The 246,804-nt window shown below is 48.0% G+C and overlaps 5 protein-coding genes, 1 long non-coding RNA gene and 2 pseudogenes across 12 annotated transcripts; 4 read left to right on the forward strand and 4 right to left on the reverse strand.

Moving 5' to 3' along the window:
- Positions 1 to 6,981: 6,981 nt before the first annotated feature.
- Positions 6,982 to 33,663, reverse strand: Spock2 (SPARC (osteonectin), cwcv and kazal like domains proteoglycan 2). The gene is made up of 11 exons (XM_040732486.1): positions 33,195 to 33,663; positions 19,959 to 19,967; positions 19,648 to 19,693; positions 19,303 to 19,417; positions 18,047 to 18,161; positions 16,439 to 16,553; positions 15,958 to 16,074; positions 15,163 to 15,381; positions 12,522 to 12,584; positions 11,053 to 11,190; positions 6,982 to 10,927 (listed from the first exon to the last, which is right to left on the reverse strand). The coding sequence occupies exons 1-11, from the start codon at positions 33,381 to 33,383 to the stop codon at positions 10,782 to 10,784; spliced, it is 1,272 nt and encodes a 423-aa protein (XP_040588420.1). The 5' UTR covers positions 33,384 to 33,663; the 3' UTR covers positions 6,982 to 10,781.
- Positions 33,664 to 38,532: 4,869 nt separating this feature from the next.
- On the reverse strand, positions 38,533 to 39,136 carry LOC121134223 (annotated as a pseudogene).
- Positions 39,137 to 39,641: 505 nt separating this feature from the next.
- On the reverse strand, positions 39,642 to 123,066 carry Ascc1 (activating signal cointegrator 1 complex subunit 1). Of its 4 annotated transcripts, none has more exons than XM_040732056.1 (11): positions 122,795 to 123,066; positions 120,982 to 121,123; positions 118,642 to 118,741; positions 114,485 to 114,582; positions 112,907 to 113,085; positions 89,860 to 89,996; positions 81,119 to 81,238; positions 72,893 to 73,017; positions 71,005 to 71,090; positions 41,794 to 41,911; positions 39,642 to 39,938 (listed from the first exon to the last, which is right to left on the reverse strand). In XM_040732056.1, the coding sequence occupies exons 1-10, from the start codon at positions 122,906 to 122,908 to the stop codon at positions 41,795 to 41,797; spliced, it is 1,218 nt and encodes a 405-aa protein (XP_040587990.1). In that variant the 5' UTR covers positions 122,909 to 123,066; the 3' UTR covers positions 39,642 to 39,938; position 41,794. The 4 variants fall into 4 exon arrangements, with proteins under 4 accessions (XP_040587990.1, XP_040587989.1, XP_040587991.1 ...); XM_040732055.1 differs by having other exon boundaries at positions 41,790 to 41,911; positions 122,795 to 123,063; XM_040732057.1 differs by lacking the exon at positions 122,795 to 123,066 and adding an exon at positions 122,251 to 122,494 and having other exon boundaries at positions 41,790 to 41,911.
- On the forward strand, positions 83,608 to 84,139 carry LOC121134360 (annotated as a pseudogene).
- On the forward strand, positions 122,581 to 138,013 carry Anapc16 (anaphase promoting complex subunit 16). 2 transcript variants are annotated; one of them, XM_040732060.1, is made up of 4 exons: positions 122,581 to 122,737; positions 130,075 to 130,241; positions 134,737 to 134,811; positions 137,210 to 138,013. In XM_040732060.1, exons 2-4 carry the CDS (start codon positions 130,100 to 130,102, stop codon positions 137,323 to 137,325), a joined length of 333 nt encoding a protein of 110 aa, XP_040587994.1. In that variant the 5' UTR covers positions 122,581 to 122,737; positions 130,075 to 130,099; the 3' UTR covers positions 137,326 to 138,013. The 2 variants fall into 2 exon arrangements, with proteins under 2 accessions (XP_040587994.1, XP_040587995.1); XM_040732061.1 differs by lacking the exon at positions 122,581 to 122,737 and adding an exon at positions 123,150 to 123,278.
- Positions 138,014 to 172,378: 34,365 nt separating this feature from the next.
- Positions 172,379 to 174,496, forward strand: Ddit4 (DNA damage inducible transcript 4). The gene is made up of 3 exons (XM_005070849.4): positions 172,379 to 172,528; positions 172,653 to 172,902; positions 173,168 to 174,496. Exons 2-3 carry the CDS (start codon positions 172,713 to 172,715, stop codon positions 173,659 to 173,661), a joined length of 684 nt encoding a protein of 227 aa, XP_005070906.1. The 5' UTR covers positions 172,379 to 172,528; positions 172,653 to 172,712; the 3' UTR covers positions 173,662 to 174,496.
- Positions 174,497 to 215,810: 41,314 nt separating this feature from the next.
- Dnajb12 (DnaJ heat shock protein family (Hsp40) member B12) lies at positions 215,811 to 237,582 on the reverse strand. 3 transcript variants are annotated; one of them, XM_040732165.1, is made up of 9 exons: positions 237,360 to 237,582; positions 225,643 to 225,823; positions 224,498 to 224,643; positions 222,804 to 222,989; positions 222,642 to 222,721; positions 221,002 to 221,111; positions 219,489 to 219,661; positions 218,709 to 218,806; positions 215,811 to 217,629 (listed from the first exon to the last, which is right to left on the reverse strand). In XM_040732165.1, the coding sequence occupies exons 1-9, from the start codon at positions 237,490 to 237,492 to the stop codon at positions 217,600 to 217,602; spliced, it is 1,137 nt and encodes a 378-aa protein (XP_040588099.1). In that variant the 5' UTR covers positions 237,493 to 237,582; the 3' UTR covers positions 215,811 to 217,599. The 3 variants fall into 3 exon arrangements, with proteins under 3 accessions (XP_040588099.1, XP_040588098.1, XP_040588097.1); XM_040732164.1 differs by having other exon boundaries at positions 218,661 to 218,806; positions 237,360 to 237,570; XM_040732163.1 differs by having other exon boundaries at positions 218,655 to 218,806; positions 237,360 to 237,570.
- LOC121134245 lies at positions 237,496 to 238,305 on the forward strand. Its single transcript, XR_005871305.1, has 2 exons — positions 237,496 to 237,625; positions 238,020 to 238,305. It is a non-coding gene; the product is annotated as an uncharacterized LOC121134245 (long non-coding RNA).
- The last annotated feature ends 8,499 nt before the right edge of the window (positions 238,306 to 246,804 follow it).

The following is a 246,804-nucleotide window of genomic DNA, read 5'->3' on the forward strand; positions in this document are numbered from 1 at the left end:
TCGTAAAAACCAAAAAAAAAAAAAAATAGAGAGAAATGTCTTTGGAAGAATTTTCAGGAAGGTTCTATAGGAAAGAACTAATTGTAGCTCAGTTAGTAGTGCTTGCCTGGCATGCAGGAAGCCATGAGTTTGAATCCCAGCACAACATAAAACTATACAAGATGGTGCTTGGCTGTAATCACAACACATATTGGAGAAAGCAGAAGGATCGGGAGTTCAAGGTCATCCTTGGCTACTTTGCCAACTTAAGGCCAGCCTGGGCTACATGGATTACATGGATGAGATCCAGCTAACAAATAAAGAAGGAAAGATATAGGGACAAGGTCGCTGAAAGCTACTAAAGAGAGGTGATCTCCAGCTTGTCCACAGGGCGAGGCATGGGCACAGAGTCTTTAGACACAGGCAATATTCAAAACAGTGAGGAAAGAAGATAGCTGAAAGATACATCAGGGCTGATTTGGGGTAAAATTATGTACCCAGTCACTTCATTTGTTTGCCAGGTAGCATAACATACACATCCTGGTTACCTGTCAGGCTAGGCACAATTGTGACGTGTGCCCATGGAACTGGGCTGCGGGGAATCCCAGAGGACCAATGCAATTCAGGGGTCTTAGTGCAAGGTGGATAGAACTTCATACAAGGCACAAGAGGAATCCAATGCCTAGGGAGGTATATGTGTGGGGGGGGGGCATGACACCCTGGGTGGACTCTGAAGGGTGTGTAAGTCTCTCTCTCTCTCTCTCTCTCTCACACACACACACACACACACACACACACACACACACACACACACACACGCACACACACACACACAGGGCGACAGATTTTTAAACAGGGAGGCTCACTCATGTAAAGGCTCTGGGGCACAGAGAGCAGGAAGGGGATAAAGGAAGAAAGGAGGATGAGGCTGGCAGGGAGGTTAGGGAGCAAAATCACCAGGCTTTTAAAAGGCGAGGGACTTGGCTTCTTATGCTGTAGAGAATCGGGGCCATTGAAGGCTTTACATAGAGGAAGAAAAGCACTTTATTGCTCTAACAGATGTGACACAGATGGGCCGGGAGGACTAGAAAGAAAAGTCTAGAAGGTCAAGTCACAGGCTATATAGACTGTGACAGACTGTGTTACTGACCTAGTGACAGATGTTCAGGGCTGAACTGGAAATTCACCCTACACAAGAGTTAATTAATCACCACTGAACTCACTACAGCAGTGGTTCTCAATCTGTGGGTTGCGACCCCTTTGGGAGCTGAGCGACCTTTTCACAGGGCTCACGCATCAGATATTCTACATATCAAATATTTACACTATGATTCATAAAGTATCAAAATTACAATTATGAAGTAGCAAAAAAAATAATTGTATGGTGGGGGTGTCACCACGACAGGACTGTATTAAAGGGTCCCAGCTTTAGGAAGGTTGAGAATCACTGAGCTAGATGCTAAGGCTGGCCTGGCTTTAAGGCGCAAAGGTTCATTTCATGGGTCAGCTTGACTGAGTCATGAGATGCCCAGATTCAAAAGCTCAGTAGCCCCCTCAGATTGCACCTGCTCTCCTGAAAGCACGCTGGGGAGTGGCAGCTATCACTCCCTGCCCAGGACCACAGGACATGGGTACACAAGACATAGACAGGAAGGTTGGGAAACTCGGGCCTTTTGTGGGCAGCCATATTCCCCTAGAACCCAGGGGTTTTGTTGCCACATTAGGGGAGGTGAGGTGTGGAGCACCCTGTGGCTCTGTCATAGCCTATTTGGAGGAACTCTTGGGTCTGCCTTGGCTTTGAGACAGGAAGCCAAGGAGTCTAAATACAAAAGTTTTTCTGACTTCAACAGCACATGCGCCAAACTGGAGGAATACAGACAGGGTTAGAAAGGCCGCTGCACACACACAACATGCAAATTTGTGAGGCACTCATGTTGTCCTTAAAAGTTTCCACACCGTAAAGAAAAAGATGCATGATGTGAAGAGACAACTCCCATACGGGGGAAATATTTGCACAGAGGAAGACAGGATTGTTCCAGAAGTGTCCTCTGATCTCTATATGTGTGTATAATCCATTGAACACAGTAACAACCTTCAGTAAATAAATGACCAACACAATTTTGAAAAATCACTTAAGGCCACTAACCACTGGAGGAAAGGCAGATCAAAGCCACAATGATGGTTCTGGTCAGAAGGACAAAAACTAGCCAGGCGTGGTGGCCCACACCTGTAATCCCAGCATGTGGGAGGCAGAGGCAGGATCAGGAGTTCAAGGACAGCCTCAGCTGTACAGTGAACTAGCCTGCACTACTTGAGGCCCTGACTCCAAAACAAAGAAACAAACAGCAAAAATCTGGCGACTCTGTGAAGAAGATGGAATCCTTTTCCATAGTTAGTGGCAATGCATAGTAGTTTGGTCATCCTGGAGGACAGTCTGGGTGTTTTTTAAAAATTAGAAATAAAGCCGGGCGGTGGTGGCGCACGCCTTTAATCTCAGCACTCGGGAGGCAGAGGCAGGCGGATCTCTGTGAGTTCGAGGCTGGGCTGGACCGATAGCCTCCAAAACAATACAGAGATACCCTGTCTCGAAAAACCAAAAAAAAAAAAATTAGAAATAAATCAACATGGTGAAGTAATCTTGATGCTGGGCATATGCCCAGGGCAAGGAAGTCGTCGTCATGCTAAAGAGGCATCTGTCTGTCCCCTCTCACTGTAACACTCACCGTTCACAGCGGCTAAACACGGAATCAACCCATATTTTAAATGTGGTGCATAGGGGCCTGGCAAGACAACTCAGAGGTAGAGACACTTGCTGGCAAGCCCCATGAGCTCAGTGCTATCACCAGGACACACACAATGAAAGGACACAGCCGATCCTCATGAGTCCTTCTCATGCACATGCCATGTCATGCACATACACGCAAAACAGAGAAATAAATGTGCTTTTTAAATGTGATACATATGCAGCCAGGTGGTGGTGGTGGCACACACCTTTAATCCCAGCACTCAAGAGGCAGAGGCAGACAGATCTCTGAGTTCAAGGCCAGCCTGGCCTCCAGAGTGAGTTCTAGGACTGCCTGGGCTACACCAAGAAACCCTGCCTCAAACAAACAAACCAAAATGGCACAGAAGCACAGGAAATGCTATTCAGCCACAAAAAGAATGAAGTCCCACCGTTTGTGGCAATATGGATGGAACTGGAGGCCATTATATTAAGTGAAACGGTTCAGACATAGAAAGACAACTGCTGCATAGTCTCATACAGAAGCTACATAAGCGAGCACAAGCTGTAGATGAAAGAGACGTGTGGGGAAGGGCGTGGAGAGGGGGTGGCTAATGGCTAGGCTGCAAGGCTAACACCTAGAATTCTTTAGCAGGGTAGGGAGACCATGGTTGGCAATGGATTGCATATTTCAAACAGCTGGTACAGAGCGCAGACAGAACCCAGCTCAGGCCACAAGGTCTGTGGCCTCCTCTCACAGACACTGACAGGCACTTTGCTGAGGGTGCCGTGAGCCTTTAGCTGACAACCATCCCTGGGACAGAATCTGTCACCCAGGAAAGTGAGTTTGCAGCAAAGTGTGTATTGGCGGCCACCATACACTGCTCCCCACCAACTTCTCCCGCCTCCTTCCTTCAGTGAGCCTGGCTGTGGGCTTGCACTGTGAAGCCTCCCCCATCCTCACAGAAGAGACCCCACGTCTACTGCGTGGGCCATGATTTCCTCTCTTTGGGGTGCCTGACAAGTTATCTGTCTCTGGTTCTAGAGCCTAGATTCCCCTCAGAGCCTCTGCCATGCTGTCCCTACCTCTCCGTCTGCCCACGGTGTTAAGAACTTTCCCAATAAATTCCTTACTTCCCGGTAATCCAACTCAGTGTCCCTCTTGAACTAACTCCTGCCCTCTGAAGCCCTTCACAGAGGATTTCGAATGCTGCTAACACGAAGAAACGGTCAATGCTTGTGGTATTCGTGGATCACATTGGAGCCTGTCAGTGCATACATACAGCATGAAGCAGACAAATCAGGACACCTCCATGTCCACTGTGATCCATGAATACTGACCATTTCACATGTCGGTTAAACATACATGTGTATGGCAGGGCTTTTGTTTGGTTCCAATCAAGCACCCTCCCTCTCAGAGCACCCCGGAATGGGGGGGGTCAGGCACAGGCGCAGTGTTGGGGAGGTAGGCGGTGGGACAATGACCTGCATAGATCTGCGTCTGTGCACATTTGGGTTTTTTAGGTTTGTTCTCAGCTGCTCCCCCCTTCCCTCCCTGAAACCTGAGTTCTGCTCAATACCCAGAAGCAAGATGCTAGCAGAAGGAGGGATGAGAGGCTGGCCGGAAACGAGGACATGTCCAGGGAAGCCGGGAACAAGTGGGCACCCTGTAATTCTGGATGCCTTCGGCCTTTGCGGCCAGTTGGCCTGGGGCTTGGTTTGCTGTTAGCCCAAGGACACTAGGATCCAGGCTGCTGGGAGGTAGTGACAATGGGCGAGTTATTCCAGAACAAATACAGACCCATGAAGGGCAAAAGTCAAATTTTCCCTGAAAGGTGGGGGTGCTCGATTTAGAGAGCTCCCCCAGGGTGGACTGGGGCACCATCAACTGTGCAGCCTCCTTGGAGATGACCCAAAGATGCCATCCAACGAGCTAGCTCGGAGGCCTGGGGTGGTGACAGACTCAAGACCCCACCCCTCATGGCTCCTCCAGTTTTGAACCTGTAGACTCCCATAATCCATCCAGGGAAGTCTTTTCCATTCCCATTTCCACTCACTTCCTTCTTCCCGCTGGGAGCGCTACCCCTGGGGATCATATCCATCCTCATACTCTCATCCAAAAAAGCTCCTATGGCTCCGAGGCTGGCCTTGGGGGTGGCAATGAGACAGAGGATTCTCTGCTCCAGCCACAGGGCACAGCGCGCATAGTTGCCAGTGGGACATGGCCTGTGGCCGGACGTGTTGGCAGGGCTTCCTCCATACTCAGTTATCTGAGGTCACAGTTAGCTGGTCTTCAGGCTAGAGTTGGAGTTCCCCAGTGCGGTCTGGCCTCCACACCCCCACACTCATGCTGCATAAGGCCGGTTATAAGAAAGGCGTGTCAGGAGGGGACAGGCAGGTAGGGAGGATGCTTCAGAGGCCTTAGTCCAAGGTCACTTGGCCTCATTGCTTTGGGGCTGTGGTTGGGGTGTGGTGGCTCATCTTGTCACCTTGACTGGATTTGGAATTGCCTAGGAGATGCACCTCTGGGTTAATCTGTGAAGGTTTCCACACAGGTTTAATTAAGCCTGGAAGACTCATACTGAACATGGGCTGGGCTCTTGAACAAAAAAATTTTTTTACAAAAAGGTTGGGGAAGGGAATGAGTCAAACACCCTCGTTTATCTTTCTCTGTTTTCTGTCGTGGGGTGCACGTGCTTTACCCCTGCCACCATGCCTTCCCCTCTAGGATGGACTGTACCCTCGAACCACCAGCCAAAGTGAAGACTTTCTTCCTGTGTTGCTTTTGTCAGGTGCATTGTCAAAACAATGAGAAAAATAACCATTGCAGAAGGAGCCCAAGGCAGAGTGAGCTGTTCACTTGAACCAGAAGCAAAGAAAGTCAGGAAAAGGTCAATGTCCCATAATTCCCTTCAAGGACATGCTCCCAAGTGACCTGCTGATTAGTACTGGGTTCCATCTCCTAAAGGCTCGGCCACCTCCCTGTCCACTACAAGCTGGGGACCAAGCCTTCAACACCTGGGCCCTCAGAAGAGCCACAGCATAACACTCTCCAGATCTGGGCTGCACCTGACAGCTCAGCCTTCCTGAAGACGCTATTTGGTGTGATGAAATTGCTGTGTGGTTAAAAGTTCATCAGGACCTCATGCTTACTTGGTTCATGCAACATCCTGGGTTCCATCCCCAGCTTACAACTATGAGGAAAGTTCTAGAACTAGATTGTGGTGGTGTTTGGAAGCAGTGTAAGGGTTATATGGTGCCTGTATTCTCAGCTTTCATGGGCTGAGACCATTGGTTTGCCATGAGTTCAAGGCCAGCTTGACATACAGAGTTCTAGATCAGCCTGCATTAAAATGAAGAAAGCCATTCTTCATGGCCATTTCATTTCTGAGACTATCTGGACTAGGGAAATAACCCAAGATGGGCCCAAACCCATCACAGTACTGTTTGTATCAGTAGAGTGGGAACAGTATCAGTGTCCAAACTAGGGACAACATTAAGTCATCAGAGCAGATCCATAATGTGCACTATCACGTATCTATTGAGTCATTTTCCTTTTTATATTTTTATTCCTTTTGTGTGTATGGGGTTGAAGGTGTCATGTGCGCCATAGCACGTGTATGTGTGGAGGTCAGAGGACAGCTTGCAAGAGTCAAATGTCCCCTTCCATCATAATGGGTCTCAGGCTCAAACTTGGCTCAACTGATTTTACCCACTGAGCCATCTCCCAGGCTCTTAGTGATTTAGAAGGAAAAAAAAAAAAAATGGGGAAGGGCCGGCAGACATGATTCAATGGAGCTCTTATCTCCAAGCCTGACAACCAGAACCCACGCTTGCTGACAGGACAGAACCAGCTCCCTCAAGTTGTCCTCTGACCTTCACACATGCACAGGTCATGACACTTGCATGCCCACAGGCGAACACACACACACACTAAATAAATGTAATTTTTTAATTAAAGGAAAAACCATGGGAAAGGGCCATTAATGTGTTAACACACACACAGTTTTAGCTCTGTTCTTCAGCTGAGACACAGGAGTGTGCTTACCAGGAGAGAGACTAATTTGGATGGGAGGCGCTCTTTGCAATAATGCTAAGCACTTCAAAACAGTACCTGGTTCTCCACAATGAACTGGGCCCTGATCTCTCCAAGGTCTCACTTGCTATTGTAAGAACACAGAGCCAACCGAGGTATTCTGGGCCACAGGGTCTCCTTTGCAAAGGTCGACTATATATGAAAATACTAAGAGACAGAATAACCGGAGATTTCTGGGCGGCAGTGGTGTTTATAAAGTTTTTATTTCCATTTTCTTAAAAATAACATTTGCTTTCCTTTATGCATGGGTAGAGTGAACTTGTTTCCCTAGGCTGAGTAATAGGCAGATAAAGACCACGCACGCACGGCAAGGTGAGGGATCCCAGGTGGAGGCAGGTGGGGATGGGCAAGGCTTGAGGGGATGGGGTGCAGAGGAAGGGGAGAGAGTGGGATGACCCACGGGACGCTTGAGTGCCCATCAACGCACACACAGGTCTAACACGTTCAATTTTTTTAAAAAGACATCTAAATTACTGAGAGATACAATGTCAGCACTTATATCTACAGACAGAACCCAAGCACTTGACCACAATTGTTAACTCTAAGCTCAGTTATTGAACATGAGACAGTTTAAGTAGGACACGGCTGTGAAGCGGGGTGCTCTGCCTGGGACTTGTGAGGGGTGTCTTGAATCTCCCTTTGCAACCCCCCCAGGTCCTTCTCTGGGACAACGGCAGGCCAGAAGGCCCAATATGACCCAGGTGTCAAAGATGGGCCCCTGATTCTCTCCAAGGGCTCGGGCTCAGGCTTGGGTGAGATGATACCGAAAGACCCACCCACCTACTCAGCGGTGAAGCCGGAAGCCGGAAGCAGAGTTCAAGAAAGGCCAAATGGGTGCCAACCCAAAACAGGGGGTTGGGGTAAGAAAGGGCCTGTGCCCATCATCAGGTGAGGTCACAACCCCTGTGGGACACTGGGGGCAAGTCAAGATGTCCCATGTCTCTCGCCAACTTTGCCTCCTGCCAGAGTTCCCCAGGCTAAGCTCCACCCCATTGCTCCTGGGACCTCTGAGTGAACTCTCAAGGCACATTTATTCCCTCTGACCCCAACCTGCCCCACCCTACACCATCCCTCCCAGCACCCAGGGGCCCAGGAGGCTCCCAGTTGGGCAGTTCCAGGGCCCCTGTGAGATGTGGCTCTGCTGTAATGTGTGTGAACTCTTTTCAACGCAGCCCTAACTCCCCTGCCCACGCGAAGGGCATGAGAGCAGGAGGAACTAAGAGGGGCTGGGCAGGCACCTTAGTCACGGGTGAGGCCACAGGACTGACAATGATCTAACTTGTGACCTGAGGAAACCCAAAGCTTGCTTAACCAGAAGCCACTTGGGGGCCTTCGACCCCATCAGGAACAGCTGTTCTGCCTATGTTTGTGGGGCTCGGGCTCGGTGAATCCAAAGCAGTTATGGAGGCTCTAGAGAAGGGCAAGCTTTCTGGACCCCTGCAGGCCTGCCACAGGCGAGCTCAGCCCCTTTTGCTTTCTTCGGGACATATTTACAAAGTCAGATACACAACCAGAAAGCCCTGGGATACACAGAGCACAGCAAATCTGCCCCCCAGGGTGGTGGGGATGAGCAGAGTGGACGTAGAGGGTGCTTCTTCCTCTGTACCCCTCCCCATCCCGGTGAGCCTAATATCCTTCTCAGCTACCCAGGAACATTCTGGAAATCCAACTGGGGCAGAGGAAGATCAGACTCCAGTCTAGTGAGAGCGGGAAGTTTCAAGTAACTCCAGCCAGAGGAGTGGCGGGGTGGTGAAGGAGGTGGATGGAGAGAAGGAGGAGGGTGGGGAGGAGGGTGGGAAGGAGGAAGAAGATGGAGGAGGAGGAGGAGGAGGAGGAGGAGGAGGAGGAGGAGGAGGAGGAGGAGGAAAAGGAGTGGCTGCTTCTGGAATGCAGAGGGCTGATGTGACTGAGCCAGGGACCAGAGGAAGGTGGCAGAGGCCTGAGGAAGAAGGGGAGGAGGAAGAGGATGGAATCGGGCGACACCTGGAGAGTCAGAACTGTGTTGTAGAATGAGAAGCACTTGATGGAGCTTAGTGGCATTTCTGTCTGTCCCCCAGGAGATGGCAAAGAATGTGGTCATTCCAGGGTGGCAGAAAGAAATAGGAAGGATGATGAAGCTCTTCCCCAGAGTCCAACCAACTCTCATCCAGCCAGTGCCCCAGGATGCCAGGGAGAACCACACTGGGGCCTTGGCCTGGAAGCCTCCCAGCACTCCCAGCACACAGAAGGTCTCCTCCCTAGCCATCAGGGTGGCCCCCAGGTGTGCTTCTCTGTCTCTCTCTCTCTCTCTCTCTCTCTCTCTCTCTCTCTCTCTCTCTCTCTCTCTCTCTCTCTCTCTCTCTCTCTCTCACACACACACACACACACACACACACACACACACATGTGCCAAGGCCCAGTTCCAGGTAAGGAATTCTTCATCAAATACATTAAGAAATTTCCTTTGAAAAGGGAGAAATGGGAGACAATAAACACACAGAACCCTGTAGGGCATCTAGGTAAGAGGACCTCCCATGGGCCTGGAGATTTGGGGCCACGGGGATGTATGGCCTCAGAGCCCAGCTGCCCAGTGTTGTCACCTGTGATGCATTGTTCTCTACTCATATATGCTGAAGGACTTTAATAGAGCTTGGAGTGCAATTCTGCCAGGGCTGTCTTGGGGACCCTTGAGACAGAGGAGACCCCGTGATTAAGAGGGCTGTGACTGTGGTGGCTCTCCTCCAGGACTATCTCAGGGTACAGGAAATGGCAGCCTCCCACTGCTTCCTCACATAGGGTCTCTGAAGCACACCTTCCTATTGGTCTGGGCAAGAGGGGACTACTTTCTTAGAGGGTCAGGGAGGAGGTGGGCACGCATATGCTGCTTTCTGGTCCCCTGCCCATTAGGACAAGGGGAACCCTAGCCAGGAGACAAAGGGAGCAGCAGGAAGACCTCACAGCAGGCTGCACCAAAGCTCAGCTCCATGATGACAGCCCCCTTTGTCAAGAAAGCATCCTACATGCCCAGGAGGCAACAGGAGCTGGCTGGGTTAATCTGAGGTCTGGCATCGAAGGACCTGCCCTCCCCTTCATCACAGCCTCTGCCTGTTCTCCTGGGCTATCTCTGGTTTCCTAGGAATAAGTTAAGAGATAACCTATTAGGTGTTTCCAGCCTTTTGACATTGGGATAGAGCATTGTCATCTACTAAGTTGACACTCAAGAACTCCTTCGTCCAGTTACCTCCCCACCACAAAAAAAAAAACCCACCCATGTCTTAAGTAAGTCTACAGTTTGGGGTTGGGCCACATTGATAGCTATCCTGAACCAAATGCAGCCCAAGGGCCATGGCTAGACATATCTGCAACCAGTCCTTCAGATATCAGAAGGGTAAGCATTGCTGTATGCAGGGTCCGGCCCATCATCACTAGAAGATGGCCGGGCTTTCACATCAGATCAGTCTGATTTGGGGAGCATGCCCAACTTACAGCTTCCCGCCCTTCCTCTCTTTAACCTCAGAAGGTAGAGGAAGAAAGGCGGGAAGGCGCAGGGGGAGGTAGCACTGATTGAGCCGGGAGGAACAGCAGGTGTTGGGTTGAGGGGCAGGATCAGGGGCATCTCATATCGCTGATTTTGGCGCATTAGTGTGTACATGTGTGTGAACTTGTGCATTTTAAAATCAACAGCAAAGGAAAAGAAAGAAACTACAAGGAGGAAGGGGCCTTTGGGTGTTTCACTGCCAGGAGCAGCATGGATCAAGGACACATCTGTCAGCACATGCCACACGCACACGACATACGTGCACGCATGCGTGCACACACGCACACGCGCACACACACGCCAGTCACACATGCCACACTCTCCATTCCGGTCCTCCCCGCTGGAGCCAGGGCCCTTCACACTGACTTCCGGATCCATTTGCTAAGTTGCCTGCTGTCGTCCAGGTTTCTTCTGGCCTGTCTCTCCGGCCATCGGCACCCTGGCCTGCCGAGGCCCCGGAGCGCCGTCTACCAGATGTAGCCTCCATCATCTGCCTCACCAGCCTCACCCTCCTCCTCCTCGGCCTCCTCTCCAGCCTCTTCTGTCTCCTTTTCCTCCTCGTCCTCCCAGCCGACACCGCTTCCAAAGTCCCCTGAGAAACCCACAATGTCATCTGTCGGGAACAAGCGGAAGGCTGGTAAGGAACCTGCTGCGCCTACTCGCAGTCAGGGGTCCTGCCCCACATACATGAACCCAGGAGCAGGTTCTCAGGAAGCTTCCAGAGCCACCAGCTCTTACCACAGTCAGGGTTCCCATGCATGCGTGTGCCTGTCAGCTCCAGGCCCATCTGGTCCACGCACCAACAGTCACCACTGTTCTGGTCACACTGCATCTTCCGGTAATAGCCATCCTCATCGCAGCTCGGGATGAAGACGCCTGAGGGTTAGAACACCTGAGGGTGGGCTCTGGGGTCTCGAGTGTGAGAAGGAGCCCCGATAGCCTCGGAACCTGGCCAACCTGGCACTGGACAGCCACCCACCCCCACCCCAAGAAACCAGACACTCGGGATTGTTTCTTCTGTCACTACTGACTGGAAGCACAGAGCTCCCTTCCCCAACGTCCCCAAATCACATGCACAGGCTACTTCGAGGGTGCCATTGACCGCTGTTGTGTCTTGGGTTCCATGACTGCCTTCTGGTAGGACATTCTGTCCTCATCATGTTAGAAAGCTTGATCCCACTCTTGGCTTCTCCCCAGCTAGGAGTGTAGGGACTCTCTGCCTTCTTCAGGGCCCTCTAGTTTCTCTCAGGCCCCCCAAACTATCCCCCAGACGTCTTCTGAGATGTTTACTTGCAGAGGATAAGAGTCATAGAGGCAGCCAGGGTGAGTGTGGGTGCCCTAGAGTAGGAACCCTAAGACACGGGGACCTGCTTCAGGGAATGGATGACAGAGTAGCTCCCTCTTCAGGGCTGGAGGTCAGCGGGCCCACTCAGCATGGCCCTGTGGGTGCTTGGGGACTGCATGTTCATTTAGTGTGTCTGTCTCATCAGCCCAGGCAAGTGACTCTCCAGGAGCTACGAGGCCTGGGCTGTGTGCCAGTCCCTCAGGATCACAGCACCCTCGACATCACCGCTTTTCCTGCTGGTTGTTTTGTTTTGGTTTGTTTTTGTTTTTTTTGGAGGCCTCAAGATTTTTCCTGACTCCGACAGTGTATGTGTCTGGCTTATTACCCTCCCTCGGGACATTCCAAGAATAGTTCCCTAGAAAGATCTCTGCTGACCTCTCTCAGGAAGCTTATGCCCCTACACAGCAGTCTGAGCTGGGAATCCTCTCGGTGGTTTGATCTGTGTGTTGAGCATCCCCGTGGCCAGTCTGTCCAAAGGCCTTGCTTGGCCAAGAACCCATCAGTTCTCGCCTAGGCTGGACTGGCTCTCCCGCCTCACCAGGGCTTTCCTTTAGAACAGGAGTGAATGTCTCCCATGGAGGGGCTCCACTCCAGCCTTAGACACACATCCATTACAATGAATCCAAGCAGGGGATTCCCCAGCAGTGGCCCAGACAGCCATAAAGTGCTTAAACACACTCCCTGAGGGGCAGCTGAGGAGACTCTTGCCTACCAAGCCCATGAAACCAAGAAGAACATTTTCCTGTGTGCTTCTAGGCCAGGTAGGTCCATCACATGCCATAAAGCAGGGCAGTAGGCATCTCTGAGCCTCAAGGGAACTCAGGGCAGCCCCCCTGGTCTCCTCCTCTGCACCCCTCCTCACCTGGCTTCTTTTTGGCTGCCTCCTGGATCTGTGTGCGCTCTAGCTCTGCCAGGCAGGGGGGCTCTGTAGAGAGAAGCAGTCTTACGGTTAACCCATGGTGTTGAAAACACCCCTAAACTTAGAAGCCTTTGTGGGAGCTCTGTAAAGTAAAACACCTGAGCCCTCCCATCAGACCACACCAGGGTGGGTGGTGGTATGCATGGATCCCACTAAGATTCTCAAACCAGTGTAGGGCTCTGCTGGGTGAAAACTCCAAGTATCTAGTTAAGGTTGGCTACTACAACTAAGGATCCTAAGAACCCCAGGGCTCTTTAGGGGTGTTGGCACTCATAGGATGAGTTTTTAAAAATTCAGAAGAGAGCTGGGTGTGGTGGTTCGTCTCTTAATCATAGCAGAAGCAGAGGCAGGTGGATCTCTGCAAGTTTGAGGCCAGCCTGGTCTACATAGACAGTTCCAGGACAGCTAGAGCCAGATAGTGAGATCTTGTCTCAAAAAAAAAAGAAAAAAGAAAAACAAAACCCAAATCAAAAGCCCTGATGGTTTGAATAGATATGGCCCCATAGACTAATGTGTTGGAATGCTTGGCCCATAAAGAGTGGCACTATTAGCAGGTGTGACCTTGTTGGGGTAGGTGTGGCCTTGTTGGAGATGGGCTTTGAGGTCTTATATGCTCAAGCTACGCTCAGGGTGGCATGCAGTCTCCTTCTGTTGCCTGTGGATCAAGATGTAGAATTCTCAATCCCTTCTCTGCCTGCATGCCACCAAGCTTCTTGACATGATGATAATGGGCTAAACCTCTGAAACTGCAGGCCAGCACCAATTAAATATTTTCCTTTATAAGAATTGCTGTGGTCAGGTGTTGGTGTTGCATGCCTTTAATCCCAGCACTCTGAAGGCAGAAGCGGGTGGATCTCTGTGAGTTCCAGGCCAGCCTGGTCTACAAAGCAAGTATCAGGACAGCCTCCAAAACAATACAGAGAAACTCTATCTCGAAAAACCAAAAAAAAAAAAAAAAAAAAAAAAAGTTACTGTGGTCATGGTGTCTCTTCACAGTAATAGAGACCCTAACTAAGACAAACACAAAACAAAACTTACTTAACTCCCAGACCTGAAAATAGCTGGCTCACCTCTACTGTCTGAGGCCTTGGGGGCACCCTGCCCTTCTAAACCAGGGGTCTGCCGAAGAGTAAAACCAAACAGTTCAAGCCTTCTGCCATGCAGAAGGGACAGGGTGGACATCAAGAGACTGGGGAGTGGACACGCTAGAGAGCACAGGCAGCAGAGAGGCTGGTCAGCACACTGAAGACCAAAACTGCTCACGGGGCCTTGCATCACAGAGGGATGCGTGACTCCCACAGTGCTGCACTCACCGCAGCCCCTGCGTTAGATAGTGTTACCTCCCAGTGCAGATACAGGAGGGAACTCACAAAGATGTGGTCACTTGTCTGGGACCCCAAAATAGTGCATGGTGGAGACCATGCCATGTCTCAGTCTTTGGTGGCAGATACTTCTCACATAGCTGGCAGGGAGTCAAGCGCTGGGCCTACTCCAGCTGCTCGCCAGTCAGCTCACTTGTCCCTTTGAGACCATAGTTTTCCCATCATTTGCCCTTGGCCTGGGTGATGTCCAAGCATACATCCGGTTCTGGCTCTGAGCATCTACAGCTAACAAATGTCATGCAACAGGTGTGATGGTATGCTCTGTACTCCCAGATCTCAGGAGGCAAACAAGAGGATTGCAAGTTCAAGGCCAGCCTGGGATACAGAGTGATTTCTAAGACAGCTTAGTCGATAAGATACCCTGCCTCGAAAAGATGAAAGACATACAAATAAAAGCCAAAGCTGGGTGTGGTGGTATATGCCTGAAATCCCAACATTGGGGACTACAGGAAAGGATGGTTTCAGACACATGGTGAGCTCCAGAACAGCCTAGGGTGTATGATATCCTACCTCAAAAATAAATAAATAAAAATAAATAAAAGAACGTCTTCACATGTGTCTTTACGCAAACAATAGCTTACATAACCATTTGTTTGGGGCAAAGTAGGTGTGCCCATCGGAAGGGGAATCACTGGAAAGCTAACGTGTCTTCCATTCCCACCATCCCTCACAGATCCTCCAAGGGGCCCCAAATCTTCAGATCCACGATTGTGTGTTTATCATGTGTGTATGATGTATGTGTACGTGTGTGTGTGTTCCTGTATTTGAGAGGGCAGGCATGTGCCCACCATATGGCACATATGGCGGTCAGAGGTCAACTTTGTGGAGACAGATCTTTCCTTCCACCTTTATGTAGGTTCTAGGGCTGGAGCGCAGGTCAACAGCACAAACGCTTTACCCACTGGTCCAGCCCATAGCCCCACATTTATTATCTTTTTTCAGAAGTGCACCAGCTTCAGGCCCCCACAAAACCCAGCCCACCCTGGGAGCCTGCCCAGGGACAGAGCTAAGTGTCAACTGCCCTGCGGTTCTAATTGATGAGCGAAGCCCAGATAGATACAGCAAGGAGGTGGCCTGGTAAGGCTCTGGGCCCAAGCACGTGACCAAGAGCAACTATTCCAACTACCGAAGAGAGGCTAGAGCCGGGGCTGAGCGCCCCCAGGAAGGAGGGCAGTGCCAGAGAACCACAGGGCCATACTCACTCTCCCTCCAGAAGCAGAGGCACCACTCAGCAGTAGAGACACGGCCATCTTTGTAGGTATCACAGGAGTTGAAGAAGGGACGGATGCAGACCTCGTATTTGTCCAGGTTGATAGCAGCCAATTCTGTCTGGTCCAAGAAGAGGTCTCCACTGGTGTCCAGCTTGGAGAACATCCAACCGATGGAGTCCTTGCAACTGGCCCCCAGGTTCTTGTCCAGGCCTAGGGAGGAGACCGGGGTTCAGGTATGCTTTGCTGTCTGTCCATCCATCTTGCCACATGTTTCTCAGCCCGACCTCCGTTCAGACTCAGGAAGCTAACCTCAGGGTACAGAAAATAAAGAGCAGCCAAAGGCCTTTGCCTCTACCCCTACACAGAACTACACCTGAACCACTTAGGCCCATTTTAGAAGCCCTTCAGAATATGTTTCTTCAAAGGCTGGAGAGATGGCTCAGAGGTTAAGAGACCTGCCTGTTCTTCCAGAGGACCCCCGTTCAATCCCCAGCACCCACATGGCAGCTCACACCTGTCTGTCACTCCAGTTCCAGGGGAACTGACACCCTCACACCAATGCACATAAAACTGAATAAATCAATTAAAAAAAAAAGCTCCTGTACCCACATCATGTCATAGCTGAAGCCAACCTCCCTTCTTCCAGGTGAAGTTCTTTGGAGGTTCACATCATAGGCTCGGGATCTGACAAGAAGGGCCATTCCCGTGCACATCTGTCTGCTGGGCCCCTTCCTGTCTCCCTGCTCCCCCACCCCATCCCAGGCAGAGCATTGGTCGCCGTGCCACCTGCGGGGCTGGCTGCACTGCTGGCTGAGCCATTCTGCTTGGAGTTCTCTCGAAGGAGCTGGAACCAGTCGCGGAGTCTATCCCCCAGGTCGGCCAGGTCCTGTCCTGTGCAGGTCTCTGCAGTGCAGAACAGAGCAGAGGTTGGAGGAGGGGTGGGGTGAAGCAGAAACCCTGGAGGCTGGGCAATGTTCCGGGGGATAGAAGGGAGGAGGAGCTTCCTCTAGTCCCATTTCCAATCCCCCACCCCCACCCCTTGCTCTGCCCCTCCCTCCCATTCAGTCTAGCCGGTCTCCTTGTGGGAGGACTACCGCCTTCTCTCCCACTTCCCCAGCACCCTCAGAAAAGAAAAGGGACAAAGCCCCAGCGTCCTGCTCCATGTCACCAGGCCCCCAAACTCCACAGGTCCCAACACCTTTCCCTGTCATGACCAATTGTTCCTTCCCATTCTGCAAACTATCCTGCAGTCCTGAAGGGTGATTACCTGACTTGTCATCGGTGGTGGACGTAGTCGCCTGCTCCGTGGGACAAGGACAGGGGCCCTCACATCTCACCGCCAGCTGCTTGCTGCTCAGGCACGCCTGTTGTTCCAACTTACACTGCATGAGAGAGTTCAGGCTAGGTGATGGGGGCTCAGCTATGGGTCCTGCAGCCAGGGGCCCCGAGGGTTTCTATCACCCCAGAAGGAAGGACCACGGGCTTCTGTGCTTTCTAGAGGACACCAAGGCCGAGGGAGGCCCAGGGATGTGCCTAGGGCCATGAGTTTGAGGTGGAATCCAGACCTCTTGGACCTTTCCTGGAAGCTTCCTGCCCACAAGACACCTTGTCCTCTCATGTGGGATACGGCTTCTTCCTCCTCCCCATCTGGCCCCTCCCTCTCTTTTCTCCTTCCCCTCTTCCTCTCGACTCGTCTCTCCTGTCTCTTTCTAGCTTCTTTGTAAGCTCCATGGTTCCTACATTCAGTCTCATACCTATGGTTCTTTCTCTCCTCTCTTTCTTCCCCTCCCCACACTGTGACCACATCCCCTCAGCAAGGACCTCTTTTGCTTTTGAGCCTGTCCTGAAATTTGCTTTGTAAACCAGGCTGTCCTTGAACTCACAGAGATCCACCTGCCTCTGCCTCCCATGTGCTGGGATTAAAGCCACCATGCCCGGCTCAGCAAGGACCTCTTACATCTACATCTTATGCCAATCCAAAGGCTTTCCCCAGGGCTGGGGAGGCAGTGCGTGGTTAAAGTGCTGGTCGTACAAGCATTGGGACCTGAATTTAGACCCCCAGAAATCACGTGAATATCAGGTAGGCATGGGGCCCATCTTTAAGTCCAGCCTCAGAAGGCAGAAACAGAGGATCCCCAGGGCAATGTGGCTAACAAGATTAGCAATATCACTGGACTTTCAGTTTAACTGGAGAATCCTAACCAACAACTAAGAAGGAAGAACAGTGGCGGAGTCCCAACATCAACCTGTGTGTGTGTGTGTGTGCGCGCGCACACACACACATGTGCGCACACACACACAAATAGAAGAAGAACAAAAAGGGTAGGGGGTCTCCTCAACTCAACGTTAGCTAAGCAGCCCTAGCTTCTAAGCATCCCTAGCATCTCACTTCTAGAAGCATTACTAGCCAGCACCTATGTGTCCCTGGAACTCTTAAGTTTGTAAAGATGCATTCACAAATATCTTCTCAAAATTCCACAAGGTTGGAGTCTGTGCCCCCTACCCCCAAAGGTCTTCCCTACACCTTCTGATGGAGCCTGTGCCCTGCCCACATCGCCCCCTGCTGGCTGGTGAGCATGGAGATCTCAGTGTCGAAGTCCTTTCTTCTCCCCAGCAAAAGTGACCAATGAGCTCCCTCCTTCCATCCAGGGCCCTGAGTACGTCTGTGCACATTTCCCTGGCTTACTCCACATGCATTACCTGCCCAAGCATCCCTTCAAGTCTCTTCCCTGCCCTCCATCTGCCCAAGGCCGGATCACCCTGCCCAGTCAGTATCAGTCCTAGGAACTCTTCAGGAGGTCAGTCAGTGGTCCCTCTGTTCCCCTGGCACTGGGTACACCCCACCTTCACCCCACACACGACCAAGGCTCCTCACCACGGAACTGTAGGTGTGGCCATCTGAGCCACAGACTGACGCGAGCTGGGCCATGTGGCAGGGCTTGCAGGTGGAGTCTTTGTTTCCGTGGAGTTTCAGAGAGGGCTGTTTGATCCTGCGAGAACGAACGGGGAAGATGTGGGGATGGAGGTAACGGGGACAGAGCTGGCAGAAGGCCCATGAGACCTTTGCTGGCAAGACTCCAGTCCAGCGACCTGCAGTAGCTGCTCACCCACCCTGCCCAGCCTCTCCCATCACTCCCGAATCAGACCCAGCTCCTAAGAATGGGCCAACTGGGCAGGACATGGACCCTCACTTGGCCTTTTTCAGGGAGCAAAGAGAGGTCTGATTGCAAGAGGGATCAACAAAAGCCGAGGTCATGGGCCTCACCTGGTGGACACACAGTCATTTTGTCTAACCACCAGGCAGTTACTGTTGTGTCTTTCATGAACATTCGCAAAATGGGAGAGTTGGCACAAAAACCCCAAACGCCCCTCAATGTCTCCTCCTCCTCCAATATTCTGTGAAACCCCCACATGTCAGAACTTGGGTTATCTGGTCTAACCTGTTTGTCTTAGATACACAGGATACCCGGTCAGGAGAGCTGGTCCTGTTTTAGTGAGATGTGGCGTGTCTCTGTCTCTGTCTCTCTCTGTCTGTCTGTCTGTCTGTCTCTCTCTCTCTCTCTCTGTGTCTGTCTCTCTGTCTCTCTCTCTCCCTTTCTCTCCACTTTCTCTCCATTTATGGACAGCCAGTTGCCACAAGGCTGAGAGCACCCTAACCTCCCTAAGGAGCTTACCAGTGACTGGGAACTCACACCACTCACGCCTCCCAACAACAGCCAGGAGGACAGTCCAGGCCCAGCTTCCCCTGCATCTCTGTGGAACTCTGAAATTCAAACTTGCACAAATATCCTCTCCTTAATCCTCCGGCACCAAAACAAAACCAAAAGATCTCTCGAGGTGGGAATCTGTTTCCTCCTGGTTCTTTCATTTTCTCGCAGAGACCATGTCTTCCTGCCCACAGTGGCCCCTGCTCGCTGGTGAACATCAAGACCTCAGAGGGAGAGTCATCCTCTTCTATCACAGACCCTGAACCGGAACCAACCAAACCAATCGGACAAATCCTGGGTATCCAGACCCTCGGAAACAATCTGATCACGGGATCTGTGATGTGTCTTCCAACATATGTAAGGAGGGGGTCGTAGAGCCCCACCTTCTGAACGAAACAACCCCTCTGGGGCTCCTGTCACTCACCTGTGCTCCAGCTTCTTGCGGCTGATGCACATGGCCCGCTGGTAGCCTTGGGCGATGCACACCTTGTGGCGACTGCACTTCACTTTCTGGCAGGGGTCCTTGGTGGTGTCCAGGGCTGTGGGGACACAAGGTTGGGACCCTGACCACCTAGGAGAACCCTGGGTCCCCAGTCCAACCGCAGACCCCAGAGGTCCCTCTCCCCAGCAGCCCTCAGCAGCCAGAGTTCAGGACTTCCGGTCCTCAACCCCAGGTGTCGGCTGTTCAAAGAGGCCCAGAGCCGTCATAGCTCTTCCATTCCCATGGGTGCGAGACTCCTCCCACGTGCACCCGGAAGGGGCGTGCTACCTTCATCTCCTTGCTGATTGTCCTCCCAGCTCTTGATGTAGTCATCCTAGGAAGGGGGGGGGGATGGGAGAAAGGAAGGACCCCATCACATCTCAGGGTGAAGGCTCAACTTCGGGGACCAGGACGGGAGAGGCCCTGGGCTACTATTTGCACGTGGCAACCACGGTTGCCCACCCAGGCACCGCCCACAGCCTCCCCGCACTCGATACCCTAGAATCCTTTCCAGCCTCTCCCACACTCTCTCCACCCCACATTGGTGCTGGCAGGGGAAGAAGAGAAAACAGTTGGGGTGAGGCCTGGGTTGTACTCACTTCTACTTCCTGGAGACAGGATGCCATTGAATCCATGGGAAATGAGCAGGGGGAAAGAAAGAGAAAGGAGGGACTTCACCGGGAGGCCCACCCTCAGACCATGAGTCCCAAGGCCTCCCTGGCCTCCTTTGATTGTGTCTCTAAGCCCAGCAACACCATTTGGAGGCCAGTATTCCCATATCTTCATCACGGAAAATTTACGCTCTGGAAGCTACAAGGCAAGGCCCGTGGTTTTGACAGTGTAACAAACCCCAGGCCAATCCTGGCCCTGCCACCAAGGCAGACGCCTGAGGGGGCTGTGCTGCCTGGGATGGTGTCTCTCGTGCCTCTGCCCTGGGTTTCTCCCCGTTGCCCCTTCTTTGGCAGGCACCCTGCTGTCACCTGCCCACCCTGGGAGGGAGGTGTGAGGAAGAGCCCTCTCTTCCAAGCTGTAGGAAGGCTGGCAGAGCCCACACGGTGAACACTGGGAAGGGGACACAGCACCAGTGGTGGTGGCTTCCCCGAGCATGGACCAGGGAACCTGAGAGGTTCTTCCAGGTCACAAGAGCCAGCCCTTCCTGGGTGGGAGAAACAAGACACGGATAGTCAGCTGATTCAGATCACACCTTCTCTGAACCAGACCTCTGATGCCCGGCATCAGCCCTCTCTTCCCACTACATCATAGGGTCTCTGAGACCCGAAGCCCGAGACAATTCCCACTCTGTTGTGTCCCATGGCCCGGGGACCCCAGCCTGGCCAGAGGCAGGAAGCTTCCCATCTACCTCCCTCAGCTTCCTCCCTTTGCCCTTTGGAGTTTGCTGAAAGTCACCAAACAGCTTGCATGGTGTCTGGAAGAAACTCTGCCAGGCAGGTAGGGGCAGCTTCTGGACCCTGGAGGACATTATTACTGAGAGCCAGCCACCAGCCTTCTCTGCATGGGACACTGGTGAGAAACCACATACAGTCACCCGCAACCTGTCCTTAGCTTTGCCAAACCTCTGTCAGAGATGTGAGGGGTGGGCGTGGCATGGGCCTGACGTTTAGCTGTCGTGCCCAGGAGAAGGCATGTGGCTCTGGTATCACAGGAGAGCCCAGTGGGAACAACAAGGGCACACAGTGAAGAGATGCCCACGAGGGCTTTGGAAGCCTCCTCTGGAAATGGGCAAGTAACAGGACGGCGGGGATGAAGGCTCCCGTGGAAGAGCGGAACAGGCAATAGTGAAAATAAAGGGGGCATTTGTTCAGGCCTACCTAGGTGCACACATGTATGCCTAGGGGCATGCAGTGTGTGTGTGTGTGTGTGTGTGTGTGCGTGTATGTTCACGCAGTCATGTGTGCACACACGTCTTCCTCACTTGCAGGGGTTTGTACATGCGCATACAGATGTGCAGCACATGAACACCAGGGCACTTCAGGCCATCCACCAGTGCCAGATGGTTTGTATCCAGAAATGAAGTAGCAGACCCTACTTCTGTGAACAGCCTCCAGTTTTCACACTCAGCGCAGCCTTCCTGCCTCTCCCATACATAGGGAAGGTATTAAGGGATGGGTGGGAGAGAAGGGAGGGGCCCCCGAGAGGAACAGGCTCCCTGGGAGGGAAGGCTCTTAGGATGCCTCTGCCTATGCCTCTCTTGCTCTCTGTGTCTCTCCCTTCTGGCCTCTCCCTACCCCTTAGTTCTCTTCACCCTGGACCCCACAACGTGCTCAGTCAGCCAAGTGTCTCCCAGCTCTTGGGCTCAGGGTCAGACAGGAGAAAGATCAGCAGGGCCCAAAGCTCAGAGCTTGCTCTGGACGCCACAGGATGACTGTCACCCCCCCCCCGACTGCCACTCTCTCCTGGGGCCAAATGATGACAATTCAGTTCTAGCCCTTTTCCAACAGCATCTGGGGTGGAGGGCAGGGGTCCTCTGCTGGAATCCTCCCTTATCCGAGATGGGAAATGGGCTGAGAATGGTCAAGTGGCTGAGGCCAGCCAGGATTACCAAGCCTGAAGCAGAAGTAGGCACCAGCCTCTTTGGGGTAGGGGGTCTCCTGTTGCTCCCATTCTTCCCTGGGAAGAGGGTGGAGATCTGGTTGCTAAGGGGGAGAGGGGAGGCATGGTGTGGCATGTCTATAATCCCAGCAGTCAGAGCTGAGGCAGGAGGATACATATTGGGTACATATGTCTCGAGCAGAGGATGCTGGGATTAGCTGGGATTTGGGAAGCAGGTGTGAGTTGGCTGTCCTTGACTGTCAAGAGCTGTGCTCTCAACACCCACCCAATCCAACACTGGAGTGGGCAGGGCCTGAGGTGATCTATGATCTTCCCACTCAGGGGCACCCTCGAAGGGCTTTGGAGCCCACTCGTGTACTTCAGCTGGAACCCACTATAGTAGGAAGAATCCTGGGACTCAGTACAGAGTGGCCTTTTAAAGCTTAAGGTCAAGAATGTCTGACTAGAAACTCAAGTGATGGTGGGGGTGGCTTTGAAGAATCCACCCATACCATGCCCCACCCCAAGGAGGGGGTAGCCTCCATCTGACGGAGGAGGACAGAGAGGGACAGAGGAGGCTCTTCTGGATAGGAGCAACCTTCCAGAACCCTGCTAAGTCCTGTAGCCCCACCGCCATGCACAGCTGGGGAGGGACTGGAATCCCCTGCATCTCAGCCCCTCACTCCTGGGAGGGTAGAAGCAACCAGCCAGGGGGGTGAGAACAGGAGGCCCTGCAGTTACCCAGGGTCCCAGCTTCCCCTTGCTAGTACTTCAGACACACTCCTGGCCTCTCTGAGAGGACCACTCCCCACATGGAAGCTGTTCTGTCAACATGAAACTCAGATTTAGGTGCAGAGTGGGGGACAGAGATGAAAGGTGAGGGGCCCCTGGAAGTTTCAGGAAGAGAGGTCACCGCTGGAGAGCAAGAGTCCAGTAAGAATGGGAGAAGAATCACTCCCCATAGGGTCACAGGGAGAGGTAACAAAGGTGTCCTGCAGGCGCATGTGCGCACGAGGAGGTGGGGGTATATGGTCCTTCTGGGGTAGAAATGGGGAAACTCTGAGGCCAGATGGGGGTAGCCGGTACCATTTACAAGCCGATGAAGGTGATTGTGGTTAGCTGGGAATTACACCCTTCCTGCAATGTGTCTATTTATGGTACCCAAGTGGGCTTATTAGCGGTTGTGAAAAATGATGAGACAAGGGCACCTGGGTCTTCTTGGGAAAGAAGATGCCCTATGACTCTGCTACAAGACATCCTCACCTGACAGGGTTTGTAAGCCTTTCTCCAGCGCTCTGGAGCAGGAGCCAGAGCAGAGGGGAGATGAATGGGTACCCAGAGCTCTACACTGACGGAGGGACACGTCTGTCTTCCCTGCCTAGTGCACTCAGTAGGATCACATAGCAAACAGGTGAGAAAAACTTCTGGAGTGTATGAATGCACTGTGCTTGTAAGGAATGGTGATTCTGAAGTAAGTCCCCGGGCTGGGGCTACAGTTTAGTTGGTGGGGTGTTCACCCAGTATGCAGGAGGCCCCAAGACCCACCCCCAGGAGGCAGAAACTGTGTGTGGTAGCTCACTTACAATCCCAGCATTCCAGAGTTGGTAGAGGCAGGAGGATCAGAAGTTCAAAGCCATCTTCAGATACATGGTGAGTTCAAGGCTACCCTAGGACATAGGAGACCCTGTCTCTTTAAATGAATGGACTATGTCCTTAAAACACCACTCATCCACAAAAGCTCGGATCTCTCCCCTACACTTCATGAGGGGGGGGCACAGGAGTCACAGTAGGTCTCCCGATGCCCAAGTACCATCAGGGACTGCTGCAGTTACATGAGTCGGTTCTGGTCCATCTCTAGACAGCCAGAAGGCTAGGGCTCAAGTCTATACTCCCCACAGCTGTTTACGCCCTCTGATTTCTTCACCTCTACCGGAGCCCAGGGGAGGGAAAGAGCAGCCATTCCATCTCCCTCTGAGGGAGCTTCACGTACAGTGTAGTGTCACACCGCCCTCTCCAAGCCACCTCACCTCCTCCCCATCTCCTCTGCCTCCCCTATCAGGCTCTCCAGTCCACACGGGTTCTTCAAGGCAGCTAAGTTCAAATCCCTGCAGAAACCGCCAGTGGCTTTGCAGTCACCTTCCCCAGGCCAGTGGCCAGTTGTCCCCTTTTTTCCTGATCATGTCCCCTTGTTATCTACCAGAGCAGTTTGCACTCATTTGTTTAGAAGGGTGGATGGGGGCAGGGTAAGTTAACACTATCAGAGTGTCAACAAGGTGCTTCCTCCGCGGGGTAGGGATGCAGAAAACACTTAGCATCTTTTTGCTCTCCCCCATCTTCAATTTTTCTTCTGAGCTAACATGTATGGTTTTTACAGCAAGGGGGGGGATCACCGTAAATGTTACATTTAGAAACCCTCCCCAGGTTCCCTGACACTTCCGGAAGGTTCCTCTCTTCGTCTGTGTCTGACCACCTAGCCCAGCGTCCACTGGGGTCTCTCAGCAGGTCACGGCTTTGCATAGCTGCCTTCTTCACTTGGCACATGTGTTCCCGTCTGACCCCAGACCAGCCCCAGCATCATCTTCCCAAACCCCACCCTTGCCTGGTTATCCTATCTTGGAGAGTCAAGTGTTGCTCTGGTGACACCCAGCAATGTCACTGTCTCTGCTTCCCTGCCTTATTTACACAGCCAATCCCTTAAGGGAAGATACCATGTAAAGTTCAGCGCTCCCCGACCAGCACCCAGTACACCGTGATAAGGCTAGTAACGACAGCCACCGTCTTTATACCAAGTACCACGGGGGAAGCTTTATGTTAAGTACTTTCTACTCCCTGCCTTGTTTACTCTTCACAGAAACCCTAAGAGAAACTTACTGCCGCTATCTCCATTTCTCAAGTGAAGAAACGGAAGCTCCTGGAGGTTAAGTGACTTAGGAAGGACCTCACAGCAATTGCTTGACAGAATACTGGCCCCAAAACCCATGTCCTTAAACAGCACACCATAAATGTTAACTGAGAAAGACAGACCTAGGTCGGGTAGAACCAGCAAGTCCTATTCCAGGCCATGGGTAGTTCCTCCTACCATGTCAACATGCTTCAAGAAGTCCCGAAGCTGGGGTGCGGGGTGGGGGGGTGGCATTAGAGGGGACAGATTTTAGGGGAGGGTTCCCTTCTCCAGGCTCTTTCCAGAAATCCCTTCAGCCGCCCCTGGTTTTGCAGGTTTGGAGCTAACCCATCTCCAGCTTTGATCTCTGCAGCTCAGCTCAGTTGCCATGGAGACAGGCCCACTGCGCCAAGCTGGGGGAGCGCGATGAAGTGCGCAGGCCTAGTGGGCTTAGGGGGCACATGCTGGGTATTTTGGAAGCTGTTTACTTCCTGTCATTTTAATTAGCACCAAAATCACCAGTTCACTTCACAGCTTGAATTAACCCAATCCCTCCCATTTTCCGGGGGCAGCGTTAGTGGGAGGGAACCCAGCAGAGAACTACCCTCCAAGACCCTGACTTACAGGTGACACCCACCCTCTCTCTTCAGCAGTGTGGTGAGGAAACTGACTCATTGCCCCGGCGCCCAGTGCGGAGTCAGGGTGCTAGCTTCCTGCTTGGCCTAACCACTGGATGCCCGGCAAGTGTCACCTACCCAGGATGGACTCGACTTCCTTATTTGTGAACCAGGGATGAGCTCTCACCGCTCTCTGCAATGCTCAGAACCAAGATGGAGGGACAGGGGGCGGGGGCAAATGCCATGCTCTGCATATGGGACATCAGCTAGGACCATAGAAGCCAGCTTCACTAACTGCACCTGGTGGTGGTTACAAGGGGCCACAAATCCAAACTTTGGTCATCATCTCACAGCACATTCACAGGACAGCAGAAACCTGTCATAAGAACTTCAGAAACCTCAGCTTCTGTAATTCTGTTAGGGCTTTTTGGTTGTTATTGCTTTCTTAATAGATGAAGAATCTCCAAAACTTTAAGTAGGCCAGGTCTCCCCTAAGCTCCAAGAGGCCTGGTATCTAATAATCATTCCATTTCATTCCAGAACCCATGTAACTGGTGCAGGAATGTCCCCCCCCCCCTAGGGAAAGGCCCAGAGTTGAGGGGAGGGACGTAGAGGGTACCTTCTCTTGTCATTCCCTAGATACAGCCACAGCCACAGAGAGAGTTGAGAAGAGATGAGACGGCCTGGCACAGCCTCTGCCCCAGGGAAGGGGAGGGCTGCCTGGGCCGGGGGCATCATAAACACCTGCTTATCCCTCACAGGGCTGTGCCCGCTGTGTGAGGCCTGGGCAAACAGACAGAGACAGGGATCTGGGAGATGCCGCTCCTCTCCCCCCATACCTCTCTTCCCCTCTCAGGAATTTCCTCCAAAGGTAAAAATGTGCTTTTCATTGCTCCCTGCATGCCTGGAGCCTGGCCTGGGCTCAGGTATTCCTGCACCAACGTCTTTGCCAATGCTAGATAAGGCCAGAGCATGACCTCCTGTGACACTAGCAGGATCTGTACTACCACCTGGGTCTGTGGATCCTATGCTTAGCAGCGGCCCCTGCCGTGCGCAAAGGGGTAGGAGAGGTGATACTGGGCTGGGCTCTACTCTGAACGCTCTTGGGGCCTTGGTCTCCCTCCTGAACCACCCAGGGATGCATCAAGGTTGCAGTGCCAAGATCACTGAGGAAAATTCCAGCATGGGCCGAGGACATACGGGCGTGGAGTGTGGAAGAACACTAGACCACAAGAGTAGAGAGGGTCTTGGGCGCCTGGCTTCTGGGACCCCTCTCTTCATCAATAAGAGGTGGGGGCTGAGAGCTGGTGAGGTCCTGGGATTCTATTCTTCCAGGTCTCTCAAATGAAGAAATGAAAACAGAATAGAAAAAAAAAGTGAGTAATTCCAGCCTCTGCACCATGTCCCCAGGTCAGTGTCATGGAGCCAGGGGACAGGAAAGGTGGACAGCTACCTTCAGCCAAGCACAGATACATAGGCCCAGGGGGCTGGAGGATAAAGAGAAGGGGGGCTGTCTTTCCTTACATCCTCATCGCTCTGAAAAATAAACAGCCCAGCCTAGAGCGCTTTCCCGGCCTCACCTCCAGGCCTGAACCCCTGGTGCTGTAGCTGGCAAGGAGTAATAGGAATTTTGAGGATGGTGAGGAAGGGTGGGACCCTGCCTGGCCATCCTACTTTCCACTGTGTGAGCATTTCTGTGGAGCACCTACAACACTCTGAACAGTAGCTCCAGGTCCTGCCCTGAGGGGCTTGTGATTACAGAGAACAGAGACAAACACAGTAACTGCTTCAGCAGGAGAGCCCTTGAGACCCAAGCTATTGTGCTGCCCCGAGGCAGTGCCCACAAGTGCCAAATAAGCCTGCAGCAGTGAGGAAGGGGCTGGTCCTGCAATAGGATGTTGATGGTATTCTGGGAGGGCATAGCTCACCCTAGAACCACAGCTGAGCCCGTGTCAGCTCAGGAAAGTTGGACACAGCGATACCCAAACTCTGCACCCTGAGTGCACTCACCCATAATCCCATTGATTCAGGAAGTTGAGGCAGGAGAATCAGCTCAAGGTCTGCTTTGGCCACATAGTGAGTTTGAATCTAACCTAGAATATACAATACCCTGAAACTAACTGAAACAAACTAACTGAACTCTGTATGCCCAGGCCTACACCTAGGAGTTCCCTATCCACAATCCTTGTATGGACCCATGTGGCTCCTGGGAGAGACAGGAAGAGACTATGTTACAGGCTATGTGTCTGGGGTCTGCCCCACTCCAAACTCATATACAAAGACCCTGAACCCCAAAGTGGGGTGGTATTAGGTCAGGTGACAACCTTAGGACATAGCTAGGTTTAGATGAGGTCATTAGGACAGGGCACTTAGTGATGAGATCAGAGTCCACAGGAGAAAAGAGCAAAAGGGTCAAGACAGAGAGCACTGGCTGCTCTTCCAGGGGACCTGGGCTCCATTTCCCACACCCACATGAGGGCTTGTGGCTGTCTGGAACTCCGGTTCCAGGCACACGCGTGGAGCACAGACACACATGCAAGCAAACACCAATACGGGCAAGAGAGCACAAACATTTTTTTTAAAGAAGAGGGAAAGATGTACTCAATCACATGAGGACATGGCCAGAAGGCCACCAGCACTGGAGGGAAGCTCTTGCCAGACAGTACGCATGGCACCTTGATCTTGGACCCCTTGCCTTCTGGACTATAAGAGGTAAAGCCTTGCTGCTGATGTGTGCCCATCTATGACACTTGTAGCAGATAAAAATAGCGGAGGAGCCGGGCACCTTTAATCCAAGCACTCAGAGGCAAGAGAATCTCTGTGAGTTCAAGGCCAGCCTGGTCTACATACTGAGCTCCTAGATGGCCAGGACTGCATCGAGAGAAATAATGGGGAGTGCTGCGTGCCCAAAAGCCTATTGCTCAGTCACAGACCCTTCCTCAGGAGGAAAAGAAAAGCCTGTCCTTGAACCCAAGACTTTCCACCCAGTCAGAATGCTGAGTTCAGTGGATTATCTTTATTAGTCTGTGCGTTAAACCAGTGAGAAGATCAAGGTTCAGAAAGACAAAGTAGTTGCCTGGGGTCACATAGCTAATCTGTCTTCCCAGTAGGAAGAGAAACAGAGCACTCTGCCTGGGTCCTCCCAGTCTTCAGGCAGACAGCTCTGACCTCATGGAGAATGAGGTGGCATGGGCTGTCTGTCCCCCTGAGAACAGCTGGGAGTCTAGACGAGCATCCTGTAGCCTCATCGAGCAGCAATCCTCTTCTATCCCTCTCTTCCCAGGCCCAGCGTCCTGCTGGCCCTTCAAATCCATCACCATGCTGCCCTGTTCTAGAGATGCCAACCCTCCCGAGTCAGAAACCAGGGTGGAGGAGGAAACCAGTGAGGGACCTGGCCTGCTCCCAACCTAAATTATAGAATCCCTTCTGACCCACTTTTGGGTTCTCATAAACCCACACCTCCTCACAACACATGCACAGATTGTCCCTATACTCACACTGGCTTAGAGGTTGGGAGCAGGTGGGGACAGTCATCTGGGTGGGAGCGGGTGGGGACAGTCATCTGGGAACCCCTTTTACAGCTTTTCCGTGTTACTGGCCTATTGGTGTGCACAAAGATGACTAGCACACAGCCATAGATTAAAAATCCCAACCCCCTGCTCTGCAGCCTCTGGGATCACCCTGAAGCCCCGGATGCACATACCCAGATCCATAGCAGACAAGGGAACAAGCCACTGTACCATCCCTGACATGAAAAATGAGGCAGGTTGTGGTCCAGCTCCAAAGACAGTATTTCGCCCAATGCTTTCTGTATGGGAGGGGTGGCCTGCAGGGGATGCCCTTTTTCCTGGGGCAAGAAGCTTCCTCGGGGTACATTCATGCCAGCTTCCCAATCTGAAACCCAGAGGGTTTGGTATGATATGCTTGGCATCCTGTGGGAAGAACCTGAGCCTAGGCCAAGCTATCCTAGAACTCTGCACTCCCTGTCCCTCCAGGCCAGGTTGGACAATAGGCTGGTGTCAGGCTGCTGATGACACTGGGTCTTTGTCACTCTTCCAAGGAGACACTGCTCTTTCCTGGAACGGCCTTGGAAGCTGATAGGACACTAGCCAGGGGACACTTGGCTCATAACAGTTGACACCACCAACCCCCCTCCCCGTTCAATAAAGATGAGGAATGCCAGATATCCTAAAAACAAAGCTGGATTATAGGACCCGGATCCAAGTTCTGGAGTTGGGGACACAGCTCAGTTGGCCTGGTATGCACAAAGCCCTGAGTTCAATTCCCAGCATTGAAGAAACTGGGCACAGTGGTACAAGCTTGTAATCCCTCACTGGGATACTGAGCCTGCCTCAAAGGGAAAAAACAACACAATCCCATCCCTGCCATTTCCTAGCTGGGGATCCCCAAAAAGGCCACTCGATGCCCCCGTGTCTCGGTTTCTTTGACCATACAAGGGTAGACGACCAAGGGACAACTGTCTCATGGCTTGTGGAGGGGCCAAAGAGACAGTACGTATCGGGAAGGCTCACTGCCATCCCCAGCTCAACACAGATTAACAGTGTGCCTCTGGCTGCCACGCACTGCACTCAACACTCACAAATATAATTAAAATTTAATGGAAGTGGAGTGCAGAGCAGAGAAGAGCCAAGAGGAAAGAGAACAGTCAGTTCTTCCCAGCCAAGCTCTTCGGAGCCAGCCCTGGAGATGCAGTGTAATGGCTTTCTCTTCTCAAGTGCCCATAACCATGAGGCCCTGCACTCCAAGTTCCAAGACCCACAGACAAGTCTGGCCCAGCTCTGCAGGGGGTGAATTTGGATGTAGAAGCATTGAAGAGCAGGACTCATAAAAAACATAAGACTGCCCTGGGCAAAGAACTTTCGAGCTATGGAGCCAGGCTTAGCCCACCCGCTTCCTAGCTACTCCATCATAAGTCGACTCCTCCCTAGAGGAGCAGTGGGCATTAGAAGAGACCTATAGGCCCAGGATGGGAAGGCCCTATGCCCACTGGAGGGGAGGATTACTCTACTGACCAAGCCTGTCTTTCTGATAATCCTAGAGAACAATAATCTGAAGGCCATCGTTCCGCAGCCAACTCCATACATCCAAGCCTCTCCCTCCTCTGGCCCCTCCGACATGGTCTCCATCTTCCCCACTCACGGGTCAACTGTTCGATGAAGTGGTCTTGTGCAATCTGTGATGACTTACGAACCAGGGTCAAGCTCAACCTGGCAGTCCCACAGGGACTCCCCCAAAATTCCTTTTTCTCTCACAAAGCTGACGTTTCCCTGTTTTTCAGAAGAGCTGACAGGATGGAGATGGATGCAAAGATCCAGGTTACAGTATCTGACTGGAGGCCCCCAGCTCTTCGGGCGGGATGGGGTGTGTGCAGCACTGGCAGTCCCTCTAAGTCTACACAACTCCAGGAGGCGCCATTCACACGGTGGCCCGGCTACAGTTATGCAAGGCATGGCTGGGAGCTAGCAGCCTCCTTTTTGCCTCTCAGTAGAAGCTGCCAACAGATTCCCACAAGGCCACGCCCTCCTGCCTCATCCTCTTTGTCCTACTTCTCTCTCTGACCCCATCCTCCTGCAGCCTGGGCTCCCCAAAATGGGGCTTTAGAGAAAATTCCAGTTTTCAGGGCACAAACACCCCCTCTCCACCACCAATGCAGGTTCTATGAATCCCGCAGGTGCTGGTCCTGCGATTTTAACTCTAGTACCTTTCTTCTAATGGGGGTGGGGGTGGCACCAATACAGGGAGACAGGTGGGCAGCCCTGAGCTGGGGGTCAAGCCAGTCAAGCATTTGTTGGTACCCACTGTGTTGGCTGCTGGAAGCAGGTGGATGGAGAGAAGGGAAAGGCACCTTTTTATTTTTAAGCCCTCACTGGTCTGATTATGCTTTTCTTTCTCCCTCTGACCTTCACTAGTCCCAGGCAGATCAAGCAGCCAGAGAGTCAGAGGGAGGCCTGGACCAGTGACACATGGATTCCTTCCGGAAGAACCAGCTTGCTGCTGCCCCCTCATTGCTGGACTGCAGACTGTGACAGGGACTGCGCTAATCTGGGCTGGTCCTGCAGGTGCCTGGGGAAGGCCTTGTTGGGCCGAAGGCTCTCTAGGTTGGTGGGGCAAAGATGGAGGTCAAGGCTCACTATGTGGTCCCTGGGACCCCCATAGCCTGGGAAGCTGGATGAGGTTGGTTGCTCCTTCCCTCTACAAATGAAATCATGTCAGTTTGACTTTGAAAACAAACAAACAAACATCTGAATCTCTGCCTCTTCTCATAGTGTGGCTGGGTGTCCTATGTGTGTTTAAAAAATAATGTCTAGACAAATACCTCAGGCAGGTTCCAAAAAGAAAAACTGTAAATACCAGTTATACATGCTCTGACAGAATGCGTTCCCGGGCTCCCCTAGCCTTCTGGGTCACTGGGCATCTGTTTTCTCAGTAATAACCCGCAGCATGCCGTATCAGCAGTAGACCTTACAATATTAAAACAAGCTCTTTTTTTCTGAAACAATTAAACTGGTGAATAGAAAAAAAAATCTAAAGAACGTGTAGATGCTCGAAGTTTAAGAAGTGAGGACAGTCATGATGTGACTTGTGTTCTACTAGGTGAGTAGGATGAGAGATTCTGGGAAATGAGGAATCAGAGTCCAAAGTAGAAGAGGCTTCCAGAAGTCAGGGAGTCAGCTAGCGCCACATCGCCACATTGAGGAGCGCTCTACATCTCCAGGCCCATTCCCCCTGCCCCCCATCGCCTCCTGAGGTGCCCAGGAGCAGCCACGCCCTCCCTTCCTCACCCCTGCCTATGCCACCATCTGCGAGGCGCGGCCACGGTCGCCCTGCGGGAGGGAACGCGCCTCTTATTCCCTCCCTGATCTACAGGTGCGGGTAAACAGAGCTGCGGCGCCGGCCGGTCCGCAACCTCCTCCCCACCCCCACCCGCAAAGCTCGGCCCAAGGTTAAGTCTGGTTGCGGCAGGCGTCCTCCAGGGCCCCCCCAACCCAGCTCCTGAGGCTCTTGCTTCTGTTTCTTACGCCCCCCGAACTAAGGATGGGTCACCTGGGTTTCTAGCCTTGCTCCCGCGCCAAGCATGGTCCAGGAAAACCAGCCTAGGTTGTTGCGTGCAAGGACCCTAACCTGAGTCTGGTGGCCACCCCGAGGGGACCTTGGGCATTTTCACTGTGCCTCCCTACCCCCATTATGGACACGCCTTCCACTATCTCTTATAAGGGTTGGGGGAACCCTGCTCCAAACTCAAAATCTGGTCACGCTCAGTCCTTGCGCCTTCTGCCCCCTTCTTCTGAAGCCCAAGGTGGGGACGGAGGACACCTATGCGGCCGCTACCTTCCTTGCCTGCCCCACCCAGACCTGCTGCCTCTGCCAAGGCTTGTGTGTGCAGCCTGCAGCATCCAACCCGGCAGGGGCCCGGCCGGGGGACGGATGGCAAGGAGGGGACAGGCGGGGCCCAGCAGCAAGCCGGTCCCGAGTCTCCACAACCCGCACCCCTGTCGCGAGCGTGGGCCCTAGGAGCATGTCCTCGCCCGAGACTCTCCAGGAGGCTGCGGGACTCAAGGTCCCAAAGCCGGTGGCCACGGGAACCCGGGAAGGGCGCAGGGTTAGGACTCTCCGTGTTGTTTACTCTTGGCGCAGTTAGCACCGCAGGCCGGAGAGGCTCTGGCTCCGACACGAGGTGGCGGCTCCCAGCGCGCTCGGGGGTCTCTGCTACCCGCCTCCCTCCCGGAACCCGCGCCCAGCCCGACCCTCCGCGCCCCGCCGCTCACGTCTCGGAAGCGGTTCCAGTGCTTAATCTTGCCGCTGTACTGAGAGATGGACGACAGCCATTGCTCGTCCTCCATGAAATTGCCGGGGGTCTCGCCCTCCTTGAGCCCCTTGGTGTCGCCTTCAGCCAGGGCGACCACTGTAAGGAACAGCAGCGGCAGCGCCAGCCGCCCGGAGCCCGGAGCATTCATCGTGGCCTGGGCTTGGACCTGGGGTGGGGGTCTCGACTTCTGCAGGATTTGATGTCCTTCCCTCCACCGCGCCACTAGCGAGGCGCTGTGGTCCTCCTCGGCCCTCCTCCTGCGGTCTGACTCCAGTGACTGACGGAGGGGTGGGTCGTGGCTGAAATGTGACCTGGTTAGCAGATGCACTTGTCTGAAAAAGCCCAGCGCTGGACGCGGAGAGGGAGAGAGAGAGAATCAGAGAGGCTGCGCCAGCGGGGGCTGTGTCTGTAACTGTAGCATCAGCATCACGTTTGACATCATCATACCTGGTTTAAAAAAAAAAAAAAAAGGAGGGGGTAGATTTCAAAGCAGAGCGCTGGCTCACAGCAGCCAAGCTGCAGCGCAGGGCTGCGCAACCCAGTCCAGCTCCCAGGGAGTTGCAAACCAAAGAAGCAGAACCCTGAGATGTCCCTGCTGTCCATATCCAAGGGTGGATATCAAAGAAGGGCCCCGGGGTCTTTCACAGGGCCGGAAAGAGAATGAAAACTCTCGGGTTACCAAGCCAGTCAGGCTCAGGTGTCTAAAAGGGAATCTGGCCACAGACAATTTCTTCTCCCCTTGCCTCCCACCCCCCCTACCCCCCCACCCCCGAGTGGCCTGTGCCACAGTTCTGACAGCTGGCTCCCTACGAGTTATGGCGCTACGGTAATGGGTGGCTTCCTTAAGACAAAGGCGGTCTAACAACTGGCTGCCTCTGAACTATATTGCTCCTCAGACCCACAGCTCTTTTCAGCGCACGGCCTGAGCACTGAATGGCTGGTAAAAAAACAAGGACTGATGGCCTCCTCCCAAAGCAGCTGTTTAGGGCCTGGCACCGTTTTGTTAGCTTTTCTAGGGCAACCCGAAAGGACGCTTGTCTAGCCACCTCATCTGCCTTGATTCTGCAAAGCTAGACAGGCCCATTTGCTTGTGGTTTGATTTCATGTTGAGTTTGATAAGCCACCGGGGAGGGCGACAAGGTGGGAGGAGGCTGGTTTTGTTGGAGGTTGTTTAGGTTCTTGTTAAAACTGTAACCCTAGTCATTGCCTATAGACATGTGTTGACTTACCAGCTGGGAAGGCTAGCAGCTGGGCACAGACCCATGATCCGAGCAGAAATGGCATTTACATTACAAAATAAATTGAAGAGTATGACAGGAGAAAACATACTGAACTTTTGGTCCCCAAGCCCTAGAATGTGTTTTTATAAAAAAAAAAAAGATTTGGCTGCTGTGAGGTTAAAATAAAAAAATTAAAGACACTGGAAGAATGAGATCTTAATCGGTAGGAAAAAACACAGGTTATGAGGTTTACAGTCTCACTGGGCCTGGCAGGCCTGAGTGTTGCATGCCTCAGTGGTCTGGGCTGGGGGGCGCCCTGGGGAAAACACAAAACAATAGTTCCCCTTTGTATTTCTTGGATTTCCTGTGGTGCTGCTGCAAGCTCCAGATACCGAAGCCTGCATCCCACAATGGATGCAGAGCCCTCCCAGGTGGTACAGCCATGCTTCAGAGTGAAGAGGTAAGCTTGTCATATGGACTGGAGGGAACCAAGGGTCCCAGCTTCTACCTAGAATTAATGTTAATGCTACACATATCATACAACGTCTGTGAAACTTGAGCAAAATTATCCCAGGCTTTAAAAAAACAAAGCAGTTCATCCCTCGGGTCAGAAAGAGGTTATGATCATCCATTGTTCTGAAGATTTACCAAATCTCACCATCTATCCCCCATCTCTTATTCCTGGTCCTTTTATCTCAGACGGGGTCTCCTGTAGCCCCGGCTGGCTTCCAACTTGTGTAGCTTGAGGGTGACCTTTCAACTTCTGATACTCCTGCCTCCACATCCCAGGTGCCTCCTGTTTCTTGTGATGCTGGGATCCAACCCAGGGCTTCCTTCATGCTTGGCGAGCACACTACCCACTGAGGCACATGGCCCTCGGTAAAGTTGTCTACACGCCTGCCTCCAAAGCACTTGGCAGACAGCCCAGGTACACCAAGGGTTCTAGTGGTCTAGTTACCACAGCTGCTTAACTCATAGCTGCTTTCAGGCCCATGAAGGTCAGAACGTTTCCACACATGGGCAGTTCATCCAAGGGGACCTGCCTCCTGCAGCACCACAGCCCAAGATGTGTAGCTGAAGTGGAGGACAAAGCTATTTAGAGGAAGAGTACACGTTTTTTTAGATGACAGATCTAAGAGTTGTACAAGATAACCAATAACCTTGTTAATAAAGAAAAGGGGGTTTCTTCTAGAGAACTATTGGCATGTCAATCTCTCCAAACCATGAGCCCCAAATATGAGATGCTGTTAAACTGTGTGTGTGTGTGTGTGTGTGTGTGTGTGTGTGTGTGTGTGTGTGTGTATGTCTTTTACAGCTTGTAGAGAGAAGCCTTTTCCTTGCTAGCCACTTTGGTTTTTCCCCACTAGTCACCTGGGCTCTGCCATGTTGCAGTCCCCAAATAAACACACAGGACGCTGTATTAATTATAAAGCTGTTGGCTGTTTGCTTGTTTCTTACTGGCTATCTTTGACTTAAGTATTTAACCCATCTAAGTATTTCTCTTACAGACGGATATCTTACTTCTCTGGCGGGCTACATGATGACTCCCTGTGTTTCTCCTACCCAGAGTCCTCCTGGACTCCTAGTCCCACCTATCTTGCTTCCCTATTGGCCAACAGCGCTTTATTGACATATACACAGGACTTCCCCATCAACAGCTTTTCTGTTACATTTAATATTTGGCAATACAAAATGGGGAATCTTAATTTTCTAATAAAAATGCCAAATCTGTGCCTTACAAAACATCATTCCTTCTCCCATGTCCTTTACATAGGCTGCCAGCAGAAAGTGTGACCTGGATTAAAGGTGGGTCTTTTAAGACAGTGATTGTCTCCTATACTTTTGGAGGGTCCCTGCTGCTTTGGTTTGGTGTCCGTCTTGCAGCAAGAGGGACCAGGGAGCCTGCTCATCTCACAGCAGCTGGAAAGCCAAGAGAAAACAGAGGCAGAGGGCCCAATATCTTCTTTAAGGACACTTCCCTCAAATGGCCTAACTTCCTTCCACAAGGACCCATTTCCCAATGTTCCACTCCCTCCTAACAATGCCACCAGTTTAGTAACTAGGCTTTTAAACATGCAACCTTGGGGGAGGAGCAACCTCCAGCAGTCTCATCTACAAGACCCCAGGCTGAAGACAGCACAGCAGCATCAGGTTTTAAACTTCTAGTCTCTGGAGTCTTTTACATCACAGTATTACTGAGGACATGCAAGAAATTCAGGTTGTGTACAACAGACATCTCCACACTGACATTTAGTTAGTATACTTGAAAACAGAACTGAGAACTTAAAAGTATACTTTTTTAAAAAATGTTCCCCTTTCGTATTAACAGAGCAATAGTGTATTATTTGAGAAACAGAAATCCCTCCCAATTCGGGGGGGGGGGGTGGTATTGTTTTCTATTTTTACAAATCCCTTTAATGTCTGGTTCAAAGGAAGACAGGTAGCCTGTGAGCCTGTGGCCCAGCAGCTGTCTGTGAAGGCTGCCATAACAAAGTACCACAGACCAAAGGCCTCCATAGCCAGTTTATTTTCATAGTTCCTGAGGTCAGAAGTTCAAGATCAAAGTGTTGGGGTTTGGTCTCTCCAAAGACCACTGTTCTTGGTTTGTAGATTACCACCTTCTCACGGGGTCCTCACAGGTCTGTCCTCTGGGTGAGTGCTAGTCCTGTGTCTTCATGAGTAAGTCCTCTTAAGGGCTCCAGGTCAGTGGGACTTGGGTCCACCCTAATGACCTCATTTTCACTTAACTGCCTCCAAAAACAGTAAGATGGAGGTACTGTGGTGTGGGCAGGACACAATTCCTAATAGCAGGTGGAAAAGAAAATCACTAGAAAGAGCCCAGAAATACTGAGGATAAAATGGGTTAGTGAACCTCTAAAAACACACAGTGACTTTTTAAAAAATGTATGATTTATGTATGAGTGCTGTGAATGCATGCCAGAAGGGGGCATTAGATCCGATTAGAGATGGTTGTGAGCCACCATATGGTTGATGAGAATTGAACTCAACCTCTGGAAGAGCAGCCAATGCTCTTTACTGCTGAGTCATCTCTCCAGGCCCATAATGGAGTCTAATACCCTAGAAAACACAAAACACAAGTATACACTGTATTTAACTACCAGAGTGATATAATTGTACCAATGGCCTCTTGGACAGTAAAAAGGCAAAAACCACCTTGCTACTTTTATAAAGTTAGCCTGGATCTCACAAACCCCTCCTAGAAGATCTTTGGAGATTCCTGGTAATCCAAAACTATACTTTGAGACCAAAGGCCTCAGGCGAAATTTTTAAACCTTTAAAATGTGTGTGTGTGTGTGCGCGCGCGCGCGCGCGCCTGTGCGCCTGTGCATGCACCCCCCCGGTGTGGCATGTGTGCAGTTGTTTACAGAAGCCAGAAGAGGGCATTGTACCTCCTGAAGCTGGAGTTACAGGCAGTCGGGAGATACCCAACGGGAGCGCTAGAGACCAAATCCAGGTCCTCTAGAGGAGCACCAAGTACTCTTAACCACTGAACCATCTCTCTAGCTCTAGATTTCTTAATCTTGCTAATCGTCAATTTGAAATACAGGGATAATAATAATACCAACTCCAGTGGATGGCTGTGAAGGCTGAGTCAATGTGCAAATACATGACAAGTGGGTATGTTGTTAATATTGGCTATTACTGCTTGTAAAAAAAAATATTTCTCAAATTTGGGCATGCCTTTAATCCCAGAATTGGGAGGCAGAGGCAAAAGGATTTCTATGAGTTTAAGGCCATATTGGTCTACATACAGAGTTTCCAGGCCAGTCAGCCAGGGCTATATAGAGACACTATCTCAAAAAACAAAAAGATAATTAAAAAAAAACTCTACTAGTATCTACCAATATACAAAATATCACAAAACACAAAAATTTACACATATGCTCCACTAGTCGTCATCACCAGGTATCACCTCTGGAAAACTCCCCTCTGCACTTTAGAACTCGGCTAACAATATGGTCTCTGCTTACATGTGTAGGGGGCAGGGACCCTGAGATGTGATAACAGAATTCCTAGTTCTATTAAGAATGGAATATCTGACATATCACACTGCAATTTCTTTTTTTTTTTTTCTTTTTTTTTTACAGGTCTTGCCTCAAGTTTATTTGTAAAAACAGCACAGGGCACGATCACCTGCAGATAGTGTGTAGGTGTGTCACACCAGGCCATCTGTCTTCACAGTGGCAGAAACCTTTTTCTATGGGGCCTTCACAGGGGCCTGGGCTCCTTTGGGAGCCTGAGCTGAAGCCTGGGCCTTAGCTGGAGCAGAGGCCTCTGCCTTGGTTTGAGCCTTAGGCTTTGGTTGGCAGAGCCTACGACTCTTGGCTACGTAGTTTCTAGTCCGCTCCCCAAGCTTGGGGTGAGCGAGGAAAGCAAGGCGCCTGAGTTTGCGGCTCGGCCCTTTGGCATCTTGGGCTTCACCACCTTGGGCTTCACCAGGCCCTTGATGGCCTCTGCGCGTGCGCTCATTGCCTTCGCACTGTTTGCCCGCATCTTCTTCAGGCCTTTCTTGTTGTGCTTCCTGGCAAAGGGCATGTTCCTCAGGAACTTGGGGTCGACCCCCTTAAGAGATTTGTATCTTTGTGATCAGGGTTTCTTGGTGCCATTTCCTGGACTGGTTATGTGTGGTGTGGTTCTTGGAGTTGGCCATGTCTGAACAGTATCCGGCATCTCCCGAATTGGCTGGGACCAGACCACACTGTGATTTCTAAAACAAAACTTTTGTTTTTCAAAACAAAATTCTTAAAGAGTCCTACAAGCATAAGTCATTAATCTCCAACGCCCAAAAGATGGTATCTGCACGCTAGTGGACAAGGCCACCCAACAGCTGGGGAGAGACGCTCTGGGGAGCCATGCAGGATTGGGATTTAGCTCATGGTAGAGTGCTTGCCTAGCAAACACAAAGCCCTGGGTTCAGTGCTCAGCTCTGGGGTGGGGTTGAAGGAAAGAGCCACGTGCTGTGTAATACCCTGAGGAGGAGGGTCAGAAGGCCTAACTATCACCAGCACAAAGTGGAATCCTTTTGGGCAAATGGCCCCCGATGCACTGACAAGTGAGCCCTTGGTAAATGGAACAGCTAAATCAGTAAGTACTAAAGCCTACCACCCCAACACAGTGATGACAGTATAGACATGACTGCCTGGCCATATTAAAGAGAAAACAGCAACTTGGAAATCTAATTTATTTGCAGATGGTCTGTCCCATCTCACAGAGAAGCCAATCTTCACAGCACGGTGATCTTAACACAGAGCTCAGGAGCAGACTTCACAGAAAGGCGGGGTCATGAGGATAAGGAATGAAGAACAAGAAAGAAGGGGATGAGGAGGAGGAGTGAGGACCAGGAGGGAGCAGTGTAGGCTGGAGCTCCCTCCTCTGCCATTTAGCTGGAGGCCGGAGTGCCTGCTGCCGCCACACTTCCAGGCTCCTGCCGCTTCAGTCAGTCACGGTTCTCTGCTGCTCTTCTGAGGAGGAAACAGAAAAGAGCGATGACAACTCCACTGGGGGGCAGGAGGTCGACGTGGGATGTGGCAGTACAGGACTCTACAATTTTTTCATGTTTACGTTTTAATGTTTGTTTATTTTTACTTTATGTGTATGGATGTTTTGCCTGCATGTATGTCTGGGTACCATTTACATGCCTGGTGTCTGTGGAGGTCCAAAGAGGACATTGGATCCCCTAGCACTGAGGTTACAGATGGTTGTGAGTCTCCAGGTGGGTGCTGGAAATCGAACTCATGTACTCTAGAAGACCAGCAAGTGTTCTTAACCACAGACCCAGGACTCCAGTCTCTTGGAACTTGTTATTTGTTTTGGGAGCAAGGGGCTTGGCTTCATATATCCCAGGCTGACCTTGAACTCTCTATGTAGCCAAGGATGACCTTGAACTTCTGATCTTCCTCTTCCCAAGTGCTGGGACTGCAAGCTTGGGCCACTGCACACTGTTATATGCGGTGCTGGTATCTAACCCAATTTTGTGAAAGCTAGTCAAGTACTCTACCAACTGAGGCAGAGGTATACCAACTGAGGTATCCAAAAATATTTTTAGGAACTAATTTTAGAATGAAAATGAACAGATCAAGCACCATAAATTTAATCATAGCTGATAAAGACAAGTCTCTGGCTAGTGAAGAAAATGAAAAACAGGGTGTGGGAGGCACATCTGCACACCCAGGTCTGGACAGTTCTATTCACAGTTGTCAGGGTGTGGATTCAACATAAGGGTCAGTTGTGGATGGATGGGTAACCAAATGTGGCATACCTACAGTGGAATAGTATTCATCCTTACAAAGGAAGGCAGGGCTGTTACATGATATGGCATGGTGAATTTTGAGGACATTATGCTAGGACAAACACTGTATGCTTCTACTTACATGAGGTACTCAGCTATGACAATCATGGGCAGAAAGTTAAATAGTTGCCAGGGGTTGGGGGAAAGGAGAAAATTACTTGAAGGTACAGTTACAAGTTTTAGAAAAGTTATGGGTAGTGGTAACAGCAGCACAATGTTACACATGTATTTAATAAACTAAACCTTACACTGAAAATGGCCAAGATAATAAATTTTACATTATTTATATCTCTTCCTAACATACAAAATAGAACAAGTCAAAGGTTGATGGGCTCAAGCTCTCCTTGTGCCCACAAGCACCTTGGCAGACATGGTGGGACCGTGGAAGACCATCAAAGGCAACATGGAGTTGGGAATTCAGAGGGGACCACACAGAACAATCAGCATCTACCCTAAATCTGCTTCCTACTGCTAAGATAAAGACCATGACCAAAACCAACTCGGGTACAAAAGACTTGGCTTACTGATCTGTTCATGGCTTGCTTGCTATGGTTTATTTTTATTTATTTATTCTATGTACATTGTGTTTTGTGTGCATGTATGTCTGTGTGAGGGTGTCAGATCTCGGAGTTACAGACAGCTGTTAGCTGCCTGTGGGTGTTGGAAATTGAACCCGGGTCCTCTGGAAGAGCAGTCAGTGCTCTTAACCACTGAGCCATCTCTCCAGCCCCCTTGCCATGGTTTCTTATACACCCTAGGACTCCTTGTCCAGGGGTGACACCACTTGCAGTGGGCTGGGCCCTCCCACATCAATCATTAATCAAGAAAAGCCCCTACAGGCCAATCTCATAACTTGCATTTTTACCATTGAAGTTCCCTCTTCCCAGATAACTATAGCTTGTAACAAGCTGACAAAAAACTTAGCAGCAGCGCCTCCAAATCCCCATCCCCACACCCCAGGGACTGAAATGAAACCCTTCTTCACCACCATAGGAAGGCATTCCATGCCTAGGGCTTTCCATACCCACTTCAGGAGAAGTCCACGTGTCCGCAGGAGGCATAGTTCCCAAAGCTGTCCACTGTGAACCTCTGGGATATGTGAATGGAGTTGAGCTTCAGGGAACCAAAGTAGAAGTTCTCAAACGTCTGCAAAGGAAAATCCAAAGAGAGCTGGAGATGCGAATGTTCACTGTCCTGTCTGCCTTTAAACACCACACTACAATTCCAACCTCTCCCCCCACGTTTCTCTTCCTAGTGTTTATTCTGAATAATGATCCTAGAGAGGAGGGATGGGGGTGGAGTGAGAAGGAACAGCCGGTTCTTCCTTCTCATTAGTCCTGAAGTCTCCCCTGAGAAAATACACTTGACAGGAGAGCTGCAAAGTCATAGCCAAGATGTATCTACTGCACAAACACGACCAAGAGCTTGTAATAAGCATCCTGGAGCTGCAATCACATAGGGCCTGACAAAATGATTTTGACTCAGTTACTGACCAAGGAAACCCATTAGTACTGGATTTTCTTAGGGCAACACGAAGGTCCATAGGGCACATTCCTCTACCTTGTCAACTTACTAGAAGCACTGACAACAAAAGCAGTGCCACACATAATGGTGACAACCCAGTAAGAGGCACTCTATCTCAAGCATGCAGCCCCACCAGAGGAACACTGGATGCCTAGGAAGGCCCTTTAATTGGATGGGGATGCAGGCTAGCATCCTCCAGGAAATGTTTCATGCTGCACTCTTCCATTCTGAGTGCTTTCAAGAGCCATCAGTGGGAGGGAAGGACCTGACCTGGTGAAGAAATGTTCAGAAAGTAGAACTTGAAACGTCATTGGAATTCATCCAGGGAACTGAGGAAGGGCTGCCAAAGAGCAGTCTGTGGCCATACCACCCTGGACACACCCAATCTAATCTCAGAAGCTAAGCAAGGTCAGGCCTGGGAAGTACTGGGATGGAGTATCTAACCTTTAGCTAGGAGGCAAGAATTGCTATGATTATGTTGGAAAGAATCCAAGAAATCCTCCTTTTCTTTCTCTGTTTTTGGTCCTGGGGTTTATATCCAGAGTCTCCGCCTGTGCTCCACATCCAAGCTATACCCCAGCTCCAAGCAGCCTTTCAATATAAGTACCCAACAATGCTGAAAAGAATCTAAGAATGGAATGATGCTCTGCACACTGGCAACTGTCTCTTCACTCACTTTTAAACCAGCCCCCTCACCCATGAACTCCAGACACTGCCACCTTTCTTCTTCCTGCAATTAGTGACCCAGAAAAATGTCTGAGGTTCATTAAAAGCTAACTTTACAAAGTCCAGTAAATATTGATTCTTTAACACGACATCAATTTGACCCCAAAGATCTATGTGGATGCTGTGAGCTGCACGGTCCTGTCTTTCTAAAGGAGACCAGCTCTCTCTTGCACTGACTACACAATTAACTCTGCTTCCTGGCTCAAGAAGCCTGTGCAAACCATATCTACTCTTCTTGTAAAGAAACTCAGGTTGAAATAGTTACCTGCTAATCCCTTTGCTGAACATTAATTTGAAGTGAAAACCACATAAACAAGACTGACATATTTACAGCTTTGCAAACTGACGCCCTCTGGGCACAGAAAATACATAATAACCAAGAGGCAAAAGGAGGGACAAAATAAGGGGTGAACAGGGGTGCTTATATCCTACTATTTGCTCTGGAAGGATTGGCGGCCTCTGAGCCCTCTACCCCATCTCTGTGTCCACAGCTCCAAGTAAGGGAGGCATCCCAGCACGGAGCTGGAAGTGACCACCCAAGGCCGTGCTTTTCCTCATGCAGAACCCTCAGACACGTGATCTTCCCAGGAAAATCCTCACAACATTCAGGTTGATCAGTGCAAACAGAGAACACGGTGAGAATGAAGTTAGCTAGATGTGATTTCAATGAAGAATTTAGAATATTAGGAGGAGCAGGAACATAAATTCTGATACTCTACAATGCCAGACAACGGGTACATTGACACCACTCACTGCACCAACCCATATAGGCTAAAAAATTCACAGTGGGCAGAGATCCAGTAAGACAAGAAAAAAATGCCTGTAAATTGTAAACTGTTACTGAGAATAAGGAGTTTCTTATTATGCTTCTAAAATCTTTCTGCTCTCTACATCTTGCATTTATTTTACTTTCCTTAAGTCTTGCCTTCTCTCATGCTTTTTGATAACATCCTATCAAATTGATTTTGCACACTGAAGTCTTTAGTTCAGGCTAACCTTCTTGATGGCCTTTCCTACTTCTGTGTTCCTGTTCTCTCAGAATACTTGTAAAGACTTTGGAACAGATGATTTTGTAGCAATTTCTCAGTTATTTTACTCTTTAGTCATTGTTATATTTTTAGTGTGAAGCCTTGCTGTTAGTGCTATCAATTATTTCTAGTGACTCATCAGAATATAAACCTTGTGGAAGGAGGAACTGATATTCTGTAACAGTATCTGGTAGTCTATGTGGGACCAATAAATATTTGATGGGCAAAATGACAACAAAAACTCATGCTATAGATTTGTCCCTGTGTCTACAAGTTCATGGAGGAAGAAAAAGATGATATGTCCATGTGTAGGCTGAAATTAATGTATAAGTTACTATCAAGAACTCCCTGAAGAGGACTTACCAAAAAGTGTATTACCTCTGCTTAAGCTGGGAGTGGGAAGCATATCTCAATTCTAATTGGCTGTCAAGAAAGAACCTAGTGAGTAATGGAAACTTCAGACTGTCGGCCTTTGCTCTGTTTCATGTCTACCAGATCTGGATTCTGCTCTTGGCTCAGTTCTTGATGTAGGGTACCACTCAGCACTGGTGATGGACATTGCTATGCAGACACACATGGTGTGGTTCTGTCTCCCAAGTCTCAGGAGCCAGAAAGCAGATGAGAAGAAAGGAATGTGGAGGCTGTGACTGTGATCTTATGCAAAGTCCCTGGGTGCTTTCCTCCAGATCTGGATGTGCATGTAGATATGCACTCTCTACTTCAACGAAAATGTCCACCTGGAGTCAGGATGTAGGGGAACGCCTGGAATCCAGCACTCAGAAGTCTGAGGCTAACCTAGGCAACAGAGTGAGTTCCTGTCTCAACAATACAAAACCAAAAACAAAACAAAACAAAAAAAAAAACAAAACAAAACAAAAAAACCTCTACAGCAAATGGTAAATGTGTGATGAGAGTACAGGCACTATTATCTTTGATGTAAAACACACAATCCCCAAATCATGTTTTTGAACAGTGCTTCCCAGCTAAGTGGCACCATTCTGGAAGGCTGTCACCATTGGTAGCCAGGGCCTGGATGGCAGAGGTAGGTGAGCAGGTGGCCTCTGAAGGCTGCAGCCCAGCGTCTAGTTCTGGTCACTCTGCTTTCTGGCCTGTGATGTGAAGAAGTTACATCCTACATTCCAACAAGCCATGAATACCACCATGCCTGCAGCAACACGGTGACTGTCATTCTCTGGAACAGCAGCTACCAAAGACCTTTCCCACTTTAAGGTGATTGATCCTGTCTGATATTCTGGCCTCAGAAATGCAGTGGGACCTGAGGAAACACTGGTCAGTGAGGTCTGGATGCAAGCAAAGCAATCTTGGGGCATGTACAAGACAGGGTACGGGGCTCAGAGGCAGAAATGAGCACGGTGAGCAGGGCAGGCAGTTCAGATGTTGGGCAGGGTCCTGAGTCACAGTGAGAAAGACTTAGGAGGGAAGAGTAGATGACAGAGCCCCCTCAAGCCCGCCCAGGTCAGGTTCACAAGTTAGACCTCCTGCTGGCCAGAAGCAGCACCGAAGGCCTCTGAGCAGGCTGGGGAAAGCACATCTCCAGGAGATTAGCCTGTGTATAGAAGGTCATCTCAGCTGAAACAGCAGCCGTGGGAAGGCTGGAGCAGATGGGAAACAGCGGGAGTGAGGGACAGAGAGAACACTCTGGGTGTGGAGAAGATAAGGACGGAAACCAGGGTAAGCAGGCACAGGAGGGTGTCAGAGCAGATCTGAGGGGGGGCTACTTCTACGTGACCTCCTCGGGCACCTGCACACTCCACATACCCACACGCAGCCATATTCTACATGGCTGTCTGTAACTGCAGCTACAGTGTCTCCAGTCTCCTGATAGCTTGTGGATTATGCATTAGACATGAACTCTGCAGCACAAGCATGTCACAACAAAATAGCTTTACAGTCACCCATTTTTTATTGAACTGTTAGTCTTCACACACCAGGGAAATGAACCCTTTGTTGTGAATTAGAAGCATGCCCTTGTAATTTGTTTGTAAAAAGTTGTCACTTCCTTGATGTCATGATGGTGCTCACTTGTCAATTTAAATTTTTATGAACTCACATTTATCATAACAAGAGATTTTTAAAACACTGTCCTGACACCAATATGCTAAAGATGAAGGTGAACCATAAACTGCATTAGTAGTGACAACAATACCAATAAAGACTGAAAAAGCCAACATTTGTTGAGCAGCACCGTGATAGGCCGGTGCATCCTCACAACCCCGAGAGACGTCCAAGTTACACTGAGCCCTCATCTCCCTGCACAGCGTGAGGCTGGGGAAAGGCTGTAGTCACTGGCACACAGAAGATGACGGGGTTCACTGCCAAATACAGTCCTGTTACTGGTCCCTCAGTTCCCAGGGGAAAAAAGGTTCCAGTTTGGTAACAGGGCCTAGTGAGAGAGGAGAAATCTCTCTTCCTGTCATGTGAGGTAGAAAACTGAGACTCCCCTCAGGAAGTCTAACTAGAATTTGAGCCATTTAATTCCTGGCTGTAGGCAGCTCCCCTTAAGAGAGGTCTCTCCAAGGCCTAGCCTAATCACCAAAAGTCAACACATGGTTTGCACAGTGATCCCTCTCCCTGAACCTGGCTTATGAAACAGGTGACTGGAAATCAGCTGGAAAAAAATAATTAAATTATGGGTGAACATAAGTATAAATCAACTAAATTGCTCTACTGAATTAGCTACCTAAATGAAAAGGAGAGAGAAGAAAAGTTTTAAACTACATGTTCAAAATCAGCCGAAAACAACAACAAACCTCAATTGCTCTTTGGAAGAGTAAAGTGTACTGTTGTTTAGAAAAGAACAGATCTGACGGGAAATTTTAAATTTAAAAAATCTAGTCAAAGAATTTTAGTCATGTGAGTTTTTCTCCTCCTGTCTTGTAACAACTCCCCAGGGGTTCTGAGGCCTCAGTTTTCTCTCCGCACAGCACTTTTCTGACACACGCACATCTCTGCGACTGTGAAAACTTATCGTAAAGGAATATAACAAGCTGCCACACAAAACTACTCACTATGTGGTCCTAAAAATGGGATCTTAAAAAATTTTAGATTTATATACTTATTATATATTCAATGTTCTGTCTGAATGCATGCCTGCACATCAGTAGAGGGCACCACGTTGCATTACAGATGGTTGTGAGCCACCTTGTGGTTGCTGGGAATTGAACTCAGGGCCTCTGGAAGAGCAGCCAGTGCTCTTAACCTCTGAGCCATCTCTCCAGCCCCCTGGAAATGGAATTTAAGACTGCCAATGTTTGTGTTCTCCCTGGCCAACAAGAAGAGTGCACGTGGGTAATCTACGGGGAAAATGTAACACCTAGGTCTGAGGGGCATTTGAACATGGGATGTACACACTGCTATTCTGCACTGTGTACTCAAAGAATTAGCACAAAACTAAATTCTTGCAGGGCAATATGGCACATGTCTTTAATGCCAGCACTTGGGCGACAGAGGCAGGTGAACGTCTGTGAATCTGAAACCAGCCTGGTCTACACAGGAGCTCCAGGCCAGCCAAGGCAACATAGTGAGAGCCTGTCTAAAACTACCAAAAAAAAAAAAAGAAAAGAAAGGAAAAAGTCTTTAATGTGTGTTCATGTGTGTGTGGGAGGGTGCAGGTGTGTGTGAGTGCATGTGCACACATGAATGTGGAGGCGAGAAGACAATCTCAGCTGTTGCATCAGTTCATTTTTACTTTTTTGAGACATGGTCTCACTAGGACTTTGGTTGAAGACTGGGCTAGAATGGCTGGTCAGAAATCCCCAGGGATCTGCCCGTCTCTGCTCCCCAGCACTGGAACTGCAAGCACATTTTCTCATGCTTGGCTTTTTCAAATGTGACTACACCTAGATCCTCACACATGCTAGGTAAGCCACTCTACTCCTGCATTATACCTCCAGCTCTGCCATCTATTTTAATTTCCATTACAAGCATAATAAAAGTAGCCCAGAAAATTGAACTTTTCTGTCACCAAGTAAAAACAAAATTGAGAACAACTAGGACAAAATGGTTTAAGGTCAAAACCATGAGTTTATGCCTTTAATGCTAGCACTTGGAAGACAGAAAGAAGCAGGTGGATCTCTGTGAGCCTGGTCTACATACTGAGGTCCAGGACAGCCAGGGCTACATAGAGAGACCCTGTCTCAAACCATGCCCCCCAAAAAAGTAAAGTGGGGCACTGGTGGCGCTCACCTTTAATCCCAGCACTGGGGAGGCTTTGGCAGGTGAATCTCTGGGAGTTCAAGGCCAGCCTGGTCTACAGAGCAGGTTCTAGGACAGCCAGGGCTACAAAAAGAAACTGTCTGGAAAAACAACAACAACAACAAAAGGGTTCCATGAAAGAGAATTCAAAACTAGAATTGAATCCCTCTAGACAGCATGGTCACACACACACACACACTCACACAGACACACACACAGACACAGAGAGAGAGAGAGAGAGAGAGAGAGAGAGAGAGAGAGAGAGAGAGAGAGAGAGAGAGAGAGAGAGAGAGAGAGAGAGAGAGAGAGAGAGAGAGAGAGAGAGAGAGAGAGAGAGAGAGAGAGGAGACTGCAGGTTTGGAATGAGTCTGGGTACTTATCACCCTGTCTCAGAAAACAAACAATTCCAAGTATCCTGCTGTCCCAGGCTCACATGGTCTGTGGAGCCCACCATCTTCAGTCTGTACATGTCTGTTCCCTCTGGAGAGCACAGAGGGAAGTATTGATCTCTGGTAACAACGTAGTAGTACACACTACAAGAAAACAAATGGCAGGATTGAAGGGCTAACTGTGGTCATTTTTCCTGGCAATCATCTTGGACCTTCAACTCCTTCCTCCCAGCTTGGTAGCATAACCATCAAACACCAGAAAGAACTTCAAATGCAAAGAGCCTGCAAAAATATAAGACTGGAAATCTCAGAGTGGAGGAAGAAGGAAAGGAGCCTCTCACGTCTATGACTTCTGGGTACAGAGCTAAAGAAGGCCAGTCCCGGGAGAATGAACCTGCCAGGCTTCCTGCCTTCTTCAGTCCTCAAAGATCCCTCTTTTGAAAACAAAGTCTATTTATGGGAGGGTGAGCTGGCTCAGCTGGTGGTGGCACCTGATGCTAAAAGCCTGAGGCCCCTCAGTTCAATCCCCAGGACCCAGAAAAGGGGAGAAGAGAACTGACTCCCAGGCTGTCTCTGCAACCCCCTACATACATACACACAGTGATGTATGTAGGGTTTAATGTACTTATTATTAGTGTTGTGTGGTGTGTGCTTGTGCCAGAGCCATGTGTGGGTTAGCGGATGATAACATGGGAGCCCGTTCTCTCCTATTATGGGTTTTCTGAGACTGGACTTGGGACATCAGGCTTTTGTGGCAAGTGCTTTTACTGGCTGGCCCCAAAATCCCTCTTCTAAGAAAATGTACTTCTCATGCTGGATGGACTTAGATAACCTGACTTCAATAAGAGAAATTCAATTTTAAAGTTCAGAGTGGGAATTTAAAGTATGTGATAGGATAAAGGATGGAACTTCGTGGCTGAGCAGCTTACCTAGAACATGTGAGGCTCTGGGTTCAATCCCCAGCACTGAGGGAAGGAGGGAGGGAGAGAGGGAAGGAGGGAGGGAGGGAGGGAGGGAGGGAGGGAGGGAGGGAGGAAGGGAGGGAGGGAGGGAGGGAGACAACACACACCACGTAAATCCCACACAATTTGAGCTGCTATTGGTTAGTTAAGCTAACCTGTATGCCATATTTGGTACAACTATATACAAACTATCTTGTTAGACTGGGAGGGCAGTTACGGTTGTGCTGGTTTCCCCAGTGATTAGACTTCTGAAGCCCACAGTGAAGGGGGCGTGCTGCGGAATACTAAATGCATGCTACTTTGAAGTTTCCCCAGTGTTTGTCTTTCATACTGTTTTATCAACTTCTACTTTCCCACAATTGCCCTGTTTACAGATAAAAGTAATAGCAATGGTACCATCTGATACTTAATCACAACACTTACCCCCTCCCATCCCCCTCCCTCCCTCCCTCCCTCCCTCCATCCCTCTCTCTATGGGAAGGCATGTAACAGGGTAACAGAAGACAGTGTGACAAGCACTGTGTGCTCCTTGGGTAGGAACCCCCAGTACAAAGCTTTGCTGTGGTTAAGTAACACCTTTCATCTAAGGATCTACAATTATCTTACAAATCCCAGCTCATTAACCCTTCAAAAAATTGTTGTGATGAGAACCAAAGCCGAACTTAATTATTTGTACTTAAAAGATAAGAAACAAGGCAGGCTAGGACCACTAACACTGAGGTAAATTTAACAGCTCCAGCATACTAGCCAGCAGAAGGCTGTGACCATGAGGCAGCGACCATGCTCTTGAGTATAACAACAAATCTGTATCCAAGAATGTCATCTTGGGAGAAAATCCCATTTTTGGCTATATGCTTATGCTCACAGCCAAGGGTTCACTTATTTCAGGACTGTTATGGCCTGACTACGAAATGTCCCACAATACTTAGTCCTGAGTTGGTGGTGCCATTTTGGGAGGTCTTGGAAACATTAAGAATGTGGGGCCTAGCCAGGCGGTGGTGGTGCACGCCTTTAATCCCAGCACTTGGAAGGCAGAGGCAGGCGGATCTCTGTGAGTTCGAGGCCAGGCTGGACTGACAGCCTCCAAAACAATACAGAGAAACCCTGTCTCGTAAAAGCAAAAAAAAAAAAAAAAGAATGTGGGGCCTAACAGGAAGATGTAGGTTACTGAAAGTGTGCCTCTGCAGATTATTCATGGTCCCTGGCCTCTTGTTTCACTCTGATTCCTGTTCACCATGTGGTAGACAATCTCAACGATACTCCTCTGCTGCCATAACACTCTGCCTCTCCATGACCCAGAGTCAACAAAGCCAAATACTACATACTGAACCTCTGAATTATGAACCAATAATAACAATAATCATCATTATCAATTTCTCCTACAAATTGTTCCTCTCAGGTACTGGATTGCAGTGACAATTAAAAAACAGCAAATAAAAATCCCCAACACAGAAGTTGACATTGGAGAAGTGGGAGTCCATTTCTTAGATTCACACTGTGGTTTGGAAGCCTGTGGGACTGTCTTGGGAAAGAGGGCATTTGGAAGTGTTTGAAGAAGCAGGTCCAAAAAGTTTAGAATGCTAGAAGCCTGTAGTATGTCTGATTATGGTAAGAGGTTAGACGATCAGACCAACAGAAAAGTAAGCAGTCAAGGGCAGACTCAGGGGGCTTCAGACAGGAAGTCCTTCCACAGGAACCGGACTGGAAGCCGTTCGTGCCACATGCTGACAAAGAACAAAAGCCTATGCTTTTTCTATGTCCTAAAATTTTGTCAGAGACTGAGTTTAAAAGTGGCAGGCTAACAAACCTAACAGACATTTCAAGACAGTCCTGCATCCAGGAGTGGTTGCTGGGCGCTTCTCATCAAGGTTATAGTTGGATCAGAAGCTAAAAGAAGGGTCAAAAGTTTGTGGTTTGGCCGTGAAAGTCAGTATAAAGTTTCAGGTAAGAGTTGGGCATGGTGGCTCATCCTCATTATCCAAGTACTTCAGAGTCTGAGGCCAGCCTGGGCTACATAGTGAATTTCATGGCAGCCTAGGTGTCTAAGTTAGGGTTTCTGTTGCTATGAAGAGACACCCTGGCCGCGGCAACTCTTATAAAGAAAGCATTTAAGTGTGGTGGCTCACTTACAGTTGAGAAGTTCAGTTCATTGTCATCATGGCAAGAACCAAGGCAGCATGCAGACAGACATGGTACTGAGAAGGAGCTGAGAGTTCTTACATCTTGACTTACAGGCAACAGGAAGTGGTCTAAAGCACTGGTTGTGGTTTGAGCATATATGAGACCTCAAAGCCCACCTCCAGTGACACACTTCCTCTAACAAGGCCACACCTACTTCAACAAGGCCATACCTCCTAGTAGAGCCATTCCCTTTAGGGGCCATTTTCTTTCAAACTAACAACACTGGGTTACTCAGTGAAAGCCTGGCCCAACCCTTCCTCCTCCAGAAAAATACTGGGGGTAGGAACACATTGTTTCTGGAGAATAATGTCATTAGAAAGAAGCCTTAGCTGAGCAGTGGTGGTGCATGCCTTTAATCCCAGCACTGGGGAGGCAGAGGCAGGCGGATATCTGTGAGTTCGAGGCCAGCCTGGTCTACAAGAGCTAGTTCCAGGACAGCCTCCAAAGTCACAGAGAAACCCTGTCTTGAAAAACCAAAAAAAAACAAAAAAACAAAAAAACAAAAACAAAAACAAAAAAAAAAACCCAGAAGTCTTAAAGGCATATTAGAACTGATCTGTACCTACCCATCATGGCCTCAAAGGTATAAATGTATATATTCATTTCAAGCACCTTTCCTCTGAGAAGACAGAGTGGCCAAATCATCCTGATAGTATAGGGTCACTTATAAAGTTGTTTACCCAGAAATCAACTGACCATGCTTAGCTACTCTCACTCAGAGGCCGGGGGCTGTGATCCAAAGGGTCTACCTACTGCTCAAAAATAGCCAACTTTGGAGCCCATCTCATGATGCTGGACTTGCAGACACATGGAATCCAAGGATTATAGGGTCATGGAGGCTTCTGAGCAGATTTCAAAGTCTAAGAGGCTGAGCGATCTGTGGCAGGGTCATAATCCCTACAAGCAGTCCTTACGAGGCCAATGGATGAAGCTGCAAAGGTATAACCTAGGCTGCAATGGAGATCTGAGATATTGGAGATGCTGAGAATGTGCTAAAGAAAGCCACACATGGCGCCAAGGGAACAGCCATGTTGTTTGCAAATGGCAAGACCATCACAAGAACAGGGCTACATAAATCTGCCAGAGCTGAAGTCACACCACATGCTCCAGATGTCAAGACTATGGGATTTAGTGTTTGCCTGCTGTGTTATCTCTTCCTCCGGCTGCCTCCTCGCTGTTCTGTTCCTCCCCTGTGGAATGGGAAGTTGGGATCTGAGTCTCTGAACTTGAATTTGTGAAGATGTTAGAACTGTTACTACACTGTGGACTCTTAGATACTTGGTTCCCAGCCAGTGAAGCTCTATGGGAGGTTCTGGAAACTTCAGGAGATGGGGACTAAAAAAAGGAAGTCGGTCACTGGGGGTGTGCCTTTGAAGGCTAACAGGCTCCTCAGTCCCTTCCTCCCTCTTTGCTTCCTGCCATGAGACTGAGAACCTCCTCCACGGTGTGCTCCCCTGGTCATGATGCTCTGCCCACATACATAGACCCAAGTGTCCATGGGCTGAATGCTCTGATTCCTCCTTCTCATAAGATGTTTGAAGCCAGCAATCCCTTAACAAGAGGAAATCTGACACACAGGCCAAGAGCGAGAATCAAATGATATAAAAGCTACAGTCACAACCCCTGGGAGATCCTAATTAAAAATAACTTTTAACAGTGGTAAATTTCTGAAGCATTCTCCAAGAAAAAGGCCTACAGATACAGGATCAAATGTTAGGCAGTAAGGCTGGGGATGTAGCTCAGGCAGCAAAGTGCCTACCTAAACATGGTTTAACCCTCAGCACTAGAGAAGACCAGCACAGTGACGTATGCCTGGAAACCCATCATTTGAGATGTAGAGGCAGATACAGCAGAAGTTAAATCATCCTCAGCAACACAGAAAATTCTGAATTGAGCCAGGGAGGAGATATTGTCTCAAAAAAAAGATGCTAGGTCATAAACAGAAATGTATTAACACCAGGATAGGTGCGATGGCTCGGTGGACAAAGGAGCTCGTGGCCCCAAACCTGATGACCTGAGTTCAGTCCCTGGGATCCACATGGTAGAAGGAGAGAACACACTCAAGACAAGTTGTCCTCTGACCTCCATACACACGTCACAGCTCTGCTCCTAACAAATGTAATGAAAATGCCTACAGAAATATATTAGTAAGCTAAAAATATACCAATTTTGAAAGTATTTTACTAATCTATTTCACAATGAGGATCACACACACTTTTTTTCAAAGTTCTATTAGTTAAAATTCCTCAAACCTAAGTGATTCTGAGTTTCTGCCGAGGGGGCAGCCCTCAAGTCTTCCTCTCCCCCCGTGTCTTCTGACGGCACACAAACAAGAGTGCTTCTCTGAGAGAAGGCAAGGAGGTGGGAAGCAAGCACATATGAGAGCAAGAGCCTTCATCTACTTAAAATATCCACATAGGCTGCGCCTATTCAACCCCAAGGCAAGCCATAGTCCTACACACAGACACACCCCTTCACCAAGAAAGAGAAAATGGAAACTTCCTCAGGGTAGAAGTTCAGTGATACACAGTGCCTGGACTGTTGGAGGCTGAGTGAGATCCCCAGCAAGGAAAAATCCCTATGCAAAGGATCTAGACGGTTCTTCAGTAAACAAGGTTTTAACGCTTCCCTACCAATGACGGGATAGAGCTAGTCTCTGTCACAACAGTTCCACTTTTAAACAGAATGATATTTTATGAAGATGCCCTATATTGACAACAGGAAAAAATGCTAAGTTACAATTACTCAGTTTTCCACTGCTGTGATACAATACAACTTAAAAGGCTGAACGGTTTATTTAGCTCGTGGTTTCAGAGGTCCTGTGGCCTCAATGCTCTGAGCCTGTGACAGTCTACTACATCTGATCGTGTAGCAGAGAAATTTTTACTTCAAGGCATCCAGGAAGTAAGGAGAGGCAAGAGGGGACCAGGATCCCCAAATCCTCGCTAAGGGTGCATCCCCATGATCCTTCTGAAGGCTCTATTTCCTCCCAATAGAACCACAACTAGAAGACCAAGACACATAGGAATCTGGAGAACATTCCACACCCAAAAGTACAGCACACTCTGATTATTACTGTCACTCCTTGACAACAACCTTCATTAGATCATTCCAGAAACAAACAAACAAACAAAACCCAGTTTCCTTGAAAGGAGAAAAAGAGGTTTACTAGGAATCTTTACAGCCACAATCTGTCCACATGGAGCTGCAATATTTCTAAAAATTGGAACAGTGATGTCTTCAGAATAAAAGACATTGGTTGGCAAAGATCTGTCATCTTTGAGTCATCTTCAAATACAGCCTAACTCTGGGGCAGCCAGGCTACTTTTAATCTGCAGCCTCAGCCTGCAGTGATAAGTGGTGTGAGAGTCAATAACAATAGCTAATAATAGTGGGGGGGAGAGGACGTGATGTTCTCACAGAAAGCCTGGGCACCTCAGCCAAGGCGCAAGGCCAAGGACAGAGCATGGGAGAAGCGAGTCCTATCAGCAGAAGGAAAGTGCAAAAGGCTGTGTGCTCATCAGGGACAGCTACAACTCTTCACCCTGTCAACATGCCACTCTCGCTTCTTGTTCATTCAGGCAAACAATACCAAAGTGCTTAATGCTACCTAACAGAGCTGGGGTGCCCATCTCTACTGACAAGGATGACTCCTTGCACCAAGAGAAGAGGGACTTCCCTGTTATTCTGCTCCCTAACCACCTGCAGGTCTCTGCTGGAGTGTGCAAGAGGTCTGTTTATAGCCTGGCCTCACCTAGGGAGGTGACAAACCGAGCAAGGGAATGGAGGCTATAAAACCTGCGAGTAATCACTCAGGGCTGCACATTTGGACGTCTGGCCTGCACCTCACTGCTGATGCAAGTATTATCAAGTTTAAGACTGCTGGTAAAGCCAAATGACCTATTAGAGAGTGAATTAAAACTGCTATATACAAACAGGATGCCAGACAATTCTGCTGAGCACCTCAATATGCAAAATGCTAAGGGACTTCCCCTCCCTGCAGAGCCTTTCCACTTTGAAAAGTAGCAAGAAGAAGCATGGAGCAGGGGGAGGAGGAGGTGGAGACAGGAGGCTGTGCTGACAGGGCCAGAAAGCTGTGCTTGTTGACCTCAATGCAGGCCGCACATGGTGCCATTCGAGAGCTGGTATCTGAGGTGGGCCGATGGCAGATCAGTTTGTTGCCAGATTTCCTTCCCGGAAAGCCAAGCCTTGAGACATGGGTATTTACTGCTTTACCACAGTAAACTATCTGGTGGCTGCTGGCTAAGAGACTTCTCAGGCCCCCAGCCTGTAAGGTCAACCCTGAGGGTGGCTGTTCTCTCAGAGCTGACCCAGGTGCTGTTTCTGCAGAGAAGCAACTGTCTGGGAAGAACTAGTGCTCATTAAACTTTGTTGGCACTCTCGTTTTCTATCTCCTGTGTGGTCACCTTCCTGCAGACAATACCTGCAACAGCATTCTACGGGCAAGAGAGAGGGTTCACAGAAAGGAAGTGCAGGTCATCAGAAGCCCTAGATCTTGCCTCAGTTGGCAGTCTAAGTGCCTTCTGAGCCTGGGGCCTTAGGGAGGTTAGGCATCCAAGTACTGGCTGTTGCCTGTGTCAAAGCAACAAACTGAGAAAAAGGAGATGAGAGAGAGCGAAAGAAGGCAGGCCCAGCACATCTCCACTTCAACTTCTTCAACATAGGGATGGTGTCCAAAAGTTAAAGAGCAAATCAGATATCCTCGGGCAACAGAGCGTCTGCATACGCACACACAATAGCTGTCCAAATACTAGCTGGGCTAGGAGCAGCTCCTTGCAAGATAGAAGGCAGACTGCCACATGCTATCATGTGGTTATTTTCACCTCATTAGACAAGACTGAACCCTCAGCCAGAGCCACGGGAAACATGCGTTCAGTAGCAACATCACTGTTTTACACATTGTGACACACACTCAAGTCTCCACGGTCCAGCTCAGACAGCTGCCATCCCTCTGTGAAGGCGTGGTTAGACGTCAGACAAGCAAAAGGCTTTTTGGAAGAAAGAACATTATCATGCCCAAGCATGCCTTGAGAGTTGAAAGCCATGGCAATCTAAAAAACAGAGTAATTGGACTTCTGCTAGATTTCTAACCAGACTGCTTTCTCCCTAGCTTTGAATTTTTGACAATAACGCTCAGCACTGATTTTTAAAATAGTTCCATGGCTGGGATTTTAAAGCTATCACAGCCTCTCAGTAATACCAACGTTGCTTGTTTTTGAGCATTTGGAATAATAATCAGATACCACAAGGGTATCTATCCACCATACTTTCCTTCAGTCAGGAGTTGTGGAGGGGGGCCTTGCAGTATGCATGTGTGTGATGTGGTGTGCTATGTGTGTGCTTGTGTGTGCATGCATGTATGGTGTGCTGTGTGTGGTATGTGTGGGGCGTGGGGGTGGGGCGTGTGCTTAGGCTTACAGGCCATGCCCAGGAGGAGTCCAGAGGTCAACACTGGGTGTCCTCTTTATCACTTTCTCTGAACCTACAAGTCACTGCTGTGGCTAGACTATCTGCCAGAGAGCTCAAGGGAGCCATCTGTCTTCTCATTCCCCAGCACTATGATCACAGGCACAGTCATGCCCAGTTTTTTATGTGGGTGCTGGGGAACCCAAGTCATGGTCCTCATACTTACCCAGTGTGGCACTTTGAAAGAAAAATGTCCCCTACAGGCTCATGTATTTGAACACTTGGTCCCCAGTTGGTGGCACTCTTCAGGAAGCACAATAGTGGGGTGGCCTTGAGAATGAGAGCCTTGCCCCGCTTCTAGCTCCCTTGCTGTTTCCTGTGTGCACACAAAATGTGACCTGCCGCTTCCTGTGTATCCCTCACCACCGACTCTAATCCTCTAGAACTGCAGGCCAAAACAAACGTTCTTCTTTAAGTTTCTCCTGGCTGTAACATTTTATCACAGCAACAGAAAGTAACTAATACACACAGCCAGCACTCGCCAGTCTGGTATCTCAGCAGTAGTCTACTTCAGAGAGGATGCGTCCCATTATCTCTGGGTCCAGATTTACATTCTGCTACCATTTTTCTCACATTGTAATTAAAACCACACAACCAATAATACCCAGTCATATAATAAGGAATGAAATTCTGATACATGCCACACAATGGATGAACCCCAAAAACACACTCAATGAAATGAGCCACACAAAAGAACCTATGATTCCATACACGAGGTAGCTAGAATGGTCAGAATCATACAGACAGGGAGAGTGGGTTACCTGCAACTGTAAGGATGGGAATGCCCAGCTGAGGTCTAGGGATAGTTCCAACTTCTGGAAACAGACGGTGGTCAGTTTCACAATCATGCCAGTCATACATGTGCTGCTTATATTTTACAACGACATCAACAACAACTACAATGGAAGCTAAAGAGATGGCTTGGTGGGCAGCACTGTTTTAGCATGAGGACCTGACTTTGGACATCAGAACCCACATAAAGAAGCCAGGTATTATGGTACACACCTGTAATCCCAGGGGTAGAGAGGAGGAGACAGGAGGACCACTGGGGCTCACTGGCCAGACAGTCTAGTAAATTGGCAAATTGTAAGTCTCATAAAGGAGCCTGTCTTGAAAAATGTTAAAATCGCTTTCTGCTCTTGCAGTGGACCCAGTTTGGTTCCCTGTAACGTCCCAGGGAATCTGATGCCTTCTTCTGACTGCCACAGGAATCAGGCTCTCACGTGCTGTGTATATATATGTATATAGGCAAATACTCATACACAAGAATAAAAAATTAAGTATTTTTTTAAATAAATGAGGTTAGGCAACCATGAAGCAAGTCACTCAACATGAAATCTGACCCACCCACACAGGAACATGTACATACACACACCAACTACAATGAATCTAAAGAGAACCAATACTTGGCTCAGTTCTTCAGTGAATAACACACGAAAGAAAGTGAAGAGATCCCTAGACATGAATGCAGATGAGCATCTCCCACAGACAAAGAGTCAAGGGGAATGAGCTCAGAGGACTGAATATTCATTCCCCTCCCCTTGAATGCACCAAATAGGCATCTCACTTAGTGTTTCATGCTTAGAAGATACTCAAGAAACGTTACCACATACTTCATTCTGAGGAGAGCCAGCAATGAGTCCAGGCACAGCAATGCCAATCTTTTGGTTTTGTTTTTTATTTTGCACTTGCTGCCTTGCCAAACTGTGGCCTATGCCTTGTTATTGTGTTAGCTAGATCCTACAGAACCTTGTCATCATCCCCCGGGGGCCAAGAAAACACATGGAAATATTCCAACACTGCTGCAAAGAGAAGTCACCAGTGACTGTGGAAAAAAGCCAAGACAGAAGCGGCATCGTAAGAGGAAAGACAGCCACAGAACAGTGAGGAGCATCTTTCCAGAATAGGTGGTAGTGCCCATCAGAACCCAGCCTCTGCTTGAATTTACTTTCATTTCAGTACCGGCTTCCCCTCTGACAGCTGCATCTTCCAGCACCCTCATTAGTGTCTTCAGACTTCACTTTCCAGGCAACAGAATACATACATTTAGACATTTTTTTTTTTTTTTTTGTGAGACACTGTTGGATTTGGATGTTCCTCCTGCAAACAGCACACAGTGAGAGACCACTCTGGAGCACTTCAAGCTGCTCTACGGTTCTCTGAAGCTCCTGTCAGGAGCCCTCAGACTCTCTAACATGAGGTATTCTTCTAGCACTGGAAAAAAGGCACCCCCCAGGTACCCCCCACACTCCTATTATAATCATCAAGATTGGAGGCAGAGGGCCAGCAAGATGGCTCAATGGGTAAAGACACTTGCTGCCAAGCCTGATGACCACATTTATCATTGACACGGTGAAGTAACCTTGACAAGACATCTCATCACAATCTCCTCCCTAAACTTCATATTTTTTCTGCTGTTTGTGCTAATTGTAAATTTGATAGCCATTTGTAATTTGAGCACTCAGGAAGGAAGATGAGTTCAACTGCAAGTACCTCCAGTACCCACAAAGCAAACATAAATATGCTTACTAAAAAACGAACTAAGTGAACAGAAATTCAATAGCACTGACTCACTGGATGGTCTTCACTAAATATTTATTAACTCGTTACTATATCTCGAGGCTCTGTTAAATACGCACATCAATAGCACTAATGATGCAGAGGAAGGGGAATCACAAGTTGAAGGCCAGCAAACTGCAAGGTAAGATTCTGTTCTGTCATACATGTCACATATCTAATAAAGCAGAGTCGCACGGGGTGAGATGAAATATAATTAAGCTAGGGGCTGGGAAGATAAGTTCATAAATTGTTTACCACCCAAGCAGCATCTGTGTTTGATTCCCAACACACACTCACACACGTGCACACACTAATACATTTTTTAAAAGACAAAAACTGGTTGTACAAAAGTTTTAACAATGTGGAGAATGAACGAGAGAGACCTGATGTTTACCTCTGCCTCCACACAAGCACACACACACGCATGCACACACACGTACAAAAAAGATGATTAAACTAAACTCTAAGTCAGGGATCGGCAAACTTCTGTAAACTGCCAGACGGCCTCATACGCTTGGTCACAACAGTGCCATCGGTACATGCAACCGTGTTGTGCTCCAGGACAACTAGATGAGGCCCCAGAAAGGAGCTCTGCCTTTGCAGTGCTGGAGACTTGATCTCAGGCCTCCTGTACACCAGGTGAAGGCTCTACCACTGTGCCACACTCTTGCCCTCACACGTTGAGTTCCACAGGACTTTCTCGAGTCCTTTAACTCTTCTAATGTGTTCTACTTCCTGATCTACCACTAAAAAACAGAGTCAAATCTTGGTCTGAGGACCCAACAACTGGGTCACACTGGGCCCTCAGACTCACTGCTGACTGCTGTCCCACGTTTATGGCCTGAAGGACTATTCAGAAGATGTCCTCACTTGCAGACTTGTCCAATTTTGGTTACTGAGATCCGGTCTTGCTATATAATCCTAGTCTTAAAACCCTGGATCACCCTGCCTCAGCTCTGGATTACACATGTGTTGCCACCTCGAGCTGAAGCTGACTCACTCTCTCTCTTCCTCCCCATCCTCCTTCCCTCCGTGTGTGTGTATGTGTGTGTATACCTCTTCCTCCCCTCCCTCCATGTGTGTGTACTTGAGCCATGACACGCGTGCAAAGTGGTGGCCAGAGGACAACTGTGGAGTGCTGTCTCCTCCCACCTTCCCTTGGGTTCTGGGGATTAAACTCAGTTCACCAGGCCTATACTACAAACATCTTTAGCTAAGGAGCCATCTGCTGGCCTTGATGCCACTTCTTAAAAGAAAATTGAATAGTCGAATGAAGGACAGTGCCAGCTTTTTGATAGCTTGCTCTAATATGAAGCACTTTATTGGGCAATCTGTTTGTTTTGTTGATACATAGTCTTGCTGTGTAGCTCAGGCTGGCCAAGAACTTTCACTCTTCTTGCCTCCAAAATGCTGAGATTACAGATGTTCTACCACACCTGGCCCTGGTTAATTTCTTCTGACAATTCCTTTTATTATTACTATTTTTGTTTGTTTGTATTTTTGAGACTGGGTCTTGCTATATAGCCTTGGGTGGCCTGGAGCTCACTATGTAGACCAGGCTGCCCCGAACTCACAGAGATCCAACTACATCTGGGATTACAGGTATGCATGGCTATGCTTGGAATACTTCTTTTTTAAAGGTTCCCGAATCTCTGGTAAATTCTAAGCTTGGCTTTTTGCTTTTGTTTCTTTGAGCACAATCCAAGTCTGCCACTCCGCTGTCGTGTCTTCACGAATTGTTAAGACATCTGTTTATTATGAGTGGCTTCCTTAATGCCTAGGCTTTATTGACTGCTTACTGGCCATGTCGGGCAAGAAAGTTCTTTGAAGAAATACTACTCAAGAGAAGGCACAGTCTATTCTTCCAGAGAGGAGTATCATTTGCTGTTGCTGTAGACCTGGGTACACTACTGTTTAAAACCTCCTGACACGAGCTCAAGACCACAGGGTCTCCATGTCTTCTTTTAGAACCAAATAATGAATTATATTTTTTTGTATTTGAGGTGGAGCCTCATTATACAGCCCAGGTTAGCCTTGAACTCATGACATAGCGCAAGCTGACCTCACATGGATGCAACCTTCCTTCCTGCCTCAGCCTCTGTGTGCTGAGACGACAAGCCCAGCTGAAATAATTTTTGCACTGTCTAAGGATCTTTGCTGTTAGCTTTCACCCATTTTCTGTCCCTTCTGCTCAGATTCCCTTGATTTCTCTTTCAGTCCCTGATGGAGCACATGTATGAACTAGTGTATACACATTCTCTCTTTCTCCCTTTCATAAAATCTTATCTTTATACACAAGAAAATCCTCCAGAGAGTTGTTTCTCCCATACCTAGATCATGTGACTGTCATGAATACTGTGGCCCCTTCTGAAGGTACAGACAGAGCTATTTCAAAACAGCAGCGTGTAAAGTGAGCTGCATTTTGTATGTTAGCAGAAAGACCCTGCTGTGTCAGCTGTATGTCTGACAGATGGGAAATTCTGAAATTACTCAATAAAGGTTGGAAATTTACAAGCCATGATAGATGCACTATTGGGTCTTAGCATCGGCACAAATAAAACAACCAGCAGCCAAGGAGAAACACAGAGGATTAGAATAACTGCAGGAAAAACCTTCAGAATTTATCAACATGTACACTGTATTTTCCAAGGGCGTTTGCTTTATCAGAGTGATGCTCCTTTCTCTGGCAGAATTTAGTCATTATGTGTGAAATCAATAAAGACACTTTACCAAAAAGAAGAAAGAAAAAAGACGAGAGAAGTGACATCTGCTCTGCGACTTTACTAAATAAGAGTGTCAACTCCTAGGGGAGTGGTGCACACCTGTAATCCCAGCACTTGGAAGGTGGAGGCCAGAGGATCAGAGGGTCAAATTCATCTGTGGTTACACAGTAGAGTTTACGGCCAGCCTGGGCTATGTGAAATTGTCTCAAAAAACAAAAACTACTTGTCTTTTTCAGGCATATCAGGTAGCAAAGATGACACCATATGTAGCATGAATCTGGAGACAGTGACTTAGCCCCAAGTGCAGCTGACAGCTGCTTATGCTCCGATACTGCAATGGATTCAGTGATGAGTCAAGAGCTTTCAGAAAAGTTTGAGGTTTGAGGGGAAAAATTAAAAAGCCAAGTAACTAGAGCTAAGAATTCAATTGTACAAAACTATAAAATAAATACAATTCTCTTCCTCAAGCAAGAATATCCTTCCTAGTGCTTATTCTTTTCCATCAACATTTTATGTATCTTGCTTACTTGAGACAGGGTCTCACAAGCTGGCCTCAAACTCTTGATCATCCTGCCTCTACTTCACCAGTGCTAAAATTACAGGCATGTACCACCACACCTGGTTCACATGGTACTGGGGATCAAATCCAGCACACATCAGGCAAGCACTCTACAGACTGAGTTATATATATATATCTAGCCCTCAATAAACATCCCCCCAAACAGGGTTTCTCCATGTAGCCCTGGCTGTCGTGAACTCCCTCTGTAGACCAGTCAACCTTCCATACTAAAAACAAGCAAGAGTCAGTTAGACAGCTCAGCAAATAATAAAAGCTCTTGCCTTGCAAACCTCTGGTCCTGAGTTCATCTGCTGGCTCCCGCAGTCAATGGAGTGGACCAATTCGGGAAAGATGTCTTCTAACTGCCACATGAACATCAAGACTCATGCATAACTGTACTCCTCTCTCTCTCTCTCTCTCTCTCTCTCTCTCTCTCTCTCTCTCTCTCTCTCTCTCTCTCTCTCTCCCCCTCTCTCTTACACACACACACACACACAATTAATTAATTAAAAGCAAGTAAAAAAATCTCAATAGGCCAAAGGTCTGTAACTCTTCTTAGACCTCCTGAGAGACACAGGATGTGCAACAATCACAACTTAGTCACAGCTTCGAGGAGGAAAAACCTCAGGAAAATGAGGCTGTAACTGACAACTTGTGGGAGGTGCTGTGTGGAATCTGAGTTGAAGAACAGATACCCTACTGTGTGTGGAGGCTCACACACTTGGGAGGCTGAGGAGGGATGGAAAACTCAAGGCCAGTCTGAGCTACTTAGGGAAATACTGTCTCATAAAACACTAAAGCCCAGAACAAAGGGACTTTACAGCTATCATACTTAATGTTGAGAAACCTGACACTCTCCTGCCAAGTCAGAAACAAGGCAAAATAAATGTCCCTCTCACCCCTGCTTCTCAGACCCATGCTCAAAGTACAGCTAAGAAGTAAGAGAGAAAATAAAAGAATTACGTATTTGGAAGGACGCACTAAAGCCAACAGTCATTTGTTACAGATGACGTGACGATCTAGGACCTATACTACAGGCCAAAAATCCCAAAGCTGGGCACAGTGGTACATGCCTCCATCTCAGCACTCAGGAGGCAGAGGCAGGTGAGTCCAATATAGCCTACATAGTGAGAGACCTTGCCTCAAAAAAAAATTAATAAATAAATAACCCACAAAACAAACAAACACAGTGGTGATGCACGCCTTTAACCGCAGCACTCAGGAGGCAGAGGCAGGCAGATCTCTGAGTCCGAGGCCAGCCTGGTCTATACAAATGAGCTGTAGGCAAGTCAGAGCTACATACATTGGGTCTCAAAAACAAAAAAGAAAGGAAAAAGAACCAAGCAAAACAACAGCAACAACAAAACACAAAAACAAAACAAAAAGAACACCACTCTTACACTTAGTAATAATATCTACCAAGCTTATAAGACACAAGAGTAATACACAAAACTTAGTTTTATATTTATCATCAATGAACAATCTGAATTTGACATTAAAAATAGAGGCTGGAAGGCTGATGGTGATGGTGGAAGTCTTTAATCCCAGCACTCAGGAGGCAGAGGCAGGCCTGGTCTGCAGAACTAGTTCCAGGACAGCCAGGGTTACATGGAGAAACCCTGTCTTGAAAAGAGAGGGGGGGAGGGGCTGGGGTTGGAGAGATGGCTCAGCAGTTAAGAGCACTCACTGTTCTTTGAGAGGACCTGGTTGCAATTCCCAGCACCCACATGGCAGCTCACAACCGTCCATAATTCCAGTTCTGTGGGGTCCAACACCCTCTTCTGGTCTCCCAGGGTATCAGAAATACATGTAGTACACAGACATACATCCAGGCGCAAATAAAATTAAATAAGTCATCTATATTCACACCCAAAAGAAAGGATACAAAGTTTTTTGTTTGTTTGTTTGGTTTTTTTTTGGTTTTTTGAGACAGGGTTTCTCTGTATTGTTTTGGAGGCTGTCCTGGAACTCGCTCTGTAGACCAAGCTGGCCTCGAACTCACAGAGATCTGCCTGCCTCTGCCTCCTGAGTGCTGGGATTAAAGGTGTGCGCCACCACAGCGCTGAGCGAAGGGATACAAAGTTAACAAAATTAAGTAATATCTACCTGAGGAGAACCACAAAACTCTATTAAAAACAAACAACAACAAAAAAAAAAAACTAAAGAATTCATGGATACATCCAATCTGATCTATTGATTTAAAACAACCTCAGTCAAACCCCCCCGGGGGGGGGGGGATGGGATGATCCTATATCAACAAACAGATTCTAAAGTTTATTTAGAAAGAAAAAATCCAAATAGCCAAATCAATACCAAAAAAAAAAGGAAGCAGCTCTCCTCTGTTGCACACAGCAGCTGTCTCTTCTGTCAAAGCTGCTCTCCAGACTTTGGAAGGACAGCGTCTCTCTCTTCCTTCATGGCCCCTCATACTGCCTTTGGGATGATGTTGCACCTCCTTCCCAGTTGCTCTGATTTCAGGCCTACCCACCAAGGTCACAAGGCTCTCTTGTAATAACACTCACTTCTAAAAGGCAAAAATGGATGGATGGATGGATGGATGGATGGAACACATTTACCTTTTCTCATTTCCTCTCAGGGATTCTGAGGAATGAAAATGGGATCAAATGAAAAAGAATAAAATGCTGGGATAACTCTAGTTCATATCTAACTCTAGTCTCAGTGAGGCAGAAGCAACTGAAACCATATTTTAGAGGAAACTATTAAAAATTAATGTACCCAGTTTAATGCTGCCAGTCTCCCAAGTTTAAGCATTCTCATAATAAATTAGTCTCTCTCAGCTTGCCATATACTTTTCATATTTTTTCCTGGTTTTGTTTTTGAGACAGTCACGTTCTGTAACCTAAGCTGGCCCAGTACCATTATAGAGCTCAGAATGGCCTTAAACATATGGCAATCCTTCTGCCTCAGTTCCCCCTCCCAAGTGCTAGGGTCACATACAAGTTACCACATCAGGATTTGCATAAACCAAGGACTGAACCAGGGCCCTGTGCACACTAGCAGGACTGAACTAGGGCTCCTTGCACACTAGCAGGACTGAACCAGGGCTCCTTGCACACTAGCAGGACTGAACCGGGGCCCTGTGCACACTAGCAGGACTGAACCAGGGCTCCCTGCACACTAGCAGGACTGAACCAGGGCTCCCTGCACACTAGCAGGACTGAACCGGGGCCCTGTGCACACTAGCAGGACTGAACCAGGGCCCTGTGCACTGAAGCCTCTAAGGAAATGGCAGCACCCTCAGGCCCGGGACCTGCAGTGCTTTCCATGTCTGCCTCTGTGGGGATCACAGACCCTGGCCGGAAACCCACTCCTAGATCAGCCTGGGAGCAGGCAGCTGCGAGACAATGTTTACTGAAAACATGTTTACTGAAAACAATTCAGTGCCATAAATTCCTGATAAGGGCTTGATGCGGTCACTGAAACACCCTGACTAGCTACTCCCTGCTGTTCCCGATTCTGGTGCCAGAGATTCAACCACCAGCCAGGAGGAAGGAGAGGTCTGTGAGAGGGGTGTGAGAGGGCTGTTGGAGATTTGTGCGTGTATGGATGGCAGAAGTTTTTCTAAAGGGAAGTGTTTTTTCTTGGGAAGTTCTCCTAAGCCGATTTGGGGAGCATAAAGTTTTCTTAACGCAACCGACTGGTCTCTGTGTCATCAATCCTCGCCACATTCTCAGATACAGGCTGCGCAGCAGGCACGGCATGCCTCTGCCACTAGGACTTCTTCCTCAGTTTGCAGTCTGCACACACTGGTGAGCAGTCAGCCTGTGCCATCAGTCTTTGAGAGGAGGGTCTTAGAGACCACTTCTATCGCTTCAGGGCCCTTCCCAAGTTCCCCAAGCAGAAGGCCATTTGCCTCATGGTCAGGGGCTGGCAGCTGATGCCCAGTCACTTCCCAAAGGTGAGGGAGCCGCCTCTTCCCTTAGCCCTGCTACATCTTCATAGCTTGTTTCTCAGGTTACACGGCGCTCCCAGCCAATGGTTACACAAACAGCATCTTTCCTGCTCCCTCTCAGAAATGGAAACTCTCAGCCTACTAATTTGGCTTGGGCCATTTTCACTAATGCATCTCCTTTTGGAGCTGTCAGTCTGCCATAAAAACACTGTAATTGACTGTGTTTGCTCCTTTACTGCTTGAATAACACAGAATAATCCTTTGTCAGTCCCTCCTTCCAAGTCTTAGGGAAGTCTTATTTTAACCAGCAATAGCCAGATTCTAGCCTATTACAGCTGCTTCAACTCTCAGAGGAGCTGTACAAAAGAAAAAAGTGCCTTCTACCTCAAAAAACCATTAGAGACTTTCTTCTTATTAATAAGGCACCCAGAACACATACTATTCCATGGAACCAAAAGGACCAATTTCTCTCCTGGAGCAGAGCGGCAATTGTCGGGTACTCGTTAAATTACAGAAATGAGCAATGACTCTTTCCCGATTTGTTTCTCGGTGAATAGCTGAGGAGCTTGGCTTTTCCAAGTCTGCCTCCCATAGACCCTCCCCTCTGGATCCCTGTGGACCTGTGTAGCTGTTAGCATGCCACACAGATAATCCTGGGCTCCTCAGTACCCAACATGGCTAGCCTTTCTGTCTACCCCAGCCAGTTCCTATCATGTTAACACATTTTTTTTCTTTCTTTTTTTTTCTTTTTGGAAACATTGTTTTGGAGGCTGTCCTGGAACTCACTCTGTAGACCAGGCTGACCTTGAACTCACAGAGATCCTCCTGTCTCTGCCTCCTGAGTGCTGGGATTAAAGGCGTGCGCCACCAACGCCTGGCTCACATGTTTTCTTAAAATAATAATTTTGAGATCTGTGAAATAGCTCATCCTGCAAAAGTACCTGCCACCAAGTCTGATGGCATGAGTTTGATCCCTGGGACCTATGTGGTGGAAGGAACCAACTCACACAAGATGTCCTCTGGTCTCCATATGCTTCTTTGCATGCAATCTAAAATTCAAAGTAAGTCCATGCCTTTAATTCAGTACTTGAAAGGCAGAGGCAGAATGATCTCCATGAGTTCAAGGCCAGCCTTGAACTGAGTTCCAGGTCAGTCAAGGCTACATAATGAGACCCCCGTATCAAAAAACAAAAATTAAAGTAATCTCATCATTAAAATATAAAAATAACCGACTGATTTTCTAAATATTTTCTTTCATTTGGCACAGCATTTCCAAAAGGTGGCCTACCATATCTACATAAAGTGTATTAATGCCGGGTTGTGACAATTAAACCCACGGTTGCCTTGGTTTTTAAGATTTAATTACCTTGGTTGAAACATAGGTGAAAGATTCTACTTTCTGGAACTAATGATTAAGGAGTAAAGTAAGAGAGACTACAGATATTAGCAGATACTCTATCCCGTGCTCAAAGGCACTTACTCCTCTTCCGCACATCCGCCCACAACTGTATGCTGGAACCACCCACTAACCTCTGGCCCTTCAGAGGCAGGAGCTCCTGAAGGTAGGGACTGAGTCCTAACTGGTATCACCCCTTAAGAGTCTAGAAGTGCTTCCCTTAATGTTGGTGCATTCAACATGGAAGTCTGGCATATACTGAACACGTATTCTACCACTGAGCTATCCCCCCAGCCCCAAAAGTCTGCTCTTAATTAGTTACAGCATTAGATCAGCTGGTGAACCTGCTGCCGGCATTTCTGAGTTTTAACTGGGCATTACTCTGGTTCTGACAGACAGAACCTCAAATATCTCATGAGCTCAACCTAAATATAGATTTCTCTTGCACAAAACAGCAGGAAAATGTTAAACTTTAGAATTTCAAGTGTTTTTGTGGATTCCAGTCTCTGCCACTAACTAAAATTGCTTTTGGCAAGTCTAACCACAGTGGATCCTGTGTTCGAGATTCAAATGAGGAATGACACTAAATGGCCTCCAATCACTCACTGGGCCCAGCTCTAAAACTGATGAGGCATGAGTCAGGGGACAGTGGCAGAGTGGCGCATGTTAACACTAGAGGGCGCTACACTCGTGTCATCACAGGGGGTTCAGGTCAGGAAATTTCAAGAAAAAGATCTTCCTCTCTCCCCAGATTTACTGTCCTGGAGGCAGAACCTGGGACTATGAGTTTGCCAGGCAAGCATTCTGCCACAGGTCTGCACCACCACCCTGACTAGTAGCTTCACCATCGGGACCTGGCTTTGCAGGTGAGTGGCAGGTTGATGAATTCAGCTATAATTAGCATCAACAATCTCCTGTGGGATTCAAATGTTTCTCTCCCTTTATTTCTTTGGTTTGGGAATTTTCCATGTGCTCTTACTTGCTTCTTTGGTTTTTGAGACAGGGTCTTATGTAGGTCAGGCAGACCACAGACTCACTATATGCCTGGGGATGTCTCTGAGGCCCTGATGCTTCTCCTTCCATCTCCTAAGTGGGGGGTTACAGGCTTAACACACTTTGTGGGACTTACTTTACTTTTTGTTTTTGTTAGCTTGGTTTTGATGCTGTTGTTTTTCAAGATAGGTAGCCTTGGCTATCCTGGAACTCACTCTGTAGACCTTGAACTCATAGAGATCTACTTGCCTCTGCTTCCTAAGAGCCAGGATTAAAGGTGTGCATGACCACCACCCACTGAATTTTTTTGATATATATAAAAAAAATGGAGAAAGAACTCTTTAGGAATGGCTTAAAGCCAACTTGGTTCTCGTGGAATTAAAATGAAGCTCAACAGCCTGTGATACAAGCCAGTGAGAAGAGCTTCTGGGGAAGAACCTGTGGCTGCTCAGTCTGTCAAGGGATAAGGTAAAGGAGTCAGGGAAGGAGGGGAAGAACAGGCATCCTGAAGATGAAACGGCTCTGACAGTCACACACTGCAATGGCTAATATTGACTACATCTGGAATCAACTACAGCCAAAGCAACCAGGCACACCACTGAGGGATTCCTGACCGGCTCATCAGAGGTGGGAGACACACCCTAAATCTGGGTCACACTGTCCTGAGTCAGGCTCTTGCTGGAAAGTTCATTCCCTCTCTACTTCAGAATCTACTTCATCAGGAGTCTGTGTTTACTGAAAAAAAGCTGAGACATCCAGCTTCATAGACCAAAAGCCTATCTTAGACTTTCCATCAAGAGACAGCCAGTTGGACTAGCTGTACCACAGCATGCAAGCAATTCTAATAAATGCTTTTAATATATACACATTCATTCTATCAATTCTGTTCCTCTAGAAAACTCTGACTAATATGAATGCACACTCTCTCTACCTCTGGAAAAGATTCTTGGCCTTGAAATAGTGTGACCTAAACAATCCACAAACAAGGGTATGGCTGAAAGCCTGTTTCTCTTGGCCCAGAGGAACAATGGCGAGCTAACCTGACAGGGTGGCTATAACAGGCAGTGTGCAGGAGACAGAGAAATGCAGGACAGAACTCCTTGCATTTCTACATCCTGGATTAATGTGATTCAGAACAGCAAGGCCTTTGCAGTCAGATACCGACTCCCTACTTTTAGGACACAGACAGCTCTTGAGTAAAAATAGACAAACAGTAACCTTGAAGAGCAACTCTCTGGGTGAAAGGGAAAAAATTTACTAGATCAAAACATTTTTTTTTCACTTAAAAACTGCAAACTCAAACCTCTGGAGAATAAAGTAAAACTCACTAGGTTTGAATTCAGTATCAAAGTAGCTAGGAAATGTTATTCTTTCTTAAACGAATTTCAAGTATTCTAGAGGTGCCAGGAGGAAGGATGGATGGACGGACGGATCATCTATGGGTCTCCCCCTAGCCCTCTCTATCTCTGACATCCTTTCCTGGAAAGCAGGAGAAAACACATTGCAATGCTAAAAGGTGACGGCTTGTCTCCTCCTCCACTCAGGCATGCCCCAAAGGCTTCCATATCCCTGCATCATACTGACCTTTAAAATGTTCCGGCCATCAAATGATTCTCTTTCCTTGAAGATGTATTTGCCATCTGCTGTGTAGAGGTTGTACCTGCCTTCAGCTGTAATAATCCAAAGACAATGCAAGAGGAACATGATTAGTGTGTTTGTGCTTCCCTCTTGATCATCTATAGGACCACAGCAACCAGCAAGCTTTCACCTCCCGCTAGAAAGCAGCACAAGGTGGGAAGAGCAGCTAAAGGTCAAGAGATGAGGCTTCCGGGCTGCATTCTCCAAGCCCTGACTGTGTGTATGCACTGGGTAACTAATGAGCCCCTCCGCAGATCACAGTTCTCCATTGACAAAGTCAGAGGTTGAGACTAAGTCACCTCCGGGCATCTACAACCCCAAAATAAATGGCATGTGATTTTAATTATGTTAAAACACACAAAAACTCACATGTAAACTATTCAAAATTGCTGGTGTCCAGGATTCGGGTAGACTCAGAGACTACCTCCAAATGGTGTGTGGGTGCTTTACTACATTAAAGATATCCTTATATTCTACACAGGAAGGCAGCCTGTCCATGACCTTGGCCTAAACAAAACTGTACTCTAGTTGACTAAGTTAATTTAGGCTGCATGTCCCAAAAGATGTCCTTAAAGGACAGCCAGAAGAATATCAAAGGGAAAGGAGACAGGAAAAAAAAGTAATGTATCTTTTCATGTCCTTTTCAAGTAAAAAATTCAATACAGAGAAGAGCACAGGAAAGGGAACATTCAAAGGACCCTCAAGAATCTTTAACTTCAGAATGCTTCTGACTGATAACTCTTTCCTGCCCACGACAAGCCTTTACAAGCACTTGGACTTTTACTTTCCAGTATGCTCTTTCATTGTCCAGGTCTGCAGAGTCCCAGGTCAGAGCTGAAGGACTCGCAAGAGCTCAAACAACTCTATGAACATCACACATTTTAGCTACATGTGTGGGGACTCCAGACCTAGCTCAGACGAGAAGTGTTCTAAACAAGACCCCAGACTCAGGCATGCTCCACAGCTTAAAAAAAAAAAAAACGAGTTCTGAAAGCCAGACTCAGTGGCACACACCTATACAGCCAGCACTTGGGATGTGGAAGCCGGACAAGAGTTCAAGGCCACCTCGCAAATTTAAGGCCAGCCTGGGTTACATGAGATCCTATCTCAAAAACACAAGCAAAACAAACATAAACAGCTTCCCTGTTAAGAAAAAAAGAACAACACGAGCAGTTTGGAAAGAAGTAAATCAATACCAAAAAACCCAAAACAACTACTAGAAAGTAGGAATTGTGGGCAGGGAGACAGTCCAGTCAGTAAAGTGCTTGTCTTGCACCTGAATTTAACCCCAGATCCATGCTATGAAATAAATAATTAAAAAAAAAAAGCAGCCCTGGTGGCAGTGCACTTATAACCTTGCCCAGAGGACAGCAGAGATAGGAGGATCTTGGGCTTATTAGATAGCTAGACCACACCACTTAGTGAGTTTCAGGCAAGTGGGAGACCCTGTCTCAAAAACTAAGATGGACAGTGCAGAGTGAGACTGAGATTCTTCACTGTTTAGGTTAAATTTACCTGGGCATCTTAAATCCTTCTTGGGGGAGACATGCTAAAGATTGAGAAGTAGGAGCTCATGAATACTAGGCAAGCACTTTGCCCCTAAACTGCACCACAACCCTCATCTCCAGGCAAGCACTTTAGCCTAAACTGTACCCCAACCATCATATTTTTGTTTGCAAATTCTGACAAGCCCATGTGTGACAGACTGAGTGCCATGTAGGTATGCCCCTTCTACTGGGTTCATTAGAGCAATGGTATACCAGAGATTCACACTGGCTGCTCATTGAAAGCTCTAGCTCGTTGTGATCCCTGGAGCGGCTCTGGGAGGACTTACCATTGGGGTCTTTCCTGAACAGTGTGTTCATGACCGTGGCGTGCAGTTTCACACTGTTCCAATCTTTCACTATTAGTCCCAGTGCCTGAAAGCGCTCCAGCACTCGATCAACTAGTTCCTGCAGCCTGGAGAAGTTGAAGCACCAAAATCTTAGTGAACACAACCTGACCACCAACTGAACAGGCATGCAGTGTGTGCTCTGTGCCAATCATGGGACAAGGCTGCAGTCCCCATCAGAGCTCACTGTCTGATCAAGAAGGCAGCCTTGGGAACAAGTCACTGTTGGTTCAGGCACAAGCCTGTAATACCAGCACCCAAGAGGCTGAGTTAGGGGTGATAACATTTGTTGTTATTTTCTGTTTGCTTGTGAGTCAGGCCCCACTATGTAGCACTGGCTAGCCTAGAACTCACTATGTAGACCAGACTGGCCTGAGACTCAAAAGATCAGCCTACCTTTGCTGGAATTTAAATATGTGCACCACCAAACCTGGCAGGATCATAAATTTGAGGCAAGCGAGATACACTTGAGTTCCAAGGCAGCCAAGGTCACAAAACAAAACCCTGGGGAGGGGTATGAGGAGAAGAAAAGAGACATCACTGCAATGCAGGATGGTTTTTGAGAGTGATCAACTGCATGGAGACAGAAGTCAGCATGTTCTTGAAGGCTTAATAAAGATTCACAGACACGGCTGGAGAGATGGCTCAGTGGTTAAGAACACTGACTGCTCTTCCAGAGGTACTGAGTTCAATTCCCAGCAACCACATGGTGGCTCACAACCATCTGTAATGAGATCTTCTGATATGCAGGCAGAACACTGTAAACATAATAAATGAATCTTTAAAAAAAAAAAAAAGATTCACAGACAAAACCAGGAAAAGAAGGGCACTCCAAGCAAAGAAAAAGCAGAACACACAAGACCCCAGTGATACAGACAGGATCACAGCGGACAGCAGCCATGGTGGGGGAGGGGGCACCTGCAGCAAAGCCATTTTGTTGGCATACCAGAGGCAGAAATCTTATGACAAAGGACAAGGGAGGAATCAGACAGGGAGGCGGCAGGGGCACACTAGTCTCTTAAGACACTGGAAAGGAAGGAAAATGCTAGTCTTCGGCAGGCCACAAGAAGCAGTGCAGGTTTCTAAGAAGCCGGAACTGAGGAACTAAAAGCATGTCACCCAAAACAGATAAACATGCAGTCTCGCTGTGCATTGGTAGCACACGCCTTTAATCCCACACTCAGGAGGCAGAGGTAGGCAGATCTCTGTGAGTTCGAGACCAGCCTAGTCTAGAAGAGCTAGTTCCAAAGCCACAGAGAAACCCTGTCTCAAAAAAACAAACAAACAAACATGCAGTCTCAGGGTTCAGTTACTACTACAGAGGTGGGGGTGGGGGAGATGTGTCTCCATACTTGTTCTCTTGTAAACTGTTTCCTGTTTACAAAAATAACATGCTCATTAAGAAACTAGGAAAGGGCAGAAAAGCATAAAGAGGAAACAGGCCCACAAACGTGTTTATCTGTGGATGGTGAGACCACATCATCAGACAAAGAAGCAAGACACACCGGGCTCCAGAGTTAACCTGGTGATAGCAGCAGCAGCACGAAGAGCCTGGAGTGACTTAGGGGAGAAGAGGTTACAGTTGAGCGGGAACTGAAGTAGGACCCGAGAACAAAAAGCTGAGAGTACTCAATGCATCTGGATTTCAGTCGAATGAATAAACCACCCACTTAAGTACCAAATGTTTAGGGAGCATTACTATAAGCCATGCATTATTCAAAAAATTCCAGATCTACAACACTGAGTAGGACATGCTCTCCAGCATCAAAAATCTGGCCACCTCCTTGAGAAAAAGAATGGAGGACAAGAAGCAAAGATAGACATTTGACGTAGACAAGAAATCAAGTTGATGTCCAGGGAAGGTACACAGAATGGCAGGAGTTTACAGTGTTAACTTGGGGTCAGGCTGGAAGAACCTGAATACCAGACTGGCAGTTATTAATTCAAAGATTCGAGATAATGGGCAATTTTACAGCAAAGAAATCCTATAGCATGCAGGTACAGCTTCAAAAATCTGATGTAGGATTTCCAAGCATCTAAGTATACTGATAAGAGCATCTCAGGGCCACCTCGTCAGAAGAACTGAAGAAAAGACTTAATTGGTTGAGCATTGAGTTTGATGCCAATGCCAAAAAGAAAAAACAAACACCAAAAAAAAAAAAAAAACACCACATACACACACACACACACACATACACACACAAAAAAAATCATGGTGACATATGTATTTACTCCCAGCACTCAAAGGTGGAGATGGGGAGGGGGTCAGAAGTTCAAGGTCATTCTTGATTACATAGCAAGTTCAAGGCCAGCCTGGGTTATGAGACCCTGTCTGAAAAAGAACTGCAAGATAGTGTAATGTAATTCTATTTGTTTAATGCAATATACACAGACAATGACTCTTGGCAGTTTTTACTCTGGAAAGGAAAACAAGGAAACAAGGGATGGTAAGTTAATTTTTACTTAATTATCTGTTTTTTTTTTTTTTTAAAGCTTGCCGGGCGGTGGTGGCACATGCCTTTAATCCCAGCACTCGGGAGGCAGAGGCAGGCGGATCTCTGTGAGTTCAAGGCTGGACCGATAGCCTCCAAAACAGAGAGACCCTGTCTCGTAAAAACCAAAATAAAAAAATAAAAAAATAAAGCTTGGCTGTGAAAGGAGAGGGCAAATTATATACAGTAGTATTGAGATGTGCAGTTATAAACCTTAGCCTCAAAACATATAAATAACTCTCCTATTTGCCAATTCTCAACAACTAGACTATACCTACTTCTTTTTTTCCTTTTTTTTTTTTTCTTTTTGGTTATTCAAGACAGGGTTTCTCTGTGGCTTTGGAGACTGTCCTGGAACTAGCTCTTGTAGACCAGGCTGGTCTCGAACTCACAGAGATCTGCCTGCCTCTGCCTCCCTAGTGCTGGGATTAAAGGCATGCACCACCACCGCCCGGCTTGGTTTTATTTTCAACTGCATTTATTTATTTATTTACTTGTGAACATGAACAGACACGGGTGTGGAGTTCAGAGAATAACTTGAGAAGCTGGTTCTCTTCTTCCTCCACAAGGGTCCTAGGGATCAAACTCAGGTCCTTCGGCTTGGTGGCAGGGGCCTTTACCCACTGAGCTTGAACTCACAGTATAGCTAAGACTGACCTTGAGCTCCCCTTGGCCTCCCTCCTAAGTGCTGGTATTACAGGAATGCACCACTGTGCCCAAAAAAAATCCTTTCAAGCATGTATTTAGACACTGTTTTTAAATCTGACAGGAATATTATAGATTTCCTAGTCTGAGTCCACCTTTGTATCCCTGATATAAACTAGCTTAGTCATTTCTCTACCCTCCACTTTAAGAAAACTGCCAAATCAAGCAGATTTTACTTTTTGTATCCAATTATTGATTCCCGCTGCCACTGCTCTAATTTGGGCCATCTTGCTTCTCCCAGACTGTTTTAATGGCTTCTAAACAGCCTGCTCCTGTTCCTACTGTAATGGCTCCTGCCCCAGCTCTCCCTTTCAGCTATGAATGCAGCAATGACTTGTTTTAAATCCACAGAGAACTGCACGGGGCAATGTGGCACCTATAAAGAATACTGTACAAGACCCAGTCAGTCCCACTCTAGCATGAAGGGTAAGGGAGCCCAACCCTAACTGAGGAGCCCTGGACAGCTGATGGCCACTGGGGAAGGGAGAGTTAGAGTTCTTTAAGGGTGTAGCTAACAACAGGTTGACCGTGCTCCAATAGATGGCCCTGCACACATGAGTCTGGGGGCAGCATAAATTGGACTGCTGGGCTATTTTTAAGAAAGGTGTGATGGAGAGAAGGCTCAGTGGTTAAGCACTAGTTGCTTTTTCAGAGGATCCAGGTTCAATTCCTAGCTTCCACATGGAAGCTCACAGCCATCTGTAACTCCAGTTCTATGGGTTCTGACTCTTCTCCTAGTGTCTGAGGGCACCAGGCACACATGTGGTACATAGACATACATGCAGGCAAAACACCCACACACATAAAACCAAAACAAGTTTGGACATGAAGTAGGGGGAAGGGAGTACATGGAAGGAATTCTCAAAGAATTAACAAAAAAACTGTTTTTAAATGGCATCTGTGGAGGTTGGAACGGGAATGGCTCCCATAAGCTCAGACTTGGATGCTTAGTCATTAGGGAGAGGCACTGCTTGGCAGAGATTAGGAGGTGAGTCCTTGATGGAAAGTGTGTCACAGTGGGTAGGCTCCCAGGTTTCAGTGGCTCTGGCTCTCTTCCTGCTGCCTTCTGATGTGGACGGAGAACTCTCAGCTACCATGTCTGCTGTGTCTGCCATGCTCCCCACCATGAGGCTATTGGACGCTTAGCAACCCCAATTAAATACTTTCCTTTAGGAGAGCTGCTGTGATCATGGTGTTTCTTCACAGCAATAGGACATGGACTAAGACAGCATCTGTTATTGAATACACAAATCTCTTACAGTTTAGATTTCCTACAAAAAGCTCTTGGATATATTTTGTCATATATTCCTAATTATCTTATAATCTGTTGAATAATGAGAACATAGTTTTTTAACTTTGTATTTTTTGGGGGTTTTTTTGTTTTGTTTTGTTTTTTGAGACAGGGTTTCTCTGTGTAGCTTTGATGCCTGCACTGGAACTAGCTCTTGAAGACCAGGTTAGTCTCGAACTCACAGAGATCTGCCTTCCTCTGCCTCCCAAGTGCTGGGATTAAAGGTATGTGCCACCACTGCCCAGTTAGTTTTTTAATGATGTTTCTTTTGGCTTAAAACTATAATTATTATACTGACTTTATACAGTCTTACTAAACAAAAACAAAACAAACAAAAAAGTCTCTCTATGTAGCCCTAACTAGCCCAAAACCTTCTTATAGGCTTAAGTTTCAGTGAGAGACCCTGTCTCAAAAGTAAATAGTTAATAAATGAGGTAGAGAACAACAGAGAAATGCACGCACGCACACACACACACCACTTTAAAAAGGGCCATGTCTTACTTCTGTATCAGTTAGTACACCTTTCCAAACTTCCTTGCACAAAGGAACATTCCAGAAGGTTTATAAGTTGACCTAAACAAGGGCTTTAGAATACATATATCTCTTTAAAAGTGTATATTTGGGAAGGGGGAATTTATAAATCTTGAAGTAACACACATGACTCTTCCTGTGAGGAGAAACAGACAATAAAAAGTCAATATAGTAAAGGAGATGGGAACGACAAAAAAAAATTCTTGATTGATCACGTTAGTGGACTCAAAGCTTTGACAAAAGGAAGTGCACCAGATGTGTAAAAGCTGGCTTTGTGGGGAAAGTTATGCTGAACTGGCCCGTGAGACCTGAGCTCTCCGTTAGTGAGGGGACAGATCAAATGTGAGAACTGTCTTCAAAAGAAACTCACTCAGTGGGTTTTCATTCTCAAACCTGCTATCCTCTGCATGTGAAAACCAACAGGATACAGAGTCTCAGCAGCAGGACAATGAGCAAACGCCAGTGAAAACACTCGAGGCAGTAACTCCATCACCCCTCTTAGCTCCTCTCTGTTTCCCTCTGGAAACCACCCAAACTGTCTGGTCTCTGCCTCATGGACCTTAAAACAGAGCTGAAGCACAGATGAGGAAATTTTCATTATTGTGTAGAATCAAACATAGACTCTCAAGTAATTTTCCCTGTTACCTGTGTGCCTACTAGTCAGCACAGATTTTAGTCTCCCAACAGTGAGTTGTTAAGTGTGTCTGCACACCAGCCTCCAATGTGTACAAATAGTGCAAAGATCACATGAAGAAAATATGAGTATACATGTGTGCAGTGCTGGGGACCAAGCCCAGGCCTCGAGCATACTACGCATGAGCTCTGCTATGGTTCCAGTCTAGCCTGGCACACTTTCCCCAGAAATGACACAGTCTTAAGTGATAAGTCTTAAGAGCTAAGAATCTTCAACTACAAGTTCTCCCAGTGTATTCTTTGGGGTCCTGAGACATTGGAAGGGGATCATGAAGTCAAAACTATTTTTAAATTTAATTTTCATCAGTGTGGGGAGTTGTGTGTGGCATACACGTAGGGGGTCACATGACAACACTCTGAAGCCATCCTTCTTCCACCCTTACATGAATTCAGGTTGCCAGTCTTGAACATCAAGCACCTGGACCCACTGAGCCACTGGGCTGGCCTCAAGACCAGTCTTAAAACACTAGCTGGAGCGTGGTTTAGCGGCAGAGCACACGCTGAGCATGGACTACAATATTCTTGCTGTTTAAACTGGATGACATCTGTAATCATGGTGCAAAAGCGATGGTGTAGACCAGCACAGTCACATGACCCTGAGATCCCAGCAGTTAGCAGGCAGAGGCAGGAGGATTGAAAGTTTAAGGCCAGCCTGGGCTAAGCAGTGAAATACTGTCTGGAACTCAGGAAGAAGGCAACGGCATGTAGACTGCTGCTCCCTCAGTAGGGGAACTGTGGTGGCATCTGAGTGTTTTACTAGAAAAGTCTTCAGGAAACATTTGCAGCTTGAAAAACCTCAACCTCATTTATCCTTGATAAAACAGAAAAAGAAGAAAGCTTTACTGAATTTTGCTCCTTGAGTACACAGCCTTTTAACATTCTTGTGGTGAAACTGACATTATGTATGAAGAGCTTGGCCTGTGCACCTAACCAGACAGCTGTCTGGAAGAACTGGGCACTGAACCAATGTCTGTCCACTTGAGAGAGCACGTAAAAGAACACTGACAGGCAAATTGTGGCTGATCAGACTTGACTATGTGGTAGGTATTTTTTTCCTTTATCTTTTTTGTTATTGCTTTTGATTTTTGAGATAGGCTTTCATTATGTATGCTTGGATGTCCCGGGAACTCACTAGTTTAGACCAGGCTGGCCTCAAACTCTCAGGGACCTGTATGCCTCTGCCTCTTAGGTGCTAGATTAAGGACATGTGTCACCACGCCTGACTTGAAGGTATTAGTCTTTAAAAAGAACTTGAAGGAAAACAAGTGTCAACAGTTTCTGCCAATAATAAAATTTGAATTTTCAGATGAAAATTAGAAATTTTAAGCAGCCATCCTGGGTTTTACAACTTCAAAGTGCTTAAATATTTTGATAACACTGGTAGTGACATTATCACATATTTTAAAACCAACAGCATAATAAAATGTAACAGCATTTAGAAGCTTTTTATAATTTAGCAAACCACTTCTCAAAACGAGGAAGAATTTTTTTTTTTATGTTTCATGAAGACAAGGTCTCATGTAGCCCTGGCTAACCTAACATTTACAAAATTAAAAAAAAAAGTTTTAAAAGATGACTCAGTGAGTAGAGGAGCTTGCTACTCGCTGCCATGCCTGAACCCCTTGGGTTTGATCCCTGGGACCCACATAATAGAGAGAACTGACTTCTGCAAATTCGTTCTCTTATCTCCACACACATACCCATACAATAAATAAATGTAACCAAAACTTTTTAAAAAGAAAGATAAAAGAAATAGCCTGAATTATAGGTGGAGAATTTCTAAGAGGGATTTAGGTATAATAATCATAAAAATTAAAACAGTTATCAGTCTCTTGTGTTAGATTATGCTAACACATGCCAACCTGTTCTTAGCTTTTTTGTTTGTTTTTTGAGATAGTGTTTTTCTGTGTATCCCAAGCTATCTGGAACTGACTCTGTAGATCAGGCTGGCCTTAAATTCAAAGATCTGCCTGTCTCTGTTGAAATTAAAAGCCTGTGCTACCATGACTTTTGTTCCTAACATTTTATGTAGCTTAATCTTAATAATTCCATGACAGTAGGACTTTTAACCCCCATTTTGTCCTGGTATTCATCAAATTACCATCATATCACCTGTGAAACCCATCCTACAAGACCTTCCTTCCTGACAAATACACAGTTCGTTTCCATAAAAAAAAAATTGGCTGTTATGGTCAACACCCACTATTCAAAGAGTCTTTCCGGCTAACAAACTGACACTGTTTCCCACAACCAACTCTTCTCTGAATGTGTTAGCATACTTGCGTTCATGAATAAAGAGTCAGGCATGTTGGGGCACACATGTAAGCCTACTACTTGAAAGGCTGAGACAGAAAGGCTATGAGTTTAAGGTGATGCCCTGCAAACCTAGAAGGGCCTAGAAGAGCCCTGAGCTTCTAGGAACCTATTAGTTCAAATATGCACATGTTAAAAACCTACCTGTTGGAGCCATCTTTCATGTGGACTTTGGCATAAAGAACATCCACCATACCAGGATCGTCATTCATGTACTCAATCCCTGCCATCTCTGCTTCCAGGGGTTTGCCACCAGAAATGTCACTGTCAAAGAAAAAGCATTAGATTTTTACAGCTGTGTAAACAAAGAAGGCCGCAATATTGTAAAAGATGGTTAACATGCATAGTCAAGTAGTACAAGAACAGGCCTGTGAGGGTTGTAGCTGTCTTTCTAATTTCAAGTTACTAAATGTCTAATGCCCACACCTGCAAAATACAGGAGAGTATTTTCAGCACCACGCCATGTTCCAATACTCACTGATGAGTTCTAAGACATAACCAAGGAATGACATGATTGGCAATGACATTCTACTGTACTGGCCCTTCTCTCAAAAGCCCATCTCTCTTCATCATTTCTACAGTTACAAGAGGCTTTCACTCACTAGATGTGCATACCAATAATACATCTTCAGACCACCTGTCCACATTAATGAAAGGCCTCCTAGACTCATTTATGCAAGCAAGTCCCTTTCTAGGAACTGCTTCAAGGGAATGGCAGTACAGCCAACCACAGCTGCTGAACCATGTCATTGTTTGAGGGTTTTGTCTGTTTGCTTTATTTTGGGTGTTTGTTTGGAAACATTTAACGCTCCTGGTTCTAGAGTGTTAGTCTAGGACCATCATAGAGGAGAACATGGCAGCAGGCGGGCAGGCATGTGCTGGAACAGTAACAGAGTTTTCATCTTGATCCACAAGCATGAAGCAGAGAGGTAACTAAAATGGCATGGGCTTTTGAAACTTCAAAGCCCACCTCCACACCTTCTCCAACAAGGCCACACCTACTAATCCCTCCAGAACAGTTCCACCAACTGGAGACCAAATAGCCAAACATACAAGCCTATGGAGGCCTTTCTCATTCAAATCACCACACACTGCTTTAAGTGTTTCTAAGGAATTTCCTTTGGTAAGTAAGATCATAGGACCCAAGGTCCACTAGACAGGATTACAAACAGGGAAAAAGAAAACCACAAAGCCTAAGTGTTGAAGGAATCCTTATTATGCTAGGTCCCAGGACAGGTTTTCACTCTAAGAACATTTCTTAGTTAGGGTTTCTATTGCTGTGAAGAGATACCAACATGACCACAGCAATTCTTATAAGGAAAACATTTAATTGGGGTGGCTCCTTTACAGTTTCAGAGGTTCAGTCCATTATCATCATGGCAGGGAGCATGGCAGCATGCAGGCAGACATGGTGCTGGCTACATCTTGATCAGAAGGCAACAGGAAGTGAACTAAGTGTCATACTAAGGAAAGCTGGAGCAAAGCCCACCATTACAGAGACACACCCACTTCAAAAGGAGTGGCACTTAGGAAGTGTGGCCTTGTTGGAGTAGGTCTGGTCTTTTTGGAGGAATTGTGTCATTGTGGAGGTGGGCTTTGAGACCTCATACAAGCTCAAACCACACCCAGTGAGAAAGTCAAGATGTAGTACACTTGGCTCCTTCTCCAACACCAAGTCTGCATGCACAACACCATGTAGCACCATGATGATTTTAAACTAACCCTCTGAAAATGTAAGTTACCCAAATTAAATGTTTTTTTCCTTTATAAGAGTTCCCATGGTCATGGTATCGCTTCACAGCAACAGAAACTCTAAAATGCTTGAAAGGAAGGAAGGAGGGAGGGAGGGAAGGAGGGAGGGAGGGAGGGAGGGAGGGAGGGAGGGAGGGAGGGAGGGAGGGAGGGAGGGAGGGAGGCAGGGAGGGAAGGAAATTGTTTTTATTATGCAGGATATCTTCATAGCAAATCTTGTCAATTGTGTCAAAATTCTTAGCTAGCAAGATTCCAACAGACTCTAGAGTGAGGAAGTTCTTGCCCTCTCCTATCCTGAATGCTTTCTCTTTCTGTCCTGCCTCTCTTTCCTTCTCTGGGACTTCAATATCTTAATCTGAAGGCTAGCTGATGACTAAAGATCCATTCTCCACAATTTTTCAAGTGCTGAGCCAGGATGCAGAACCCACCTCTCCAGGGACTAAGAGTTTCAACCTGTTTGATCTAAGGGAGCATGAGGAGATCCAGCCTTGGAAACTGAAAAACTGTCATTGATGGGAACCAACAGTGGCCTAGAATATTCCCACTATAGTGTTTTCTTCCCAGTTCCCTCTAACAGACATATACTTCAACCAGAAAGAGCTTCCTGCCCATCTGAAGCTGGAAAGCTCCACTCATTTATAGTGTTCCCTAAGCATCATACAGATAGACTCCATCTCTCCCCTTTTATATCACTATGCTTTAAATAAAACAGGTGCTCAAGGCCTCTCCACTCAACACCATATAGACACCCAACATTTGGGGAAGGCTGCTCTACAGTGCTGAGAGGAATGTAGTCACAGCTGCCATCTCACGGTCTCTTCTGGGCTCTCCTGGGAGCCCTGAGACCTGCTCCTTAGGTCTGCCTTGCACCTTAGCTCCCCATGGGAAACCACTTGACTGTCATGGTTCCTCACAACTTAATTCTTTTTGCCACTTCCGAGCCCTACAGGTTGTGATCATCAAGCTGGATTCAGCTGGGAAGACCTCCCTCCATTAGGATTTTTCTGAGTGTCCTCACTGAGGCCTTCAACACTCAGAAGGTCCCAGTGCCCTTGGGTGGGGGATTTCCTATGGAATTACCTTCCAAGTAGGAGATGTTGGAGGTCAGAAGGAGCTACAACCACTGGGGTTCTCTTATATCTGCCAGGCAGGTAGTCTTGTGTTCGTGGTGCAGTCTCTGCAGAGACTGGGTGGATGGAGGAGGCCAACATGGAGCCAGCCAAACTGAATCAACGGGGCCTCGGAAAACCAGAGGTCCCAGTACTGATAAGAAACAAGACCAGCCTGGGGCACTGAGTGCAGTTGAGGTGCCACCTCCACCCATGTGCCAGGCTGCGGGGCTGTGGACAGGCTGGGCTTGCAGCCATGCCTCAAGCATCATATGAGATCATCCTCAACAGGAAAGTAGCTTGAGCAGGCAAGAAAAGAGGTGAACTGAGACTGTATCCAACCAACCAACAGCTCAGAAGTCTCCCTGGATCTTTCAAATCATCCCAATTCACAGAAGGCCTGAAACCTCATCAGATATAGTATGTCTCCATTCCAAGTACTGATTAGGGAATTCAATATGAGAGGCCGCCATTCTATTCTATCCAAGTCCATGCTAGAAAACTTGCATTAGCAATCAACTTTATACTAACTGCACCACACACGCTAATTTCTTTTTAAGAGATAGGGTTTCAATGGGCACAGTGTGCACACACCTTCAATCCCAACATTTAAGAGGCAATGGTAGGCAGATTTCTCTGAGCTGGAGGCAAGTCCTAGGCCAGCCAGAGTTATATAGTGAGACCCTGTCACAAAAACAAAAACATAAAGAGAAAGGGTCTTATCAAGTTGCCCAGTCTGGCCCAAATATCTGAACTAACAGTCCTCTTGTTTAGTCTTCCAGTTAGGATGTGCTGTTCCTAACTTTCCTTATACTTTTAAAATTAACCCTGGTGGAGCTGGTGAGATGTTTTAGCAGATTTTTACGCAAGGCAAGTTTAATGACTTAGTTTGATCCCTAGAACTCATGTAAGAAAGCCAGATGCACTGGCCTACATCTGTAATCCCAGCATTCCTATGGCAAGATGGGAGAGGGAAACGGGAGAATTACCCAAAAGCTCCACTCACTAACCAGCTAGCCTGCAGTACCAGCACAGCAGAAACAACCTCAGGCCGGGCGTTAGTGGCATACGCCTTTAATCCCAGCACTAGGGAGGCAGAGGCAGGCGGATCTCTGTGAGTTCGAGGCCAGCCTGGTCTACAGAGCCAGTTCCAGGACAGCCTCCAAAGCCATAGAGAAACCCTGTCTCGAAAAACCAAAAAGAAAAAAAGGAAAAAAAAGAAACAACCTCAGTAAAGTGGAAGAGGGTAACAGACTCCTGAAAGCTGTCATCTGACCTCCACAAGCATGACATGGCACAGAAACCCCAGTTATACACACACACACACACACACACACACACACACCACATAAACAAAAAACTGAAAACAGTTAAAAACTAACTCTGCACCGTTAGATCAGCACTACCATGTTTTCACTAGGTTATACTTAATGCCTCTTGTGAACCTTTTTTACCACCTGCTTATCATCTTTATATGATGATTTGTTGTGTGATGTTTTGTTTGTGTTCTGACAAATAAAGCTTGCCTGGAGATCAGAGGACAGAGCTAACCACTAGTTAACCATAGAAGCTGGGCAGTGGTGGTGCATGCCTTTAATCCTGACACTCAGGAGGAGGTGGAGGGAAGTGATGTGTGTGTGTGTGTGTGGGGGGGGTGATGGAGACAGGATCTCAGCTTTTTTGGACAGAGGGACAGAGAGAGGTAGGAAGCAAACTGGCAACCGCTCCTGGTTCTCTGGTCTTCCAGGTTTTTAACCCCAAGGTATCTGACCCCTGGTTTTTATTAAGATTAATTAGACTAACACTTCAAAAATTGACATGATTAAATTTTCATGGACTGAGAGCCCAAATTCTCTCCTAAAACCTATCATACTGTATTTTGTTGTTTTGTGAGACCGGTCACCAGAGTATGTAGCCCTGTATGTAGTCCATGCTGTCCTAAAGTATGTAGCCCAGGCTGGCTTGAATCTGAGGCACACTTACATCTCCCAAGAACTGACATTACAGGTGTAAGCCACTTTGCAGACTAGCCTACTGATTTTAATCAGATAGTAACTATCATAAGTTGGTATCTTTCTAGAATTTGTTCAAGTATATTGGTGTCATCAAATTGTACCAAATTTAATGCTTAAGCACAATTAGTCTAGGTCGATTTCTCCCTCTCTGTCTTTTCCCTGGTGCTGAGGACCAGATGAGATGAGGTATCAAGAACAAAAGCTAGATAGATACAGATACAACAGGTTCCCAGCTCGCTTATGAGTAGAAATGGAAGCACCTGCAAACCACCCACAGATTTATCAAGAAAAAGATTAAACAGCATGAAAGAGAAAGCCAATTGTTTGCCTGATAAATGACCTTTGTCTTGGTGGCTTAAAGGTGAACTGGGATACAGTAATTAGGAATTAGCATCTGTCCACAGCTGGTTTCTCTTCCCCAGCCCTTGTCCCTCTTAGGTCTACTTGTTGAAGCTGTCGCCTGTGAGGGACTCTCAGGTTTCAGAAGACAGATGCTGGAGCTGACAGGGGAAGTTCATATTTGTCAAAGCAGATACTCCATGCCACTGTCCTACATCCCACAGAGAAAAGTCACAAGGGACACGTTTGATCATCAGAGTTTCCTCAACACTGAATAATTCATTCAAAATCTGAGTTGTATGAGCCTCAAGCTTAAGATTTTCAACAGAAATCTGGGTTCTGGGTAGAAAGCATCTTTTAGTCTCAACAGCTACCTCCAGATCTCAACTACCCACATCCTTCAAAGACCCACACAGCACTGTGCTTTTATCAAATAGAAATAAGTCATGTTTGTTTTAATATTCCAAAATGAAACATCATCATCACGTTGAACTACGGCACAGTCTACACTGGTCCTCTTGGTTCCAGTGTTTTCCTTTGCACATTTTATTTTGAGATCTTTACAACACAGCAGGTTCAGGTTAGAAATGCCATTACACACTGGCATACCTCTTAAGGGTACCACTGCAAAGGCTGAGAGCAAAGGACAAACCTAAGTGAAAAACAAAAGACAATTTACTCACCAGAGTTTAATACAATTTTTTATTTATTTTTTTAGTGACATCTCATTTGGGGAAAATGGTCTCTAAGGACTCCAGACACCTGATGCTGACCCTCATCTGACATCACAAAAGTGTGTTTGCACTGTAGATGTGTTAAATGTGCACACAGCACAGAGGGGCAGGAGAAGAGGGCTGGGGGAGCTTGGAGGTGAGGAGGGCTTGCTTTGCTTTACTTGCTGGTCTCCAATCTTCCCAGCTTTTTGAAAAGAGCATCTTCGAACATCTTTCTGCATGCACTGCAGATTTCTGGCAGGGCAACTTAGTCCTATTTCAAAAGCTTTGCTGAATTTGAAAAACTACAATTACCGTTTTCATCCTGTCACATCAGAGGCTTAGAACTATTAGGACTGTTCTTTATTCCCTGTGCACACTGACTCTGACATGCTTCCAGGCTCCGATTTGGCAGTGAGTCACAAAAGGCACTAAATATACAAAAGGGATGTACTTGGCTAGGTCTGCCCATAGCTTAGGATTAAAACTCAGTGATTAAAACCTGAGGCCTGGTTTTCTTAAGGCAAGAAGAACAAATACTTCAGTACATAATATTTTATCTAATTCTACTTTTTTTTCTTAGCAGGATTATCCCACAGGCAGCCAGGAAAATGTAGCTACTTTCAGTTTAGTGTAGCAAAAAGAGAATTGAGAATACAATGAAGTATGAGACCTTTGAATATTTTTATTTTATGAAGAAAATTGCAACTATCTAATGACGAATACCAAATTATTTTGAGTCTTAAGTTAAGATTTTTAAAAAATAAAACAGTGGAAGTAGTGTTACACAGTTTTAATCCCCCAGCACTGGGGAGGCAAAGGCAGGTGGATATCTGTGAGTGCAAGGCCAGACTGCTCTACATAGTGAGTTCCAGGATAGCTAGGGTTATATAGTGAGACCCTTTAAAAACAGAAGAAGAAAACAAGTAACTGGGTGCTGGGATGAAAGGAGTGCACCACATGCCTGGCTTGCTATTCTTACTGACTAAAATAAAGATATCGATATTTACTCCTTAAATTGCTTTTACCTTCTATTTGGGGAGGTGGCTAGGGTTGTTTGCTTACTCAAGACAAGGTCTCATGAAGCCCAAACTTCCTTTCAACTGGCTTACGTAATTAGGGATAACCTTGAACGCCTGATACCCATTCTCCATCCCCAAGTCCTGGATTCACAGGCATGTGCCACCATACCACATTAGGCTGATCTTTACACTTCTGAGGTAGAGTCTTGTGAGTCAGGTGGGCCTCAAATTTAAGATTTTCCTGCCTCAGTCTCCAGGAGCTATAATGTGTACACCATCACAGCCACCTTCCTCTTCTTCCCCTTCTTATTTTAACTTTAGCCAGGTACAATGGTGTACACCTATAATCCCAGTACTCAGGAAAAACCAAAAAAAAAAAAAAAATCTGAGACTAGCCTAGGTATCATAAAATCCCAGCTACTCAGGAGGCTGAGGCAGGTACCTGAGGTAACAGTAAAACCATGTTACCTATAATAAATAAGAGATGGAGGAAGAGGAGAGGGAGAAGGAATGGGAAAGGGGAGAGAAGGAAGGAGGGGGAGCATGCTATCCTTTCCTAAGGAACGCTGCAGTACTGTCTGAGCTACTGTGATATGCCCTCCAAGAGAACTAGATCCCATTATCTTCCATGTCTCAGTTAAGAGGCTTGATAACAGGAATCAATTTGATCATAGATGAATTCAATCAAGTCAGAGTCCTACAAGCCAACAGCTTGTCCCTGCTGTAATCACAGAGCGAGGAAACAGCTAAAGGTACAGAGAAGTGCAACATTAGAATTAAAGGCGGAGAAAAGAAGTCATAATATGAGACACCTCTAAAAGCAAGACTTTAAAAGCAAAAAAAAAAAACCACATTTTTCTTAAAACACTAGAAAGGACACAGCTCTGCCACAACTTTGATCTCAGTCCAATGAACCCAATATAAGTCTCCTGACACAGACCAGTAAGACGGTTCAGCAGGGAAAGGTGCTGGCAGCCAAGTCTGAAGCTGAGCTTGATCCCTGAAGTGCATGACAGAAGGGAAGAACTGACCCTGTGAGCTGTCCTCGGAGGTCCACGTGTATGCCATGGCATGTGTACATGTTCCCTTTATAATTAAAGAAATGAGTGAATAAACAACAAAATTCCCATGTCATCCAGCTCTCTCATCTAAAAACAAGCCTTATACTCAAAACCCCATCCTAGGCTGCCCTCCCTCCCTCCCCTTTCCTGGTAAACCAGATGAATGTGTGCTGTCTTAAGCGACTGAAGTTGTAATACGCTACTATGGACCAAAACATGGGATCTTCTGCTTAAGAACAAAATTTGGCCGGGCTGTGGTGGCGCACACCTTTAATCTCAGCACTCGAGAGGCAGAGGCAGGTGGATCTCTGTGAGTTCGAGGCCGGGCTGGACCGATAGCCTCCAAAACAATACAGAGAAACCCTGTCTCGAAAAACCAAAAAAAAAAAAAAAAAAGAACAAAATTTGCCTATCAATTTGTACAATTTAAAAACTGTAAATGCATGCTTTAAGTCAATTTTCAAGCCTTCAGTTGATAGTCCAGTGTTAAGTACTACGAATGAATCAGTCAGGGCTGGAGAGATGGCTCAGCAGTTAAGAACGCCTGTTCTTGCAGGGACCAAGCTTTGTTTCCCAGCACCTACATGATGGCTTACAGCCATCTGTCACTCCAGTTCTAGGGGCTCTGACACCTTCTGACCTCTATGGACACTAGGCACATGCAAAGTACACATACATGCATGCAAGCAAAACACTCATCCCCATGAAATAGATTGATCTTATATATGCTTCAATAAGCAAGTCAACAAACCCACATTGTTGACTATCATGAGCTGATTTCCATGTCATCCAGCTCCCTCATCTGAAAAAAAGTCTGTGATTATGAAGACTCCAGCCTGAACTGGCCTCCCTCCCATTGCTCCCAGTTACGTACTTAATGAATTCCTCTTTACAACGCTGCAGGATCTCACACGTCTGCTGGATCTCTTGTTCACTTAAAAGCACCAACATCCCAATAGTTAGGTGAAGCTTTTTGGGATTCTGAAAAATGGAGCTGTCAACCCCACGGTCCTGTCGTTAGAGGAAAGAAACAAGAAACTCAGCTCATATAGAAGCAAATGGCAAGAACCATCCTGGCAAAGTAGGGTGTGGTAGAGCACCCCTAATCCCAGCATTCAGCAGACCTGTAAGCAGGTGGATCTCTGTACTACAAGAGAGCCTGGTCTACATCAGAAGTTCTGGGCCAGCTAGAGCTACATAGAGCTCATCTCAAAAACAAACAAAAATATATATAACCAGGGTAAAGTGGGCTTAACCTGTAATCCCAGCATTGGGAAGACTGAGGCAGGAGGATCACTGCAAATTCTAGGGCAGCCTGACTACATAGTGAAACATATCTCAAAAAAACAAGCAAATGGCTGGAGAGATGGCTCCGTGGTTAGTAGCACCTGGCTGCTTTTCCAGATGGCCCAGTTTCAATCCCCAGCATATACAACCTGCTCACAACCAGCTAGAACTCCAGTCCCAGGAGACCTAATACCTTCTTCTGGTCTCCGTGGCCACTGAACACATGTGACACACAGATATAAATGCAGGCAAAGCACACACATAAATAAAATATTCAAATATATAATACATTCATATATACTCTCTCTCTCTCTCTCTCTCTCTCACACACACACACACACACACACACACACACACACACACACACACACAGAGCCAGGCATGATGAGCACTGGGGAGGCAGAGACAGATAGATCTCAATGAGTTCCAGGCCATCCAAGGCTATAGAATGAGACTCTGCCTCAAAACAAAACCCTCAAATAATTGACATGTATATAACTGAGGACCCAAAAATAAACCCATATACACAGGAAATGTCTACACAGAGGAGAACAAAGGTGGAGGCTAATTATATATAAAAATTAACTCAAAACTGATCAGTGACTTACACATAAAGTTAAGCGCTTTCAGAGAATAAATTTATTTATTCTCTTTCAGAGAATTAATAACAAATTTTTAAGACCCTGCTTTTGGGGCTGGAGAGATGGCTCAGAGGTTAAGAGCACTGACTACTCTTCCAGAGGTCCTGAGTTCAATTCCCAGCAACCACATGGTGGCTCACAACCATCTATAATGAGATCTGGTGCCCTGTCTGACCTCTAGGCATATGTGCAAGGAGAATGCTGTATACATAATAAATAAATCTTAAAAAAAAAAGACCCTGCTTTTGACAATGGGTTCTTAGATATGCCAATAAAAAACCTAAACAAGGAAACATAGGGAAGGAAACTGAACTTAATGAAAATTCACAAATGTAATTAGCAGTAAGGAAGTAAATGAAACCAAGCACAGTGGTGTACCTGTAGCCCCACACTGAGGAAGCTAAGGTAAGAGGATGATGAGTTCAAAGGAAACCTAGACTACACAGCAAGGCAAAGGAAGCAATGGAAGGAAGGTGGAGGGGAGAGGGAAAGAAAGGGAAAAGAAAAGGAGAGGAGAGGGAAATACCAGAGAGAAGACGGGAGGGGAAAGGGGAGAGAAAGGAGGGGAGAAAAGGGGAGGGAAGAGAGGCAAAGGGGGCAGGAAGGAGAGGGAGGGAAAGAGAGGGAGAGGGGAGCAAAGGAGAAGAGAAAGTAGGGGTCAAGAGAGTGGAAGAAAGAGGAGAGTTTACAGAATGGGAGAGATATTTGCATTATTTGTTAAAGATAAAATATCCAAAATAGAGGCCAGGGAGAGGTCCTGAGTTCAATTCCCAGCAACCACATGGTGGCTCACAACCATCTGTAATGAGATCTGGTGCCCTCTTCTGGTGTGTAGATATACAGGCAAACAGAACACTATATATATAATAAATAAATCTTTTTTGAAAATATCCAAAATATATCTCTTGAAATAAAAAACACAAACACAAACAATCTACTCTTTAAAACAGAGAAGAGTGATGGGCAGTGGTTGCAAACACCTTTAATCCCAGCACTCAGGAGGTGGAGGCAGGTGGATCTCGGATTCAGACCTGTCTGGTCTACAGAGCAAGTTCCAGGACAGCCAGGGCTACACAGAGAAACTCCGTCTCAAAAAAACAAAACAACTTAAAAAATTAAAAGAGAAGATTTAAATGAGTATCTTCCCAAAAAGCTGTAATAACAATGCGCAAGACCTTCAACATCATTAATAATTTAGGGGAATGAAGAGCAAGCCACAATGAGGTACCGACTCTCAAAATAATGGAGAGGGGAAAAAAATACTGACAAGGTTGCCAGAAATTGCAACCTCAGACAATGCCAGGAAAGTAAATAGTTCAGTTCAGCCACTGTGAAAAACATGCTGTCAGTTGCTGCAAAAGTTAAAGACAGAATCGCCATGTAACCAACAATTCTACTCCCAGGTACATGCCCAAGAAAATGAAAAAGGACCTAATCAGAAACATTCCTAAAAGTGCTATTCACAATCCAACAGATGAAGCTAGCCTACATGTGTGTGAACAAATAAATGATACACAAGCTGTGGTAGCCCTCCTGGAGAAGCTAGTAACTGTGAACAGGAGTGAAGTGCTAACACCAGGCAATAAGGATAAACTCCAGAAACATGGTGTTAAATAAAAGAAGCAAGGGCCAAAGGGCCACATAATTTATTAGTCCATTTCCATCAGATGTTTAGAGTATAGAAAAGAGAGTAACATTAGAGGCTGTTGAGAATAAGGGTGATAGGTAGGAACTTTCCTTTAGGAAGAATAAAATGCTGTAAAGCAACATATGGCTGCCAGTTGTGCACCGTCAATATATCTAACACTAATGCACCATTCCCTTTAAAATGGTTAAGTTGATGGAAGCAAGACAGGGACTACAGCAGGCTTTTGCTACAAAGCACCGACTCTTCTCTTGGCCCTGGCACGTGTCTGATGAGGGGCTAAAGCAGGACAAATGGACCACAGCTCTGGCTCATGTTGCTCCTGTTTCCTCTACGAACAGTGCATTCTCATAAACACCAACCCATCTCTCCAGCATAGTATTTTAAATGTAGGTTTAGGAAGGTTGAGAACACAAGGAGAACACAGATGTCAACTAAGCAGGGCTCATAGGGACTCACAGAGACAGAAGCAGCAATCACTGAGCTTGCCTGGGCCTGTGCTAGGTCCTCTGTATATAAACTGCAGTTGTTTAGCTTGGGGCTTTTGTGGGACTCTTAACAGTGGGAGTGGGGTATCTCTTTTGCCTGCTCTCGGGACCCCACTCACACCGTTAAGTTCTGCCAAGCATGAGGACGAGTGAAGAGTGAGTGTGGAGACAACATGTGGCCACATCCAAGATAGTCACCCTTCCCTGGCACTGACACTGCTCACATTTTCACAACTTCGCCCTGGGAAACACAAAAGGTGAGTATTTCTGAGTCCTTTTTTAATTAAAGTGCAATTCACTTCACATACAACGGGCTGCTTTACCATGTAAAATTTGGTGGTATTTAGCATATTCATGTATAACCAATATGCTCTCCTTACTTTCAAAATCTTTCATCTCCTCAAAACACTCCATTCCCATTAAGTGATGACTTCCTGCCCTGAAGGCAAGCTCTAATGTGACCTGTGTCTCTTTGGATTTGCTTATGGATCTGTCTATTCTGCATACAGCACATAAAAGGAATTATTCAAAAGACAACTTCGGTGACTGGCTGTCTTCAGTCAGCATGTCTCCCAGTTGACCACGTCTAGTGTACCATAAACCTTAACTAGAGTAACTGTCATATTTCATGAACCTTACTCTGTAAATGGAAAACAAGAGGAAAAAAAAGAGAGACTCTCCTCTAATAGGAGCCAAGCAGGAGGAATTCTAGCTTTGAATTATAAGATTCATAATCGGATTCCTAGCCTGATAAGTCACCCAAAAGAAATGCATTTACCACACACAGCTTGAACCCAGTTCTTGGTTTGCCTAGGACACACTGCCTCATTTTTGCCTTTGAAACAGTAGTTAATAGATTACCCATTTTCTAGATGTTAATGGAGCCTGAGCTATTTTTGTAGCTGATGAAGGAGTTTTATTATTCTACCCATCAACCCAAATTGCCTCATTTAATTTAAAGAGGTGATTTTAAGGAACTAGCAGCTTTAAAACAGGGTGTGGTAACATTGCCTGTAATGCTAGCACTCACTCAAGATGCTGAGGCAAGAGGGCCATGAGTTTAAGGTCAGCCTGGGCTACACGGTCAAACTGTCTCAAAGTAAAAGCAACAATCATCTCTAAACTGTTGAGGAAGGCTAAGTACAGGGCACGCCATCCCACCTGCCCTAGCCCAGAGTGACACCTGCTCTATTAGGAAAGGCATGTGATGCTCCCTGCGTGACTCCAGTGTGCACAACTCCACCACAAATACAACTGCGGACTGTGTCCCTAGTAACAAGTCAAGCATTTCCTACAAACACTTGCAAGCCCGACTTCACAGGAGATGGAAACAGGTTCAGGAAAAGATCCTGTTTCAGAGGTGTAGGCAGAGAAGGATGCAAAGGGACACCCAACACCCTCATTTGGACCCCACATGTGCAATGTACATGCTCATACACAGATACAGACATGCATATACACATGAATAAATAAAAACAAATCCTCAAACGACTTAGAGAAAAACCCCACTGGGTAGACAAAAGGCACAAAGAGAAACCGCACACATAAACACACAAACCCAGTCCCAAATAGACATCAATGTGCAAGTCCACTCATTAAAACAAGAGGAGCAGTGTGAAGACATGTGAACCACCCCCAACCACCCCACATCCTCACATTCACCACTACATCCCCCCCACTGTCACTGCCATGGCCTAAAGAGAAGCCGAAGAGGGAGCTAGAGGAGAGAAGCCAGGGCCATGACCATCTTCAAAGCTGTCTGTAAACCAGCTCCCCAAACCAGAACCAAGCCTGGACCACCCTGCACAGAAATGAGAGCAGATACCCAGTGGGAATGAGGGACAAGCAGATGCCGGCAAGATGTGAACAGCCATACAGACAACAGAGACGTCAAAGCAAGCCAGGCACAGGAGGATAAAGGTGCCAGGAAACTGCGTGTGTGTGTGTGTGTGTGTGTGTGTGTGTGTGTGTGTGTGTGTGTGTGTGTGTGTGTGTGTGTACATCTGACAATTTTTATAAGAATGCATAATTTTTGTTTAAGCTATGTTGTCAGCACACATAGCATTTAGTTGTATCTGGGGGGAAGGAGCATGTGTCACTAACAGAATGCCTCCCAGCTGGATTGATACTTTGAAAACATCTTTCTGTTAGCTTTCAGACTTCCTCTTGGCTCCCAGGAAGAGGATTCCCTATCCCTGACACATGAAGCCACCTTAACAGAAACCCTGTAGGAAGGGAAAATTCAAATTTTATATCCTCTGATCCATCTCCACTCCTTTGAAATGAGAAATCCTGTGTTGGTTTAAATAGGTATAGCCCCCATAGACTCATGTGTCTGAATACTTGGCCCATGGGGAGTAGCACTATTAGGAGGTGTGGCCTTGTTGAAGGAAATGTGTCACTGTGGAGACAGGCTGTGAGGTCTCATATGCTCAAGTCATGCTCAGTGTGGGATACAGTTGCTTCTGCTGCCTGCTGATCAAGATGTAGAACTCTTAGTTCCTTCTCCAGCACCGTGTCTGCCCACACACTGCCAAACCTCTGAACTGTAAGCCAGTCCCAATTAAGTGTTTTCCTTTAGAAGAGTTGCTGTGGTCATGGTGTCTCTTCACAGCAATAGAAACCTTAACTAAAACTAACCTGTTGGAACCTCATCACCCAAAACTGATTTTGCTAATATGCTGGGTGATCGGAACTTGGCAGTGACATCATTGAGAAGGTATCCCTTAAAAAAACAGTGGTTCCTGGGGGATGGAAAGATGGCTCAGAGGTTAAGAGCACTGGCTGCTCTTTCCAGAGGTCCTGAGTTCAATTCCCAGAACCACATGGTGACTCACAACCATCTGTAATAAGATCTGATGCCCTCTTCTGGCCTGGGCAGAACATTGTAATAAATAATTAAAAAGAAAAAAGAAAAAAGAAAAAAAAAACAGTGGTTCCTTTCCTAGACTTTTGGACTTCAGATTAGTAATTCTACTATTACCACCTCATAACTGAAAGTCACAATCAGCTCATGAAAAGTTGTTAAACATCCTTAATGTGAACTGTCAACCCTCAATCTAACTTTCCCTCTTCAGATTAGAGCAAGATAATAAAATGAAATCAGGTAGTCCATGCTATATAAAATGATGGCATGACCACTCCATGGGAAGGTTTTTATTGTAGATATGAGAGACAGAACAGCCAGAGGCATCTGGACGAGTCCAGAGCAGAGCAAGAAAGAAGTAGCAGATTGGACCTGGCCAGGGCTATCTGTGAGAGAGAAGACTAGCAGGAGAGAGAGAGGATAGAGAAAAGATAGTCAGAGAAATAAGAGCAGAACAGAGAGGAGAGAGGAGAGGATAGGAGAGGAGAGGAGAGAGAGAGAGAGAGAGACAGAGAGAGAGAGACAGAGTGCCAGCATACGGTGACCAGCAGGGTAATAAGGAGAAGGAGCAGCTGGGTAGGGAATCCTGTAAACTGGAAGGAGATTAGGGGAGGAAAAGAGGTGAGAAGGACAGGATGCTAGCATGGACTTTGAGTAACAGGTACTTGTAATACTGAGGGAGCCTGGAGGCCAGCATGGGCTTTGATATGCTAATAGGTGCCACGGGGAGTCATATGTCCCTTGAGCGCACTAGACTGTCTTTTGAAGTTTCAGGAATTGGAGTTTCCTTTGGACCTAGCACACACATACACATACATGAATAAGTTTGACAGTTGTGCTCTGTAAACCACTGTCTGCCCATGTCCTGAGTGAAATATCCCGATTGCATGTGAAAAGTCAAACACAAAGTGACTTGGAGGGAAGGGGGCGGGGCAGGAACAGAAGTAAGAGAGCCAGTTTCTGGAGAAAGAGAACTGAGGAGGAGACATGGCTCTGGCAGGGGGAGGGTCAGGCCTGGTGGCAAGAGAAGCAGCAACAGCCTGCCTTCCAATCCTCTGTGCCTGGAGTGAATTGCTCTCCTTCAAGAGCTCAAGAACCAAGACTTTTGCCAAACTGGGATGGGAGGGATTCGAGAGGAGATATATTCTCCCTGCCTCTAGAAGGGTCAGCCCTCTGTCAATCATTTGTGGTTCCAGGGTGTTGGCAGAGTTCAGGGCTGGAGGCTTCTCCTTGCTGCCCTTCTCCCTCAGGAAGCGCAGTCCTGGGGGAGCTTCTGTTTATCCATACACAGTATTCTATTTCTTCTATCTTTATGAAGACAGGGGAGGGAACATTAGGCAGCAGCTCTGAGCAGAGGACAGGGGAGGACACCTACAGTTGTTTTCCATTGCAAGTATCTCTCAGTGATATTCACGGGTGATCCCCAGGTTCCATCCCAGTGTGAGGCTAGTTTCCATGGAGATAAGCTTCTGGGTCCCAGGAGACCAGAACTGCCACCATGGGGATCCTTCAGCCACATACAGCCTATGCCCCAGCAGAAGCACCATTGATGTGATATATTTCCACCCAATTCTGGCTATATCAGTGTGTCTTACAGACAGACTCTTAGATCATTAGTAATAAATACATTTTATAAACTAAGAAAAAGAAATACTGAGTACTTCTCACCTTTCAACTGACAGTCCAAAGGCCTGACAATACATGCATACATAGCACAGACTGGGAGGACATGGGTGCTCCCATGGTGTGAGTAGAAATGCAAAATGAATGCCCTATAACCCCAGCACTTGGAGGGCAAAGGCAGAGGGGTTAAGAGTTCAATGTCAGCCTGGGATGCCCTATCTCAAAAAGAAAAAAAAAGAACAAAACAAGGTTTTAGACTGAACTGTGTTAACCTCCGCTCCCACCCTATGTCGGGGCTCTTACTATCAACGGGACTGTGTTTAGAGAAGGGGCCTTGAAGCAGATAAAGTCATGTCATTGACTGGAGTTCAAATCCAACACAACTGATATCTTTACACAAAGAACGAAAAATAAGGAGGACACAGACAAAGTCATCTGCAATTGAGTAAGACATCTCACTGGTCTCAACTCTGCTTGCACCTGGGTTTTCATCTTCCAGATTCTAGAACTGTGGAAAAATAAAGTTCTCAGTCCACTGTATTCTGTGACACTGACCTAAGCAGAGCAACACACCCAGTGACCCTATATCTAGAAATGGATACTTAAAACATATTTTGAAAGGTTTTTTGTTTGTTTGGTTGGTTTTATTTTTGTTTTGTTTTGTTTTTTTAAACAGGGTTTCTCTGTATAACAGCACTGGCTGCCCTGGAACTCACTCTGTAGAGCAGGCTTGAACTCACAGAGATTCATCTGCCTCTGCCTCCCAAGTGCTAGGATTGCAAGTATGCACCACCACACCTGTCATGATTCTTTATATAATTTTGACTTTTGAAAGTATGTTGATGGCATATATATTAAAAAATAAATTAACAAGGATTTAAAAGGGAGGGGGAAAAAACTAAAGCTGAAGATGAATTAAGGGGTCAGGTATATAGCTTAGCAGTATAATGTGTCCTTAACATGCACAAAACCATAGTTTCTAGTAGTGGATGTTTCTCTCCTACCCACTAGTTTCCAAATGGCCACTCAGAGGCTTAGAGGAACAGGAGAGGTAGGAGGCAACTGTGGCTGCTCCCCTGCTTATCTGGTCTTTCAGGTTTTTAACCCAATATCTGACTCCCGATTTTTTATTGAAAGATTAATTAGATTAGTGCTTCAGTTTCTCTCCCAACAACACATGGGGGGGGGTCAAATGAACACCAAGTTCACACTAAAACAAATTCTGAACACTTTTTTTGCTTATCTTTTTGAGACAGGGTTTCATGGGACAGCCCAGGTTGCCTGAGACTATGCAGTTTAGCATAATCTCCCATACTCCCAGCTTCCTCCTTCAAGCCCACAGGATGGGCAAGTCTACCATTGGCCGATAGCTCTGAAATAGCCAAAAGAAACTCTTTCCTTCCTATTCCTTTTTAGAAGTTTTTATTATTTAAATTGACTACACTCTGTATTATGTGTATATGTACATGCACGCACGCACACATACATGTTCAAGCCATAGCACACATGTATGGGGGTCAAAGGGCAACTTCTGGGAATCAGTTGTCTCCTTCCACCACGTAGGTTCCAGGGATTAACGAAGTTCAGTAGGCTTGGCAGCAAGTGCCCTGATCCAGTGAGCCATCTCAACATCCCTTTTACATTTTTTTATCAAGTATTTTGTCATAGAAACAGAAAAGACAATGAACTCACCTTACCTTACCCTTTAAGAGACTACTGCTTTTATCAGCTTGGGTTTATCTGACAAGGAAACACTGAATACTGGGAAACTAAATACATGAAGTACAACAGAACACAGAACAATGGAATATCTCAAGGTTACAGGAACTCAAGTCTTTAAGGGGATTTTGAGTCATGAGGTCATCCTGTCTTTAATTCTACTGGAAATTCCAGTAACCTTACTGGGAAGTCTTCTAATGAGTAGAGAAACACTAAATTTCACCCTGCTTAGCACTGTCATCTACCAAAATAAATATATAAATAAATAAAAATAAGTCAACCATATCTTTTACAGAATGGTCTAAATTTAATATAAGATCAAACAGTCTTATTAAAGACAGTGGTATAAATCTCTAGGGCCATTGTTTCCCTTTGCTCGGAATATACACTCCTACCTCAAGTCTGTTCATTGAAACAAATCAAGACCAACATCAAGTTCTTTACTCCAGGGTTTAATTACACTGGGCCCTGCTCCAAGTCTGCCATTATTTGGAGCTGGAACTGTTCTGCTCCATTAGGTTGGCCACCCAGGCTGGCGCCTGAAAATTCTAACGGTATTGACCTTCCACCCAGGAGAGGGGAGCAGGGGTGAAGTAACAGGAATTTCCTGGGGCAGTTTGGTCTGGGTGAAAATCAGCATGCTTCTTTATGGCAAAGTCACATCTCTGAGCCCCAGTTTCTTTAGGGGTTACGCAGGGTCTCACAAAGCAAACCTCAAGCAGCCTCCATCAGAGTCATGTTTAAGCCTGAATCAGAGTTCAGGCCCCCAGTGCACTCTTAACTCTGCTCAGAAGTGCTGCTGTCATTTTCCACTGGCAGCCTCGTCACCATCACAGGGTTGGCTGACTTCACCTCGTTTTAGATCCTAGGAACTGAACTTAAGGCTTCTCGCATGCTAGGCAAGCATTCTACCACTGAACTATATACCCAGCCCTTTTTATTTTGAGACAGAATGTTGCTAAGTGACTCAGACTGCACTTTGCCACATATAGACCAGCTAGGCTTTGCATTTGCCACCATCCTGCCTCAGCATCCCAAGCAGCTCAGATGACAGGTGTGCAGCATCACACCCTCAGGCCCATCTCGGTTTTAGTCTCGAGCTCCAGGAAATGTTGGCAATGTAGCTCTAAAACTGGCAAGCTTGAGGAAAGGCACGAAAAGAACACAATGGGTTAGCCCACCACGGGGCATTCTTTCTGCTTTCTTAACATTCAAATCACACAAGCCATTATCCAGGTGCATCTGCCAGAGTGCCTGCAAGCAGACAGGAAGCCTCTCTTCAGACCTGGACCTGCAACGTCATGCTTATTACACAGTGACTAAGAAGCAAACTCTGAAGATTCTGATCACTGTGTTCTGCCTTGACAGTAGATGCTGACTACAGGGACAAAAACAAAATCATCATCATCAAACTACATACATGTCTATCATGTGTCAGCAGCTCCAGGAGTTACAACGGCTTGGGTCATAACCCAGAATATCATCTCAGGTCCTAACTCTACTCTGTTACCAACCCACTGTTGTTAGACAAGTCGTGTTACTTTCCCAAGCTTCAGTGCCCCTTCTATGAAATAGGAGAATCACCTACCTTACCTCTAAGACAAAGGTCCTGTAAATTATTGCACATGAAGCCCATAAATAAGGAGCTGCTAAGAGAACAGGCATCTGTGAAGGACTCACCAGTTCACTTCCTGGTGCTCTGTGCAAACGGAAAGGAAATAAACATGGAGGCCTGTCCTTCTGCTCACTGTATTATTATTTTGTGGCAAAATCCCATCAAAGCACTTCTGGGCAAATTATATAAACTTCACTAACACATGAAGTAGTCCAAATAAGGCAGAGTGGTGAGCATTTGGATTTGTAACCAGACAAACAAACTTCAAGTTCTAACTGCCAGCTATCAGCAGTGTGTCACTGAGCTGCTCTGAAATCTAGCTCATGGTCCATGACACCTCCATCTCAGGTCCATTCTGGAGGTTCAGTGACATGTATATGGAGTCTCTGGCACACAACAGCATGGAATAAACACAGGCTGCCTCCTGCTTTTTACACAACTAGGCAACACTGCACAAAGCAGCTCTACATTCCCTGTTCTAGCAGCACTGGGAGCTAAATGAGGCTCTGCTGAGTCATTCCCGTTATTCCTTTAGCGTGTTCAGGAAAACTGACTTTCACTTGAGAGCCTCTACATGCTATTAATCAAATAGCTTGTTAAATCGTATACACTGATTCCTCTGGCCTATAAATTCTCTCTATTCAGACACGCTGAGAAGGTAGAGGGGTTCTTCTAAAAAAGAACAGCCTTCATCTGACCAGAGAATGAGCTTCCCCATGCACCCATTAATCAGAAGAGCCTCTCCCTTCCTAAAGGAGGAGCTCTCTTAGCTTAACTGTGCCTCCAAAGGCTGCTTACACGCATTAGTGAGTGATGCTTCTGGAACCAACATGAATTCCCAAAGACACACTGGTGACTAGTGACAGTGCCACCACACTTGCTGCAAGGCAGATCCTCAGCTTCTGCTTTGATTCTCCTCTCCCCACACTCCCTTCAGCAGAGCGGGGGATGGAACCCAGTGCCTCATGAACACTAGGTGAGCACTCTATCACTGAACTACACTACTACTGAACTACACTCCACCACAGAACTACACTTTATCACTGAACTACACTACCATTGAACTACACTCCACCACAGAACTACACTCTATCACTGAACTACACTACTACTGAACTACACTCCACCACAGAACTACACTCTATCACTGAACTACACTCTATCACTGAACTACACTACCATTGAACTACACTCCACCACAGAACTACACTCTATCACTGAACTACACTACTACTGAACTACACTCCACCACAGAACTACACTCTATCACTGAACTACACTCTATCACTGAACTACACTCCACCACTGAACTACACTCTATCACTGAACTACACTCTATCACTGAACTACACTCCATCACTGAACTACACTCCACCACTGAACTACACTCTATCACTGAACTACACTCTATCACTGAACTACACTACTACTGAACTACACTCCACCACAGAACTACACTTTATCACTGAACTACACTCTATCACTGAACTACACTACCATTGAACTACACTCCACCACAGAACTACACTCTATCACAACTACACTACTACTGAACTACACTCCACCACAGAACTATACTCTATCACTGAACTACACTCTATGACTGAACTACACTCCATCACTGAACTACACTCCACCACTGAACTACACTCTATCACTGAACTACACTCTATCACTGAACTACACTCTATCACTGAACTACACTCTATCACTGAACTACACTCTATGACTGAACTACACTCCATCACTGAACTACACTCCATCACTGAACTACACTCTATCACTGAACTACACTGCACCACTGAACTACACTCCACCACTGAACTACACTCCACCACTGAACTGCACTCTATCACTGAACTACACTGCACCACTGAACTACACTCCATCACTGAACTACACTCTATCACTGAACTACACTCTATCACTGAACTATACTACCATTGAACTACACTCTATCACTGAACTACACTCTATCACTGAACTACACTCCACCACTGAACTACACTCCACCACTGAACTACACTCCACCACTGAACTGCACTCTATCACTGAACTACACTGCACCACTGAACTACACTCCATCACTGAACTACACTCTATCACTGAACTACACTCTATCACTGAACTACACTCCACCACTGAACTACACTCCTAGCCCCTCAGCAGCCACTGATACCACTCTTTCCCTCGCCTTTACCCTTTAACACACAGGGTTACCGCAAGTCCTATTTGCTGTGATAAGTTTATAACACACCACCTGTCACTCACGCAGCACTATCTACATGCCATGAAGTTATTTTTTTCGTCCTACCAACACTGTGACTCCAGTACTATTGCTATCTCCACTGTGGAGAAAGCCTATGAAACATCCCTGGTGTACATCCCTCCCAATATACCAGAAACCCCAGCTTCTTTCCAGACTGTATCAAAAGGTTCCTAACTGGTACTGAACTCTTTACCTCTGAAGACATCCTCCAACCACATTCACAATTATTTTTCTACAATGCTAAATTCACTACCCTAGTTTTTTACAAGGGTTAACGCAAATTAAGATTCATCAGAACCTCAAAGCTATTTATCTGTCCCCTTTCGACACCTACATCATTCCTGCCTATCCACTTTCCAGTCTCAAGAAACTCTTCATCCTCCCCTCAACACCTCAAAAGTGCCATGTCCTCTCCAGACGGGCCTGACAGAAAACCCTACCCTTCCTTCAAAATCCTAAGTGTCACTTGACCTTAGCAAGCCTTCTCTGACTGCCACAGAATCCCCTCTAGGTGCCCTCTGCACTGCTCTTACAGCATTCCATTTACAATACCATTCTGGGAGAAGTCTATCTCCAACCCCCACCCCAGTAGGGTATGGAATCTTTAAGGACAGAGTCCACTATTAGTATAAAATATAGACTTACAATGTGTTATCTCTAGATAGCATGCAATAGGCATTTAATAGAGTATATGAACTGTGTGAAATGTGTGAATGCTCTAAGTACCTCCCTGTTCTTACTTTCCTAACCAACATCAGGACTGAAAGGGTTTGTGATTCTTCCTATAACCAGACCATCTTCATTCTAAATCATTTCATAAGGTAACTACAAATTTTCCAATTTTCCTAATATATAAAGAATTCTAAGTGATATGTTAAAGTTTTTATACATACTTTTCTTCTTCAGTGAATAATCCTAATAGAAAAAAAAAAGACCCTAACTAGGGTAACTAGGGGGAGTAGGAGAACTTAGACCCAAGAGCCATTTCAGCGCAGTGGCAGCCTCACACAGTATGAAAATCATGTCTCTGGAGCTAAAACCAATTCAGGTTCTCTAGGCAGCCTGAAAACTCCCTGGTTGCTGGGTTGCTGCAGACGGATCTATAAGTCTCAGAACGCTTCACCACACACAGTTTGAATTACTGTTTTTCATTACTGATGTGCTTTCTCCCAGACCCTGCTGTGAGATAAAGTGGAATTATAGCGGCATCACTAGCTACAGATGATTGAGAGATGCACAGAGTTATAATATACTTCTTGAACTTACAGACAGTAAGACATTTATGAATCATAAAGTGAGCAAGGAAGGACTGAAAAAATGAGGTGCCGTTTACCTGCAGATCACATAGATTAAAAATACCTTATCGACATCTGTGAGCAGCTAAATCCCACATTGAACACTCGGGCTTAGAAAGCTGAAGCACAGGGACCATGGTGATAATGTCTATAGTCAAAATAACATTTCCTATATAACAGATGAGCACAGAGAAGGTAATTTCAGGAAACACTTTGCTAAAAGTAAATTTTATTTCCTTCAAGAGTGAAGGGTGAGGTCAAGGACAACCATACTACCAAACAAAGAGACGGAAGAGGCCACTTACTTTTAAGGGAGTAATCCAACAAAGGGCGATAAAGGGATAGGATGAGGTTTCTGAAGCCCAGTATGGTGGCACTATAATCCTAGCACTTAGGAGGCAGAGTCAGGAGGATCACTTCATGATTATCTGTGGTTGTGTATCAAGTTCAAGATCAGCCTGAGTTACACAAGATCCTTAGAGTATGAATACATTTGGTAACAGATCCTCTGCTGAGATAATTAAGGTAAAAATGAAGTCATATGGATGGGCTCCAACTTGATGTCTGGAGCCCATGTAAGACATTATTAGGACACAGAAACACACAAGGAGAGCCCATGGGAAGACACCAGAAGAAGATAGCCATTTGCAAGCCAAGAAGATTGGTTTTGAAGAAATCAATCCCACCAAGTTATTTAGCTCAGATTTCCAGGCTCCAAGATTTGGAGAAATGAATCAGTGTTCTGTACGCCCTCCAGGCTTTGTTGCTTTGTTATTGTAACCCTCCACACTCATCTACAAAAGTGAACTTGACAATGTCAACAAACACCAATTATTTCCAAATAATAGTGATAGACAGTTGAAAACTGAAACAAAGAAAACTTTAATTTTCAAAAAGGCTATTTATAATACCATCATAAACAGGAAAATTAAGGATAGCTTTAATGTAAGTTGGAAACTAATGCCAGGCATGATGGTTCACACCTACAATCTAAGCCCCTGGGAGGCTGAAGCAAAGGATCACTTCAAATTTGAAGCCAACCTGGGTTATATAGTAGGTTCCAGGCCAGCCTGGGCTACAAAACAAGATCTTGTCTCAAAAGCAATGAAGAAAGGGAGAGAGGGATTTCGTTTTCCTGTGTTTTAAATAAAGGAATGCTGATATGATCCACCATACCTTTTTTTTTTCTTCTCCAAACAAGAGTCTCATGATGTAGCGCTGGCTGGCCTATACCTTACCATGTAGACCAGGTTGGCCTTAAACTCAGAGATCCACCTGCCTCTGCCTCCCTAGTGCAGTGTTTAATGGCATGGATACCACACTGCTGATTCTACCCTGTCCCCTTTTAATGACAATGAAACTCTATCAGAGCTCTCGGGTGAGCTTAAGAGGAGCCAGAATAAACTGATGTCATGCAGCCTCTGAGGATACCCATGGCACCTCAGTGGACAAGCACAAGGTCCTCAAGGCTTCTAGGACAGAATTCACCTGGCCTGGGTCACACATGCAGACTGCCACTAGAAAATGACTACAGGCCTTTAAAGCCACTGGTCTGTCATTCTAACACCAGAATGAAGCTCACTAAAAACCTCTCCCAAATAACAGAGATAAAAGTCCCTCACTTATTTCCTCTTTTATGCTGTGTTCTTCCCCTGCTGCTCCCAGGGAATGGTTTAAAAGCAGGAAGGAGGTTATGTCAGTATGAAGTCTCCCTGAAAGCAGGACAGAAGTAATTCAGGCTGATTAAGGCCAGCATGATGTTCATAGCAGACAATCTCATTCTGGTAGAATTAAAGTGATCTTTCCAGCCTATGCCAGGAGCCAAAAGAAAAACAAGAAGATGAAAAGGTGTGCAGATACACACATAGGCACAATGCACTTGTCTTACATGAGGAATTCGTAACACTGAAAACAACTAAGACAGAGCTTCGGCTACATTGGTATTTACAAGGAACAGAATTTCAAAACTGACCAACCTCACTGCCAGCAAAAAAAAAAAAAAAAAAAAAGTGATGCTTTGACACTTCATACTTGTGGATTTTCTTTCTTTTGTCTTGTACCCTGGACCAAGCCAGTGTCCTGCCTCTGAACTGTATCTCTCATGACAGTGCTTTCGAACTTCTAGCCCACTTTCCATTCCCAGGCAAAATGAAGTTGCCTTGCTTTGAGATGTAAATGAAAACTATGCTCTAATATACACGTGAGTATCTGACACACACATAAACCTTGCAAGTACTAAAAGTCAATCTTGTCATTTACCATGGGTTATGTAATTCCTATGATGTCCCGGTAATCTTCATAGTTGTACAGTCTGAATCTACTCACCCTCATAGTCTCATTAAGTAATAAGTTTTACAATTCTCAACACTGATGCACAAAAGCACCTGGCTTCCAGTATTTCTTTTCTTTCTCTCTCTCTCTCTCTCTCTCTCTCTTTTTTTTTTTTTTTTTTTTTTTGGTTTTTCGAGACAGGGTTTCTCTGTGGCTTTGGAGGCTGTCCTGGAACTCGCTTTGTAGACCAAGCTGGTCTCGAACTCACAGAGATCCACCTCCCTCTGCCTCCCGAGTGCTGGGAATAAAGGCATGTGCCACCAATGCCCAGCTTTTTTTCCCCAGTATTTCTATACCCACATATCTATCTCACTATATTTTAGCGCCCAAAAATCCAGCTTAACAGGACAGTCTGAGCCAGGCTGTGGTAGCACACTCCTTGAATCCCTCTGAGCCATCTCTCCAGCCCGACAATTGAATCCCAGCCCTTGGGAGGCAGAGGCAGGCAGACCTCTGTGAGTTCAAGGCCTGCTTCTGCCTCCCAAGTGCTGGGCATGCACCACCACTGCCCGGACAAATAAATCTTTTAAAAATAACATAAAACAATAAATAGGGCAGTAGAAACAAAAGGAAGGGGAAGAGGAAAGGAGGGAAGGAAGGAAGAAGGGAAGAATAAAGAAAAGATTTGCCAGGCACATGGCACCTGCCCATGAGCCCAGCACTTGAGAAGCAAAGGCAGAACTATCAAAGCCCACCTCAGTTCCTTGATGAACTCAAGGTCAGGCCTAAGCTAAATGAGACTCTGTCTTAGAAAACTAGAAATAACATTGTTTAAATGAGCTAAAAAAGCTGGGCATGGTAGCACATGCCTTTGAATCCTACCACTTAGAAGGCAGGAGGCAGAGGCAGGTGGATCTCTGTGAGTTCAAGGCCAGTTTGGTCTACAGAGTGAGTTCCAGAGCAGTCAGGACTACACAGAGAAACCCTGTCTCAAGGTGGGGGGGGGGGAGGTGACTTAGGAAAAAATTATATCAAAAAAATTGTCGGGCTGGAGAGATGGCTCAGAGGTTAAAAGCACTGCATGTTCTTCCAGAGGTCCTGAGTTCAATTCCCAGCAACCACATGGTGGCTCACAACCATCTATAATGAGGTCTGATGCCTTTTCCTGGGCTACAAGCATGTACACAGATAAAAGACTGTATTCATAATAAAGATTTTTTTAAAAATTGTCACTGCCACTACTACAACTATCGAAGCTAACTTCATCTAATCTTTTGTTTTCCAGACAGTGTCTCATGTTTCCCAGGCTGGATCATATTCACTTTGTAACTGAAGATGACTGGGACTCCTATATCCTAATGCTAGGATTACAGGCATGCACCAGTATACCCTGTTTATGCAGTATTAGGCATTGAACCCAAGACTCCCAGCATGCTAGGGAAGCACTTTACCATCTGAGCTACATCCCCAGCCCACCTAATCTTAACTCTCCAAACAACACTTTTACCTAGCCAACAGTAAATATGGAAGGACAGCTAACACCCAATAAATATCTATTATGAACCAGGCACCATGCTGAGTACTTTAACTAATTTAATTCTTCCTACAATGCTCCCAATCAGGTCATTAGACAAGCTCATTTGCTCAACTGCAAGTAAGAAAGAACTCCAGAATCAGACCTTAGTCTACCTCTCTGAAAAATACAGATATTGACCACTGATGTATTTTATTTCAAATTTTTTGTTTGTTTGTTTTTTGAGATAGGGTTTCTCTGTGCAACAGCTCTGGCTGTCCTAGAACTTACTTTGTAGACCAGGCTGGCCTTGAACTCATTGAGATCCACCTGCCTCTGCCTTCCAAGCACTGGGATCAAAGGAGTGTGCCACCACCACCCAGCCCAACTGTCTTTATTACAGGGTTAAGAAAACATGGCATGGACATTCATATACAAAAGGGAGGAGACTGGAGAGATCTCAGTGGTTAGGAGCACTGGATGCTCTTGCAAGGCAGCAAGGTTTGGTTCCCAGCCCCCCAGGATGGCTCATTAACTCCACCTCTATTGAATCTGAAGCCCTCTTCTGGCTCCACAGGCACTTCATGAACATGGGACAGAGACCTACACATAAATAAATATAAATAGGTCTCTAAAAAAATAACTAACTTACCTTCATTTAGGGGTGGGGGTTGGCAATAAAAATACACAAACACTTAATACCTAGCCACAGCCACAGCTCAGTGTCACACCTTATACAAAGATTAACTAAACTAAATACCAGGGTTGGTGGGAGGGTGCGGGAGGAGGGGAGGGTGTAGGGAAAAGGGACCAGTCAAAGAAACACACCCTGAGCAGAGCCAAAGAAACACACTTTGGCCCTGCAACCACAACCAAAGAAATGTACCCTGACCCTAAAACCAGTGCCAAAGGAACACACTTTGTCCCTGGAATCTGAGTCAGTGAAAGAAATGTACCCTGGCCCTAAAATTGGAGGCAAAAGGCTAAAAAGGACCAGAGAAAGAAACACACTTTGGCCCTGAAACCAGAGCCAAATCTGACCCTAATCCTGTGTAAAAAAGTAACCAATCCCGGAGCAGAGCTCTAGCCAATCTGAGCTCAGCACTGAAATTGGACCAATCCCTACTCTGGAAAAACTTCCCCAATCCCTATATAAACCCTGTGTATGTTCAGCTTGGCTGGTCCAGCTGTCTTCCAATAAACCCCTTTGGATGAGCTTCGGGTGAAGATCTTCTTTTGCGGCTGCGACAGAGCAAAGGCGGCCCTGGGCAGAGCAGAGCAGAGCAGAGCGAGCAGCGCTGTAACACTTGCCCGGGAAACCTTCCTTGGCAGAGCGGAGTTGTTACACTCTGCTCCCGCCCGGCTCCCTGCTCTCCCCTCGGCTCTCCAGGAGCAGAGCTGAACTGTAGCAACTTCGCCCGAGAAACCTCCTGCGGAGCAAAACTGCTACACTAGGCGAACATCCCCAGCTGGAAGACCCTGTCCTGCTGGAGCGGAGCTGATACACCGGAGAAGCCTTTCTCTGAGGCAAGGCTGTAAGCTGCCAAGCTTACTGCAACCTGTGGTGGTCCTTGGCTCCCGAGCTCCAGGATACCTTTCTACCTGAGCTGTGTAACACTCAGTATCCTTGGCTCCCGAGCTCCAGGATACCTTTCCACCTGAGCTGTGTAACACTGGGTATTCTGTGACTCCCGAGTGCCAGAATACCTGACCCACTCCTGTTCCATCCTGTCCTGACCCATCCCGACGAAACGCTTACAGAGGGTGCGGGAGAGGGACCTGGAATTGACATGTGAAGCAACCTTGTTCCTAATTTAAATTTAAAAATAAAAAAACAAAATATAAAAAAACTAAATTAAGCCGGGCGTTGGTGGCGCACGCCTTTAATCCCAGCACTTGGGAGGCAGAGGCAGGCAGATCTCTGTGAGTTTGAGGTCAGCCTGGTTTACAGAGTAAGTTCCAGGACAGCCTTCAAAGCTACAGAGAAACCCTGTCTCAAAATAAAAAAAAAAAAAAAAACCTAAACTAAATACCTAAAAATAAAAAAGCAAAACAAACAAAACCATACAAAATCTGAAAGAAGGCATAAGTGGAGTTTCATATTTTATAGCTATGCATGCAAAAAGTTGCTAGTTGTGACATCAGAATATCTACAATACAAAAAATTATAAACTAGACCATTCAAATGTAATATATTTATTCCACAAAAAATAACTGGTAAGAGAATAAAAAGACAAACTACATTTTGAGACAAAAAAAATTTTTTTTTGGTTTTTCAAGACAGGGTTTCTCTGTGGCTTTAGAGGCTGAACTAGCTCTTGTAGACCAGGCTGACCTTGAACTCACAGAGATCTACCTGCCTCTGCCTCCCGAGTGCTGGGATGAAAGGCGTGTGCCACCACCACCCGATAGAAGAAAATATTTGCAAACCATATACTCTTCAAAGAACTAGCTTCCAGGATGAAAAACAAGCAAGTGTGTGTGAGTGTATGTGGTATGTGTGTGGGTGTGTGTGGTGAGGTGTGTGTAAGTGTGTGTGTGTGTGTGTGTGTGGTGTATATGTGGGTGTAAATGGGAGGTAAGGGGTATGTGTGCATGCCACAACACACATGTAGAGGTGAAAAGACAACTTTGTGAACTCAGTTTTCTCCTCCCGACGTACATGGGTTCCAGGAACCAAACCAAGGTTGTGGGCTTGCACAGCAAACTCTTTTACCCACTAAGCCATCTCACCAACACTGATATTTTTATAAAGTTAAACAGCCTTGAAACGGCTGTTTAAAACGTGACCTATATGCAGAACGTGAAAGTACTTAAAAGACAAGTGACCTGAAAATACTACAGCCTAACAAAGCCCTTCCTGAAAATCATCCCCTCCATCATGTGTCCTGCACAGCATCCCCTCCATCATGTGTCCTGCACAGCATCCCCTCCATCATGTGTCCTGCACAGCATCCCTGTCCATCATGTGTCCTGTACAGCACCCCCTCCATCATGTGTCCTGCACAGCATCCCCTCCATCATGTGTCCTGCACAGCACCCTCTCCATGTGTCCTGCACAGCATCCCTGTCCATCATGTGTCCTATACAGCATCCCCTCCATCATGTGTCCTGCACAGCATCCCTGTCCATCATGTGTCCTATACAGCATCCCTGTCCATCATGTGTCCTGCACAGCACCCCTTCCATCATGTGTCCTGCACAGCACCCCTTCCATCATGTGTCCTGCACAGCATCCCACTCTGTGTCCTGAGTTTCCTTTGGAACACACTTTGTAATGAAGAGCCTGCAAATGAAACCTCTGCCTCTTTTGTCCCTTCCTATGACAAAACAACACAGAAGAACATCTAGTATTGGCAAAAGCAGGGAAAGAAGCCTAAAGAAAGTTTTACTTTGAAGTACCCAAATTTCTTGACAATAATTTGGATAAATACATGAAGACTCAAACACACACACACACACACACACACACACACACACACACACACATGGCTTTTCCACTTCTGCCAGAGGACTGCTTGAGACCAAGAGTTTCAGAAGATCTGGAACACAACCAAAGCCCACAGAAGCCAGGAGAGGACATTGCAGCCCCTGGAACTGGAGTTCTAGGCAGTTCTGAGCTGCCATGTGGATGCTGGGAACTGAACCCAAGTCTTCCAGAGCAGTAAGTACTCTTAAACTTTGAGCCATCTCTCCGGCCCTATGATTCTATGCACCAATTTGTCTTTATAAACAGTACTAATCCCAAAGGAGCCACAACTACCTGGAGGCAGAAAACCAGCAAATAATGGTACTTCCTTCATCTGCCACCCAAAAGGCATGGAATGGAATACCGTACCATAGGAATGGCCTTCCAGGCAGGCACGGTAATTCCAGGACTTGGGAAACGCTGGCAGGGGGAGCAAGAGTTCAAAGTCATTCTCAGCTACATAGCAACTCCTATCCCAGAAGATCCAATGTCCTTTTCTGGCCTCCTCAGACACCAGGCAACACATAGCACATAGACTACACATGTAGGCAAAACTCATGTGTACATGAAATAATATAACTGAAAATTAAAAAGACGAGGGCTAGGGAGATGGTTCAGTAGGTAAAGTGCCTGCTGCATGAGCAAGAGGGCCTGATTTCAGATTCCCAGTACCCACATAAATGCCAGGCGCTGGTGTTGGCAAGATGGCCCAGTGGTGAAGGGCACTGACAGCTCTCCCACATGGCAGCTAACAACAGTCTGTAACTCCGAGATCTGACACCCTCACACAGACATACCTGTAGACACATACCCACATAAAATAAAAAAGTTTTAGCTAAAAGTCAGGTGCTGCAGCAGGTATCTGTATCTTCAGCATGGGCAAGGAGGGAAGATGGGGGGGCACAGAAGCAGGAGGATCCCAAGGGCTAGCTGACCAGCAAGAACTGCCAAGTGGCAAGCTCTAGGTTCAATGAGAAACCATGTCTCAAAACAGAAGGTAGACAGAGGAGAGAAGGCAGACACCTCCCACCAATCTCTGGCCTCCACAGGGGCAGGTGTGCCCCACACACATTCACACACACAAAACAAATAAATACATTTTTAAAGGGAGATGCTCCATATCTCGTATAAAAGCCTATGGGCAGATGTATCTATTTTCCTGCTTGAATCATGAGCCATTTCTTACTTTAAAAAAAAAAAAGATTTTGCTTTCTACTTACCATGGAGCACTTCTCCAGCACTTCCTCCTGGAACTTCAGAAATCTCTCCTGAACTTCAACTTCATTGAGGAAAAAGGCCAGGAAGTGAGTGAAGGGCTGCTTCCTTCTAAAGGTGTCCAGAAGAACATCAATCCGCGTTCGGGCTGAAATTACGCCATTTCGATGCTGACCAGTGATCACTGCAAGCAAAGGAAGAAAAACATTAACAGGTTCGAGAACCCACAAATGCTTGACAGGTGAATGCCATCTGACACTATCATCTCCAGGGATCTGAAAGGGCTCTGATCGTGGGTATATCAAACAGCACCAAGGTGAAGAAAACTGCTAGTGAATTCAACGTAAACAGAATAAATCTGAAAGTACAGTATTTGGGGCTGGGGAGGTGCTTGATCAGTAAAGTGCTTGCAGCACAAGCATCAAGACCTGAATTTGGATCCCTAGAACCCGAATAAGACTTGGGTGTAGAGAGCACATCTGTGACTCCAGGGCTTGGAAGATGGACACAGAGATCCTGGGGCTCGCTGGCCAGTCACTCTGGCCAGATCAGGAGTTCTACGTTCAGTGAGAGATCCTACCTCTAAAATAAACAAACATAAAAATTTAAGATGGAGATCAACTGAAAAAGAAAGGCACTTGATATCAACCTCTGGTTTCCACATGCACAGATGCAACATGCATACCCACAGCAACACAGGAACCACAGAGAGAGAGAGAGAGAGAGAGAGAGAGAGAGAGAGAGAGAGAGAGAGAGAGAGAGAGAGGAACATGTGCACACCTCTCTTCTCCCTCCCTCCCTCCCTCCCTCCCTCCCTCTCTCTCTCTCTCTCTAAAGGCCAGCCTCAGCTACATAGTGAATTTAAGGCCAGTCAAGGTTACATGACACCCTGTCTAAAAAGAAAGGGGATTAGGGAGTGATCAGTGAGAAGACTCAATGGATAAAGAAGCTTACTGTTGTCAAACCTGAAAATCTAAGTTCAATGCCCAGAACCCAGAAACTGGAAAGAGGGAACCAACTCCTGTAGATTGTCCATATGCCATGGCACTATGTACCCATACACACAGACACAGACACACCCACCCACACACACACCCCCACCCCACCTCACACACACACACTAAATAAATATAATTTTAAAAAACTTTGAAGGTTGCCGGGCGGTGGTGGTGCACGCCTTTAATCCCAGCACTCGGGAGGCAGAGGCAGGCAGATCTCTGTGAGTTCGAGGCCAGGCTGGACCGACCTCCAAAACAATTCAGAGAAACCCTGTCTCGTAAAACAAAAAAACAAAAAAAAAAAAAATTGAAGGTTGGGGAGCTGGAGAGATGGCTCAGAGGTTAAGAGCATTGGCTGTTCTTACAGAGGTCCTGAGTTCAATTCCCAGCAACTACATGGTGGCTCACAACCATCTGTAATGAGATCTGGTGCCCTCTCCTGGTGTGCAGAAATATATGCAGACAGAACATTGTATACATAATAAGTAAATAAATCTTTAAAAAAATTTTTGAAGGCTGGATGTGTTTGCACATCTGTAATAAAAAAAGAAATTAGTGTAAATATAAATTATGTCTAAAGCTCACCAATTTCTCCTTCTTGTCCAGGTTTAGGAATGCTAATAGATGTTTTAGTCTCCATTTCTATTTTCTTCTTGGTATCCCCTCTCTTTCCAACTATGTGCCTATAATATAAAAAAAAAAATACATGTTTAAGTTCCATATGGCCTTACAGAAAAACACTTCAGTAAAGTGTAATATTAGTAGAGAAACTCGTAAGTCACTAAGCTTTATAGAACATGCTCTCTTCACTCACAGGCAAATGATGCCATTACTGACTCAGTGTGTAAACAGAAGACCCATGGCAGCAGGCAGGCAAGCAGGGCACTGTCACCAGTGGCTGAGAGCTTACATCTTATCTACAAACACCAGAAAAAGCATAAGTGAGACTGCCTGGTGTGGACTTTTGAAATCTCAAAACCCACTCCCAGGGAAACATCTCCTCAAACACAACCATATCTCCTAATCCTTCCTAAATAGTCCACCGACTGGGAACCAGACATTCAAATATATGAGCCTATGGGGGACCATTCTCATTCAAACCACCACAAAGGATAAAGAGCTTTGAAAGAGATCAGGAGTTACTATTCAGATAGTCTGTAGAGCACAAATAGAGTCATGTTTGGTGAGATCTAGAATCAGCATTCAGGAGGCTGAGACAGGAAGATCAGTAGTTCAAGACTAGCCTGGGATACTGGGATGGGAGAGAGACAGATAGAGGAGAGAGAGAGAGAGAGAAATGGGAAGTAAACATGTGACCCTGAATTACGTACAGCACATACTTGTGTTTTGTTTGAGAGATTTCAACACAGATATATGTTATAATAATATATCATTGCTGTACATATCTTATACTGTATATGTTTGTGCATGTACAGGTTCTGAAATACAAACAATCTGGTGACTCACCGCAACCAGAGTGGAGACAACTTTCAACCTCCCCCTGCAAATGGGACAAACCCATCACAACCCTACCATCCCCTCCCAGCTTTCATCTACCCCATTTCAGCCATTTACTGCTAACTCCGCTATGTTCTTTGCCTGGGCTTCTCGTATAAATAATCCTGACAAGCCAAGGTTATCTTCCGGAACCCACAGTATTACAAGTGGATCCCAGGAGAGAAGTTTCAGAGTCTATAACGCACTGAGAGACTATCACAGGATGGTAAAGTTAATGGAAAGACCTCCCTGTCATTAACATTAGTTCAACTTCTACGATTTCAATTACACACCCAATACCACAGGTAACTATGTCTAAAACTATTCTTTTAGAGAAGCATTTGGGAACTGAACCTGAGACTTTATATATACTTTACTGCTTCAGCTAGCTCGTGACCCTCACTCAGCTGTCTTTATATGGAATAACAAAGCCTAACTGTTTCCACTAACTACTGTAATAGGCCAGTTGGGTTTTTTTGTTTTGTTTTGTTTTTTTCCTTTCAACAATGAAATATTCAGCTCAGCTCAGCTCAGTAGTCTTATCCCACAATGTAAAAAGAGGCCCTGGGTTTCATCCCAAGCACTGCAAGACCTTGACCCAAATAAGTCCATGGAAATTAAATAAGAAATCTCCCAGGAGGCATGTGGCGCACACCTGTAATCTCAGCAATGGGGGAGCTGAAGCAGGCAGACTGCAAGTTCCAGTCCAGGGGAAGAAGAAAGGAAAGAAAGAAAGAAAAGGGTGGCGGTTCTGGGAGAATCTTCTCAGCGAATGTTATCTACTAATTAAGACTTAGTGGGTCCTACATCTAATCTAAAACCCATATGTTCATCAGGAACACAAGAACTTAAGAGTCTACAGAATGCAAAAGGCCATCATCAGAATTAGACCTCCAAGGAACTGTCACACACCTCAGCAGTAGGACTTATGTACAATAAGACACTTTATACTCATTTCGTTTTTCAGGAAGCTGAGTCGTGTCGCTCTGAAATCAGGACTCCTAGGAGAAATTGTCATCAGAGCAAAGGAAGAAATTTAGGGAGCTATCAGGGTCAGCTTTGGTTTCCCATTTGGCTACATTCAAGGAGAATCTGATCCACAGTAGGTACTTCAGAATATTCTCCAGGATGAAACTATTAGAGTCCAAATACATTTGATTCCATATTTGTAGCCCTGTTCCCTGACTCATCCAGAAAACAGAAAAACAGCAAGGACTGATGGACTCTTTAGACCAGATGATCTTCCCAGGCGAGCCCAAAAGAAGCCAGGTAGCTTCTGACAACATTCTATTAGTGGTTACTGTGGGGGAGGCCATGAGAGAGCATGCGCACAAGCACATGCTGAAGTGACCACGGAGTTCCTACGTGATTCACAACAGTGACCCTTGAAAAGGCACAGCAGTCCTGACAGGCTAAGATTAATGACCAGACAAACGCCTGCCTTCTAGAACCGTCCCATCTGTGGAGGGGACAGCAAGCAGCACACAGGTGAATAGCAACACAGAATATGCTAAACACTACAAACCACAAGCAGAGGCATTATAAAAACACACAGTAGGATAATCAGTTACTGGCAGGCAGGGCTGGGATCAAAGCAGGCTTCTCTAGGAGGGAGAACAGAACCAGGTAAGGAAGAGGAAAGACTGAGGCAAAGGGCACAGCACACACATGAACTCAAAGGCTGGAAAAACCACAGCACATGGGAGGAACTGAAAATACCAGATGGGTGTGCTAACCTTAAAGCAGAGAAAGACCTAAAGCAAAAAGAAAACAAACAAAAGCAGAATCAGCTAAGGCATATTCACAATTTTGGCCATTGCTTTAATGAACCACAATTCTATGTCTAGTGGAAAACCACCGAGAGTTTAAAATGTATTATTAATGTGTATGTGTATACATAAGTGTGTATATAAGTACATGCGTGGGTATGCACACAGCACAGCACATTGCACGGAGATCAGAGAAACTCTCAGTCTGTTCCCACCTTCCACCTCTACAAAGGTTTCTGGGATGAAACTCAGGTTGCCAGGCTTGCATGATAAGTGCCTTTATCTGCTGAGATGTCTCACGAGCCTCTGCAGGTAGTAAAATAATCTGATTTCCCTTTTAAAAAGATCACTCCGAGCCGGGCGTTGGTGGCGCACGCCTTTAATCCCAGCACTTGGGAGGCAGAGGTAGGCGGATCTCTGTGAGTTCAAGGCCAGCCTGGTCTACAAAGTGAGTTCCAGGACAGCCTCCAAAGCCACAGAGAAACCCTGTCTCGAAAAACCAAAAAAAAAAAAAAAAAAAAAAAAAAAATCACTCCGAGCCTGGTGGGGTGATGCACATCTGCAATCTCAGTAAATGGAAGGAGGATCTAGTAAATGGAAAGAGGATCTAGATCTAGATCTAGATCTCAAGAGTTCCACATTAACTTTAACCATAAAGCACGACAATGTCTCAAAAAAGAAAAAAAAAGTAAAGGGGAGGTGGGAAGCTGGAGAGATTAGCTCAGTGGATGAAAGCACTGACTGCTCTTCCCGAGGACCTCGCTTAGATTTCTAGCATTCACATGGAGGCTAGTAACTCCAGTTCCAGGGAATAGTGACCTCTTCTGGCCTCCACAGGCACTGCATACACATGGTGTCCAGGTATACGTGCAGGCAAAACAACTCACACAAAACCAAATCTCAGAAAAACTGTTTCTAAATCATTCCATCTTCTATGTGAAGGACTAAGAAGAGAGTAGGAACGTAGAGAGACTGTTGGGGCTATTTTAAGAAATCCACAGAGAGACGCTTAGTGATTAAGAGCACTTGCTGCTCTTGCAGAGGACCAGGTTTGGTTGCAAGTGCCCACATGTGGCTCACAACCACCTGTTAACTCCAGTTCCAGAAGATTCAACAAACTCCTCTATCCTCCTTGGGCACCAGACACACAGGTAGTGTACATACATACAGGTAAATATTCACACAGACATATCAAATAAATATTTTTTAAAAAAGAAATCCATAGAAAAGAAAGAGGTAGCAGTAAAGATAACATTAGATTCAAAGGACATTTAAAAGGGAAAGTCAACAGGATGTGGCTGTGAACACCCGATGATTACATTCATCTGTAATCAGCCCTTCGACATTTCAGGACACAAAATACTAAAGGCTTCTATCATTAGCAATTAGCCTCACAGTAAGTGTGAAGGTCTGAAGAGTTGGCTCCCTGCTGGGTTTCCTGGAAGTGCTATCCCATGATGCTGATGGGGAACTCACTTGTAGAGCAGGCTAGGGGCACTGACAGTGGCCCGGAATCCTTGAGGGGTCTGCTCCACCTCATAGGCATCACAGGGCTCATCAGAATATTCCATGGAGTCTGCAAAGAAACCATAACAACTCTGAATGCTGCTGCTCAATGGGAAAAAAAAAGCCTCCTCCCAGCTGCCAATCACTTTCAGGGTTTAAGAAGGCACACACACACACACACACACACCACCACCACCACCACCACCACCACCACCACCACCACCACCACCACCACCACCACCCGAGACCTCGTCTGCTCATAGGAGAAATAAAGATAAAAGAACATGGTGACTATTTTAAATCCTCCAGTCTTGGAACCTTGGGAAAGCAGTATATACATACCAGTATTTAGCTGTTTTCTCTTAGAAAGTTAAGATGTCTAAACAACATGTTTTACTATTATTCTATTGAGATGAAATTCACACAATATGAACTCACCCTCTTAAAGTCTAGAAGTCAGTTCGTTTTAGTATTAGGGCACAGAACTACTTCCATGAATTATTAATAAATAAGAATTCCATGAATTATTAATAAATAAGGAATGTGTTCCTTAAAACCTCAACACAGGAAAAAGAGAAGCCAGGCACAGTGACATATGCCTAGAGGACCTCCAACATTTGAGAGGCTGAGGCAGGAAGACTACTAGCCTGAGCTACATAGTAAGGAGACACACAATGAAAAACAGGAGTCCAGGGTTCAAGGTTGACAGCATACAGTAGGGAGAATCACAGGGGACGTGGCCCCCAAAGTTAAGATCCAATGGAAATCCTTAGGAACCAAAAAGGGGAAAGCTGCGAAGAATCTAAAAGTCCCTGTTTATGGGCTAAATCCAACCACATGGTCATTACCCTGAAAATATTTATAACTCATCTCAACTATTTATTTTATCATCTACAAAATTACCATATTAAAATAAAGTTAGTTGTGTCTCTGGAACTGTCAACAAATAACTACAAAGAAAGAAAAAATGTCATAGCAGCAACAGTTAATATTACCTGACACTGAACAAAATACCTTTCATATTTATTTCAATAACTCATTCTTAGCCAGGCATGGGTATGCTCACCTTTAATACCAGCACTCATGAGGTAGAGGATGGCCTAGACAGTGAATTCTAGAATAGGCAGAGTTACAAAACAGAGAGTTACTAATAGAGAGACTCTGTGTCAAAAAAGCAAAAAATGGCCAGGCGTTGGTGGCACACGCCTTTAATCCCAGCACTTGGGAGGCAGAGGCAGGCAGATCTCTGTGAGTTTGAGGCCAGCCTGGTCTACAGAGCGAGTTTCAGGACAGCCTCCAAAACAATACATAAAAACCCTGTCTCGAAAAAAAAAAACCAAAAAAAAAAAAAAAGCAAAAAATGCTGGACGTGGTGGTGCACGCCTTTAATCTCAGCACTCAGGAGGCAAAGGGAGGCAGATCTCTCAGTCTACAGAGTGAGTTCCAGGTCAGCCAGGGGGTCACAGACAAACCCTGCCTCAAAAATAAATAAACAAATCATATTCTTTTACAATTTCACAAGTAAAGGGGCTTAATTTTGGCACAGACTATTATAAGTTAATAGTAATAACTAACTACACTTAGTCCAACTGGGGGCTCTGCAGTTAGGAGCCCTTACTGTTCAAATGACCTGAGCTCAGTTCCCAGCACCCACACGGGGTGATTCATAACCACCTGTAACTCCAGCTCCAGGAGATCCAACACCTTCTTCAGATTTCTTTGGGCACCCATGATCACATCTACACACACACACACACACACACACACACACACACACACACACACACACACAATCCTTAAAAAAAAATAATGAGGGGGCTGGAGAGATGGCTCAGAGGCTGACAGCCCTGACTGCTCTTCCAGAGGACCTAAGTTCAAACCCCAACACCCACATGGCAATTTAAAAGTGTAACTCTGGTTTCAGTGGATCTGACACCTTCACACCAATGCACATAAAATAAAGTTAAATAAATTATTTTTGAAAAATAGTAATAATGAGCTGAGAGGTGTTGGGCTGGGCCATACTTTAAATCCCAGGACTCTGCTCTTTGAGTTTAAGGCTAGCCTAGTCTACAGAGTGAGTTCCAGGACAGCCAGGGCTACACAGGGAAACCTTGTCTCGGAAAAAAATGAATAAAATTATTCCTCATGGCATTTAAGAATCCATGATGAAATGTATCTTGACATATAAAATGCAACCTCATTTGATAACAGCTTTGTCAGGGAAACTGAAGAGCAAGAAACAAAGGATTGCCCCTGTGGTACAAAGAAATTTTACTTCTCATCTGGCCTAAGAGCAACAAGGATTACCTTGATAGACACCCTCATCTTCTTCATGTGGATAATTTTTTTCCTGGATGGGATTCTTCCTATAATTCCGACCATCAATTGTTATAAGCTGTGGGCGTAGAACATCCATGACACTTTCTCCAAATGATATTCTAGTAGAGTCCTGAAAAAAATAAATCATCCTTTTACCTTTTTTTATTAGAAATAAAAACTTAGGTCAGTAATGGCTCAATGGAAATGGCGTTTGTTCCCAGGGCTGATAACCCACACGGTAGGAGAAAACTGACTCCTACAGGTTGTCTTCTGAACAGGCAGCCAGGAAGCAGACGAACAGACAAAATAAATAAGTGTAACTTAAAAATCAGCTAAAAAAAAAACTTCCATTATGTGGACCACTATGTAGGCTCAAATGGAAATAACTGTGCTCATATCACATCCTAAGCAAAAACAGTGTCACTTTTCACTGGCCTGCCATTGTATGTAAAATATTCAAAGGCAAAGATTGCATTTCGCACCATCCAGTTAGAGCTCCTGACTCACTCTAGACAGCAATTTGTAATCTGTTTACCAGCCCTCCAATAAGAGTTGTTAGTAGTATACTGCCAGTGACTTTGAGAGAATATAGGTGTCTGATTACTTTAACCCTTTAGGTTAGGAGTGCCGTCTTGATATGGGCAAAGTGCTTCATTCTTTCTATCCAATATAATAATACAACGAGGAATCATTCATACAACACCCATGGAAGAGTTTAAGTTCTTTTAAAGGCGCTAGAGAAATACACACCTAACAATCAGACCTAATTTCCCTATCAAAGTACTAAAATACGAATTAACATACTTCTTAGGGCAACACATCAGTGAGAAGAAACAGTTTCTGGAGGTCACTGCTCAACAAACGGTGCATGACATAATTATGAAACAAAGCGAGCGGTGGTAAAGGATAGCCCATGTTCCCATCACAGATGGCTGGGTCTTCAAGCCCATGAACTTAAAAGTGCCAAAGAAAACATAACAATCCCTTCTATATAAATGCTTGGCCCAATCCTCTGCCAAGTCACTAATCGGTAGCCGCACGCACAGAACCAAGGAGAGGGTTTGTGTTTTGGAGAACAGAGAAAAGTCAACGTCGACGAGAGGATGCGATTACCAAGTCTTATGACATGACACCCTGGTGTGCTATCCCTTTAGCGTCCCTTCCCCACTTCTAAAACCAAGCTCTGCACCACAGTAGCCTTGATAAGGTAAAGTTTGGGCTCTGAGCGCGGGGTGGCTGCGATGCATACTCATCTACCTTTCCTGGGCAGCTCCATGCAGAGAGACTGCGCACAAGGAGACGGAAACCGACTAGCCCTGTGTCCTGGAGGTTAGGAGAGGGAGAGGTATATACGTCTCCGTGCAACTATCGTGGGAGAAGCTGAAGTCCTAAATCATAAAAGCAAACAAAGAAGCCCTATGCCAGGAGGAAGGAACCAGAAAACACTGCCACAGCGAGACAACCAAGCCCGCGCGGAGGGCTTAAGGGTGGAAGCGACCCGGAAGTGTTCCCCGAAAGCTCGCTCTCACCCGGCTCCTGCCACGCCCTCAGCACGCATGCGCGACAGCGCCGCCCTATTACCACCCCCCCCCCCCGCCGCCGCCACAGGGGCGGGCGCACGCCGCCATAAAACTCCCACAGCGCAGGCGGGCACGCGCACGCCACGTCTACGTCGCAGCGAAACGAAGCCGCACGGCTTGGTCCAGGGGGCGGGGCTGCCAGGCAAAGTACACAAACTACTCAGGTAAGTAGCCAAGGCTTCCAGAACCTTCTGTGGGGAGTTGACCCCCTAGGATCCTACCTGCCAGGACTGACAGACAGGGTGGAAAGAGACCCTGGAGACTCCCGCACCGGGCGTGTGCAAAGGCGAGCTCCTCGAAATGAGCATGCGCGCGGAGGGTTGGCGCCTGCGCATTGGACCGCCGCAAGCCTCTTCTGCTTCCTCCCGAATTGCTGAGTGGGAAGCGTGTCTTGGGTGGAGTTAGCGTAGCCGGGACAAGTGTGCTGACTCCTCCCCGACCCGGCCTGGGTCTTCATTACACCCATAAGAGTTGCTGCGTCTATTTAATTGGGATGGTGACCCATCTGTTTAGGTGGAACACACTGGAGTGATTTGTTCTTAGAACCCAACGGTTGTCATAATTAGCCTTTGTACTGGGTCCGAGTCGACGTAAGTGTCTGGCTTATTCTGAGGTTTAATTTTAAGAAGGATCTCTCTGTTTTGTTCTTAAGACAATAAGCAGAAAGTAATTTATGAGTGCAAGGTCATCTCTGTCGTACACAAAGTAAGTATTTAACCAAGCCATATTGTGTTCCACAGATATCATTACTTTTCCTATGAGCGTTTCCGCTGTCAGCCGCCCCATCTTCTCTCATACAGCCAACTTCCTGGATACTCGATCATCGGCATTCAGCAAAAATTTTACTGAGTGACTCTTATGGGCCTAGCAGCCTCCTGGGAGGCAAACTTGCATACTCCACCCAATCAGGAAAAAAAAAAACAAAACACAGGTGGACTGACCTTCGTAATTCCAATCATCTCTGTCCCCTGCAGTCTCTACTGAGCTGCCAGCTCAGTCCTATTATTTATAAATCATTCATTCATCCAGGAAACATTGTGATAAGAGTTGTTGGTCTTTTTGCTTGTACAATGCCTCAAGGATACAGAAGCGATTTGTTTTCTGCTTTCCAACGTGACAGGGTTCTTTTCACAGCCTCACACTTAGTAAGCATACTCTCTACCCCTGGACTATAATATCTCCAGATCTAGGATCACGGGCTCGGTGTGTGTGTGTGTGTGTGTGTGTGTGTGTGTGTGTGTGTGTGTGTGTGTGTGTCCGTGCATCTGGAGGCTTGAAGCTGACATCTGATGTCTTCCTGCATAGTTTTCATGGCTTCCCCGAACCCAGCATGTGTCCCATTCCTGCTAATCTAGCTAACCATCTTGCTCTTGGGAATCGCTTATCTTTAACTCCCAGGTGCTGGGATGACAGGCAGCTACCACATCTGGAAAGCTTTCGAGTGAGTTCAAGGGATTCCCAACCTCCCAGTTCAAGAAGTTCATCCACTGAGCCATCTTCCCAGCCCCACTGCAGGATTCTTAATAAGATATAAAGAAAGTGAACAAGCTGACCGAGGGTAGAATGTGTGAAGTGCATAAAGGTAATGTCATCAACCTCCTGAGCAGACAGACCCTTCCTTCCAGGACTTTTAGCATAGCTAAGTCAAAGAGAATTTGGACTTTTCCTGTGCTAGAACTTAATGAAATGAAAAACTGGGCTCTGCATAGGGAAAACTGGGTGTGACGGTACATACCTGTAATTCCAACACTCAGTAGGCCAGCCCAGCAGGATCTGGAACTGGAGAACAGTCTGAAAAAAAAAAAAAAAAAGCAAGTGCCAATGTCTAATACTGATTTGTGTTTTGTGTAAGATGTAGTTTTTTCCTAAGCCTGAAGCTGTTGTAGTTGCTTTGCCTGTATTGATTTCATCTTCATAACACTCCTACAAGGTAGACACTAGTATTGATTCCATTTTACAGGTGAGGAATCTAAGGAAGAAAAAAGTCGATTGATTTGTCCAATCATACAGTAGATAGCAAAGTCAGGATACAGACCTAGGCAGGCAGTTTGTTATAGTCAGTTCTTGTTTAAAGATTTATTTGTGTGTGTGTGGAGAGAGAGACCGTGTGTGTGTGTGTGTGTGTGTGTGTGTGTGTGTGTGTGTGTGTGTGTGTGTGTGTGTGGAGAGAGAGAGCAGGAGACTAGAAGGCATCGAGCGGATCGCCCACAGCTGGAGTTGCAGGTGGACGTGAGCTATGAAGCATGGGTACTGGGAACCTGTCTCCAGTCCTCTGCAAGAGCTGCAAACACTCTTAACCTCTGGGCCAGCCTCCCCCCCCATGGTCAGTCCTTTCACTGTGCTAGCTTGCCCTCATGCACAGCTGCACATCAACAAGGCATTGCTCCAACACCCAGACCACCTTTAGGAAGTCAGTGGTTCCTGGGAACTGTGGAAGCACTCTGTGAACATTTTTTTTTTTTTTTTTTTTTGGTTTTTCGAGACAGGGTTTCTCTGTGGCTTTGGAGGCTGTCCTGGAACTCGCTCTGTAGACCAGGCTGGCCTCGAACTCACAGAGATCCGCCTGCCTCTGCCTCCCAAGTGTTGGGATTAAAGGCGTGCGCCACCAACGCCCGGCTCTCTGTGAACATACTTAAATGAGTGGCTACTTATGAGTTACACTAATTGCTTTGTTAACCCCTATGCTTAGCATTTACAATCTAGGGTTTGTTGTGAACTTAACTCTATTTACCCCTTAATGGCATTCAAAACTAGAGACTGAAGGTGTAGCTCAGGGTGGAACATGTGGAACATTCACAGGCTCTGGCTTCCACCACCAGCACCAACAAGAGAAGAAACCAAAAAAAGGCTTTAAGCAAATCTTTAGAACCTGACATCCTGCAGGTGTCTCTGCATCTCAGCAGAAAATGGCTTTTTTAAAGCTAATCTTGTGCTGATTTCCACATGTTTTTCCACCCCGACTGTTTTGTATATGGAGCTATAGTAGGGCTGAGAACTGGGAAGAAAATAGGAAGAAAGGAAGTTCCTTTGATGACCTTCGGTTTCGGAGTCACTGTGGCTAGCCTTTGAAGCTAGCTGGCCGCCACTTGGATGTACAGTCTGCAAGTCAGCTGATCTCAAAATACAAAATGCAAAGCATTATCAACTAAATAGAACATTATCAGGGTGGAAGTTGAAAAGATCAGAGTTTAAAATCTTAGTTGAGAAAAATAAACAGTTCTCTGGGGGTTCTGTTCTGAACTGGGGGGATGTAAACCCAGATCTGCTCTCTGGGGAAGAGGCTGAGTGGTCTGACTGTATGCTTCATTTGAATCCCACCAGGAATCCGCTTAGAGATTTGGACCTGGTCCGTCAATACTAAGTCTCCTTAAGGAACACTGAAAACTTTACCAGGCTATCTTTTGAGCCAGTGTGGTGCAAAGGAGCAGTTATAAATCCCACATGAAAGGTTGCTTTCCCTGATGGGCGCAGCAAGTACAACTTGGAAAATAACCTAAGAGCAAAAATAAGAGTATCATTAATGAGCTGGGCATAGTGGCCACGCCATTGATACCAGCACTGAGAGCAGGCAGAACTCTGTGAGTTTGAGGCCAGCCTAGACTACACAGCAAGTTCCAGGACAGCCAAGGCTACACAGTGAAAGCCTATTTCAAAAAAAAAAAAAAAGGAAAGTTAAAAAGATCACTAATGAGTTTGCATTTATAATAATCTAATGATAGCAATAGCCTTACTGTTTCATTATCCCACGTCAGCGTTCATTAGTGCAACCTTTGAATGGATGGACATGGTGGAACTAGAAACCAAGCTCTGCTTCTCTGACACCCACGTATCACTGCTGCATGTATAGTTAGGAAACAGCAGCCACCATTTCAGATGTCACTTACCATTCTCTTAGAAGGAAAACAGAAGCTCTGGACATAAAGGATTTACAGAAACATAACATTCTCAACTTGTTAAACATTGTTGATTGAAAGTAGAGCCTCAAGTGCTGGAAGCTTGTTCTCCACCACTGAGCTATACCCCTGCCCTCAAACATTTTATAGCAAGTATGTCAACTAGGGGGCAGTGAAAACTAGTCTGCAAAATTCTCTCTGCCCGTAACAGAGGGGAGCTGTTTTTGTTGAGGTTTTTTGTTTGTTTTATCTTGTTTTTTTCCTGTGTGTTGGGTTTTTTGTTTGTTTGTTTAGTTGGTTGGTTGGTTTGGTTTGGTTTGAATTTGGTTAGGTTTGTTTTTGTTTTTTTAAGGAATCCCATGTATCCCAGATTGGTCTTGAACTTACTACAGAACCAAAGATGAACATGAACTTCTGCTTCTCCTACCTCTGCTTCCTGGGTGCTAGAATTGTACTTTTTTGCTACCACACCTTGCTTATATGGTGCTAGGAGCTGAGCCCAGGGATTCCTGCATACTAGGCAAGCACTCTACTAACTGAACAATATCCCCAGCCCTGGAAAATTCATTTTAAAGATTCTTTTCTTAATTTTTTAAAAATTTATTTATGTATACAGTTTTCTGTCTGCATGTATCCCTGTAGTCCAGAAGAGGGCAGATCTCATTACAGTTGGTTATGGGTCATTATGAGGTTTCTGGGAATTGAACTCAGGACCTCTGGAAGACCAGCTAGTGTTCTTAACAACTGGGCTATCTCTCCAGTCCTTAAAGATCTCTCTCTCTCTTTTTTTTTTTAATATTTATTTATTATGTATACAGTGTTCTGCCTGCATGTATCCCTGCTGGCCAGAAGAGGGCACCAGATCTCATTACAGATGGTTGTGAGCCACCGTGTAGTTTCTGGGAATTGAACTCAGGACCTCTGGAAGAGCAGCCAGTGCTCCTAACCACTGAGCCATCTCTCCAGCCCTTAAAGATCATTTTTAAGCCAGACATGGTGACTCATGGCTGTGGTCCCAGCACTTGAGAAGCTGACAGAGTGGCATTTACCATGAGTTTTGTTCAGATCAGGCCAACCTACATGGTTAGTTCCAGGCCAACAAATTAAGACCCTCTCTATACATACATACATACATACATACATACATACATACATAAATAGCATTTTTTGAAAATGTTAAAACCTTTGTAATGTAAAAAATAGCCAGTGCCTGTTGTTATTGAAACAGACTCCTGGCTATATAGTGTGGGTATAGTTCCAGGCCAACAAATTAAGACCCTCTCAATAAATAAATAAATAGCCTTTTTTAAAAAATGTTAAAACTTATGTAATGTAAAAAAATAGTCACTGCTTCTTGTTATTGAAACAGACTCCTGCCTGTGTAGTCTGGGTATACAATCCCCTGCCTCAGCCTCCGGAGTAACTGGAACATCCCATACTGGTGCATACCACTACTACCATGTAAAGTCATTTGTTCATTTAAATGCTAGAATTCATTATCCAGTGAAAGACCACGAGCCACATGGTTCTATTGAAATTTAATTTAGCTTTCAAAAGTAGACATAGAGCTCTTCAGTTACTTTAATAACCACAGCATAAGTCTCCTGGCTACTCTATTGGACAGAACTAGAATTAATCTGTACATTTCCATGGTGACAAAGTTCTAGATGGCATAAACATGGTAGTAACTATTTTTAAATTATACACTAGGTCTAAAAGTTTTTTGGTTAGATTTAAAAAAACCAAGAGGACCAGTTGTAGATTTTGCCACATCTCAGTAGATAGATGGTGGGCCAAGCGAGGCTGTGCATGCTCTCCCTTTGCTGGGTTGCTGAGACAGTGACAAACTAGGACCCTAGTCTGGATTTAAGGGGATTGCCTCCATCTATTATTCCATGCTCATATTTCTTATTATTTACAGAAACTATTTTTACCAAATCCCCCTCCTTACCACTGGTGAATTCAACCAGTTTGAGAAAATTACTTTGTTCAAAAAAGTCCTGCATAGCGGAACTGACCCTCACAGCTAAGATGCTCAGACTTAGACGTCTTCTTCAATGGCTGATCATGTTCAGAGACTTGCTGTTCCAAGTGCCAATACCCTGCCTTGTGTGCCTACACAGCAGGTGGCGGTGTTAGCATTAAACACTGTGCCTTAGGAGACTGGGAGTTAAAATGTGCACAGGTCCTTGTAATGACGAGTGAGGGAGTTGATCGTTAAAAAGAAATCTCTTTTATAAAAAGCCAAAATGTTTTTTCTTTTTAATTCTGAAACATGTTATAACAGTGACCTATTTATAATCTTAAATCTTAAAAAAAATAACCAGGCAGCAGTGTCACCTTTAATCCCAGCACCTGGGAGGCAGAGGCAGGTGGATCTTTGTGAGTTCAAGGACATTCTGGTCTACTGAGCCAGCTCTAGGACAGCCAAAGCTATACAAAGAAACCCTCTCTCAAAAAACAAAACAACAGCTGGGCAGTGGTGGTACACGCCTTTAATCCCAGCACTCAGGAGGCAGAGGCAAGCGGATCTCTGTGAGTTAAGGCCGGGCTGGACCGACAGCCTCCAAAACAATACAGAGAAACCCTGTCTCGTAAAAAAAAAAAAAAAAAGTGTATGTGTGTGTAAAGAGAGGTATAGATATAATTTCATATGCTGTGGGAAGTCATGTATTCAGTACTGGGATCTGGATTTTCAGAAATGACCCAGGATGAAGCCCACAGATGCTCAATTCATAAAGAGCCATGGTTTCTGAGATCAGTTCCTGAATTACTTTGTTCAGTTTTTGGTCGCCATCAAGTGTTAGATTTAGGCATTACATTTAGATGAAAAGGTTAACAATTTCTTAATGAAAGTGCCAATATGTGTTTCCTAACTAATTTCCCTTCCTTGAGAACAGAACAGAATGTTATTCTGGACTCTTACTTGGAAATCTTGGTAAGTGAACTTCTTGGTACGGCTTAGTGCGGATGCGCCCAAGACAAACTGTCCTGTGGATCAAGGATATTTATACTTGGGCCATTTCTGCTTTGGCACTGACATAGCACCCTTCCTAACTCCTAAATCATCCACACTCAATCCCAAATGCCACAACTTGCTAATGGGAGAAAATAGAACTTTTTTTTCTTCCTTTTTTTTTTTTTGGACAGGGTTTCTTTGTGTTTCTTTGCTGTCCTGGAACTTGCTTTGTAGACCAGGCTAGCCTCTAATTTACAGATATACGCCTATCTCTGCCTTGATCGCTGGGATTAAAGGTGTGCACCACCACACCCAGCTTGGCAAGCTATTCTTAGACATGTTTTTACTAAGTGACATTATAAAAATATATGGATAAGCCGGGCGTTGGTGGCGCACGCCTTTAATCCCAGCACTCGGGAGGCAGAGGCAGGCGGATCTCTGTGAGTTCGAGGCCAGCCTGGTCTACAGAGCGAGTTCCAGGACAGCCTCCAAAGCCACAGAGAAACCCTGTCTCGAAAAACCAAAAAAAAAAAAAAAAAAAAACATAAAGGGAGAAAGCTGACCCTTCTGGGCTAGAATGAAATATTGTCAACCTGGTTTTACAAACCTTCCATTTACTGGGTCTTTTGTTTGTTTTGTTTTTCTCTAGTGAAGAAAGAATTCTACTGGAAGGAATGGCTGCCTCCTCATCCTCATCTTCAGCTGGCGGGGTCAGTGGGAGTTCTGTCACCGGATCTGGCTTCAGTGTGTCAGACCTGGCACCGCCACGGAAAGCTCTGTTCACCTACCCCAAAGGAGCCGGAGAGATGTTAGAAGGTAATGTCATGCCGTGTTTGCTGAGTGCTTGGCTTCAGACCTTCAGTGAATGAGGAACTAAAGCAGCTAGGCTGCAGGGCCATCTAGACTTGTTTAAGCTGAAGCCCTTGAGTGAGCTGACCAGGGTTGGCACTGGAGCCAGGAACCCTCTTGATGTCCACTCCAGGTGTCCTTGTTGTGGTCCCTGTTTGATGTATTTTCTTTTTAGTGAGTGTCTACGGATAGATTAACCCCACCAGACAGGCTTGAAGAGGAGATAAAGGTAATGTATTTACCTCTGTGAAGGTGACTCTTGTGGCCCACTGCAGGACATCACTGTGTGACTGAATGGTTTTTATAGCACTGGAGACAGATTTGCAGCCACTGTCTTATCACACATTTGCAGACTGGCTGGCCAGAAATAGGTCACAGGCAGTGGTCATGAAACGGTGCTGGTGCCTGGAATGCAGAAGGTTCATGTTAAGCTAGACTGGTAATTCATTGTAGGCGCATTAAACTCACATGAGACACTTAAAATGAACATGTGTTGCTTGGCAGGCGAATCTCTGAATTCTAGGCCAGCCTTGTTGACTACAAATTCCAGGCCAGCCAGGGCTGTACAATGAGACCCTTTTTCTTTTCGAAAAAGAAACAAAAAGATAAAAAGCACGTGTCTGGGCTCACCCTAGAGATCCTGAATTAGACTAGGACAGGAATCTTTGTTTTTTGGCCAGTGTCCAGGGCCTTCTCATGAGGGAGTCTTCACATACTTTAAAAACATTGGCAAAGAACCTATTAAGGGCTCAAAATCACTTGAGTCAAGCATTTTTCTGTTGAATTATAAAATGGTCTTTTCTTATTTAAATCTTACATATTTGCATGGAATATTTTAAATTAATTAGATGTCTCTGAGAAAGGCACCAACTATACTTGGGGGCTGGCTTTTTGAGGTAAGCATTGTGCATTTATATAAGATATTTTAAAAAGTTTCAGGTTAAACAATGCCAAATACCATAACTAGTTCTTTTTTTTTTTTTTTTTTTTTTTTTTTTTGTGGTGTTGGGGCATTCTTTGACCCAGCTGCTTGCCTAGCAAGCCAGGACAAACAGAAGAATCGCTTGTGACAGAAAAGCAGGCATACTCTAGCACCATAAGGCTCTGGGGCAGATTGCATGTGGTTGGTAGTGAAGCAGCAGGCCACGTGTGGTCTGGAAGGTGGTGTATCAGGCATGCGCACTTTTGCCCTTGCCTTTTTATTGTCTCCGTTTGTGTTAATACTCGCCACGTCTGATTGGAAGTAGAAGCTTTGTCTCCATATTTGGCCCTAAAGTAAATCAGGACTTTAGCTCTCTGCAGTAGAGATGTGATCAAGGAAGTTTCCCACAGAAAAAATGACAAGTTGAAGGCAGTTAGGTTGCTTAATGAGCTCTGTAGAGCCGAAGAGAATCAGTGCTTAACACTGCTTCAAGAAAAAAATCATTTAAGTTCGTCTTATGCTGGTATCCTAACAGGGTTGTATCTGACCGTTTTCTTACCTCATTGGGGAATTGACTGGGTTCTGTTGTAGAATGGATTTGTTACATTTAAATGCACAGTGCACAGTTGTAGCCCTCCTGCATCCCAGAGTCTTCCCAGTCACCTTCAAAGCTGCTTACGTTTAAAGACAGATTGGAAAACAAATAACTTCGCTAAATCAAGTATCTGACATACCATTTAATACCAAGAATATGGAGAAGGGGCTGGTGAGCCATCTCACCACGTAAAAGGTGCTGCCGCCACACCTGACCACCTGAGTTTGATCCCTGGGGTCTCATGGTAGAAGGAGGGGAATGCCAAATACCATAACTTCCATGGAATGGCATGGTCTTTGCACATAACTTGTGTATGTCCTTCCATGTAACACTCCTAAATGAGTGTTGACAGTGGTGTCAGATTTGGAGGTGACACTGTTGTACAGTGTATATGCATGCCTCAAACCGTGCTTCTTCTTCATTGTTTGTTTACTTTTGAGTCTTGTGTAGTCCAAGCTGACCTCTAACTCCTTGAACTCCTTCTCCTGTCTCCTACCTCCCAAACTGAGATTACAGGTATATATCACTATGTCTGGTTTGTCCCATGATGGGGACCAAACCCAAGGCTCCATGGCTGCTAGCTGAGCAGCTTACCCACTGAGCCACATGCCCAGCCCCCATTGGTCTCTTATCCATGCAGTAGAAGAGGGAAGTGAAAACAAACCATGCTGATGGATCCAGGTAATCCCAGTGCTCAGAAGGCTGTGAGTTCAGTGATAGCCTGTGCTACAGACTTCCATGCCAGCCTGGGCAAAGGTGGGGCTTTCTAAAAAGAAAGGGAGCATAGCAAGGTCGCCTTGGAGAGTAAGGAGCAAAGGCACTTAGGAGTCAAGGTTGGGTGTGTGTCAGAATCCCAACAGGTTCAACTTGATGTTGCCTGCTCCCAAATCTAGGGTAGTAAATGCAAACAACCTGTAGTTAACCTCCTGCACGAACTTTATGGTGCAGTACGAAGCAGGCTTTAGCTGTCTCCTACCCTCAGCTGAGATTGTTCTCACCCAGTTATTAGTGAACAAATAAAGGAGACGTTGCCTTCTAGCCCAAACATGGCTATATTTTAGGGACATCCCAGGCCGCTGATTTACAAGTCACCTGGGATTCTCTAATTTCATTCTGGAAAATAATACCTTTTAAAGGAATTCCTGTAGCATTGAATTTAATGGAATTGGTGATAGTGTTAGATTTGGGCCATTTACTGAACTTTTTCACCCTGATGCACAGCTGCCCAGTGTGTTGATTGCATTTGTAAATAGAAGACAGGTCACCTCTGGCTGACCCCTCTCTGGAGAAATCCCAGCCTTTGGATTGGTAGATGTTACATCTGATAGCATGTGCTTAAGAAGCAGTGGACTTGGTAGTTAATACAAAGCTACACATGAGCAGGATGCAGTGTTAGGCATGAAGTTCGAGACAATGATACCCAGGCACCTTTTTGGAAGGTGAGCTTATATTATTTTTTTTGCTTTGGAACTCATCACCAAGAGAGACAGGCCAGTGTGATGACTTAGGCACTTTATTCTAGTGATTAAATGAAGGTGGGAGATGGCACCTCCAGGAACTTCCCCACATGTCACTTGATTCTTCCAGTCCATAATGCCCACTTCCTCCAGTTCAGGATTAAACCATCTGGGAGGCCAGCTCTGCTTCTCCGTGCTTTGCTTGTTGCAAAGTGAGTCCCAAGTTGTAGCTGAGCCCTTGGTGGGATCTGGAGTTGTCCACTGCTCTCTGCTCTTACCTAGATAAACTTCACGGTGTCGTCAGCATGTCTAGACCTCTACTCCAGTCAGAGGCAAGGGGTGCAGTTGAGGAGCAGCCAGTACACCTAGGAGGTATTTGACCCCCAGCACACCTCAAGAAAGAAAGATGGAAGGCTAGTCTCTGTCTCTCTCTTCCTCTCTCTCGCTCTCTTTCTTTCTCCCCTCTCTCCTCTTCCCCCTCCCCTCTCCCCCCCCCCCATTGACTTAATATTAGCAGGAAGCTTTTTTGGTTGTGTATTCACACCATCCAGATAGACTCAGTAGCTGTACTTTTCCCTTTGATCACCGGGACTTGTAAAGAAAGGTTTGTGTGAAGCTCAGCATGAGGCCAGAACATGTTGGTAGCCCTGTCACTTAATACCGGTGACTTAATACCCGTGACACGCCAATCCGTGCCTGACATCTAGCAGTGCTGGTGTGAGCTGCTACCTTGAGAGAGACAGCTGTGTCCTCTCTTTCCATTTGTTTGAGAACTTTGGTAATGAAACGCCTGCCCCGGGGGGGGGCTGTCCTTTAAAACATGGAATTTTCCTACGTGAATTGTGTGTCTTTGGGGATATGTTTTGCCAGATCAGCCTTTGCACTGACGAGTGTCAGGTTTCCCAATCACCCTCTGAGCATCATGATTGAGCTAGCCACCTTCATGTTTGCAGATCTTGGCACCAGCTCAGTGCTAGGTTCTGAACTCGCACCATTCCCTTAGTCATTCAGATTGCAGGGCTTGGTTCAATTGGAAGATCCGGGTTACAATTGGTGTTTACAGAATGGAGTTTCCCAGCAGGGTTCTGTGATGGTCATGGTGGTACAATTTGATATATTAAAAGCCAACAGCTGTTTTTCCCTTGGCTCTGTTTTTTAGAATAAAGTTTTGTCATACGTCACACAAGCACCACATAGCTGGGTGTGTCAGCTGCCTTGTTTGCCTGCTGTTGAGGTCAGGAGGGGGGCAGTGGTGACCAGGACATTGAGCTAAGGTTTCTTGTTTTTGTTTTTGTAGCACTATTTTTGAACTCTCAAATGAGTGGGTCTATTTTAATATTCTAGGTATGGAAGAGGATTCTAAACGACCCCCTGTGTTCACACCAGAAATGCCTTAGACCTCAAATGTCGACACAGGGGAAGAATGGACAGGCCCTCTTGCTTTTCCAGAAGCCATTAAAACTACCGCCTGTGTCTTTTCTCTCGTAGATGGCTCTGAGAGGTTCCTCTGTGAGTCGGTGTTTAGCTATCAAGTAGCATCCACGCTTAAACAGGTGAAGCATGGTAAGTGCATGGGCTGCTGTCTTGACTACAAATGTACACTTATGGGAAGCAGGGAGTGCAAGTTCTAAAAGGTCACTGTGCTGTGACAAAAGCCCCAAACACTATAAGTGACTTTCTGAAGTGAAGAGCATTCTAAGATCTTGTCCAGATTAAAAACCTCCTTGGAGGTTTGAAGTTGAAGTCCCTGGTTCAGTTCTCTCAGGAACTGACGCTTCCTGCTCTTCTGTTGCCTTTACCTACCCTTTCTAAGATCTTGTACCGCTTGGCTTCATGCTCCACCTTCTTCTAGTGCCTGTGGAGCACCTTCTGCCCTGAGCCCCTGGTGATGTATACGCATCAGGGAACCATTTCCCCTGCAGACCGTTCCTCCTAGGAGAAACCCATGGGAGCATCTGAATGGGTCCCTGTGGCTTGGAGAGCAAGGACCTGTCTATACTGTGTTTTTGTTCCTAGGTGTCTCATGATGTAGCTGGGCCTGGCTTCAAACTCTAGGTCCTTCCTATTCAGCCTCCTGAGTGCTGGGATTATATATAGACATAACCACTAAGTCTAGCTCCATGTAGAATCTAGCACATACTGAGAATATGAGATGGTGATTGTCCTTTTACAGAGCCAGGGCTCAAATGAGGAGCATGACACATGCTAACCATGTGCTCCACCATGAGGCTCATCCCCCTACTGTGATAACTGGGTTTTTTGTTTTGTTTGTTGTTAGTTTTTTTCCCAAAACAAGGTTCTCTGTGTATCCCTGGCTCTCATTCTGTAGACCAGGCTGACCTTGAACTCAGAGACCTGCCTGCCTCCGCCTCCCAAGTGCTGGGATTAAAGGCGTGTACCACCACCACCCAGCTGTATTTTTTCCTTTATTATTATTATGACTGTATTTTCTTACTTTAGTACTCACTGTGTAGCCCAGGTTGGACTCTGAACAATCCTCCTTCCTAAGTGCTAAGCTTGAACTCCTGCTTCTTGCTACTTTTAATCTTCTCTCTCTCCCACCCAATCTGTGTGTGTGTGTGTGTGTGTGTGTGTGTGTGTGTGTGTGTTGGTGCATGCGTGCACACAAGCGCACACTCCTATGCACACACTCGCATCTCTCCCTCTCTGTATCTGTCTTGCCGTCTTCCCCCCACCCGTCTCTGTATGTGTTTATATCTTTCTCTTGCATATATGTTCTCTTTACTTTTTTAAAATGAAGATGAGGAGAGTTTATTAAGGAAATTTAGGGCAATTCACTTCCAAATCCCTGTCTTGCTACAGGGAGCTTCTTCACTGTATGTTTTTGGGGGAGGCGGGCAGGGAACATTTCAATACAGGTTTAAGCATAGAGATTTATAGAGAAACCTTTAGGAAAAGGAGAGTACATGCCCAAGAGAGTTGCCTGTATTGTTTTTTTAGATTTATTTATTATGCATACAGTATTCTGCCTGCGTGTATGTCTGCAGGCCAGAAGAGGGCACCAGATCTCATTATAGATGATTGTGAGCCACCATGTGATTGCTGGGAATTGAACTCAGGACCTTTGAAGAGCAGTCAGTGCTCTTAACCTCTGAGCCATCTCTCCAGCACTGTCTGTATTTCTTAATAATTGCACTGAAAGTCACTTTAAGAATAAAAACTTCCAGCCGGGCGGTGGTGGCGCATGCCTTTAATCCCAGCACTCAGGAGGCAGAGGCAGGCAGATCTCTGTGAGTTCGAGGCCGGGCTGGACCGACAGCCTCCAAAACAATACAGAGAAACCCTGTCTGGTTAAAAAAAAAAAAAACTTTCAAGACTCAGAGAAAGAACAGATTTGGTCACAATGAGGGCTGAGCCTGAAGGGAGATAAAGGGATGATAGACTTTGATGAATTAACACAACTGCAAGAAAAAGGAAAACACTCAGATAAAGGGGCTGGAGAGATGGCGCAGCAATTAAGAGCACTGGCTGCCTTTCCAGGGGACCCACACGGTGACTGGCAGCCATCTGTAACTCTAGTTCCAGGGGATTTGACACCCTTTCCTGGCTTCCCTAGACACACACAGACACAAAGAGTAAAAAACAATGAGAATGAGTGGATTCAGGAAGACACCCAATGCCAACCTCTGACCACCATCTGCATGACACACATGCACATACAAGTGTACACATATACATGTATACACATACACATGGAAGCTCATGCAGCTGTGTGCTGGAGCATTTGACCCTGGGTTCGGTCTCCATCATTGCAAGCAAAGGGGAGATGTAATGCAGATTAATGGAAGATGGTTGGGAATGTTCTTAGTCTTCAGACCTACTTAAAGTAAGACCCCGCTACTAAATCTCAAGCGGGAAAGAAAGCCCATCTACAAATTCTAGGCCAGGGGTCATATTGGTGACTGGTGACAGTCTCACAGTCACTTCTGACTCTCTACAGATCAGCAAGTTGCTCGGATGGAAAAACTGGCTGGCTTGGTGGAAGAGCTGGAGGCTGATGAGTGGCGGTTTAAACCCATTGAACAGCTGCTGGGGTTCACACCCTCTTCGGGTTGATGTCGCCTGCATGGCCGCCCCTAGGGCACAGCCACCCAGAGATTCACAACTGTACTGTGAGCTTCGTGTCTGAATTCACATCCATTGTTGGTTCCTCTGTTTCTATTAATAGGCCACAAATGCTCATGTGAGATGTTGCTGAGAAGTTTTTCACATGCTTGTTTTTAAAAGTATTGGGCAGCACTTGGGAGGCAGAGGCAGGAGGATCACTATGCGTTCAAGGCTAGCCTGATCTACGTAGAGTTCCAGGACAAACAGGGCTATGTAGAGAGACCCTGTTTCAAAATTAAAAATATATTGGGAATCAGATTAAAGCAGTCCCCTTGGAGAACCAGGAGGGTTGGGATTATACAATTCTCCCAAGCCAAGTGATGGTGTATATCCCGTCATTCATAGAGCATCTGGAAGCTCTCACCAGCCAAACCCAAGGTCAGGATCCATATTCTCAACAGTTGCAGCCCAAACATTTGTCTTCACAGATGAGTGTGACTTCAGCTCAGGGTCTGTCCAGATGGGGAATTTTAAGGTATTCTTTCCTACTCTATTCTTAGACATTGAATATTACAGATTTTTTTCCTCGCCTCTTACAATATGCTAAATGGTGCTACCCCACCCCATCCATGCACTCCAAAATTGTTTTTTGAATGTTGCAGCACTTGAAAAAAATAAAGTGACCTAATCCCTTTTAGACCCAGAAGTTCTTATCCAACTCACTGGGGACACAAGAGCAATTCTGAAGCAAATAAATCCATAAGAATTCCAGAGTGGTGCCAGGCGACGGTGGCACACACCTTTAATCCTAGCACTCGGGAGGCAGAGGCAGGTCTGGTCTACTGAGTGAGTTCCAGGACAGCCTCCAAGAGAAACCCTATCTCGGGGAAAAAAAAAAAAAAAAAGAGCTCCAGAGTGGTGCTCTTGTCCTTTCAAAGTCTGAGGGGTTTGGGACAGAGGAAGAGGTCAGATGACTCTTTTGTTAGACTCTAAAGTCATTTCTCTTAAGTAAAATGCTTTACTTCCAAGCTGTTTGCTCATACAAACTTGCTGCCCCCTCAGTAGGTGTGAGGGTAGGTTGTTTGTTGGCTCGTCCATTTGTTTGGAGCCTTGTCTCACTCTTTGACTAGGCTGACCTCAAACTCATAGCAATCCTCCTGCCTCAGCCTACTAAGTGTTAGGATTACTCTCCTCTCTTCACTGGGTTTTTACAGGATGATAGAGAAAAACCTGGAAGACCACAGAGGTGGCTTCTGTGCCTCTTCATGGGACCCCACACTTGACAGTTAGGTGGATTACTATTATGTTACATACAAATTTGCCCCAGCCAGCATTTACCTTTCTGCTCATTAATTAATAGCTTACACCTGATCTGCTTAGAGTTGCTTAAATATAAATAAATTTAATCCTAGTAGCAATTGGCCTTAATCTCAGGAGTTCAAAATATTTGACACTCCCTGACAGGGAGGAGTTGGCCTCCTTCGCTTGGTAAAGTCTGAGCCTGTGAAGCTCAGGCAGAAGGTAGTCTTGTAAGTTGGAGTGGATGGAAACGGTTCTTGTCTGAAGCAATCTAGAGCTTGAGAAGTCTGGCCCACAGCCTTTGGGTCAGATTTTCGATGAGTTGGAAGCTGCCACTTCTCGATGCAAACTTACTCTCAGCTGCCTTTACCCTCTGGTATTCGAACTCAATACAGAGTATTTACTTGTTTAAGTAGGGTGTTTCTTTTTTTTTTTTTTAAGATTTATTTATTACGTATACACTGTTCTGCCTACATGCCAGAAGAGGATACCAGACTGAATTGTAGATGGTTGTGAGCCACCATGTGGTTGCCGGGAATTGAACTCAGGACCCCTGGAAGAGCAGTCAGTGCTCTTAACCTCTGAGCCATCTCTCCAGCCCCAAGTAGGGTGTTTCTTAATATGACGCTGGACATTAAAGAGAAGCCAGGCTTGGTAGCACACACCTATAATCTTAGCACTTGGGAAATGTGGGAGGGAAGATTAGGATCTCATGGCCAGCCTGGGCTACATGAGACCTTAGAGAGAAGCTAGAGGAGGTGGAGAATGGAAGAGGGAACAGAGAGAGATGAAGAGATATTGGAGAGACCTGGGCTCAACCACAGGCTTCATTCATGATTTTTTATCTTTTTATGAATTGTTTAGCTGCATCGCCAGCCCTGCCTACTTTCTGAAGGTGTACTGTGTCTCTGCACCATTCTTTTTTTTGTTTGTTTGTTTTTTTTGAGACAGGGTTTCTCTGTGGCTTTGGAAGCTGTCCTGGAACTCACTTGGTAGTCCAGGCTGGTCTCGAACTCACAGAGATCCACCTGCCTCTGCCTCCCAAGTGCTGGGATTAAAGGCGTGCGCCACCAACGCCCGGCTGCAAAAGTTAACTTTTATGTTTTTTGAGACAGGGTCTTGTGTCCTCAGGTTAGTTTTGAGCTTAGGTCTCATGAAACCAGGCTGCTCTTAGACTCCTGATTCTCTTACTCCTACCTCCTAAGTAGAATTAGCGGGTATGTGTTTCCAGGCCAAACAAAGCTGTCCATTTTTAACTTTGCATTTAATTATTTAGTAGAAACTTTAAGTACAGGGTTTAGGAGCTAGAGAGATGGCTCAGTGGTTTAGAGCATTTGTTGCTCTTACAGAGACCTGGGTTCCGTTCCCAGCAGATCCAATGACTACTCTCTTCTGACATCCTCAGGCATCAAACACAAACGTGGTGCACATACGTACATGGAGGTAAAACATTCATGCACATAAAATATACATGTAATAATAATAGTGAAGTACAGGTTTTAGAGTGGGAATTTGTTGGATATATTGTCTTATCCAAATTGGCCCCAAACTTCTGGGCTTAAGTGATCTTCCTCTTTCAGCCTCCCAAATAGTTGGTACTACAGATATGTGCGACCATGCCAGCCAGAGACCCAGAGTTTCCCATGATGCATTTTAGAGTTTTGGGGCTTGTGTATGTTTTGCTGTATGTGTAGTATATGTGTACACATGCATATGCATGCACAGTATGTATGGGTATGGGGGGGGGAGAGGGAGACAGAGAGAGAGACAGAGTGTGTGTGTGTGTGTGTGTGTGTGTGTGTGTGTGTGTGTGTGTGTGTGTGTGTGTGTGTGTGTGAAGGCCAGAGGCTGACAGCATGATTCTGCCTCAGTCACCCCCCACCTTTCTTTCTGAGACAGACTCTGTCTGCCTCCGCTGTACTGGGATTGCAGACGCACTATATACCTAGCTTCTTATGTGGGTCTGGGGGATCTTCAGTCCTCATGCTTACATGGGAAGCATTTTATTGACTAAGGCACCTACACGCACCCCTTGTTTTGTTTTTAGCACAGGATCTCATGTTACCAAGGCTGGCCTTGAATTTGCTATGCAGCTGAGGTTGGCTTTGAACCCCACACCCCTCCCTGGTCCTCCTGCTCCCGAGTGTTGGAGTTACAGGCATGTGTCCCCAGGTTTGACTTGAGGGTGTTATTTGTCCTCACCACCCCATATCTCATGCTTATGTGGAATGGCAATGCTCTGGGGCTGTACACCAGCCTCTGATTCAAGGAGCTCTCTTTGCCCATTCGTTTGCAGCTGTGGCTTCTCTTTCTTCTCATGGTTGGAAGCCCTGAGTCCTCTGTTCCCAGTCAGGAGCTAGCGAGGTGGAAACTGGGCCTTCAGGCTGAGAGCCCTTACTTCTGCAAAGGAAGGAGCTAGAACCAAGAGAGCCACCAAGCTGAGGGAAGACGAAGACTTAGGCAGACATAAGAGACATCAGGCCCAGGCAGAAACCTAGGCCTCTCTCTCTGTTCTTTTGCCAAAGCACCTAACTTTACCTAAATATTTTGATAGGTCTCTTTCAAATGGCCTAAAGTGCTACAAGGGAGATAAGTCTTACGTGACAGATACTTAAGAGTTAAATCTTGGACTGCAGGCAGAGCATAAATAACACCAGATTTTTTTTCTCCTGTTTTCCCAAAGTGGAGTCTAAGAAGGAGATGGCTCCAGTGGGGGAGGAGCCTGGTGTTTTGCACACTGGCCTTCTGTGCATCCCTTTATTAGCATATGGAGGCGGGGCAGTTCTTACAGCTAGGAGGGATGAGTTCACCTTGCTTACAAAACAAGAATCTGCCATGACTACTGGGTCTTCAGTGCCTAAAACACTGCACCACACATAAGGAAAATATAACAGGGCTGGGGATATGGTGTCCTGGTAAAGCACTTAGCTAGCATACACACAGCCCTGGGTTCCATGTCAAACACTGCAAAATAAATAAATGTGTTTAATGGGTCTTTTTTTTTCGAGTGCTGGAGATTGTGTTAATTGCTTTTCTTGACTGAATACCTGGCAGAATTCATTTTAAGTCAGGAGAAGTTTGTTTTGACTCACAGTATGGTTTAGGAGACATGGACACAGGGAAGGCATGGGCTAGACCTGGTCTGTGACTCTGGGAGCATAGAACAGCTGCCAGTTACATGGATGCAACCAGAAAACTGAGAGCCAGACTGGAAGCCAAGTAAGCCTGTGATGCTCACAGCCTGTCCCACAGCCTTAAGTTTGCCAGCCAGGCCTCGTGGCCAAAAGGTTCTACAACCTTCCAAGACAGCACCACCAGCTAGGGACCATGTGTCCAAACACGGGCCTGTGAGGGACATTTCACATTAAGACCATAGCAGGACTGAGCTCGGAGTCTCACCTTTGCTGAACAACTGCTCTCCACTAATCCGATGCAAAATCTCCAGTGGAGTACTGTCTGAGGTAATTCAGAAACTAAAGGGCAGGGGCAAGTCTACCCTAAAGCACTTCCTCTCATCTGCTACACTGAAGGGTATAAACTGTGCAACAAATAGAAACTTGCAAAGTGGCCGTGCGGCGCGTGATTCCTTGGTGCCATGAGTAAAGGCCACTGATGATGGCAGCTTCCTGCCTACCTGCAAATGGCACAGTGGCCATGTGTCAGCATCCACAAGCCAGTCTCTGCTTCACACATTAACTTCCCAGTCTGTCCAGTCTCCCTAGCAGTTGCTTTCCCAAGCCACTGTGTGTCCAGAGAGATAATGAAGCGCGTAGGTTATTGCCTCCAGAAGGGGAGGGCAGCCCACACACACACTGAGCACTAACTCTGCGTGCAGCTGGATCACGGGAGGTCTGAGAAGGCCTTGCAGAAGGGGTATGGTTAGATCAAGACCTGGAGAAAAAGCAGGTGGGTTAAAGAACTTCCGGGTTAGAGGGAATTCGAGGTGTGCAGGGCCCTGGGGTGAACAAGGCTCATGCTTTGTAGGCTGCTGGTGGCTTGCCACGGATGGTTCAGAGTGTAGAGCAAGCAATGAGACTAGGACCCTAACCCCTCAGAGCGGGGTAGGGGTGTACCGAGGGCTGAGGAGGGGAAATGCGAGCTCTGGTTCTGCTGTGGAGAATGGAGTTGGCGGGCATGGCTGGTAGTGGGAGGATCCCGGGGAAGTGGGTTAGGGAATCAGGAAAACGCCTGCAGCTTGAGTTCAAGACACAAAGGCAGGAGGGCCCATTTCGTCTGGGAGCTGTTCAAGAGCGCCCTCTAAAGGATTCAGTGGAGCTTGCCAAGCTCGTGGCAGGCAGCCAGCTTCCTTGTGTCAGGTCCTACCATTCACTAAGATAAGGGTTTGAAGACGGCAGCTCACAGATTCCACATCCAACAGCCTGGAGGTGCTTGTTAAACCAAGGGAGGGCTAAGGAGTGTAACTCAGTGGCAGAATTTCTGCCTGCTATGCATGAGGGCCTGGGTCCTACCCCCAACACCCCAGGAAAGACAGTGGCAGGGTACAGATGGGATTGCTCTGAGAGAGAGAGAGACAGAGAGAGAGACAGAGAGAACCCATGAATGAGCAGAAAACTATACCAGAAAGGGTTTCCTAGGAACTGTCAACATGTACAGGCAGAGGGGGTGTGCCAGGAAAGTGACTGGCAGACTGGCAGGGAGTTACCAGAGAGACTGAAGCAAGAAGGTAGCACCACAAGTCTGAGACACAAACAGCAGAACCTCAGACAGCCATCCACGTGAGCTTAGGGATGAAGGCCTCAGCTGCTGACCTTGTCTTCAGCTCAGCCACATCAGAGGGCGGGGAAGTAGTAGCAGCTCAGCCGGGAGGGGGAGAAGGATGGGGCCAAGCCTAGGTAGGATACCTTAAAGTCCTTCTGTCAGAAGGGCGGGCGTCTGAAGCACAAAGGCGAGAGTGGGAACAGATGACACGCAGAAACCTTAGGAGAAAGGAAGTGTGCTACTGACGGTGACCCTGTAGGTGAGGTGACAGGAAGCTGAGGGAGGTCCCATGTGATGCCTCCTAGTCTCAGATCAAAGCAAGCCGGGCTCCTGTCTGTTACAAGACAAGGGGCAGGGGGAGGTGGGATCTGTGGGGTGAGGAATTTTCCCAGCTTCACAAAGATTGCTGCAGTACTTGAGTCCATGGACTGCCCAGCACCGTGTTGGGGGAAGTACATAAGCAGTTCCCACAGCCTGGCAATGAGAGAGGAAAAAATAGCTGGTGGTAGAGGTTTTGCATGGTAAGGGCAAGGGCGTAAGCAAATTGCTGTCCTAGGCTAGAGAGACAGGGAAGTGAGAATAGAAAAGCACCGAGGGCAGATATGACATTGGCAGTGCAGGAGGTAGGAATGAAAGGGACTGGGGCAGCCAGGCGTGGTGGTGCTCGCCTTTAATCCCAGCACTTGGGAGGCAGAGGCAGGCGGATCTCTGTGAGTTCAAGGCCAGCCTGGTCTACAAGAGCTAGTTCCAGGACAGCCTCCAAAGCCACAGAGAAACCCTGTCTTGAAAAACCAAAAAAAAAAAAAAAAAAAAAAAAAAGACAGGGCAGCCACTCTGGCAGGATGCTCACCCAGCATGTGCAGCACCACCTTGGGTTCCAACACAGCACCACGAAAACCATTCATGGGGTCGCAGTTCCCAGGCCTGGCTGTGCATCATAGTCAAGCCAAGTTCAAGTACAGGCTGCTGGACTGGGGCTATGGCTGGGGGAGTGCTTGCCTAGGATAGCTGAAGCCCTGGGTTCTATCCCCAGTATCGAACAAACCAGATGTAGTGGTGCGCATCTGCCCAACACTAAGGACACGTAAGTAGGAGGATCCCAGCTGGAGAGGTGACTGGTTAAGATCACTGGTAGCTCTTCTAGGGGATCCAGGCTCAATCCCCAGCACCCACATGGCAATTTACAAACATCTGCAACTCCACTCCCAGGGGAATCTGTTGTCCTCTTCTGTCTTATGCAGACGGTGCACTCATAAATAGATTTTCTTAGGAATTTAAGTACATGATCGCCCTCAGCTACACAGCAGGGTTTGACGGTAGCCTGGGCTACATGACACCCTGCTTATAAATTAATTAATTAACATGGTGGAGGCTAGAAAATGGCTCACAGGGTAAAGCCCTTCCCATACAAGCCTAAGGAGCTGATCCCCCAGAGCCCCTGTAGATATAAATGTCAGTTAGACGTGGTAATCTGTTTGTAATTCCATACTCAAGACAGAGATAGGTCCCTGGGGTAAGGTGGCTAGCATGGTCAGCAAGCTGTGGCCTCAGCTGAAAGACACTGCCTCAGTGAGTAAAGGAATCCCTTTGGGGCCTGCACATGCATGTGTACACACATGAACATACAAACACAGATGCACACCACATAAAAACTACAGCCTCGCCGGGCGTTGGTGGCGCGTGCCTTTAATCCCAGCACTGGGGAGGCAGAGGCAGGCGGATCTCTGTGATTTCGAGGCCAGCCTGGTCTACAGAATGAGTTCCAGGACAGCCTCCAAAACAATACAGAGAAACCCTGTCTCAAAAAACCAAAAAAAAAAAAAAAACTACAGCCTCCTCTCCCTTTTCCTGGTGCTCAATAGCCTTCAGGCTCAACCAAGTGTGACTCTTCTGTAGTCAGATTAGGAAGCCCCTTGGAACAAAGGAGCAGGAAGCCCAGAGAATATTCAGTGACAGCTGTGGGCCTGGGCTTGTCCAGGCTGCAGAAGTCAAGAGGGCCAGGAGGTGGGAACGAGGAAGACGGCAAAGACAAGTTTCCTAGCGACGATGAGCCTAGGCTGAGAAAGATGCACCAGTTCTCCCGGCAGAGGGGAAGGTGCCAAACCAATGTTCCGAGTCCAGGGAACAGCATGTGCAAAGTCAGAGCCACATCTGTGGGACTCCCAGTCACTTAGTGTATCTGGAACACACCATGTAAACAGGGGAGTGGTGCGGTGTCTCAGGAGAAGGAAGCAAGCAGCACATTGTTCGGAGCTCCTTCCCTGTGCTCTACTTTCCACCAAAAGAGCCGGGGGATGCATTCAAGACAGTGTACCGGAAAGGCTGGGGAAGCTGGCTCCAGGGCTGGGGGCAGGTGTAATCTTCACAGACTAGGAGGCGAGCAGTACTTTTGCTCACACTGGAACTGCACCACAGCTCCGCAGTTATTTATTTGCTTTAGGGGAAAGGCGTTAGTCCTAAACTGGGAGAGAATTACTGATGGACCCTCCCTTCTGGGCTCCCGGCCAAGAGTCAGCTTTAGAGGCAGCCTAGAGTGATCACATTCAGAGGAGTGTGCCGATTTTGTGGGGAGTTGTTTTTCCCCCAGACTGCTGCTCCTCCTCCCTTCCTGGGGTCCTGAAAGCCTCGATCAACTCCCAGGCCGGCCGGCCATCTCTCCCTTATTCTTAGAAGTCTCTGGACATGCACCCACCAGGAGGTAAGACACACAAACACGAAAACTTCATTTGTTCCGCAGACCCCAAGGTCACACTGGAGCTAACTGAGGCTCACAGTACCCGCCTGGCTCTCTACAGAGCCTCAAAAGCAAAGTCCATCTGGAACATCCCACAAAGTCACTGTGCTCAAACAGCAGCTGAAAGAAAGACAACTCTAGGACACGCCCATCCCAGTCCTATGTCACTGCCTAGAGGGGACTCCAGGCCTCTCCACCTTGTGACTCCATCCACAGAACCTGGAGACGGGAAGTCAGACCCTATGGAAGCCACAGGAGTTCAAGGAACGTTGTCTCCAGAGACCCCAGACTCAGGAAACACACACAAGTCTCCATGCCATCGCTCCACACGGAGGATGACTCTGAGCAGCTGGAAGAGAAGCTGTGGAGGAGGGGAGGGCTGTACCTTAAAGTCTGAAAATTTAAACTGACACTCCCAGGAATCAGACCCCATCAAGACTCTGTCAGCAACAGGTGCTATCACTAGGCTAATCACCAGGCTAATATGAGCTCCAGGTTCTAACCCCAAAGGTCTGCAGTTTTGACTTACTCTGGGAAGTAAAAATCAACCATGGGCACAAAAGAGTTTCTTACCCAAGGACAGAGAAGCAACTTGCCATTGTCAGTTTTTCTAAACCTGCTGACTCTGTGGCCAAAATGAGCTTCATTATAGTCCTGCTCTGGCAAGTGCCACCTGGGCACTTTGAGATTTAAAAGCTGAGGAGGTAACAAAGACAGGAGCGATCTGGAGGGCCTGGGCTCAGAGCCACACCTCTGTTTTAGCATAGAGTATGAGGTGGAGGTATTGGGTACCAGTGATACCCAAGCTCTGGGAACACTAAGGACACTCACCCTATTAACAGAAAGGCGTGGCTACATGTGGGGCAGTGTGCCAGGGACTTCCCACACATGTCATTTACTCCCTGAGAAAGGGGTAAAAGAAAGGCCATGTGGTTGGGAGGAAGCCACCAAAGCATGGCAGGGATGGCCAGGAAGAGTCAGGGCCTAGGAACTAAAAGGGATCGAGGGACAATCTTAGTTGGGGCTACTGTAACTCGTCACCGCTTCCACCGCAGAAATGCAAGTCACAGCTCTGGAGGCCCAAAGTTCACAATTCAGGTGTGTCAGTAATGACCCTCTGAGGATGAGGGGAGGCCCTGTGCTAGAGTGTTCCATGTGGTTTGTAGATGCCTCCACTCACCTCCAGGGTGAATAACCCAGTTTGGCCTCAAATTCAATCTGTGATTGACAGATGACCGTGTGGTCTTCTGCCACCAACCTCCTGAGTCATGCCCAGTTAATGCAATGCTCAGGGCTTTATGCATGCTGGGTTAGCTGCAGCCCAGTCTTCCCAGAGCCCCTCTAGTCTTCCCTCTGGAGTCTCTTTCATGGGCACTCCCCACCCCACCCCACCCCCTTTTTTTTTTTTTTTTTTTTTTGAGAGTTGGACTAGGAACCTACAGGCTTTATTTGTGTCTGATTTCCTCTGGCAAAATCTAACTGCAGAGATGTGGATTTTGGAAAGATGTGATTCAGCACCTTTCAGGGGTATCCAGCCCAACTTTATTTGCCTGTGTGCACACATGCATGTGCCTGTGTGTGTGTGTGTGCGTGCGTGTGTCACATGCATATGAAGGGATGAAGACAATAGGAGTTAGTTCTCGCCTTCCTCCATGTGTATACACGGACTGAGCTCGAATCATCAGGCTTGGCGACAAACACGCTTACCCGCTAAGATACCTTGCTGGCTCTGAACTGTCCTTAAATGAGGCTGTGAAGCCATGGGTGAGAAAGTGACAGACATGAATCACCCAGCAAGGTGGAAAATACTAAAAACCTGGGTCTTTTATTGCCCTGGCCCTTGGGTGGATTTCTCCAGGAGGGGCAGTCACTTGACTGCATCTGTGGTGCAGGACTGTCCCCCAGCCAGGCAGAACTCCCTCTTCAGGAGTTCGGCTGAACCCACTGGCAAAAGATCCTCACAGCTGCCAGGCGTTGGTGGCGCACGCCTTTAATCCCAGCACTCGGGAGGCAGAGGCAGGCGGATCTCTGTGAGTTCAAGGACAGCCTGGTCTACAGAGCTAGTTCCAGGACAGCCTCCAAACCCTGTCTCAAAAAAAAAAAAAAAAAAAAAAAAAAGATCCTCACAGCTGGCTTTGTTGACTGCTGAGCTCTCCTGAGGGGAGGGGGGCCTCATCACGGGACCCTCACCTGAATCCAGCGACTCCACCCTGCCCTTTGTGTGCAATTCTGGCCTAATTGCATGTAGCCTCTGGGTCTCTCAGGAGGGTCTAGAGTATCCAGGCTGGGGGGACTCTGGGAAGGGGGCCACCATCTGTACTGCCATGGAAAGCCATCATGCATTCTGTGTGCCAACCTTCTGGTGTTACTTTAGTGTCACCCAAGAATGTGCCAGTAACCCCTCTCGCCTTGCTTTCTAAGTGACCCTAATAACATTGGTTCCCAGGGCGAACCTAAGTAGAATCAAACTGTGCGTTATTGAGACCTTATGAAGTGTGAGGAGGGATTTTGTGTGTGTGTGGTGTGTGTGTGTGTGTGTGTGTGTGTGTGTGTGTGTGTGTGTGTGTGTGTGTGTGTATCTGTTTCCTCCAGGAAAAAATTCTCACAACAGTATCCCAAAACTTAGGCCAGTCTGGAAAGCACCTTGTCAAATCTCTTTATGGACTGGAGTGAGGATTCACAGAGACCCACTTGCAAGCCAGTAGTTGGGTAGACTAAAGGGCCAGAGCAGAAGGACTCCATGAAGGAAGCTTCCTGAAAGACCCATGCCTTCTTTTCGATGGCTGATCCCCTATTTAAGAAGCCAGATAATGTTTGGGGGCCCTGGGCAGGGGGCGGGACCGGAGAGATGGCTCAGCAGTTAACAGAGGACCTGGTTTTGGTTCCTGGCTCACAACCATGTGTAATTCCAGTTTTAGGGACCTGATGTCCTTTTCCAACCTCCACTTGCAACTGGGTATATGCACACATGCAGGTAAAATACTCATACACATAAAATAAAAACATAAATCTAAAAATGTATATTTAAAAGATGCCAAGCCAGATGATGGTGGCACACGCCTTTAATCCCAGCACTTGGGAGGCAGAGGCAGGCGGATCTCTGTGAGTTCGAGGCTAGCCTGGTCTACAGAGCCAGTTCCAGGACAGCCCCCAAAACAATACAGAGAAACCCTGCCTCGATAAAACCAGAAAAAAAAAAAAAGAAGAAGAAGGAAGAAACAGGAGGAAGAGGAAGAGGAGGAAAAGAAAGAAGCTGTCACCAGAAGTGAGACTTAGGGTATGGCTCAGTTGGTAGAGTGTTTGCCTAGCATGCGAACAGGCCCTGGGCTCAGCCCCCAGCACTGAGTAAAACTGGGTATGGCTGCATATACAGGTAACCCCAGCACTCAGAAGGTAAAGGTAGGAAGATCAGGGGTTTTTTGTTCGTTTGTTTTGGGGCCTTTTGTTTGTTTGCTTTTCAAGACAGAATTTCTTTGTGTAACAGTCCTGGCTGTCCTCAGACTCACTTTATAGACCCTGCTGTCCTCAAATTTACTGAGACCAGCCTGCCTCTGCCTCCTAAGTGCTGAGCCTAAAGGCCTGAGCCACCACTGACCGGCAGGTTTTCAAGGTCATCTTTAGCTACATTAAGTTCAAGACCAGCCTGGGCTCTCAGGCCCTGGTCTCGCATAACGGAAAAGTAACGAGTGCAGCCTGTCACACAGGGCTGTGAACCCCCTCAACAGTCAGTCAGCAGTCAGCACTTGTTGGGATTTGCTGGGCTCTCTTTTGTTTATTTTTGGGTCCCCAAAGGCCAGTGAGTAGCCATGTGTTTGAAGAAGTCACTAAGAAAACACTAGAATGAGTGGCATAGGTTTTAAAGCAATGCTTTTGTGGCCAAAACCACACACATAGCCAGGTGTAGGATCACAGCTATAACAACAGTACTCCAAGGGGGCTGAGACAGGAGCATTACCATGATTGGGGCCAGCCCATCCAGGCCCCCTGGAAATCCTGTCTCAAAAAACTGAACACACACAGACACGGAGGCAAAAATGAAGGCTGAATATAGCACTCAGGGTGTGGGGACATAAGCCCACAGACCAAGTTAGCAGGCTGCAGGGAAGGAAGGAGTTCACCTCGGCCTTCTCTGTACCAGGCTCGCTGGTTTTGCAGACGTTTGCCTTTTTTTTTTTTTTCATTCAATAAAAATAGCTCTATGGGACAACATCAACATATTATAGCATGGGTGGAAATAAAAACTGGGAACCACATCACAGGGTGTTCTGCTGCAAACGTGGCCCAGCTCCCCAGGCTGACTTATGCCGCAACGGTCCCAGGTGGGACCTGGCCTTGGGGAGGAAGGGAGGAGGAGGCGCTGAGCCATCAGCTGTTTCCCCTCACCAAGGCTAAAAGCGCAGCTTTGTCTGAACCTGCCTTCTGCACCATAAAAGTTTCCGCCACAAAGCGTCCATTCAGGAAACCAAGGTTAGAGACCCTGGGCTTCCTGACTTGATTGGTCTCCTGGGGCCCCTGGGGGGCCTGGGACCAGCCCAGCAGGGTGGGGTGTGCCGGCTTTGCAGGTTACAGGATGTGAAAGTAAGGGCTGAGGTTAGGAGACAGAATAAAAGGCCAAGAGGAGAACACGCCCAGCAGAGGCTGTGTGCACTTCTCTTCTTCAGGGTTTCCTGTGGGTGAGCTGAGAACATTGTGTTCTGGCTCTGAACTTATCCTGTGGGGGCTGCACCCCTCTCAGCCTCTGGGTCCTAGTGCTGTGCTGGGCTTGGGCTTCTCTGCAGAGCTGTCTCTCTGGTCTCCCACTATGGAGTGTGGTCCCAGCCATCCATCTCCAGGACATCTTCCAGGTTAACATGCTGTCACACAGGAACACTTCATATCCCTCATAACAAGACGTCAGGAAGTGGGAGGAACTCAGCAGTATCTATATATGTACTCCTGTCTTCAGGATGCCAGAAATTAATGTTGATCCATTATTTTTGTTTATTTTTATTTTGGTTTTGGTTTTTTGAGTTGCTTGGGTTATTTTTTTATTTTCTGTTTTTTCAGAGATTCTTTATGAAACAGTCCTGGCTGTCCTGGAACTCCATTTGTAGACAAGGCTGGCCTCAAACACAGAGATCTGCCTGCCTCTGCCTCCTGAGCCCTGGAATTAAAGGAGTGTGGCACCACCACCTGGCTTGAACCTTTACCTTCAAAGTTTTTGAAAGATACCTGAGAATACAAGCCTTTTAAATGTTTTGTTTTTTCCTATTTTAGGAATGCTTACCGATAGAATACAAGGCCTTACCACGCTAAACACAGACTCTGCCACTGAGCTGTACCCCCATGCGTCAACAGACGTTTTGTTCATTTGTGACCCAGGTTAACTTAGGACTCCAGACAACTCTTCTTAGTTTCTCAAGTGCTAGAAGCACATGCGTGAGCCGCCAGGCAATAGGTGCTTTCTTTCCCTTCTCTTTTTTATTGTATTTAGTGATTTGTGTGCACATGTATACACCGTGGTGTGGGTGTAGAAGACAGGATAATTTTTGGGAGCCTCTTCTCTCTTTCCACTGTGGGTTCTAAGGATCAAACTCTGGTCCTCAGGCTTTGTCCCTAAAGTGCTTTTACCCACAATGCCATCTTGCTGGCCCTTTTTTTTTTTTTTAAAGTTCTTGTGTGGCATATGCATGTGTTATACACTTGTGTGTATGCTAGGTATTTATGTGATATGTGTATGCATATGTGTGTACATGTCTGTATAGGTATGTGCAACTATGCATGAATATGCAGCAGCCAAAGGGTCATCAGGTTGTCCTCTTCTGTCACTGTCTTACCAGGCCTTTTCTTTTGGGCTACCAACCAGTCCCCAAATCATGACATGGAGACTTATTATTATTTTTTTTTTTTTTTGGTTTTTTGAGACAGGGTTTCTTCTGTGGCTTTGGAGGCTGTCCTGGAACTAGCTCTTGTAGACCAGGCTGGCCTCGAACTCACAGATATCCGCCTGCCTCTGCCTCCCAAGTGCTGGGATTAAAGGCGTGCGCCACCAACGCCCGGCTGCTTAGGCACATTTCTATCTAGCTCTTTTCACTTAAATGTACCTGTTTCTCTTTATCTACCTTTTGTCTCAGGGCTTTTTACCTTTCTTTCTTCTTTATATATTACTTTCACTGCTTCTCTATGTGTCACTGGCACCTGCTGGCTTACTTGCCCGGAGTATCTCCCTCATTCCCTCCTGGAGTGTCTCCCTCATTCCCTCCTGGAGTGTCTCCCTCATTCTCTCCTGGAGTGTCTCCCTCATTCCCTCCTGGAGTGTCTCCCTCATTCTCTCCTGGAGTTTCTCCCTCATTCTCTCTGGAGTATCTCCCTCATTCTCTCTGGAGTGTCTCCCTCATTCTCTCTGGAGTGTCTCCCTCATTCTCTCTGGAATTGTCTCCCTCATTCCCTCCTGGAGTATCTCCCTCATTCCCTCCTGGAGTATCTCCCTCATTCTCTCTGGAGTATTTCCCTCATTCTCTCCTCCTTATATCATCTTTCTTCTCTCATTCTTCTCTTTTGAGCTTAGCTTTCTCCTATTTATTCTCACTGCCTGCTGGCATTATCTATCCTTTCTATGCCTAGCTATTGGCCGGCCATTCAGCTCTTTATTAGACCAATCAGGTGCCTTAGGCAGGCAAGATGAAACAGATGCAACAGATCTTTACATAATTAAACAGAGACCCTTACATCATTAAACAAATGCAGAATAAACAAAAGTAGCACACCTTTACGCAATTAAAATAATATTCCACAACATAAACAAATGTGATGCATATTTGCCTAGTTAAGGTAATATTCCACAACAGCTCTCCTTATTGCCTTGAGATAGAATCTCTCTTTGAAACTGTGCTGTTGGTGTAGTCCACTCCTTCATATTAGGCTGGTGGTCAACATGCTTCAGTGATCCTCTTGTTTCTGAGTGTGTGTGTGTATGTGTGTGTGTGTGTGCCATGTGCATGTCTGGTGCCTATGGAAGTCAGAAGGTGACATATGTCCTGCAACTGTACTCACAGATGGTTGTGAACCCCCATGTGGGTGTTGGAAACTAAACTTGCATCCTCTGTAAGAGCAACAAATGCTCTTACCCACTGAGCCATCTCCTCATCCCCTACTTATTTTTTTTGTTTTTGTTTTTTTTTTGACACATAATCTCATGTATCCCTTGCTGAGCTCCAATTGAGTATGAACCTAAGGGTGGCCTTGAACTTCTGATCCTCCTGCCTTCACTTTCCAGGAGCTGGGATTACAGTGTGTGCCAGTGTTTGTGTGCTACTAGGGATTGAACCCAAAGGCCTCCTACCTGTAAGCCCAAGGCTCTGCCCAGGTCCTTAAAGACCCCACTACCCAATCACTTTAGGAACCAAGCTTCCAGGGCACAGAATTTTAAGAGGCACACCACATCATAGCAGAGGCCCTCTGGTTCAGAGAGGATCTTTGATCCTTTTCAGCCTCGGTTCTGGATTGCAGATTTCTCTGTTAAGATTGTACCTCTCTCTTTCAAGTCATTGCATGCTGTCTGGTCACACCCTTTGCCTTCTGAGTGCAGTCTCTCACTAGAAGCCCTTTACTCCAGTCAAGGGGCGCCAGCCAAGACCGGCTGCACAATGAACACCTGCTCTGCACCAAGCTGGAACAATGCGGATTCAACTGCCAAAGTCAAGTGTATAACAAAAGAAAACAGCCCTGGACTCTGCCCCTTTGAGACAGCACAGTCTGCTGCAAACAAAGGCATGCAATAAGGAAGAATGACAGACTCCCTGGGTTCCTGGTTCTACTAAAGGGAGCCCAGAGGCCTGGGGGTGTGCATAGAGCAGAGATCTGATTCCTCAAGGAAGGGGTCTGTAAGCTGAAAACCGAAGAGGAAGTAAGAACTAGTCAAAGAGCTGAAGAGGGATGGATGGACAGACCATGGCTAAGGGGCCCAGAGGTGCAGTTGGGTAGGGGGAACAAAGCCAGTGTTCTAAGACAGGTAGGGTAACTATGGATGGCAAAACCTAATTGCATGTTTCAAAATAACTAATAGACATCTAGGTGTGGTGGCCCGTGTCTGCAATTCTAGCACTCACTACACCTGGGAGGCTGAGACAAGACCTCAAGTTCAAGGCAGGCCTGCCTGGTTATGTAATGAAACCCTATTGCAAACAAAGAACAACAGTTTCACAGAGGCCTGGAGATGCTGTTCAGCAGGTAGAATGCTGGCCCAGTGTGCGTGAGACCCCAGCACTTCAGAAACTGGGTGTGATGACTGACACCTGTAATCCCAGAGCGCAGGAGGTGGAGGCAGAGGGACCAGAAGTTCAAATCATCCTCAGCTACAACATGTCCAAGACTAGCCTCAGATATGTAAGACCTTGTCTTCTGTTTGTTTGCTTTTCTTGGTTTTTGAGACAGGGTCTCTCTAAATAGGCCTGGCTGTCCTGGAACTCACTGCATAGACCAGGGTGACTCCGAAGTCACAGAAATCCACTACCTCTGCTTCCTAAGTTCTGGAATTACTGACCCTGACTTTATTGAAGAAAAAAAAAACTAGCAGGAAGGATATTAACTGTTCTTAACACAAAGAAATGGTAAATATTTAAGGAAACAGATACCCAATTACTCTGATTAAATCGTCACACTGTACACAAGTATTGAAATACAACACCATAGCCCATAAATTATGCACCAGTTAAACTTTTTAAAGCTTAGGTTGCATATTTTGAAAATGCAGTTTACTGTGTCAATTATTTTTTCAATTAAATTCCTAGGAATGCACTTTAGAAAAGAGATTGACATGTCTGTAACCTAGCACTTGAGAGGTAGAGGCAGGAAGACCAGGTCAAGGTTAGCCTTGGCTTTTTGAATTTGAGGCCAGCCTGAACTACATGAGAACCTGTCAAACAAAACAACAAGAGCAAGATGGAGGAGGCGGAGAATGGGGTCGGGCAGAGTGGGCAGTGCTTGTAAATCCCCCGAGAGCAGGCAGTGAAGTCTACAGTCCTTCTGAATCCCAGTGTCAAGAAGGCCTAGCCTTATGCCAGGGGACATCCAGGCATTGTTACTGCCAGCAAGATAGGAACCCACTGCCCTTCCCCAGCCCCACTCCAATCCGGGGGAGTAAGAAACCCCTAATCAGTGACTGGGACTCACTGAGGGAGGAAGCAGGCTAGCTGGGAGCAGTAGGTTTTAGATAGATATTGGAACCCTACACTAAGATACTTGGCAAGTTCTTGCTTCTATTAGACCTCAGTTTTCTTGCTTAATGGCTACTCAGAATTTAGCCTGATTCTTGCCTTCTTAAACACAAAGAGTCATTCTTTCTTTCCCTTTTGGAGAGGTTTTATTTTGTTTCCTTTGGTTTTTTGTTTGTTTGGTTGGTTTTGGTTTTTGAGACAGGGTTTCTCTGTGTAGCCCTGACTAGACTCGAACTCACAGAGATCTGACTGCCTCTGCCTCTCGAGTGCCAGGAATAAAGGTGTGCACCACCACCGCCTGGCAGATTTATTCTTCCTAGGGCCTAGAGAGATGGCTCAGTGGTTAAGAATATTTATGCTCTTTCAGAGAACCCAAGTTCCATTCCCAGCACCCACACAGGGCGGTTCACAACTATTCCAGCCCCAGGTGATCTGTTGCTCTCTTCTGACTTCATGGGCACACACGCTCCCATCCCCCACCTCACTCTCTCTCCTACTTTTAAAATTCTGAGATGCATAATCGCTCTTGCCTAGGATTCTGTGGCACTCTGTGAAAAGAATGAGTACAGGAGAGGCTGGAGTGATGACTCTGTAGAGCACCTGCTGCCCTTGCAGGGGACCAAGTTTAGTTTCCAGCACCCACATGGTGGCTCACATCTGTAGCTCCAGTTCCAGATGTACACGCAGACAAGACATTCACACACATAAAATAAATCTTTACAAAAAAGAAGGAAGCCAGTCGTTGGTGGCTCACACATTTAATCCCAGCTCTCAGGAGGCAGGGGCAGGCAGACCTCTGTGAGTTCAAGACCAGCCTGGTCTACAAGACCTAGTTCCAGGACAGCCTCCAAAGCCACAGAGAAACCCTGTCTCGAAAAACCAAAAAAGAAAAAAAAAGAAGAAGGAATGAAGGACAAGAAGGCTTGCAGTGCCAAGCACACACTAGGCAAATGCTTGCTGAATTAACAGTTGCATGAAGTCTTAAAAGCTTGACTGGCTTCTTGCAGCTTCCCATCCTCACCTCTCCTAATACTACCCAAGTAATTCTCCGCTATTCACATCCTGCATCGCCTCCCCAGATCCTGATGGTAGATGATCCGATGGAGTGGACAGGTAGGTAGCAGAGAGATGGCAAGGCAGGGTGACATACACCTGTGGTCTCAGGTCTCAGCACTAGGGAGGTAGAGGCAGGAGAATCAGGGATTCTAAGTCATCCTTGGCTCTGTTTGAAGCCAGCCTAGATTACATGAAACTCTCTATCCAAAAAAATGAAAGCGGACACACACACACACACACACACTTCCACAATGAAAACTAGCACTCATGAGAAACACTTAGCCCTACAGAAGTCCTGCCTCACCACCCTCTCAGACTACCAGAACCTACCATGCTTGAAAACTGCCCTCCTGATCCCCTGCTTGCCCTGAGTCTGGCAGCTCTGCCAAGGGCAAGAGTTCCCAGCGGGGCACACCCTCCAGTGCTTTTGCACTCTGCTGTGGCTTCCCAGGCTGGCCCACAGAAGCCTGATTCATCCACAACCACACTGAAACATAGAATTAATTCGGCTACGGCCTGGGTGAACTTGGCCACTGTGGTAGCCACACCACACTGTTTCCATGGGAAAATGTGTCCTGAGCTCCAAGAAGCCAAATTGTAACAGGATGAAGGCACACCCAGGTCCACATCCCAGTTTCTACACTTCCTAACAGGCAATCATGGGCAAGGCGCCGTGTTCCCCGGCGTCAGTTTCTTGCTTTGTAAGGACACCTCTTTAGACAGAAAGTTCTTGTACAGATTGGACACCTGTGAGCATGCCTCAGCTACTCCCAGAAGCTCTGGGACCTTGGAGATAAGAGTGTAAGCACAGCCTTATCCAGTTCCTCATTGGCAGTGTCGGCGCTGGGCTCCCAGCAAGTGTTTATGAGATAAATGGGCTGCTGTCTTGGAAATCACAGAACATTCCCCTATCTTTGACCTTCTTCGGGCTCTCGCTAGCTTATCTGAGCCAAAAGCAGTCTCCACCCCCACTCAGCCTCTCCACCAGCCTTCCATACACTGCATTGTTCTGGCTTCCTTTGCTCCGGGTCCTGGGAAGGGGCTGAACCTCCAGAAGTGGTGGCCTCTCACCCCGGGCCTGGATGGGAGCCTAGCTTGCCCTAGCAGACAGGAAGGGAACTGCACCACTAAGGGTAATGAAGGCAGACCTCCACTCCAGGCTTGGCTTCAGCCCCTCCTAGATCTGTTTGTTTCCCTGTAGCAGCCAGAACGCTCCGTACCCAAGGACTCACTGACAGCCAGGGAATCCGTAGGGTCCTAAAGGTCGACCTGCTTCCCTTTCTTGCCAGTCTTCCCCAAATGTCAAAGTTTCCTAACTTGGGGCATGGTCATGCAGGCTTCAGTACAGTGTAACTAGCCCCATGGAGGTCAGACACCTCAAATGAGCCTCCTTTACCCCCAAATGCCACTGTCCCCACAACCTATCTTCAGTGTCCCCTCTCTGCAATACTTCTTACTGGGATTCTATTTCAGCACCTTCTGTCCACCTCTTGCCCTCAATCCTGCAACAGTAGGAATGTTCTGGTAAACTAGGTATGTAGCTCAGTGGTAAGAGCACTTGCCCAAGGAGATGAAGACCCTGGAGTAGATGCCTAGCACCAAAAAAACAAAACAAAATAACCCAGCCTGGGTTACAGAGTGAAATCCCATCTCAAAGAAAAAAATGAAGCAGGAGAGATGGGTCAGTGGGGAGGAGAGATGGGTCAGTAGGGAGGAGAGATGGGTTAATGGTTAAGAGCATGCTTTTTCTAGAAGACCTGAGTTCAGTTCCTAGCCTACATATTGTGTGACCCTCAATTGCTAACTCCAGCTTCCAGGGGTCCAACACCCTCTTCTGGTTCTTTTTTTTTTTTTTTTTTTTGGTTTTTCGAGACAGGGTTTCTCTGTGTAGTTTTGGAGGCTGTCCTGGTACTCGATCTGTAGACTAGGCTGGCCTCGAACTCACAGAGATCCGCCTGCCTCTGCCTCCCGAGTGCTGGGATTAAAGGCGTGCGCCACCAACGCCCGGCCCCCTCTTCTGGCTCTTAAGGTACCCATGATACACACAGTCTACACTCACATGCACACATACATACACATGAATAAAAATAAACATACATCTTTAAAAAGAAGCAGAGCCGGGAGTTGGTGGCACACGCCTTTAATCCCAGCACTCGGGAGGCAGAGGCAGGCGGATATCTGTGAGTTCTAGGCCGGGCTGGACCGATAGCCTCCAAAACAATACAGAGAAACCCTGTCTTGTAAAAACCAAATAAAAAAAAAAGAATCATAGTGAAAATCCAGCATTGAGAAGGATGAAGTATAAGCCCCTCCCTAACTGTGAACAGCTTCTCCTACATCCTACATGTTTGCTCAATGTGTATAAGAGTGTGTGGGTGTGAGTTTCAGGCCAACCTAAGCTATACATAGTGTGCCAGGCTAGCCTGGGCTGTGAGACCTATTTTTTAAGGTGTGTGTGTGTAAGGGAGTGTTGTCTCTCTTCCCTCTGGGATGGGATTGTAGTATATATTCTTTTCCTCTAATAGTGTGTCATGGACATCTTTTCCAAATAGACCCCTTCTTGTCAGTGTGGTGCTGAGGATGCACCCAGAGCCTTGCCCATGTTAGGCCAGCCCTCTAGCACTGAGCTACATCCCTCCTTACCTCCCCCTCCTTAACATCCCCTCTAGGTTCTCCATCATTTGGACACATTGAATAGCTTCTCTGCAACAGACACTGAGGCCAATTTCCCTTATTGTAACCACTCTCCAGTTAGACCCACTTGGGGGTCTCAAAAACCATTCACACCAAACTAAAGTCTGTCCCATCTTTAGTTTGTTGGTTGTGTCTTTCCAAGCTGAAACATCTTACCTGCTTCAATGTCTTGTCTCCCCTTGTACCTTAAGCTCTTCTGACCAGGGTGTGGCCTTGGAGCTTCTGGCAAGGTGCCCTGCAGGCCTGTCAACTCAGCAGAATTTTTTTTTTTGAGCCAGGCTTGGTGTGCCTTAGAGAACTGTTCTCGGGCCAGCGGATGCTTATGTGTTCTTTCTTTTCCTGCTTATTGCTTGGGAACTCCGGGCACTGGGCGATCCAGAACAAAACAGACGCAGATCATAGCCTCCTGAAGATTGCAGTTTGACCAGAAAAGTGTGCATCAGGCACCGAGGGATAAATCCATCTGTGATTAGAGATGGAGCCAGTACTTCGAGAGAAAACAATAGAAGAGGTTGAAGACAACCAGGCCCAGGAAGGATTCTCTGAAGAGGTGGCAACTACCACAGAGAGACCGTGGGATCTGGTTCCCTGTGCTGTGTTCTTGAGACACTTCCCCTTCAGAGTCTTCAAGTGAAGAAGGGAAACCCCCCTTCCAGTTTGAACTTTCTATGACTGTAATGAATGCTATCCAAGTTCAAAGGAAGCACAATTCCTAACACTGGGGAGAGATCAGGGAAGATTTCTTGCTGATTCCACATTGACCTTGATGCATGGGTGGGCTCTGGCTCCATTCAGCACCGGTTCAAATACTGACTGTATGAATATATACTGCACGCATCTGACACAGAGACCGAGTATACAAGAGAGCTGTGGAGCTGTTGAGGTGGCCCATATTTCAGACCCGTGAGTTCAGGCTGGAAGCAAAGCTCAGAGAGTCCTTGCCTAGCATTCTTTCTCCAGTGCCACAAATGTAAATAAATGAAATACGTGAGATCTGGGGGGACTGGAGAGATGGCTTGTTGGTTAGGAGCGCTTGTTGCTCTCCCAGAGAACCCAAGCTTGGTTCCCAGCACTCATGTCAGACAGCCCATAACAAGTTACAACTCCAGCTTCGGGGAATCAAACACCCTCTTCTGGCTTTCACAGGCACCTGCATACATGTGCACACGCACAAAATCATGCACACAAGTAATATATATGTATGTACGTGTATGTGTGAATGTTTGTATATGCTCTGAAGAAGTTAAAAAGCACAGACCTAGGACAGGGTCATTTCATTATAAGCTGTGGACTAAGCTCTGGCTTCCAAGGCAAACAGGCCTGCCCCAAACTGTCTGTCCTGCACTCCCCAGTAATGGAATATGAAGGAAGGAACATGAATCTGTCTGAGAAAGGCTTCCTGTAAGTCCCCTGGTTCAAGACAAGCTGGGTGGCAGCTATTCCACAGGAAGCCCCTCTGAAAAGAACACAGTCATGCCTTGGTACCCCTGGGGGAAAGGCTGAAGGTTCCTTATTTCCCCTCTGCCAAAATCCAACGATGCTCAACTCTCTTACATAAAATTATTCTTTTGTTTTGTTTTGTTTTGTTTTGTTTTTTTGAGGCTACAGGGTTTCTCTGTAGCCTTGGAGGCTGTCCTGGAACTCACTTTGTAGACCAGGCTGGCCTTGAACTCACAGAGATCCGCCTGCCTCTGCCTCCCGAGTGCTGGGATTAAAGGCGTGCGCCACCAACGCCCGGCCCATAAAATTATTCTTGCACGGAGCTGGAGAGATGGCTCAGAGGTTAAGAGCACTGGCTGCTCTTCCAGAGGTCATGAGTTCAATTCCCAGCAACCACATGGTGGCTCACAACCATCTACAATTCAATCTGGTGTCCTCTTCTGGTATGTAGGCAGAACACTGTATATGTAATAAATAAATAAATCTTTAAAAAAAATTATTCTTGCACATGTCTCATGCCTATCCTCTAACACACTCCACCTCTAGATTATTCCATGAAATGCATGGCTAGAGTGGGTCAACTAACTGATGGGAAAGGAGGAACAGGCTGGAAAAGAATCGAGATTAAGGGGAATGAATGCCATTCCACAAGGTCCGGAGATCCTGACAAAGTCAGTTATAACACCACTGAACAAAAAAAATGCAACTGTAGGTGCAGCAGGATTGCTCAGTGGGTAAAGGTGTTTCCTGTGCAAACCTGAAGACCTGAGTGTGATCCCCAGAATTCACATCAAGGTAGATCAACTCCAAAAATTTGTCATCTGACCTCCACGAGGTACACTGTGGCATGCAAAACAGAGAGAGAGAGGGAGGGAGGGAAGGAGGGAGGGAGGGAGAGGGAGGGAGAGAGAGGGAGAGGGAGAGAGGGGGGCCTCTGGATGAAAAAAGAACAGTGCTTGCAAATCATCTCCCACTCCCCCCACTCTTCTCAGAGACCAAAGATTTTATGGGAGGCAGCAGATTCCTAGAGAGGCAGCAGATGACAGCAGATAGAAACCTGTTTTGTCGCTGCCCATCTCAGCCTCAAGTCTGTTGTCTGTCTCTCTTCAGTGCGATTACAAACACTGGAAATGATATCCTTACACTCGGTGCTCTCTTTACGATCCACCTTAGTGGCTGTATAGACTTTGGAGATCCACATTACCAGGCAAAGCTGTGTGCACAAGACCACGCGTACTGTACTTTATGGAAAATTTAAGAGCGTTTCAGAGGTAATTGGAACCATATGTGCTTTTCCCCTCCTGGCCTGTGGGAGGGAGATGAATCTCTAGATAGGCAAGGGTTTGCCCTGGAGGTTTGCTAGGCTGAGGTAAGGAGTCAGACGTGCTCTCAAGACCAGAAGGAGCTATTAAAAGGCTTGGAGAGGGAGGCCTTAGTGAGGCTGAACAAAGGTAAAATAAACAGAGTTGGGGGTGGTACATCTACACTTAAAGCAGTAAATCCTAAACCAGTTTTACCCACAACTCATCTCTGCGCCTCACTTCCTCATCTATGAAGGGAAGCCACAGCTCAGGGCTGCAAAATAGGGTCACCCTGCCAAGGAAGCAGACCCACCACTTTAGGCTGGCAGAGGTAATGCTACTGTCCAGTGTGAGCCTGGTTCTCTGCCTGCAGGGCTGGTACACCAAGGTTGGAGAAGAGCTTGGGGAAGCTTCTTGAGACCTACTGATGCCCTTCTTTCCAGCCCCAGACACTCCTAAAACTTCCTGGGCCAGTGAGACCTTGTGCCTCATTGTGCAGCCTTCAGCAAACACCACAGCCCCGTGGAGCCCCACAGAAAATCTCCCATAATAACTGCAATAACAAAAAGATAAAGAGGCAAATAGGTATGTAGGTCAGCTCAAAAATAGCCACCCACCCACTTAGCCTGGTAACCATTGGTGCCAGGTGGGGACAAAGAGTTGGCTTGCTGGCTCTGCCCAGCTGATCTGCCCTGCTCTTCTCAAGGTCGCCTGAAAATTTTAAAGTCCCTGTCTGCACTACTGGGAGGTATAAGGTGATGGTAGACTTGCAGGCCCAGCTCGATCTCTTCACCCCATCCCCCACCATCATGCCAGTGCCAAGTAAATCCTGGGTCAGAGAACAGAGGTTGGCCTCGCTGACTTAGGTTATTGGGGCTAAGTGAGGGTTTAGGGTGATGACTCACACAGCCCCCCACCCCACCCCCACCATCCTTTAGGTTGTGTGCGTGCAAGGCCTCCCCAACCCCACCCCCACCCTTCACCCCTACAGAGCCCGCTTTGTTAGCACGACCCCACCCTAACAGCCTCAGGGCTGTGAGGGCCTCCTTGGCCTTTCCCTCCTTTTCCGTCCTTCCCAGACCCTCTCCAGACAAGTGAGGGCCGTGGTGGCCCGCCCCCACCCCCAGCCGCAGCCAAAGTGCTGAGCTCAGCACCTTAGCAGCTGGCCGCCTAGGCGGTGGGCGGAGCCTGGGAAGCCCTGCCCTTCTTCCCCTCTCCGTTCACTCCCCCCTTCGGTTTCCCCCCTCAAGAGGCACGTTTTCTGAGTCACGTCCGCGCTTTCCCCTCTGCAGGGGGTCGGTAGTGAAGGAGCCCCCCCATTCCCAGTCAGCTGCTCCGCATCTGTCACCTCGGTAGCTCCGCTCCTCGAGAGCATCTCAGCTGTGGGAGGAGGGGAGAGGGAACGAGCAGCGCCCTCCGCCCCCAACGTCTGGCCCCGATTGGCCACTGCAAACTTTTGTTGGGAAGTGTGTGTGTGTGTGTGTGTGTGTGTGTGTGTGTGTGTGTGTGTGCGCGCGCGTGTGTGTGTTTGCTAAGCAATGTCTAAGGTTTTTTTTGTTTGTTTGTTTCTCTGCGGTTTGTTTTTTGTGTTTTTTTTTTTTACTTTTTTTGAGACAGGGTCTCCAGTAGCTCAGGCATCACTGCAAACTTTTGTTGGGAAGTTGTGTGTGTGTGTGTGAATTTGCTAAGCAATGTCTATAAGTTTTTTTGTTTCTCTGCGATTTTTTTTTTTTTTTTTTACTTTTTTTGAGACAGGGTCTGCAGTAGCTCAGGCTAGCGCTGTCTAGAATAATCTTAAAATTCCTCTCTCTTCTGACAGTTGCTGAAATGATAGATGGGCATGTGCCACCTCGCCTGGTTTATGCAATGTTGAGTCTTGAACCCAGGGCTTCCTACATGCTGGGCGTGCACTCTCCTAAGTGAGCTACAGCCCCAGTTCTGAGATTGCTTTTTAAATCAAAATTCAACTGTGGTTCCTGGGGGATCTGTGTCGAGGTCTGTCCCTTTGTGGTTCATGGATAGGGCAACTAGAGCTGGGAAGACCACCCATAGCATATCTAGGGGCACATCAGAGCCTGGGGTGGGATGGAGGTGGAGGTGGGTCCCAAAGGGGTGATGCAGTGGCAGAATCACTATCACTTCTGGAACTAAAGGGGTTAGCCTGCCTTTCTCACCATTTTAGTCAGAACAACAGGACCCTGCTGAATTCTGAAGAAGGAAAGACCTGACCAGAGAGCACAAAGGCCGAGCCCAGAGGTGTGTTGTGCTCACTCCAGCTGTTCTGTCTCCCAGTGAGGCCCCCCCCCCAGTCTTTTCATATTTGGGGCCCAGCATCCAGGACTTGTCTAGCATCAAGGTTCCAATGCGATGATTGTGCGACCTTAGACAAGTCACTCCACCTAGCTGAAATCCTATTACTGTAAAGTAACAATGAGAAACCAAACTCTGCTTACATATGATATACGTGTGTGTGTGTGTGTGTGTGTGTGTGTGTGTGTGTGTGTGTGTGTGTGGTCAACCTCTAGAGTCATTCCTCAGAATCTGTTCACCTTGTCTTTCTGGGAAGAGGTGTCCTGCTAAACTGGAGCTTGCCTATTAGTCTAGACAGGCTGGTCAGAGCCCTAGGGGCTCTGCTTCTACCTCCCCAGGGCTGGGATGACAAGCTCATGCCACTGTGCCTGGCTTTTTATGTAGGTCTGGGGGGTGAATACAGGTTGTCCTGCTTGTGGGCCAAGAACTCTCTTGACCAAGCCATCTCTCCAGCCACATACTAATTATTTTAATTACAGATATATAAACACCATCATTGGCTGCTAAAGCCATTAGAGATGAAGACAGACTTCTGAGCTGAGCCTGGTGGCACACTTGGGATCAGAGGCAGGAGGATTATCTAGACTTTGAGTCCAGCCTGCTCTATGTAGCAAACTCCAGACTAGCTAAGCATCTAATAATAGCAAGATCTGTCTCAAAAATCAAAACTTTAAAAAAGGGGGTGCTGGAGAGATGGATCTGCAGTTAGGAGCTCTGGCTCTTCTTCTGGGGTCTTGAGTTCAGGTCCTGGAATCCACGAGGGGCCCCGCTCACATTTTGGGGATCCAACAATGTTGCTGGCTACCAGACTTCTCAGGTCTTTTTGCTCACATGTATGCAGATACACATAACACACATGATTTTTTGTCCTTTCCTTTTTTTTTTAAACAGGTTTTCTCTGTGTAGGTCCAGCCATCGTGAAACTCTCTCTGTAGACCAGGCTGGCCTGGAACCCAGAGATTTGCCTGACTCTGTCTCCAGAATGTTGTGATTAAAGACTGTGCCATCACTGCCCAGCAACACAAATGATTTTTAAAATAAATAAACTTAATCTTTTTAAAAAGAAAAGGGGGAAAATGAGCTTGCTTCACTGTCCGGGCTGCCAATGTGGTCCCATCTCTGATGACTGGTTTTCCATTCACCTTCTCCAGTGTGAGGAATAAAGCCACCCTGTCCCTGCTCCCCACTTTGGGTTCAAGGCCAGCATGAACTACATGAGAAAAAAAAAAAAAAAGAAGCAAACACAGGCTAGTGAGATAGCTTAGCAGGTAAAGGTGCCTTCCACCAAGCCTGCTGACCTGAGTTTGATTCTACAGGCCCACCTGATGGAAAGAAAGAACCAACTCCAGAAAGCTGTCCATTGATCTCTACATACTTACACATACACACACACACACACACACACACACACACGCGCGCGCGCGCGCGCGAGATTTAAGCAGAGCTTAAATAATGTAGTCAGTAAAGTTTATTACTTATATTAACATAGATCAACTGTATAACAGAACACAATGTTGTACCACTTATAACAAAGTCATATTATGCTTCTTGGGATCTGTGCCAGGGGTATACCCAGAACAACTCCTTAGCAGTCAAACAGCCTTGAAATCAGGGTAGTTGCACTCCTGTTCCATTACTCCACAGACCCTCCACTGCAGGAAATGGGAGAGCTATTTAGCTCCTCTTTAGGGACTAACTAGGGAAGGGACTGCCTAGCCCTCCCCAACTCTATAATTTTCTTTCTGTCTTCATCTGTCCATGTTCAGACCCAGGATGGCAGAGGGGTCCTACAAAGCTGGCAGAAAGTTGGATAATGAGAGCCATTGGGATGGGTGGGTGAAGGAGAACAGAGACGCTGTCCTGAGTTCCAAGCTAGCTGGGGCCCTAAGGTGATTCCTCCTCTCCAGCCCGGGAGGAAGTGAGAAGATGGGCGTGCTGCACCAAGGCTCACAGGTTGTCTGAGTCTTTGCTGCTGGTGGAGTAAATAGCCTGGCAGAATCCTGAACCTACCCTCCCAGCCCTCAAGATCTCTCTGGCCCTCAATAGGGGCAGTTTATCAAGCCAGCCCTTTGTGGGGGTTCCCATCGCTTCTGCCCTGTCCCCAGAGGAAATGACATCTTGTGAAACTCAGGACCCTAGCAGAATTGGCCATCTGTGAGCTCACTGTTGTCACATGTAGGCCTTGTCTTTGCAGCTGTATGCCCTCACCCACCCCTGGCACAACACCCTCCCCCCACAGAGAGGCTTAGATTAGCTGAGAAGCCAGCCTAGCCTCCATCCCAGGCCCTCCCAGTCCCTCTCCCCCAGAGGTCAGCAGATCTGGAGAGATGAGCACAAAATTGCCGGGAGTCGCTTGTACAAAAGGACCCCAACTGAACCACCCCTCTAAACAGAGTTTGGAGAGAGGAGCACCTATATGTCATAACCCCCCCCCATCCCTTTTGTTGTCATTTTTGTGTGTGATGCCGGGATTGAGCCCAGAACTTTGTGCATGCTAAGCACATGCTGTATTTCTGAGCTACACCCCCCCAGCCCCTAATGCCAATATTTAATCAGATTCAAAAGCCCCTTGGGAATGGAAGGGTAATGGGCTCTCTGGGCCTGGGGTGTAGAAGGGCACTGTGCCTTTTCCTAGGGGTGTCCTTTCTAGATAAGATTTTAAAAGCTGCTTTCAAAAGCTCCACTATGTTGTATTGTCAGTATTTCCATTTCAAAAAGCAGCTTCATTTGCAAAAAGCCTCCCACTGGGTTTTTAACACTCCCTTAGAACAATCAAAATCCTGCTTGAAGTCTTGTGTTTGTGAGCTGTCAACAGCTTTTCACAACCCTCCAGTGGACCAGGTGCATCTACAGTCTTGCTATTCTGACCAAGCTGTTTGTTGTTGTTTTAAGTAAACGAGCCAGAGAAGTCTTTGGGAACACATTTGCAGGCTTATTGTCTCCGCCTCCTGTTACCACCCCACCCTCTCCCTTTAGCCACCTCCATTTAGTGTATCCCCGAAGTTTCCAGAGGGTTGAGGACGCCACTACCAGCACAGGAGTAGAAACAAGCCAGCTGGTCTTCAGGGATTTTCATCTCGAATTCTGGGGTTCCCAGACTCACGCCCCCACCCCAAGATCTGGTTTAACTTCCCAAACCCGACTGGGGCGACTTGCCAGACTGAGGCCCTGGGAACCGGTGCTCAGGACCGGCACCGCCTCAAGAGGGAGGGGCAGGTGGCCAGGAGTTAGTGCTCATGGCCTTTAAATTGCAGGCTCTGGTGGGTCCCACGGGAACAGAGCACAACCGAGGGTGAGGCGTCTATTCTACATAGTGACAGCTCTGGCCGCAGAGACTGGGGTGTGGGGCCTGATTGCAACTCCAGACTTCCCCCGAGATGTGACACTAACCCACTCCCAACTGGAAGTTAGCCACCAGGGCCACATTGCACACTGTGCATATGAGAATTGTCTTCTGGAGCAGGACTCCTTAATGACACGTGCAAAGGATGGGAATAACATTTCTATAGCCGAACAATGAGGCCCCTCTCTTGCCCTTCACCTGACAGAGATCATAAGCTTCGAAGGTGATGGACTGGTACCTGTCTCCTTTGGAGCCATAGAGACGTTTGGAAGCAAGTAGAGGAGGTAGTTGTACAACATTTTGAATGTACTATTTGTTCACCTTGAAACGATCGATTTTAGATAACACTCACCTGATTTGTAAAAATGCTTTTTTTTTTTTTTGGAGGTGTATGTTAGTGGTAAGAGAGCCTGTCTAGCATATGTGAGATCCGTGAGATCCATTCCCAGCTCCAACATAAAGAGACAAAATACTGTCGAGCATGTTGAGGTGCTTAAAGGGAAAACGCTGCTTTTCCAGAGTCCCTAGATCAGCTCTCCGCGTTCGGGTGATTGGCTGCCTGTTGCCTAGGGATGCTGCTCCAGCTGGAAGAACAGGGCCGTCCTTGAGTGGTGCTCCCATCCCCCACCCGAGGAAGGGGCATAATCTGCTTTGTGCCCAGTTTGAGTTGCAAAGGGGCTGGAAAGGTAGCCTGAAAGTCCTCTGAAGAGCCCCTCTGCACTCCCAGCCTGCTCCTGGGATTCCAGTTATACACGGGTGTAATTCTGGGAACGACATCTTTTTGTTTCGTCTAGTGGTCCTCGGATCCATCCGAACATTCATAAGGCAGGGGACCTTCCTGGGACTCTTCTGTGGGCCTAGGGAAGAACACGGTCCTCGAGCTTTAGGTGGGAAACTGAAAGGGAGGAGAAGCCTAAGGGTTGGGCTGGGGGTACAGGGAAGCATGCCCAGGCAAGCCCATCTCTCCTCAGCCAGGGCAGGGGGTGGGGTGGTGAATGCTAAATAGAAAGCTATGCCCTCTGATGGGTCATGATTCAGAATCTAGCAGATGGGGGGAGAGGTCACCCCAGTTCCCAGAACCACCCCAGTATAGGTTCAGATGTTCTCTTAGGTAGCGATGGGTCTTGTTCCCTGTCATATCAAGTAGGTGTCCACTCCAGGCCTCTGTCAGGCCTCCTTGTAGGGGAGTCTGTTTATCTGTTCTTTCCTAGTTTGAAAAACGTCACCAGGTTCCTAGTCCTTTTTCATCACTTTGTGAAAAGTGAGACTTATGACTGGTATTATGGTTCAATGCAAGAACACTTGCCCAACATGTGTGAATCCCTGGGTTCCACCCTGCTGTAAAACAAAAACCAAATACTGAACAATGCCCCCCCCAAAAAAAACAAAACCAAGGATGGATTTCTTAGGGCTGTTGAGATGGCTCAGTGAGCAAAAATGCTTGCTGCCAAACCAGAGAACTGGAGTTCAGTCTCTGGAACACACAGTGTAGGAAGAAGAGAACTGATTCCCACAGGTTGTACTCTGACCTCCACACACAGGCCTTGTCACACCACACACACTCACACACACACACACACACACATACACACACACACACACACACACACACACACGGTGAGTAAATACATGTAAAAAGACATGTACTTAGCCGGGCGTTGGTGGCGCACGCCTTTAATCGCAGCACTTGGGAGGCAGAGGCAGGCGGATCTCTGTGAGTTCGAGGCCAGCCTGGTCTACAAGAGCTAGTTCCAGGACAGCCTCCAAAGCCACAGAGAAACCCTGTCTCGAAAAACAAAAAAAAAAAAACATGTACTTTTGGAAAAAAATGAAAATGTACTTTTATCATTTTAAAATATGTGTATAAATGATCAGATTTCCCTGGCTCTGGAGTTAAGGGTATTTGTGAGCTACCCAACATGGGTGGTGCATGAGTTTAATCCTAGACATAGACAGGCCAGATCTCTGTGAGTTCAAGGCCAGCCTGGCCTATAGTGCTAGAGCTAGTTGCAGGGCAGCTTGGGCTACACAAAGGACAAGGTCTTGAATTCACTGTGTAGCCCAGTATGAACTTGAACTTCTTTTTTTTTTTTTTTTTTTTTTTTTTTGTTGTTGTTTTACGAGACAGGGTTTCTCTGTATTGTTTTGGAGGCTGTTGGTCCAGCCTGGCCTCAAACTCACAGAAATCTGCCTGCCTCTGCCTCCGGAGTGCTGGGATTAAAGGCGTGCGCCACCACTGCCCCGCTGAACTTGAACTTCTGATCTTCCTGCTTCCACATCCCAGGTGTGCCACGCACCTGATTTGTGTGGTATGGAACCCGGGTTTCATGTGTGTTGGGCTGCCACTCTACACTGTCGACCAATATCCCAGCCCCTGGATAGAGTTCTTTTTTGGGAGCGGAAAATAACAACATAAAACCAACAAGGTTATCCAGTGCTTATGAACACAGCCCTTTCCCATTTGAAGGAAGCAGTTTTATTAACAGAAAGACTCACTGATTGAGGCTGGGGGTGTGGTTTATTTACAGTGCTTGCCTACTATACACAAACCCCTGGATTCGGTCTGATTCCCAGTATAGCACAAACCAAACTTCACGATGCATGCCGGTAATCCCAACTTGGGGAAATTCAAGAGGTCATATCAAGTTCTAGGCCAGCCTTGGATACATGAGACCCTGCTTCAAAATGTAGAGAGACACCAAATTGACAAAAAACAAAACAAAACAAAAGTGCTTACATAGCCCATGATGGTGTCTTTTGGCTGAGTGAGTGAATTCTAGTAAACCTCTTTCCAAACTGGTGAGATATCCTTTTGTTTATTAATATTCACTTCAAAGAAAAACTATTTGGGGGGGGTAATATGTCTTATTTTTCTGAAGTACTTTTTTCTTTTTCTATCAAAAACTGTAAGAGAAGAGAAGAGGAGGAGAGGGGAGAGGGAGGCTGCAGATGTGGCCTAGTGGCAGAGCTGTGTCCAGCATATCTGTAGCAAGCACTGGGTTCATCCCCAGCGTGGAAAAAAAGAGTAGTTTAAAAAACAAACCATCTATCTGCGATGGGCTCAGCCTAGGAAGAGGAATGGGTGCCCTGCTGATCAATTGATTTATTTCTCCTTTCTCCCTAGCAGCGGGAAGATTCCCTCACACAGGCCCCCAGCTCCGTGAAAGACATTACAAGATGATGTCACCTTCTCCTGCAGAAGCATTTCATCTCCCCACCCCATCGGATGTCTCCTAGCAAGTGGCAGATCTAAATGTCAGGAAAGAAAGCTAGCGATCAGGCCTGGGAGCCCCAGAGGCAAACACAGTCCTTAACACAGTCCTTAACTCTGCAGCTGTCTTTAACTGTATTTGTGTGTGTGTGTGTGTGTGTGTGTGTGTGTGTGTGTGTGTGTGTTGTCCATAAATGTGTTCTAAGAAGGGGTTCTCCCACCTGTAAAATGATTCTGGTCCCTGTGCAGTTATAAGACCTGGCTGGCTGTTCTAAAAGTCAGGCTTTTAATTTTTAAAATACCGGTGTTAGGATGAGCTATGCTAAATAGTTCATGCCTTTAATTCCAGCACTTGGGAGGCAAAGGTAGACGAATCTCTGTGAGTTCAAGGCCAACCTGGTCAATATAGTCAAGTTCCAGGTTGGTCAACCGGTGAGACTCTGTCAAAAAAATAAAATTGGGGAGAGGGAGGTGGGGCTGGTTAGGACAGTGGCCTGACTTCCCTGGCAAGTGTCATGTGTCACATGCAAACCTGCCTTGTAGCAATTCGATACTGGCCTGTCTGATCTGGTTTGGTTCCTGCCCGCCGGGCCTGAGTGTCTGATGTAAGTTTGGTTTTTCTTCCATCAGGGTCCTGGTGTCCTACACTGATAAAGGTAAAAAAAAAAAAAAAAAAAAAAAAAAAAAGTCTAGTCCCTCTGAAATCTCCTCCCACCCTAAGCAATCACTATTAGCCCTCCAGCATCGCTGCCAGGCCAGATTTCCTGTTGCCTCGCCTGAATGATGAAACCCCTGATGGCTATTGCACTCGGGCTTTTCCAAAGATCTCGGTCCTGGGTTCCATTGAACTGAGTCCTTTTTTTAACACAAAGCCTAAGAGGGATTCTAGGACCCGGCGGACGCCAGGGGCTCTGCCGCAGCGGGCTGGAGAGGCACTGGTCCCGCAGTGTTCTGTCCCTAAGTCCTGCGGGTGGGTCATTGTGTCAGTTTGACGTGAGTCCTTGTTCCCCCGGCCGAGGATCAGGCGCTGTGAATCCCAGTCCGTGAACTCTAACCCCTACCCAACCCCCCTGCTTGGGGACAACCTCGCACAGGAGAGATTTATTTGATGCCCTCATGAACCCATCCCCCGGAGCTGCAGAGTAACAGGAAGACTGATGGGGTGCGTGGGGGCCGCCAGACCCCGAGTTGCCTTTGGACCTATTACCAAATGTGCATCGCGTGTCGCCAGCAGAGACAGCGCGGTATTGATGCTCGCGGAACAGCGGGGTAACGTCTGCCGCCCCACCGCGGTCCCACGGGGATCCACTTGTGTGCCCGGCACTGCCCTTGGCCCTTGGCCTCCCAGACACTGGGGGTACCTGCCTCCCCTGTTCATCGCCGCCCCAGGTCCCCTAACTCTTCGTCCCAGTGCAGCCACGGGCTGTCCCCTCCCCCAGCAACGCGACCCTATAATAAACAAGTCTTTCCTTGATCCTCCCCTGCCGCGAGCGCCCTCAGGGACCTTGGCAGCTGCTGAAAACCGCCTCCATTCCCTTCCAGAAAGGGGGTGTGGCCGCGGCTAAGTTGGGGGGGTTCGGCCGGGAGCGTTCTGGGGCTCCGTGGGGGCGGGGCCAGGCCGCTGTCACCAGGCAGGAGAGAACGTTGCGAACGTGCTCCCGGAGCCCATTGGCTGTGGTGGGCCACACTCCCGGGTCTCGATTGGGCTGCGGCTTGAAGGAGGCGTGGCCTCACCGCGAGAGCCCTTATAGGCTGCTGCGCGCTGGTGCTAGGGATCGCAGCGGGCAGGGGGAGGTGCGAGAAGGTTCGGAGGCACAGGCCCGGGCAGTGATCGGCGGGTTGGCACCAGTTCGCTCAGCCTTCGAGAGACAGGGCGCGCTTGTCCGCAGTCCTCACTGACCGCGCTAGCTGGTGAGTGTCCCTCCCGGGTGTGCGTATGTCGTCGCGGGGCGACCTCGGCTGTTGGGGCCCCAGCGCCCTCTGTCCTGTGCAACGCCAACACTGACACGGGATCCTTGTCCCTCTTCTCTTTCAGCGTCTTCTGCGTTTCCTCACCCGAACCTCAGCAACCAGCGTCCTGGCGTCTGACCTCGCCATGCCTAGCCTTTGGGATCGTTTCTCGTCCTCTTCTTCGTCCTCGTCCGGAACTCCAGCCGCTGATCGGCCGCCGCGCTCCGCCTGGGGGTCTGCGGCCCGAGAAGAGGGCCTTGACCGCTGCGCGAGCCTGGAGAGCTCGGACTGTGAGTCCCTGGACAGCAGCAATAGTGGTTTCGGACCGGAGGAAGGTGAGCAGTGAGCGGGTGCCGTCCACGACTCCAGGGGCCCGGGAGGTGGGGACAAACCGAACTGTACCAGATCAAAGACACCTTGGCTTCCCATCCCAGCACGAGAACCAGATTATTCCGAGGTTAGAAGGCACGAGTGTAGGGCAGAGAAACTGAGGCACGGAATGGGAAGGAACGCTGTTTTCTTAGCACAACTGCACCTTCCCCACCGGTACAGCTCCTGTGGAAGCCGCTCTAATACCGTTCCTTGCGTTCTCTCTTCCAGACTCCTCATACCTGGATGGGGTGTCCCTGCCCGACTTTGAGCTTCTCAGCGACCCCGAGGATGAGCATCTGTGTGCCAACCTGATGCAGCTGCTGCAGGAGAGCCTGTCCCAGGCGCGACTGGGCTCGCGGCGCCCCGCGCGCCTGCTGATGCCTAGCCAGCTGGTGAGCCAGGTGGGCAAGGAACTCCTGCGCCTGGCTTACAGCGAGCCGTGCGGCCTGCGGGGGGCACTGCTGGACGTGTGTGTGGAGCAAGGCAAGAGCTGCCACAGCGTGGCTCAGCTGGCCCTCGACCCCAGCCTAGTGCCCACCTTTCAGCTGACCCTGGTGCTGCGCCTGGACTCTCGCCTCTGGCCCAAGATCCAGGGGCTGTTGAGTTCGGCCAACTCTTCCTTGGTGCCTGGCTACAGCCAGTCCCTGACGCTGAGCACCGGCTTCAGAGTCATCAAGAAGAAACTCTACAGCTCCGAACAGCTGCTCATCGAAGAGTGTTGAACTTCGTCCCGGGGGGCTCGCGCTGCCCCCAGAGTCGAGACAGGAAAGTTTTGTGGTGGAGACCAGCAGGCAAGGACTGCCGGACTGATGCCTGCGTGAGAAAGCTGACAATAGCCACCGGAGAGGCGCAGGGCCAAGTGGGAGGAGGAAGTGTCAAGGAAGGTGTCGCTAGGTTATGTGCAGGTGGCTCCCTGTTGGGGCACATGCCCTTAGTACTGTAGCATGAAACAAAGGCTTAGGGGCCACACAGGCTTCTGGCTGGATGTGTATGTAGCATGTACCTTTTGTATTATTATTGTTATTGTTACTGACAGTTACAACCAACAGTAGTGTAACAGAGCCAAAAGGGCAGCTGGTCTGCGCTGGCCTCTGCCAGGGGTGTGTGCCGAGGGAGGGGGCGGTCTTGGAGATAGCTCGTGGATCTCATGGTCTGAAAGGACCGAGCGTGTTTGTCGTTTGTTTCGTATCTTTTGTTTTCCGGGGGATGGGAGCTTCACTACTGACCTGTTCCAGGCAGCTATCTTACAGCCGCATGAATGTAAGAGTAGGACGGGGTGGGTGTTAGGATCATTTGGGATCTTTGACACTTGAAAAAAGCAACACCTGGGAGCTTTGTCCAGCCCATCCCCTGCCATGGACTGGAGGATTGAACTGTGAGGGGATGGGGCTGAGGGGGTTGGGGGGCTGGAACCCCGCCCCCAGAGGAGTGCCACCTGGGTCTTCCATCTAGAACTGTTTACATGAAGATACTCACGGTTCATGAATACACTTGATGTTCAAGTATTAAGACCTATGCAATATTTTTACTTTTCTAATAAACATGTTTGTTAAAACACTTGAGTCTCTTCAGTACCAAGAATTAAAAAGGACAGGGTAGGTAGTGCTGGTGAAAACAAGTTTCATAAGATTCTAGGGGTCACTTGTGTGTTCCCTGACCCCTTCCTGGACTACCCGCCGGTAGCAGGTATGTGGACTATGCCGTCAGGGCCAAGAACCCAGGCTCCCTCAGCTCTGCTTACTGGAGTTGCTAGGTGAACGTGCTGGAAAGCACCCGAAAGTGAGGGATGAGTCAGACCTCCCTGGAAGGCAGGTCTCCATAAGGAGGGTTACCTGGTTCTCCAGAAGAGAAGGCCAGGTCACAGTCCCTGAGCCTAAGGCCCTTAAAGGAAAGTCTGGGTTGATCTGGTGCACTGTCAGGAGCATGACTACCTCTGGGTATAAAGAGGTTTGAGAAGTTTGGAAAGGTCAATTGAGCACAAAACTTTGCCTAAATAGAGAACCTAAGCTCAGGAGATGTGGCAGGAGCAGAATCTCCAACACAGACAATGGCAGAGGTATGACCAAGGTGACCCCTGACTTTCTCACCAGAGAAGAAGCCCAGTCAGACAATGGGCTGGATTTGAGTTCCTTATCAGAAATGTTGGAGTTGTTCCAAGGAGGCCAAGGCCTTTCTCACTTCTCCCTGACTCCAGGGTCCACCCACACCAACTGGCTTTTGGAGAGTTATTGCTTTCTTTGTTCCTCTTCCTGGTCACAGACAGGCTTTGTGGGCCCAGGACTGGAAAGTGGTTCTTTACTTCATCCTTTTGTGGGGCTTAGTTAAAACAGATGCCTCAGGCTGACCGTAGAACTCAGTGTGGAGTGCTTGACCAGCATGTAAAAGGCCCTAGATTTGATCTATACCTCTCCCACAAACCACAAAGGAAAACCAGATCCTTCTGCTCACTGAGTTGAAGGAACAGACCAAAAATAAGTGTTTTCCTCAGGGATTCCATCCAAGGCCTGACCTTTGGGGTAGCCAAGGGGACCCATATCTCTTTCATAGAACCTGTAGGGCTTATTCCCCCAAAGGAATGAACCTGGGTTAGAAGTTAGTTGTGGCAGTCAGTGTACACCTGGAATCCCCACTTGGGAGACAAAGGCAGGAGGATTGCCATGAATTCAAAGCCGCTCTGATCTACACAGTGAGTTTGAGGTATGCCTGGGCTACATAGTGAGTTGTGGACTTGCCTGGGCAAGACCTTACACATAGAAAATGACCATCTCTTTTGACAAAGGCTGACCCATGCTCACCTTGAGAGTACAGCCCAGGACTCCCTCTTAACTGACAGGCACTCAAGAAACTGAGACTGCCATTGCTTGCACTTCTGTATTCCTGGTCCCTAAGCAGGAGCAAGGAAAAACATAGTCAGCCCCTCCCCTGCCTTGGTATCTCCAGGCCTGACTGGGATGGTTCAGCAGCCCTTCCTTTCTGAAGCTGGTAAAATGGAGGAAGGACTGGTTCCTGAGAACCAGTATGACCAAGATGCCTTCTTCTAAAACCCAGCTTATCCCCAGGCTCTGATCTCTGTAGTGGCCTCTGCCAGGGTTGTGGTCCCTCTGCCTTTCCTTTAAAACCCAGAGAAAAGTACAGTCCCTCAAGGCACTCCTCCGCCTCCCCCACCCCCATCTTTTACAATGACCGTGTTGAAATCTTGGCAGTCCTAGATGTCATTGTATCTGCTGTGTCCCTCCAGGCCTGTGGGGTGCTCCTGGGTCCCTCCTGTGTATAGTGTCAGAGTCTTCAGTTACCCACTCTCCCTGGGGCCTCCCAGCTTCAGCCTTGTGAGAAGAAAGAGGAGAAACACAGGTTGTCGGTATGCCTACTACCTAGCTTAGGGAAATATTATAGAATCTTTTGTGCTGGGACTTGCACCCAGGGCCTTACACATGCTAGACAATTGCTCTACTGGCTAAGCTTGATTCCAGCCCTTAAAGACTTGAGGTCTTGGAGGAGGTCTTGCCCTTTGTGGCTAGGGCCACATGATTTAGAATTGATGAGATCTGGGCCCAGACCCTGACTCAGACATTTTGTAGCAGATAAACTAGAACAAGTCACTTGATCTTTGCGATCTGTAAAGAGGTGATACTATTGGGAAATGACTCTAAAGAGGATGTCCACCACAGAAAAGCCAGTTGTGGGTCTGAGCAGTACAGGGGCTGGCTGTAGAACAAGTGTGCTTTCACAAGGATCCTGGCTCTCTTCTCTGCTCTTGCTTTCCTTCAACATCTTTACAGATGTCAATGTTTTTAAAGCAGACTTAAAAAAATACTGTATTTGCAAAGGCGTTGGTGGCGCACGCCTTTAATCCCAGCACTCGGGAGGCAGAGGCAGGTGGATCTCTGTGAGTTCGAGGCCAGCCTGGTCTACAGAGCGAGTGCCAGGACAGCCTCCAAAACTACACAGAGAAACCCTGTCTCGAAAAACCAAAAAAAAAAAAAATACTGTATTTGAAGCTGGGTGATGATGGCGCATGCCTTTAGTTTTAGCACTCGGGAGGCAGAGGCAGGCAGATCTCTGAGTTTGAGGTCAGTCTGGTCTACAGAGTGATTTCCAGGATAGCCAGAGCTACACAGAGAAACCCTGTCTTGAAAAACTAAAAATATAATAATAATAATAATGATAATGGTATAGTAATAATGTGTTGACTTTTGTGATCTTTTGGTGTTGGAGTCTTATTTACTTGCTTATTGCTGTGATAAGACACCATGGCCAAGGCAAGTTAGAAAACATTTAATTTGAGACTCACAGTTGCAGAGCTTTAGTCCATGACCATCATGGTGGGGAACATGGCGGCAGGCAGACAGGCATGGCGTTGAAGCAGTAACTGGGTGTTTACATCCTGAGACACAGCAAAGGGCAGAAAGAGAGAGAGCTACCTCTCCTTTCATTTTAGCTTGAGGTTCAGAAGAGAATATTGAGAGGTCCAAAGTGGCTCAAGGAGCATGTATTTAGAGGTTTTTCATAGGAAAAGTGGTCTCTGACCTCCTAAGCCTTCCATGTGCCCCACGGTCTCCAGGCTTTCCAGTTCAGGTGATCTTAGATAAGCTGCATCTGGTCTTTGCCATCAGAGGTGGCCTGTACTGCTGGAGAGTCCAGGGAACGGTCAAGATAACACTGGCATAGACTAAGAATCGGACAATAGTTCATTAGAGGACATGGTCATAATCCTCAAATGAGGACCTTTTATGAAGGAGTCACAGATTAAACAGCAGGACACCAGACAGACATTCTACACTGGGGACCAGACGAGGAGTCTCCAACTCCATGTTAATCAGGGCAGCTTATGAAGACATCTGGGGCAGTCTGTGGCCACATGATAGTGGCCATGAAGATGGAAGCTGCTGGAATGTGCTCCATTACAGCTCAGTTATTCAACCTATGGATAACCGAATGGATCTGTGGGGAGCTTCATGAGAAAGACAGAGGGAGTAGGAACCTTTAAAAGCTGCTACCCCAGACTTCATCCCTGCTCCCCATCCCATCCCCTTCGCACACATAGTTACAAGCAAAATGATAAGACACAAGAAGACAAAATGGTACACACTGAACTCTCTCTATGCCTAAATGCCTAAGGAAAAAAAAAACACTACGAAAGTGTAGCGTGTTGAAAAGTATGTAAACCAGGGCTGGAGAGAAGGCTTAGAAGTTAGTAATATGTACAGCTTTGGATGGGGGCCCAAGTTCAGTTCCCAGCGTCCACATAGGACAGCTCATAACTGTAACTCATAGCTCATGACTATATAGGGCAGCTATAACCCCAGCTACAGGGTGATCCCGAGTCTTCCACTCCCTCAAGCGCCCACACTTATGCGCATGTCCACACCGAGACACACACATACAATTTAAAAAATAATAAAGGGAAACCTTTTAAGTATATAAACTTAATCCCAGCACTCAGGACAAACAGGTAGAATCAGGAGTTCAAGGAAGCCATCCTGAGCTGCAAAGCCTAAGACACCTGAGATCTTGTCTAAAACAAAAGAAACAACAACAAACAAACAAACAAAAAAACCTCAGCAAGGCCTCCTGGCACCTGCCTACAATCCTATCACTTGGGAGGGAGGTCAGGACAGGAAGATTAGGGGTTTCAAGACCACCCTAGACTATAGAGAGAGCACCAGGTCAGGACTATGCAGTGAGATTCTGTTTTTCAAAACTTTTTTTTTTTTTTTTTTTTTTTGGTTTTTCGAGACAGGGTTTCTCTGTATTGTTTTGGAGACTGTCCTGGAACTCACTCTGTAGACCAGGCTGGCCTCGAACTCACAGAGATCCGCCTGCCTCTGCCTCCCAAGTGCTGGGATTAAAGGCGTGCGCCACCACCACCCGGCCAAAACATTTATAATTTGGAGCAATGGCTCAGTAGTTAAGAGCACTTACTGTTCTTACAGAGGATCCATTTTTAGTCCCCAACACCAGCATCAGTCAGCTCACCAATGCTCCTGTAACTCCAGTTCCAAAGGATCTGGAGCTTTCTTCTGGCCTGCAAGGGCATCTGCACACAAGATACATGTCAATTCACAGAGGCATACACATATATACACAGAAGTAAAAATAATAAATCTTTTAAAAACTGAATTCAGTCACTAGGCATGGTAACACCCCCTCACTCACCCTAGTGCTTGGGAGGTAGAGGCAGGCAGATCTCTGAGTTTGAGACTAGCCTGGTCTACAGAATGAATTCCAGGACAGCCAGCCAGGACTACACAGAGAAACCTGTCTCAAAAAAAATAAAGAAAGAAAGAATGAAAGCAAAATTTTAATTCGATGTAGATTATAGGCCTAAAGAGAAGAGCTAACTGTATAAAACTAAGAGGAAAACAAAACACAGGGGCAAACTGTCCTGATCTTGGGTTGGCGGTTTTTGGCTTGTTTATATATTTATGATCCAGTGAGTGGTTACTTACCTAAATGTATATGCACCAAAATGATAAGACAAATTAGACTTTGCCACAATCTAAATGGCAGCTACTCAGATGGGGCATGATGACACATGCCTGCATCCCCATACTTGGGAAGCAGAGGCAGGAGGATTTAAAAATCAAGGCTAGCCGGGTGGTGGTGGCGCACGCCTTTAATCCCAGCACTCGGGAGGCAGAGGCAGGCGGATCGAGGCCAGCCTGGTCTACAAAGTGAGTTTCAGGACAGCCTCCAAAGCTACAGAGAAACCCTGTCTCAAAAAACCAAAAAAAAAAAAAAAAAAAAAAAAAAAAAGAAAGAAAAAATGCTGTGGGTATAATTCAAAGGTAGAACTTTGCCTGGCATGCATGCACAAATCCAAGGGTCCCATTGGCAGCACCACAAAACAAACAAACAAAAAAAAACCCAAACATTTCAAAAACGAAGTTACAGCTGGGTGTGGTTGTACAAAACTTTAATCCCAGGGCTAGGAAGGCAGAGGCATGCAGATCTCTGAGAGTTTGGTTCCAGCCTAGTCTACAGAGCGAGTTCCAGGCCTGCCGGGGCTACACAGTGAGACTCCATCTAAAACAACAACGTGGATGACAAAATGACAGAAGGCTGAGGCAGGAGGATAGCTTGAGCCCAGGAGTTCTAGGTCAGCCTGTGCAGCACATGCTTCAAAACAATTACAATAAGAGATGTATTAGGACAAAAAAAAAAAAGAGGTGTATTAGGGACACAGTCTACAGTAAGCTGGAGGACAGGCCCCGTGAAGAACAGAGATTGGGAACTGGGCATCCTGCCAGTCGTGGAGCGACGAAGCAAGCTCAAGCTGCAGAGGCTAGGTCACTCATACTCACCAGCCACTTTATAGTCAAATCAAACCATCAGCCCTCCAGAGCTGTTGCTGCAACTGTTATCTCCATTTTACAGGTGAGGAATACCAAGAAACACGGCAACAGGAGCCTGGACCGACAGAGGAATGCCCCGTGGTTTGTATGATTTCATCACTGTCCCTTGTTTCATCATCTCTGAACATAGAGGATGGATGACATCTCAAAGTGACCGAGACTGCCCACTGCACTGGCTGTCCCTACCCCACCCCCCTCCCAGTCACCCTCCCTGGATCCCAGTCTGGGGTGGAGGTGCATGGCCACCTCACAGAGCACTGGGCATAAATGCTCGACTGAGTTCTGGGGGGAGTCCAAGTCGGAAAAGAGTTCCTGAAGAAGAAATTTCCACAGCCCTTCCCCCAAGGAGGGATTTTTCCACTCTGCCTAGGCAGACATGCCTCTCAGAGTTCCCAGAGTCTGGCTGCGGCAAACCTTAGGTCTTGTTGAATAGCTTAGTCCCCAGCACTGGAGGGGGTGGAGGAGAGGGGCGAGCTTGTTGGAGAGGCAGGACTGACCTAGAAATGGAAAAGCAATGGGGGAGGGGTGCGTGCCTGGAGGATGTAGAGCAAAATGCTCACTCTTCTAGAAGAATCCCAGTCAGAGATCAACAGGGATAGTAAGCATGGGGGGAAGCTTCCTAGAAGAGGGCAGGTAGGAAAGGAAGGGAGAGATCAGGTGGGCAGCTGGAAGTGCAGAATGGATGAGAGGGGGAACCATATGGAGCTGTTGGACAAGGTTTCCATGAATGTGGGGACCCTACAGTGGCCAGTAGTACTGGATGCAATGAAGACTATGATGATGGGGACGGCGGACTGTGGCGGACATGCAGGCGGTGCATATAACTCCTACACCACCTGTTCCTGTGCGTGTAACCCCTACACCACCTGTTCCTGCTGCTCCCTCTTCTCCCTCAGAGCTGCACCTGGATGGCTCCTGAACCATCAGGTGGAGCTCAACAGTCCTCTGTCCCCAGGGGAACGTTCCTCCCCCCTCCCCCTGCCAACTCCCACCACCCCTGCTAAAACCACCATGTTTCTCTTTCTCTCCACCTGACTTAGCCTGGATCTTTTTTTAGCAATGGCTGTCCTTCCCACTAGAGAGTGGGAGTATCCTGAGAATGGAGACATTATTAAGCTTGTTCTCCACCAAATCCCCAGGGCCTCTCACAGGGCAGGCTGGAGAGATGCTGCTGAGATCCGCTGAACTGCACTTTGCAGTGTCTTGGTAAAATCACAGCTATAATCATTTTCTCCGGAGCTCTTACTGCATGCCAGGCACCACGCCGGGCTCTCTACAAACATCTCACTTGTTCCTCTGAGCAGCCTTGCCAGGGAGGAACTACCTGTCCTTTCCCTTCCTGAGAGGCTGGCCACAGAACTCAAGGGCACAAAGAACCAGGATCTGAGAGCCTAAATGCTTGCCTTCTAGGCAAGTGCCATCCAGAAGAAATACGATGCAAGCCATATGTGTAACTGAACTTTTTTCCAGTGGCCATGTTAAAGTGTAGAATCAAATGAAATAAATTTGTTTGCTTGATATAGGGTCTCGCTCTGTTGCCCAAATTTATGGTAATCCTCCTACCTCTGCCTCCAATGTGCTGCAACTACAGGAATATTTTTTAAAGATTTATTTATTTATTACATATACAGTGTTCTGCCTACATGCCAGAAGAGGACACCAGATTGAATTGTAGATGGTTGTGAGCCACCATGTGGTTGCTGGGAATTGAACTCAGGACTCCTGGAAGAGCAGTCAGTGCTCTTAACCTCTGAGCCATCTCTCCAGCCCAGGTATATTTTTTTGACTATGCAAAGATGTGTTGTGTTTGTTTAACTATGTAAAGCTTTGTTGCATCTGTTTAGCTATGTAAAGATGTATTGCTGTTTTACCTTGCCTGCCCAAGGTACCAGATTTGGTTTGATAAAAAGCTGAGTGGCCAGTATTGAGAGAGGGGATATAGGCAGAACTTCCAGGCAGAGAGAGTAAGTAGTAGGAGGAATTTAGCAGGGGGTATGGAGAAAGAAAAAAAGACTACAGGGAGACATGGGGGTGGGGCAGCCAGCCAACCCAGAGAAAACAAAAAAAGTAGGACATACAGAATGAAAACGGTAAAAAGTCCCAAGACAAAATAAAGATGAATAAAAACAGGCTAAATTAAGTTAAAAGAGCTAGTGGGACAAGCCTAAACCAAAGCTGAACATTCATAATTAATAGTAAGTCTCCATGTCTTTATTTGAGAGCTGGTTGGCAGTCCCCTGTCCAAAATTACAACTATACTTTAATGATACATTTTGCTTAATCTGGCACATAAACTAGTATCATGCCACCATTGGTCAAAAAAAGTATTAATGGCCAGGTGGTGGTGGCGCACGCCTTTAATCCCAGCACTCGGGAGGCATAGGCAGGCGGATCTCTGTGAGTTCGAGGCCAGGCTGGACCGACAGCCTCCAAAACAATACAGAGAAACCCTGTCTCATAAAACCAAAAAAAAAAAAAAAAAAAGTATTAATGAATCGGGACAGTAATGGTGCACACCTTTAATGCCAGCATTTGAGAGATACAGGCAGGCAGATCTCTGTGAGTTCAAGCCAGCCTGGTCTACAGAGTGAGTTCCAGGACAATCATAGCTACACAAAGAAACCATGTTTCAAAAAAACCAAACCACTAAACCTAACCAAACAACAACAAACAAACAAAAAATCAGTTTTCAAAATAGATCAAGACCTGGGCAGGTGGCATGTGCTTGTCATCCCAGCACTCAGGAAGGTAGAGACAAGAAGAATGTGAGCTTGAGGACAGCCTGAGTTACAGGAGATCTTATCTCAAACAAACAAAAGCAGAAAAATGAGGGGTCTGGAGAGGCGGCTCACCAGTTAACAGCATTTGCTGTTCTTCCAGGGTTCAGTTCCTAGCACCCATATTGAGGGATTCATAGCCACAACCACTGGTAACTATCGACAAGGGAATCCGACGTCCCCTTCTGGCCTCTGAGGGCACTGCACTTACATGGCAGATACACAGACATACATGTACACATAAATAAAAATAAGCCAAAAAACAGAAAGAAAGAGAAAAAAGGTTATGTATGACCAAATTGGTCTAATATTATGAAGGTTTTCCATCAATCAAATCGTACATCCCCTTTTCCCTTTTTTGTTTGTTCATTTTTTTTTTTTGAGACAGGGTTTCTCTCTATATTTTTAGAGAAGGAATCTCATGATTAGCCCTAGCTGGCCTGGAACTCACTAGGCAGACCAAGAAATTGCAGTAATCCTCCCACCTCAACCTCCTGAGTCCTAAGACTGAAGGCATGCATGTGCCACCATGCCTGGATGTACAGCATTTTTTTTTACAACTTACATGTAAATTAATTTCAACTAAATTAAACATAAAATTCAGAGTCTCAGCTGACCCTTGTATTAATTGCTCCATAACTGTGGGGTGTGGCTAGCACAGAACTAGTGGGAGATAGAACTTGGCATGCAGGAAGAGGGAAGGAATCCTGGTGTGTATGTGGAGGTGGCAGTGGGGGTGTGGGGGGGGGTTGAGGGGGGGAGGGGGGACGGGGACTGGACAGATCCTGACAGCAGGGACCAATTGTGGAAGGAAGGGTTTTTTTTTTTTTTTTAGATTTTTTATTTATTATGAACACAACATCCTGCCTCCATGTCTGTCTGCAAGCCAGAAGAGGGACCAGATCTCATTACAGATGGTTGTGAGCCACCATGTGGTTGCTGGGAATTGAACTCAGGACTTCTGGAAGAGCAGTTAGTGCTCTTAACCTCTGAGCCATCTCTCCAGCCCGGAAGGAAGGGTTTTTGAAGAGAGACAGAATCCCACAATCCAATAGGACAACACAGTCTGGTCCTCATTAGGGAAAGTCTGCTGGCTTTCCCCACAACTGAAGGTCCTGTCTACTAAGGAAATGACAACCCTGAGCCTCTTGTGTAGAACAAAGAGTGACTGCTCTGAAATGTGGGTCCTGTCCAAGACCAGCACAAAGCAAAGGAGCAGGGGTGCAGGCTGAGTCTGAGTGGGCCTGGGCTCTGTGGCAGGAAGTCCTCGCTTTCTGCTTCCTGACCCAGGAGGTTAGGTATGCAGTGCTTATTAAATAATTTCAAAGTTAGGTCCCCAGATTCCAGTCCCACCTCTGTCAACTTCTTGCCATGTGTCCTTGAAGAAGCCAAGTTTGAGCGGTGGGTGCAACTCAGCAGTGGGGGCTTGCTTTCCGTGCATGAGATCTTAGGTTGGATTTTCAGCACTTAAAACAAAATTCTTCAAGGTCAGTTGTCTCCTGTGGGAAGTGAAGGAAAAAAAAGTGTCGTGAAGTCTGTGGAACAATGGGTGAGGACCTGCTGTCTTCCCTAGGTCAGGTCTCTTTTCCTATTAAAAATTGGGAGAGTCAGGATCATTACTGAGCTGTGAATTTTTCTGAGTGGCTGGGGTCCCTTTCCAAGTCTCCACCGTTTCCCTTGCATGACAGAGCTGGTACAACAGAGGAAGCTATGATGGAGACCTGCCACTCCCCCAGATGCCAGAGCAGGAAGTAAAGTGACTCAATCTGAATCAAGAGCAGATGAGGTCACTCTGGTCCCTGGGGTTACTCAGAGTGACACTAGGACAGACACACCTGGCAGGAGTAATGGGCGAATTGAACTCCAAGAAAGTGGGTGGGGCTGGAAACCACCTAGGACCAGGAAACTCCAGACAGGAGGGCATCCAAGACTGGGAGCATCAGGCAGGGGCTGAAAGTCACCTGGGTAGACGGAGCAGTTAGGAGGGGTCAGCAGCTCTGACTTCTCCTTTGAGTCAACACCATACTAGAGTAAGGTACACTGAGGTCAGGGGCCCAGGAGTTCAAGATCATCCTCAGCTCCATAGCGAGTTCAGCACCAGCTCGTGATACATGAGACCTTACTACAGAAGGAAAAAATAATAATAAAAATACCTAGACGGGCACACCCTCCCTGTGTGTGTATGTGGTATGCATGCATACGTGTGTGGGTGCACATGTCTGTGCTTGTATGTGGAGGTCCAAAGTGGATTTGGGTGTCTTCACTGGTCTTCCACTTTATTTATAGGCAGAGTCTCCCCATGAAGCCAGAGCTCACCAGCTCCAACTAGTCTTGCTAGCAGGCTTGCCCAAGGCTAGCTAGTTCCCCTGTTTCTGCCTGCTGAGTGCTGGGTGGCCACCACACCTGCCCAGATTTTATGTGGTTTCGGGGGATCTGAACTCTGATCTTCATGCTTTGTCGTGGAGCCATCCCACCGGCTCCTGATGAGTCCTTGATACATTTCTAATGCCTGGCTGCAGGCGAGCTCTTGTCTCTGCTTCTGCAAACTGGAAACAAAATTGCAGTGAAGATCCAGGAAGAATTCCATGAGAAAGCAGAGGGATAGGCATTTATCTGACCCTAGGAAGTTTCCCACAAATAGTTCCCAAAAGCTTCAGGTACAGCTTGGGGACAGGTCAACTCACAGAAGAGGAAACTGAGGCTTAAGAAAGTCACTCTGAGATTCTAGGAGACCTCCTAAGCGCTTAGTTGCCTTCTCAGTCTGCACGGTTATCAGTTGCCTAAGGAGTTTCCATGCACAGGTCCTGAAATTGGCTGGCCTGTCCTTGTCCCTGCCCTAGGGGTGGCCTTCTCCACTCCCTTTCCTGCTTGGTTCCTGGTGGTGGAAAGGAGCTGAGAGACTGCAAGTCTGGCTGCCTCTTGTGCTTGGGCCTGGAGTCAAGGCGCCAGAGGCAGTGAGTGTTTTTATGTGACCGTGTAACACTTGTGTCCGTGCGTGCACACACATCAACCCAAAAGGACCTACTGGGCTCTCCATGTATCTCCAGCTAGAGGTCATCCAGCTTGGGAATGAGAAGCTGAGCTCTGAAGGGAGGTTTGGAGTCAGTCTTGGATTGACCTTGGGTCAGTCTCTCCCAGCCTCCGAAGGAAAAAATGAAAGCCTTTAACAGCTGTAGGCTCAACATGAGCACAGCTCCCACCCCAGACACTCAAGAATAGAAACAGGGGCTGGGGTGGTGTTTGGGATGGACCCAGAGCCTTACATAGTCTAAACAATTCCTCTACCACTTAACTATACTTCCAGCTTGTTTGTTTAGGGACTGTTGGCTCTTTTGGGGGGATATTTGCTCTGGCCTCCCTGGACTTTTTACTTTTGTAAGTTCTTGGAGGCTGAATTAGTGAGTGGAAGGAAGGAAGGAGAGAGGAGGTTAGAAGAGAGGAAAGGAAGGAAAGGTCAGAGTTTGTTCCCAGGAGCTCCCAGTTTCCACTCCACCATGCTGCCCATGTCTCCAGGACCCACTGAGCAGATTCTAGGTTCTGGCTACACTGAGATGGTCTGATCCTCAAGCTGTCACTCAGCAGACATCTGAACTTAGCCACCTCCACATTCTCCTCTGTACAATGGGGTGGTCCTAGCAGCTAGCTGGACGAGCTGAAGGAGGTGCTGGTGTCCATGCTTACATCGGTGGACCACACACTAATCAGTGTTATGTATAGTTGGTACACTAAACAGTGGCAGACTATGTATGTGCTGGAACAAGATTTCTTGCCCTCCTGTCTCTGCTCTGTGGTTTGGAGACCTTTGGTAAAGTCCCTTACCTCCCTAGGCCTCACTTTCCTGCTCTGTAAACAAGGAAAATAAAATCATCCACCTCAGGAGTTGTGAGAATTAAATTCAATGATACATGAGGATATTTTGAAGGCACTGACAGTGAGTGTACACACACACACACACACACACACACACACACACACACACACACACACACATATATGCACGCTCATGGGGGGGGCTTGAATAAAGTCAGGACACATAGTTAAACAATAAGTGATTTAATCCCAGCTCTTGGGAGGCAGAGGCAGGCAGAGCTCTGTGATTTCAAGGCCAGCCTGATCTACAAAGTGAGGTCCAGGACAGGCAGGGATGTTATGCAGAGAAACCCTGTCTCAAAAACCAAACCAAAACAATAAATGGTGTTTGTGATAACAAAGCTTGCTCTCAGAAAGTCTGAATGTGTTTGAAACTAAAATGTCAAAGAATAACATTAACTATTACAGGTAGGCGCCGGGCGTTGGTGGCACACGCTTTTAATTTTAATCCCAGCACTCGGGAGGCAGAGGCAGGCGGATCTCTGTGAGTTCGAGGCCAGCCTGGTCTACAAAGTGAGTTCCAGGACAGCCTCCAAAGCTACAGAGAAACCCTGTCTCCAAAAAAACCAAAAAAAAAAAAAAAAACTATTACAGGTAGGCATGTAAGGGACCAAGACAAGGGATCACTTTAGGTTCAAGACCAGCCTAGGTTACATAGTTTGTTTAGAGGCCAGCCTGGATCATATAGCAAGGATAAATCTGCTATATTATCTTAGGGACTATTGACTCCTACATGTCTAATGACAAAGTTTTCAGAAATACAGGCACACAAGGGTGTATATATAAGGTTCATAAGGGGCCTGGAAAATCACAGTATCTGTAGGAACCCTGCTTGCAGCAGAGAGACAAAGAGAAAAGGGAGAGCAGTATGAGATACTGAATATTCACCCTTCTACTTGGAAGCCAGGAAGCAGCTGGCTCCTAGGATAACTCTGCTAACCATGGGAGGGCCTTCCAAGGCCTGTAGGCAATAGCTAGGCTCAGCCTCCGAAGGCTTTGATGCCCTCTAAGCAACAAGAGGAACCACAATGGAGGTGAGGACCTTAGTGGGAACAGAGAGAAGAGCTGGGGACTGTAGTTAGGGGTGATAAGTTTTGCCTCCAGGGGCTTGGTGCCAGGCCAGCTCTCATTAGGGACAAGGTGAGCTAGACAGCCAGCACACCACCAGGGCTCCTGCTAGACAAATGAGTCTGTTTATAGGAGTCAAGAGCAAGCCTCGCCGCATTTTTCTGTTTCTCCCAGCTGAGAAAGTTCCAGAGTTCCCTTCTGAGTCAGTCTTTTTGACATTTGCATCACATTTTGTCCGGCAATCCAGCCCGTGAACTGTCTTAACTTCTCTGAACCGCAGCCTCCTAGTCTGCAAAAGAGGCGGGCCCATGGGGCTTTTTTCCCCCTTTGTTTTTCCTAGAGAAAGGAAGGGCTGTTTAGGACTGTCAAAAAGGTTGATTAAAACCCAACACTAAACCTTCCAGCCAGATACATGCTGGGGCCATCCTGTTTAGTAAGGAGAACTGCCCACCCCCCACAAGGGAGGTCCAAAGACCTCTGGGTAGAAGCTTCCTTGGCTTTAGTGGGGTCCAGCTGAGCATCCTGCCTGACTATTGAACTTTATAGGCCACACCAAGAAGCCCGTGTGTGCACCACGGCAGTGGTGGTGCACGCCTTTAATCCTAGCACTTGAGAGGCAGAGGCAGGGGGATCTCTGTGAGTTCATGGCCAGTCTGGTCTACAACGCAAGTTCCAGAGCAGCCAAGACTACACATAGAAACCCTGTCTTGAAAAGACAAGACAAAAAAGCCTGTGTGTGAGTGTGTGTGTATGTGTGTGTGTGTTGTGATGATAACAATAATGATAATGATGGTGATAGTTTGGATGACGGTGATGATTAAGAAAGGATCTTTTGTTTGTTTTTGTTTTTTCAAGTCAGGGTTTCTCTGTGTCACCCTGGCTGTCATGGAACATGCTTTGTAGACCAGACTGGGCTTGAACTAAGAGATCTGCTTGCCTCTGCCTCTCCAGTGTTGGCATTGAAGGCATTTGTCACCACCACCTGGCAAGATGGCCTTATATCGCCCTGACTGACCACACACCTTTATGTAGGAAGATGTCCTTGAGCTCCTGTGCTGGGGTTACAGGCATGCATTACCACAACTGGTTTTATGTAGTGCTGGGGTTCGAATCCAGACATTGGATTCAAATTCATGCACGCTAGGCAAGCACACTCTACCAACTGAACTACATCCCCAGCTGATTTAATTACTTAATCAACTTATTTATTTAGTTCCAGTGCTGGGGATGGGTTCCAGGGTCTTGAATGTGCTAGGTGGGCACTCCACCAACAAGCTCCAACCCTTACTCTTAGGATTAATCTTCACACTCCTCACCTTTTCCCCTTTGATTTGTGAGACTTGCTCTGTACCTCTAACTGCCCTGGAACTTGCTATGTAGATCAGGCTGGACTTGAACTTGTGGCAATTCCCCTTCATCTGTTCTGGGATTACAGACATGAGCCACACATGACCCACAAGTAATTAAACTCATTTTACAGCTAAGGAAAGTGGGGTCCTGTTCAATGTCCAATCCAGGGCTCACCCCAAGCAGAGGTGTATGGCCGAGTCTCTCCCCTGGGGCACAAGGACACAGGGAAGTTACAATCTCCCTTCTTCAGCAAGGACTGCTTTATCTTTTTCATCAGTCTGACAAAGGAACTTTGCCCAGAAAGCTGGTGTCCCCTTTTTGATCTTACGTATAGCCAAGGCTGGGCCACCAGTTCCTGTTGGTTAACCCCCCAGAGAGAGTCTGACGCAGTTTGACTAAAGGAAACCACCAGTCTTGGCATGAACCATCCTTCCGGGCAGGCCGCCTGAGGTCAGGGTGGAGCTGGGAATGACATTGCTTGCTTCCCCCAGATACCCACCAACTACCGCCTGGGCACAGGGCTCTTCTTGAGGCTCAGTGTCTTGGTGCATAATGTGGGGTGAAGGTAGCGCCCCTCCACTTCTGGGTCGTGTCGCGGGAGTTACAAAATTCTTAGAGTGTTCATCCTGAGAACTAACACGAAGCAACAGGTTTGAGTCGTCCTTCGCCCCTGGGGGACGCAGAAAGGAAAAGAAGCTGTAAAAGTCACACAGCGGCGAGGACATAAAGGATTCGAACCAGTCTCGGGGACTAGTGAGACCCTCCCCACCTTCCTTTACACTCCCCCTCCTCGTCTGTCCCACGGTCGCCAACCTTGGAGCTGGAGCCTCATTCATCCAGCCGCCCACCCATTCCCTGCACCCCGCTCAGCGTGGGGAATGTCCCGCGAGATGCCGCCCCCGAGCTCCAGGACCCCACTGAAAGGGGAATTTATAGTTAGCTTGCTGGCGCAGACCCGCACCCAGCTGGGTCTCATGTAGTCTGTTTTTGATTGGTTCCTTCTGACGGCAGAGACTTTAGTGACCAATAAGAAAGCTCTCAGGGAGATATGGTTGCTATAGCGACAGAGAGCCAAATCTGGTTTTCCTCGTTGGGCATAGAGCCTGCTCTTCCCAGGACCCGCCACAAAGTGGTCACATGCTCTATGGTAGGATGGACTGGGAGATGGAAGTTAGGGATTACTAAAACTCAAGTCCTTGAGAAATGCCAACTGCGGATGAGCCTTCATGCCCAAGACTGATCCGAGCAGGCTGCCTGGAGGAGGCACTCAGCTTTCCAAGCCTTCCTCCTGGAACGGGTGAGGAAGATGGACTCCTAGCACTCAGAACCTGCATGGGCAGGGTTCCCTGCCCTGATGACCTTGGAGCTCAGTGGTCCCAGCATCCTCTGCAGAGCCTTCAGAAAACAAGATAGATAAAGATGCTTGCTGTCAGACCTGAGTTCCATTCCTGAAAGAATAGACTCCTGCAAGTTGTCCTCTGACCTCTATAAACATGCTCCGAAGCCTGTTCCCCGCAATTAATAAACACAGCAAACACACACACACACACACACACACACACACACACACACACACATATATATATATATATATATATATAGAGAGAGAGAGAGAGAGAGAGAGAGAGAGAGAGGAGAAGAGAGAGAATATGGACTATGGACCGGGGCTGGAGCTGCCTGACAGTTTTTGCCAGGTGTGGTGGTTCACACTTTAGATACCAGCACCCAGGAGGCAGAAGTAGGTGGATGTTTGTGAGTTCAAGACCAGCTTGGTCTACAGAGCAAGCTCCAGGACATCCAGGACTGCATAAAGAGATCCTGTGAAAAACAGGGGAAAAAATCAGAACATTTGTTCTTTCGGGGGACTCTGGTTTGGTTCCCAGCCCCCACGTGGGTGGTTCTGTCGCCTGTAACTCCAGGTCCTGGGAATCCAGCTCTCCTTTTGATCTCTGGGCGCCAGGCATGCATATGGTGCACATAAATATAGGCAGGCAAAACATTAATATGTATAAAGATAAGTCAAATAGAAACATATTTTAAATGGCCAAGAAGCCTGGTGTGGAGCAAGAGTGAGGACTGTCACACAAGCTGACACAAGCTGTCATGTCACTGAAGCAGCTGCTTACCAGGAAGATGAGGGCGTGGCAGCCACACCCACCCAGGGCAGGGTAGGGAGAAGATGAGCACCAAGGGTGAATTGTGGGTCTTACGCTGCTCTCAGTCCTGGGCCAGGAAGAGAGAACCAGGGGTCAGCAAGGCCATTGCCTTAAGGCATCTCGCACTGGTCTTACATAGAGAGTCATGTCCAGTGCTAGGCATTCATTAGCCTAACCCTCTTACAGGACAAAGGAAGGTGACCAGGTTCATTGTCCTTAGCTCACAGATGAGGAAGGTTGACTGGTGAAGTGGTCACCCTTGGGCCCTGGGGACTGGCATTTGGCTCTGGCTGGATTGTGGAAGCTAGTAATTCCTTGATGTAGCCTCTTGTCAAACAAAGCTCTGTGCCTGTCCTTGCTAAGGATGCTGGGACTACTGACTCCATGGTAGAGAAACCGGCTCTGTTGGTCCGGGGCCCCCAGAGTTCATCCTCTGCCACTGGAAGGACCTGGTTGGTCCTGGGAGGCTAAGGACTCCTAGGCAGATGTAGCCATTTTCCTCAAGCTATCTCTGGGTCTTGGACTAGCTCTATTAAAGCAGGGACGGCTGTGACAAGTGGACTATGTGCCTGGAGGTGTCCCTGGGTGGCGTGGCTTCTTTCTCTCCCAGTGTGTTCCTGACACCCAACTAGGGCCTTAGCACATAGGGGACTCAGGGACTGTCATTTCCTCTTTGTCTACTCCCAAACTGAGAGGAGCAGCGGGATCTGCTTGAGAAGTTGTTTCTGTCATTGGCTGACATGCTGAGTGACACTCCAGGTGGATCCAAGGCAGGGGTGGAATTCTCTAGTTGCCTCTAGCGTGGGAGAAGGTCCCAGGCCATGTATAGAACACTTGGCCCTGCATGCTCACTGCTTTGGTGGAACTAGAAACTGCCAGGCTCTGAGGGCAGACAGATTGTTCTAGAAGCCAGAGAGGGTTGCATTTGCAGGCTGGGTCCCACTGCCTCCTCCACGCTGTCCTGGTGCTCCTACCCCCTCTCATTCTCCAGCTGGGTTGTTCTCCTTTAGTGAGCATTTTCTCAAACACCTTCCTGATTTCTGTGCTAGCTGGAGGCTTCCCGCAGCATTAATTACTCTGTGATTGATTGATTGATTTCACCTGGGTTTCACATAGTTCAGACTGGTCTCAAACTATCTGGCCCAGGACAACTTTGAGCTCCAGACCCTCCCATCTCCAGCCCCCTACCTAGTGCTATGATGCCGTGCCTGGTTTATACGGTGTAGGAAGGACATTGAGCCTAGGACTTCATGCTCGTGAGGCAAGAACTCTACCAACTGAGCTACTTAAAAACAATAGTAAAAACAATCTTAAAAGCAATGCTAAGTTTTGTTGTAAGTTGACCTGACCTGGTATAACATATATATGATATTTTTGTCTTTTGAGCTATGATATTTTTGAAACCTGGAGTTGATATTGGATTTTATTTTTTTCCTAAATACACTAAATTTTAATTTGAGAGCTGGAGAGATGACTCAGAGGTTAAAAGCACTGACTGTTCTTCCAGAGGTCCTGGATTTTACTCCCAGTACCCACATGGCAGCTCACAACCATCTCTAAGTTCCAGGGAGTCCAATGTCCTCTCTGGCCTCTACAGGCACCAGGCAGGCAACTGTATACAGATATACTTGCCTGTCTGTCTCTCTCACACACACCCAGATACACACACACACCCAGACACACACACACACACACACACACACACACACACACACCCCACAGCGCGCATGTGGAAGTCAGAGGACAACCTTTGGGAGTTGGCTCTTTCCTTCCACCATGGAGGTCCTCAGGATGGGCCTCAGGTCCTCAGGCTTGGTGGCCTCCCCTCTCACCTCCCTAAGCCATCTCACCAGCCCTGTTCTCGTATTGTCTAAAATTATTTCAGCTGGGCATCGTGGTGTGCACCTTTAATCCAAGTACTCCAGAGGCAGAGGCAGGCGGATCTCTGTGAGTTCGAGGTCAGCCTGGCCTACGGAGATAGTTCAGGGATAGCCAGGGCTACACAGAGAAACCCTGTCTTGGAACAAAAAAAAAAAAATCAATAAAATAAAGTTACTTCATGTACTGTCACATTGGAAAGGGTCGTATACAATGGCACAGCAAGGACCTGGTTAACATTTATTAATAATAACAAGAGGGCTGGCAAGATGGCCCAATGGCAGGAGCACTGGGTGATCTTGCAGAGGACCAACACCCACATGGAGGCCCCCAACCATCTGTAACCCCAGTTCCAGGCGATTACATTCCTCTCTGACTTCCGTGCACATGCATACACCCAGACTCGCACCCACACACTGGCTGGCTCAGTGGCAGAGGGTTTGCCTGGCATGCGCAGAGGCCTGGGTTCATCCCCAGCTTTGCAAACCGATAAAAATGACCTTCTTCCCACAGCAGCATGCTTTGTTCCTTTCGTTTTTTTGGTTTTTTGTTTGTTTGCTTGCTTTTTTTTTTTTTTTTTTTTTTTTTGGCTTTTTCGAGACAGGGTTTCTCTGTATTGTTTTGGAGGCTGTCCTGAAACTAGCTCTTGTAGACCAGGCTGGCCTCGAACTCACAGAGATCCGCCTGCCTCTGCCTCCCGAGTGCACCACCAACGCCCGGCGCTTTGTTCCTTTCTACACGTAGGGTCCTGCTTCTTACCTTCTGAGCATTGCCTCCTCGTGGTACAGAGGAGGAAACTGAGGCTGAAGGGTGACTTCAACTTGTACATAGTAAGGATTTTGACCAAGTCACTGGTGGTTCCTGACCCAGATAAAGGGAAGGGGAGAGACGGCTTCCAACCAGACCTACAAGAACTACAGGGTAGAAGTTCATCCCATGGGGAGTTTGGATTAGACATGAGGAAGGACTTCCTGGCAAGAAATGTTTAGACATCAGAATGAGTGTCCAAGAAAGGGTGTGGAGCACCTGCCTTCGGAAGTCCTCAAAACAAGATAAAGGCTTGTCCAGCTGCTCTCATTCCAGTACAGCCTGAAGGCAGGGGAATGGACTAAATGACCTCCGAAGTCCCTTCAGCTCCAAAATTAGTGTACCCTGCTATCAAGGTAGCCACCCATGACACTTCCCCCAGAGCAACTATTAAGCAAGGAAGGCATGGAAAGACTCCTTCTTAAGGGGACTAAGAAAACCTTGTCTTGGCCCCTGGCCACTGGAGGGAGTGGCTAAAGACAGGCAGGTATGGAGAAGGCTGGGGGCAGGGGGTGGGGTCTGGAATGGTCCCTCTTTGGCCCTCTCCTCTCCTCAGTCATCTGTCCTCCATCCAAGGCTGGGGGTCCAGGACCTAGCTCCTCAAGGCTGCATGTCACTTAGGGCTGCTCTGCCAATGGGACTACGGTGCCCTGCACTCTTATATATTCTCCAGAACCCCCCCCCATGGATGCCTGAGCCAGCAGAGTGGACACAGGCTGATTTCACTTGTCTCTTTGGGTCCAAAATGTATTAACTTTAAAGTCAAAGCGTTTATTTACGGAAAGCCAAAATATTGTCTATATATGTGATACACAAAATTACACTTCACTTTTTAAAAAGTCAAAACAGGGTGGGATGTAATCCCAGCATTCAAGAGCAGGGGCTGGAGGACTACCATGAGTTCAAGGCCACCTTGAGCTATAGAGTGAAACGACCCCCATCTCAAAAAAAAATAGAAATAAATACATAAATCACAAACTTAGAGTACTTGTCTAACATGTGTGAGGCGAGTTCCCCTGCACCATAAGAATAAATGTGCATATGTTGTAGGCCCAGCAAGAAGAGTGAGGCAGGAGGGTTAGAATTTGACCCCAATCTAAGCTAGAAACCAAGATCCTGCCTTCAAAAGCAGACAACCTCCACAAATAAACTGGGCACTGGGGTGATGCTTGGGACAGAGAGCACTTATCTGGTGGATGAAGAGGGAGTAGATGCTTAAGGAGATCAGCTAGCTATATGCTGAGTCAGGGACCATCATGGAATACTGGTGACCTTGCCTCAAAAACAATTCCAAATACCTTAAACAAATAAGCACCCCTCTGTCCCCCAAACCCAACCAACCAACTTCATAGAGGTGGCGAACACCGTGTAGGGTGGGGAGGGTGGACCTGTTAAAGGACAAAGGCCAATGATGACTCTTTCAAAGTGTGTGAGCGAACAGGCCCAGCCCTTGATGGGCTCTCACAGAGAGAGCCAAGGCTCATCTCTTCATCAGTCTGTTAGGTACGGATAGTGAGGCTCATTCTCTAGGGGACACACCTATGAGTCTCCCACAGAAACCTCTGGATGCCACTTCCTTCCTCAGCCTCCGGGTACCAAACAAGGACCTCATTTTGGTATTTGCTCCCTTGTGCTATTGCTGAGGATGGAACCTAGGGTCTCAGGCACACAGGGCAGTCAGCTGTACAGCTGCACTACCCCTCAGTCTCCGAATGGGAATCTCAGATGGTACCAGACTTCAGCCGTGCAGCCACAGGCCTCCTCTTGGAGGATGTAGGCCCTGGTTTCCAAAGGACCCTGAAGCTGCGCATTGGTGGTGAGCGCCTTTAATCCCAGCACTTGGGAGGCAAAGGCAGGTGGATCTCTGTGAGTTCAAGGCCAGCCTGGGCTACAGAGATTCACAGAGAAACCCTGCCTCAAAAAACAAAACAAAAAATAAATAAAGAAAGAAAGTAATGGTGCGTGCCTTTAATCCCACTCTTGGGAGGCAGAGGCAGGCGGATCTCTGTGAGTTTGAGGCCATCCTGGTCTACAGAGTGAGTTCCAAGGACAGTCATGGCAGTTACACAAAGAAACCTTGTCTTACAAAACTAAAAAAGGAAAAAGAAAGAAGGAAGGGAAGAGGACCCTGAGTTGCCTGGGACAGGGTTACTTGTTTGCTCCTGTGTTAATGTCCTTTCCTTTCTAAACCAGGCCTGACCACTGTCATTGATAAGCCACAACAATTATGTAGCCTCCCGATTGGTCTTTACCAATACTATCCATGTCTCTGCGCACCCAGAATGGGAAGATATTTTATTTATTGTAATGGTGTGTTTGTGTGTGCATGTGTGTATGTGTGTGCACCCACATGTACATGTGTGTCTGTGTGTGTCTGCATAAATGTTTGTTAAGCAACCTCTGCATGCTGAGGTTCATGCATGGAGCCTAACAGGAAGCTGGGGAGGGGAGGATCATTCTGAAATCCTCCCAGGACAGCCTGGAGGGCTTCCAAGAGGAGGTGAGAAACAGAGAGGAAGCTTAGAGATGGAGCAGAGCTCAGGCAATGGAGGGGAAGCTACGGGAGGAGTTGCTGGGCAGTAATGAGGTGCGCTAGAACCCCAGAAGTCTCTCCGAGTGCAGATGTCAGACTATGGCTCAGTTACAGGCAGGAGCCTCGCTGGGCTTGGGGCTTCAGGCTCTTCCAAGAAGCTGACTTTTGAGGAATCCTCAGGCCTGAGAGCTATGACGCGTTTGCCCTGGCTCCAACTGCTGATGAAACGTGAGGCGAACACCCCAGGAAGAACACTGTCTTCCTGACAGAGTGTCCTCACTCCTGTTTTCATGTTTACAAGCATCAGGTGCTTGGCACAGGCAGCCACACCCAGCTGAGAAAACAACCTGCCAGTACTTCCAGTCCCTTGTCACTGCCACCCTGACACGCCCCCGCTGGCCACGCCCCCACTTGCCGAAGCACCTCCTGCTTCTCTTTTGTCCCTGCGCCTGCAGCTTGCTTGTTCAAACTGTTGTTAATCAACACAGGCCAGAACATTCGGCTGCCAGCAGAAACACACATGGCAATGGTGCCACCGTCCCACACCCTGCCATCAACACACTCCCACGTGCTGTTTGCCGCTGTCTAAGCTGGGCGCGCGCACGTTTTGCGCCAGCTCCTGCCAATACAGCTGGGCCTCCAGCTCGTGCGTGCACAAGTCCCCTGGTTTTGCCCATTGCACTTCTGAGTTCCTGGGTGTAAGAACATTGCACGTGTACCCTCTGACCTAGGCAGCCCACCCATCGCTTGCTGCTGTGTGATCTCAGGCAAGCCACTTAACCTTTCTGAGCACCAGATGCTTCATTGTGGAAGAGGAAAAATTACTTCCCGAAGGTGAACATATGCGGCTTTCATGAGGGCATGATGGACTCTGTGAGGGCTTTTCCCATAGGCTCTGAGGCTTAGGCGGGAACTGCCACCCAGTGTGGGCTGTGGGGGCTGGAGCATCCACTCTGGAATCTGGCCGTGGGATTTCCTGTCTCACCCTCCTGCTGTTAGCCTTATGGCCTGCAGGGCCACCGCCTGTCTACAACCCTTCTTGGGAGAAATGGCGTAAAGACTGTATGGCCTGCTGTGATTTGAGGCCAGGGACTTGGGAATTCTGTCCACGGCTGCAGGGGGTCGTGTGCATGTGTGGAGGGGAGCAGAAGCAGAACGTGGACACTGGCCACTTCCTGTCCCCTTTTCTTGGCCGCTGTGCGTGCAAGCCCATGTTTCTGTCCAGTCTGCTGGAGAACTGCGCTGTGACTCAGGGGCCACTGGGCTCATTGCAGCCGCATCCCTGGGCCCCACTCAAGCTGTCCACACGCCATGGGACCATCTCCTGCTCCTGACTCCCCCTCTGCCTCAACCCTCAGGACCCTTTCTGGCAATAGCTGCTTTTTGGGTTGTCGTAGTTTGTTTTGTTTGCTTGCTATTGTTTCTGTTAAAGGCAGGATCTCATGTATCCCAGACTGGCTAGAATTCACGATGGAACCAAGGATGCCCTTGAACCTCTGATCCTCCTCCTGCTACTACTGCCTGAACGCTGAGGCTGTAGACATGCGCCACCACACCCAGTTCACGGGGTGCCGAAGACGGAACTCGGCTTCGTGTATGGTGGACAAGCACTCTCACTGCACTGCACTCCTGACCCAGCTAGTCGCTTTGTTTTGCCCTGCCGTCTTCCACTCCCTGGACAGCCCATAACTGTGGGCCTTTCTGTTCAGGGAAAGAGAGGTTACTGCAGGAGGGAGGGGAAGCAAATGTGATGTGAGGGTTGAGAAAAGCCTGGAAAGCCGGGTAAGGGGGTTAGAGCGAGCTGGAGAACTTAGTGGTGGTCAGAGGCAAAGGTGGGGGCTGGCACTGACTCAGGCCCTTCTAGGCAACAGGATGCTGGCCCCCTCGGACTGTAGTGACTTACTTCCTGCATACTGGATGGGACAATGGGAAACTGGTGGTGGACAGATCTCCACCTGACCCCAGCTGAGGTTGTTATCACCCCACCCCCACCCCTGTTCCTACATGGAGGAATTCTCAAGCCCTGACCACCACAGAGAGCTGTTGGCCATCTGTTGGCCCAGCAGAAACATGGCAAGTTGACCATCTTCCGTCTTCAGAGACCCGGCAAGGGTACAAATGGGGAGAGACACACATACCACCTGTCTCAATAGTTCAGATTCAGCCGGACAACAGCAGCACAGGCCTGCCATCACAGAACTTAGGAGACCGAAGCAAGACACGCACAAGTTCGAGTGTATCCTTAGCAACTTAACAGAAATTTCTCCAAAAATAAAAAGTAGAAAGGAAGGGCTGGGAGATGGCTTAGCCAGTAAAGGTGCCCCCTGTACCATGGAAGTTTTAGGACCTTTGGGGACCCACTGTGGAGGGAGAGAATGAGCCCCTGAAAGTTGACTTCTGATACCCACTGTGGGTACACCAAACTTATAAATGCAACCAACATTTCTACAAGGTTAAAGCAGTATATTTAATATAGTTTTCCTTGGGATTTATTTTGTTAGGGTTGCTGTAAATTATTTTGAAGCCGGAGCTTGCTTAACATACATGAAGTCCTGTGTTCAGTCTCTACCACCACACAAGCTTGGCCTGGTGGTGTACACTGGTAATTCCAGCACCCGGGAAGTAGATGCAGGAGGATCCGAAGTTCAAGGTCATCCTTGGCTATCCTAGAGGTTTGTGATCAGCGTAGGCTCCCTAAGTCTCTGTCTACAACAAAGTAAAAATGAAACCCAGCAACATGTTATTAAGGACCGGTTTCTTCCAAGGGCTATGAGCGAATCCATGCCTTTAGCCTCAGTCTGATAGTTCGCTGGCCATCTGTATCAAGAAAGTTGCAGTTTCTACAGCTTCAGAGACTCATCACCCAGGATACTGCCTATGTCTTCATCTGGTGTTTACCCTGCAGCCCTCTTGAGCATCTATGTAATATGAATGCCCATATGAGATCTGGACATTCAGCTCATAATGACCACAATGCGGACTGGGGCTACCCCCCTGACAGCCAAGGTAAAAAACGGTTTGTGACTTTCAGGGTTTTTCTCATAGTCAGTTTTCAAACCATATCCCCTGTTCCCTCCCTGGCCCCTTCCTTTTGTGCCAAGGATGAACCTCAGGGCCTTGCCAATTCCAGGCAAACTCTCTATTATTTAGTTATATCCTCAGTCAGTATTCTTTGGAGGCAGGATCTCACTATGTAGCCCAGGCTGGCCTTGAACTTACCATCCTCATCTTAGCCTTCCAAGTTATGGGATCATGAGTGTGTGCCACCACGGCAGTCCTACACATCAGGCTGACTTATGTATTTACTTTAATTCTAAGCCCACGAATTCTAAATATTCAGATCTTTCAGTCATGCAGCCAGCACTGGAGCTCTTGAGAAAGTAGCCTAGGTAGGACCAGAGGGGAACACACTTGCAGTCCCAGGGTAGAGGAGGCTGAGGCATAGACTGCTCTGAGTTTGGGTGGCCTGATGAATATATAACTGAATGTCTACTGCAAATCTAGTATCATTGTTTTACTCCCCGTTTCCCTCCATCTACAAGCTCTCCCTTGTTTAACTCATTTATCTGTGTATTATTATCGATTGTTATTGCAGTGCTGGGTGGGGATCACTCACACAAACCAGGCAGTTGCTGACCCCATACAGCTCAATTCCTAGGTCTGTTTTTCTGAGCTGAAACCCAGGACAAGATGTTGTTGTTGTTTTTTTCCTGTCTTGGGGTGGGGTGCTCCTGGGATTTCTCTTCTGTGACAATGTCTTTTTTCTAGAAGTACTGGGCAGGAAGACTTGTTAAGACTAGCCTAGGACCTCCTAGACTTGCCTGACCTCCCCTGCAGCAGTTGGAGAGGCAGCCTCAGGGTGGGGGAGGGAGGGCTGCTCTTGACTGAGACCCGCCCCCATCAAAGCTGGCTCTTTTCCATCCTGGGAGGCGGGGGTCTGCTGCCATGGGCCCTTTCTGGAGGGTCCCAGACTGCACCACTGCCCCAAATACTGTCCCAGAGTGCAGAAACCAGCGAGTCCACGAAAGAGTACAGGAGGAAAGTACGGGTGCATTAACCTGAGTAAGGGGGTGAGGGCGTGCGGAGGTGGGAGCTGGGGCGGGGGCGGGGGCGGGGCGTGCCTTTCTCCCTCCCTTCTCTGCAAAGTCTGCCTGGGCTCGGCTGAAGCCTTAGGTTTTAAAAACCTCTTCCTAACAAGAAACAGCATTAACGAGTAAAACGGGGGAAATAAATGCGCCTAGTGACCCCGACTGCTTTCCTTCTCCAGCTCCGGGCTTGCTCCAGCTCGACAGTCAGTTTCAGCCGATGTATTTCTGGTTGGGATGGAAGCCAGGGGTCAGATAAAGTCCCAGAAGCACTGTTGACATTTTGCCCAGTGCCTTTGCCGGTGACAGCTGCCAGGAGTGTGTGCTGGGAAAGACTGCCCAGAAGTTGATCTAGATGGGCTAGAGGGGCCAGGGAACGCACTCAGCACCATGACATCCCATAAAGTCATAACTGTGGAGAGCCAGGCCATCTCTGAATCGTTGTGCTAGTACCTCGGAATCTGGGGTCAAGGTCCAACTGTACCCCCACTTTATCTGCTGCAAGACAACTAACCATAACACAAAGCCATGTATTTCATATGTGTTAGAGAACTGAACCCCATCAGAGCTGGATCGGGGAGGGAGGTTATTAGCCCGGCCACAGGGATAGTAGCCAGAACATACAGATGACAATGTGTGTCCGAGGACTCTAATCACTTCCTATGTACTGTCTCATTTATTGAGGAAGGAGAAGCACAAAGGGGCAGGGTCACAAGTCACAACTGGGTGACTTCAGAACAGTGTCACCTGTCATCTCCTGGATGGGCCAAACAGGTTCTGAGATGTGCTGCTGGGGGTGGGGGTGGCTGCTCCCAGCAGGCCACAGGATGAGAAAGCGCATGAAGCTGGCTGCCTCCTGCCTGCCTCAACTTTCCTCCTCTACTGTTATTATTTCTTTTCTTTCTTTTTTTTTTTAAAGATTTATTTATTACATATACAATGTTCTTTCTACATGCCAGAAGAGGGCACCAGATTGAATTGTAGATGGTTGTGAGCCACCATGTGGTTGCTGGGAATTGAACTCAGGACCTCTGGAAGAGCAGTCAGTGCTCTTAACCTCTGAGCCATCTCTCCAGCCCCTATTATTATTTCTTAAACAGGGTCTCCTGTTGCCCAGACCGCCATTTGAACTCAATATGCAGCAAGGCTACCCTTGAACTTCTGATCCTCCTCCATCCACCTCCCAAGTGCGAGCATTGCAGGCATGCCCCACCGTGCCAGGTTTATTTGGTGCTAGGGCCTGGTGCATGCTAGATGAACCCTCTAGCAACTGAGCTACTTCCCCAGCCCTTCCAGGCTAAGTAAACAACAGTAGCCCCAGGCTACTGCATTCTTCTGCTTCCAGACAAACAGCAAGCGCTGCACCCGAGGGGACAGAAGCCCAGACAGCTGACCCCAGCCCTGGCAGCCTTTCCTTCCTGGCTTGCTTGGTCTAAGCCAGTTGTTCTAAGTCTCATGGGAGCCATGTGGGACAGAGTATGTAAGCTGGCAGCATTGGCATCCTGTAAGCCTCCTGCAGCCCAGACTTTCCCACAGCCCCGATGAGCCAGCTGGACCCACCCCTGTACTGGGCCAGCTGCTAGCACGCGGGAGCTCAGGCGATAGCCCACAGGTGAAGATGGCTGCCTAATGTCACTTGTCACTTCATTGTTGGCTGTATGCTTTCACCCACACTGGGTAGAATCTCTGGCGCCACAGTCACTGTGCTCAGAAGCAGCTCCTGGGACAGGGTAGACTCAGGAGGGAACAGTCCTTAAGGGAGGTTTCCTGCTCACAATAGGTTGTGACAACACCTATACTGTCCTCTTGGGGAGCCCAGCTTGCTGTTGCTAAAATTCCTTTCCAGAGGGAGATAGGCAACATCTACCCCTCCTCCTAAGGTCCCAAGACAAACTGAGACATGATTCCACCAAAGTTCACTCTGGGGGAACCAGTGAGTTTATTCTGCTTCCTAACAAAGCTTAGATGAGGGGTTACTAGCTGGGGTGCGGGTGCTCCTCCCATAAGGCCACACTCAGAAAGCCTTACCCAGAAGACATGAGGAGTTCCTATACCCACCCCAAGCCCTAGTCTTCCTCTAGCCCTTCCCCCAGGGTACATATGATGAAGTCTACAACAGGTGGTAGAGAGCACCCACACTATAAACCACCAACAAAGTCTTGCAAGAGGATGCGGCCGAGTGCCCCAAGATGGCAATTGTTTGGCTTGGAAGTCAGGCCCTTATGATACTGCCCTTTCTCTGTTTCCTTGTTCTACTGTTCCCTATTCCCTGGTCTCACTCTGCAGCCCAGGCTGGTCTTGAACTCCCAGAGGTCTGCCAGCCTTGCCTCTGGAGTGCTGCGGTTATAGGCATGCCCTGCTATGCCAGGTTTCTATTTCTTTTGGCACTAGGGTCAGCATCTAGAGTCTGAGTCATGCTAGGCAAATATTCTATCACAGTGGAGCGAGCAGGTTAATGTGTACTGTCTTACTTTAATATATTTCTGTAAAATCTACTTTTATTAGAGCTGGGCATGGTGGCTCACACCTTTAATCCCAGCACTTGGGAGGCAGAAGCAGGCAGATCCCTGTGAGTTAAGGCTAGGCTGGTCTACAAAGTGAGTTATAGGACAGCTGAGCTGTTATACAGAGAAACCCTGTCTCAGAAAACAAAAAGAGAAACAACAAAAAAAAGCTTTTATTATTGTATTTCACAAAAGCAAATGCTGTAACTCCTGAGCTCAAGTCTTTTGACTTATGTTTAAGATCCATACAAACAAGGTATGGTGGTTCATACCTGTGCAATTCTAGCACTTGGGAGGCAGAGGCAAGGGAAGCAAGAGGAGTTCAGGGCTAGCTCTGGCTATGTAGTCTAGGACAGCATAGGCTACATGAGACCTTGCGGGGGGTGGGGAGGGACGGGACAAAGAGTTAGAAAAATGGTTCAGTTGGTAAAACTGTGCATCAAGCTCAGAGTTGAAGAACTCACATAAAAAGCATCAGGTGCTGTGTGTCACCCCCATTGCTGGGATCCAGAGACAGCTGGATCCCTGGAACTCTCTGGCCAGCCAAAACAGCCTGATTGCTGAGCATCAGGTACCAGTGAGAGACCTTGTGTCAAAACAGAAGGAGAAGAGTGATTGAGGAAGATACTTGTCAACCTCTGGACTCTACACACACACACACACACACACACACACACACACACACACACACACACACACACGCCTGAGCTTGCTTGCTTGCTTTGTGGTGCGAGCTGCATCTCAGACGCTCAACATCATTGAAGACCATCAACGGTGATCAAGGGGGGCTGATTTTCATCAACATCACACACCCCCTCATTCCACGGTGTTCACTGCACCCTTACTGTATCCCAGGCACCTGAGGAAGGGCCACGTGGACAGACAGAAGGAAAACACAGGGTCTCCCTGACTGACTTTACAGTGCCAAGATGGGGGTTCTGGAGGGAAAGAACAGGGTGTTTTGGGCAGGAACCAGGGCCCCTGCTTGGACCCAGTTTTGTGAAAAGTCATCTCTGCAAAGGTGACATTAAAGTAGCAATCTCTGCAAGGAGCCATTTGTATGGAAAAGCATTCTGTGCAAAGGAACAGCATGAGACTACTTAGTCCTGCAAGAGTGGAGGCTTGGTGAGGCCAGGCAGGCAAGGGGGAGTGCTGGACTTCAGACTGGATCCTGTAGGTGACCTGGCCATATTCCTGTCACAGGGTTGTAAGCCAGAGCTTTAGGCTGAGGGGATAGATGATAAAGGCCTAGCATGCATTAGGTCCTGGGTCCAATCCCCAGCATTCAGTGCCTAACCTGTGCCTCTGAGTCTTCCTGTGAATTTACAGACATGCTGCCCAGAGAGGTCAAGGGATTTGCCCAAGTGAAACAGCAAACCCACATCAAAGGCAGGATCCCAAACCAAATGTTAGCCTGTGAGCCCTAAACCTAGCCTAGGCTCTGGAAGCCACTAGAGGAGGAGTTTGAGGACACCCATTTGAACAAGAATCTGTGGAGCGCCTCAGCTCACCCCACCCCCACCCCCAACCCAACCCCGTGCCAGGCCCTGGCGCTGAGAAACAGGAAGACCAGAGGCAGGGTTGCAGGCAGTCCTGGGGTGCCCCATCTCTTCAGCTTTAGAAATTCCTGCAGGGGTCACGTCCCCTCGCACCCTGCCCCGCAAAGTCGCTGAGGAACACAAAGGGCCGTTGTTTCCTGCCTGGCCGCCGGCGTGTTCCATTTCCCTCGTTTGTCTGCTCCGCAGCAGGAGCAAAGGGCAGCAGCCATCAGAGGCGTCTGGGTGAAGGCGCTGGCCGCCTGGTTAATGGGCCGCCGGGGACTCGGGCTGAGGAGGAGGATGGGGGACCCGGGACCCGGGACAACCCCGGCGGCCACGCCCTACGCTGTGTTCAACGTGCGGGAGTCCTAGGAGCAGACTCAGCTGATGAGGCAATCGCGAGCAAACGTGCAGCCCGGCCCGTCTGTCTGCGGGTTCCCGGGCAGGGGTGGGTGCAGGGACCCGGTGGCAGCCGTTGACCCCTCCCCCGCCCTGGGTCTCCAGGGTCGTCTGGGGAGTACCCAGCACACGTGCCTGAGGCCTCCCCTTGTAGTTCAGGCCTTCTGACATTATTCCCCAGGCAACCGTTGTTCTGTTCCGCTCCAGTCCCTCCACCCCCAGAAGCTCTGACAGACACACCCGGACTGGGTGCCAACCCGCAGACACACCTGGGCAGCCTTACGCGGGCGCGCACGCGCTGGGGCACTTGTTTGGAGAACAGTTCTAAGTTCCCTGTTGTCTCAGGCCTGTTGGAACAAGGACGAGGCTGCGTGTCCCTACATCCGTGGCTTAACCTCTCTGAGCCCCAGAAAACGAAATCTGCTGAGTAGGGGAAGTATTGTTAGGCTGTTGTAGGGATTTAAATAAGATAGTGGTGGGGCTAGAGAGTTGGCTCAGGAATCAAGAGCACTGGGTGGCTTTCCAGAAGATCCCAGTTCAATTCCCAGCACCCTTATGGCTGTTCACTAAGGTCTGTGACGCTAGTTCCAGGGTATCTGACGCCCTCTTCTGACCTCTGCAGGCACCAGGCATGTATGTGGTGCACAGATATCCATGCAAACAAAACATGCACAGAAATAATTCAACAATTTGGAAAGAGTGGCTAACGCGTTAAGCCCCATTATTCACGAAGACCCACCTAATACATGATGGAATAGCTTCCGGGAACTGAAAGAGCGCCCACAGCCCATCTTGTCACAGGGGCAAGGCTGCTTCCCACTTTTTCCCTTTGCATTATACTCATGCCTTCTGAATGAAAACCAGGATAGGACTGCTCCTAAGTATGGCTGGGGAGAGCGGTTTTATTGTAGGTATGAGGGAGAGCACAGACAAGGGATATCTGGAAGGATCTAGAATGAACCAGGCCACGAGAGGAGAGAGAGGCGAGAGGCGGGAAGAGCAAGAGAGAAGAGGAGAGAGGGCGCCGCACGTGGACGAAGGGAGAAGCCAAGAGAGGCCCCAGAGAGTGGGCGGCCAAAATGGCTGAGTTATACAAGAATCAGAAGCCGGGTGAAGGGAAGCCTAGCCCCAGGCTAGGAGAGATTTAGGGTGGGGGGCGGGGTGAGAAGTGTGGGAGGAGCCAAGGTAGTGAGTGAGACTTGGCCGAGGTTTCTTTGGGACCTGACATTTTCTGCATTAGCCATCTGTTGATCCAGGACTTGAAGTTAGCTGCCTGCCTGCCTGCCTGCCTGCCTGCCTGCCTGCCTGCCTGCCTGCCTTCCTTCCTTCCTTCCTTCCTTCCTTCCTTCCTTCCTTCCTTCCTTCCTTCCTTCCTTCCTTCCTTCCCGCCTGCCTGCCTTCCCTCCTTCCCTCGTGAGGCATTGGAGACCGTTCATTTGCAGTGGGAGCCCGGGATCATTGCCCAGCACCCCTAGCTGTGCCTGTGGCCTGCCCACCTGGGATGCTGCCCGCTCTAGCCCGGGCCTCATTGCAGCAAGCCTCTTCCTACCCTGTCTCTATCCATGCAACAGGGACCGGAAGCCTGCTGTCTCCTGTCCCCCGAGACTGTTGGGGATGAGTCAGATGACGAGTGGGAAAAGCCAGAGAAGTTGAAAGAGGCTCTTACCAGAGCCCATTGACTAGCTGATGCAAGGTTTGGGTTTTTCCATGGAACCTAGTGCGTGCAAACAGGGACGGTTCCCAGCAAATACCAGAATCCCTAGTCCCAGCAGACTTCCTTGGGTAAGACTGTGATGCCAGGGCTCAGTCCAGGCTGCTACCCCTAGCTCTGTGACTGGAAGTATGCCTGGGACCACTTAGCTCTGCCTGCCTCTCATCTGTCGGGACAGGGCGTGGCTTTCCAGACTGGGATGTTGTCTGATACAATGGGGTGGTGGGTCTTGGGTTTCTGTACTTCCCAGATGGGGTCCTTAGGGCCAGGGAATCTGAAGGAGGGAGATAGGATAGGACAGAAGGACCGTAACCCCTCCCCACCCCCATTCAGCAGGTTAGCCCATTCTACAGTCCTCAGGCATGATTGTCCATGAGACAAATGCAGAGTCAGATTAGTGTCCCCTCAGATGGCCTTGGGCATGACTGACCTCTTCCTGGACCCTGTAATACACAAGGGGCTGTCTTCAGACATGATCCAAGTCTGAATCCTCTAACCAGTTCACGTCTTTGGACCTCTGTTTGCCAGTGTAGGGTGGAGACAGCAATGCCAATCAAGAAGACAGAAGGGAGGGAGGGAGGGAGGGAGGGAGGGAGGGAGGGAGGGAGGGGCACCTGCAATCCCAGTGCTGTGCAAGCTGAGGCAGGAAGATCGTGTGTTCAAGACCACCCTGAGCTACACAGCCATTGACTGCTATTGTAAAACATCTTCGGAAGTCTCAGTCCCCATCACAGGGGAGCCCAGGCAGGCTCTCGTCATAGGCCCAGGAGGTGGCAGTGAGCCCTGACATCTTCAGGACTGTATATCTTCCGCTAAGGTTTCCAGTTTCATCACGTGAGCTTTTCTGGGAAGAGCTGCTCAGAGTCAGTGTGTGTGACCTGTGACCCGATGGAGATGGGCAAATGGAGGCCGGGAGAGAAGGGACAACTTGTCTAGATCCACTGAGTCAGGTGGTCTGCCCCATACGGTCTGGAACCTTTCTGTTTCTCTCCAGTTAAAACGGTCCTAAGCATAACTTCCTTGGCTTCTGGAGTGTAGCTCAAGCAAGGTTGGGAGTCCACAGCGGGGTCTCTGTCCTGGCCAGGGAAATGGAGGCCCACTTAGAGGGGACTGTTTTAGGAGGAGCGATAAGCATGAGGGGGTGAGTGTGTGTGTGTCCATGTGGCTGGGTAGGAGAGGAAGTGATAAAGCAGGGGGTTCGGGGTGGGAGTCCACTTCTGCCAGCCTCAGTGGGGCGGAGCACTCTGAAAACACGCCCAGCCTCCCAGGCCCGCCTGCTTCAAGCTCCCTTCTCCACCCTGTGCCTCAACTCAGTCTTCTCAAGGCCTCATACTCTGCCCGCCCACCCTGAACCAGAAGGACAGGGGTCTGGGTGAGGGGGCCACAGCTGGTGTCACTGCCACCAGAAACTGGATCCTTGCCCACACAGCTCTTTGGACGGCTTTCTTAGTCTGAGGCCTGGCTATTTTTAGAAATCTTCCCTCACACCCCTCCTCTCCCTGCCTCTGCCAGCTGAGGGAGGAAGTGACTCACCTCAAACCCAGACAGGTAGCTGCAACACCCCCTCCCTCCCCCGTGGGCCCCCAGCAGACTCTCACGGAGGCCCAAGGCCCAACCAGGCCATTTCCTGGACTTCCTTTGCCATTCATCTCCGGGGGCCTAGGAACCCTACTGGCTTAAGCCAGTGAAGGGCAGGTTGGGCTCACCAGAAAGGCTAGGTGGGAGGATTCTAGAAACTGTGGCTGGGTTGTGGGGGCCGGTTGCCAGTGGGGGAGGGGCCTGGAATAGAAAGACCAGATGATAAGCTTCTGCCAGACTGGCTTGGTCCCAGAGTGCTGTGCTATGGACTAGGGAGAGGGGCATCCAGGGTTGAGCTGCTTTCTTTGGATCACAAGACTCCCAACACAGAGGTCTGTCCCCTGGAATCCCTCCTCAGGGGACTTGTGGCCTCGGACTGCCCTGATGGGGATAACTCACCTCTTTGTCACCTACAAGATGACAAAGCTCTTTCTCCTTAGTCCAGAGCCTGGTGTTCCAGGAGCTGCTCTGTCTGACACACCTGAGCCAGGTGACCCTGGCAACTCACTTCTCAGGGCCTGTTTCCTCACTGTGTGGTGAGGTCAGGTCTTTGCTATTCACTTCCCTTTTGAGGCAGGGTCTCACGACATATTCATGGCTGGCCTGAATTTTTTTATATAGGTAGAGCAGTCTGGCCTGGCCTCAGCCTCTTGGGTGCTGGGCTTATAAGTATGAGCCGCCACATCTGAAGCCCTATCTTTTGAATTACATTTATTGATCTACTCTTATGGGCCTGGAGAGATGGCTCAGTGGTTAAGAGGGATTACTGCCCTTGCAAAGGACCTGAGTTTGGTTTCCAATACTCACAACTGTCAGTAACACCAGCTCCAGGGGATCTAACATCTCTGGCCCCAGAAGTGCATGCCCTCACATGTACATACCCACACACAGGCATACACATTCACACATAACCAAAAATAATAAAATCTATTTTTTTTAAAACACAAGAGTCTCTCTGTGTAGCTCTGGCTGGTCTGGAATTTGTTGTATAGACCAGGCTGGCCTCGAACTCACAGACAACTGCTGACTCTGCCTCCCAAGTACTGGGATTAAAGTTGTGTGCTGCCAAGTCTGGTTTAGAAATAAAATCTTAATTTAAAAAAAAAAACAATACAAATGCTTTATTCAATAGTTGCAGGTCATCATGGGTGGATATCTAGGGACCCAGCAGCAAGGTCAGCGTAATCTCTGAGCCTCTCTTTCTGACTCCAATAGGGTGAGCACATCAGCCTCCCGAATGGGGCCTTTGCTGTTTCGAATGATTGAGCGGCTGGTGTCATCCATAAATTTCATGCGCACCTGCGTGCACTGTACCTGTGAGCCGGTCCTGCCCAGCACTTTGGTTACCCTAGCTTGATGGGCTGCACGTGTGTCTATGATGGCGGTCTGGCAGAGAGGAAAAAAACCTTAAAATTTTTAAAAACTTATTTTCAAGAGCTATTTACTTTATGTGCATGAGTGGTTTCGTGCATGTATATATGTATACCATGTGCTTAAAGAGACCAGAAGAAGGTGTTAGATACCCTGGAACTACAGATGATTGAGGGGGGTGGGAATCGAACCCAGGTTCTCTGTGAAAGTAGTAAGTGCTTTTAACCAATGCTCATCTCTCCAGCACCACTACACTTATGTGTGCAAGTGTGTGCACGCACGTGTGCATGCGTGCATGGGTACTGTGGAGATGAGAAAACAGCATACTGTAGTCGCTTCCCTCCTACCCTGTGAGGGAGCCAGGGATGGCATTCAGGTCACCGGGATTGGGAACGATAGGCCTGGAGGTTCTGGTTTTTAAGTATTTTAAATTGGGCAGGGTGAAAAGCACCCATCATCCTATCTCTTGGAGGTGAAGGGAGGAAGATCTGAACTAGAAGGTCAAACCTAGGGAGTCTAGGACCAATGAGAAGTGATTCAGAAGACAAAGGCCCTCGCTGCCCAGCCTGATGATCTGTGCCCAGCCTGATGGTCTGTGTTTGATCTCTAGGATCCACACAGTAGGAGAAAAGTGGCTTCCACTGGTTGTCTGCTGCCTCCACATGTACATGGGGCACATGCACACACACACATGAAATAATAAATAAAAATGTGATTTAAAAAATCAGTGAACTTGATGACAACCTGGGCCCACACAGGAGACTCTGCCTGGAAAAAAAAAAAGCAAATTTCAATTATTTATTTTTTAATCAGTGGACTCTCTTCAACAAAGCTCCATCTGCACCAAGGACAGGCACAGGAGGGGAGTATCAGTGTGCTGAAGCTCCAGGCTGTCCCACATCCACAAAGGCCTTGGAAAACCCCTGTACAGAATCCACTGCTGTTAGCGTCGCCTGCGCATGCCTGGAAGGTACAGATGCTGTCTTTGTAGTTCTAGGGTTTCTGGAACCTCCTACCTAGGGATGAAATCTTCTAGTTCTATAACCTCAAACCTTACTCAGCAGCTGGCCCCATCGGCTTCTTGAGTTCCTCCGGGAAGCTCCAGTACCAAATCTATCAATAAGGCAACAAGAGTCTGTGGCATCTTCAAGAGTCGCATCTGGCAGAGAAGGGCTCCAGGGTTCTGTCCCTGGGTGCTGAGGTGCGCAGCTCGTCCCTGGTTTTCTCTTGGAAGCATAGTCTGGGCCCCTGTCCCAGCTCACATTTTCCTGGTTTGTCCTTGGGGTGATGGCACCTGCAGGTAGCCATCATGCAAAGTCAGGGGAGGAAAGGATGGCGGAGGAAGGAAAAGGAAACTGTCCTCTACTGATAAACCTGTCGTGTGGGCTTTGGTCAGCCTGGGGCAAGCAAAGTAGCAGGGCTGGGGAAGGAGGGGAGGCCTGATCTTAGATCAGACCCAGTATAACCCAGTGTCCAGGTCACCCAGGGTCCCAGCGGCCTGGGCACAGGCACTGACATTAATGATACCCTGGAGTGACATTTGGTCTTCAGGCTATCTTCCTGGTTTCTCATGAGAAGCTGCAAGAGGTCAGAGGGCTCCCTTCCCTCATCTATGCCTCCCTCCCTGGCCTATCCCAACTGGTCCCATGCACCTCCCAGCTGCCTGGCTGGGAACAAACCCAAGTCAACAGTTCCTCGAATTGTGTTTCAGCCTAGACTGTTCCAGCCCAGGCCGCCAGGCTCTAGAGCTATTAATATTGGCAGATGTAGGTCAGGCAATTTGATCCTCTGGGTTGCGATCCTACCCTACTTCAGCAGTGAGCTGGTGCACACTCTGGGTCCTGAAGACTGACGGACTCCTGGCCTTGCAGATTCGGAGCTAAGGACCTGGATGGTCCGAGGCAGCCTAGTGACCAGGACCCTGACCACCTGCAAGCTTGGTGGCTGACAGAGGCTGGCAGCCGAGATGATAAATGGGAGGCCTGTGGGAAGATGATGGTAATTATGATGATGAAATTTTGCAAACAGTACAAGTGACGAGTGCTTTCTTTCCCAGTGGGACTGGACCTTGACATTCATCTGGACTTTTACACATGACTCCAAAAAGGTGCCCAACAGAGACAGGGAGGGCCCTGTGCCTTGGAGGCTTGGACCCCCTTACAGGACACAGCTGCTACCTGCATGGTGCTTGCACTGTTGGTGGTGGCTCTTTGTTGTGGCTAGTGACACAGCTTGGGGTTCAGAAAGTCAATCTGAGAGCACATGGCCATGGGCTGGTAGCCAGCAGGTGGCAATGCATGCCAGAGGTGACCAGGAGGTTGGTGGCCAGGACAACACTTGCGGAAGCCAAGAACAGAACTGTTTCTGATTCCAGACACGGGTGGTGCTGCCTGGCACAGGCTGAGTGCCGGAGTCAGTGGCTGTTCCCTGGTCATTGTCCTTCTCAAGTTGGCTCCTGGTCCTGGATTCTCTTAGGGAGAGGAATTGTGGGGCATTTGTAGTGGGATCCTGCTTTTCTCAGCAGGTGGGGCAAAGGAGAAAGATTCCTCCAAAGACCCGTCAGCTTGTCATGAGGTCTACCACTCAGCGGGCACTTTGCCTCAGATGGACACAGCTTGGTCTGAGTTTGTGGCTGCAAAGTGGCCCACAGGTGACCCTGGCAGAGGAGGTGGTAAGGCATAAGTACTTTGCAGACAGCTGTCTCTGTGCCCAGCTGTCTCTGCCCTCCAGTCTTGTTCCTTCCTCAACCTTCTTCCTGGGACCCCCACTCTGTAGTCACACAGCTGATGGGCATGGTCACAGAAGGGATGGTGCACAGTGCCAGCCCCCATCATGCCAGGGGAGGAAGATGCTGCTGGGGAACTATGCAGATACCTTGAGCTGATGGCTGGAGGCTGGTGGGTACTGAAGGCTGAGAGAAGACAATCTGTGCATCTTAGCATCTGAGTATCCAACATGAGCTGCAGGCGTAAGGGGGCAGCACCAAGATGCAGACCGAGGGAGCCAGGCAAGAGGCAGGGATTGTGGCACAGGCTTCAATGTGCATGCAGGCTATGTGGAGCCAGGACATCAGTAGGAGTGCCATGGTCAGGGGGAAAAGGCTATGTGGAGCCAGGACATCAGTAGGAGTGCTATGGTCAGGGGGAAATCTTAGCGATGTTAGGATGGGGGAATAAGGCCTGGGCTGACATCTTCAGCATCCCTATGTCGGTTCAGGTACCTATCTTGAGTTTTCTCACCATGTCCATCAGAAAGATGAGAACAATTGGTTAAGGTACTGGGGCTGCCAGCTTGAGCACCCAAAAGCCCCAAGCCTCACCCTTACCCTTCTCGGTTCCAACTCCACCAGGGCACATCGTTCAAGGAAAGCTCACCAGGTGTCTGAGCTATACCACAGCCAACCCTGTCCTTCCTAGGGACTTTGTTTAGATCAATTCAAATGGGAGGGAGGAGCACGACGGGCAAGTTGTGGCACCACACACCCCATTCCATAAATAAAGCCGTAGCTTTGGGCTTTTGGCAGGGTTGCCTGGCTTAGAAAGCGTAGGCAGCTGCCTCCTGCTTCTGACTGGCCTGTGTCCTGGGCCTTTATTTCCTGCCCAACTGGCTGTGGAAGTGACAGGAGGCCTGGGTCCTGTCCTTCAGGGACATCCTATTGCTGGGGTTCGGGGAAATGGTATCCCAGTCTCCCCATTTCCCATATGGTTTCTCTTTTGCCTTAAAGCATCACCCCAGAACCCGGCCAGGAAGGGCACCAAGGATGGCTGAGGTGCTTGAGGGAGACATGTGGGACAGGCAGGAGCAGGGATGCTCGGGGACTTTTATTCTTGGTGACGTTTTTTCTTTGCCCCAGACTACTGTGTATGGCCAGTGTGATAATTACAGACTGGGGATCTGGCCTACATATTCTTCCCTGGCTGCGCTGGCTTGTCCCTCCTCACCTTAGGCCTCTGTCACACTGCTCCCTCTGCAGGAATCTCTCCACCATGAATATCAATCCTCTTATCCCAGAGGTCCCAGTCGGAAGCCTTGTATCCACCGGACGCACTCCTGTCTTGCCCATTTCCTCAAGAGCAGTGCTCCTGTCATCTCTGTGGTTTCGGTGTCTAGAATAGGACTTGACATCAGCATCAGGTAATCTTTGTTGACAGGACAAATAACGCTTGGATGGAGTTTGCTGTGACCAGATACCCTGTGAAGTGTTTCCCGGGAACCAGCTCCTGCTCCACACGACTGCACCATGAACCCGGTGTCTGCGCCCTTCTTACTGTGTAGACAATGACACCAAGGCACAGGTTAATTAACAGGACCAAGGTTACCCAGTGAGCACATAGGAAGCCAGGCTTGAACGTGAGGCAGCTGGAGTCTACACCGAGACTAATAACTGCTTCCGAGGCTGATTTCATGAGACACAGTCCTTTACAGCAGGTGAACACCCATGTCATTTTGAGGACACCTGCTTGACTGGGTAATTCATCCCAGCCGATGCCTGTTCTCCAAACGTGGCTTCTCACCCTTGTCCATGTTCCTGAATTTACACCGCACTTGAAGACTGGGTTTGACCTGAGGCAGTGGTGCACACCTAATCCTAGCACTCTGGAGCTGGAGGCTGGAGAATCAGGAGGCCAGCCTTTGGTAAGTAGCAAGTTGGAGGCCATCATGGGTTACAAGAAACCCTGTCTCAAAAATAAAGTCAGACTCCTATGAGGCCCCAGATACATTACTCGTAATTCCTAGCACCAGGGAAGCACAGGCAGGAGGCTCATTATTGCAAATTAAGGCTAGCCTGAACCACACCAGTTTCATGGCAGCCAGGGTTATACAGTGAGGCTATCTCATAAAACCCACCCCACCCGGTCAGATAAACACAGTAAACTTGGTTTCAGTGGAAGTCTACAGAACGATCGTTTTGCTAAGCTCCAAAAAGGCGAACACACACCTCCCTTCTGGCAAGTCCGTTTCCAGCTCTGGGAAATGGGCTGACTCCCTCAGCCAAACGGTGTGAGGCCTGATAGGGACTCTGGAGCTGGTTCTGAGCCAGTGTCAAATGCTGGCACTGTGCACGCCTGCCCCAGCCAGGTGACGTGATTGTCTGGCAAAAATCAGGCCAGGTACTTGTTCCTTGTCCCTAGGAGCCCCTCCTGTCCCAGACCTGAGCAGGGCGAGTCTAGAAGATAGCAGGCAGATCCCTGAGGCCCAGAAGGGCTTTTCTTGCCACCTGACAGTGGGGGAGGAGCATACTGCTCAATGCCTCTCTTTGGCTGCAGATGGATGGCCTCACACCCCTTCTGGCTCACCGAGCTGTTTAGTCAGTCAGGGAGGGTGGGGGGTAGGAAGCTGGCTACCCTTCTGCCAAGTGCAGCTAACAAGTGGCAGCTTGCAGGCCGGGGCAGGCTGCGGTGACCCTGCTCGGGGACAGCCAATGAGCTACCGGGCTGAGGTGGCACCACCAGGCAGTCCGCCTGCCTTTGGCTGGCGCGCTGGCGGGAGGGGCCTGGGCCCGCCACTCACGGCTGGCGGCCCTGTCTCCGGGAGGCCGGGCAGATCTGCGGCTCACTCACCCAGAGCCTGAGGCTGCCACAGTGTTAGCTTTTCCCACCTCCCAGGGAGAGGAGGCTGTGGTAGGGAAGACTGGACCAGAGATGGCAAGATTCACTTGGGAATTTTCCGCATGTCCTAGATCAGGAGTGGGCTCCAGTCCAGTGACAGGAAAAACAGAATGTGTCAAGGGGTAGTGGGCAGGTCCCCATCTAGGACTGATGTCAGGGACACCATATTCTACAGCCCCCACAGCCATCTGAGATCCTGAGGTGCAGGGTGGATCGTGTCAGCAGCAACTGGTGGGTGTTCCCTGCCTCATTCCCCTGCTCAACGCACACCCACTATGCCAATCACATAGTAAACATATATTTATAGATGTACAATATCAGAATTCTAATTCAAGAAATACAGCTTCTCAGGGGATCCTGTAGGATCTATGCTCTTATTGCACATGGCTCAGCCCCTCTAGGGACAGGTATCAAGACCAGACAGTTGGGGTGGTGGAGGCAGAGCACCAGGGCCACGGTGGGTAGGGTACTCTGGCCTGTGTCCAGTTCTCATTCTCTCTCTAGGCTAGAGTGGCCTCTTCATCATGGGATGGGACCTTGGTTTTAAAAAACCAGATTTGACATTCCTAACCAAGCTTCCTTTACCAGCAAGAATCCTATTTGTTAGGGGTTGAATGAGAGAGAGAGAGAGAGAGAGAGAGAGAGAGAGAGAGAGAGAGAGAGAGAGAGAGAGAGAGAGAGAGAGAGAGAGAGAGAAACACCCTGGGGGGACAGGGACAGACGCCACCTCCGGGCTGGCAGCTTGGGGAAGTAAGGCTTTGGAAGACGGCAGGTGCAACACCACATCCACCGCCACAGGAAAATGGGGAAAATGGCGATTCTCAAAGGCCCATTCCAATCGTGGGAGCAGATTAAAAGCTCCCTGCTTCCCCTGGCAGCAATGTCTGTTTTGAGACAATGCCTCACTGAAGGGGAAAGCCACTGTGGTTGCCGTGGGTTCTTCATCCAGGTGAGTAGAGGCCTGATGGAGTCCGCTGTGGAGGAGAGACAAGTACCCACAGGCAAAGGCTCCTCTTCACAAGGCGGGCTACACTCGGGTCCTCCCGGATGAGGAGCCTTCTGTAGTCCTTGGTGCACAACTTAGAGAAAACCTGTTGGCAATGGTGGAGCTGTGCCCCGTGGCATCTGTAAGGCAAACCCACCTGGGGACTTGGGTGGGGAAGAGGTATGGGGAGGGAACTGGCTGCAGGACTCCTGGGCACTAGGGGAGAGAGCCCACCTGAGGCTGGCCATGGAGGAGGCAGCGTGAGGAGCTGCCCTCTGGGGGTCTCTACCATGGCCCCATACTGACCAGCTGTCTATCTCCAGGGGTACCTTTCTCTGCCCCCAGCCTGCTCCCCCTGCTTTAACCATAAGCCTGGAGACTTTTTGGAAGTTTTCTAGGGATTTATACCACCATGATTACTGTTGCCATCAAAGCCAGGCTGGGGCTAAGGGTAATGCTAAAAGCATCCGACTTGACTTTCCATATGCTGTCAGCTTCGGCTACTGTCTAGTTTTTGAAAACCAGGCTGCCTTCCCAAACAGCCCTCATCTTCTAAAATATGGAAGAAATACGCTGAACATCTTAACCCAATCCCTGCACAGTTAAAAAAGACTTTATATATATATATCTTTATATATGTCTATTTACATATAAATAGATATATATACATACATACGCATTTCTAAGTTACATTCTCTGGAATTCTCTCTTCTCTATTCCTTGGCCCATGCCTCTGCCTGGCTTCTCCTGTGAGGTGACTGGTGCTGGCTCCTGGGAGGGCAGAGGAGAGACAGTGGGGTGTCCCCTCCCCCAGTCCTTCCCCACAGACATTTGCTGCAAGTTTTACATTCTACTTTCGTTGCCATGGTTTCCGTATCCTAGGAGCCGGTGATGTGGAGCTTCTTGCCAGTCCTGGGAGGGGAGGAAGCAGCCCTGCAGCAGGCTTTCTGTCCATCCTAAGAGCTGTCTGCAGTCACTGGTTGAGAGAGGGCAGCTGTGCAGTGTTTGGCCTCCAGGTCCATTTTCATTGTTTTCTGTGTACGTCTTCTCTTAAATATACAGTCCATCACCTTGGCTCAGCGTGTGTCACCAAAAATTCTCCAGGGATTTCATAGTCTGGGAAGGACAGGGAGACATGTTAGGTGAGCAGCTGTAGCAGGCACCTCCAGCTCAGCCCTACAGTAGAGCAACCGGCCCTGCCCAAGCCTCTGCAGTGTCATGAGCTGCCCCAGAGCTGACGTTAGCTGGCCAGTGGCCTTGGAGCAGTCTGCAGCTGGCCATGTGTCAGGGGTCGCAGGCAAAGGAGGGGGCAGGCAGGGTACCCATGAAAAGAACTTCTGGCTCCGCCCACACTCTGCTGGGCTTGCGCCAGGATACCCACTCTGGCCACTGGGAACTGAGCCCATTACCCATAGGCAGGAAAAGGGGTGGGGAGCCTGCTAATAGCAACTTTCATTTTCCCCCACCCCTCCAGTGCTTGGTGGCTGCTTTTGACCCTGAACTTGTGACCTTTTGTTCCCTTCTTCAAGACCACAGGAGAGATGCCTGGGTGGAGCGGATGCTCGAGGCTCCCAGGCTCCCAGGTGCAGAGCACTGGAGTGAGGGCCTCAGATCTCAACAGAGGGAGTGGTGGTGGGGCATAGACCTCGCCTGCAGGCTGATGGGCTGCTTCGTCTCGCTCCACTTCCTCCTGCCCAGAAGGCTAAAGGGCAATGGCTTCCTGCCCACCTACTCCCTGTGCACTGTCCTGTCTTCAGCAGGGGTACTGTATGTGAGGGGCTGTTTCAGGCTCAGTAATACGTGATGGCTCTGACAATGAAAGTTAGGCTTGGGAAAGGGCTGAGGTGGCCTGACTATTGGAGTAGGTAAAGGGACCACAAGGTTCCCATTCTGTCTGCCTTTTGTGTACCCTGTCCTGGGACCCTGAAGAGGGTAAGGGAGAACGGGGCTGCCACAGGCTTGTTTTCCAAAGTGCCCAGTGCTGCCTCGTCTCTGGAGGAGGCTGGAAGTGTCAGGATGTGAAGAGATTCTCTGCCATCATTACCAGGTTCCCTCTGTCCCTGCTGGTCCCCCACCCCCTTGCTCATGACCAAGGCCAAGGCTGCCAGGAGTTGCAGCGAAGAAGCAGTCCTGGCTCATACTTGGACCTGGGTGGTGTGGCTGGCCCAGAACTATCCATGCAGGGAGGCCTGCACCTCTGACAGCCGACTGCAGCTCGGGGTGCCCATCTTCTGTGCTCTGTGGTACATGTCTGTGTCACCAAAGTATCGGGCCCGGTACAGCAAGCCTTCCTCTGCAAAGAAACCAGGCAAGGTCAGGGCTCAAGGACCTCCTGGGGTTTACCTGCCTGAGGTGAAACAGGAAACAGATTCAGGAGCTTGGGCAGGGCTGGCCTCCCAGTGGGGGAGAATGTGGAGAGGCCACAGAGGCACCACGTAGTGAGAAAACACCATGGGGGAGGCCAGCCGAGGAGAGCGCCTACCATCCTAGCGTCCCACAGACAGACTGCATACTTGGTCAGTGGGCGGCCAAGGGCTTCTAATCTGTTTCTCACACACTCACCGCTAGTAACTACAGTGACAGGCACCAATGACTCATGAAGACCTCGGTGAAATCCAGCAGCCCTGGGTTTGCAGACCCAGGGGAACCCAGGAGTGGAGTTCAAGTCTTGGCAGTGAGGGGGCTGGCACAGGGCAATGCCAGGTACTAGGTAGCACTTGAGTAGGGTCTTTCTAGTCTCAGGCATGGCTCCTGGCTAGCCCTCTCCAACTCCCACCACCACCACCACTCCTTCCCTCCCATGCTCCAGAACACACAGGTGTGTCACAGGTACACACTTGCACTCATGCACATACATATGCCTACACATGCATGCACACACATACACACGGACATGGATATGCACACACATACAAACACACATGGATATGCACACACATACAAGCACACACACGAGCACGCGTGTGTGCACTCACTCTGTTGCTTTTCTTTCCAGCAGTTGTTTCGGAGGTTTGCGATGTAGTCATCTTCCACATTCCGTTCAACTGTTTTGAGGCTGGAGCCTGTGTATTCGTCAGAGAAGGTGTCGGCCACATAGTACACGACGTTCAGGTGGTCAGTGACTCGCTTGTGGACATGGCCCACCGACCTGACCAGAAACACCAGGAACATTGTGGGCAGCTGGAAGGGTGATGGCCCGGTGGCAGGAAGGGTCACACAGGCCACAGAACAGCTGGTTCCCTCCCACACTGCAGCAGGAACTTGCTGACTCCCCAAAATGAAGGTCTGCAGGAAGGCAGAGAGAGCACCCTGCCTCCCTGCACCAACAGTCCAGCCTATGGCAAACCACTCCTTTAGGGGCTCTGCTGAGAACTGGGGCACGTGGGGAGAAGCCCTTTCTGAGGAGAGGCGCTAGTCTGGGCAGCTGGTCTTGGCAAGGGTGTGGGCTCTGCACTTCATACCTCTAAGATCGAGGATGCCCAGGGTTTGCCTAGAGTCCTCAGGCTCGGGTCAAAATGAGAGGACAGAGCTGTGTCTCTAAATGGTGTGCTAGCATGAGTTAGGAGTTCATTCTCAACTCCACAAGAACAACCAAAAAGGAACAAAATGTTAGGAAGAAGCTGTAGCCACAGGATCTGCAGGCAGCAGAAGCCTTGACACCCAACAGGGGTCACTGCTCCAGGGAGGGCAGCCCCAGCTTACAGAACTCTTTTATCTGTCTCTAGCTGCCGCAGAGGGATTGCATCTGGCTCCAGGCAAGCAGGGTTGCTGTAGGAGCAGGAGCCAACTCTGCCCCCTGCTGGTGGAGGGAGCCTGCTGCTCAGGCAGTGGAAAGGCCAAGGGATTGGAGCTTTGGGCTTTATCAGCAGAAGCTGAGGACCTTCTCTTCCCAGGCACTGGGAAAAGAGAGGTCCTGACACCTGTGAGGGTCAACTAACTCACCCAAGTTAACCATTGGCAGTTGAGATGAGTATCCACTCAACAAACATTGCTGAGCACTTACAATGAGCTACACATCTCACATGCGTTACTCATTAATTCCTACAAGCAGGTGGACACTTTTGTTCCCATTTCATAGATGACGGAACTGAGGTACGAGACTTATCTGGGGTCACAGCTCTCAATACAGAAGCTAGGATGTAAGCCACCCTCTCTGGCCGACTAAATTCCTTTCTTAGGGCATCAAACAGACTGTAGGAGCAGAGAACTTCAGGGTCAGCAAAGGCGGGACAGTGCGGAAGCATGTTTCTCCAGTCACGCAGGACTGCATGGTGCCTCAAGGAGAGGCTTGGAATTTCTTCGGTGTTTTCTGAGAGGTCATGATCCCCCAAAAGTCTAAGGGGCTTGGCTCAGAGACAGCATGCTTCTTGGCCTAAGCTAGCTTTCTCTGCTACGCCTGGGCACCTGCGAGATCAGTATGGGAGGGCAGCGCTCTGGTGTGGACCACAGCTCCCCACTGTGCTAGGCTGGCCCGGGGCATGTACTCACGGTCTCAGGCTCAGACTGTAGGGAGGGCTGGACACCATGAGCTGGCTGAGTGCTGACACGAGGATAAGAATGAGGATGGGCATCAGCTGGACGAATACTCCTAGCCCGCCCTGAAGCAAAGACAGCCCATGGTCAGAGCTCCCACGGTCAGAGCTCCCTGGCATAATGGCACCTGAGTGGCTGTGATGCCCCCCTTTTCTTCCCCCAGGGCAGAAGTTCCTCTGCTTGACAGTTGTTCCAGAAAAGACAAAGCAACCAGTGTCGAGCACACGGTGTATGCAGAAACTCAAGAAAGAACAACCAATGAGTTGCATGTAGGGAGACAGACTGTCATAGTCCATATCTTTTAAATTTTGAGCCACACAAATATATTGCTGATGGAAAAGCAGCTGGATAAAGGGTTGGGATGCAGTCTGTGGTGCGATCTTTTCCAGCACATACAAGGCCTTGGGTTTGACTCTTAGAACAAAAACAAGACAACTAGAAGCAAATTCATTATTCAGTAATTTTGATTTTTTTAAAACCTCTTCTGGGGGCTGGAGAGATGACAGTGGTTAAGAGCACTCACTGCTCTTGAAGAGGACCCAGGTTCAATTCCCAGCACCCACATTGCAGCTCACAACTGTCTGTAACAGTTCCAGGGTATCTGACACCCTCACACAGACATACATGCAGATGGATCACCAATGCACATAAGATAAAATAAAAATAAATAATAAAAACCCCTCTCTATTTGTTATATATAAAGATAGGGCTATAATCCTAGCACTCTGGAGGCAAAGACAGAAGTACAGTTGAAAGTTGGGAGCCCCAGACCAGCCATAGTTACATAACAAAATTCCGCCTTAACCAAAAACAGTACTGGGTATGGTGGCGCAGGCCTTTAATCTCAGCACTCAGACTGCAGAGGCAGGCGGATCTCTCCAGGTGAGCAGTAAACATAGCAAGTTCTAGGCTAGCCACATAGACATAGTGAGACTCTTGTCTCAAAAACCAAAACCAAACCCACCCCCAACAAAACAGATTATGTTAGGCCTGGTGCCTCAAGCTTAACCCCAGTATTTTTAAGGTAGAGGCAGGAATGTCAGGAGTTCAGGGTTGGTTTCAACTGCATAGAACTTAAGGAGAGAGGGGGAAAGAGAGGAGGAGGCAGGAAGGAGAAGAGAGGGAGAGGAAGAGAGAGGGGGGAGGGGGATGGAGGGAGCACGCAGTGTGTGTCCCTCTGTTCAATGCTCTTCACTCGCCCATGGCAGTGCTTGGGTCCCTGCCAGCTGGCTGTAGATCCGTGGCATCCCAAATGTGACTGAAACACTGCCTAGTTAGAAAGCTTTTACTCACTTTCTAGAAGGCTGAGTACCCACGCAGGCCTTTTTATTCTCTCATGATGTTTTAACTCTCCATTGCTCAGAAAATGTTACCTCAGCCTTGAGAACAAATGGACTCCACAAAAATTATTCACACTAGAAGCTGCCTGGAGGTGGGGAAGTTTTCCCATAGAAGCCAAAGTATTACGCAACATGGAGTGTGGCTCCCTCTGGTGTCCCTTAGTAGAATGGCACTTGGCTTCAGAGTGTACAAGTGGATCAAGACCCCTTCTCTAGGGCTACCCCCCCAGGGCCACTCAGCCCCTTGTCACTCACATCACCCTGGTTCTCTCTGCGGTCCTGCCTCTGCTGGTAGGTGTATCGCATTCGGCCATTGCTGTAGACATGGACGTTACCTGAAATGAGGAAGTACTGCGTCAGGGGCTACCGCTTTCAGACCCCACCATCACCTCCAGGGGGAGCTGCCCGTGGACTTACTGGAAGGAAAGCCACCTCCAAAGAACATGTTAAAGAGGTCTTCGGGGGAGATGTCGGCTTCAAAGCCTCGGTGGAAGTCCCCGTGGCTGTGGCCGTGTCGGGCAGCCTGACTCTTGTCGTCACCAAACTGGTCGTACTGTTTCCTTTTCTCTGGGTTGCTGAGTACGGCGTACGCCGTGCCGATGGCTGGAAGGGGTGAAAAGGTAAGACCTCAGGAGGCTGGGTGCAGGTTGGCAAACACAGCCAAGGCTTTTTTTTTTTGAGCCAGGGTCCCCACTATATGACCTAGACTGCCAGACTGGTCCAGGAACTTGCTAAGCAGCCAGGCTGCCCTCCAATTCTTTATCCCCTTGCCTCTCATGCCTCTATGCTGGGGTTGTAGGCATGAGCCTACACACCTGCTTCAGGAGTGTCCCGTTACAATTCTTTCACCTTGCACACTCACCTGTGGGGTGCCTGAGACAGGGTAATACAACCCCAAAGTCATAATGGGACCCCAATAACCACACGAGGGCCTCTGTTATAAACAGGGGAGGAACAGGCACTGCTGGGAAGGGACGGCCCCTGCTTTCTGGTGGGGACTCCTGTGCATGTGGTTGCGGTGGCCAGGATGAATGAGACTGCTCTCTCTCCCCAGGGCCCAGGGCCCAGCTGCTGTTTTTTTGCTTGGCACTGGTGGCTCCCAGGGCAGAAGGCTAGCGCCTCCCAGGACCCGCTCCCCCCACCTCCCCACAGGAGTGGGCTACAGGCTGGTTTAGAGCTTGTAACCCTGGGAGGGAGGACAGAATCCTCCTTTCTCATCTGACAAGGCCACATCACTGTCACAGGCTTCCTCCTTGACTACAGCGTTGACCCAGCACTGCACAACAAGGCTCAGTCACCACACCATCCCCCAAAGGGAACAATACCCAGGGACCAAGAAAATGCAAGGCCCTGCCACACAGGGCTGGCACAGAGGCACTGTACATGAGCGCCAGAGAGGAGGAAAGACGGAAAAACTAGATGCATAAAGGATGGCTGATGGCTTTAAAAGGCCAGAGGTGACACACCCATTCCAAAGATCAACTAGGCTCTAGGGTCAGAAGGCGCCCTGTACCCAGTGCAGGCCAGGGACAGGTTGTGGGACGCTGACACTGACAAGTGTCCTGAAGAAGTCCTCCATTACAGAGTGCCCTGCCCCTCAGTCCAGGGCAACCCCTGCCAGATGTGTGAGTCAGAAGTCTCTCCAGGTGCTGTGTGACTCTGGAGGAGCCATTAGAACTCTTCCTGGCTCTTCTGCTATAAGCCAGAAAATGAAGGGGAGGCCGGGCTAGCACTGTGTGAGACTCTGCAGTCTATATGGCTAGAGGTGGCTACTGGACCCTTCTCAGGAAGCGGTTCCAGGCTTGCACAATCACACCTGAGACTACTCTCTTCTGCCCCCACGTCTTGGTCTGGATTCTAAAGGCCAAGCTGCATTGGTTCTGTATTCTAAGACAGGAGATAAAAATACCAGAATGCCTGGACATGTTGGTACACACCTTTAAACCCAGCAATTAGGAGGCAGAGGCAGAGGAATTTCTGCGAGTTCCAGGACAGTCTACATCGGAAAACAAACAAGCAAACTAACAAACACACCCCTGGACAGCCCAGGGTGGCTTACCTTTAAAAGCAAACTAACAAACACACCCCTGGACAGCCCAGGGCTGGCTTACCTTTAAAAGCTTCGGTGGCACCAGGCGCATGGTTCTTGTCTGGATGGAACTTGAGGGCCAGTTTGCGGTAGGCCTTCTTCAGGTCCTCATCTGAGGCACTTCTGCTCACCCCTAGGATCTCGTAGTAATCTTTACACTGTTTGACCCTGGAACAGGGAGAAGAGTGTGACAGGGAGCCTGAGGTGAGGTGTGGGAATAAGCAGTGTGTGGGGGGGCGGCGGGGGGGGAGCTGGGTCAGCTGTCTGACTTGAGGGGCGAGGGAGCCACAGGGAGCTCCTTGGCATGGGGAACTGGGCAGGGCCTTCTGGCAACACCATGAATACGCTTAGGATTTGACAGGGGCAGCTGCTATCTTTGGCCAGGCCAGCATTGGTTCCCTCTAGGGGTTCCCTTGCTGGAAGCTGCCTTGGAAGGACTGGAGTGTCTGTCAGCCAGGGGCAGATGCATCTTGCTGATAGCAATGGTAGGCATCTGCTCACCCCGAGCATAGAACCCTGAAGAAATGCTGCTTCTGTTGCAATATAACTCCCTTGCTTAGCCCTTGGAGGGCCTGCCCATCCTTGGAGTCTGCTTCTGTCAGCTATAGCTGGCAGATGCATGTGGTTGAAACTGGGCCTGGGTTTGACAAATCACTTGGTCTCTCTCACTCAGCTTGCCTGCCAGGAGGTGAGAACTTGACCTCAGAAGGATTCTGAGGCTGGCTGGTGGGAGAAAGGAGGGTCGGGAGGGCCTAGTCCTGAATGGTCCCGGCTGGTGGTGTCAGGCCCGGGACGGCTTCACTCTGCAGGGTTGCCGGGCTTGGCGGCATAGCTCTGCCTCTGCCTCCTGCCCACAGGCTATGGTCTAAAAAGGCCTTTGTTGGGGTTGGGGTTGGGGGTGAGACTCTGGAGGGCAAGATGGCAGTGTCCATGTGTGACAAACAACTGTGGGAGGCCTAGGGCTGGTGGCCGAGGGCAGGGGAGACATCGACTGGCCACGTCTCCAGTCTGTAGTCAGCGGTCATGGGGGTGGGTGGGCAGTGAGTCCCCGGCTCCCACCCTGTGTGTGGGAAATGAAGCTGAGCCTCCTCCATCTTCCAGACCACAGGATGGAGTGAGGAAGGCTTCCCTGGCTCTCCCCTGTCCCCGCCACCCCATGGCCTCTACCTTTTCACGGCTGCCACCTGCTCTGAGGTGTAGGCCTTGGTGCTCTCTCCTCCGCCTGCCTCGCCGTTGGCTGAGGGGGTTTCAGTCCTGCCTGCCTTCCTGTGGGTGGTGTGGGACGTATCTGTGGGTTGGGGTTGATCCCCGGCAGACTGTGGTTTTTGGTTGAGGGACTCGATCAGTTCTGTGAAGGAACAGAAAGGCACTGAGTGGTTCCCTTGGCAGGTCTATCTGGTGAGGTCAGCCCGGGTCCCACTCACCACCCTTCCAGCAAGGCCACTGTTCTTCTGACTTGGGCCTGTTCTTTTAGGAGACCCAGTTCTCAGGAATAGGAATATTATAGATTTTAAAATATCAGCAATATTAACTTTATTAACAGATGCATGTGATTCATGTAACTAAAGTAATTGCCTTCCTTATTTTCAGATATTCTGTTTACATATGCACTTTTTCTTTCTTAATAAGTTATACAGTGTTTGCTAATGTGTCCAAAGGCCCAGTACTAGTATATACACTATCATGGTGACACACACTCTAACCCATTCTTAAAACCTGGTCCTCAGGCTGGAGAGATGGCTCAGAGGTTAAGAGCACTTACTGCTTTTCCAGAGGTCCTGAGTTCAATTCCCAGCAACCACATGGTGGCTCACTACCAGCTGTAATGAGATCTGATGCCCTCTTCTGGCATGCAGACGTACATGGAGGCAGGCTGCTGTATTCATAATAAATAAATAAATCTTTAAAAACAAAAACAAAAAACCTGGCATTCAGCTCACCCTCAACTACGTCGGGAGTCTGAAGACAGTCTAGCATGTGAGAGATCCCACCTCAATAAACAAACAACAAAAACCAACAACAAAGGAGGAGCTGGGTGTGGTGGTGTACACTTTTAATTCCCACACTCTGAGGCAAAGGGAGAGGCGATGGAGTCTCTCCCAGTTAAGGCCAACCTGGTGAACATGGTGAGTTCTAGGCCAGCCAGGACCATAGTGAGACTCCATTAAAACAAACAACAGTCCAAGAAGGCCCACATCCACACCCTAAAACAACAAGAGGCCTGCGTGAGGTTGGCTCAACAGGAAATGAGCCGGAAGCCTAAGGACCTGAGCTGGATCCCCAGAGCCCAAATGTGAGGAGGAGCAACTCCTAAAGGGTGCTGTCTCATTTCCTCATGCAAATTACACATGCGCACAGAGAGAAGAGTAAATGAGAGACAGACAGCAGAGGAGGAGGAGAGGAGAGCACACGCATAGTGGGGCATGGTAGCATATGCTTTTAATCCCAGTATTCTCTGAGTTCCAGGCCAGCCAGAGACACACAGGAAGACCCTGCCTTTCTTTTCTTCCGAGACAGGGTTTCTCTGTGTAACAGCCCTGGTTGTCCTGGAACTCATTGTGTAGACCAGGCTGGCCTCCAACTCACAGAGATCCACCTGCCTCTGCCTCCCGAGTGTGGGATTAAAGGCGAGCGCCACCACCACCCGGGGAACCTTTCTTAAATGAAAAAAATAAAAGCACATGTATGGCTAATGAACCCAGCAGTATTTGATCTGGAATTCAGTTACTTTTACTCTTGCTGGGTATTTGTTTGTGGACAGGATCTTGCTATGCAGTCCAGGCAGGTCGCAAACTCAGCGTCCTCTTGCCTCAGCTGCCCAGTGCTGGGTTACAGGCGTGCACCGCCATGCCAAGCTTGATGCTACCTTGGTGTTTCTCTCCACGTGCCTGTTTGCTGTACCAGGCTCTCTGTTTTTCACGGTCATTCTTCTGCTGGCCAGGCTCAGACCTGCACTGCCTCTCAGCGCTGCGCCCCACTCTCCAGGGCATTTGTCCTCAGAGCTACTCCCTGTTCTGTTTTCTATCTTTATGCCAGTTCTTTAAAATAGTACCGGGTAGTGGTAGTGCAACACCTTTAATTCTAGCACTCAGGAGGCAGAGGCAGAGGCAGAGGCAGAGGCAGGCCTGCCTGGTCTATAGAGTTCCAGGACAGGCTCCAAAGATACAGACAAACCCTGTCTCGAAAAACCAAAACCAAGACAAAAAACTAAAACAACAAAAACAAAACAATAAAAAAGCCTCACTACTAAATGAGCATTATCAGTGCAAAGCTAATAAGTCCAAGTTACTGTTACTTTTAACGTCCTACTTCAAATATTGGCTTATTAACACAGTACATCAGAGTTAAAAACTGTTCAATATTCCTAGTTTGGATTTAATAGTATTATTTCCTTTTAGTTGAAAGCAGTAGCTTTTCCCTCATTGTGGTAAAAACAGAAAATTCACCATCTTTACTCTTGTGTGTGTAGTGTAGGCCAGAGGTCACCGAGGGGCGCCTTCCTCAGTTTCTCACTGAGCCTGGGGCTTTCTGACTTGGCTAACTGATTGGCCAGAGGACAGCACCCCCCACCCCCACCCCCAGTGCTGGGGTCATAAGCGTGTACAGCCCAGCCTGGGCTGTGTTAGCTGCTAGGGGAGTGGTGTCTGGATTCAGGTCCTCATTCTTTTGTTTCTTGGTTTGGTCGTGTTTCCTCCTCCCATTCTGTCCCCCGCTTCCTCAGACAGAGTTTCTCTGTGCAACAATCCTGGCTGTCCTGGAACTCACTCTGTAGACCAGGCTGGCATTGAATTTACAGAGATCCACTTGTCTCTACCTCTGAAGTCCTGGGATTAAGGCATGCACCAGCACACCCAGTTTAAATCCTTAGTCTTTTGTTTTTTCACACAGGGATTTTCTGTGTAACAGTCCTGGCTATCCTGGAACTCACTTTGCAGACCAGGCTGGCCTCAAACTCACTGAGATTGGCCTGCCTCTGCAGGGTGGGATTAAAGGCGTGTGTCACCACCGCCTAGCAAAGTCCTCACTCTTATGTGGCCAGCACTTCACAGACTTAGTACTTACCCTCCAGCTCTCAATTTTAACCCCTTCTAAGTGTAGAATTCTAGGGCATAGGTGATTTTATTTTTTGGACATTTTGTAGCCCAGCTGGAGTGAACATCCTGATCCTCTGCTTCTGCCTACAAGAGACTGAAAGCATGAGTTACCTCCCTTGGATCCATTTCAAATTGACTTTCTTCTTTGCAGCACTGGGGACCAAACACCAGCCTCAGCAAGCTGAGCCAGCACTTTACAAAGAGCAACACCCAGCCCACTCCTGTTTCTTTAACTCTAATTTTCTTATGTGTACTGTGCTTTACTTGCAGGGCTGCTGTGCACACGCATGCCTAGAGTCTAGAGAGGACAGAATCGGGCATCAGGACCCCTGAATCGAGAGTAGCAGGATGCTGTGAGCTGTGTGGGTCCTGCTGATCAAACCCGCTCCTTGCTTTTTAGACCAGGCTAGACTAGACTCACAGAGATCTGCCTACCTCTGCCTCCTGCGTGCTGGGATTAAAGTTTACTCAGCCAGTGAGTGCTCTTAACTGCGGAGCCTGTTCTTCAGCCTGATCCTTCAGTCCAAAGCAGTATGCTCAACAGAGGTCCTCTGCTTGGTACACAGAGGGTACAGTCTTCTGCAGGGGCAGGGAGTGGGGGGTGGGGGGGTGGCAGCAGTGTGTCTGACTCAGTGGGACTGGGTGGGAAGACCAATTCCTCGAGTCTTTGCTTAGCAGTGATGAGGAATGGGGGAAGTAAGTCTGTCCCAGGAGACCAGCACTGGAGACTCAGGAAAACCTGTGTGCTCATTTCTACTGATGGGTTTCTTTGTGGTGCTGGGGACTGAACCCAGGATACCAATCATGCTGGGCAAATGTTTCTCCATGTAGCCATCCCCTCAGCCCTACTGTCTGTCCCCCCCCCTCCCCCAATTTCTCTCTTTCTTTCGGCAGGGTCTAATGTGGGCCAGGCTAGCATCCAATCCTCTGTGTAGTTGAGGATAAACTTCCTGCTTCCACTTTCTGAGTGCTGGGATTACAGGTGTGTACCACCAACCACAATTATCATTGTTTATGCACATTTATTTCATGTGTACAGGTGTTTTGCCTGCACCTATGCTGGTGCACCATGTGAATTCCAGGTGCCCACAGATCCCCTGGGAATTGAACCTGGGTCCTCTCCAAGAGCAGCCAATGCTCTTAACTGCTGAGTCACCTCTCCAGCTCTATTGTTATATTTTTTAAACAGCTGGCCATGTCAAATCATTGGGGTCTATATGAGATGCCACCCTAAAATGGGATCATGGTTATTCAAATCCAAGCTTTTGGTTCCTTCTGATCTAGCATCCCCAAACCCTAGCAAATGCCGAGTCATAAGAGGTTGCAGTGTCCGGGCTAGAATTCCAAAGTTCTTGACAGGCCCCTGGGAAAATCATGTCCCTAGATCCTTGTTGGGACCCAGGATACCTGTGGCTCGGGGTGAAAGGGTGGCACAACTCACACCAGGGTTCGTCCTGGTCTCAGGTGTCAGACACTGCACTGAGTGCCAGACACCTTCCACCTCTACATACCTAGGTCATACCCAAGGCTCACTGGGAATTGAGCACTGGGTTCTGGTGGACCACTGCACCCCAGCCATGGCTGTCTCAGTGCAGAAAACTTGTTCCATCTCCCTGGGATCGGGCAATTCAAACAGAGGCGCTGATAGCAGAGTTAGTGGCACATAGGGAGTGGAGGCTTTGACTGAGCTGGAGGTAGTTCTTGGAGAAGCATTAGTAGCTGGGTATAGTGGCGCACACCTGTAATCCTAGCCCCTCCGCTCCACTCTCTGTTTTTGACATAGGGTTTCTCTGTGTAGCCCTGCCTGCCTTGGAACTTGCTCTGTAGACTAGACTGGCCTTGAACTCATTGATCTGTCTGCCTGTGCCTCCCAAGTGCTGGGATTAAAGGCGTGTAGCTCTACCACGTAGACATAATCCTAGCTCTTGGATGACGAGGCAGGAGGATTTTTGAACTGGAGGCCAGCCAGTTTGGGCTACAGGGTAGGACACTGTCTCAAACAAACAAGATTAGTAGCAACCATCTTTTTTTCTTTCTTGTTTTGGAGGCAGTATCTTGCTATGTAGTTGAGGTTGGCTCCCAAATTATGATCTTCCTTCCCAAATGATGAGATCACAGGTGTGTGCCAACGAAGCTGACTTCTAAAGGTCATTTCTGCCCTGAGTGTTCAGTGTTTGTTAGGCAGGCACCACCCATGGTGTATAAAAATTAGCTCACTTAACCATCGCAGCAGCCTCAGAAGAGAGGTGGCATCACCTACTGCCACTGCCCTCAGGGAGAGGTGCTGTGGCTGAGGTACACAGGTCCCCACTCTCCAACTCTGTGGCTGTTCCTGGCTGTGTCTCTGGAGGGAGGAACTCCAGATGCTATGTTCACAGAGGTGAGATTCAATTTGCAACTCTGTCTCTTACAAGCATAGAGGTATGACCCTGGCTGATCTGTCGTGACACTTACTGGCACCTTGGCTTCCTCAGAGTGTGGCATCAGGAAGAAATGTGGTAACACGTGCATGTGGTCTGGAGACAGGCACTGGCATGGCATCAGGGTCAAAATATCACAACCTGGGTGACCCACTAGTCAGAGGAGCAGCTGGCTGATAAGGGGAGGAGAGCCATAGGCTGGGGCCAGGGATATCTAGGGTGGCTCAGGCTAAGAGCAGTGTCACAAGACACCAGGCAGCCACTGAGGTAAAGCAAGAAGCCAAAAATCAAAACGGGGCTGGTCCTGAAGGCAGAGGAAGGAGCTGGTTCCCTGTGGGTTTGAACCAGGTTGCCTGCTTTGATCTCTCTGGAAGTTGTCTGTGGTCCAGGCTCAGCCTGCTGTGCATGTCCGGGGGGTGTGGAGTGTGGGGTGTGGGGGAGGGGTGTGGGAGGGGTGTGGGGGGGTGATCCAATCAACACAGCTGCATAAGTACTCCTCTCAAAGACCCCGGAAGCTTTCTGGGCAGTTCCACTGGTCACTCGCTCTCATTTCACTACACTGCAGACACAATCAAATGCGGCGTGGATATGTATACTCAGCACCACTCAGAAGGCTCCAGAATGAGTTGAAACCGCAAGACTTCTGGTTGCTGGCAAGCTGATCGCACCACTGGTCTGAATGCCATCAACAGGCCTACGGCATGTGATAGTCTCATCTTGACTCATCATTACATCCCACCTGACACAGTGGCTGATAGACAATGTGCAATGAGACAGAATTAGGTACCAAGCCAGCTTAATGTTAACCTTAGCTTTGGGTAAGCCTAGGAGATCAGTGGACCATAGAGGTGTGAACCATGGTCTGCTACTTGGGATGTAAGGCATGAAGACTGCTGAAGTCCAGGGGTTAGACAGACACTAGCCTGGACACTGAGGGGAGATATTGTTGTTTCAACATTAATTCATTAAAAAAAAAGGCAAAAAACCAATCAAAGAGCCCAGTATGGTGGCTCACACCTTTAATCATAGCACTTGGGGGCAGAGGCAGGCAGATCTTTGTGAGTTTGAGTCTAGCCTGGCCTACAAAGTAAGTTCCAGGATAACCAGGGTTACATAGAAAGACCCTGTCTCAAAGACAAAACCCAAAAGAAACAAAATGGAAAGCAGCAAGAAAAGGCCACACAGCAACTGAGGAAGATTTACAGCTGCCAAGACTCCTGCCCTTCCTCAGGCAGGGGTCTGGCTCCATACTGGCCTAGACTCAGCCCTGATCACTTGCCAGCAGAGTCTTCTTGGAGAAACTAACCCAGCTTTTTTAGGCATGTTCCTCCTAAGAGAGGTGTGAGAAGGTGGACAGGGCTTAGCATGGGGCTAGCAATTGTCACAAGTGACCTGTTACTGTCACTTTCATAGTTGGTCATGTAGCTGGGTGTCTGTGGCACTCAACGTGACTCGAGGGAAGGACTCAGAATGGGGACAGAGCCAGAGAAGACTGGGGCCCTGGGCATTCAGCAGCATGCACTTGTCACCATAGCTAATTTCTCAGTATAGACTTGACCCCTGCCCCCGGCTGCTCGGAGGAGCAAATAAAATTCAGTGAAATGCAGAGACTGGAAGAACTGGGGAATCTCAAAGGCGGGCTGACCTAAATGGACAACTCCACTCTGCATCTCCCTGGTATTACAGTTCTCTGTCCCCCTGACTCTGAAGTCCCAAATCCCCTGGTAACCAAGATTCTTCCCCACCCCCATCTCCCATGGCATTGCCAAGTCTCATTCTTCCCAGACCCCACAGGGAGCCATTTCATAGGAGCTTGGGTAACAGGCTCTGTAGGTACCTCATTCAGCCAACTCTCTCTTTGCTAGGGAAACTGAGGTCTAATTATATTCTCGAGGACTCCTTGCAAAATCTGCTGTCTTTTATTTTCTTTGAGACAGATTCTCACTATGTAGGCCAAGCTGACCTGGCATGGAAGATCCTCTTGTCTCCTGTCAGCCCCCCAGTGCTGCGATGACAGATGTATGCCACCATGTCCCCTCCATGTCCAGTTCTTTCAGTCACTTCACTAAGTATCAGGTGAAGCTACTGACCATCAGGTCAACAAATGCTGGATAGAACATGCCAGAAAAAAAGCTGGGCATGGTGATGCACGCCTTTAATCTCAGCGCTCGGGAGGCAGAGGTAGCCAGATCTCTTTGTCTACAAAGTGAGTTCCAGGTCAGTCTTTTGAATGAGACCTTTTTTTAAAGAAGAAATTCCCAGAGAAAGACAATGACCGCATCACTTCTGCTGTGGCCTCCCTGCAGCCTTGTTCCTGTCCCACCGTGTGGCTGTCTAGTTGTGGTGTCTCCCTGTCCTGTCCCTACAGCAAGCCCCTTCTTCTCCTTCCCATGGTGAAAGCTAACACAGGAGGGACTTCCATTCTTGTGTGAGCCCCTTAGCTGCCCCTCCCTTCACCCACCCTTTACCTATCAGAGACCAATGACTCTACTTTGGCCCTCCATACTTTCCCTTCTGGTCTTCAATCTGTCTCTTTCCCTCAGTGGCCTCTGCAGCAGCTGACGACTCCATGGCTACCACCTCTGTCATCTCCCAGGACTACTCTCCTGCTGCTGCTCCATCTCACTCCCAGCGGCTAAGAGCAGGCAGGGTGTACGTTTGTCTACTGGGCCACAGCATCTCCATGGTCTCTGCTTTCCCACAGTGACCTCAGTCGTGCCCATTTCCAAAGAGGGTCAACAAACTGGTGACAAGTCTTTAAACTAGAATCTGGTGCTTACTCTTGGGCTCTAGACAGGTGGCTTCCCAAGAATATACTACTGGCAATTCCCATTCTGCCCACCTCTTTCTGTCCAGTGTTTTTGGCTTGGGCCTTCTCAGGTCACAAAAGTTCACCCCAACCCCCCAGCATTCATCTACGTCACCGCATCATCACACGATGGCTCTTCATTTCTGTCTCCCACCTTATGTCATCACATCCTAACCTATTTGAGGCCATTGATCTCTTAGGTTGTTCTCATTCTCTTTCTCCTTTCTGGCTCACCCCCACCCCACCCCTCACCTTTTTGGAGACAGAATCTCCTGTGCTATCTCCAGGGTGGCCTCAAATGATTTACTACCTCAACTTCCTCACTGCCAGGATTATAGGCATGCACCGCCATTCCTGGCCTCATTTGGTTTCTTTTTCTTTCTTTTTTTGGTTTTTACGAGACAGGGTTTCTCTGTATTGTTTTGGAGGCTGTCAGCCTGGCCTCGAACTCACAGAGATCCGCCTGCCTCTGCCTCCCGAGTGCTGGGATTTCATGTGGTTTCTTTTAAGAAACCTTATCCCCTTTTTGGTCTCTTCTAGCCCAAGGCTGCCTTTGTTATGCCTGGTACTCTAGCTTTCAAGTGTATGTGCAGGTACGATGGACTCAGCTGACTCTCACGACAAAGCAAACCCTCTCTAGCTTCCTCTATACAGAATAGCATGAAAGACCTTGGTCTGGCAGGAAAGGAATCCAACAGTCTGGCCCCATTCCACTTTCTAACTTTAATTCTCTATATAAATTCCCATTTCACTTGTCTCTAAATGTCTCTGTGCAAAATCCCTGGCCAAACCTTTTAAAACTTCTGGCCTCCAGGTCTTCTAGCTCTTTTAACAAATTGGATGTTTGAATATTGCCTCTTTTTTTTTCTTTGAGATAGTGTTTCTCTGTGTAGTCCTGGCTGTCCTGGAACTCACTCTGTAGGTCAGGCTGGCTTTGGACTTAGAGATCTGCCTGCCTCTGCCTCCCGAGTGCTGGAATTAAAAAGTGTGCCACCGCCGCCTGGCTATGTTTCTTGCTTCATTTCTTACAGCCTGCAGCCTTTCCCTCTGTGAGATAACATTTGTGAGCCCTCATTACAGGGCTCCCAACAGTTTACAATATACTGGCTGGAAGATTATCCTCCACACCCTCCCATCTCCCAAGACTGTGAACTCACAAGTGGTAGGGACTAGACTTTTTCATAGCTACCCTTAAGCTCTCAGCACCTAAACAACCAACCGTGTCTATTTTCTGTTAAACCACTGTTATCACCTGCCTTACAATCTTTTTCCTCTGGATGTTTGCTTCCTTTAGGATCTTGCCAATCCTGCTAAACCACTTGGCATCAAGCAGTGAACTTTGCAGGCCAAACCAAAAAAAAAAAAATTCTCAACACCAGTTCCTTTTTTTTTTTTTTAAAGACAAGGTCTTGCTATATAGCCCAGCTGACCTCAAACCTGAGGCAATTCTCTTGCCGCAGGCTCCTGAGCTCAGAGATCACAGACCACCATATCTGTAACAACCTGTTGTGTTGAATGAACACCGGGAATGAACTATCCAAAACATTCAGTGTAGACAGCTACCTAATATTTTTTAACCAACATTTCCCTAGCCCAGGCCTATACTAGCCATACATTCTTGTCAGTTCAGTGCAAGGCTGCTGTTAGTTCATGCATGAGGCATGTACTCTCTCTAGCAGAGACATAACAGTTGGTGATTGGCGGGCAGTGAAGGTACTTACTGCCAGGCCCAACTATCCAAGTTCCATCCCTGGGACCCACGAGATGGGAGGACAAACTGACTCTGACACACACACACACACACACACACACACACACACACACACACACACACACACACACACAGAGAGAGAGAGAGAGAGAGAGCAAAGTCCTGGAAGGACCCTGTCCAAGTTCCTGAACTAGCACAGTGGTTTCTGCCATGCCCTACAGGCCCTGTTTCATCAGCTTTCTCAACTGCTCCCTAGCTCCCAGCAGCAATCAGATGGAATTCTGACAGTCCGCACCCCACTGTGCCCTCCATTTCTAAAGAGGGAATTATCCCATAGGGGAGCACCTTGAGCTGTTACTGGGGCAGTCCTGGTAAATACAGACTGACTGAAACCCTCTCCTAGAGGAGGCAAATAGATCAAAGATCAACCTGTAAATCGAGGAGGGAGGAAAGTTCAGGAATCCGGCTGCCCTGTCGGTCAGCACTCCTCTTTCTCTATTTCCAAACGTGGGCAGGGAAGGTGAGGGGCGGGCCGTGGCTCTTCATTTCATTTTAATAAACATTTATGGAGTCTCAGGGCTTTCCAATTCCTGGCTGTTTCATATCCTGAGTCCCTTATCGTTGAGATATTTCTCATCTCCATAAGATACAAGAACAGTGTTCTCCGTCTTTCTCACAAGACAGGATCAGGTGACAAAACAGACGGGGAAGAACTTTCTAACCCAAAAAGTTCTATGGGAATTCTTGTTATATACACTGTCTGCTCCAACTCGCTTGCAGATGAAGAAACCTGAGTTCAGAAATGTCATGACAGCAGTCATGAGGAGATGCAGGTCCCTTAACTCTACTACACATCAGAGTTTACTAAGTTCATGGGCACAAACCCTGTGTCTTTCTCCTTTCCCGATGGTATTTAAATTTCCTTTGGGAACTCAGATTACCCGGACACACAAAAGGAGGGGACAGCCGGGCGGTGGTGGCACACACCTTTAAACCCAGCACTTGGGAGGCAGATCTCTGTGAGTTGAAGGCCAGTCTCGTCTACATATCGAGTTCCACGACAGCTAGAGCTGTTATACAGAGGAACCCTGTCTCAGAAAACAGCAGCAGCAGCAGCAGCAGCAGCAGTAATAATACCAAGTAAAGTGAGGCGATGTTCCCTCCTTGGTTTGGGAACTGTCAGCCTTAGGCCGTACTCAGCAGCCGTAGCAGTCCATAAGGCCCGATACCTAGGCGTGCTGGGGGCGAAGGTGGGATGGGGTGGCTGAGCCTGGGATCTTCAACAATCCATTCACCCCGAAACTCTGCGTTCAAGAGACTGCAGGATCTATACTCCGAGGTAGAGTGGCTTATTTCGCGAAGGGTTCTTTGATTCGAGTGAATGAAGACCAGAAAGTGCCTTTCTAGGAATTCCCTCCCTCCCTAGACCCCATTCTCCCTTAGAATAGTTATGTTTATTTTCCTGAACTATAATATTTCCCAGGCCGGCCACTGGCCCTGGGCCATCGCACAGCCCCCTGGGGAAAGTAGTTCGCTTTCGCTTTCATGTGAGTTCTGTTGGCCTGGTCTGCCAGCGCATCTCCTTCCCAGAAACCTCATATTCCAGAGGGGCCCACAAGCACTGAAAAGGCTAGAGAGCTGGCCCTCGGAGGTCTCCTGGGGTCCAGCATCCCACAGAGGCGCGAGACCGCGGGACTACGAATCCCAGCAGCGCCCGCGCTCACGAGTGCGCAGGCGTAGCCGCGCCTCACCACCCTTCCCCCTCCGCCAACTGCTCCCGTCGGTCCGTTCCCGTGTTCCCCCCATCGGTGCTAATGTCCCCCTCGGTCCCTGCGGCGCCTCCCACTCACCGATGACTCGTGGCGTCGGGTACAGCCGCTGCGCCTTCTCCAGGAAGCGCAGCGCCCGGTCGGGCTGGTTGCTTTGGATGGCCTTGAGGGCGATGCTGATACAGCGCTCGGCTTCATCCTTGTTGGATTCCATGGCGGAACCCGAGCGCGGAACCAGGGAGGGGGAGGCCGGGCGAGCGAAGGGCTGCGCCAGCCGGCGGCGCGTCGCGGGGCAAGCCGGCGCGGAAGGATGACATAACCCTCCGCCCCTCCTTCTTCGGAATTGAGTGAGGGTTGAACCCGGGCGGAAACCCTACCGTATGTCTCCTAAGAAAGGGGCGTTCGGTTGGGAGGCGCTGGAACCTGCGGGAGCTCTAGAGCGCAAGTCCTGAAGTTGAGTGTGCTCTCACGTTCCTGGTGGTAGCCTTTTGCGTTCCAGTCCCCGACTGTTAATCGAACATATATTTACCGAATACCCACTGTTTGTCAGATGCTCTTGTTTGAAATGACAGTGATGTCAAAACAAAGCCCTGTCCTCAGAGCTTTCGTGAGTGGAGAGAAGTCCAGTAAACGGATACAATCAGAGAGTGACACAGTCAAGGAAAATAGCGACAAGTAGGGAAATCGAGGGGAAGGGCTATTATTTAAAATAGCTTAGTATATCAGAAGCTTATTTTACAGAATTCTGGAGAGACAGGAGCACGTGGATGTCTGGAGAAAGGGTGGTTCAAGTGGAAGGAACAACAAAAATGTAAAGGCTCGGAACAGGTGAGTTCCTGGGGGATTGAGGAGGCGCTTACTTCGGAGTGGAGCCAGTCAGGATGCGGCTCAACCGGACCTCCCACTCCAGTGACAGCAACTTCGTGAACGTTGCCCAGGACTTCCATTTTGCCAAATCCACCGGTTATTTCTTAGCCTTTACGTTATGATTTGATAAGAAACTACAACAATAAACCCGATCAAAGGTTTTGTTTTTTAGTTTTTTTTTCTTTTTGGTTTTCCAAGATAAAGTTTCTGTATATATCAGTCCTCTGTAGACCAGGCTGCCCTCGAACTCACAGAGATTCCGCCTGCCTCTGCCTTAAGTGCTGGTATTAAAGACATGCACAACCACCTGCTTCGCTAAAGATCGATCTATCTTATCTATCTATCTATCTATCTATCTATCTATCTATCTATCGATCGATCGATCGATCGATCTGTCAGTCATCTATATGAAGTCGATGTCTCCCTGTGTAGCCTTGGCCGAACTGTAACTCTGTAGATTAGGCTTGCCTCAAACTTGCAGTGATCCTTCTTTCTGCTCTCCACATCTTACTAAATTCTTAAATTCTGGATATATTTTGAAAACAGTTTTTTTGTTTGTTTTGCTGCTGTAGTAGATGGATGTTCAGTGTGAGAGAAACAGATGACTTCTGGCCAATCACAATATTCTTTGGTTGAATAGTTAGAATCTCTGTTGTTACACCTAGCCCGTTTCGGGACACGAGGAAGGAGAGGGACAACACTTACGGGTTCCAAAGATTTTAATAATTTACCTCATAAGGGGGTCACTGGTGCATCAGGGCCACGGGACAAGGACTTGAGAGCCTCATTTCCCCTGCCAGCCCCAAGCAGGGGTAGGAAGCCGGATTTCTAAGTACAAAAAACACAAACAATTGTTGCCAAGTTACAGTTGCAATTTCTGCCAATCAGAAATCAAAGATTAGGGACCCTCCTGTATTCCATTGTTGTCAACCAACACACAACATAAGTTTTTCAGTCCAACCAATCAGATTCATTTGTTCCTTCTGTGGTTAGGAACAGCCATGCTTCTAGAGAGCTAAAGACACACAATGACGACGATTTCTATGGTTGAAGGAGGAGGCTGGTCAGCCATCGGACAGTCCTCAGCTCCCCTAGGGCTTGGGGATCTGAACTTATTTCACCTGAAGTCAAAATGGCAGTACTCTGGCCAAGGCGCTTTTGCCTGCTCCTTTCACTGTGTGCTTGAACTGGAGAAATAGGGGAGTCTGTGAAAGGAGAATTTGCTGGGAAGGATATTAAAGTTTGGTCTAGGGCAGATGTGATGTGATGATCGGAGGTCATAGAAGAGCATAGGGAGGATGGGGGGGCTTTGAGGGCTGAACTCGTGGTGAGCAGGCTTAGCAGGACCCTGGCTTTAATCCCCAGAAATGTTCCTCACCCCCACAACCCCGCAAATAGCAGGGAGCATGAGCTGGAAACCTGATTTTGGAAATGGACATGAATGCTTTTTGCTTTTTTTTTGAGAAAACGTTTCTCCATGTAGCTTTGACTTTCTTTTATTTTTTATTTTTTATTTTTTTTGGTTTTTCGAGACAGGGTTTCTCTGTGGCTTTGGAGGCTGTCCTGGAACTTGCTCTGTAGACCAGGCTGGCCTCTGCCTCCCGAGTGCTGGGATTAAAGGCGTGCGCCACCAACACCCGGCCTGCTTTGACTTTCTTGATACTTGCTTTGTAGACCAGGCTGGCCTTGAACTCAGAGAGATTGACTGCCTCTTGCCTCTGCCTACTGAGAGCTGGGATTAAAGGCGTGTGCCACCACCACCCTGCCTGTGTGGTGTTAACATGGGGTATGTCATAACGTTTTGTAGTAGAGGCAAATAAGAGAGGAAGCAGTTAGATCTAAGATGTGGGACCTGGGGGCACAGGAACAGTTGGCCTTGGATAGACACGCACACGCATATTATTTTTAGGAGAGGAAGCCTAGCAGGTGTGAAGGTAGAGGCATGGGGAACCTTCTCTTCAGCTATTTTCTCAGTTCTCTAAGGAGCAAGGGTGTGTGTGTCCCAGTGTCCCTTCACTGAGCAAACTCCCCCTCCCCCCAGTCTCTGTAATGAAGGAATCACCGTCCCTTTGTCCCTTTCACAAGACAGTCCTGCGTTTGAACAGACTGATAGGTTCCTAACGTGTTAATGGCTAAACACTGGGCAGGGAGCTTTCAAATGGCCCTTCCTGAGGTTTGGTGACCAAGGACTATAAGGTCCACCTTCCATCTCCTGCTAAGTGTCTGAGTTCTGTCATTTCCTGAGTGTCAGGAGCCCCACCCCTTCTGCTGCCCATAGGTGCTTCAGTCTGTGAAAAGGGTATGTATTTTAACTTGGAACCTGCCTTCCAGGGTACTAAGGACCTGGACTGTGACCATTTAGTTACCACCTGGCAAGCCCTCCCTTTTTTCCTGCATATAAAATGACAGAGTCTTATTTAAAAGTTCAATCTAGAGTCATTTGTTCTGGCTCCTTGACAGGTTGGCAGGTGTCTCAGTCACCGTTCCATTGCTGCGAAGAGACACCACAACCATGACAGCTCTTAGAAGAGAAAGTCTCACGGTTCCAGAGGCTTAGTCTGTGCTCATCATGTGGGGAGCATGGTGACAGGCAGGTCTGGTGCTGGAGAAGTAGTTAAGAGCTATATCCTGACCCTTTGGGGGGGAGAGAGAGATGGAGAGAGCGATAGAGAGAGGAGAGAGAGAGAGAGAGAGAGAGAGAGAGAGAGGGCCTTGATGGGCTTTTGAATCCTCAGAGCCCACCCCCAGTGACACACTACCTGTAACAAGGCCACACCTCCTAAGCCTTCTCAAGTAGTGCTGCTCCCTGATGACCAAGCGTTCAAATATATGAACCCTTGGGGGACATTTGTGTCATATCACCACAGCAGGTCCCAATCAGTAAGGATCTGGAGAGGTGGCTGGGCGTTCCTGAGGTGGCTGTGGGTGGTTCTTAGCCAGGAGCTGTTTATGCCTCAGTTTCCCATTCTTTCCTCTGCTGCTGGACTTGGCTCCCTCCTCCTCCCACCTCTCTTTCTCTTCCTCCCTTAGTCCCTTCCTTCCTCTCTCCTTGACTCCCTCTCTCCCCACCTTTTGTGGTACGGAGAACCCAGGGCATCAGGCGCAGCACAGAGCAGGCTGCTGCTCCATCTCTGGGCCTCACCCCCTGCTCCTACCTGAACTGCCTCTGACCGGAGCCTGAGGGCTGCCCTAAATGGCCTCCATGCTGTCGGCCCTACTTTTGAGTTCTCAGTCTGAAGCCTGAAGGGAACCACATTCCTCAGTTCATGCTAAACATTTAGGTTCTTGGTTATAGTTTTTTAAAATGTGCTGGGCGGTGGTGGTACACACCTTTAATCTCAGCACTTGGGAGGCAGAGGCACGTGAATCTCTGTGAGGTGGAGGCCAGCCTGGTCTACAGAGTGAGTTCCAAGATAGCTAAAGCTACACAGAGAATCCCCGTCTCAAAAAATCAAATAAAAACAAAACAAAAAAAAACCCAAATAAATAAAATATAAGGCTGGACACGGTGGCTCATACTTGTAATACTATATACTTAGGAGGCTGAGGCAGGAGGATTGCTGTGAGTTCAGGGCCAGCCTGACTTACAGTGTGACAGCCTGTCTCCAAAACAAAACAAGAATCCTGTCAGGGATGAACTGTCTTTATACCCCTTCTCTTTTAAATGCAGGTGCTTTCCCTGTAGCCCAGGCAAGCCTCAACTTGCTGCCATCCTCCTGCTTCAACTCCCTAAATGCTGGAATTACAGGCCTGCATACCATGGGTGAGAATGTCAGGTCCAGTTTTGTTCTGGGAGAAAGCCTGAGAACTTCCCCCCCCCGATCAGCTGGACTGGCCTCCACTGTGAACACTGAGAGTTGCCCACAAAAGCCTCACCTTGCCCTGACACTGGCCCTGAAGCTACCCTGTGACAGGCTGCCGTTAGTGCATCTCCAACACATGTGACTGTAACGTCCTTTAATTGGTCTGTCACCCACCATTTCCTCCCCACATCTAGAATCTCTCCTCACCCCTGTCTACCGCTCATCCTCGGCTATCTCTTCCATCTGTTCAATTCTCACTCATTCTTTAGGGTACAGCGGGAAGTCCGCCACTTCTGTGAAGTGAAAAATTGAATTTAGTGGTCGTGTGTTTGTTCTGGAAGCCAGAGCTTTAGGGATCCCTGGATGAGGCACGAGGAAGGGTAGTCGCTGACCTCAGGGAGCGCAGACAAGGCGGGGAGATAAGAAGAGAACAACAGTGGAACCGTGTGTAAACTCCAGAGGTGGCGCAGATGCCCGAGTTGTCAGTTCCATCAGGGACTGGCAGCCGAGCCTTCTTTCTCCCTGCTTGGAATTCTGTCCTGTAAGCCTGGGCCCATCTAGAAGTCACCTCCCCTGCCTTGTCCAGTTGGTGTTCTCTGCGTGTGAGTCTTCATACCCTACTTTCAGGCAAACCAAGGTGGAGGGAGACCTTAACCCAATTTCCTTCCTGGCCCGAGCACAGGGCCTACCAAATTTGCTTTGCTCTCCTGGTTTCTGTGTGGTTGTCTTGTGCCATGGCTGTGGTCTGTGTCATCATGACAGAGGTATAGGGACACCTCACTTTATGATATCCAGGAAGGAGAGGGTGTGGGAGAGGGAAGGAAAGACAGAGTGACTCATCACAGACTTGCCCTCAGGGATCTGCTTTTCCTCAGCAGACCTCACAAGCCCTTTGCGGGTGGCACACACCTTTGCTCCCCGCACGTGGGAGACTGAATCTCTGTGAGTTCAAAGCCAGCCTGGTCTACAGAGTGAGTTCCAGGACAGCCAGGGCTACACAAAGAGAAACCCTGTCTTGAATCGCCCCAAAAGATGTCTCTCAAAAGTCTAAACAGGCCCCACTTCCTGATAACTCATTCAGGAGGAACTTAGTGATTGTGACAGACACCTAATGATAAGTTATTCTTTCATGATCCTTAGTAACACCACAGGCTGGGGACACTTTGTATCCAAGCATTTCCTTTCATCAAGTTGTGGGGCTGGAAATCTCACTCTCAAGACTGTTTAAACTACAGCAGACAGGCAGACAGGGTAGAGGAGACTGGGAATGGGGACATAGATGACATAGATCTGGGCTCCAAATCCACCGGGGTTCAGTGTAACACTTGTAAAAACAAAAATACTTTTGTTTGGAGGCGATGAAGTCTAGGCTGGCCTCGAACTTGTGATATTCCTGCTTTACCCTCCCAGGGTCCTGGGATTATAGGCCTGGGTCATCTCACTTGGCAAATCAGTTATTTGTAGAGGAGACTCACGAGTCTATCCCCGTGCACCTCGTGCAGCTCCATACTGGCCCCCACTCTCTGGATGGAGGTGAGAGACGGGTACAAAGCAGTCACACTTCTACCAAACTTGACCTGTCCCTTGGCTGGTCCATCAAATGTAATCATTTTTAAACTCAAAGTCCGTTTGTTTCAACCCATATCCAGGTTGAGGGAGACAAGGAGCAGCTGTGAGCATTTCACAGTTGGAAACTGACCCTGCCGAGTCCATGTGTTAATGGTGGATGGCCTTGAAATTGGGAGTGTGTCATTTTTTGGGAGACTCCTAAGGCAAACCTCTATTCTTGACACCGTTCCTGGGTGGACCCTTATAAATGGCCTGCCTACAAGACGCTTCGCTCTTGATGCTTTGCAGGCGCTTCCATGGTCTCGTTCTCCTTTTTAAATATTTAGGTGTGTACCACATGCATGCTTGGTGCTCTTGAAGCTTAAAAGAGGGCTTCAGATGCCCTGGAACTATAGCCCCAGACAGCCGCCATATAGTTGCTGGGAACAGAACAAGAATCCTCTTGGGGAACAAATGTTTTTACTTCTGAGCCACTTATCCAGCCCCAACCTCCACATTCTGGAAAATGGCTCATCTTCTGCCCAATCCTGACTCTTGTCTCAGCTTTGCAGGCCATGAAGAGCAACCACAACACCAGTTACCCAATCACAAGTCTGGTTTCATCAGAAATGACTAACAGCCTAGCTATCCTTCAACTTACATGCTCCATGCTTGACCTCCTCCAGTCAAATGACGGTGAGCTCACCCTCTGCCAAACTTGTTAACTTCCTCCTAGCTTTGCAGCCTGATACAGGTTTCTAGGGGGACTTAAGACTCACTATGGGTCCTACTGAAGCCACCTAATGCATCTCGAGAAAACTGAACGTTCAAAAATGCAGGACTGGGCTCCGGGAGTGCAGCTCACTGAACAGTACTTGGCTGCTATACCTTAGCACTGAAAAAAAAAAGTATAACGTAGAGTTTGTACAGTATTTTCCCACTTAAAGCCCTCAGTGGCTCCTAATTATCATTAACATGGACATGGCTGTCCTAAATTATTCTTACTGGGGATTACGGAGTCCCATTTCTTCCCCTATGAGGCCATCTGTGCTTGGCTTTTTTTTTTTTTTTTTTTTTTTTTTTTTTGAGACAGGGTTTCTCTGTATTGTCTTGGAGGCTATCCTGGGACTTGCTCTGTAGGCCAGGCTGGTCTCCAACTCACAGAGATCCACCTGCCTCTGCCTCCTGAGTGCCGGGATTAAAGGCTTGCACCAACAGGGGGCTGGAGAGATGGCTCAGAGGTTAAGAGCACTGACTGCTCTTCCAGAGGTCATGAGTTCAATTCTCAGCAACCACATGGTGGCTCACAACCATCTGTAATGAGATCTGGTGCCCTCTGCTGGTGTGTAGACGTACATGGGGGCAGGGTGTTGTGTTCATAAAAGAAAAAAAAATAAAGGCTTGCACCAACAATGCCCCAAGGCACTTTTTTTTTTGTTTTTACGAGACAGGGTTTCTCTGTATTGTTTCGGACCAAGGCACTTTTTTTTTATTTTTTATTTTTATTTTTTGGTTTTTGCGAGATAGGGTTTCTCTGTATTGTTTTCGAGGCTGTCGGTCCGGCCTGGCCTCGAACTCACAGAGATCCGCCTGCCTCTGCCTCCCGAGTGCTGGGATTAAAGGCGTGCGCCACTACCGCCCGGCTCAAGGCACTTTTTAAAAAATGATTATTTATGTTACAGATGGTTGTGAGTCACCATGTGGGTGCTAAGAATTGAACTCAGGACCTCTGGAAGAGCAGCCATCCCTCCAGTCCCAGAGTTTGGCACTTTCTGTTGTAATTTTCGTGGGTTAAATTTGTGGCTAGGCTACTTGGATTTTCCCCTTATGTCTGTCTATCTGGTAAGATACCTTCTGGAAAACAGTAATTTCAAATTTATTGGCACAGAGTTGCTCATGGTACTTATTTTTTAAGCTGTACATTATTGGTAATTTTATGCATCTAAAATTCCTAATGTTGGGGATGGGGACGTAGCTCAGTTGGTAGAGTGCTTGTCTAGTATGCAGGAAGCTCGGGTTCAGCCCTCGGCACTATATAAAACTGGGTGTGATGGCACATGCCTGTAACCCCAAGTTTCTTTAAATTTAAATACTTTATGTGTCTGTGTGTTCAGGTGCAAACTCTAGTACCTGTATGTGGGTGGAGGTCAAAGGAAAATCTTGGGTGTGAATTTTTGTTTGCCATCTCGAGATAGGGTCTCTCTTGTTCGTTGATGCATAAGCCAAGAGAACTGGCCCCTGGGCTTTGCAGGACTCTTCTGTCTCCACCCCCACCCCCCCAGTAGAGACTCACCTGAAATTGTGCTATTGTGTTCTGAGGATCCAAACTGAAACTCAGGTTGTCAGGCCTGTGTGACAAGCTCTTTACCCATGAAGTCATCTCCCTAGTCCTATGACTTTCTCCCCACCTCCCTATAATCTGTTGAGGCAGGTGCTTGGCATGTTGTCTGCCTGTCTTCTGCAAGGAAAAATGGAAGTTTCTATTTACTAACTTGGGTTAGGGTCTCTCTAAAAAGCCCTGGCTGTTCCAGAACTCACTATGTAAACCTCGCCAGCCTAAGAATGGAAGTTTCTTATTTTCCCTTTAGTTGCCTCCTTTTTCATGGTGCTAGGAACCAAACCCAGGACACCATGCATACTAAGTTCATGTTGTCAGTGAGCTTCTCCCTGCCTCCACATGTGGCAACCCAGTATTATATTCAGGTCTGAGCACGGGGGTATGCTAGTGGTTGAACGGACGGGCTCAGGAAGGCTGACACAAGCTCTACCCCTGAGCTATGTTCCCAATTTCAAATGTCTGTCATGATTGTTTTGCTACTTTCTATGACCACTGTTTTCATTCTCTCTCTTTTGTTTGAGACAAAGTTTCACTATCTAGTCCAGGTTGGCTTTGAACTCAAAGTGATCCTTTGGCCTAAGCCATCTCCTACCCTGGCTCACAGTTCTGGGATCACAGACATGTTACTGTATTTGCCTCACTTGGCTCCCTATTGTAACTCAAAATCACTCCCTAATCCATACCTGGACTCCAGTTTCCAGGATGGATCTGGCTTGTGGATCTCTGTACACTCAGTTTCTGCTGGGCTCTTCTGATTTTCAATCTCTGGAACTCCTAGGTCTATTTAAAAGTCTTTTTTTTTTTCTCAAGACAGGGTTTCTCTGTAGCTTTGGAAGTTGTCCTGGAACTCGCTCTGTAGACCAGGCTGGCCTCAGACTTACAGAGATCCGCCTGCCTCTGCTTCCCAAGTGCTGGGAATAAAGGTGTGAGCCACCAATGCCTGGCTAAAACAGTCTATTAAAAAAATAAT

The sequence above is a fragment of the Mesocricetus auratus genome, unplaced genomic scaffold (genome assembly GCF_017639785.1).
Source record: "Mesocricetus auratus isolate SY011 unplaced genomic scaffold, BCM_Maur_2.0 Super-Scaffold_100027, whole genome shotgun sequence".
In the NCBI taxonomy this organism is placed as follows: Eukaryota; Metazoa; Chordata; class Mammalia; order Rodentia; family Cricetidae; genus Mesocricetus; species Mesocricetus auratus.

Coding starts and splice junctions, on each gene's coding strand:
- Ascc1 (XM_040732056.1), bottom strand. CDS start 122,908: ATGCGCAGGCGCCAACCCTCCGCGCGCATGCTCATTTCGAGGAGCTCG. Junction 121,124..122,794: donor CTGTCTGTCAGTCCTGGCAG/GTAGGATCCTAG, acceptor TATTTTTTTCAG/GACTCTACTAGAATATCATT. Junction 114,583..118,641: donor GCCCCTAGCCTGCTCTACAA/GTGAGTTCCCCA, acceptor TTTATATTATAG/GCACATAGTTGGAAAGAGAG.
- Ddit4 (XM_005070849.4), top strand. CDS start 172,713: ATGCCTAGCCTTTGGGATCGTTTCTCGTCCTCTTCTTCGTCCTCGTCC. Junction 172,903..173,167: donor TGGTTTCGGACCGGAGGAAG/GTGAGCAGTGAG, acceptor TCTCTCTTCCAG/ACTCCTCATACCTGGATGGG.
- Dnajb12 (XM_040732165.1), bottom strand. CDS start 237,492: ATGGAATCCAACAAGGATGAAGCCGAGCGCTGTATCAGCATCGCCCTC. Junction 221,112..222,641: donor GCAGAGAGAACCAGGGTGAT/GTGAGTGACAAG, acceptor TCTTTGCTTCAG/GGCGGGCTAGGAGTATTCGT. Junction 218,807..219,488: donor CTGGAAAGAAAAGCAACAGA/GTGAGTGCACAC, acceptor GTTTCTTTGCAG/AGGAAGGCTTGCTGTACCGG.
- Spock2 (XM_040732486.1), bottom strand. CDS start 33,383: ATGAATGCTCCGGGCTCCGGGCGGCTGGCGCTGCCGCTGCTGTTCCTT. Junction 15,382..15,957: donor CAGTGCAGCCAGCCCCGCAG/GTGGCACGGCGA, acceptor TCTCCTCCCTAG/GCCTGGACAAGAACCTGGGG. Junction 12,585..15,162: donor CCTCTGCTTCTGGAGGGAGA/GTGAGTATGGCC, acceptor TTCTCTCTACAG/AGCCCCCCTGCCTGGCAGAG.
- Anapc16 (XM_040732061.1), top strand. CDS start 123,247: ATGAGTGCAAGGTCATCTCTGTCGTACACAAA. Junction 123,279..130,074: donor TCATCTCTGTCGTACACAAA/GTAAGTATTTAA, acceptor GTTTTTCTCTAG/TGAAGAAAGAATTCTACTGG. Junction 130,242..134,736: donor AGCCGGAGAGATGTTAGAAG/GTAATGTCATGC, acceptor TTTCTCTCGTAG/ATGGCTCTGAGAGGTTCCTC.